The sequence below is a fragment of the Rhipicephalus microplus genome, unplaced genomic scaffold, assembly GCF_043290135.1.
Source record: "Rhipicephalus microplus isolate Deutch F79 unplaced genomic scaffold, USDA_Rmic scaffold_47, whole genome shotgun sequence".
Lineage (NCBI taxonomy): Eukaryota > Metazoa > Arthropoda > Arachnida > Ixodida > Ixodidae > Rhipicephalus > Rhipicephalus microplus.
Window position 1 is genome coordinate 1,292,196 of NW_027464620.1, and position 288,358 is coordinate 1,580,553.

The following is a 288,358-nucleotide window of genomic DNA, read 5'->3' on the forward strand; positions in this document are numbered from 1 at the left end:
TCGAATCTTCCTTATAGTCTTGAAACACGATGATCATTTCTTCTTTTATCTTTTGCCAAGACTCGTCGTTGTCGAATATGTGGGTGAGGTAAAATTTAAAAGCCTCACCAGTGACGTAGTCGGTAAAGTTGGCGACCATCTCCCGTTCCGACCATGATGCAGCGGTAGCGTGGAGCTCGAACAGGTCGAACCAGTCCTGTACAGGTCCATCGTCCGCTGCTCCGGTGTACTTGGGGAAGGGAAGGTCGGTCGATGATTCCGTCATGATGCTCGTCGATGTGTACTGCTAGATGCTGGTTTGGTAGTTCACTTATGGTCAGGGTGTCTTGCGGACAACCTTATTGATGATGTGCGACTGATGAAGGAGCTGCCAGGTCTTCATCCTGTCGACTTGTGTGATGCTAGATGCGGGAGACGTGGCCTGGCTCATACCCCATGTTTATTCTATTCTCCACTTCTTCCTCCTCTGCTTCTACCAACCATCACTTCATACGCCACACACACACACACACACACACACACACACACACACACACACACACACACACACACACACACACACACATATATATATATATATATATATATATATATATATATATATATATATATATATATATATGCTGCTTGTGTAAATTGACAGAACACGTTGAATTTTTACGTAGAGTTGAATCCAAAACTCGTCTGTAAAGTGGGACACGCGCATACAAGGCATCTCCGCAAGTACGCGGCTGATCCTTTCAAAAGTACTGCTGAAGTTTGTTTTCCATCCAGTGCGTCGCATCTTAATACCACTCACCGCAAACCTAACCAGGAGGAATGCATGTATAACTACTCATTCTCCCTCGCAAGAACCACGCGAAACTTTAATCATACGTCTTCCCAAGGGCCACAGGTCGCTTTTACACGCCTCCCTAAGCGTATGCGGTATAACGTATAGCCGGTGCCCGCAAGGCTCCGACTATGGCACTGGCTTTGAGTCGTTCCTACGGACCTGCGAGAACACGGAAGCCTTCTCGAGTTCACGTGTACCTACAAACAGCGCTCATAGGACTCTGCCTGCCACGCGCATGTCTGTTGAAATAATCATATTTACACGCTTAGCGTTTTGAATCGCACACCTTGAATAATGTTGTTTTTCATGTTGTTTTTCATATTTCTTTTTGGAACTAAGTGGGGACGAGAACACGGGCAAACAGGTACGTGAGCTGTTGAATCGTAAGAGCAAAAGTGGGTGAATTTTGACCGTGGTGCGCCTTGAAAATCGCCATATCCTGAAGGAAGCTGTGATGTTTCGAAACATTTTTTTTCTTCCCCATTCCATATCACGCCCAAGTGAACTTCTAGAAAGTTCAAGAAAGTTTTGTTCAATAAACGAGAAGAAGCAAATGTAGAATAAAAATACTTTGAAAGTGACAGTATCAGCTGGCATAGCATCATCAAGGAAAACGTCATGAGAAGCAATAGTTGTAAGCGTATAGATGCAGTAGTCTGTGCTTTTGAACTCACCTAGACTCATGAACTAAATTGAACTTGGACTCAGTGGACGGGCGTTCTACTATGCACCCTTGTATAGCCTTGTGTTCGTTTTCTAATATGCGATGATGACTGTTGTGCAAGAGCAGAGGATTACCCGGCGCCACGCATAGGCACCAACGTTTCCTTATATACATTTATGAAAAAAAATAGTGCGGCATTTTTCGTTGTGCTTTATTTGCAAGTGTCTTTTAGGCAACTACTAATTATGCAGTACGAAGTGTATAACGTTACTATCAAGCTTTCTGATGAGCCCACAGTAACACTAGTTTAAACGACAAATTTGTCGGGCTCATTGAAAATTGCACTATTAGAAGCCCGGCGTTCTTGACTCTTTCACATTGTAAAACCCAGGCTATTTTCATATTAAGCAGGTGTTCTACCGTGTACAGCCATGCATCAAATTGGCAGTGCGATGAAAATGGCTTGTTCTGCTTGAAATTCAGTGGAAATAGGGTTCATGCTTTACGAACACGCGTACTGTACAAAGGCTTCCCAATACAACATATATTATCACAGTAACATTGCCTGCTACAAGCGTGCATTACCATCGGACGTTAGGAAGTAGTATTATCATAACGACGTCTCGGTTTAAAGCTGACCACCCATCACAAAGGTACAGGCGTTGCTTCGCATACTCCCTCAATTCCACGTAGGGGGTCCATGTCAAGTTAAAAAAAAAAACATTACACGCGCTTGATCGCTCGTAGTTTAAAGTATGCTACTCATTTACACAGGTTGCAGCCATATGCGAAAGCTGCACTGACACAAGCTCCTTTCAACTTTATTGATTACATCGCAGTAATCCACAATTTACGCTTCTCGAGCAACATTGTACAACAAAAAATGTGTGCACATGGTTGTGTCATGTTCCACGGGCTAGGAACTTGACATCGCTACCGCGTTCTACTCTAAAAGGAAAACTTAGGGATACCCTAATTTTGTATTATTTTTATTTGTCTAGTTTTCTTTTAGTGAACCTCGAATGAGGTTCGTTTTTTAAAATAAAGTTATTCTCTCCCTCTCTCTTTCTCTCTCGCTGTTTTATCGTCTCGTCTTGTCTGGAACAAAAACTAGACAATTTATTTTGGGAACTTACTACTTTGCAATTTATATTGTTCTTTTAGAGATGACGCAGAATTTGAGAGGCATACATCGAAGTGCGACAAGTGAACTCTGAAAACCTAGCGATGGCGTCTTGGCATAAAGCACCATCGTGGCGAACGCCTGCCATCTGCCACATGTAGTTCAATGCATAAAAACGAACAGAAATGTAAGTGGCCGCAGAGAAACCACATATTTTAACATTTATTTATATCCCTATACATGTACTGAGAACAATATTTCATCAAGACGAGCATATGCTATGGCCGTGGCCTAAAGGTAAAATAAAATAATGACTAGGGTCATTGCATCTTTTCGCGAGTGAACCTTGTGCAAGAATAACCAAACGAAACAGCATATGCAATTCCTTCGCTTTCATAGACAAAAAACAAACAAACAAGCTTTTTGTACACAGGCGTGAAACAGACAAATCAAGTACGTAGTTTTCTCGTTTTGATAATACGATCGATTTCGACGCCGTTTAACTTCGTCGTTTGAAGCTAGCTAATCCAATCGGAAGTCACATTTCTGCATGCGCTGCGTTCTAGGGGCCTATTATGTGAATATTCAGAAGGATGGGACGAAAGACGCTTTTGTACGCCTACGCATATCCCGAAGGCGCTACTTTGACATAACCTTCTACTCCAACTAGTTAACAGAAGTGGCCTTCAGCCGCCCCCTTAGAACATGTCCCCACCACAAAAAAATAATAAAAAACTTTATGTCTTGTTAGAGTCGAGTGTACTTCTTTATTCTACGCTGCTGTCCGACATGGTTATAGCCAAAAAGCTGCATTTGTAACATTGTGTCATACGTGAGGTGGCGGTCAGTATAATAGGAAGAAAAAAGTCTCGACACTGCTTAATAATAAATTCATATCAGCTTCAACGCGGCAGATCTTTTCAGCCTCTTCACCACCTGCATCTACTAAGAATGCATATCTAAGTACAATCTATAGGTAAGCGTCTTGTTTCATTGCCCTGGAACGTTTTTCACGGGCTAAAGCATAATTCTATGATAATGGAAACAGCTTTTTTTGCATGTGTTTGTGTGCGTGCAACTTCATACGCATAAGGTAAATGGTTCAAGTAATGTGAACCGCAGTTCTTCATAGGTATGAATGGCGCAAAAAACACGAAACACAAAATGATGATAATACAAGAATGGTCGCCGGTCCTTGTGATTCATCATTTTGTGTCCCATGTTTTTTGAGCCGTTCATAACTATGAACCCACACCAACTCACCCAACTGTCTGTGCTTGTCTTTCATTGAAAGTTCGGTGCATACTTATTTTTATTCCTTACAATCACTATCAGTTACCTTTACACGGCAAGGCCAAATGCTAAGAAGTAAATTACAGTTAGATGCGTTTTGAAAAACTTAGATTATATAACTAAAAGCAAGCATGTGTGGCCGCTGCTGTAAGCCACTAGTGTCTGATGGCACCCAAACTTCTCCCCAGCTTCTGCAGCTCGGGAGGCTTGATTAATACTCCGAAGTTGTGTTCTGCCAATATTTTAGCGTTCAAGAAAGTAGAACTTTAAGTACTTTGTTTTTTTCCGAGAGAGAAAGAGATAAAGTAAGGGGTGAAAAGGCATGTGGGTAAACTAGATGACTATCCGGTTCACTGTACTTAACTGGGAACAAAGAAGTGGGGACTAGCAAAAGTAAAGAGAAGAAAAATACCAGCAAATCCGAGAAAAGCATGACTGGTAACTGAAGCGTATGTTTCTCCGACATATAAACGCGACGTCGGCGCTCAAGCATTCTACTGAGAAATCTGGCCTCGCTGGCTTTTCGTGGTCAGGGACCAAAAGTCACGAGGTTGAGATCTTCATTCGGCCTTTTCCTGATCCACGCGTAGCAGGCACTAAGATTTCTTTTAGCGCGTACTGACTGTAACATTTAGCTTTTGATACAACGGTACCGGAGATTGCTATTTATTGCCGTTAGAAATAAGGACCTTGGGTACGTCGGCTGTTGCTTGCGTCATCACTAATCCACGCCACTAAATGGTCGTGGCATTGACATATGGAGCCAATGCAATACATCCAATTATCGTACTTTAGCTGAAGGAGAAATAAAGAGAAGCTATCATGAGACCGAAAAAATAAAATATCAGGTGGCCACGTAGACCGCGTGTCTAGCTTTCGAAACCGATCGTAATGGAAATAAATGCTACGCGGTCGGTTGACAAGAGGCGATTTGATTATCTTGCTGCGTAACAGCTTCTACCTTAACGCTCACCGTCTGTCAGAATGAGAAAAAAGAAAAGAAAACTGGCGTTGCAAACATTGACGTCCTTTCTATAAGCGTACTTTAGAAAGAGTTTGCTGCCATCACTGACCCTATAAGCTTTGTAGAGGGAGTCTGATAGCCATGGCTACGTGTTTCTGCGTCGTTTTTGTGAGTACAAAATCTCATAGTTCTTGCCATTTGTTGCCTGACTTAGGGGCGTGTTACCATTGGGCCAATATATATTGCAGCATTGCAAGAGCATGGCGTATCGCTCCAGTTGTACTCGTTAGTGTCGACGTCTATGAACGCGCTTGTTATTAGCAAGAACGCAAGGAAGTTTCTCAACTCGTTTCAACCGTCGGTATCGACTTACGTCTTTGATGGCAGTAGTACGACGTAAATTTTGGGTACCACCTCGCCCACCGTGCTTGTCGTGTTTCGCTTTGACTTTCAACAATATAGTCATTGAACAAGTGGTTATTTTCATAGGATAGTAACATGCTTAATAACGCGGTATTTTCACTCAATAATAATAAAAAGCTGTGAAATAGGTGCTTAAAGTGCGTAAATAAATTTGAAGTTGAGTAATATAGTTGACCGCCTAAAATAACTATATTTGTGCGAAAAAAAATAGAAAAAGTAAAAATTAAAGTATTTATGATTTTGTTATTCTTCACTCTTTCTGGAGCACTATGTTACTGAGACATTAAAAACCATACAGAAGTGATGCGTTTTTGCCACAGGTATTACGGTCTATTGTTTCGTTTTTCTTATTGATATGAAAATAACTAGAGCAGTTTTTATTAGGCATACACTGCTATATCTGATTTGATTCATTTATTGATATGTGGGGTTTAACGTCCCAAAACCACCATATGATTATGAGAGACGCCGTAGTGGAAGGCTCCGGAAATTTCGACCACCTGGGGTTCTTTAACGTGCACCCAAATTTGAGCACACGGGCCTACAACATTTCAGCCTCCATCAGAAATGCAGCCGCCAAAGCCGGGATACACCGCTTTACTTGTTTATTATATAAAGTCAATTCTGGCATTTATGTCTTAAATAATATAACATATGTAATATTTCTGAAATTACAATGCAAATTAAACGGAAGTTTTTATCCCCTTTTATGTTAACCGTATTCTCAGGGAGCGTTCGGGGCAGCGAACGAAGAGCCTTGATTAAAATAAAGCTCTATTATATCAAGAAAAGGCAATTTTAGATGCGCAAACGAGGTACAACTCTGGTGTTCTCAATTTAGGTCCTGTTCGGTCGAAACAAAACTGTTTCCACTTGGTGCCAGCTGGTAGCTTACTTCCAACATGAATAAAAAAAAAACACAGCATATCTACGGAGTGTATGATGATGAGTGGGGCGAAACGTCTGTCCGTGCGTTCGTGATTCTGTCCGTCCGTCCGTCCATGCGCTTGTCTCAGTTCATCCGTCCGTGCTTCCATCCGTGCGTTTGTTCTTAATTCCGTCCGTCTATCCGTCTTTGCTCCCATGCTTCCATCCACACGTTCGTTCTTGCTTCTGTTCATCCGTCCGTTCGCTCATGCTTCCACCCATTCGTCCGTCCATCCGCGCGTCTGTCTGTCTGTCTGTCTGTCTGTCTGTCTGTCTGTCTGTCTGTCTGTCCGCCCGTCCGCACCTGCTGAGTGAGTCATCTAACTAGGTGGTAACGAACCAGGACGAGCTAGGAGGGACAAACTTACTGTTTAAGGAGCTTCGCCCCTAAAATCGGCCGCGAGAGTTGTACGCAATAAAATTGCGCCATGTCCCGTCGTGGTGCTCTAGCGACTGATGCACTTTGCTGCTGACGTCCCAAAACTACCATATGAATATGAGAAACGCCGTAGTGGAGGGCTCCGGAAATTTTGACCACCCGGGGTTCTTTAACCTGCACCCAAATCTGAGCACACGGGTTTGCAACATTTCCGCCTTCATCGGAAATGCAGCCCCCGCAGCCGGGATTCGATCCCGCGACCTGCGGGTAAGCAGCCGAGTACCCTAGCCTCTAGACCACCACGGTGGGGCTGACCATGAGCTACTTCGCATGTAATAAACAGTAAAATCTGAGGCTTTACATCCCAAAACCACAATATGACTATAAGAGACGCCGTAGTAAAGGGCTCCAGCAATTTGGAAAATGAGGTGTTCTTTAATGTGCAGTGCCAACACACAGTACACGGACTTCTACCACTTGAGCTCAGTGTAAATGTGACACCGCGACCGGGTTCGAGCGCGCGACCTTCGTGAACAGGCGAGCACCAAGACTGCTCCACCGCGGCGGATATGAGCTGAAAAGGCATTTACCAAAACGAGATTGCAAATAAGGAAGAGCAAAAGCGAAGGCGCCATTGACACACATCCCGAAGGACAATTTATACATTTTCGCTATCCTTGTTCATTCGTAGTTTGGTGTTTTCTGAGACCGCTGCAAATGCCTGACATAAATTTGCTTTGCGACAATTCAAACATACACGTGCCCCGGTGCAGATTTGATTTTGTAGCTGTTGCAGACCTCAACTGATTTCCTCATGCTCAGAATATATATATATTGTAACGGGGTTTATTTGCAGCGCAGAACGCAGAAAGAGAAGCAGTCAGCAGCGTCCGGCCAAGCGCAGCAAGCACGAGCTTATGCTGATGGCGGTGCCCCTGATGCGCCGAGAAATGCTGCTGAAGCTCCTCTTCTTCACTACAATCGCCCTTTGCACAAAAAGACGCCATCCTGGCGAATTAGGGAGAACGAACGACTAATGGGTCGTAATATGGCTTGAGACGAGAGACGTGGACAGTGTCGCGGCCGCGGTAGCGTAGGTCTGTGGATGGGATGATGGGCTCCACGATATAGTTGACGAGTGACGTTTGCTCTACAACACGGTATGGCCCGATGTATTTGGGAAGAAGTTTTGCGGAGCGGTCAGACGCGGTAGCAGGTGCCCGAAGCCATACCAATGAACCAGGTGGAAAGTTTGGAGCCGAACGGTCCCCAGTCTGGCGGGAATGCTGCTGCCACTAGTCCTCGGTAGAAAAAGAGCGAGCAAGCTGGCGGCATACTTCAGCATGTCGGGCAGCTTTGGACAGAGTTGTACTTTTGGACTCATAAGGTTTATATAGAAGAATAGTGTCTACTGTATTTGAAGGTTTTCGTCCGTACAAAAGAAAGTATGGCGAAAACCCAGTAGTAGCTTGTACGGCGGTACTATACGCGTAGGTGACGAACGGGAGAACTTGGTCCCAATTTGAATGATCAGAGGCGACGTACATCGACAGCATACTGCCAAGAGTACGGTTGAAGCGCTCCGTCATGCCATTAGTCTGAGGGTGGTACGCTGTACTTGTGCGGTGCACGATTCGGCATTCGTTGAGTATTGCCTTCAAGGCGTCAGAAAGGAAGGCACGGCCTCTGTCACTTAAGAGCTCGCGAGGGGCACCATGACACAGAACGAAACGTTGCAACAGAAACGTTCCAACGTCACGGGCTGTGGCAGTCGGCAGCGCGGCTGTTTCGGCATAGCGTGTCAGATGGTCTATCGCAACAATAATCCAGCGATTACCAGCTAGAGTTGATGGTAGTGGTCCATAAATGTCAATGCCGACGCGATCAAAAGGTCGACTAGGACAAGGAAGAGGTTGTGACGGGTAGACTTGCCCGGGAGGTAACTTTTGTCGTTGGCACTGAGCACACGAGCGAATGAATTTCGCACGTAGTTATACATGCCACGCCAATAAAATCTGAGTCGAAGCCTAGCGTATGTCTTGAAGAGGCCTGCGTGGGCGCACTGTGGGTCCACGTGAAAAGCTTCGCAGATAGCAGCTCGAAGATGGCGGGGTATCACAAGGAGACACTTGCGACCGTCGGAATGGTAGTTGCGTCAATAAAGAAGATCATCCCTTAGGCAAAAGTTGCTAGCCTGGCGGCGGAGAGCGCGAGACGGTGAAGGAGTGAGAGGATCAGAAAGAATGCTTATGAGGCCACTGATCCAGGGATCCTTTCGTTGTTCCACCGTCATGTTGCGCAAGGCGGATGACGCAAGTGCAGGCTCGAGGGAAGAGAGGCAAACGCCTTCATCCGATATGGGTGAGCGAGAAAGGGCGTCGGCGTCCGCGTGCTTACGACCATATCTGTAAATAACGCGGATGTCGTATTCCAGAAGTTTGAGCGCCCAGCGAGCAAGTCGTCCGGAAGGGTCTTTAAGTGTGGATAGCCAACAAAGGGCGTGGTGGTCAGTGACGACGTCGAATGCGTGACCATACAGGTAGGGGCGAAATTTTCCAAGAGCCCAAATAATAGCTAAACACTCTTTCTCGGTCACGGAGTAGTTAGCCTCGGCTTTCGTTAAAGTTCGGCTTGCGTAGGCGACGACATATTCATCAAACCCTGCCTTTCGTTGCGCGAGCACAGCACCAAGTCCAACACCACTGGCATCAGTATGAACCTCCGTGGGAGCGGCAGGATCGTAGTGGCGGAGGATGGGTGGTGAAGTCAGCAGGTGGCGTAATTTGGTGAATGCATCGTCGCATTCTGGTGACCAGGTGGAAAGGTCCTTGTCGCCGCTAAGAAGGTCCATAAGGGGCGCACATACAGAAGCAAAATTTCTAATAAAGCGTCGGAAGTATGACAACAAGCCGACAAAACTTCTAAGTTCCTTCAAGTTCATTGGCTTCGGAAAATCGGCGACTGCTCGAAGCTTGGCGGGGTCAGGAAGTATGCCGTCCCGCGATACGACGTGGCCAAGAATGGTGAGCTGTGGGGCACCAAAACGACACTTCGTGAGGTTGAGTTGAAGGCCGGCGTCGGTGAGACGTGTGAGGACGTGCTCAAGACGATTTAAATGGGTGTCAAAATCGGTGGAAAAGAGAACTACGTCATCGAGGTAGCATAAACATGTGTTCCACTTGAGGCCTCGTAAAATAGTGTCCATCATTCTTTCAAAAGTGGCTGGAGCGTTACAAAGGCCGAAAGGCATAACGGTAAACTCGTATAACCCATCAGGTGTGACAAATGCTGTTTTCGGTCGGTCAGATGCTTCCATAGGAACTTGCCAGTATCCAGACCGTAAATCCAGCGAAGAGAAGTATTCTGCTCCCTGCAAACAGTCAAGGGCGTCGTCTATTCGCGGTAACGGGTAAACGTCCTTGCGGGTGATCTTGTTTAAACGTCGATAGTCCACACAGAACCGAATGGAGCCGTCCTTCTTCTTAACAAGAACGACCGGTGACGCCCAGAGACTGTTAGAAGGCTGTACAATACCCCGCTGGAGCATGTCAGCAACCTGGTCGTCAATAACACGGCGCTCCGACGCTGAGACTCGGTAGGGGCGCTGCCGTAGAGGCGTATGGCTTCCTGTGTCAATCTTGTGAGATATGTTCAATGTGCGACTGAAGCCAGAAGCGTGGCTGTCAAAAGAAGTACGAAACTTTTGCAGCAGGTTCACTAACTGGCTTCATTCTGAAGAAGACGTTGCGACATCGATGGAGCGGTGGAAAGCGTCAAGGAGTGACTGGTCAACAACAGAGTCAGAAATGAGTGCGCTGAGGTCCGTAGAAAGTAAACTAGATGAAGCGTCAAAAATGCAACGGGCGTCGATCGGATGCACGTGACCGAGACATTCACCATAGAATAAAGGTAAAGGCCCTTCTAGCGTATTGTACACGAGCGTCTTCGTGACGCCATGGTGGAGAGTAAGGAGAGCAATGGGCTGTGGAGAACATTTGCGTTGAATGAACAGGGCAGAGGGCGTAAATAAAACATCACCGTCTGAAATAGCGTCACACGACACAGTCACCAGCAGAGAAGAGCGCGGTGGTACGGTGGTGTCGTCGGAAACAGTTTATAACACGGCAGGGAGGCTTCGACAGCGTCTACATCAGGAAGTGCAGATAGCTCAAGTTCAGCGCGACAGCAGTCAATGACGGCATTATTATTCGCAAGGAAGTCCCAGCCGAGTATCATGTCATGGGAACACGAGGGCAGCACTACGAATTCGACGATATACACCATCCCTTGGATGACGACTCGTGTGGTACAGGCTGTGAGAGGTGTTACACTTTGTGCGTTAGCCGTTCTAAGAGAGAGGCCGGATAATGGAGTCAGAACTTTGCGGAGTTTGCGGCACAGGTTGATGGAAACGACGGATAGAGCGGCTCCGGTGTCGACAAGCGCCATGACGACGATACCATCGACTGACACTTCAATGACGTTAGCTGGACAGGGGCGAGGACTTGTTCATGGCGACGGGGACGCAGTTCGTGCCTCAGGAACTGCGGCCGTTAGTTTTCCTGGTCGGTGGGTCCGGAACGGCGACGCATAGGGGAAAGCGAACGTCGACGTGGAGATGGGGAGCGGTGGGTCGGGCCGTGTGGACGATCAGAAGGAAATGAAGAGGAAGGAGGGCTTGAAGGCGTAGAAGAAAACTGAGGGTCAAAAGAGGGCATCCGTCGAATGTTCTGAGCAGCCTGGCGACGACGACAATAACGTGCCACGTGGCCAACACCACCACAAGCAAAACATAAGGGACGGTTGTCGTGGGTCCCCCATTGGTCGGAGTAGACTCCGACTTGCGGCTGGGGGGCAGAAAACTGCGGCCGAGGTGGTATCGGCATAGGCGGCGGTGAATAGATCGGCGGCGAAAAGGGCGGCGACGAATACGTAGGCGCTGGCTGGAACGCAGGCTGTTGAGGTCGAGCAACGGCCTCGGCGTACGTGAGAGGTGCGGCGACTGGCGGCGGTTCACGAGCGGGAGGAAGAACTTGTGCGACCTGGTCTTGAATGAAGTCGCGGAGTGTAGACGTCGATCTGCGTGGTTGATCGGGTACGCAGGGCATCAAAGAGAGCTGACGAGCGACCTCAGCGCGGATGAACTCTTGAATCTTGGAGAGAAGAGGGGCATGGTCTTCTCCTATGCCAAGGGTGGACAGGCTGGACGAAGAGTTGTCGAGCACCGAGGGAGGTCGGGTGGAAAGACGTTGCCTGCGCAACTCGTCAAAACTCTGGCATAACTCGGTCGGTTCTAGGACAGTGCGAGGACTCTTTGAAAGCAACATTTGGAAAGCGTCGTCCTCAATGCCCTTCATGATATGCTTGATCTTAAGCTCTTCGGACATGGACTCGTTGACTCGCTTGCAAAGGTCCAGAACGTCCTCAATATAGCTTGTGAAATTCTCACCAAGCTGCTGGGACCGAGTATGTAAGCGTTGTTCGGCACGGCGTTTGCGTACCTCAGGCCGCCCGAAAACATGTGTGAGGCTCGTTTTGAAGACCGACCATGTAGGGAGTTCCGCTTCGTGGTTTATAAACCACAGCTTGGCCACGTCCGACAGGTAGAAGGAGACGTAGGCCAACTTGGCGGCGTCATCCCATTTGTTGTGAGTACTCACTCGCTCGTACATTGAAATCCAGTCGTCAACGTCCTTGTCTTCTGTGCCTGAGAAAACGGGGGGATCTCGCAGACGCAGAGAACCGGCGCAGAGAACGGTAGGCGGTGCCGATGGAGGAGTTGGAGCGTCGCTTGCGTAGGTAGGCATAGTGGATGGTAAAATGCGATTCCGAAGCTCCAGCGTGATCGAAACCCAGCAGAATCCACCACTTGTAACGGGGTTTATTTGCAGCGCAGAACGCAGAAAGCGAAGCAGTCAGCAGCGTCCGGCCAAGCGCAGCAAGCACGAGCTTATGCTGATGGCGATGCCCCTGATGCGCCGAGAAATGCCGCTGAAGCTCCTCTCCTTCACTACAATATATATATATATATATATATATATATATATATATATATATATATATATATATATATATATATATATATTTAAGGTTAAATGATACACGTGTTATTTTACAACTGATTATCGCGTCGGTATTTAGAGTCGTTCCTTTTTTTTTCTTCGTAATGTTTTACTTCTCAGGCTTGCTGTAATATGCCCCCCTTCTCGAAGCTATAGTGGGTACTAAATACATAAAACGCAAAACAAATTGGACGACATTCAGAGACTTGCTTAGTTTTCAGCATAAGTCGTCACTTTTAAAGATCAAGGCAAGGTAACGTTGCCCACTTGAAGTAAATCGTCTTTTTGATCCATTACCGTGTCACTCCGTTTTCTAGCCAGTCCAAGATATCGAAGCACCGATTGCCCATCCATGGTTCAGTTGTTTCACCGTTTTATTCAGCAACGAGAAAACAGAAAGAAATAGTGTCAAGATCTGCTCCAGTGTGCGCCACTGGTGCGCAAGCTAAATTCGAAGTTGAAGCGCACAACTCGGAACCCAAGAGAGTTAAGACACAGTTTTCATCTCTCAGCGGAAGTCAACAAAACAAGATCTCATCTTCAATCACAAAGTCATCTAACGAAGTACTCCGTCGAGAAGGAGATAAAATATTGCGTGGTCAGAAAAAAAACGTAATCGAGAAACGCGAGTCACCATCCTGAAAAAAAAAGTGAACTTTCGCTGAACGTCCTCGTTTATTTATCCGCAGTGACTTATTTATTTGACGTCTGCCGTCGTTTGAGTTTGCCAGTCCGGCCGAGGTGAGCGCATCTACACTGCGTTGCGCAGGCACCGTGTGTTGTGCCTTGTTCCACCTGGAAGGTGCTCGCCGAATCGACGAGGCAACGTGGGCGAACCAGCTCGTTAGTTCGGCATCCAGGCATGGCCGAGAAGAAAAGAGGTAAGAGTGCTCACTGGCTCAGTCGATGAAAAGCCCCGTCGTCGTGTGGCATAGGAAAGGAAGGATAAGCGCGTGCCATGCATGGTCCGACGAATCTGAAGACACGAGGCGAGGGGCGGCAGTCGCGCTGTAATTAGTAGGGGACCTCTTTCCTCCCACAACCGTCGAGTGCCGGGTGAAAGGACCATCGCAAGCCGCTGAGAGCTCCAGGCAACGCACACGTTCTTTGGTATACTGCAATGGAAGGCGAAGAGGTCTCAGGGGCCAAGCATCAGTGCTCGCTCGCGAAACATTGCCAATTCTATCTGCTGCTCCCCTTTTCAATGTATAGTTGCACTAAATGAAAGGCAGAAAGGATGAACGACACAGTACTCGATAAGTAACTTGGAATTTTTCAACCATTTATATTCACGAAAGTGCGACAAACATTGAAGATTCCCTAATCGAGACAGCTTTTAACTTTATTGATATCTGTCAGAATATCGAGCACAACACACGCGGAACTCGAGGATATAAAATCATCTACATCCCGTTGCGGCATAGTTCTTTGCTATCATCACTGTTTTGCGTATACCATGACTACAATGATATTGGTAACAACGATAGAGATGTTACGCTCACTTTACTTGAACATATTTAAATAAATATTTTTTTCTTTATATATCAAACGCATACACGTAGCATGACTTCTCGCAACAACAGAGCCGAAGGTGAAACTTCATAGTGTATGGAAATCCCGGAAGGTATTTGCCAAGTTACATTTTGTGCTCTTTCTGATCCTATATAAACAGCAGAAAAGGTGACCTTTCGTATTACTCTTTGTGTTTTAAACCCAGACATTTCCATTACATTATTTCTGTATACACATTATAACATTAGACAAAAAAAACAATGTGCTCTATATGCCCGAATAACTCATAATGAACCGGCTTTTCAAAGCGGGACTTATAATATCAGTGGCTGCTCCTTCGGGACGAAATGTGCGAATAAAGAACAGACCAACCGCAGCGTTAGACAGAGCTCAGAAGTGATACTAAGGACTAGCTTCCGTTAATCCATTGACAGCCTGGTCCGGTGCGTGATTAATAACGCAATTATTTTTCTTCGAGTAGGCAATGAAGGCGATAGAGACCAACATTAATCACAAATTTGAGTCACATTAACTAAAATGAAAAGTTCGGCCCAACTATCCTTTCAGGCATACCCGGAGCATACTTTTTAAATGGGCCTTCGCATTCTCCAAATGTTGTATGAAATTATTCATTTGCTCTTGTAAAAGTGGCCCGAGTACTAGGAATGTATGGCTTGTCATTACCGTTTCTATTTTTCTGTAATCAAGTACTCTTTTTGTTCCCCATATATCGCATATTACCTTACTCGTCCTTTCTTGTTTCAACAACTCGACAACGTACCGAGGCGGGGCACTTAATATCTCGTCTCTGAGTAGATTAGCGGAGTCAGAGGCTCTAGAAAAGTGTCCTCAAATTTGATTATCGGGCACGCGTGAGTGAAATTGATGACTTACTTCCCCCTTTAAAAGCACACTCTTCAATGATTTTCGGGTCCGGCAGAGAGCCAGTTTTGCAATGCACATCGCGGCTCGGTGGCAACGAGGGCCTTTGCGGGTTCATAAATGGTGCGATAGGTCGGACAATTTGGCTTCACGGAGTGGGTATTTATCTCAGTCAGGTTGGCGCGAGACAGTCTCTGCCAGCTTATCCAATGTTGTCAGTATCCACCATAGGCGAGACAAGTTCGTGTTCTGAGCAGGTATATCATCAGCATATATTAAAACGTAGACTCGGCCATATCGACAATAACGCCTTGGATAATTTTCAGGTTGGTCACTGCTTGCAAAATATGTGCGCTATTATTATATCGCGAAATTTTCAGCACGCGGAATATTGATAAACTTTTTCGGAGGTATTGCTCGTAACACCTTCAATGCGCTCAAAAAATTTTGATTGCTTCATTCAGTTTCAGTTTGTCAATCCTGCACACAAGTAAAATATGATCTCGTCGCAACACTGACAAAAGAACGATTGTTATAGTGTTCAAGTTTCCATAAAAAATTGCCCGCAGCTTCCCTTGGGGGAACACTGAGGAGGATGCGGAGCATATAATTGGTTAACGGGGTGTTAAAGTGCGACTTACTTGTGTCGATGGCTAAATTGGTTAACGTGGTTGTGAAATGGGGTGTTAAATTGCGACTTACTTGGGTCGATAGCTAAATTGGTTAACGTGGTTGTAGGAGGGGGTGTTAAGTGAGTGAACACGTACACACGTATGCGAAAGGGCGGCGCTGGTCGAAGGAATGTCGATCATTGTGTTTGTGGATTCGTTGGAATTCATTTCACCGCGACCTTGGACGTCGACGCGCCGTACAAACCAACCGACGAGCAGCAACTGAGCGAGCGAGCGTCGACCTTGAGTATATATACAGCGCGACGGCGCATGCACTGTCAGCTGTCGAATGTTCGAGAAGGGGGAGAAGCGCAACGGCGCATGCGCGCGCGTCAGCTGCCGATGTTCTCGAAGCGCGACGGCGCATGCGCGCGCGTCAGCTGCCGATGTTCTCGAAGCGTGACGGCGCATGCGCGCTACATTATACAGCTAGCGAACGTTCGTGAAGAGGAGAAGCGCACGCGGTGTGTAGAGGAGGAAGGGTGCACAGATGGCGGAGGAGTGAAGCGCGCGTGGTGTGTAGAGGAGGAAGGGATGTACAGATGGTGGAAGAAGGAGGAGGAAGCTTGCGGACGGCGCCGCACTACAAGCCTCCTCGAGTATTAGATGCTCCGCATCTAAAACAATCTCAACGAACTACTTTGAAGAAATTGTAACAAAGCGCTATCGTCCATTGATGTTATGTAGTTATTACAGGAGAACACAAGGTGTTTTTCACAAAGACAAACAGAAATATCTTCTCAATTAGCGTATACACAAATAGTAAGAAATTTCGAATGTTCAATGGCCTTACAAGTGATAACTGTACTTTCGAACTAAACAACCATGTTTGGGGTGAGTTTTCTTGCTTCGGAGCACCAAGGCAGGAACTTTTGAATACATCAGGGCAATTTGATAGCCGCCTTTTGTCAGAAGGCGTTATGGGACACTGGGAAAGTTCGTCCTCAGCACAGAAAAGGTTAAAAACATCGTTGCGTTTTTTAAGCAAGAATCTGCGAGACACACATACTTTAAATATTGTCTTTGTTTCATTTCTTCGCTTATGGTGGCTTCATTTTAAATGCGAAGCGTTTCTTGGCGAACTTCGGCGACCTTGAGCGTATCTATCTATCTATCTATCTATCTATCTATCTATCTATCTATCTATCTATCTAGTTGCCTACGACCTTTAGCTCTCCTGGCCGTTTGGATGATGGTATCGATACCAAACTTGGTATGGTATAACATGACTGTGTAAAGAACATATTTGACTAGTCATAACATGAAAATTATGACATGGATGTCACGAATGTCATGATTTGCATTTTATGGTCCTGCAGCTCTAGCAGTTGTTTCGTTCACATGGCTTGTTGCAAAACTGGTATGTTATGACATAATCGCATGGCGAACACAAGCGACAGACCCTAACATGAAAATCCTGACATGCGTGTCATGCGACAACATGACTAATGCCACACTCATGATGTGGTCGCGGCCGTTTCACTAGCTTTGTATATACCAAATTTAGTATTACGAGACGTGAATGGATGACGATGGTATGTGAGTGGTGCAAACATAAAAATCATGAGAGGCATGACATGTAGAAACATGACTACATGCTACGCTCATGATGCGCTCGCGCCGTTTTGCTAGCTTCACATGTACAAATTCGATATTGCGGGACGCGAACTGACGACATTGATAAATGATACGTTCAAACATGATGATCATGACATGCATGTCATGTAACATGAATTCGTCCTACACTCATGATGCGCGAGCGGCCGTTTGTTACCTTCACATATGCCAAAGTTTGGTATTGCGTCCCGTGAATGAATGATGAAGGTATGTGACTGGCGCAAACATGATAATCATGAGATGCGTGTCATGTAAGAGCATTAATACACGCCACACACGAGTCGCCAATACACTTCGACGTGAGCCTGCTCGCGTGCGCGCCATCGTTCGTTTTATCGCGTCACGCCGGTGATGCCAAGCTAGGCGCCGATATCCTCCGGGAAGAGATCCGTGGATCTGCCCACTGACCTTCACTGTGGATATGCATGCCATATACTCGCAGGCGCGCGCCGCGTTGCTTTCACGCATGTGCGTTTAAACACACACGGCGTCCCTCCGTCACGAAGAGAGGTAGACGTGGTGCTGTCTGAGAAACGTCGTCGGCGCGAAATGCAGCATGTCACATTTCACGCCGGTTGCCACCGGGCCGCGCTGACGGACGCTGGTCGCGCCGGTCGCGCCCGTCGTCACACTATAGAGTGCTCGCGCTTTGCTAGCGTGGCATCGCTGCACCCAGCCTGCGCGTGCGTCAACGTTGCGTCGGAGTATATTGGGCCCTTCATGACGCGCTCGCCGCCGTTGCGCTAGTTTCACATATACGAAATTTAGTATTACGTGACTTGAATGGGCGAAGAAAGCAAATGACACGTCCAAATATGATAATCATAATATAAATTTCATCTAAAACATGACTACATGCTACGCTGATAGCACGCTCGCGGCCGTTTCGCTAGCTCCACATATACCAAAGTTGGTACCAGGTGACGTCAATAGATGACGAAGGTAAGTGAAACGTCCAAACTTAATAATGATGACATGTACATCATGTACTGCATAATTTACCTCCACCTTTTAACGTTGTGCTGATTTTAAAGTTACCTATCACGCTTCCTCATTCGTGCTTTGCATATCATCGATTCCAACTGTACGTGGGATCTGCCAATTTTTTTTTGTAGGGCCGTTTTTGTATTCTCTTTCATTCACTCTTTCCCGAGCGAAAGGTAGCCAGCCAGTTGCATTGGTTAACCTTTCTTTCTTTCTTCATTTCTTTCCTTCTTTCTTTCTTTCTTTCTTTCTTTCTTACTTTCTTTCTTTCTTTCCTTTTTTCTTTCCATCTTCCTTTCCTTCTTTCTTTCTTTCTTTCTTATTAATGTCCTTTCGAGGCTATACTAAGCAGCTTGCAAGAGAGATAAGCGGCAGACTAAAATCTCAGTGGTCTGTACCTATATTTGGGTATAAACGTGCGCACCAGGTTCCTCCAACAATACTCAAATATCCTCACGAACGCTTGTCATATGTGTCAGTGAGAAAGCGTACTCGGTGGTGTTTACATTACTTGTTTCTTTATATTTTTGCTAATCCATTTTAATTGCTCAAATATATTATCTCTGTCAATACTCATTTTCTTTTTTGACGTGCGCATTAGCGCACAGTACACTTCCTTCGGTGTATAGAGCCGCAAACATTAGCCTCTTCCTTTATTCTTCTGATATGCCATATTGATATTTGATGTGGCCGAAACTGCTGCTGATAATACATGTTAGGGAACCATTAGTCTGGTGCTATTTTGTAAATCTGTTACACTAAGAGGGAAACGATGACGACGTGCCCACCTGTCTGTGTATGTGTAAAGCACCCGGGGGTATTGAAGGACAAGTACATAACCAGTTCGCGCAAACAACAGACAAGGTGGTGTGGATCATGTCACTTTTGTTCCATTTTTAGATAACAATACCTATAATCTTACCTGAAACTTCCACACCTAATTTTTCCTGAGAGGAGCCTCTGAGGGACGTGCAAGTGTTATTGGCATCATTGCATATTTTAAACGGCGGCTTGAATTTGTAGTCTTTCTATGATGTATGTATTGGACGTGTGACCTTCGGTATGTCCCACTTTCCGAATGTTCCCGGCAAACGGCTTAAAACATATGACCACTGAGGTACACCGATCGGACCATTAACCACTAAAGGAAATTTAACGTCCCGCAGAGTAGAATTACACACATTCTAACAAAACTACTTATAGCGCTAACAAGGCGCTACCACGGTGGTCTAGTGGCTAAGGTACGCGACTGCTGACCCTCAGGTCGCGGGATCGAATCCCGGCTGCGGCGGCTCCATTTCCCGGGAGGCGGAAATGTTGTAGGCCCGTGTTCTCAGATTTGGGTTCACGTTGAAGAACCCCAGGTTGTTGAAATTTCCGGAGCCCTCCACTACGGCTTCTCTCATAATAATAAGGTGGTTTTGGGACATTAAACCCCACATATCTATCTATCTATAGCACTAACATGTTAGGTTTAAATACACACGAACATCGACAGCTGCCGTAAATTAGGATTCTTAGCAGTGCCGTTTGAAAATATGGGCGAAGACATTATTACTCCCTTCGCCTCGAACTTGTAAAATTAACGCAGCATCTAGTATGATTGATTACCAGTATAGGCCCAAGTCTCTGGTTGCACGAAGCGCAATGAGAGCGATCTTGTTTATCTATGCGTGGTTATTAGCAACAGCTTTCTAAGAATAGGTACTCTCGTGCTTCGAGGAAATGACGGCTTTCTTCACGAAATAAATAAATTATAAAAACAAAATATCATTCATGACATGAGAACACAGGCGTTGCGTGTAGGAAACAAGGGCAGGAACGTTTAACTGCTTCGTGACACGCAACAGAACTTGTCTTTTTTCAAGGGGAAGGGGGAGGGGTGGGGGCAGGAGATTTTGAAAGTGAAGGCTTAGAGGTGGTCCAATGCAAATCACGCGAGACTGCAATCAGAGAAGCCGCTATGCATCCACTGCACGTGCTCCAGAAAACGACAACGCCCCTCAAAAGTATACGTGTGAACGAAACTCAACAAAATGTTACTCGCGGTCACTTGAAATGGATTCGAAGCCAGACGTTGTTTCTTCACCACAGAGAAACTTTAAACTGGAAAGCTACGTCGTGGATTGTTTTTTGCTTATCTTTATTGTTTATCAAAATGATATCGACGCATTTTTTTTTCGAACTCATTGGAAAGCAACTAATGAATGCGAACACGTTAGCGCTGTGCCACGATCAGTCAATCAGCGACTAAATCACGCCATGCAAATGACCTTTCTGCCAAGGTTGATGTAGTTTTGTTGACCGTGAACGTGCTTTTCAAACAATTTTCTTTCGGTTACAGTCATTAAATGCAGGTAGTCGTTGCTCACAGAAAGGTGGAGCCGACGCCGAGCCTCTGCAAACATTAATTTTACCGTGAATCTTGGGGCTCTTTTTTTCAATATAATCAAGAAGACGTGCCCGTTTGTATATATACTGAGCTTTCTGCAAAAGCACGCCCGCTCGTACGGCCTCCAAGCATGCGCGTTTAAAGGAGTGCAGGCTAACTAGACCAGTAGCTTGTTTTTCCTTGGTTTTGAATGGTTAAAAATTCTGCCAAAACTGGAAGTTAAAAAAAGAAAACACTGAAGACATCACAGCTTCAAATCAACGGAGAGAGATGACAGGGTATAAATTGGGCACTGCGTGTTCTCTAATCTGTCATGTAGATTGTCTTGTTCATATTGTGTCCTCTTATCTGTCCTCGTTCATTTTACGCTGTGCAATTATGTCGTTGCTGCATCGGTCCCCAACTAGTACAAAATATTGTTGCAACAGAGTTGTTCTGGCTAACTTTTCAACTTTTTTTCAAGTTCCAAAATTCGTTGTATTGTTTTGCTTGTACAAGACACAAGAAACAAAAGAATGTTGGGGCTAAATGCATATAGCCTGACAGAGGACCCAACACCCTCGTACAAAGTTCGTACATAAAAAAAAATAAAAAACAGCTTTCGCGGTATCCAGATCTTCATGAACAAAAGAAGCAACAGAGCAAAGAATAGTTGACAAAAATATCACGCTACATTGAATCTGACTGACTATACAAATCTTGTAACATACTTACTACATAACATACTTAAATAACAATCACTCAGAAATTAATCAGACTAGAACATTAAAGACATGTGATTCATACCATTATATTTTATAGTTAATAAAATACATGCAGTACAAGATTTTCATCGCCCGACTACTACCATTGCTAACATCAGTATTCTTAGGATCTATCAAAAAATATGTTTTCCTGCATTAGCACTTCTTTAACTTGTACCTTAAATGCTTTTTCTGTACAATCAAAATTAAGCTTATGTTATCATTTGTTTAATATGCGAGTTGTTTGATGGATAAAAGTTTGTTCACCATAATTTGTTCTTGTTCGTTGTGGATGGCGTAAGATTTGGCAGATAGGATAAGTGTGTTGTCTTGCTCCTTCGTTGGGCTCATACAGTTTTTGCTGTATATGATTTGCGATATTTTCATATAATAGACTTACGGCACGAAGCATACGATATCTTTGAAATAAAGGTGCTGTCCTCAAGTTTGCGTAATTTCCTTGGTGTTTGCAGTATATGCGGAGAAGCCTTTTTTGTAGAAGCACAAGTTTCTCGTAGTTAGTTTTGGTAGTTGTTCCCCCCACTAGAGCTCCATAGCACAGCGTAGAATAAAAAAGGAAATTGTATAGCTGTTGTTTCAGCCGTAGGGGAATCAGTTTAGAAATTCTGTACACAATACCAATGCTTTTTGATAAGTCTACACATAGTTGGCTAATATGCGCGTTCCAGTTTAACTCTCCATTAAACGTCGCTCCAAGAAACTTCTGGTATGTCACTTGCTGCAGTTTCATTCTTGCATAAGTAATGGTTATTTCCTTATCGATGGGTGTATTGTGCGACCTGAATATAATGTTTTTTTTCAGCGTTTTTTTGCAGTTTATTTTGATTCATCCAGCAAGCTAGTAATACAAGGTAGTGATTCACACTGTATTCTAATTCATTCAGATCCCGTGATTTAAAAAAGAGATTGGTGTCGTCGGCGTACATTATTAATTCTGGGGAATCAGGTATATTAATTATATCATTTACGAAAATTATGAATAATTACGGACCTATGAAGTGCTTGCTTTCTCGTAACTGTGGGTCAAATGTCTGTTTTCTAAGTTTGGGGCAACAAATGCAACAAGTGCTTCAGCTCGTTATGCTTCAGAGTTGGTTTAGTGCTTCTCTTTACTCTGATTATTCCTTTATTGCTTCGCCAAGAATATTGCTGCGCCACACATGCATGACTTCTATATGACAAGGCCAACATACATGTATGTACAAAATTTTTTATTTATTTATTTATTCGTTATTTTTTATTCATTTCGAGAGCCCGCGCAACCTGAATGTATTATTGCAGGGGCCTGATGCACAGACTGAATGTGCTCGAACAAGTTTAGTTGATATATGGGGTTTGAAATTCCAAATCTATGATTATGAAAGACAGTGCGGGGATCTAAAAATTTAACCCACACGTTGTTTTTATCGTGCACTGACATCGCACCGTACACGGGCCTCTACGATTTCACCTCTGCTACCATTTCGCCTCCATTTCGCCGTGGCCGGCATCGAACTCGCACCCTTCGAGTTAGCGGCCTCGCACCGTAACGGCTACGCAATCGTGGCGGACTGTACTCGAACGAAGACTATAAGACAAGCAAAATGAAAACATCAGCAGAAAAACACGCCCATGCCGTTAAACACCCGACGGGAATGTTGTCAACGAGTACGAGAGTTAGCACTTCGCTTCGGCAGATTATTCCATTGAGGTATCAAGTGCGGAAATATATATATATATATATATATATATATATATATATATATATATATATATATATATATATATATATATATATATATATATATATATATTGGAAGTAATAATTTAATGGGCCAGTTAGTCTTCGTGAAGGTATGGGATATGGCACAACGGGAGTGTTGTCAAGAAGGATAAATATATTTATTTATTTATTTCTTTTTTTAGTTCTCTCTCACTCTCGCAAACATCTTTCAAGGCGAGAGGGACGCCGCAGCAACGAAGTTTGGAAGTTCATGTCAGTATAACTCATCCCCTGATGAAGGGAGGACCCCTCCCGAAACTGTTCGGAAATAAATATATTTATCCTTGTTGACGACGCTCCCGTTGTGCCATATCCCATATATATATATATATATATATATATATATATATATATATATATATATATATATGATTCCTCGAGCGCAGTTACGATAAAAAGTCGTAATTACCACAGTAAAAGCCCGTTGAATTGAATTAGCAAGGAGCCATAAAACTGTTCGAAATATAAAGAGCTTGAAGCAGGGCTAAAATGAATGGACGTCACACCACATTGAAATGAATCTAGTCTTTATTTCAGACATGTATAAATAAATACGCGGCTGCTAGCGAGGCAAAAAAACGTGATTGATTCCGCTTCTTAGGAATTGATATAACACGAAAGTGAACCGCGTCCTCGCAGATCTAGTTGAGCATTCATAGTGAATTGCTTCGCACAAGGGTGAATCAATGAATGCTGCAGTAACGAATTGCAATGTCACACGAAGAGCGTCAAGAAGCTCGAAACTTGCAGCGCACACCTCAAGAAGAAAACACGCACGAAATGAGCATACACAGGACGAGAACGAAAAGCTACTGTGCCACCTCGACACTTCAAGCAGGCTCCTCAAACGGAAAGAAAGACGCACGAAATAGATGCGTAGGTATACACAAGACGACCGCAAACCATCATCCCCATTCTTTCATGTACGTGAGAAACGCGCTCCTTTATCGGCAGCTATATCGGGGTGATGTTCGCACTCTTTTTGACTACTGTAACTTTAAAGGAACTTGCGGTGGAAGCACAAGAAGTACAAAGCGCCCGAATCTCGATATAAGAACGCGCGTGAGTGAGCGACCCCACCTGAAAACATCTGTACACTTTTTAACCCCGCCATGTGGAGGCGGGTATGCACAGCGACGCACGGGGGTACGTGACACGACGACCTTGAGAGTGCGGGCGCTCAACGCAGCTCGTCATGCCATCTCGCTACTGATAACGAAAAGGCGCTGAAGATGCCGAGCTCGGAGGACCGCCAGCCGTACATGGTGTATATAAAAGGCTTGCCGCTAACATGTAGGAGAAGGGACGCATTTGTACACCGCGCTGCACAAACCACCATTCATTCAAGCTCACATTTCTTTAGAATGGCTGTTCACCTAAAAGAAGTTTATGATGAAATGGACTTCAAACGGGACTGGCATCGCATCTTGGTGATGTGCATGGTCTCGTCAACTTTTGTGCATCATGCGATTAGAAGAATTCTCGCTGCCCTACTGACCTCTGCAACTTGTCGAGTGTTTCCTGGGTAACGCTAGAGCGCTTAATGTCGCTGCCCAATTGTACTTATGCTCCATGCTATTAGTGCAGTTTTACGTTCACTTTAACAGACATTGTAATAAATCCCATGAAAGAAAAAAAAATGTCGCTCTGTGAATTTGAGGGTAGCGTCGCGCGCTGAAGAGCGTGAGGTCAGTGGTATGGCACCCCACTGCGGAGCTTTTAAAGACGATAGTCTTTCTTGGGGACCTTCAACGCCAAAATTTTAGTCTGTCTGTCTGTACAATTGTCTGTTTGTCCATGGTAACGATCTCCTTAAAGGCACCAAATGGTACCTCAAATGGCCAACCTCATCTGCAGCGCCCACCAATATTGCTCAAGTTTTAGAGTTCATACTCGTGTGATTGCCAAATAAAAAGCAATTATTGCACACATCGGGGGCACCATAACAACACAGTATTTTGTATGTTTGACTTTATACTAGAGAAGGCATACATGAGCAATTTTAAGGACCGTAGCGTTCATCACGCTGCGCTGACAGTGCAACGTCATGCTCAAAAAGGCAAGTGTTTCCAACGTTTTGCTAAGATGACACGGTGGTGACACCTGCCCGTCGCTTTGCGTTCTACACCTAATTGCCTCCGAGACAAGCATGCATCTTTCGCTGCGGGCGCTCACGCCTTCCTTCGTTTTCGAAAATAACTGCCAGATGGCGCTCGTGTCTAACGTGCCTCGATGCGCTCGTTCGCCTTCGCTGCACGGATTGAGACTCGCCAACGCAGTGCTTCCAGAATACAATTCACCGATTTTCCTGCTCAGAACATCAAATACGCGTTTTGTTCACTCTATCAACACGCAAAACTATCGTGTTTCCACGACATTTGCAGTGAAACATGCACATACGGGGCCAATTTTTTCTTCATTTTTTTTCTTGGTAACCTTTTAGTTAATAATTTACCCCGTGATAGCCGTCGCGGAAATGGAGCCATGGCGGACCCCAGCATAAAACACTTGCGTGTTAAAATGCCGCTAAGTTGCAGCTTGACGAAGCTCCCTTCCCCTGGCACACAACGGTAGAGTGGTGTAGATGAAAGAGAAATAGCACAGACTTGAAAAACTTCAAGAGTAGAGAAAAAAAATTAAAAAGAATCACAGCATATTCACAGAGCGAATCATGATAAGTGGGGCGAAGCCTCAGTTAGCCCGTCCGTGCTTGCATTCGTCCGCGCCATCATCCGTGCGTCCGTTCATGCGTCTGTCTGTCTGTCCGTGCACCCACCCATTCTTCCGTTCGTCTGCTAGTCTGTGTGTCCATCCGTCCGTGTATCCGCCCATGCATTCGTCCGTGCTTCCATGCAGCACATCAAGTACCGTCATCTCACATCTCGCATCTCCTGTGGCACATACTTGCTCTAGAGCGGGTATGTGCCACCGGTGGCTACCAGCGCAGTGTCCGAATTCCGATTTGCTGAAAAATGCTGCTGTTTCCTTGTTTTCCATATTCCGATTATATATTTATATGTTGGGTGTAACGTCCGAAAAGCACCATATGATTATGAGAGACGTCATAGTGGAGAGCTCCTGAAATTTCGACCACCTGGGGCTCTTTAACGTGCACCCAAATCTTAGCACACGGGCCTACAGCATTTCCGCCTCCATCGAAAATGCAGCCGCCGCAGCTGGAATTTGATCCCGCGACCTGCGGGTCAGAAGCCGAGTACAATTAGCCACTAGTCTACTGCGGCGGGGCTGTTTTGCACACTTCGTATGTTTCGTAAGTTGGGTTCGGTTTGGGTTCGGTTTGCAACCTATATGTATCACTTTGAGCGACTTCTGCAAGGAGTTATGAAAACCAGGTCCTCCTAATTTAAAATAATTGTTGTAGATACGGACGTGTTTAAATTACCGGTAGTCTACCGCCATAGAAATACGCAGGGTTGCCAGGACTAGTGCGTCAGCTCGCATTACCTGTGAGTTTGAAAATACCGAGTTTGAAATAACGAACTTTTACTGTAAAAATATATCGGGCTGTGTGGCTGTGTACACGTTCTAGCATTTCAGACAAAGTGTTACTTTGCTGGTCCCAAGCCATGCACGCGTTTTTTATATCGATCCTACGTCAAATGACCAAATCAAGAAGATTCATTCGTGGCATACTCAAACAAAATAGGGGTAGAATATACCGAAGGAATATATTTTACATTATGTATCTCTTTGGTTTTGGGAGGCGTTGACCAGAAGTTACGCCTAAAATGATTTGGCATCTGACAGTCTCTCGCCGTAACATATTCAACATGCTTGTTCGAAGTCAAGTTTGATGCGAAATAAACAGCGATATATTTGTGCGCAGTAACTCACGGTACCTGTACGGTGTCTAATGAATAAGTAAGTTTGGTTTGTGTGAATCATGTTTACGTCTGAAGGAGACTCCCTACTATGCTATGTTTATTGGATTTCGCCTCCCTCCTTCGATGGATTCTGGCTTTCGCGCCCTCTATTTAATTCACGACTTCAAGCTGTACGCGACAGTGCCACAGACTGCGCTGTTGTGGTGAGGAGGACTGAAGATAACTTCAGAAAACACAAATGTTGTGTACCGTTCGAACTCCGCGCCAGTGATGAATTCGTGCCGCGAACGCGATATTGTAGATTTTATTGCATAAATCAGCCAGAAGTCACGTGCAACATTGAGCGGAATACGAAAGCGTATGCAGTTATGGTAAGCAATACATGCTCGTTTAAATCAAGTCGATGCTATGCGCTCCGGTGCCTACTGTTGTGTATTGTAGCATTGGAGCCTTAATCTTCACTGAACAACCAACGATCCACTGTGAAACCCCAATCCCGATTCTTAGAAATGTAAGGCAAGACCTTCTCCAGCTCCAGTGCGGGAACTAGTATATTTAAGAGTGTTGCTCGTAGTTGGCATTGCTTGAATCATCATTGATTAGTGTAAGCAGGTCTGTGTAGGAAAAACATACAAATCTCTTATTTATTGCTCACTTATTGAGTCAATAATTGTTGTTGATGCTTGATATCTAAAACCACGAAGTTATCGCAAAGGAAGCCGTAGTAGATAACTCAGAAAAATTTGATCACCTGTTCTTTAGCGTGCACCTAAAATTGAGTACATGTGCCTCAAGCATTTCTGGTTTCATCGAAATTGTGGCCACTGATTGTTTTGTCTTTTTATAACAGTGCGTCATTCCGAGGCACAAGAAGAGAGAGTGCGATAGGGAGGGAGAGATAGGCGTTAAAATAAATGAAAGGTGGCCAGATGAACGAAGATTACAACATCTTGTTTGATGACAATGAGGAAAGTGGAAAGATTATTTAGGAATAATAGAGAGAATAGCAAAAAAGTAAAAAAAATATAAAAGAAAGATGTGGAGCAAGAGCGCTGTCGCCTATTCAATAGGCCACTGTCATGCTGGAAGGTCAATGCGGCCTTGATAGATGTTCAGTGCCATGAGAGTTCGGGTCAGAATTCTAGTACTGACTGTTCTGACAGGGGATCCGCCATCAAGGCGGGCCACCAGAGGCGCTAGTGGCCCTCTGTGAGCACTCACTGTGTTAGTATCTGTATGCATGACCATTTCTTTTCTGATAGCACGTACTTCATATCAATAATTCTTTGGTGTCCAGACATTCTGAAACAAACTCCCTTCACTGATAGGTGTGAATTTAGCAGGAATTTGGATGTTTCTCTCTTACAGAATGGAAACAAAGGTAGCCGGGTCCTCCACGTCCTAATGCTCCCATCTGGGGCCACGAGCTCACGCTCGCATTTTTAGCTATGTATAAAAGTTGAACACCACTCTTTGAACTGGCCTACAGTGACCCAGTTTGAGTTTAATCGATTTATACACTACGTGCCATGAATACATGCACTGGTATGTATGAGCTTTCTTTCCTGCGGAAATAAAAGGCGACGGTTTTTATTTTTGTGCCTGTATCTGCAAACAAATTTCGAAAGGGCGCGACCAGCTGTTCCCGCTGAATGGCATGCTTAGCACTTTGCCTGCGTGTCCTACTGCCAAATACTCAGCGTGGAAGACTACTTTGCTTTCATATCTTGCAGCATGCAAGAGTAGGGCACTGCAGAGAGTCAGCTTTGCGCTAAACAACAATGAGAACAAGCAATCATAACTGCAACTGCTTCTCTGTATGCAATTGATCGACCAATTAGTGGCCGCATGAATCAACGGAATAGAACTTACAACTGTGTATTTGTTTAGTGTTGGATTATGTTCTTCATATATTTATATAATGTTGCACCAACATGAACAAGGAACGACGTGGCATCACTGTTACGCAGCGCATTGCGCAGCTATTAATTCTTAGATGGTATTATTTAACAGCTAGCCTTCTGTAATTTATTGTCTTTCTGAAATCAGCAGATGCGACACTGAAAACTCACTCGACCCTTGCGCTGTAAAAATCTGATGTTCTGGCTTGCCAAAACCTTGCGTTCCATGTCGCTGTCTCTAAAATGATGTTATTCGATTGACACTAATGGCTTCGCATTGTGTTGCTTAAAATGTGAAAGCTATTCACTCAACATTTTAATACTTTTAACAGATACCTTCATCCACTCAGACACTTCCAAATTACGTTCATAGGCGGGCAATGCAACAGCAACATCGCTAATAGTGTTTTCAGTTCATTTAACACTAATTAGCAAAGACAAACGAGCGTCTTCATGTTCATTTTACCAACTTATTCAACGCATTTCTAATAAGCGGTGTTCAATTTTGCTGAATGCGTTTAGACGCATTCAGCAAGATTGAAGGGTGAAGAGAGAAGCATAGAACTGCTTTAACGAGCAACCATTGTCTGACGTAGAATTTTGTTATCCTAACTTTTTGATCCCTTACGTAGTAAATATTGCCAATAAAGAAGGCTGTTTTTTTGCAGTCCTCATGTGGAGATCCCAAGAACCAATAATTTTATCTACTAGCTAGTTTTTTTTTTGCAATCAAGTTATTCTTTCTCTTGTGGAAGAGAAATTTTTTAGGAACCTGACCATACTTACATTGGAGATCTAGGATGCCAACTGAATCCATCTTTGCTGGCATTCAAGTTGTGGCCTGACAGATTACACGAAACGTTTTTCGTTATGAGCATTGTCTTAAAATAAAACCAGCCACGTGACCTCAAGTAGTGTGGGACTAATTTCGTATTCGTCATTAAAAAATAATTATCGAGTACAACTTTACTCGAAATCATTCTTTTTTGTACCTTGGCTGCTCATGTGGACCTCCGGAGTACATGGTTAAATGACCGAGATTGCAACTTTCTGCGATGTATTTCATCTAGAGCTTTCAAAAAAACAACGAAAGCAATAGCTAGAGGGTCTTGTTACAGTAATGTTGAAGACGCAAACTTTACCAGCTGATCGACCCTCAGAAAATGAGAACTCAGTCTAGTAACCGATAAAGCTCATGTGGGAGACCATTGCTTTAGACCATGTGTCGGTAACCTACCACTCACGGAGCTGTTTCATGAAGCCCCGGCACAATAAGAGTACACCTCCCTCTTTCTTGTCAGTGACGTGGCAGTGTCACCGACTGACTAGTCACTGACATGGCAGCCGGCGTGCTGATATGGCAGTTTTTACCTCAGATAAGATTTTTGCTAGTGACCTATGCTTGTAAACTGCAAGCTTGTGACATTCGTGCAGAAAATAAACAAACCTTTATTATGATTTTGTGCATTTGTCTTCGTTCGCAAAATGTTTTTCTAGTTCCTTAGCAAAGTCAACCCATCCTTTTTTTTCAATTTGTAGTGCATCCCACGCAGTGCCAGCTTCTTGCAAACTTGTCCCTTCGCCTCAAAAGGTTGCCGACCCCTGCTATAACATAGCTCGTACTGGGAGATCAAGTGCTAAGGAGATCAATATTTACTCTATACTACGAATATCTGACGCATGTTTCCCAAGCCAGTGGCGTCAGTGGCTTTTAAATTCACTTGTGTAAAAGTAAATGTACCTGGTAGTGCTTTGTAAAGTGCTTCTTTCTCCCAGCCTTCAACTATAAAGAATGAAAAGAAAACAACATCTCTGTGAAGTACGTGCTTCAAACGACTGCTGTTAATCAGGCTTTAATTACTAAACTTTGTGTCATTCTCCATCATGAAGGATCACCTTAAGAAGCTGCAATTAAATGACTTTTCACTTTCCTTTTCCTAGATTCCCTCTCGCTTTTTCTCTGGTACAGTTTTCGCAAGCTACGAAACAAGAAAAAAAAAGACGACGAGAAGCGATCTTCTCGGTGGTCTCCCGTATTTCATCAGACCAAATTTTGTACGACATATGAGGAGTAATAAAACTTGACAAAGCCAACGTCGAGCCAGCGCCTGTGGTATGGCATTTGCTCGACACGAAGAGCAATGGTATAACGCAGCCGACCGGGTGGCTCCAGTCGGGCTCCCATGTAGGGGTCACACCCTACAAAGCGTACGGCTTCACTCTGGCAGCTAATTTTGGGTAATGGAGATTTACTTACACATCACACACGAGAGAAAAAGAAGTGCGCTGGCGCGTCGTCCTAACAACTTTTACAGCGTGCTTCGCTTTTACTTTTCCTCCACGCGTGCCGCTATAACGTGTTCGCTGGGCCGCGGAAGCAATTCCACTGGAGGCTCGCGCTTTTAAGGCATGACGCCAGTGCTCAAAGGACACTACATACGTCTACAAAGCAAACAAAAAAAAGCGAAATGGAACAGCGATGCAAACAAACTCGGCCACTGTGATCTGAAGGCTTGGCGGCCGTCCGTGCGAGCCCTCGGTAAAGCGCGCTGGCATTGTCCCAGTACCGTAACTGATATTTCTGTGTCTCCCGGTCTGTTTTCTCGTTTTTTTTTCTTCTCAAGCCACGCGACTGGAACACTATACCCGACCATCACAGCTCAGGGTGTTATTCCGGCCCGACGCGATATACTAATAAGGACGCCAGCCCACCGAATGGAGCTACGCGGAAAAACCTGTCAGGTTCTGCGACGCGAAATAAGCGTCACCACGCTCGCCCAGAAGGCGAGGTCTGATGTGGTGATAAAACTAAATGCAAATAACTCTTTCTGTCTTCATGAAAAAAAAAAGGTTCAGTTCTGTCTTCTAACTGTCGTAAACGCTGCTTAGCCTGCATTCAACAAAGGAAAGAAATAGAAAATTGATGCACAAGACAAGGGTACGTTCGGTGCATCAGTGCTCTATGTGCCGTCATCGTCAGTATTTAAGATTATCAACCAGGGAGCCTGACAGAAAAATTTTTAAGCATTGTAGCAGGTTTGTAAGGTAACTAAGTTTATGTCAGGCTGGGTTTATGCGTTCACTAGGCGAAACAGCACAACAGTGCAGTGGTAAAAATTGTTACTTCGGTACTTATTCAACCTTTATAAGATGCATGCGCAGGTGTCGCATAAAAAGCATCAGTATGTACCTTAGTACTAAATCCCGCAACAGAGTCATCATCGCGCAGGTAATTTCTGCGTGCAGAAATAAAAATAAATACTTTGGACGATTCAAATAATATTTGCATACAACGTGTTAAGAAATGAAACTAAGTATGTATTTATATGATGAAAAAAAAATTGAGGGTGCTTACATTACCGTGAAGACGACTGAAAGGCGAAAAGACGAGTTCTCGTGCAATAAAAACTGAAACAATGCGTCTGAATTCAGCATCAGGCTCGCCGTGTCTCATTTCATGTCTTTCGAGCCACTTCATGCGCTGCGTCTCTTCGGCATACCAAACGATTTACTTGGTCATGGCACAGTCTTGCTATGACACCTCTTCCAAAAATAAGGGGCCATGGCGTGATCACTCTGCAAATGGTCGTTTCGGCTAAATTAAATAAATGTAAAATGTCGATTGTGCCTGTACATATCTTGATAAAATTGGACGTTAAAACAGTATTTAATTGAAGAATGAGCCCAAGAAAAATCCGGCAACCGTCATTTTCCCATGGCACGTGTGACGTCATGCGCTTCATGAAGTACAACCCTCGTCTTTCACGCAAGTGGCAGCCACTGAAAGCCGTTCAATTTTTAATACCTAAGAGAAAAAAAATCTTTTAATTTGTCTATTGTATGCACAGCTTATCACTAAACAATATTGCTGGCCGGAATAAAGACACTTTCATAGCAAGTGACTTGTGCCAAGGCTCGCCAGTGCGCCACCATTGCCAGACTCTCGGGTCATTGCCAGACTCACGGGTTTATAAAAATGCTCGTCATAAGTAAGGTCTCCATTATACGCGCTGAAATTTCGAAAGCTTGTTTCTGAACAACCAATGATTCACCCACATAACACAAAATATGAACGAAAATTGGGTGTTTCGAAACCTTGCAGCCAAACCATGTGAGCGCCGCCTTTCTGACACTTCCCAATCCAGCGAAGCCGCTCATTACAGAAAATTTCCAGGAGATTTCTTAAGCCAGGTGATCACTCCCTCTACTTCATTAACGACTGGATTTCCTGCTGATGCAAAGATTAGGTGACCTCCCATAATTCACTCCCAAATCGTCGCTTCTACAATATTTCAAAACGATGCCGTTTTCTCGCTCAATGCCACCTTCGCGTGATAAATGTAATACTTTCACCTTGACAATCTTACTTTACCCTAATAGAAAGACTATTATTGATATCTGCACTGTAAGTTTCATTTTGCAGATATGATCGCCACTTTTACTCAAATTTCTTGGTGTTTGATACAGCGCCATGTTCTCAATTTTCGGTGTTTACTTGAATTCAAAGGGCTCTTGCTATAGTTACCAAACGTTTTGTCTTGTGAGATAACGTCATTCTTATTCTTCACTTGAGTTTACTTCCCTATAATAATCACAGGTTATGTTGCGTATATTCCTAATTGGGTCTCATACTACCCTTTTATTACGAGACCATAATGTTCGTACATAATTTGCACAAGGTTCAAAAACACATGCATTGACTGATTGATTCATTCAATTTTTATGAGAGTAGCTCATTTACATGCTCTTCTCTATAAGATTCCGTGCAACTACATTCTTGAACTTTTCTTTATGAGCATAAATAATATAAAAGAACACCAGCATAATGCATCTCATGCAATGTTCTGAGGGCCTGCATGAAGTTTTGCTTAGGGGCTATATACTCACAAGTTGTGATGAGGGGAAGGTAAAAGAAAGTACATAAAGCGCTCATGGAAAAATTTTGTTTAGGGCTACCTTTTAAAAACGCCAGTACATTTTCGCACTCTCTCTAATAGTTAACAGATTTTTCTGTTATGCTGACCTCGTAGTGTGTGTCTGTTTTATTGAAAACTGCAATAAATGAGGCCAGTATAACGTTCGAGTTTCACGACTCTGGAGAAGAATAGGGATATTTTTTTAAATGAATTTACTTGTAACTGTATACAAAACCGTTCTGAAAAATAACGACGGGAGTTTTCTAGAATCGCTCACAGCGGTTGTAGTTGTTCGTAACGAAACTACAAGAAGAGCTTACTGTGGAGGCACAAGCTTCGCTAAAAGGCAATATGGGACGAGTGAGACAGCGTATAAGATAACAGTGGCCACTTCCTCGTTCTAGATGTGAGAGTGAACACACTAAGCTTACCATACACACCCACAGTGGCACAAGTGAAGCGATAAGGCACGCTCTTTCACATTTACATCTACGCATTGTCTGCAGGGTGCACGTTCTGAAACAGAGATGAAAGTTTTCTTGGTTGAGTCACGTAGCGTGAGCGACACTGAGACTGCGTATTATCCTTTTGTAATTTTTGAAAATTGCTGTTTTTTGTTCCTGCATATACTTTTCCTGCATATTTCTAGCAGTCAGCACAACTATACTGTAGGTTACCTTTGTTTGGCGAAAATAAAACTTTCCTTCGTTACATGATCCATGAAATGTGAAGGCCTGGCGGATGCATTATTGAAGTTATCACAATAAGGAAATTCAGTTCTAAACACTGCAATATGCACGAGCCAAAGGAGAAAGTTTTGCTGTTTTTCTATTTTTTAATCTTGTCAAGCCACAATATAGGCAGGAAGACCATGCACGTAAATGAACGTGTATGTCTCGGGCGTTAACATCGGTGTCACACAAAAATAATAAAAAAAAGACTTACCAACTCTGACAGTCTTCCAACAGCCTGGCGATGTTTTCAAGTCATTTGTTTTTATACCCGGTTCTTTGCTCTATGTATGAGCAAGGACATTGACAAGGAAAGAAAAGAACAGAACATCGCTTAAAGATTGACGATGTCTCGAGAAGAAGAAAACACAAGACTTGCTCGTATTTTCCGGAAATAGCTATACGCTATATTTTCCCAGGTGTGCAGGCGAAATATACCTATAAAAACAAAAACGACAGCCTTTTGTCTGTCAGCACAGTCACGTCCCACGTAGCAGCAAATGCCTTTGTGCACCAGCCTAATCTCGCGAGAGCATGACGCCAACGCAACACACGGGACTGCGTGTCGTGGCCCCTCAAGGCAAGCAGTAAAGGGAGTTGATATTGAGTAAATGTGGGCAGGCAGCGTTGCGAGAAAAGGGGGACACTGTTTGTCGACCGGGAACTGACTGAACAAACAGAGTCCGCTCCGTCGCTTCCTAAAAAACATTGCTTCTACTGGCTTTACGACTGGCCCGCCAGCTGATGTCCCAGAATCTTCTGGGACGACTCTAATAGCCCCGCATCGAGTAAAAAAAGAGAAGAATCCTGGTGGCCATGGTGCGCGAAAAAGAGAAATGGTCCAGTGCAAACTTGTAGTGCTGTAAGGCAATGAAGACGACAAGCCGAATGGGAATACGAAACCTTGCTGTGAGGAACTGTAAGAAAAGGAACTCATTATGTCACTCATTTCGAGAGTGTCCCAGCTTATGGGCCTTGTGGTGTAGAGAACTCGGCAAGGCACACAGTGTGGCCTCGAACGAAGAGAATGATGTTTGAGGTCTTCCTACATGGGTGCAATGAAACGTCTAGCGCGGAAAATGCGACCTTATTTCTCCGAGGTGGCCCAGTGGTTGGTTGACTGCAAAGGTGAATGCAGAGGTGGTGGGGCTGTACACGTATTGTCTGAAGTCTGTGAGTCGGTTGAACTATCTCTTTCACTTCTGCATCGATATTCAAGCGACAGCAGCTAGAAGCGAACATATGCACACCTGTTCTTCTCTCGTCAGTTTTGAGGTTTAGCATTGATGTGTGAAATACCGACACTAGTGGCGCTACAATTGTTTTTTTTAATCGTATCGAGTGCCCCCAGTAAGTACTTCTCGTGTGACAAGCAGTCTGTAAAGTCTGAGAACATTGTGTGGGATCCTCAACCTCGTGTTCAGGCTTCACCTTGATACTTCATCCATGAAAATTCTTCACGCTTAAAATATGATTTCAATATGACTTTGCAAACGTTCAATTTTCCGTTCATGCAAATTAATCTGCATATGAACGCATAGACATGGAAAACCATGAGAACGCTGTCCGTATCTGTATTGGCTGCTATTTCAGTGTAGGCTATTTCAAGCATATTGCAGTTACGTAGGTTTTCAAAAATTAAAAGAGCATATGTTACGCATCTATGTGTCCTATTTTCAGCGTGGGGTTAACACTTGTCATCTTAACGCATAATTTTAGGTGCAATGCATTTTTTAGCGAACTACAGACACATCCATCCGTCCGTCCATACTTCCATCTATCTATCTATCTATCTATCTATCTATCTATCTATCTATCTATCTATCTATTTATTTATTTATCTATCTATCTATCTATCTATCTATCCATCTATCTATCTATCTATCTATCTAGCCACCTACTTCTGGATACTCTCTTGCTACGAAATGAACAACACCGCGTTTTCATGAACAATTTGAAAACGCTCTCACGTACGTCATCAGTCCCTTTCCTCCAAGCACGTGTCACACATACTGTTATATCGCGGATGGACAGTGGTGTGTGGGTATGAATCACATGTTATTGACAGTTTTTATCTACCTCGAAAAGGCGATGAGAGAGGTTGGTAAGTTGACATGGCAGAGCGTTAAGAGAAACTGGCATCGGCATCGTTGGTCTAACGAATGCAAAAATTAAAAAATAAGAATCTCTTCAAGAATTGAACCCAAACGTTCTGCGTGGCACTTAGGTAATCTACCACAGAGTCATGTCACACCCTGTAACGTCTTTGGAAAACGACACTACGTTGGCGTTAGGTCAGCGCATCTTCAATTGTCGTTGCAGTGCTGGCTATATAATTTGATAACAAAGCAAGAAATATTACATGAGTACACCTAAAGCATATATGACATGCCGGCCTAATGACGATTCTGGTTCCAATGTGAGCTCAATTTTTATAGCTGCCAAATAAACATTATATTTGTGTTCCTATGATTTGGCAAGCTAAATTCAAGGGTTGTGCGACCTCAGGAGAAAACGCTAACGAAAGTTACGTGGGATATTCACATCTTCACGAAGTAAGGTGCCCTATGTTCCGATAATACTGTCGTCTGTATTCTATAACGTGAGTGCTGACGTTATGTCAGACGATGATTTATCCACTGTAGTCACCGGTAAACGACCGTGCAGTGGACTTTCCTGGTAAGCCCACGAATAGGACAAAACTACTCTCGTAACGTGAACCTCGTAACACTTCTTTTAATGTCCCCCTGTCCTCTTCCCCCTCTTCTCCCCTCCCCCCAATGTGGCATAGACAATTACTCGCCGGTGGCTTCGCATAAAGCCGATTACCACACAACCTGACATCTGCCAATTTTTTAGAAGGAACGAATTGAATGTCACTCAATATCATTTAGTCCCCTGACGAAAATTATCTCGCGCCATGAAGACAGCAAAGGCCACCAACTAGCCCGGTCATGCACACCCTCATAGGTGTCCACAGACATATTTTGTGATAATCTCAATAAACAATGAAATCAAAGCAATATTGTAACAATGGAATATTGCAATCAACGCACTCAAAACAAAATTAAATAGCTCAGTGTCAACCAAGTCACGATTGTCTTCTCTTAACATTTTCATTCAACATTCTTTCTCTTTTTCGAGAAAACACATTAGCAGCAGACAAACTGAGGACATGAATATGCAATTTGCAAACTTGATTGTCACTCCAAAAAAATGAAAAGCAGCCCTTTAATATTTTTTTCTTATAGTGCGTGATAGGTAGACAGTCAGTTGCACATGCAGCTATGCGGACACTGCGCGCACACAGCATGAAAAGGAGCATAATGAGCATCAGAGATTTAATGAACAGGAACAAGGTATTCCTTATTCTTTCGACAAAATGCATAATGGTTGCTAAAACACAAATGTGCAAAACTCTGTGATCCTATTATCAGCTCTGGTTACGTTCAGGTGCTAATTGTTGGAGAAACTGTGCGTCACTGACTTCTCTTTAGAAAAATAAATGGAGCTTAAGAGACTTCATCCTGTATTCATTGTCCATTCTTAGCCAGGAATACAACCATCGTTCCCAATTAACACGACTCAATCGCTATTTGCTGCATTTGGCTTGCAAATGGACGTCAGAGCGAGCGATCAATGAAGATTAGCCCCGTAAAACCATGAGTCTACGTGCGATGGGGACGAAGCTAAAAGACAGAGGGGCATGATAGTTGCTGTAGAAAATGCCTGCACCTAGAGCGTTCATATAAAATAAACAAAGTGAGGGCGTTTAGAGTGCTTCATGGTTAATACATTATTTCGCGTGTGCAATTAGCGGCCCTTATCTATAGGCCTGGTAAAAAAATAGCTTGATCGCGCCTTTTGCGCACGAAATCAACTCCTCGATGCCCCCCCCCCTTTTTTTCGCTAAAAGTCCTCTCGAATAACTCTGGCACATCTTATGTTTTGAAGAAATTAGGCACATTCTTCTGTGTCCTATGCGTCGGTCCTCACAACGCTCGAAAGCGTTTCTAAAGAGAAGTCAGTTGTTTAGGAGGAGGCTTTATTTTTTTACGTTTAGCAAGGATCCATTTTTACGCCACTCCTTCCTCTCTCTGGCTGCCCCCTTCCAGGTCCTTTCCTTCTTTTTTTCTTTTCGAAGCATTAGGGCAAAGCATGCTCCACTTGGCCTGTTTTCATTTCGTAGTGCACATGTTTGGAGAGGCTACTAATGACCAAGTCTATATATGATTAAAGGTTGCTTTTTGAGGTGACACAAAATCAGTTTCTTGCTTAATTTTTTTAAACATATGTATATAAGGAGCTGCATCTGGCCTGTGCTTACCTACGGAGCAGAAACCTGGAGGCTTACAAAGAGGGTTCAGCTGAAATTGAGAATGACGCAGCCAGAGAAGGAAAGAAAAATGATAAACGTAACCTTAAGGAACAAGAAGAGAGCCGAGGGGGAGATAGAACAATTGGGATATCATAGATGAAGAAATGAACAGGGGCGGGGTGTGTATCACGTAAGCAAGATAACCATTGGCTATAAGAGTGCATGGGCATTTGCCGATATCCCGAACGCAAATCAAGGCTTGAAAAGTATTCGGCACTTTACAGTTAATCAAGGGTGTTGTCGATGCGTGGCATAGGGTATACGTCCTTGCGTGTGATCTTGTTAAGTGCCAGGTAATCGACGCAAAAGCGCACGGAGCCATCTTTTTTTTCGTACCCAAACGACAGGGGATGACCGAGGGCTAGCTGGTGGACGAACTACATCTCGTTGGAGCATGGCAGCGACGTTTTCCTCGATGATTTTTCGCTCAGCGATAGACACGTGGTACGGGCGGCGATGCACAATGGATGTTCCCTCGGTCTGAATGTGATGTGCTGCAGTGGTAGAGTGACAAAATAACCGGTCCGCAGACGTTAGATGGAGACGACCCATTTATTCGTCATGGAGCTCAAGCTGTCCATTTCCAGCGCGTGCCTATTTCCACTTTGTCCTCTTCGTAAGTCTGGCCCGCTCCAAGAGAATATTCTGCAACATCCTCCCGGGGGCCCAACATGACTCACACACTTGGATGAAGTCTGGACCTCTCCAGGTTGTTCTGATCCGGATTATTATTCAACATCAACCCAGGAGTGCCAAGGAAAATCGTATGCGCCGAGAACACAGTTCGTGTTGAAATGCACTTGCTTTGCTACCGGAAATGCCTGTTCACTACGCCCGTCGATTCGTGGCTGTCGCACCCCTTGCTGTCTCTGGAGCCGATGATGATAAGATGGAGGGTGTTCTTGACGTGCGTTAGGCTGATGTGCTGGGCATGCAGAATTAAGAAGACGCGATGCCTGTCGTCGTGGTCGCCCGAAAGGTGGCTGTTCTAAGACGAGTTGTTCAAGTACGGCGTCACCATGAACACGCCGGCGCTGACGACGTCGACGCACACGGCATTGACAAGGATCGACGTGCTTGTTCGGCGGCTCCACGTCTTCCAAGTTCCTGCCGCTAGCAACCACGTAGTCAGGCTGATGGCACTTCTTTCCTGAGATCGAGACACCTTGCTTCCATAGAGATAGATCGTGGGGCTTGTTTGAGGTTCGTGAAGACAATTTATCGCTCCTGATGGCACCAAAACGCCACATCGAGGATATGTCGGCGTGCGTTGCAGAATAATTGCGGCTCAAGACGAACAGTGTGCTAGAAGGGGGATGGATGCTGTCAGACGACAAGGGTCCCTGTACCATCCAGCCAAACATTGTCTCTATTGCTGTTAGCGTTTCAGTTACGCGGTCGATTTTGCCGGTTGTGACCTTCCAATAGGCGTCGGATCCTATGATGACACTGATCTCGTCCGGTTGCCACGTACTCGGTTGAAAGTGGTTAGCTACGTTGTACTCCCGTTCAAGAAGCAGGTGTAAAATGTTGGAGTCTAGTGGTGGGCTTGTGACAAAGCAAATTTCAGAAATCGTCAAAGCTTGTAAGGTAACCGTTGAACCGTCGAACTCGCTTCGAAGCCACACGTTGACATGCTCGGTGCAGAGACGCCCCCGTGACTTGGATTCTCCAGAAGTGACAAGAGATAGCTCTTCTTTTCCCACGACGGAGCACTGAAGCATCCTTGCCAGGTCTGCACAAATGTAGGTGCGCTGACTGCCACTGTCCAGCAGTACACGCACGAGGAGTCGGTGGTCTCTAGACTCTGCCCAAGCTCCAGATACCAACTTTTGATGGCAGTCTTTGTGGATGGCAATCCTTTTGGAACTATTTCGAAGTAGTTTATGACTGTGTGAACTGCGCGAAGAAAACTGTGTATTGGCATAATATTTTAACTGGTTTCAGTGTGCTATTAAGTTTTTTCTTTTTCATATTTTTAATTTTTGGGTACCGTTCTGTATTACTATTTTATTTTTCGCTGCATAACTTTGTGATATGGAGTAGCCAAGGCAATAGGTACTCAACCTCTGCACAGCAAAACAGTTAAAACAGAACAGAACAGAACAGACGCTACCATCCACAAAAATACCGAGCTACCACGCATTGAAAAATTTAGGTATGTCCTCACCTACTTGATTTCTTTTTCTTGGATGCCCTTGCCTTGGAAGGATCAGCCCTTTCACTCTGTGTTGGTCTGGGCAGTTTTATTCGGGCAGTGGACGTTGTCTTGGCATTTCGCATCTTCGTAAATATATGCCGTGCCGACCACAGTCTCTCTAATTTTGACTTTTGTGGCTTACCCGAAGTGCCATAGTTTTGATGAGTACTGGCAGTAGGCTTCCGTTTTCTTGTTAACTTTAAATTTCTCTTCCCTTGGTGAAATGGCATTGATTTCCTATCATCAGGTATTTGGTTGCACAGACGTGAGGACTGAAATACAACAAAATCTGGCGTCTTCGTTGTGCAATAATCCTCAAGCTCTGGTATGCCATCTTTTGGATTTCCAGATGCCTTTTGCTTTTCCTTCGTACAATTCTCTTCCAGCATGTACACTTGAGTTGCTGTAACTGTCGTGTCATTTGCTTCATTCATAGTGTACGCTGATGGAAGTTCTAAAAGCGTGGGCCAGTTCTGTGTAAGTAGCAGTTATCTGTACGTGCTTGGCTACTCATTATGGTGGTAAAATCGTAGACTTTCTGCTTCCAACACGTTCAGCAATTCGACGTCAATCTGAGTCGTCTTGCTTCCGTAGAACAAGATTGCTGCTGAAGAAGCAAAGGCTAGATGACGGCGCCACAGATTAAGAGTGCACGTTAGCTTGTACTTCTGTCCAAATCCTTTGCCTCATGGCCTCCAAACGAGCTTGTCGAGCGTTTAATACGCTCGCAATCTTATATTACACTCTGACCTTGGCTGCAAATCCTTTGCCTCATGGCTTTCAAGCGAGCTTGTCGAGCATTTATTAAGTCCGCGATCTTATATTCCACTCTGACCTTGGCTAAAATGATCTGGTGTTCATAAAAGTCTGCTTCCTCTATCTCTGCTTCCAAAGAATCGATGTAAACTGCGTTTTCAACCTCTTCATCAATTTCTCTGAGAAGCTCGTATTGCTCAGTCGAAGTTCGGTGAATCTTGCGAAACTCACTTATAGATGCATGGTCCATATAACGTAGGTGTTCGATATCTGCGATGACCTGCGTGACGGCCTTGCGTGTTTAACTTCACCTTTCGTAGAGGGCCTCCATAACCCGGTCCAGTGTCGGAAACGGGAGAGATCACTGGCCGGCCGTGTCACGAGGCGAAGTCGGAATCAACACGGCATCCATCGCAGAAGGTTTGCACAACGAATATCTGTCACTTGTCTGTCTGAAGTTCTTAATGATCTTGTGCATACCGAGCCATCATCGTGAAGGGTGAGTCAGGACTGAGCCGAAAGAGACGTGAGGGCTCCCGTCTCGCGTTCCTCCAGACGATGTCTGCACTCACGGGGCGGCACTGTCACTATGCACGCCATTGATCTATGGACTGCCTTGACTTGTGAATATCGGGCTGTCATTGTGAAGGGCGAGTGAGGACAGAGCCGAAGTAAACATGCGGGCTCCCGTCTTGCGAACCTCCAAATGATGCCATGATGCCAGATGAGTCCAGACCAGAGGATGCCAGATGAGTCCATGGGTGCCCCTAGTAGTCCTAATTGCAACCGGAGTCGTGCTGCCAGGTCAAAGCGGTGGTTAGGCCTCACACATCAGCTTTAGTGACAGCGGCTTCACAAAAGTTCTCGAGGCTACGACTGCGGTCGAAATTCGTGAAGTACGCTCCGTCTCACCTCCAATGGGCCTTCCTCTCGGGTTTCACGGCACCAAAATGTTGAGGGAATAATGAGCCGCCGTGCCCATGGCGAAGCCCACCCGTTGACCTCTTCAATCTTGCGAATGCACTGCTCTGATCCTAATGATGATGTCTCCACTGCTCGTATTCTACATAAATTTCAACAGGTAGTTCGACCCAACGTCGAGGAGCAGGTGTCAGAAGAATCGGCGTGTTTCGTTAACAAAGCAAACAAACACTGCGCCTGCATAGTTGTTAAGTCATCACTAATAAGTGCTGTGAAGGAAGAGGAAGAACCAGGCTTACTTATAGAAGGGTCTTTGGTAGAGGCAGGTTAAAGTGGCGTGACGCTGACAGGCTCATCATCCACAACACAGGCTACTGCAGTGCCCTCAGGCAGGATAACTTTCTCCAGTGTTGCATTCTTAGCAATGACGAGCATGGAGCCATGGTAAAAGCGTACGACACCTGAAGCAAGGGCTACGCCTTCAGCGACGCAAGTCGATGAAGGAGACACCAAGACGTCACCGTGGTCAATGTCCTTAAAGATCAGGGTCACAATTCACTCTTGATGTGGCGGTAGTTTCAGATCTTCGCGAGCGAACAGGCGTAGTCGCTTGTAGACGACTTCGTTGAACATGGAGTCCGTAGTAGTAAGGTGCAGAATCCGTTCACTACAACAAATAGCGGCTGAAGAAGATAGGAAGTCCCACCCTAGAATTAGCTGGCGAGAGCACCAGGTAAGCACAGTGAACTCGTTGTAATGCAGGATGTCACTGATAAGAACACGAGCAGTACAAAGAGCAAAAGGGTCGATAGTGTTCCCCTGGGCATCGAATAGAGTGGGTTCATTATAAGGTGTCATTACTTTTTTAGGAGTTTGCACATATCATAACTAATCACAGAAACTGTAGTGCCGGTGTGCACCGAAGCGTCCACTAGAACTCCTTTCACTATAACAGAAACCATGTTGTATGGGCATGCTGGAGGAATATCAGTCCTTCTGTTAGATACTGTTTCTCCTCTGAAAACTGCAGCATTTAGTTTTCTGACCGGTTGTCAGTGGTAAACGAGGCTGGCTGAAGAGGAGAGAAGGAGCGACAAAAGGGCGAAGGTGATCGGCGTTGGCTTGAACGGTAAGTGTTCCGCGTCTGAGTCGATGCGGGCGGTGATGGAGACCACTGCTGTCCAAATGAATAACGCCGGGTGTAAGCATCCCCACTAAAAAAGTCCCGTTTGAGCATGTACCTGCGATGCTTGTCCTGCTGGCGCTTGCGGCAGAAGCGCGATATATGGCCACGATATCCACAGTAAAAGCATGTTGGGCGAGACGGGTGCCAAGACGGGTAGTAGAGGGTGTTCGGCGCACTGGGTGACAGCGCACTCAAGTGGGCAGGTGGAGGGTCGGGCGGCATTGGCCGGAAGTGGACTGGTGGTGCAGCAGTAACCGACGTGAACGATGGCAGCGGTAACGTAGAGTTTACGTTGCGAGGAGGCGTGCCTACAACTTACGTGTACGTTGGCGGGCTGGACGGAGGTGGCTGTATGTCGGCTGGACCAGTGAATGATGTTACTTTCTCCCTTACGATGTCATGCAAGGCCATACCTGAAGGCTGTGTGACAGATGGAGAAGGTGGTGAGAAGCCCATTGATTGGAGTTCTTCGCGTATGATCTCCCAGACCATGTCACGCAGGTCCCGGTATGCTGGACGGTGTTCGCTATTGCCCGACTGCAGGCGAACAGAATCAAGTTCGCAGAGACGCTGACACGTAGAGACGACGTCAGCGACAGTAGAATGATTCTGGGCAACAGGGGCATTGAGGCAATACTTCCAATGCCCTTCAGGATGTGACGCAGTTTGTCTGACTCGGACATCGAAGAATTGACGCGCCGGCAGAGTGCAATGAAATCCTCAATGTACGATGTGTACGACTTGCCGGGATATTGTTGGCGAGTATCTAGTGTCCTCTTCGCAAGAGTGGATCGAACGGCAGGTGTGCCCAATACTTGGCGAAGCTGCTACTTGAAGGCAGGCCAGTCGGTGAAGTCAATCTCATGGTTCAAGAACTATGTCTTGGCAACGCCCGTGAAATAAAGCGATATACGGCGGAGCTTGTTAGAGTCGTCCCAGTGATTAGTTGCGCTTACTCGCTCGTAGTTATCGAGCCAGTCCTCCACATCTTCGCCGCGTAGACCAGCGAAGATTAGAGGGTCGCGCTGGTGAATTACGATGTAAAGAAGATGGGCTTGCGGCACAGGAATGGGAGCGAAAAGGGCGTCCGCCCACTCACTCTGAGGCATGTTAGCGGACTGAGGGTCTAAGCGGCAGCCTGAATTAGCTCCGGTGAGTAGACGTTGTGAGGAGAGGACTGGGATCGTGAATCCACCTCCTCCACGTATGACGACGACTCGGTTGTAACGAGGTTTATTGGCCTTGAACTCGGGAACGAACTAGCGCAACGGAACCAAAGAGGAAGCTCACGTGCAAAGACGATGATGACTGTCAGCTAGAACAGGCGATGATGATTAATTGCTGTCCACATGAGGATGTAGCACATGATAGATGCCTACAGTATTGGCGTTTAGCAGAGGTCACTCCTGCCTCTAATAAATATCCTGTAAGTTGGTGAGTTGTTCTTCTGTGTACTCGATGTGCACATGTCTGACAATCATACGTTTCGTACGTATGGCTCCGGAATGAATAGCTCCACCAGTGAGCCAGCCACCTGCACACGTGTCAATGTTTTGGCTGAAGTAAGGGAGCTCACAGTGACCGCAAAATTTCCATCTTTGTTCACTCGCAAAGAGCGCACTTTCTCTCTTGCTGGTGCAACCATTTTCCAGGCTGAACGTTAGGCTTCACTTTCCAGAAGGTTCTCGTTTCCTATATTGGTAGTAATACCACATGAATTCCTCCAAATCTTCTCTTTTATTATGTCACCTGAGTGAAAGAATCTGCTTTATCATCAGATTCAATTTCTCCAGCAATAAAGGAGTAGGTCAATGTTCTCTCCTACTTGTTGTCCACCTGATCATTCACTCTCAACTTTTTCGCAGCGCTTCTTAGTCCGACATGTTCTCAGCTTTCTTGATCGCCTCCAAGACGAGTGTCGGTGCCCTGATGTAAGAAACCTTGGCAGCACAAGGCTGACTCACAGATTTGTCGGTTTTCAAGTCCCTCGGTGGTAATCGTCGCTCTTGACACGCTTGCACAGGCTAGCTGGTTTCATCCACCACGGTGGCGCTGAAACGTCGGCAATCAATGCCGTTGCACCATTTCCTGCTAAAGGAGATGACAGCTGATGCTGTGCTCTTCTTATTTGTCTTGTTTAAGAGCTCTTCGTCAAAGTTTTGCTGCTTTATTTCTGTTTGGTCTCATTTTTGGTGGTGGCTCTCACATCTTTCATACAGACTCATACAGGATGTGCTGGACCGTAAAAACGTGATTAAAGACGTCTTTAAGGACCCAGCTTGGTGCTTGAAGCCGAGTTTTTTGTGTAAAGTACTGCACAGCAATGAACGTTCCGACATGGGGACTTATTTCGCAGCTTTGTGTGCGGTGGGTTTTGTTTTCAAGGCTGTTTTTTAAATTTTTGTTTGCCTTGACGAGGGGGAAAGAAAAGTTGCCGAGAGCTATTGTTTTGCAGCTACATAATAAGATGCCTTATGGCACTATCTGCACTTTCTAGTGCTGTTTTTTCCTAACTTCCTAATTAGCTTGCGTCCTCATTACCGACTGACCTAGCTTGTGAGCACGGAGATAATACGGTGAAAGGCTGAAACGAATTCAGCAGGAACTGCTCTGTCTCAAAGTTAGCATATTCAAAAATAAAAGACAATCAAAACATCTTTCAGGGACCCTTCTACTTCCAACTTGAAGAAGAAAGCCATTCGGTGTGAACAATTTACGATGCTCTTCTTATTGACGTGTAACGTTTCAGTGATTAAATATCGCTAATCCCACTTTCGTTAATTAGCTGACTGTCTACATTGCTTTGGTCCTTATGAGGTTAGTTTTACCGAATTCATTCTCACTCGTCTATCTTTCACTTAACATTCACCATCAACTTCCACTGTTTGATTCCAAACCCAATGAACTTGTTTTGATTGGCATCTTATGTATTCGCATTGACGCTCTTACTCGATTTTTTACGGTGATCGCTCCCACAAAGACATGTTACCATAGTCACGCGAACACCACCTTTTTTTCTTGTTTTTTGTAACCTCAAAGCAGCCGGAGCCGCTGCGCAGAAATTTTTCTTGGCGTGTGCTGCTCGAGGGGATCTTGATCTATCTGACTTATGTTCTTGATAATCTCATTTTTTCACGTTTTAGCGAAATAAAATGATGACTCACGCAAGCACGACTTGTTTGCTTTGCACAACGCTTGTAATTAGCAATCCACTAGTTCCTTATTATTTTTGTGTGCATCGCGGGATGCGTGCCTTGTTCGATATTGTGTCCCTACTGCTTACTTGAACTACTTAGTGTGCACTCTATTGTGTGATGTTGCTGGACAAGTGGAAAATGTGAATTGCTACAACGTAACGTGCAGAGTTGAAAGTGTCAATGAATCTTTCACATAATGATTGTTTTCGAACTTGGAATGCGCCCACTACGCGGCCTCAAGGGTGCAGTACCAAGAGTGCCTTTTGTAGTGGGTCAATAGCTTTAAAATGTGAAGTCATGATAATTCGATGTTTTGACAACCTATGGCAATGTACGCTTGTCCAACGCATTATTACGGCAGTATTCAATGTTGCATTGTGAAACGTGTATTTGTGAAGCATGTTAGCGTGTGTTAGTAACGCAAGTCACTTTTACTGCATTTCCAAAAAGAGGAAGTTATTTTTCACGGTATTCACAAGCAAATGCGCGGCTGTGTGGTAAAACAATCGCTTTCCAAGGAAATGACCTAAATATCTTATTTTTTATTTTATATGCATTTTTCTCGATTTTTTGGTCACCCAAAGATGGTAGTTATTTTTGGTCATGCAATGATGATGATTTTGGTCACACCCACCGATACCGCAATTTCTGCGTAACAAGCTCTTTAAACCTATGGCGTTAAAGAAAACAAAAACGTGTACACAGCCTAAATTTCTTGTCGTAGCGATACACACTGGGGAGATGCAAGTTATGTCCGACAGTGATGCTGTACAGCAGAGAACTATAAATAAATGACGTCATGGTTACGCAAGAGACAATGCGTCAACTGGTCACATGAAACGTAGCGTTTACGTCGAGAGCAGTCAGTGTTGAATCATATTGACTAGGCTGATATTTCTCTTAAGTGATACCCGGATAACTTAAAAAGAACTTTCTTGTCCACATGGCACAGCAAAAGGTCACGTCCTTCACTTCATAGATCAGAAGGAAACAGTTTAGAGACTTCTCAGCACAACATTTGATGCTGCAAAACTTGAGTGTGTTAATGTTCAAGTCAATCACTTTTATTTAAACAGAACGTTTTCTTATCGAAATAGGTGTAAAGCCATGAACATGACATCACAAAAGAACGGAAACATAAACATGAGTAGAAAATTATTCATTGATACAACTTGCCCACATTTTCCTCAGGCTGACGAGCAAGGTTTAGCCTGTATGGTCATCTCAACAGCTTCGCCCCGCCGCAGTGGTCTAGTAGCTAAGGTACTCGGCTGCTGACCTGCAGGTCGCGGGATCGAATCCCGGCTGTGGCGGCTGCATTTTCGATGGAAGCAAAAATGCTGTAGGCACTTGTGCTCACATTCAGGTGCACGTTAAAAAATCTCAGGTGGTCGAAATTTCCGTAGCCCTTCCGTACGGTGTCTTGCAAGATCATGGGGTAGTTTTGGGACGTTAAACGCCACATATAAATCATTAATCATATTTCAACAGCTTTTATCATGATGTGTCAGTCGCTAAAGATTCGACAGATCCCACGTACCTTGGAATCGACGTTACGCGAAGCATGCGGAGGGAACGTGACCATGTGGTAATTTTTTTACTGAGCGACACGTCACGAAATTACGTTAAATATATATACAAGTGTCGCACGCACCGACATCTGTTGAAGAGTTGCAGATCTTTGTATAACCAGTTGTTTGCACTTGCGGAAAGATGCCAACAGGAACATGCGTATTAGCAACACCAGAAGCTGATATGAAGCGCTGATGCTCGCGAAGATGCTGGCCCTGGACACTGTTACATAAATCAACTTCAGCGCATGGCAATTAAACACAATAGACGTTAGCACGACGTGACGGCTGTGTCAAAGGAGTACATATGTAATGTTCATAAAATTGGGTGGGCAGCACTGCAACCACTATTGACGTTTCTCGAAGATTAGCGTCTATGTGAAAAGTAGTTCCGAGACCTGGCGTATCTCTGTAGTAAAATGCTTCATTGCCACGCAGAATGCTTGGGTTCGATTCCAGCTGGGGCCCTGACATTTATTCTTTGCATTAGTCGAGTCGATGCCACCGATGTCGAGTATTTCTTAACGCTCGCGCGTTAAAATTGCCCATGTGTGTTCCCATGGTTCCTGGGTTGATTGATTGATATGTGGGGTTTAACGTCCCAAAACCACTATATGATTATGAGGGACGCCGTAGTGGAGGGCTCCGGAAATTTAGACCACCTGGGGTTCTTTAACGTGCACCCAAATCTGAGCACACGGGCTTACAACATTTCCGCCTCCATCGGAAATGCAGCCGCCGCAGCCGGGATTCGAACCCGCGCCCTGCGGGTCAGCAGCCGAGTACCTTAGCCACTAGACCACCGCGGCGGGGCCATGGTTCCTGGGTGGATACTAAGTTTCAACCACCTGCAGCACATACCCGCATACCAGCGGCCACTGTCAGGCGGGAAGTGTTTTACGTTTTACAACGTGCGCGACGCAATTGAGACATTATTAATGTCTTTACCAGCACGTCATATTCGCCAAACCACTTTGCCCTCCCATGTTAATTTCTGTTCATGCGAAGTTAAGGGGGTGACCACGAGAGCACCCAAACGCAAGTGGACAGACAGACAGACAGACAGACAGACAGACAGACAGACAGACAGACAGACAGACAGACAGACAGACAGACAGACAGACAGACAGATAGACAGATAGATAGATAGATAGATAGACAGATAGATAGATAGATAGATAGATAGATAGATAGATAGATAGATAGATAGATAGATAGATAGATAGATAGATAGATAGATAGATAGATAGATAGATAGATAGATAGATAGATAGATAGATAGGCTTAAAGTCGCCGCAGTTCGATAGGAACTTCGCATTAAAAAAAAAACGCCAGGCCTGCGCTGTAGGCGGAGCACAGTCACAGCGAAAGCTAGATCAGCCTTTCAGAGCCTTTTCAAAACAGTCATTGGGTAACTACTGCAAGCACACTTGCTTGGTACCCACTAAGGCATTATTAATAAACATTTGGGTAGTAGGCCGGAATTCGCTATGCTATTCGTCGTCCGTCTTCTGAGAAGCGTAATATCCGCTAAACACTTGGAAGGAATTTTGTGCCAATCGATTGATTGATTGATTGATTGATTGATTGATATATAGGGTTTAACTTACCAAAACCAACATATGATTTTGAGAGACGCCGTAGTGTAGGGCTCCAGAAATTTCGACCACCTGGGGTTCTTTAACGTGCGCCCGAATCTGAGCACACGGGTCTACAGCATTTTCGCCTCGATCGAAAACGCAGCCGCCGCAGCCGGAATTCAATTCCGCCACCTGCGGGTCAGTAGCAGAGTACCTTAGCCACTAGACCACCACGGTGGGGCATTTTGTGCCAATTGTCCATGCAATGGCTGACACCGATGAGGAATTATGGTTGTAGAGGGTATGCGCCACATTTAATAGGGAAACAAGAACAAGCTTTTGTAATGGGTTGGAGCATTGAACGGCCCACTCGTTAGGCTAATCGCATTGTGCGACGACTGGTTGTCCTTTCGAGGTTTTAAAGCGCTTTATAAGTCGTAATAACTGGATTGCTTTTCCGACATCAAGCCTGCCTAAGGCAAGTTGGACAACGAGCGACAAACACGCGAACGTAGGGAGCTTGATTAGTGACAGAGTGCGCATGGCTTACACAGGATGCACGATGATATTGGATAAACAAAACTGCAAGAGATCGTATACCTGTGCTGCGGTCAGTGAGACAGGGGTGCCCGCTATCGTGTCTGCTTTTTGCTATTTTTATTGAACTTTTCTATTTAAGCGTAATTAATAACAGTGTAATAATCGGCTTTACATTGCATGAAGCTGCGGTTAGCGTTCTTGCATACGCAGACGACATTGCAGTTTTCTGTACAAATTATGAGAGTATAGTGCGTGCGGTAAATCCCGTGAAAACTTTTTTCCATGTGAGTGGTGGTGCCGTGAACTGGGATAAGTGCTTTGGCTTCTGGCATGGGGAATGGGACGTCACACCAAGAATATTTCTAAACAATTAATGGCAGGAAACACCAGTGAAGTATTCAGGTGTGCCGCTGGAGTTCTATCACGACAGTGAACCGTATTGGAAAAAAATGAACACAGGCATTGCGCAATTGCGCAGTAGTGTAGAAAAATGGAAAGTTTCAGATATTTTGATATTCGCACGGGCCACAACTTGCAACTTGTTTCTAGTGAGCGAGCTGTGGCACATAATGCAGGATTTGCACTGAATAAGTATACAGAAAATACACAGATTATTTGCAGTTCTCATTTGAAGCTCTCTCTGGGAAAGATCAAGACGCACAAACCTTTTCGGAAAAGTTCGAGATGGTGGGCTCGGATTAGTTCATTTGTACAAAAGACAACTTGTCAATCGTTTCCTTTTTCTGCCTGATGTAGATGACCCTTTTTTGAGAACTGTTATACAATTAAGGTTATCTAGAGTGCTGCCCGGATTCCTCGTATCGTCATCAAATGTGCAAGGACCAACACAAGGGAATTTGAAGGAAGCTGCTCCGTCTTTTCACTGTTCGTCGCTGAGATTTGCGTTAGAGTATCTGGCTGAAGTATCACGTAAAAAAATGTATAGAGACCTTGTCGATGTCTTACTGCCTGTACCATTGTACCGTCAGCTATAATGTGCATGCCCAGGACAGGATGTTCTGAAACGTGTTAAAAGAATGCTTGTAGCGCCAGGGGTCAAAACTTTTTCATTAAATTACACACTTGTACCTTACCAGTTAAAACGTGGTTGCACGATAGGGGAATATTCGTGCCATGGAGAACACATTGCCACTTGTGTAGTAAACTGAAAACAATTGAACACGTGTTTATAGATTGCTGGAACGGGGTCTTTTTCTGGGACATATTGCAAACAACCTTGAAAAAATAATTAACGTTATGTCCACATGGCATCCGTTTTCTTTCGGTTAAAAATGAGGCAGGTGTACCTTATCATCTAATCATGCTTCTGGGCCTGCATAGTATATGGAAAACCCGATGTGAACGCGGATGTAGAAGTGCTATCTGTGCGCCAACATTTTTGCGAAACAAAAATAAGTGAGTTGTTTTCACTCTTTAGTCCTATTTGCAAGATAAACAGCAACAACAACCTCCCCTATCCCCCCCTCCTCTGTGCATACTGTGCACACGCTTCCCTCGGCTCGTTCAGGCGCAAGTTGTTCCACCAAAAGATAATGGGGACGGGAACTGAGAATGCAGAGGCGCAAAACATGCGCGCTAACTTATGTAATGCTTGATTTCCGGGTCAAAGCTGATGCTCATCAGAGCCCGTAACTTCTTTCGTTTGTTGCAAAAGAAATGCTTCGTGCTTCTGCGTTCGTTAGGTTGCGTGTACTGCCCCGCCGCGGTGGTCTAGCGGCTAAGGTACTCGGCTGCTGACCCGCAGGTCGCGGGTTCAAATCCCGGCTGCGACGGCTGCATTTCAAATGGATGCGGAAATGTTGTAGCCCCGTGTGCTCAGATTTGCGTGCACGTTAAAGAACCCCAGGTGGTCTAAATTTCCGGAGCCCTCCACTACGGCGTCTCTCATAATCATATAGTGTTTTGGGACGTTAAACCCCACATATTAATATTTTTGTGAATCTGTGTGCCGTTTTCTTCAAGTGCTGAAGGGCCAAGAGTATGTACCAGTTTTGATTGTGCGCATCGAGCCATTGTTACGAATGCCCAAGTATTGATCAATAGTCAGTTTAGAGCTGAGGGTACCTCAATGAACTTGGTCGGTGTATTCTGTGACGTACCTGTATTTTGACCAATATGTAAATATGGGAAGTGTGAACCGTCTTGATATGAAAGGCAACAAAGAAAAAAAACCGGTGAACCTCAATGGTAGAATAACGGGCTGTCACCCAGCGGACCCGGGTTCAAGCCCAACTTGTGCACCTTTAGTGCAAGTTTTGTTTCTTCTGAATTCCCGCTATGTGGTTACGGACACCAGGGCGGTGGACAACATGCAACTGCGTGTGACACGAAAAGTGATCTCATAACAACTTTCGCTGTAAAAAACGCACAAAGAAAAGTTTGAAGCGAGAAGGATGGGTTTCACAATCGTTGAAGAGCCCGAATATCAGTGGCAGAATGCAGATCACATTCCGCAAATGACATACTTGCATGGGGGTTAGAACAAACCGACATTCGACGCTTTCAGCCAAGACAAACGCATGCACGCTCCAAGTAGGAAAACAAATGACAGCTTCGCACTAGGTGTGCCAAGTCTGAAGGAAGATCTCAGCTGGGTGGTCTACCTTGCTTCTCTGTTTTATTGAGGCAGCAATTATATCAACACTATCGGCTGGTTTTTGCCGTTGTCGCCGCCGGCATGTCTCTTATATGTATAAGAATGGGTAGAATACGTAAAAGTTACAAAGAAAATTATTTCAGAGGAAATGTTATTTGAAGCACGTGACCTGGGATTCGAACCTGCGACCCCTAACCAGGGTTGAAATCCCCAGTTGTTTAATCAGTGATGCCATTGAAATCTCCAGTGATATTAGTGGTGTGACAAATTTTTACGTAATTTATGACGATAGCAATTCACGTGAATGCCTGTCACGCGATTTCGCGTGATTGTAGTAGAGTGGATAGTTGTGTGATGTTACGTAAATTTCAGTTCCACGGCTAGTTGTTACGCAATGTTATGTGAATTTAGGTAGCGACGTAACAGACTCACCCCTGTTACGTTGTCACCTAAATTACCATAACATTGCGTCCAAGCCAGACAAATCGGCGTATGTGTTGTGAGAGATAAGCAGAAGTTGAAGTGGACGGAGCAAACGAGTAACGCTTCATGATGATATTTCCTATTCGCAATCGCCAGCGTAACGAAAAGCTTATAGAACTACGCTCTTAAAAGTAATCCCCTAAAGAAGCCAAGAATGCGGCGATGGCGTAGTGGTTAGAGCATCCGCCTCGCATGCAAGAGGTCCATGGCTCTAATCCCGGTGCCGAGCAGTTCCCATCCGAATTAAAAGAAAAAAATCCGCGTGTTGATGAAACTGCATTAAGAGGCCTGGGGTGCGGCCTCACCGGCAACCACCGCCGGGAACGCACTCCCTCACCAGAGAAGAATCGGCCACCCTGGTGCAGTATCTGGCCACTCCCTCCCACATGCATACGTCAAATAACTCACGGCCCTCAGTCCTCAGCAGCTGCGAAGCAACTGACCACGGCGGTGGTCAGATCTGCAACGCAGCAGAGGGTGCTAAGAATCTTTGGATCCGGACAGGCCGCCATTGGAACCTAAACTTGGCAACGTTTAACGCTAGAACCTTACCTAGTGAGGGAAGTCTAGCTGTACTATTCGATGAGCTAGAGGGTGTTAAATGGGATATAATAGGGCTCAGTGAGATTAGGAGGACAGATGAGGCCTATACGGTGCTACAGAATGGGCACGTCCTTTGATATCGGGGCTTGGCAGACAGAAGAAAACTGGGAGGTGGGTTCCTAATTCACTGAAACATAGCTGGCAACATAGAGGAATACTATAGCATTATTGAAAGGGTGGTAGGTATCGTAATTAAACTGAATAAAAGATACAAGATGAAGGTAGTACAGGCTTACGCGCCTACATCCAGCCATGATGACGCTTCAGTTGAAAGCTTCTATGAAGACGTGGAATCGGCAATAAGTAAGGTAAAAACACAGTATACTATAGTGACGGGCGACTTTAATGCAACGGTAGGGAAGAAGCAGGCTCGAGACCAGACAGTAGGAGATTATGGCAACGGTACTAGAAACGCTAGAGGAGAGCTACTAGTAGAATTCGCAGAACGCAATAATTTACGGATTGTGAATACCTTCTACCGCAAACGAGAAAACCGCAAGTGGACATGGAGGAGCCCTAATGGCGAAAATAAGAACGAAATAGACTTTATAATGAGTGCACAACCAGGAAACGTGCAGGATGTGGAAGTGGTTGGCAAGGTAGGATGCAGTGACCATAGATTGGTACGGTCTCGAATTCGCCTTGACTTGAAGAAAGAACGATAGAAACTGATACGCAAGAAGCCAATCAATGAGCTAGCACTGAGAGGGAAAGTACAAGAATTCAGAGTGTCGCTGCAGAACAGGTACTCGGCTCTTAGTGAGGAAACCAACCTTAGCGTAAATACAATGAATGATAATCTGACGAGTATCATTACGGAGTGTGCAGTGGAAGTTGGAGGCAGGGAAGTTAGACAGGACACTGGCAAGCTTTCCCAGGAAACGAAGAACCTAATTAAGAAGCGTCAAATCATGAAAGTGTCAAGTACAACAGATGAAATAGAACTGGCAGAGCTTTCGAAGTTGATTATTAGACGTAAGGTATGCGATGTAAGGAGGTATAACATCGAGAGAATTGAAGACGCTCTGAAAAAGGGAGGAAGCGTCAAAGGAGTGAAGTGGAAACTTGGGATAGGCAAAAGTCGGATGTATGCACTAAGGGACAAAGAAGGCAAAATAACTACCAATGTGGATAGGATAGTTAAAATAGCGGAGGAGTTTTACAGAGATCTGTACAGTAGCCGAGACAACCATGACCTTAATACTATAAGAACTAGCAGTAACCCAGATGACACCCCACCAGTAATGACAGAAGAAGTCAGAAAAGCTTTGGAGAGCATGCAAAGAGGCAAAGCTGCTGGTGAGGATCAGGTAACATCAGATCTGCTGAAAGATGGAGGACAGATTGTGTTAGAAAAACTAGCCACCCTGTTTACGAGGTGTCTCCTGACGGGAAGAGTACCAGAGTCTTGGAAGAACGCTAACATCATCTTAATACATAAGAAAGGAGATGACAAGGACTTGAAGAATTCCAGGCCGATCAGCTTGCTCTCTGTAGTATACAAGCTATTTACAAAGGTAATTGCTAACAGAGTAAAGAAAACATTAGAATTCAATCAACCAAAGGAACAAGCAGGATTTCGAACAGGCTACTCAACAATCGACCACATTCATACTATCAATCAGGTAAATGAGAAATGCTCAGAGTATAACCAACCACTATATATAGCCTTCATAGATTACGAGAAGGTGTTTGATTCAGTAGAAATATCAGCCATCATGCAGACACTGCGGAATCAGGGCGTAGATGAAGTATATATAAACATTCTGGAAGAAATCTACAGGAAATCAACTGCTACCTTAGTGCTTCATAAAGAAAGCAACAGAATACCAATCAAGAAGGCTGTAAGGCAGGGGGACACAATCTCCCCAATGCTATTTACCGCGTGCTTAAAGGAGGTTTTCAGAAGCCTAGAATGGGAACAGTTAGGGATAAGAGTTAATGGAGAATACCTTAGTAACCTGCGCTTCGCCGATGACATTGCATTGCTGAGTAACTCAGGGCACAAATTGCAACTCATGATTACCGAGTTAGACAAGGAGAGCAGAAAGGTGGGTCTTAAAATTAATCTGCAGAAAATGGAAGTAATGTACAACAACCTCGGAAAAGAGCAGCGCTTCGAGATAGGTAATAGTGCACTTGAAGTTGTAAAAGACTATGTCTACTTAGGGCAGGTAATAACCGCTGAGCCAAACCACGAGATTGAAGTAACTAGAAGAATAAGAATGGGGTGGAGCACATTTGGCAAGCACTCTCAAAATATGACAGGTAGATTGCCACTATCCCTCAAGAGGAAGGTATATAACAGCTGTATCTTGCCGGTACTTAGCTACGGAGCAGAAACCTGGAGACTTACAAAGAGCGGTCAGCTTAAATTGAGGACGACGCAGCGAGCAATGGAAAGAAAAATGGTAGGTGTAACTATGAGAGACAAGAAGAGAGCAGAGTGAATTAGGGGACAAACGGGGGTTAAGGATATCATAGTTGAAATAAAAAAGAGGAAATGGACATGGGCCGGGCATGTAGCGCGTAGACAGGATAACCGCTGGTCGTTAAGGGTAACTAACTGGATTCCCAGAGAAGGGAAGTGAGTTAGGGGGAGACAGAAGGTTAGGTGGGCAGATGAGATTAAGAAGTTTGCGGGTATAAATTGGCAGCAGCAAGCACAGGACCGGGTTAACTGGCGGAACATGGGAGAGGCCTTTGTTCTGCAGTGGACGTAGTCAGGCTAATGATAATGATGATGATGATGATGATGATGATGAAAGAAGCCAAGAGAACGAAGCCCTTCAACACACAATTGGAAGAACTAAAAGAGCGAACAACAAATTCTTTTTTGACTAGCAATTGCGTTTAAGGTAGCGATATGAACTTTACGCATTCAACTGCAAAATATATCATTCCGTTAGTTCTTTCAATGTAATGAGCACTTTCACACTCGCCAACTGCGTTTAGCTGCTAGGGCCCTTAATTGCTAATTTAGGCATTCTTGCCCATGACGGTACCTTGTTTGGGACGTTCTGGAAGTGCGTGAAATGACTAAATGCAGTGCATGGAACAACTACGCTGAAATGAAAAAAAAACTGCGCATTTGTCGAATAGCTTCGGCTTATGTTTATAGCCAGCGCACATGGAAGCCACCTTATTCTCAATAAGTCTTAGTCATCTCTTTCCAAGAACAACACCAAGGATTGATTTAGACAACATACCAAGCTTTTTTTTTCTTGTCTCTGAATAATCTCAAACATGCGTCGTCCGCGTTTTGCTCCCTCTTCGTTCGCCTCCATTTTATTGGACTTCTTACGTAATGCTGCGAACGGCACCGTACTTCAGCGCGTATGGGATGAAACTGTGGAAGTGCTCGTGTTAAGGATTTAACGGCACTTTTTAAAACAAAAGCGCCTCTAGGCAGCGCCAACAAATTTTCTTCGCACGTTCGGCGAATTTGCCAACGTCGCGATGTTTTTTTTGTACTCTTACGCTGCTATCAAAAAGCTATACGCTTTCATATCTAATACCCTTTCGACGTTTTTTTTTCTTTTTTCAAAACAACTGTAAAACTGATGGCCTGATATCGTCCAAAAACTGTGTGCGGGGATTATATTCAAGGGACAGCTTGAGGTGGACAGCAAATACACACGAAATTTTTTACAATGCCAGAAAAAGCAAGCGAAATGGTGCAGCTGGTAAAAATCGTCAGACGAAATCAACGGAGGCAGTCAATTTTGAGAGAAAAAATAACAGCTAACTGCAAAACATGGTCTCACATCAAATAGAGGCATTTCCCGAGAAGCAGTAGAAAAAAGAAGATGAATACACCTCAAAGTCTTTCTTGTAGTTTTGCGTCCTCTAATTCCCAAACATTGAGCGAGATCTTTTTGTTGATTGCTCGTGCAGTATACGGCTCTAGTCATACTCTAGCCATATCTGTCCGGAAGTAAGCTTTGAGGCCTTTGAGAGAAATAGTCTTTACTCAATATACACACGTGCATTCTTTATTATTTCAATGAATAACCGTGCTTTGGTGCATCGACGAATATGCGGTATAAGATGTGATTTTGCCGACTGGCAAAATATCATCAAGTACTATTGCGTTCTTGGTTGTGCTGCTTCAAAAAACCAAAACAAAGTAGGCTTAGGGAGGCTTACAAAAATATGTTATGCACTTTAGGCCGGATGCATTGCTAAAGAGATTTAACGTAAAGTGCAGCAAATGGGGCTATCGAAACTTTTAATGCAGACATGCTGAAGAACGATTCCTCCTCCTACGCAAGATTGAACCACCCTTCGTGATTTGAAATTCTAGAGCCTTTAATATGATCGACTTACAAGTCTCGATGTCTTTTATCTTTCTCACTGGTTTTATCTTTCAACGCTGTACCATTAAAAAAAGGGGCTCAAGCGAGTGGTTCTAAATTTTTTGAGCATTAAAAGTGAGGGGGTAGCACACGTTATTGGGCCACCGCTCGTGTCTTCTAGCATAATAGTGGACTTTGTCTTTAGGTTTTAGGCGATGTGAGCATCAACTTTCTATGGCTAAAGCTGAGCGTAGCACTCGATAGAACGAGAGGTGAGAATGCACTGAAACATAGAGGATTTATACGAACTGTGTATAAAAACAATAAAAAGTGAAATTCGTGAATTTTATTCATATTTGTTTTAATGATAATAATATGTAGGGTTTAACGTGCCAAAACCACCACGATATTACGAAAGACGTGTAGTAGTGGGCTCCGGTAATTTTCAAAAAATGTAGCCGTCATGGACCAACTTTTATCCCAAGTCCTTCGGGTCAGCATTCGGGTGCCATAACCACTAGACAACTATGGCGAGGGTACCATTTTGTTTTTGTTCTTATTATAGGACTCATTGCACCTCAGCTGGGGCCGAACTCACACATGTTTTCGTCCATAGAAACTCACACTCATTGGACAGCAGCCCACGCATCTGGAAGGTTCATTACAATATTCACGTCTGCCTATGGCGTATCTTACGAGCCTTACAAGCCTATGATGTATCTAGGTATTTCTATGACATACCGTATGGCGTACCAACGGTGTATACATATGGCAAGGTTTCGCACGGCTATGATGCGTCCTACCTTATGGCATACATTGTATATACAGACAACGGAATTGTAACAAGCTTTTTTGTGATCAGTGATTATAACCACTTACGGTTTCTCCTGAAAAGCGTACCGACGGTGCCAACAATCAAATGCAAGTTAACCGTAAAAGCGTCAAAATTATTTCAACCTGTCTGCAAGCACAATTAACGTTTTATTTCCAAAAGACCGCCCCTTTTTTCCTGCCTCTACAAGGACGCTTAATACCACGCGAATGTATTACCCTTTTACCGCGTTTTCTGGCGTAACGATTGATATTCAGTGGGAATGGAAGTTATTTGTTTTTTATCCCCTCCTCAGAAGCCTTCCTTGAAATTTTTTGAGAGCTGTTTTCTTTTACGACGAGTCTTTTTCTCCCTCCATCTTCTCATTCTTGTGCTCGTCGCGACGTAAGGCTCTTTTTGACCCGAAAATTTGGCGCTTGTGTTTTAATGGTGCGAAAACGATGACCATGGGCTGTTTTATAGTATAAATAAAGAGTTTAGCATTCAATGTTTAGAGAACAGCCAGAGTTACACATATTCACATGACGGCAAGCTTTGCCAGTTTTTGTTTTTTTAAGATCGCTTAGCTTGTTTAGCAGGTCCTGACATTCTGAAAATAAAACGACCAAACAAGCGTGATAGAAAAACAAGTGCGTGCCGCACATCATCTGCACACACAAAAACAGAGCGTAGATTTATGCAAATAGTACAGAATAACTATTGTTTAAATATTATGGCGTAGGCTGCTTCGGTGGAACGACGCATTTTCCCTAGCAAGATTGGAGATTTCAATAACATTGCGATATCCTCCACAGCTATAATGTGTGTTTGCACGTTTTCTGACATCTATACCAGCTTCGAGGATGCAAGATCTAATGGAGAAGCACGTAAAAGCGATGAATAGATCATGCCTGTTGATATATATATATATATATATATATAAAATCTAACAGACAATAGTGCCAAGGAATGTATAGGGGAAGTGATTAGAACAAAATGGAATGTAAATAAGAAGAAAGAAAGTGAGTGGTTGGTTGGTTATTTCACGGCTGGTTATTTTTTCACCCACTTTTCTTGCTTCCTATTTACATTCCATTTTGTTCTAATCACTTTCCCTATACATTCCTTGGCATTATTGTCTGTTAGATCTCATTATTATGGTGTCAAAACATGGAAAAACGAGCCCTTAGGTATTATATATATATATATATATATATATATATATATATATATATATATATATATATATATACAATCAGATCCAGACACCTATCACACTACCGAAGAATGAGCACTACACCACGTTTAGAACGTTCTTCTGATAACAGTACACTATGCAATTTTAGCGAAAATTTCTTCGTCCGCTTTCCAATCTACAATAATTACATACATCCGTGACAAAAAATGTCTATAAATGGCTTACTTTATTTTATTCGCTCAGTTTTTCTCGAAACTGCCTGCGCACTTCCTCTCCAAGAGAGGAAGGGTTGCTGGTTACTTTTTTGTTGTGAAGCCCTTACTTGCCGCTTACATACTGTCACGTGGTCATGAAGAAGGCTACAGAAAGGCTGGAGATAGGGAAATCTTCATTTGGGTGAACTTGTGCCCGGAAAATGAGAACTCAGATAGCAGAGATAGACGCTGCGCACCGACAGTGCCAATAACAGTGGTCGGCCTTCGAATTATGTGATCTACGGTGAGGCGCGTTGACAATATTACACGCGGCATCGAACGTTCGAGTCTTATTGCTGGTGTCCGCGTGAGTTCGGAAATGAGCTCTACGGTTCACGTTTGGGGGCTCGATTGTGTCCGAAAATCGTAAAGTATTTTGACATGTACCCATACATTCGTGTATGGTTTGCGCAAGGCAGGGGTTATACATGCAACGGAGCAAAAGGATGGTGCGTAGGGAATATCTGTCGTTATAGATACACGTTAACTCTATTTTGAAGAGTCACTCTTGATATGACTCCCCGAGGGTTTACCAATATTAAAGAATAAAGATTTTTTTTCTTTCATGTGTGGCAGGTGAGTAGTTTGCAGAAGGGGTAACTGCTTTCGCAAATTGAGGAAGACCTTTGAGAGCGGCAGGCGGTTAAATAGAATAGCTTCTTCTGGGCTATCCTATACACTGGAGAAGTTGTAAAGGAGAAGCGAATTTAAAGAGGATAGCTTGGTGGGCTATTTTGTATTGCAATGTGTGAACAAAAATATAAGAGAAACGGAAAAAAGAAATGAGCGGTGAGTGCGGCGACGCGTGTGAGACCAAACCGCTTAGTGAGAGGTATTCGCAAAGGTCGTGGACTTCAAGATGCTGCCACATGCTTCCAATGTTTTGAAAGCTGATGAACGACGAAGACACAATATCAACACAAAGTAACCAGTGTCTAGGCGGCGCTTTTGGCTTTTGTTGCGAGAAAAGTTGCCCCGTCTTGTCCATTAGTAAGGGGCTGGTGTTAATAATCAGTGGCAAGATGCACGGAAACAAACATTGCATGAACCCAGATTCAAGAATGTTGCGGTTAAAGTTGAACAAGTTGCATAAACAGAGTAGTTGAAACAAACGGAGGATTCCTTATTAGACATGAAAGACCTCTCTTAATGCTTCTCCTTTTGACACAGACTGCATGTACTACCGACCAAGCAGAGAGCTCAAATCCTAATGAACTGAGTGAAATGTCCCCGCTACGAGCATAGGCGCTGACTTTTATCACGATCACTGATGATGCAAGGTACACGGCTTCATTAAGAAGCACAGAGTGTCGTTTCGTACTGTCGCCGACCAGGGCTGACACTGGCTGCCAGAGCTTTTGATGACTTTTCCTACAATTGCCAATTACTCAGAGCAAAGGGTATTAGGACACTGACAGAGACCGTCCTCGCCACGCAAGGCACTGAGAGCGTTGTTGCGCGTTCTTGCAGGCAAGTGGTCTTAGAGACAGATTGTTTGCAGTGGCGTCGATTGTACTGTTGTTCTTCTGGCTTTTTTCATTTAATGGCTCTTTTCTTTCATATTTTCTTACCTTTACCCCGTTCCCCAGCACAGGGTAGCCAGGCAGTGTGAGAACTTGCTAGCCTTTCTGCCCTTCCTCCTTCCTTCATCCTCCTACTCTTTTTTGTACAAGTGTATAGCGAGACTATAAAATATTTCCAGGTGTAGAGCTCGGGAGTCACCAGACCAAGTGAGCCTAATCTATCCGAGTGACTAGCAAGGTTCATATACTGTCACGTTACAAAGTAACTGTAAGCTGCAGATATTGGGACACACGGACGTCAAACTGATTCGAATAACGGCAGTATGACTATTGTTTTTCTCTGCACGCGCATCTTTGTCCTCTTCTGAACAGCGGCACATACAAGCATGCCAGCATCTGTGTAAATAATACTTGTAGAACTTGTATTAGTGGCATTACCCCCCTTCCCAAAGGACATGATCCCGATGTCATAACATAATTGCCAGATGAAAAGACATATGATAAGCAGTACACAAGTGGGTGTTGACAACCATTGTAAGTCTACTCAAGGGAGTGTGACAAATAGTCAGCGTTGGTAAAATGGTTTCATCCTCGAAACATGGACGACGTGTCACTGTTGTGAATGGCGGTATTGACGAGCCATGTCCTCGTCAAGAACCTCGTAGTTCACTTCGCTGAGACGACGGAGAACTCTATAGGGACCAAAATAGCGGCGTAACAACTTTCTGACCAGCCCCGTTGTCGAATAGGAGTCCACAACCATACTCGTTCTCCGGGTTGGTAAGAGACATAGCGACGACGAGCGTTGTACCGCAGCGAGTCGATGCATTGTTGCTTATGGATTCGTTCGACTGCAAGCTTACGAGCCGCGCCTGCCAGTCTGATAAATTCGTTCGTCTTGACACTAACCTGTTGCCTGTCTGGTAGAAGCATGGTATCCAGCATTGTAGTGACCTCCCTGCGGCGAAGCAACCGGAATGGTGTGAATCCAGTTGTTTCTTGCACAGCGGTGTTGTAAGCGAACGTGACGTAAGGGAGGATGTCATCCCAGTTTTTGTGGTCTTGGTCAACGTACATAGATAGCATGTCGGCGATCGTCTTGTTTAGTCGCTCTGTAAGGCCGTTGCTTTGTTGGTGGTATACAGTAGTTTTTCGATGTACTGTGCCGCTAAGCCGCATGACGTCTTGTATCATTCGGGCGGTAAAAGCTGTGCCACGATCAGTTATGACAAGTGCTGGTGCTCCATGTCGGAGGACGATATTTTTCGTAAAAAAGTGGGCAGTCTCAATGGCGGTGCCATGTTGTAATGCCTTCGTTTTGCAGTAGCCCGTCATGTAATCAGTAGCGACTACAGTCCAGCGGTTGCCGTCACGAGACTTGGGAAAGCGTCCGAGTAGATCCATGCCAACTTGTTGGAACGGTTGTGTCGGAGGAGCGACGGGCTTCAAAAAGCCGGCTGGGTGCTGATGTGGTGCTTTACGGTGCTGGCACTCGTGACACGTCTTCACTTAATGATTCACGTCTCGACTGAGCTTAGGCCAGTAGTAGTGTTGGCGAATCCGGGCCAAGGTACGTGTGAATCCCAAGCGGCCTGAGGAAGGCTCATCGTGACAGGCGAACAAGACATCGGCTCGTAACGTTGACGGGACAACGAGCAGGTACTCAGTCGCGTAAGGGTCGAAGTTTCTTTTATAGAGGATATTTCTGCGGAAGCAGAACGATGATGACGAGCGGGTGAGTGCTGGTGGTGGATGCGGCGTACGGCCTTCGAGATATTCGAGGAATTGTCAAAGCTCGGAATTGTTGTTCTGCTGTTCAGCCAAGTCGGATACACTAACAGGGCAGAGAAAACGGCCGTCGAGATCGTGATCACCTGACGCTGTCTTAAGAGAAGCTCGGGAAAGGCAGTCCGCGTCAGTATGCTTCCGGCCAGACTTGTACATGACTGTCAAATCGAACTCCTGAAGGTGTAAGCTCCACCTGGCCAGACGTCCGGAAGGGTCTTTAAGGTTCGCCAACCAGCAGAGCGCATGATGATCGGTAACAACTCTGAACGGGCGACCATACAGGTACGGTCTGAATTTAGCTATTGCCCAGACAACAGCCAGGCACTACTTTTCAGTTGTTGTGTAATTCGCCTCCGCAGATGATAAAATCCGACTCGCATAAGCAATAGGGCGTTCGACGCCGCCTTGCCACTGGACGAGGACTGCACCAAAGCCGATGTTACTGGCGTTTGTGTGTAGTTCAGTGTCGGCATATTCGTCGTAGTGTCCGAGTAAGGGCTCACACTGGAGACGCTGCTGGAGCTCGGAGAAAGCGCGTGTTCGCTCAAGGCCCCACACGAAGGGAACGTCGTCTTTTGTCAGACGAGTGAGGGGTTCGGCAATGTTTGCAAAATTTTGCACAAAGCGACTGTAGTATGCGCAGAGGCCTAAAAATCAACGCACATTTCGTTTGTTGGTAGGTGGTGGAAAATCTGCCACAGCCAATGTTTTGTCTGGGTCAGGCCGAATACCATCAGGGCTAACAAGGTGACCGAGGAACTTTATTTCGTTGTAACCAAATTGACATTTTTCTGGTTTCAGTGATAGGCCTGCCGTGCGAATTGCAGCAAACACAGATCTAAGTCGCTGCAAATGCTGCTCAAACGTTTGGGAGAAGACAACGACGTCGTCTAAGTAAACAAGGCATGCTTCCCACTTGAGACCGGAGAGCACTGTATCCATCATCCTCTGGAATGTCGCAGGGGCAGAACACAGACCGAAGGGCAGCACATTGAATTTTGTTTCTCTCTGTTTTCTCTCGGTCGCGTTCATCAACTTCGATCTGCCAGTAGCCACTGCGTAAATTCATAGAGGAGAAGTATCGGGCGCGTCGGAGGCGGTCTAGTGAGTCGTCGATGCGCGGAAGCGGATAAACGTTTTTCTTTGTGACTTTGTTGAGTTTTCGGTAATCGACGCAAAATCGGAGAGTGCCGTCCTTCTTTTTTACTAGTACGACGGGGGACGACCATGGACTGTTCGAGGGTTGGAATACGCCATCTTCGAGCATCTGCTTCACTTGAGAACGTATAGCCTCTTGTTCCTTTTGTGATACTCGGTAGCCGTGCTGACGTATGGGTCGCTCAGCATGGTCAGTGACAATGCGGTGATTCACGGTTGGCGTTTGTTTTATCTTGAATGTAGACGCGAAACAGTCACTAAACATGCGGAGGATGCAGCGGTTTTGCTCTTTCTGCGCACATGACTGGTTCGGATTGACATCGACTGCATCGTCTACCGCGGTGTCACTTTCAACGGCTGCAGAAATCGGGGCTATCGTCGCACACGCTTCAAAAGCGTGTGCGACGATTCGAAATGAGCGATAGTTGTTCGCTTGGCCATATGTTGGTATGCTCCACTAAAATTGGTTACCAACAACTCAGTCATCCCACGTTTAAATTGAATTGTTCCGCGGGCAACGCAGATTTGCTGAGACAAGAGCCCCGAAGGGTTGGCTTCAGCGAAACCACTACTGCCATGGCCTATGTCGCCCTGTACAGTAACGAACATACTGGTGCGTGGCGGAAGTTTGCGGTGTCGTCGACAATGCGAAGCGCAGTCTTCTGCGGATCGGTATCTCTAGGCTTCGGGCAATAGTCGTCAGCAAACGTTACGAGGCAGTCTCGAAGATTTATAACAGCGCCGTGCTCACGAAGGAAATCCATGCCAAGGATAACTTTCCGGGAGCATTCGGGAAGCACAACGAAAGAAGCAATGAACGTCGACTCACAGATTTGCAGCCTGGCGGTGCATCTCCCGATTGGAGTCAAGAGATGACCACCGGCTGTCCGAAGGTTTGGTCCATGCCCCCAAGAATTCGTGACTTTCCTGAGTTGAGCCACAAGTTCAGCGCTGATAACTGAGTAGTCGGCGCCGGTGTCGACCAGAGCAGTCACTGGATGGTTGTCGACATGAACGGCAATGTCAGCAGAAACGGGTTCGTCAGCGATGTGAGGTGTCGGCTGAAAGGAATCGTCGAAGGTCGGTGGATAGGTCGGAGGAGGCTGTTTTGATGATAGCTTAACAGCGGTCCCACCCCCGGAGGCCGCTGATTCTAGTTTCCCCGGCGTGGACTTGGGGACCTAGCGGATCGTCCCGCAAACACATCGGCGAAAGTGGAGTATTAATTCGCGGACGTAGAGCGTCGAGGAGACGGAGAGCGTGATTGGCGTCGCTGAAGATTCGGAGACGGTAGACTTGCCAAGTATTCTGCGATGGCGCGGGGTCGTTCGCCGTCCCTGGGCCGACGAGCGTCTGGCCGAAATCCACGTAGGCCCATCTGTCTGTACGAGCACTCCCGGTACAAGTGACCTGGCTCACCACAGTGGTAGCATAGGGGCCGATTGTCGGAAGCGCGCCACACGCTAGATTTCCGCAAATTAGGTCGCGGATTCTCATAGTGTGGTGGGCCCGAGAAGTACTGCGGCATCTGCAGGCAAGTCGGTCGTTGGTTTTCATAGCGTGGCCCGCCCGAGAAGTGCTGTGGTGTCTGCAGGCTAGTCGGTCGGGGGAAATAGCTGGCTGCCGATGCAGGAGTACGTACAGCTTCCGCATACGTTAGCAGAGGAGCTTCGGTTGAAGGTGGCGCTAATGGTCGTACCAGCTGCCGCACCTCTTCACGGACGTCTGTCAGAGCAGCCACTTGAGGCTGTGAAGGCACTGCGTGGAGCTTTTGCAGCTCGTCGCGTACAATGCTACGGACTAGCTCAGCAAGGTCTCTCACACTCGTGACATCGGGTGTTACCAAGCGGTCTGACAGACATGCAAGGTTGTCGGACCGTTCATACTGCGAAGACCGCTGTCTTAGCATTCGCTCCATGGTCATAGCTTCACGGAGGAATTCTGCCACGGTAGCTGGTGGGTTTCGCACAAGTCCTGCAAACAGCTGCTCCTTGACACCCCGCATCAGAATGCGTACCTTTTTGTCTTCTGTCATTGCAGAATCCGCTTGACGGAGCAGACGAGACATTTCCTCAACGATCATGGCCACGCTTTCATTGGGTCTTTGATTGCGAGAATTGAGGAGACGTTCGGCTTGTTCTTTCCGGACGGCGCTACCATACGTGTTCCGCAGCTGAGTGCAAAACACCGGCCAGGTTGTCAGGGTGGCCTCGTGATTCTCGAACCAAATACGCGCCGAATCCTCCAGGTAAAAATAGACATACCGCAGTTTCCGGTGCTCGTCCCACTCGTTGGCAACGGCGACTTGATCGTATTGGTCCAGCCAGTCTTCAACGTCTTCGTAGGGCTCTCCATGGAAGGGCTTTGGCGTTCGAGAGGTTGGTAGCCATGGTGCTGGCGGAGTCGCGGTCGGTTCAGTCTGGTTTGCAGTTCTCGCATATGTCATGGTGCTGGAGCGTTCCGGAAGAGGGCTGAATTGGGGTGGTAGGCCTAGTTGCCGCCGACCGCGTCGAAGGTTGGCTGTTTCTACTAAGGCGTCAATGTTGGGACCGAGATCTTCCTCGTGGGAACAGTGCATAGACTATTCAGCACCTCCACCAGTGTCACGTTACAACGTAACTGTAAGCTTCAGATAATGGCACACACGGACGTCAAACTGATTCGAACAACGGCAGTATGACTATTGTTTTTCTCTGCACGCGCATCTTTGTCCTCTTCTGAACAGCGGCACATACAAGCATGCCAGCATTTGTGTAAATAATACTTGTAGAACTTGTACTAGTGGCAATATGTTCTCCTGAAACTCGGGGGAAAGTTTAGGCGGAAGGATACTTTTTTAACATGTAGAATGGCATCTTTGGAGTGAGAAGGTGAAAAGTGTCACGTAGTTTTTGTTTTGTGTATCTTTTGTGCAATTAGCCACCGTATGTTGTCCAATATATTTAATATTGAGACTCTTGGGCTTACTTTACAACATATGATACGGCGTACCCAAATATATGTTTTTTTCGTGTTATTTGAGTTTTACATACATGAATTATTGATTATTCGCGATGACGCACGATGGTTTTATATAAAATTGACCAACTTTCTTTCTAAGTGTCAGCCACAAGAAACACTCACGCTTGATCTCGACATTTGCAATGCTCCTGAAAACGTGAAACAATGCAAAAACTTTTCTACAATTCACTTAATGTCTGCATGAGTCCAAGTAGCAGTCAAAGATGAACTACCAAAGAGGAGCCAAGCACGTCAAAAGCCATTGCGCACTTTGTATATTGAACTAATTTCCCAATGTTGGGCCTCAAAAGAGCTATAGATATATAGTTGGTATCAGGATGGTGTTACTTAGATCCTTGTTATCCATCTTAATTTAAATAATCAAACTCATAGCCGCTAATCATCATTTGTTGCCACGAAGACTGAAAACGTATAGTTAGACTCATGGACTAATTTGTAGTTTATTTAAACTTCTGTCGGTTCAATTTAAGTCAGATGTTTTCAACTTCATAGTTGAAAACCAAAATCAATTTGCTTCCTTTTTTTTTCAATGCTTTAAGGGCACTAAAACGACACCTTACAGAGAACTCGACCACATTCCAATCTGTTCAAGAAAAAAAATCAATATGAATGGCCTTTGCCTATGAATCACCTGTGGCAGATGTGATGCGTAATGTTAGGTATCCACAGTGAGTGAACACAAAACGCTCTCCCCCACCTGGTTAGCATTAGCACCATTGTATGCTTTGCATTAGTCTGCCATTTGCCTTTTTTTATTGGTCATGTTATACAGAAGCATGACTTCCGAGAAAATGATGCGCCGCTCGAGAATTTGGGCAACACACCTTTCCAAACGTCTTCAGTGTTGTGGGATGTCTTTGCTACACCAGCCATTCCACCACTCTCCCTCGCATCCTCGGACAGCACACATTCACAAACGTTTTATAGAGCCTGTACGAAATGCGAAGAACTCGTCGGGAAAATTGGAGCATTCCAGTGACTGATGATTACGCAACCGGTGTGCAGCTTGTGCAACGGTGTGATGGTATATGTCGACTCTGGCGGTGCTATTACGTGAAACCTCCGTAGTCACCTGCACCCGACTTTCATTAATGGCAGCTATGTCAGTCATGTCGCTTAGGTGACTTTCTTTTCGCTTCCACAAGCCTCTCAAGTTGGTTTTATCTATCACAAATCACGTCGAATGTCCTTGGATTGGGCGAATAGCGCTTAAAAAAAGACTGAAGAATGTCAGGTAGTCTTGATCTTATCTCCAATGGTTATAGTTTCGACAAATGGATCGGTTTTCGCTAGAGTTTGCATATATATATATATACATATATATATATATATATATATATATATATATATATATATAATATTTATGAGTTTTCAGTTCATTTGAAGAAAATTTTACGCTTTGCCAAGGAATTTTTGATATTTACTGGTTTATAACAATATTCTTCAGGCAATAAACTTTCCACCCATTGGATTACAAGTTTAAACATAAACTTCGTAATAGTGGGATGCATGGTTTTCATAGGGGTTAGCAGGTTACCTTGCGTGCTTGAAGCAAGCTTGAGGCGAAAGAAGGAAATAAATACGTGCGGGTTCTAGCAGTATTTGTAGCAAACATGAGCTGGCTCAAAGATTTGAACAAATAGTGTCACGTAAACAGATTGCGCTAAGGCATTCTCCTGCGCAACGACGCGAAGACTTCAATCCACGCGGAAAGACCCATCAATATCTGGTTTTACGTAAGATCCTGCATCGACATTCTGTTCAGTGGCGCTAAGGATCACTTCTTATCTCTTTACTAGTTCAACGAGGCGTGTGCCGCTTCAACCCGAACAAACAACGCAGCCAATAAATGGTGATGTACCACGGTGAGTGTAAAGAAAACATGAAGTGTGAGAGTGAGCAGGCTGTGGCTGGAGCGAAGCGCAGTAGTTTGACAGTTACGTCACTGCATCGACGAGCGGTGCTCTAACGCGGTTCAATTACGGCTCATGTAAGAATGGGTGGCCTACAAGACGTGATATGAAATCCGCTTAGAAGTCTGCAGCCTGTCGAGACGTGCCGCGCACGGCCAGGCATTGGCTGGGCCCGCAAGAAGCGCCTGCTGTCACTGGAGCACGGATCTCCCCCTCCCTCTTTTATCTCCGGCTATGCCTCGACACACGCTTGGTTATGTGCCGCACGTTTGGCGTCCATGGCGTCTCCCGGACAACGGAATCCGGCCGTCAGCCGTAAGCTGGCAGAGGCAGCTGGCCGATGCCACGCGCTGCCATTTGTTCCGCCCGGCATGCGCGCACTGGCGCATTCTCTTGTCACGCCGTCATTAGAATGTACCGTGGACCTTAGCCCCTTACACGACAAGGAGGACCTTGGGCATCGAGATCACGGCGCTGTCGAGGCGGGTGTGAAAGGCGAGGGCAGCCACCGTTTGGCGACCGCTTTCAGTGAAGCGGCGTTTGGTCAGGTCGGAAGAGCACCACCACATCGAGAAATCGTGGCTGTTTACACCAGCGATCCATGATAGTTCGCACGATAGAGAGCAGTTTTTACATTAAAAAGACGAATAGTACTCGAACTTTTTTTCCATGCATCTACGAAAGCCAAGCTGGTTCGTGCTTTCTTTTAAGGCACATTTGAATATGGTATGTGAGATTTAACGTCCCAAAACCACCATATGATTATGAGAGATGCCGTAGTGGAGGGCTCAGGAAACTTCGACCACCTGCGGCACATTTGAATATGTCTTTTACACGAACTTGTAAAACAAAGTGCATATTTGCATTTTTTTCTGCTATTAAACACTTTTTGTGCACATTTAAAATAAAATTCGCTACTAGGGTGAAGAATGGCAATTTACCACTGAAAACATTAATCTTTCGTGGAATTGCAGTAATGCAAGGAAGTGCCGCGGGATTCAAATTCTCACTACCATGCAATATGCGACCACGGATACCACTTTATCGCTTTGTCTCAGATGGCGATATTCTGCCTGGTGAAAGCACGCAAAGTTGGCAATGTTTCTCCGTCATGTTAGTTTATTTTGATCGATAACAATACATCTGCACTGTGCTTTAGAATGACATCATGTATAAAAATTATTGATACAGTGCTTGAAACTAAGTGGGAGATAAATTAACTTGCAATAGTAAGAGACCTTGGAATATGAAGACACTTCACGAGTTTCTTCTAAAAAGCAGAAGAAACGCCCATTTTGATGAGAGGTGAGGAACGCAAACTACGTAAACAAAAAAAGAACAAAAAAGACAAAATAGAGCGTTTTTAGTTTTTTTAATAGAAATTATTTTTTTATTATTTTCAAAAACGAGCTGTGACATTTTTCGTAAATGGGTAGCGTAAGAACAAGACAGAGAATTTACTGTAAAAATTAAGAACTTAAGGTAATATTATTGTGCGAACAAAGCTTTCATTTTGTACGCAATGTTAAGAGATTTTAAGATTATACACGGTTTTTGTAAAAGGCCACTACCATAGCCTTTTGCAAAGGAGCCTCATGAAATAGAATAATAAAACTTAAACAAAAAAGAACACACACGCACGAAGGCATGAACTGACACACTCCCCACACACTCGCGTTCACAAAAACAGGTCATAGTATACGAAGGCCGTTCTTCATTATTAAGCACACCGCCGCGGTGCTACAGTGGCTAAGGTACTCAGCTGCTGACCCGCAGGTCACGGGATCAAATACCGGCTGTGGAAGCTGCATTATTGATGGAGGCGAAAATGCTGTAGGCCCGTGTGCCCTGACTTGTGTGCACCCAAAGAACTTCAGGTGGTCGAAATTTCCGGAGACTTCCACTACGGCGTCTATCATAATCGTATAGCGGGTTTTGGACGTTAAACCCGACATATTAATAAAACCATTGTATAATAAAGCTATTATGTACTGTTCAAGTACACTTTGCAGGCACGGCCAACAATTACGCCACAAGCGGTTGCAAAATAACAGCAGATGGTATCGCAATCCACATATCTTCTTCTTCAAAAAAAGAAAAACAAAAATGAAGGGCAAGACTGTGTGCAAGTAACGCTGAAGACAAAATCAAACCAAGCAACACAAGGTAATGAAAATGTTTTTATTACCACTTTCATATCACCATCAAAATTTGTACAAACTTCAGCCAGGTATTTAGATAGAAAAACAAGGCGCTCCTGAAATTAGCGTATCATTTGTCATTAAGCGAGCACATTTTTTTTTATGCGGCAGCACATGCCTCTTCTTACAAAATAAGACGTTACAGAACCCGCATCCCAAGTTTGCCAGTTTAAAATCGTACTCCTGCTTTACTGCGCTGTGTCGCAAACAGGTTTTTTTCCCTTCATGTTAAGTAAACTACCTACAAAGTGAAGCATACAATCCTGCTGTAGCGAAAAAAAATTTTCGTTTTTCTTTTCTTTTATTGTATTACACTTTTCTTGGTTAGATGTATTATACCGCCAATTTATTTCCTCACTTAAATATTTTTGTACAACAAAACGTTCCGCCGTAAATCTTGTAACAAGTTGAAAGACTCGCCAAGAAAAGCACATGCTTTCAGTCGATGTTGCGATTTCATACATTGCGTAACATAAAGATTATATAACACTGTATGATACGGTGTCATCGTTTGATAACACTTCTCTACCATTAATGATGCAACAAGTCCCTAAACCACTAAAGGGAAGTTCAGTCACCGTCAGATGTATTGAAGCACCCTTAGTGTACTTTTTTCGGTATTCAGTCAGTGTGCGCTGCACACAAGAATAAAGAAGGATAAAGCTTTTTTGAATTTCTGAGTAATGAGTTTAAAAAATCCTTCAGTAAATTTTTATCAGGTTTCAGAAAAAAAATTACCAATCTTGGGAAGCCACATCGACTTTTTTTTTGCTTATTGTTCAGTTGAATACGTGTCTCAATGTTGTGTTTCGAATTTTCTGCTGGATGGAATATTCAGGACATTCTCACATCTTTGTTTGTCTCATTAAAGAGTACCTAACTAAGCAGTAACCCAGATGACACCACACCAGCAATGATAGAAGAAGCCAGGAAAGCTTCGGAGAGCATGCAAAGAGGCAAAGACGCTGGTGAGGATCAGGTAACATCAGATGTTCTGAAATATGGAGGACAGATTGTGTTAGAAAAACTAGCCACCCTGTTAACGAGGTGTCTTCTGATGGGAAGAGTACCAGAGCCTTGGAAGAACGCTAACATCATCTTAATACATAAGAAAGGAGATGACGAGGACTTGAAGAATTAGAGGCCATTCAGGTTGCTCTCTGTAGTATACAAACTATTTACAAGGGTAATTGCTAACAGAGTAAAGAAAACATTAGAATTTAATCAACCAAAGGAACAAGAAGGATTTCGAACAGGCTACTCAACAATTGACCGCATTCATACTATCACTCAGGTAATAGATAAATGCTCAGAATACAACCGACCACTATACATAGCCTTCATAGATTACGAGAAGGCGTTTGATTCAGTAGAAATATCAGCTGTCATGCAGACACTGCGGAATCAGGGCGTAGATGAAGTTTATATAAACATTCTGGAAGAAATCTACAGGGGATCAACTGCTACCATAGTGCTTCATAAAGAAAGCAACAGAATACTAATCAAGAAGGGTGTAAGGCAGGGGGACACAGTCTCCCCAATGCTATTTACCGCATGATTACAGAAGGTTTTCAGAAGCTTAGAATTGGAACAGTTCAGGATAAGAGTTAATGGAGAGTACCTTAGTAACCTGCGCTTCACCGATGACATTGCATTGCTGAGTAACTCAGGGGACGAATTGCGACTCATGATTCCGGAGTTAGACAAGGAGAGCAGAAAGGTGGATCTTAAAATTAATCAGCAGAAAACGAAAGTAATGTACAACAACCTCGGAAAAGAGCAGCGCTTCGAGATAGGTAATAGTGCACTTCAATTTGTAAAAGACTATGTCTACTTAGGGCAGGTAATAACCGCAGAGCCAAACCACAAGTTTGATGTAACTAGAAGAATAAGAATGGGGTGGAGCACATTCGGCAAGCACTCTCAAATTATGACAGGTAGATTGCCACTATCCCTCAAGAGGAAGGTACATAACAGCTGTATCTTGCCGGTACTTAGCTACGGAGCGGAAACCTGGAGACTTACAAAGAGGGTTCAGCTTAAATTGAGCGCGACGCAGCGAGCAATAGAAAGAAAAATGATAGGTGTAACCTTAAGAGACAAGAAGAGAGCAGAGTGGATTAAGGTACAAACGGGGATTAAGGATATCATAGTTGAAATAAAGAAGAGGAAATGGACATGGGCCGGGCGTGTAGCACGTAGACAGGATAACCGCTGGTCATTAAGGGTAACAAACTGGATTCCCAGAGAAATGATGCGGGTTAGGGGGAGACAGAAGGTTAGGTGGGCAGTTGAGATTAAGAAGTTTGTGGGTATAAATTGGCAGCAGCAAGCACAGGACCGGGTTAACTGGCGGAACATGGGCGAGGCCTTTGTCCTGCAGCGAACGTAGTCAGGCTAATGATGATGATGATGATGATGATGATGGTGATTATGAACTAAGGCGGAGAGTCGGTGGATCACAAGTTAATGAAAAAAGTTGGGTGCAACTTCTTACTGCGGTACCTGGAATTTTAAAGAATGCGTGCGTGTATTATATTATAACACTACAATATTGCGGCTGCAATTGTTCATGTATGAGAGACCCTGCTATATGAGACTGGAGCCATGTGCTGCACCTTTGACAACGCAGAGCTCTTTATTATAATGGTACCATATTTTTTTTCACCATCGGTACAATACGTCGTAGCTGAATCAAATTAGACATAATAGCGTGTCCGTGTGGGCCCTATAAATAAAGTTAGCGAATGCGGCAGGGAACTCTAGGACACACATTATAGGGAGTAAACTTGCACGCATAATTAGATCAAGTGCGAAGACCCCATAAGAATAGATCATGCATAAGGGGGTATAAGAAGTGCACAATGTTTCAAATGTTTAAAAACAAATTTTTCACGCTCACTTGCACTTCATCTGCTCACTATACCACTAAAAAAGTAATAATAACTATCCGAGTTTTACACCCAGAAACCATGGTATTATCACGAGAAACGCCGTTGTTGAGGCGTCTGGAAATTTTGACTATCTGGCTTCCTTTGAGATGCACTGACACCGCACAGTACACGGACCTCTAGAATTTCGACTTTATCAAAACGTAGTGGCTGCGACCCGTATTCGATATCGGGACCTTAGAATCAGCCGTCGAGAATGATAATCACTACACCAGCCTGCCGATTATGTAAATGGAAGTACTACCGTCGAACATAATGGGCTGTGCAGTTTTGTCGAGCAACAGGGTAAAGATCTTAAGTTCTTGCCTTTCACTAAAGAACCAGCCATCCAGAGCAGTCTTGAATCATCATATTGAACGATTACTTTCGCGTGAAAGCTAAGGGAAATCTACGGATTGATTTGTCCCGATATTTGTAAACACACCAAAAGATGATAGAAGTGCTGTAGAAAAGACCAGCCACTTTTGAACGTTTTTTATGCACTTTCGCGCTGGCATTTCCACTCACCATATTTACGCTGGTGTACAGGGAGAAAAAAAGCTGAGCCCGTTGTGAATAGAGCCTCAGAGATGACATAAGTAACAATAAATATACGTTATAATTCCAATTATAACGCTGTTTATGTGACTGCAGGTGGTTTAGTTTAGCAGGTCCTTTTAGTTAGACTTTTGAGCTGCCTTTTATAAAACCTCACTAAAACTTTGGGGCGGGCTGCTGCTTATTACTTTATTTAGGACAGTTTGCTGTACGTATTAACACCAGTGAACAAAGAAAATGTTATTTTGTACCTTTATTCATCTTTTGTATGGCCGGACCACTTTCTTATAGTTAAGTGAGCAGGAAAAAAAAACGAGAAGCAGTGCGCTGCAATTCAAAATTGGAGGTAGCTTCTGGGAGCAACCAAACTGAGTTAGTCCAGTGTTCTTTCCAACTTTTCTTTCCCTTACCGTGTCTTAGCATTTTCTTTTTCAGTTTAACCAGCTAGGTATTGACTGCCGGCAAGCACACTCGAGGGAGACAGGAATTTAGGTTAGCCAATGAGATTAGGAAAACACGACCAGCGATCGTCCTGTTTCCATCTCTTGTGTGTCTTCATTTTGTGCGTGGCCCACTATAAATAAGTTCCAACTCACCCGACTTTTGGTTCTACTACAGAGATTAAGAAGTTTGCGGGCACAGTGTAGCAGCAGCCAGCCCAGTACCAGTCTGAATGATGAAACATAGAGCAGAGGTGTTTTCTCTGCTGTGGGTGTAGTCACTGATTGGGTGATACGTAGGGTTTAACGTCCCTAAACCACCATATGATTATGAGAGACGTCGTAGTGGAGGGCTCCTGAAATATTGACTACCTGGGGTTTTTTAACGTGCACCCAAAACTGAGCGGGCGTAGTCAGAATAATTATGATGATAATGATGACGACGACGATGATTTCGATGACCTATTTCTTTCCTGGCGTACCCACTTGATCCTCGTTCTCAACTGTCTACATATTATCTGTCACGAAATATTTTATATGCATTTAAATGTGGACCTTGTCCGCTGTTTGATTGTGATAACGACAAAGCTCTCTAGCATCACCATGAACTCTTGTATAAATGAAGAATCGTTCTTGGAGCTTGTTTCCTCGTTAGACATACCTGATGAAACGAACAGAATATTAAGCCATGAGAAGTGTAGGGGAATTTCCTTTTTAAATGCAAAGCATTTTAGTCACTTGATGTTGCATTTCTGTGCCCGCGGTGGTGCCTTTCACACCCCCACACACCACGATTGGGGGTCGCATCTCGTGCCGCTTGCTCGCGTCTCGTGTCAGTCTAGGAAGACAACAGCAAAACTGTAGCTCCCCTCTCCCTTTCTCACCTCGCAAGGCCGACGCAGGCAGCCTCCGATAGCAAAAAAAAACGACTGTTTGTGCTGCAGAACCGTTGACTGGCCACTTCGTATATGTAGTAAGCAGTGAATCGCGCTTTCAAAATTCAGTTGAGGGCATCTTTACTTTGCTTACGCTTAACGTTGAAGGCAACGCTTCTCGTTCATTCAATAAATAAGAATATAAAGACTGAGTGAAAATTAAGCATTCCCAAACCATACCTTATTACGCCACAATGATGTGATAACCCCACCACTCTGCGACATCTTTACTCGGATTCCCCGCGTGGGAAGATGCAGGTGGACTCTTTTATTTTGGAGGGTAATGATTATGGACTGAATACAAAAAATTAAAGTGAAGGAAACATTACTCTTTTCCTCATTTAGATCTGGAACCTTATTATTGAATTATTGGAAGGTTAGCGCTAATATTTGTGTTTTTCGAAGGTTGTTGATTCAGGTTCCACCGACGGAAAAGATTGATTTTCTGTCCACGCTATTTCCTCTCCAGATATTTCATAACTACTGCACATTCCCTTTACTAATTGCCTGCTTATTCTGTGAGCACTTTTCTACGTTTTGCTACAGTAGCAAACATGTTATGTTCTTTTTACCGATAGTGCGTGTGTATATGCACCTACACCCTGCGGTAATTCCTTTTAATCATTTAGGCACGCTTCTTTGTTGCAAGATTATTCTCAAGGCAAAACTTCGCAATGTCACCGAGAGACGTGTATGGCCTTTAGAAATTTGAGGAATGCTTACTACACTGTGAAGTGTGTATCTTTATGCATAATCCTGACCGAAGTGGGCATTCCTTAGAAGGAAAGCCCACGTGTCTCTTCAGTCCGGCTGGTGCACAACCTGGCAGGATTCCCTTTGATGCCTTTGAGGCGTCGTTTTGTTCCGTAAGGATATGATGAAAGGAAAACGCGGTCATCTCACTACCAAGTGGGCTTTGCGTTTTGCTTTAGTAACTAACTGTTGTTTGCTTTCTATATATCTCTCTTTCTCTCACTAGATTTTGTGTGTGCATGTACAGCCCAAATACAAATTCGTCTGTAAGCCTTGAAAGCGTGCTTCGCTGCATATTGCACCTGCTGAAGGCAAAGCTCTGCGTGCCGTCTTGAACTTCGTTACTTGTCGGTAGCAGTTGCAATTTCCTTTCTTTCTCTCTTTCTCTTTCTCTCTTTCTCTATCTCTCTATCTCTTTCTCTCTCTTTCTCTCTCTCTTTCTCTCTCTCTCTTTCTCTCTCTCTATTTCTCTCTCTCTCTTTCTCTCTCTCTCTCTCTTTCTATCTCTCTTTCTCTCTCTCTCTTTCTCTCTCTCTTTCTCTCTCTCTCTTTCTCTCTCTCTTTCTCTTTCTTTCTTTCTTTCTTTTGCATAATGATACACACGTATGCAAGTATCTTCGTACAGTACCTACGCATGCAAACATGACACAATAATTTTCACTTTAACGACTGGTATGATCAGTAGCACGACATAGATTACGTGAATATGGTACGACCTGAAGACCATGGAAACGATAGGAAGTGCGTTACTTCGCCCGACACCATTTAAATCTTTGAGTACTGTGCTGTAGCGGTTGCTTGAGTACATAAAGAGGTAGACTGCAGTAACAAGATACATGCGTCACTAGGCTAAAACTTTTCAGGCTCTACAACCAGCTTGTATCCGCACACAACACAAATATTCAATAGAAACACTGCCCTGAGCGAATTGACATTAGGTATATAAATGAACAACAACAACAGCAAAATGAACGTGGCGCGAAGAAACAACGACGTGGAAGTGACGGAGACCCGGCGCAATCTGCCGTTGCCATTGAGACGCCAGGAGTGCTAGCGCTAGATGGGCGCACGCAGCCTACGCCCATGCTGCGAAGGGAGAAAGCGGCGAAGCTGTTCGCGGTGCAACGACTCGCTTAATCCCAGTCACTGAAGCAATCTTCGCAAGTTTCTTACCCACCCAGGGAATGAGCCACGGCCATCTGGAGCGCGGGCGAAAGGCGGAACGCCGGAGAAGGAACAAGCTGACGCAAAAGAATAAATAACGCCAGGGAGAGAGAGAGAGAGAGAGTGGTTGTAGCCGAGCTACAGTATATACACACAACAGTGAACCCGAGACGACGGGACAATGCGATTTGTGCGTCCCATCGGCCCCTGTCGCCACAGCGTTTTCTCGTTGCATGCTGACCTACGAAGAAGAAGAAATTGTTGTCGTGGTTCTAAACGGTTTGTATTTACGGTCAAGCTGAGTTTTGTGGCGCCTTTTTTAACAGAAGGGTTGATATATTCTTATACGGTTTATCAGGCCGCAGGCCTTAGAATGCTGGGGTGCAGTGTTGCTCCTAATTCAATCGCGGGACCAGGAGAAATTTTTCGCCAATGCAGAAACATTATCGCCGAGAAATCTGTATGGAATCACGTGACTTGTGGTTTTGAGCTAAAACCGGTGGTCGTCACTTTATTCATTTCCCTTTTTTTTTCTTCCGTAGTTACTTTTATTTTTGAATGCAAGACATGTTAACACGTATAAAAGCATGGGCACAGTAAGTGTTATATGTGCCAGAGACTCAACCAATGCCAAATTTTTAACTTATAATGTAGCAATCGTTGAATAATCAAACCAGTGTCATCGCTGCATTATATATATTATTTGGAGTGATGTGTGTAACTTAATTTTTTTTCACTGTCATGTTGCGTCTTCAATGCAGAATTTTGCAGTCGCACATCAGATAATTTATGCGGGCTGCTTTCTAACCAGGCAGGACAAATTCCAGCGGTAAGTGAAGCACCCCTACTGGAGCATGTGCTCTACTGCGTAGTAAGTGAATGGCAGAGCAGTGGTGGCATACAGTCCAAAATGCTACGCGTCCCATTCTTGTCTCCGCTGGGCTTCCTGCATTGCTGCCGTCCTTGGCGCTGCGCGTCCCGTTATCTATTTATCCGTCGTTGCAGGAAGATGCGGCCATAAATTGTCTAACAACCCTTTCATACTCCCTTTCTTTCTTAGCCAGCGAGCCCGTCTCCGTACTTGGTTTTGCCTTCGCTATCGCCGGCACACTTTCTTTCGTTAGTCACTGTCTCGCTTTCTTGATCTTCGCCGGGCCACCGGCTTTTGTTCAATGGCAAGTCTGAACCGCACCCGCCACATGCTTTATTACCCCCGTCGACGCTGCACCAACTCCTATCGGGTCTGGAGACCATCCGAGCCAGGAGAGTTTTGTTTGTCTTAATTTTCTTTGATGTCACCTTTTTTCGCGATGTTTGACAGCGGTGGGGTACTTTGTTTAATTTCAAGAACGATAAGCAGACGTGCGTCAATTAAATGTGGGCGGGGCTCGCCTCTTTATCTTGCAATGTTCGCGTTGACAGCGATAAAATGAAGGATAGTCCACGGCTTGTTGTCTACAATAGGAGCGTGGGGTTCAAACTCAATCGGCTTGCGTTGCTCTCTACCAACCTTCTATTCCGTAATGAGCAATATAGCTGACATGAGAAAATAAAGCGACAAAAAAATTCTGCCCTTCACGAGGTGGCAAGATTGCTACCCCCTGCCCGGGTAAGAATCGTGGGCTCCATTGGGTCATTCATCATTGTGCAGCCATTTAGAGTTTCACTTGGCTGTAAGGTTGTTTAAACATTTGGTGTTTAGTGATAGATGAAATACATTTTAATCTTCTTTTGGCCAAGACTTTTCAAGGGAGGCATAATATTATCATGGTACTGTATGGTCTGATTATTATTTACCATCTTTGTTTTAACTTCGTTCGTACATTAGTTGATTCTTCTGAGCCTTTTTTTACTCAATTCTCTCATCATCACATTTCTTCACATGCTTACTGCGTTGAAACACACTGAGTTGCACAACCTACACTACAGCAATAACAGACGGTTTGATCATGTATGAACCATGTTTTTTCTTAGCATTGAGTTTAATCTAGATTGCGTCCTTGCGCAGAAACAGCGCACATTTCTTGAGTGTAGAGTGACAAAAAAAGACCAAGATAAACCTGCAGTGTATAACTACAGATTTCATTATATTTATGGAGATTGAGTGGATGGGAGCGCACAGGTAATATTACGAAAGGCCCTGAGACGGATGATGAACGTACTCGAACACGAGCTGTGCACATTTCAGTCGGCATAACGAGATGGTCGCCTGTTATGCGCAATGGTGTGCTTACTTTGCTCAATTTGGATGCCAGGGCGCTGCTCATAACCGAGTATTTGGCACCGGTGTCGACGAGGGCAGTGACGACGTGATTATCAATGTGTACGGAGATGTCAACAGAAACAGTCTTCGGAAACTACTGAAAGATCAGAGTGGTCATCATTGGGTTGTTGCGTCGAGTGAGGCTCTTTGACAGTTTCTTGGGACGTGGCTTAACCCCCGGAAGCTGTGGTTCTTAGTTTTTACTGTTGGGACTCGGTGACTGGCCTCTGAAGGAAGGATAAAATGACGTAGAAAAGCCAAGTGATGTGGAATGGCGAGGTGATGGTGATCGTGATTGGTGGCGCTGACCATGGCGAGGAGCTTGCCCGCTTCAATTTCACGGGGTCGCTCACCATAGCGCGGGTACTCAGCATAAGGGTGGAAGCCGCGCAGACCAAGCTCGCGGTACTGATCATTGAGGTAGACATGACGTGCTTCGCCACAGTGGTGTGCAAGGTTGCTAGACGCTAGACGTGTGCTACTCGCTTGCCTTTGAGGCGTTCTCTCTTGATCCGGACGGAAGATATGTGGGTGCACTCGGGAAGGTTGACACGGGTGGCGGAGTTTAAGAGGTGCCCTGAAATAGATGAATAGCCTAATAAATTTTTCACATAGTGCTATTACGAGCGCGTGGTGCTAAAGATCGCAAGGCTACCGCATTAGTCAGCACAGGGCCTCAGGCCTCGGTGGTTCCCTGCTGGAGAGTATGCTTCATGGTGGTTGCCCCACTTATGAACTCGGCCACGGTCGTCGGCGGATTGCATACGAGTTCGGCGAAGAGCTGCTCTTTTACTCCATGCATCAAATGCCACACCTTCTTTTCTATGGACATCGCAAAGTTGGTACGCGTGAAGAGTCGATGCATGCCCTCGCAGACATCGAAACTCTCTCGTTAGGCCTTTGATTTCCAGACGAGATGACCTGCTCCTCTTTCTCCTTCCTATCGGCACTGCGGTACGCATCGCGAAACTGTCGGCAAACCTCCCGCCACTTCGCAAAGGAACCCTCTTGATTATAGACCCACATTTTGGCAGAGTCCTTCAATGAGAAGTAAACTCTCCGCAGCTTGCGAGCTTCATCCCAATTGTTGGTGCTGGTAACTCAATGGAAGTGGTCACGCCAGTCACTAACATCCCGAAAATGTTTCCATGAAATGAGCATAGTCCTTGCGGCGCAAAGAAAAACATGCGGGAGAAGATAATAGGTGTCGTTTATTTAACTCGCCTGGATGGTAGTCGAGGTTGCCATCTAGTCTTCAGATAAGGGACCCAATTAGGGGATTGTCCTCGCAGGTAGCGGCTGTTTCTTGCTGTCGGAGCTGTAGTCCTTTCGAAGTAGCTCCGTGTGATGGGTGAAAATCAGGAGCTGAGGTGCATGTACCCCGAACCTCCAACAGTGCCGTGAGTGAAATAATCTAGACAGCCAGGAGTTGTCTTACATGACATCAATGTTCTCTTCTTCCTCTACATCTAAGAGAGTCCATTCCCCATCGGATGGCTCATACACATTGACAAGTCCCATAATTGTCTGTGTGTCTGTGTCTGTCTGTCTCTGTCTGTCTCTGTCTGTCTCTGTGTGTCTGTCTCTGTCTGTCTCTGTCTGTCTCTGTGTGTCTGTCTCTGTGTGTCTGTCTCTGTGTGTCTGTCTCTGTCTGTCTGTCTCTGTCTGTGTGTGTGTGTGTGTGTGTGTGTGTGTGTGTGTGTGTGTGTGTGTGTGTGTGTGTGTGTGTGTGTGTGTGTGTGTGTGTGTGTGTGTGTGTGTGTGTGTGTGTGTGTGTGTGTGTGTGTGTGTGTGTGTGTGTGTGTGTGTGTGTGTGTGTGTGTGTGTGTGTGTGTGTGTGTGTGTGTGTGTGTGTGTGTGTGTGTGTGTGTGTGTGTGTGTGTGTGTGTGTGTGTGTGTGTGTGTGTGTGTGTGTGTGTGTGTGTGTGCGTGCGTGCGTGCGTGCGTGCGTGCGTGCGTGCGTGCGTGCGTGCGTGCGTGCGTGCGTGCGTGCGTGCGTGCGTGCGTGCGTGCGTGCGTGCGTGCGTGCGTGTGTGTGTGTGTGTGTGTGTGTGTGTGTGTGTGTGTGTGTGTGTGTGTGTGTGTGTGTGTGTGTGTGTGTGTGTGTGTGTGTGTGTGTGTGTGTGTGTGTGTGTGTGTGTGTGTGTGTGTGTGTGTGTGTGTGTGTGTGTGTGTGTGTGTGTGTGTGTGTGTGTGTGTGTGTGTGTGAGAGAGAGAGAGAGGAAGTGAGAGAGAGAGGAAATCGGGAGCGCTCGTCGTGTACAAAATAGATAATCAACCAAAAGCTTGCAAATGAAGGCTTTTGAACCCTTGCACTCACACTTTGTTATAAATGAAAAAAACAAAGCCACCTTATTTAAAGGATGGCGACACTTCGTTCGCTGCTTTTACGTGCAATCGTCTTTTCAGCTGTTCTACGGTGTAGACATTAAAGAGCATATACGCGTTAAATATACTTCTGACATTTCATTAAATATTTCGATGGTTGGTTGACTGTTCCCCTGCACATATAACGGGCCACGACAAGTACACTTCATGTACGCAAATGCCGTCGTTACGTTTCTTTTTTTTCGAGCTTACTTCCGAAATAGCCTACTCAGCGCCTCTTAAATAATGCAGATAAGATCATGCACTGCCTCATCCGACAAGACTGCTGCGGCGAACGAGAGCCTCGTGTCACCACTGTCAAGAACAACGTAAATACTTCTTCGTGGGCACACTTGGGTAAAACGCATTTCTTTATTCGAGCAAACTAAAGCAGCTATGCTATATTCGTGCTATATTCGTTCCTTTTGTCGGAGTAAAGAACAATTGCAGGCTAACTACATTTTTTTCTTTTTTTTTGAACGCAAGCAGCAAAACTTCACATCCGCGCACCCTTCACCATGCATATATCCAATGGTAAGCGTGCCTTCGGCAAAAGTATGCCAGACCTCTATGCAAGTTGTATGAGTTTTTGGCACGGACAAAGTAATCACTGAGGTGCACTGAATGGAGATTCAGACAACAGCTTTGAGCAAAGGTGAAAAAGGAACAAGGTGGAGGGGAAGTTTAGAACCCAAGGAAGCAAAAAAGGGTTTCTAGTAAATAAATAAATAAAAGGAAAGAAAGAAAGAAAAAAGAAATAAAGAGAGAAAGAGAAAAAGGAATGAAGAAAGAAATGATGGCGTTGTCCGGAATTTTTCCCGCAGCTTGCGTAGGGGTCTGGATCAGTCAAATTTTAGTATTTTTTAGTAGGCCCCCTGTTGCCTAGTTTACCACCCTAGTTGTTCGTTGCAAGTTCAATCTTTATTATATAAGATGCAGAAAATGTTTATTAGAAGGCAGAACACTATCGGCGCGTATAAGAATACTGACATGCTATTTGCGTAGGCAGAAAAAAATGGGATTGAAAAACTGGAGAAGAGAGTTCAGATAGAAAAAAACGCCAGGCCTGCGCGGAAGCCGCAGCACAGTCACAGCGAAAGCTAGAAGAGTCGCCTCTCAGAGCCTTTTCTAAACACTCATTGGGTAAATACTGCAAGTACATTTGCGTGATTCCCCCCACTGTATCATTATTAAGAAATTTATTTAGGTAGTAGGCCGGCATTTGCTATGCTATTTTTCGTCATTTTTCTGAAAAGCGTGGTATCTGCTAAACACTTGCAAGAAACCTCGTGCCAATTGTCTATGAAGTGGCTGACGACAATGAGCAATTATGGCTGAAGTGGTTATGCACCATAGTTAATAGGGGAACAAGAACAAAGTTTGTAGCGGGTTAGAGACTTGGACGGCCCACTCGTTACGCTATTCGCATTGTGCGATGACTGGTTGTTCTTTCGCTCTTTTAAAATGCTCTGTAAGTCGTAATAATGTGATTGCTTGCCCGACATGAAACCTGCCTAAGGAAAGTTTGGCAACTATAGTCGTAAGCACCAGTCTAGCTTATTGGTAGAATACTGGGCTGGCACCCAGCTGACCCGAGTTCAAGCCCTACAGTGTCATTGGTGCTAGGTTAAGCCTACCTAAGGCAAGTTTGACAAGTTACAAGCGCCAACATAGCTAAGTGCTAGAATACTGGGCTGGCACTAGGGTTCGAGCCACACTGTGTCATTGGTGCTAGCAATTTCGCGCGATGTGGTTACGGACACCAGCGGTGGCGGACAACTGCGCGTGACCCGAGTTGCGATCTCACAATAGCTTTTCCTGTAAAATACTTGACACGCCTGAAAGCCTATTGTCGGGCACCTAATAAATTATAAGGCAGCTAATAAATACTTCTATGTGAGAAGAGATGTCTCCGTTATCCATGATGAAAATGTTCCTCAGATATTCTCGACGAGAGTGAGTTCATTATAACTTGAAGGGCTTTAGATTTCTTCTTTTGACAGGTTTGTGATATTGGTTTGAAAATAATTGCACTTTGTGTCCTCTGAATCTTGCTGCTGCTCTTTAGAAGAATGCACAGTTAGCTCCTGCGTCAAGGAAATTGATATTCGAGCGCTCGCATAATCCACGTATATGCTACGTAACTCCCGAAGTCTGATACTTTTCTAAAAAAATGATCACACAAAAACTCAAACAATTCAATAAAAATTAGGTAACGGCGTCCTAATGAAACGTATTCCACGCTTAAGCAGAAACATTTAAAGAACAAGGTTAAAGTGACGATATCGTGGGAAAGTTGTTCAAAAGATAGTGAATGTTGTGAAACCAACAAAGGTTATGTCATGAATAAATCGAAAAGATATATTTGCGTGACCTCGCTACACATAGGTCACTTGAAATTGTAGAAACATAATTTTTTTACATTTTTAAAGTGCCGAACAACATGTTTTACTACTAAAACTGGAATAGCAGTTGGTTTGGCTGAACATACGCTGGAAAGCGAAATGTTGCACTACTTTTTGACGCTCTCGAACTCGACGGGATAATATGTTTGATCATTAGATCATCGGACTTTCAAAAACCTTGGCGCCAGACCAACCGTTTCGCGAAGTCTTGCGCCATCACCAAGTGGGAACTAGCTCCGAGGGTTCACGTCAAGTGCTGTAAGTGAGTGATGGTGCGGCACGTGAGCTTTGGCAGCAACCAATCGAACTCGCCGGCCTAATTGACATCGATTCTTGACGGGCTGGTGTTTTATCCATGAAGGCGCGCCTTTGCGCGAAAACGTGGCAGTGTTAACGACATTGTTGTCGATTTTTTGGGGGGGCAGCGCGTTCTCCGACGGAAAAAGCGGCAGCGTATTGCCGCTAGGCTCGCCGAGAGGCAGGCAATGCACAGTCGCCAGTCCACCATATCGTAATTGCAACCTTCGTATCTCGGAAAGCCATTAGCGTCCGCGAAACACGTCGGTCTAGTTCCACAGGCAAGTTCTCTCTCCCTCTCTCTTTTTCTCATGTATGAACCGCGCGCAGACCGATGTCGATGCTGTTTGGCGCAGTCGACTAAGCAGCTGCGGTGAGAGATGCCCGACAAGAAGGCGGAGGGTTTGGCACACGAACTCTCTTTCCCCTTTCGTATACCCTGTCAGCGGCTTATAAATTAATTCGCTTCCGAATGCTAATCGAGGCAACCGCACTCATCGCTTACAGCGATCGCACGATAACATCGTAATGCACTTGCCACTTGCGGGCCTACATCTGATATGTTTGCGCGAGACGGCCAGAATTGTGTTCAATGGAATTTAAATAGACTCATCTTTTGGGCTGGAAGTCAGATTCTGTTGGTTTTCTCGAGACAGCACGAGATTTTACATTTAGGTAAAGTTCGCGTTTTAGTTCACATTCAGTAATAATAAGGTTTTCAAATCAAACAAATAGTATTGTAGGCATGCCAAAAAAGTTAGCCATATGGGATTGGTTTCGTTTGTCCACACATAATGGGCAATTGAATAGTTACTCAGCAGAAGAAAATAAAGTAGAATGAGCAGTGCATACTGAATGGTTATTAGGCAAAACGCATTTCTAAAGCCTATCTTGTTCGCATCAGCTATTTAATCTTCGTAAAATGTAGCAAGAATACGTAAAAATGTTTTTGAACTTTCATAATTGCTGAAAGGGGAATATATTTTGGCTTCAACACTTATCAGAGAAAGTTACGCTCAGCTGCTGAAGGTTTTTCTCAGGATAGTTTCCGAAAATGCAGTGTAGGAAAAAAATAATATTGAAAAAAGTTTTTGGTTCGAGCAATCGGAGCATAAAAGCGTAGTGAACTCGGTATCACGACTTTTGCTCAACCTGAAAGCGGCGCTCTCTCCTCCTTCATTTCAAGTAGTCCTTCTTTCGCTATCTAATGTTAGCTGTACCGTAAACTTCCCTAGAATACCGTATCCTTTGAAGTAGTCAGCTTCATGCAGATTTAGAGCAGAATATAAATAAACAGAAATTCACTGCATGATACTTGTGAGATGTTTAAATCGTAAGGAGAGACGTTCGAAAGCACTCGGAGGCTGTCTAAAAGCATGACAGGTTCTGGCCCGTCTTGTTACAAGCAGTGCGTATGCAGGCTTTCATCTTGAAAGCGATGACGATGAATAAGGGTGCGGTGTTTCTCAATTCAACGAAATCCTTCTATGGTGCTTGGTAACCTTGGTGTTTTCAAATCATAGCTGTTGAAGCGTGTCGTCGTGCCGGGTAGTGCGAGCAGAAGTCATCATTATCTTGAACCCACACGTGCCGTTTATGATGGTGAAACTTTCCCATCCTTTTCTGCTTCTCTCCCGCAATACGTGCGTTATTTTGTGCGACGTAGATGCATTAACTGAAAAATAGAACAGTCATGTATAGTAAGGTATGATTGGGTAAGATAAGTTAGGGTGTGGAGGAGGAAAAAAGATGAATCGTGTTATAACCTTGTTTAGTATAGTATAGCAAGGGGTAGCCAAGTAGAGCATAGTATTGTGGGTGGGAAAGGAATTTAGTGGTGAGGGGAAGTCACGTGCGGATCAGGAAGAGAATGGTTGAAGCATGGCACAGTCAGATATAGGAAGCCAAAGCAACGCATGGTGGCGCTGCAACTCCGGACAGGCAGCGCCATCTTTGGTTAAAAAAGTGGAAATCGGGGATGTAGATGACACGTTTTCCCTTCGCTCCAATGCGCAGCCGCTCGCTTACGTGCTCTTGCAGAGAGCGCGTGCTGCGTTTGAGTCACCTCACAGTGTACTGCCTGCAGTGCGGCTTCACAAAGGTCTCTGAGCTGGACAAGCACTTCCGATAAGCGAATCGAGAAAAAAAAAGACCAACCTCGGCGACCCAGCACGCGCGTGAGGCAGCGTCGAGGCAAGCCCTTGACGTCCCCTCGTGGGAGGCTTAGGCCCGACCACCTAACCCTGCTGGTTTCTTACAATAAAGTTTATTCCTCCTCCTCCTCATCGTTAGTCAAGTTTGTGATGTGGTGCAGACGACGGAAGACGAAGACGCCCGAGTCACTGCGAAATGCATTTCTCGGGTCCTCCGTGGTAATACCTTGTACGACGTATGCGTCCAGGTAAGTCTCATTTTGCCGACATGAAGCCGCGTATTCTATAGATGTGCTGTGTCGACGTTTATGCAAAGCATATAACTGCTGTCTTGATGCGGTATCTTGCAGTAGCAGCCGTGTACTGCCATGTGCAAACGTTTGCGGCGTGCTGAAAAAATAAATAAATTTAAAGTTATAAAGTCATGGCATTAAAATGTCGTAGAGGTTTCAGAGTCGTGTCCTCTGTGCAGCGCATGACCCACTGACGTCGCCGCGAAGGAGCAAGCTAAGTTTAACCACAGCGAGTCAAGTTGAAGTGTTCGCCTTTTTTAAGTGTGAATACACTTTATAAGCGACCCCAAACCATCCACTGCCGTTAGCGGCGTCCGCAGTCTTCTCTCTATCTTTAAAAGAAAGAGGACTTGGCGGGCCGCAGCGCGACGCTCTACCGAATAAGCCACGGACGCGACGCTGTATCGGTGTCGCTCCTCCGCTCTCCTCTCTCGCTGCAGCTGCGCGCGCACCCCTCTTTCTCGCGCGCCCGCCTTCTCTCTCAGTCTCCCGTCGAGAGCGGGTCGTGCGATGGATGTCCCGGAGGCAACGCTACCATCTGGATATAAGGCGCGTTACTGACATCGATATATATATATATATATATATATATATATATATATATATATAATGCCACGTTCCATTTCCCAAGTTTTTGTTATCGTCCGAAAACATATATATATATATATATAGAGAGAGAGAGAGAGAGAGAAGACTGCGGACGCCGCCGACGGCGGTGGATGGTTTGGGGTCGCTTGTAAAGTGTATTCACACTTATATATATATATATATATTATATATATATATATATATATATATATATGTTTCTTATTTTTTCGGCTCTCGTGTCAGGCTTGCTTTATCTTTCGCGAACGCGGCTGTGTTCACCGGCGATGTCAAGATGGGAAACTGATACAGCTTTACACGTGGAGAGCGTCCCTTGGTGTTTTGTGCATTGTTGTGGTAGCCCACAAAACAATACTTCGGACCTCGGCGACGCTTCCGTGGCGCCGCTTTTTACATCGCGGAGAGGCAACTTCGCACAGCGAGCGTCTCATTTTAGCGCGCCAAGCTGACGACACGGCGCCCAAGTTCGCCGCACCCTCTGCAGAACACGTTGCGCGCCTGTCGCACGCAGTCCTGTTTCGGCGAAACACACTCACTCGCCTGCGACATCTCCCGCGTCTCTTCTCAAGTGTTCCGGAGCTCGCCGCCAGGGCCAGGCGAGGCATTGTCGTCGCTCCGCAAACTTGTGCTTCGATTCTATATAGGGTAGTTTAGCAAATATTGAGAAAGAGAAATGAGAGTAACGTGGACGGAAAGGAGCAAGGAACGCCACCAGTTTCGCCTATTCAACGGTCTTCAACACTATGGTGTGCAGCTGCCCCATTTTTTTTCTTGTTTTCAGACGACTTGAAGCATGGAAGCTTGTTCAAGTGCTGTTGATTCATAAAGCGCTCCTGATCTACTCCGTGATTAAAGACGAGAGAATAACTTTTTTCTCGTCTTCAAAGCCTACTATGCAGTTTCTGTCTCCTTCTCACCACATATTCCTTCACAAGGCACTAGACGGGAAGCCCATCGGAACTCGCCTGTTTTCAGCCACACACTATTATTTCCACTTGCGATGTTGAAAACACACACAGCAAAGTGAAATGAATTGATCGCTCACAACAGCCACGCAAGACAGCATGGGAGACAGGTCGCAACTGATATCCCCCGTATATGAACCTATCGAAAGCTTATTTCCTTATGACGTTGAGGGAACAGACTGCAGGTGTCACAAATCGTGCAAAAAGACAGGGAACGTTAAAAGAAAGTGGCGTGCTTTTCTGATATTCTCGAAGTGTGTCTAGGGGTTCATTATTTTAAAACAAGGTCCCCAGAAATCATTCGTGAAAGTTACCCAATTCTATTTTGAACCAGTTAACACTGTGCAACACGTTTGCTTTGTGTATTGCTACTCATGTGAGAATTACTCTGGTCATGCGCAAGTATCGTGTGAAGGACATGTTTCATGGCAATCACGACCACGACCAAAATTCTGCTGCCGTGTTCTAATACTTAGAAACCGAAATTCGCTACGAAATGTGCAACATCTACACCTCTTTTGTCATTAAACATTTTTATCCATCTTCCTAACGATACAAGATAAAGACGATAATCTTTCTTAGGGACCTTCGACGCAAAAAGTTTGGTCTGTCTGTACATTTGTCTGTCCACTCTTACCGGCATCGAGTATTTGAAACGGCTGACCTCATCCGCAGCGCCCACCATTGTTGCTCAGGGTTGAGCATTCATGCTTGTGTGATTCTCAATTGAAAAGCAATTATTGCGCATGTCTAGGGCACCATAACAACGCGTATATATTCTGCATGTGTGTCTTTTACTAGAAAAGACATACATAAGTAATTTTAAGGACCGTAGCGCTTATCAAGCTGCGCTGACCATGCAACGCTTGCACGGAAAGACGAGTGTTTCCAACGCTTTGCTAAGAGGAGATGGTGGCGGCACCTACCCGTCGCCTTGCGTTATACACCTTATCACCTCTGAGATGGGCACGCACACCCGTCTCAGAGTCACATGTGTTGTTTTCTAATGCGATTATGTCTCACGTGTGACGTGACTTGATGCGCTCGTTCGCCTCCGTTGTACGTTCGACGCACTCTAACGCAGTGGCTCCAGAATACCATTCACCAATTTTCTTGCGCAGAACATCAAATAATTGTCTTGTTCACTCTTTCCACATGCAAGACTATCGTCTTTCGACGACATTTGCAGATTAAATGCAGATACGGGGCCAATTTTTTCTTTGGATATACTAATACACTTTGCTTACTACGCTATACTTTATCACTATGCTGCTGAAGTTTTTTGTAGGATGCATCCCGTTGGTTGCGTGATGGCTCCAATAAAGGAACGAAGAATCTCAGTGCATCATTGTATATAATTTGTGTGGTTTGATGGAAGCCACTTGTAGTATAATATTAAGCAGTACCTATTGTACGCAACAGATAGCGCTGAAGTAGCATTCACTAGACTTATAATATGTCACAATAAAAAACACATTTCATCAAAGTGGGCGAAAAAATCTAGCTGTATGAATGCGAAAGGAGGGGACGGGAGATGTGCCGGGGATGTACACGGGCTGTATTCGCGCGAACAAGTTAGTAGAGAAATAGCGGGGGGGGGGGGGGGGGTGATTAGTGCGCACTGTGGCATATGCCAGCTGGCAGTCGAAAAAAATCTCGAAAGTGTATTTTTGTATAGTCTACCACACAGACCATGTTCAAAGATCTCCCAACGTTTTTTAGCGCAATTATCGAGAGAACTCCTAGAGGTGATCAGCTCAAGTAGTACAATAATGATTTAGATATTTAGAATACATGAAGGAAGTAAGAACCTTTTCCTTCCTGTTAGCGTGACCTGTAAGCGTGACCTGTAGTGACGGATGCGTGAGTCAACCTTCGGTGCCCTTGCATGACAAAGAGTTCGCGCTTTTAGATAAGGCTTAGCCATTGTGTCATTGTACTTTCTTTTTATCAGACCATTCCCCAGAATATGTCACGTTGCTCACGTTTGCTGTTAAAAGGTTGCCCGTTGTATATATTATCTTGTGTGCTGCGAATAATAAAATTCAGTTGGTAGTCAGCGCTCGTGTTGTCCTCTTTGCCTTCCGTGCCTCGCCTTTCGTCTGTTTCTTCTAGCACCTTCGTGCTCGCGCTGCAGCCCTTATTACCATGAATTCAAACCAACTAGCCCAAATCGCCATTCTTCTTCTGTAGTACAAGGAATGTTTGTAACTAAAAGGACCGACAAGACGAAAATCTGGAAGCAAGCAGAAATACCGAGTCTTCTTCCCCTACTTTTTTACAAATTTCACTGGCTATTTGTAGTACTCCTTTATGCCACCTTGTGTTTAAAAAAATGAAATAAACCAGAACTAGACGATGAAATTCAGTTCACGAACAACGAGAAGCGCTGGAAATTCGTCTGTACGACAGCGCACGTACGGCACCGAAAAGAAGAAATAGACTAAATTTGGTTTTCGGCACATGGCCGCGGCTGTTCTCCTAATAGCCTCTGCGGTAAAAATCATTCCCCAGGGGCCATCCACATGCTGTCGCAATGAAGCCAGAGTCACCGCATGCGGCGGCGAGGCCCACGGCGCCGATAATAAAACTTGGGGCCTTGGCGATCCGAAGAGAAAACCCTGGTGAATAATTTACAAGCAGCCCAAATGAGCTTCGAAAGAGAAGCGAGCTTTCTCGTCGCCGGTGGGTCTGCTTTTTGGACGTCCCAAGAGCACAAAGTAAATAAAGCTTTGGTCCCATTCGTCTCCATGGAAACGTCGTTTTTCTTGCGCTCTGAGCACGCGCTCCTTTGAGGGCCACGGAGGCAGTCGTTCGACTTTTTCATCCCTTTTCTTTTGAAAGACCTACGGAGGCTTCACTTTCCTGAATTCGAAACGGAGTACGTCCAATCAGATGTTGGTTTTTCGGGGTCCCCTTTTTTTTCGTTTTTGCCTACTCACTGTACTTTTCCAGGAAACTGTTTGCGTGGGAGGGTTCGTTCATTTTCGCAGGCGGAGAGTATCACGAGCATGTATGCATTAATCACCGATTTCGTTTTTATTACGTTAAACGAATGGAAACATCTTTAAGTGAGCAGCGTTTCCCCGGAAAGCCAATTCAAAAGACCTGTCACGCATTGTCAGAACCAGAAGTAAAATGTAGTTCTTAGGACTCAGCCGACTCGCGAAAATCATAGACATGAAAATGATAAATAAGCTCTGTGACGTGTGTCTTTGGTGCATCTTCGCGTCTCAAGGTTGAACAATACGTTTGAATAATTGTACGGGCGTCGAGGTAATAATAAGCGCGTTCCTAAAACATGGTGGCTTTTTTGAATGATACAAGGAAGGAAGGAAAATAGAGGGAAAAGAAAGGCAAGGAGGTTAACCAGCCTATAGGCAGCCGGTTTGCTACCCTGCGCATGGGGGAAGGATGGGGAGATGAAAGAGAGCAGAGAGGGAAGATAGAAACAGCACATTTGGCAGCACATGCGCGCACACTCAGTCATAGTGCAGTCTTGTCTTTCGCGGTGTGTGACATTGATGTTACAGTCGCTTGTTCAAGTCAGTGTCGCGTAGGAATTTCAACAGAGCTTTCGTCGCCTTCTGTTGCAGTGTCTTCTCTCGGGCACTTGACAGAATAGTGTCCACAGACATTTGGCTGTTGTCGATGCGCGCAAAAGCAGACTCCAGTGACTGTCTCTGGATTTCATACAATAGACAGTCACACAGGATGTGGTGTAGCGTCTCTTCGCAATGACAGGCATCGCAGAGAGCGTTGTCGGCCATTCCTATGACAAAGGAGTAAGATTTTGTAAATGCCACTCCTAGCCATACGCGATGAAGTAGGGTGGCTTCTCTTCGGTAGAGTCCAGTGGGCATGCGGAGATCCATCAAATAGGATAGGTGGTGTTGACGATCCGTATCGATGCTTGGTGGGCACCATAGTGAAAACGTGATTTCACGCGCAAGTCGTCGAAGATTACTGGCAGCATCAGTCCTCGAAAGTGGTATGGCTTCTTTTCGTGTTCCTTCAAGGGCTGCCCGCGCGGCAGTATCGGCATGTTCGTTTCCTATGATGCCGCAATGACTTGGCAGCCATTGAAGCGTCACATGATGCCCTTTCTCGAGTAAAGTGTGGAGAAGGCATCGAATTTCGAAAACAAGCTGTTCGTACGGGCCGCGACGCAGTGCTGAGAGCACAGATTGTAGGGCAGCCCTTGAGTCGCTGAAAATCGACCATTGTTGCGGTGGTTCCCGATTGACCACACAAAGTACAGCGCGCAAAGCAGCTAGTTCCGCTGCTGTAGATGCCGTGGAGTGGTCAGTCCTAAAGCTGATGGTAACACCACTTGCTGGGATAACTACTGCCCCTGACGAACACTGGTGGTTCGTGGAACCATCGGTGTATACATGTATGCTGTCTCAATATTTCTCGTGCAAAAGAAGAAGAGATAGTTGTTTCAGCACGGGTGACGAAAACTCAGATTTCCTCCGCATCCCTGGTACACTAAGATGCACTGTGGGTCGAATAAGACACCAAGGTGGTATGGATGGTTTAGATGCATGAGTGAAGCCCGAGGGAAGTTTATCGTTGTATTTCACGATAATTTTGGCGAACGATGCTTGGCGCCTCTCTGAAGGCAACAGTGCAAGGTGATGGCCGGGGGCACGTGCGAAGTGTCGGATGTGCGTTCTCAGGACTTCTACAACAATGTGAGTTTGTATCGGACAGTCACCAGCAATTGCAATTGTTGCTTCTGTTGACGTACATCTGGGCAGACCGAGGCACACTCTCAGCGCTTGGGCTTGTACTGCCTGTAAAACACGAACATTGGTCTTGCAGGTTTTGCTAAGCACAGGCAAGCTATATCTGAGGAAACCGAGAAACAGGGCCCTGTAGAGCTCCATCATTGCGTCTACTGACATCCCCCACGTCTTTCCTGCCAGGAACTTGAACAGTTGAGAAACAGCGGTAAGGCGCTTCTTCATATAGGTCACATGCGGACTCCAACAGAGGTCCCTATCAATAATGATGCCCAGAAACCGGTGGGTTTTGGCGTAAGGAATCGGTCGCCCGCAGATTAAGATGACATAAGGGGTCATTGCTTTGCGAGTGAAAGCCACCAGCGCGCATTTTTCTGGTGATATGCTGAGACCTTGTTTGAACAAGTAGTTGGCAATCATAGTTGCTGCTTTTTGAAGCCGGGAACGTATCTGAGGACGTGTGACTGCCGATGTGCAGACCCAGATGTCGTCTGCGTATATTGATATTTTAATGGTGCTTGGCAAGTATTCAGCAAGGCCAATTAGTGCAAGATTGAATAGCGTCGGGCTAAGAACTCCGCCTTGAGGAACACCCCTGGAAGTATAGCGTCGCGTAGTTGGGCCATCTTCTGTTAACACAAAGAATGATCTTGCAGCCAGGTAACTCGAAATCCACCGAAAGACTCGACCACCAAGGCCAACCACCGCAAAAGCACCCAAAATGGCTTTATGTAGTACATTATCATAAGCGCCTTTCACATCTAGAAACAAAGCCGCAGATAGTCGCTTACGGGATCTTTCGTGCTGAACGTACGAAACTAGATCAACGACATTGTCAATAGAAGAGCGGTCGCGTCGAAAACCGGCCATTGAATTCGGATAAATCTTGTAGTGTTCAAGATACCACTCCAGGCGGCCTAGTATCATCCGTTCCATTATCTTCCCTACGCAGCTGGCCAGTGCTATTGGGCGGTATGAGGTTAGTTCGAGTGGGGATTTGCCCTGCTTCAAGATGGGTAACAAGCGGCTTACTTTCCAGTCATCAGGAACATTGCCATCCTGCCACGAGATGTTGTAGAGGCTCAAAAGTTCTCTCCTTGCACATTCCCCAAGGTTGCACAAGGCTCGGTACGGAATACCATCTGGGCCCGGAGAAGTTGAACGCCTGCAGAGAGCTAGTGCCGCCTCGAGCTCCTCCATTGTAAAAAAGAGGTCCATGTGGTAGTCACGGGAACGGGGGACGTCACCTCTCACTGGAGAATCTGGACGAGTGGCTTGGTTGGCGATCTGCGCACAGAAATCTTCTGCGACATCGATGTCTGGCCTCCTTTGAAATAGGGCGAGCGCTTTGAATGGAAAGCGCTGTTCCGTAGGGTGACGCAGACCTTGCACCGTTTTCCAAATGTGTGAGAGTGGCTTGCGAGGGTCTAGTGACTGGCAAAACGTTGTCCAGCGTTCCGACGCTAATCTATCCATGCGACGCCGAATCTTCTTTTGCATCCTCCTGGCTGCCCTAAGATCGTGAATTCATTTTGTACGCCAATACCAACGCTCCGCCCGGCGTCGCAGTGCTCGGAGTCGCTCCAACTCTATATCAAAGTCGTTTCGTGTGGAAGATATCGTCACCGTGCGAGTGGCGTTTTGCATTGTGCTCTTAATTGTTTCCTCTAACCCAGATTGTAGGCCATCGCTGCAAGCATCTTCCATGTCAGATTTGAAGTTGGTCCATTGGACTGCTCGAATGGTCGTCCGTGGACCATAACTAGACAAGCCTTTGATGTTAAGGTAGATTGGAATGTGATCACTTCCTCGTGTCTCAACATCTGGAAACCACTTGACGTATCTCGCGAGGGAGTTGGAGACAAAAGCAAGGTCGAGACAGCTGCCGTATGTCACCCCTCGAAGAAAAGTGGGGCTGCCGTCGTTCAGGAGAGTAAGGCCATAGTTGTAGGCGATGTTTGCTAACCTGCGTCCTCTTGCATTTGTCCGCGTACTTCCCCATGCGTGATTGTGCGCATTGAAATCACCTATGAGGACCCATGGTGCACGACACACTCTCAAAATATCCGCTAATCTCCTGGAATCGAGAATACTTGACGGCGATATATAAACGCCTATGAGAGTAAACATGAGTTGGTTCTTTTTCACAGTGATGCAGACATACTGATTGTCATCGTGAGGTGCAATTGGTTGCACAACATAGTCAGTTCACGACGAACAAAGACGATGATTTTGCTGCACGCACCGTTCCTTGAAGACATGACAGCTTCGTACCCCGATAGTCTTATTGGTTTCGACAAATTGGGTCCACAAATGACGATGATTGGAAACACGTTGGTAAACACAAACTGACAAAAATCTGAAAGGCGTGATTTTAGTCCTCTGGCGTTCCATTGGATGACGGATGCAGCCTTGACTTCTTTAAGAAATGTTGAGGTGTGAGTAGCCATCTTCCTAGTTGAGAGATTCAAGCATTGGGCATAGGGCGTCCAATAGTCCAAGTGCACTTCGAGCAGATGGTGTCTTCATGTCGACTAATATCGCTCGGATGGCTTCTATAAGGGAACGCAGCACCGAGATTACTTGACGATCAGTTTTAGGCAAATCTTCCATGGTTGGAGACGGCTCTTGTGTGGCCACAACCTGCAGAGGTTCCTTTGCAGAAGAGCGCGTCGGGAGCGTGGGCCATTCCTCCAGAGAAGGAGGCTTCTCTGTTTCTTTCGTAGAGGTGGTGGGCCCTTTCGCGGCGCCATTGAATAGAACCGCTAATGTGTGGGAAGGAGCGTCTCGGCAATGTGCCTTCTTTGAAGACTTTCGATGATGCCGACGTCGACGCCGACGCCGGACTACTTCGGCTGCCTCCCTGTGTGTTGAGTTGTCTCGGGCCATTTGTCTGAGAACCGCGCGCACCTTTTGGATACGAGGACAGTCTTTCGACGAGGCAGCATGAGGACCACTGCAGTTGGCGCACTTCAGAGTAGTCGCCCGACAGGCGTCTTCAGCATGAGATTCAGCGCAGCGGGGACACAGTCGTAAGTTGTGACATACACCCTTGACGTGTCCTAGCCTGAAGCACTGATGACATTGAAGTGGCTTTTGGATGGATGGTCGAACCGGATGTCGAAAATGTCCAACTTTAACGTGGGACGGTATGCAATCTCCCTTGAAAAACACTTTTACGCAGCGCGTATTTCCAAGGCGCCGCACTTGCGTAATGACAGTTCCCTCGTTTGCAGGCTTAATGAGGGTAGACAAGTCAGCATTAGGAATGGCAGTGTCGATGTCATAAATTACACCGGCAATTGATTTGTCATCCATCGGGATAAAGGGGCGCATTTTGATGCCACCTAGCTCAGTCATTTGCTGCAGCTGTCCTAGCGCACTCACATCGTGCACGTCTATGGCGAGAATGTTCTTCCTTGGGTTTACTCGTACGTCCTTAATTTGATGTGGCACCGCACATTCGAGAGCAACCGAAAGGGCTTGCCTGTTCAGGAGCCGTAGGTTGCTTGATGGATCTTCGGGCAAGAAGATGATGACGTGCGGCCAGCGCGCAGGCCTTGAATGCACAGTCGCTGTGCTAGCAGGAGCTGATGCTGCTGTATTCGCCGTCCTTTTCTTTGCCCTCTTACCCCGGACAGGTACAAGGTGAATGATACAAGGTGCTCTCTCCGTGAGTTGCTTTCTTTCCATCAGTCTATGCTTTCATTTATTACTGATTTATTATATGCAGTGTTCGTTCTCGCAAGCCGTCTACTTATAAACATAGGTGGCGCTGTGGAAACAAAAGAAATGAAATGTTACCAACTCACTATGCTTCAACCTTTGCGTGATGCCCGCGTATAATGCATAGCGAGATTGTAAGGCTCATTTGTTAAGGGCGCACTTAAATATTATATTAGGTAAACCTTGCTAGTGAGTAAATTTTAGAAATGTTCCTGGCGCTTAAGTAACAACGCTCTGCAACATGCCATATTTATCTGCGGACTATCGTTCTTTTGACGTGTGTTGTGAAAATATTATTTGATGATAATTGACAGGTTTAACGTACCAAAATCACCATATGATTATGACAGACGCCGCAGTGGAGGGCTCCAGAAATTTCGACCACCTCGGATTCCTTAACGTTCGCCCAAATCGCAGCACATGGGCGTGCAGCATTTTCGCCTCCATTGGAATTATTTCGGTTCATGCGATATTTTTTTAATGCGAAGCATTTTTAGCGTACTTTGGCGTCTTTGGGCGTATCTGTCTATCTATCTATCTATCTATTTATCTATCTATCTATCTATCTATCTATCTATCTATCTATCTATCTATCTATCTATCTATGACTTTTAGCTCTCTTGGTCGTTTCGATAATGCTATTGATACCAAACTTGGTATGACATAACATGACTGTATGAATGACATATTTGGCTACCCATTACATGAAAATCATGACATGTATATCATGACTGTCATAATTTACATTTCATGGTCCGCCAGCCCTTGTGGTAGTTTCTTTCACATGGCATGTTGCAAAACTGGTATGGTGTGACATGATTGCATGGCGAACACAAATGACAGACCTTAACATGAAAATCATGATATGCGTATCATGTAAAATCATGACTACATGCCACCCTGATGATGCGCTCGCGGCCGTTTGGGAAGCTTCACATATGCCAAATTTGGTGTACATGATCATCACCATCATCAGCCTGACTACGTCCACTGCAGGGCAAAGGCCTCTCCCATGTTTCGCCAGTCAACTTGGTTCTGTGCTTGCTGCTGCCAATTGATACCCGCAAACTTCTTAATCTCATCTGGCCACCTAACCTTCTGTCTCCCCCTAACCCGCTTCCGTTCTCTGGGAATCCAGTTAGTTACCCTTATTTACCAGCGGTTATCTTGTCTACGCGCTACATGCCCGGCCCATGTCCATTTCCTCTTCTTTATTTCAACAATGATATCCTTAACCGCCGTTTATCCCCTAATCTACTCTGCTCTCTTCTTGTCTCTTAAGGTTACACCTACCATTTTTCTTTCCATTGCTCGCTGCGTCGTCCTCAATTTAAGCTGAATCCCTCTTTGTATGTCTCCAGGTTTCTGCTCCGTAGCTAATTACCGGCAAGATACAGCTGTTATATACCTTCCTCTTGAGGGATAGTGGCAATCTACCTGTCATAATTTGAGAGTGCTTGCCGAATGTGCTCCACCCCATTCTTATTCTTCTTGTTACTTCAATCTCGTGGTTAAGCTCTGCGGTTATTACCTGCCCTAAGTAGACATAGTCTTTTACAACTTCAAGTGCACTATTACCTATCTCGAAGCGCTGCTCGTTTCCGTGGTTGTTGTACATTACTTTCGTTTTCTTCAGATCATTTTAAGACCTACTTTTCTGCTCTTTTTGTCTAACTCTGTAATCATGAGTTGCACTTCGTACCCTGAGTGACTCAGCAATGCAATGTCATCGGCGAAGCGCAGGTTACTAAGGTACTCTCCATTAACTCATGCCTAACTGTTCGCATTCTAGGCCTCTGAAAACCTCCTGTAAGCACGCGGTAAATAGCATTGAGGAGATTGTGTCCCCCTGCCTTACACACTTCTTGATTGGTATTCTATTGCTTTCTTCATGAAGCACTATAATAGCAGTTGATCCCCTGTAGATTTCTTCCAGGATGTTTACATATGCTTCGTCGACGCCTTGATTCCGTAGTGTCTTCATGACTGCTGATATTTCTACTGAATCAAACGCCTTCTCGTAATATATGAAGGCTGTGTATAGTGGTTGGCTATATTCTGTGCATTTCTCTATTACCTGATTGATAGTATTACGTGACGTCAATGGATGACGAAGGTAAGTGACTAGTGCAAACATGATAATCATGAGATGCGTGTCTTGTGAGAACATGACTACATACCACAGTCAAGGTGCCAACACATTTCGACGTGACGCGGTGCGCGTGCTCGCCGGCGTTCATTCCGTTGCGACACGACGGCGTTGCCACGTCAGGCACCGGTCCTTCCATATACTCGTAGGCTTTGACTAGTAGGCTGCTTGACGTAGGTGACTCGTAGGCATATACTCGTAGGCTGCTTTGACGCATGCGCGTTTCAGCGCGTCCGGCGCCCATCCGTCACGAGAGAAAGGAGACGCAGTGTTGCCTGGGTAACGCATTGGCACGAAATGCAGCATGTTGCATTTTGCGCTGGTTGCCGTCGGGCCGCGCCGATGGACGCCTATCGCGCCAGGCGTGAGACTATAGAGTGCTCGCGTTTTGTTATCGTAGCGTCACTGTGTCCAGCATGCGCGCGTGTCAAAGCCACATTGGAGTATATTGGGCCCTTCATGATGTGCTCGCGGCCGTTTTGCTTGCTCCACATACACCGAATTTGGTGTTACGTGACGTCAATGTATGACGAAATATATGTCTGGTGCAAACATGATAATCCTGACACGCGTGTCATGTAAGAACATGACAACATACCACGCTCATGGCGTGTTCGCGGGTGTTTCGCTAGCTCCCCATATAGTAAACTTGGTATCACGTGACGCGAATAGATGACGAAGGTAAACAACACATCCAAACATGATAATCAAGACGCGGAAGTCATGTACGGCACCATTTACCTCCACTTCGTAACGTTGTGCTGATTTTAAAGCGACATATCAACCTTTCTCATTCGTGCTTCGCTTATCATCGATTTCCGCTGTACGTGAGGTCTGCTATATTTTTTTTCGCATAAATATGACTCATAAAGGTCTGTCTTTCAAAATAGCGGGGGACTAGTATGGCAGGGGGATTACATATATAGAAGGTTTAAAAGAAATAAAAGACACATTGTGCGTAGAAAAAATTACCCCATCTCCCGCTAAATGGAACCATGAAGTCGAGCGCACCAGCGCGAGGGGGGGGGAGGGGGTGCACACCGCGTTTGCGCTTTGCGGCTTTTACGGAGCCACTTACACAGGCTTGAACGTGCCAGCCCTTGCCAGGACGTTCTGAACAGATTACGAGAGTGCCAGGTGGCCGATGGGGCACACCAATGAACGCCGATCGCATCAGTCGTGTCTGGCGTCGAACTGCACAGAGAAACATTAACCAAAGCGGAAGACAAAAAAATTGCAGCATATTCGCGAGCCGAATGACGACGAGTGGGGCGGAGTGGACGGATGGTCGGATGAACTTATGGAAGAACGGACGCATGAACGGATGGACATACGGACGTGCGGGTGGATGTACGGACGCACGCACAGATGAACGGATGAATGAACGAGAGGTCAGACGGATGCATGGATGGACAGACGCATAGATGGACAGACATGGACGTATGCACGAATGGACGGACTAACGGATGGATGGATAGACCCGTGTAAGGAAGCATGGACGGACGGATGCATGGATGAACACAGGGATGGGCGGACGAATGCATGGATGAACACAGGGACGGACGGATGGACCGATGGACGCCCGGGAGGAGGGATGGACCGATGGACGCATGGACGAATGCATGAGTTTGCGGACGCATGGATCGACGAACGGACAGAAGCGCGGGTTGACTGACGGATGCTTTGGCCCACTCATCCTCAATGAGCTTCATCGATTTACTAAGTCCCGGATCACTCGCGGACGGCCCGCGGACGCCTCGGCTCACAGGTGGTTACGTCACATGCACGTGATCTAAAAGTCCCGAGCGAGCCCGAGCGGCCTTGTTATGCCAGCGAGTCCTCGTCAAACGTCCGTGCCTCTGAAAAAGGCAATCTGGGTCAAGGCCAGCCCGCAGTCTGCCTGGCGCGAACGGCGTAAACACGCGCGGCGCGTCTCTGGCCCACGTGCATTGAGTCATCTGCGCACGTGACAGCGAGCCGGCGTTCTCGTGTCTGGTGGTCTGACGCATGGCGCGGCGACCCCCCCATTGGAGGAATCTGCACCGACGACCAGCGGCGCTTCTGATTGGACATTTTGGTTGGACCCGGTGTAAATAAAAGAAGCCCTGCGGCGCGTCGCGATCGGCGGTCCTATGTGAGTGAGAGGAGGCCCCGTGTCGGAGAGCCGGCATGTGTGTGAGTCGGCGGTTTTAGGCGAAAAGCTGACCTATGTGTTAGAGAGAAGAGCTCGGCTTTTCGAGTCTCTGTCGGCCCCAGTGCCGAAATTGTAACGCCTCTGTATATATGCTGTACATAAACCTTGTTTAACTCACCGTCGTCTCGTCCGCTCGTCTTATCAGCTCTGCGCAGAAGCAGTCGCGAGCTGATAAACATACGCTACGCAACAGTGGTGGCTTCGGCGGGATCGGCCCGTCGTTCGCAACAGTGGTGGAAGCGGCGGGATCGGTCCGCTTCGCAACAGTGGAGGTCAGCGGTGGCATTTCGGAGGTGGCTTCGCAACAGTGGTTGGCAGCTGCGGGATCGGCCGGCGTCAGCGACATCGATGCGGTGAGTGCCTGATGTTTTCCCCTCAGTTCACCAGACTACTCTAGCTCAGGTTGTAGTAGTTTAGAGAAAGGCTGTGTGAAGCATTGAAGTGAGCTTTGATCGTTTCAAGCCAAGTCGAAGCGCTTTGAAACCGAAGTTAATGCAGAGGGGGTAAACACGGGAGTGTGAAAAATTGCTTGCGCGTCTTGCTAGTTGACTTATAGTGGGTACGGCAAGTAAATTGTTAACAGGGGCAAACAGCAAGAGGCTAGTGTGAACGATGGAGAACCTTAAAGTGAAGGAACTCGTCGAAATTTGTGAGGAACTCGGCATTACTTTGGGCCGTGCGAAACGAAAGCAAGCGATCCTTGAGATCATGAAGGATGAGGGAGTGTCGGCTGAGGAAGTCGATGAGGCCTGGGTGGATATTAAAGCACGCCGTGAGGAGGCTGAAAGGCGAGAAGTAGAAGCTCGCGAACGTGAGGAGGCTGAAAGGCGCGAACGTCGCGAGGAGGCCGAGAGACAAGAGCGCCTAGAGTTGAAACGACTAGAATTGGCAATCCTACAGTGTTCGCAGGCGCCTAGCGTAGCCTCTCCGACGACTCAGGTCAGCAGTTTTAGAATTCGGGACCAACTGCCACCTTTCGTAGTAGGCGAGGACATGGCGAAGTATCTCGTCAAGTTTGAACACGTCTGTGAGCGAAACGCTTTGGAGCGGTCTCTTTGGGCGCAGAACCTGATAGCTCTTCTTCCCGGCGAAGTGTCCGACGCGATAACTTGCTTGTCTAGGGAAGCGTTTGAGAGCTATGACGATGTTAAGGAAGTGCTCTTGAGACGCTATAAGTTGTCACCCGAGGCTTTCAGGCAAAGGTTCCGGTATGCTGAAAAGGGGAATGAGTCACACGTTGACTTCGCGTTTCGTCTTAAAGCCGATTTAATCGAATGGCTCAAGGGCGAAGGTGTTTATGACGACCGCGATAAAGTGGTGGAATGCGTTGCATTGGAGCAATTCTACCGCTGCATCGAGGATAATGTCAGACTTTGGCTGCAGGACAGACTTGGGGAAGTACAACTAAACAAGGCAGCAGAGTTAGCTGAGGAGTATTATACTCGCCGAAAGTTGCACAGCAGGGCAGTGCGCGTTGAAAAGAATGAAAGAAAAGAGGGCTTTTCAAGGAAACCTGATCAACGGAAACCCGTTCCGCACCGTAATTTCAAGAAGGACCCGTCTCTTACGAAGGACAGTGTAGGGGAAGGGCAAACAGAAGCGGAAAAATCGAGTGAGGTTTCTACCACACAGGCATTTGAATCGGAAAACAAACGGAAGCCGCTAATCTGCTACAACTGTAAAAAGGAAGGGCACATCGCGAGAAACTGTCAGGAAAAGTTTGCCTTCGCAACGATCCGAGAATCAGAAAAAAACATTCGGTTGTTGGAGCCGTATCTCCAAGAAATTAGGGTCAATGAGAAAACGTGCCGAGCACTTAGAGACTCAGCGGCAACCATGGATGTTGTCCATCCTTCATTGGTGTCTCCGGATGACTTCACAGGAGAATGCGCGTGGATCAGGCAGGTCGCCGAGGAGCAGAGTGTTCGCTTACCAATCGCCACCGTTGTCATTGAAGGCCCGTTCGGTAAGCTTCGCACCGAAGCGGCTGTGTCTGCCGCGCTAAACGATCGTTTTCCCTATCTTTTCTCCAACAACTCGGAGCAGCTTCTCAAAGAGCAGGGCAAATCGTTCTTCCCCAACTTAGCGTGCATGGCTCTCACGCGATCGCAAGCGCGGAAGATATCGCGGCAGCTTGATCTGGTTCAATGCGGTGAACTCTCAAGTGACCTTGTCGGCGGGTCGACGGAACCCCAGAAGGGACAGTTTCCGCATGAGTCATGTGAGCAGTCACGCGAGCGGCCCGTCGTCGAACCGACCGGCGCGGTTTCCGGAGAAAGAGGAGACGACGTGGCGCCATTGAGTCAGAGCGAGAGGGTTGCAACGCTCTCGCCTGTAGCGGAAAGTTGGAGCGAGCTGCCGAGAGTTGATCGAGAGACGCTCATTCGAGAGCAGCGTGAGGATCTCTCGATTGAAGCGCTAGTGGAAAGCCAGAAAAACGCGGCAAAAGTGCTGTCGAAGGAGCACTACGAGGAATCGGTGACGAAGCGCGCTTTTGAAGTTGATAATCAGGTAATGCGGCTGCAGCCATCCAAAAGGAACAAGCTTGAGGTTGATTGGGAAGGGCCCGCCAACGTATTATCGAAGCCGTGCGATTCAAATTATGAAGTGAAATTAGGAAGGCGGCCGGACAAAATTTACAACTTGATGAAACCACACGTTCAACATCAAGCGGTCGTAAATCTGCTGTTGAATGCTTCAGTGGAAGAGGAAGCAGAAAATTTGAGTTCTAGTGAGGTAACCGAAGGGGGATCGAAAGTAATCCGGGAGCAGATAAACCTAGAGCCTAGCTTAAGTGAAGGAGGACCTGAGAACGAGGACCTCAGAAAGATTGGTTCCGAGTTTGAAGACGTGTTTTCGGACCACCCCGGAAACATGAGGGTGATCGAACACGATATCGAGCTAAGCGGTGAGGAGTCAATCCGTAGCAAGCCGTATCGTTGTTCTCCTGTGCAACGTCGAAAGTGTGAGCCGCTCTTGGTGCCGCATAGGTATCGTCGCCTAAAAGTGGCCGGTTACTGAAGTGGAGCATGTTGCTCCACAGCGCAACTTTGACGTTCGCTAAAGAAAAAAAAAGGAAAGGTAAACGCTAATGCAGGTGCATTGAGCAGTGCGTTCCAGCTAGTACCTTCTCAACCTTTCGGTTTCTCGCTGGCGATTCGGGGCAAAATTTTGACCTCATCACGACCTGGGCTGAGCGCTCTCGTTCAGAGTGATCTCAAGGGGCCAACTTTGTGGTATTCTAATTCGTTACGTTGTTGTACGTGGGAAAAAAATTGAGTTGTCATTTTAAGAGTCTTGTGTCCCACATGTGCCTCTTGATGTAGAGGGAACAAAATTCCGATAGACACGTAGATAGGTATATGTTGTACTATACTTTGTCTGGTGTTCTGTCGGGTGACCGAGGGCACTTGCTTGTGTCGTGTGTTGTCTGTTGTCGAACCGTTCTTAGCAAGTTGCAGAACCATCGACAAGTGCTGAAACCGAAGATGGTCAGAAGAGACGAGCGAAGTTGGCCAGCAAGTTGGGGCGACAAGCCAGTGGAGCTGGGATCCGTCGTCAAAAGTGGAATGTGTTCCCGGACCAGTCTGGAGCTGTATTCTCCCCATGGCCCTGGAGGCGAACCTGGAGGGACCTGGCGAACGAGCGCACCTGACATCCGAGCCCCGTGGGAGCAGCTCGTCTTTCCGGTGCATTGTCTGGCGGCGGGGGTGCTGTTATGCCAGCGAGTCCTCGTCAAACGTCCGTGCCTCTGAAAAAGGCAATCTGGGTCAAGGCCAGCCCGCAGTCTGCCTGGCGCGAACGGCGTAAACACGCGCGGCGCGTCTCTGGCCCACGTGCATTGAGTCATCTGCGCACGTGACAGCGAGCCGGCGTTCTCGTGTCTGGTGGTCTGACGCATGGCGCGGCGACCCCCCCATTGGAGGAATCTGCCCCGACGACCAGCGGCGCTTCTGATTGGACATTTTGGTTGGACCCGGTGTAAATAAAAGAAGCCCTGCGGCGCGTCGCGATCGGCGGTCCTATGTGAGTGAGAGGAGGCCCCGTGTCGGAGAGCCGGCATGTGTGTGAGTCGGCGGTTTTAGGCGAAAAGCTGACCTATGTGTTAGAGAGAAGAGCTCGGCTTTTCGAGTCTCTGTCGGCCCCAGTGCCGAAATTGTAACGCCTCTGTATATATGCTGTACATAAACCTTGTTTAACTCACCGTCGTCTCGTCCGCTCGTCTTATCAGCTCTGCGCAGAAGCAGTCGCGAGCTGATAAACATACGCTACGCAACAGTGGTGGCTTCGGCGGGATCGGCCCGTCGTTCGCAACAGTGGTGGAAGCGGCGGGATCGGTCCGCTTCGCAACAGTGGAGGTCAGCGGTGGCATTTCGGAGGTGGCTTCGCAACAGCCTCGGGTTATCTGCGCGCTGACTGCATCCGCTGTGGCGTCTTCTATGCCTGGCTATGCCGTCTGCTCCCTCCATAGCTGAAACACAGACCACAACGCTGACTCATTTGCAACCTAAACAGTAGTTAGGTAGTGAATTATACCTATCTCTGTTCTGATGCAACTTACTGTAAGTGAACTACTCGAGCGCGTGTGCATCGTAGACCGGCGCGGTCGTTCCACCGCTGTTTCTTCTAGCGAGTATAACGCGTGTTTGCCCGACCTTCGGGAATACGCACATGCTCGACGCGGCTCAGAACGCCGATGACAAGAAATGGGTGCGCTAGCAATGCGAAATCCAGAAACATGCGAGAAGCGGACAGAAAAGCAAAGAGAGAGCAAAAGCGCATCGAAAATTTCCCGTGTCTAACTTAAGATGGCCGCACAGCATGCGCACCGCGCTGTCGTCTGCCAGCGGCCCGAAAGAAGTTGTTCGGGCGGTCCCGGGCCGCCCGCAGGCCACCAGGCACGCGAAAAACGAACATGCGTCCAAGTGATCCCGGAGAGTGGGCGGAGCTTCCAGTTGGCCCCCGAGAAAAACAAATGCGGCGCCGGCGTCCGGGGCAGTCCGGAGCCGTCCGGGACGTGCAAATTGATGACGCTCAGTCACTCCGTTAATTTGCTGTGATTTTTATTATTTATACTACTACAAGTAACGACCTCTAGTATCGTACCATCTGCAATTTTCAGCTGATATACGTTTTGTTATATGTACATGCACCACTCTCTACGGTTGGTTCAACAACTAACGGGAGGTGGCTACGTATGATTACGACAGGACGCTTAGGCCACGCCTTAAGGACGTTCGTCCCTAAATAAATTACAGCACATTCACGAGTGAGTGATCATGAGGGGGGCAAAACGTCTCTTTCGTTCTTTCTTCCGTTCGTTTGCCCGTCCGTTCATCTGCACGGACAGATGAACAGTAGCGTCGATGCACGGACAGGTGGACAACCAGACGCTTGGATGAATGGAATCACGTAAGGACCGACAGATGGACGGACAGAAGCCCGGACGGACGAATGGAAGTACGGATGAACGGACATATGGATGGACGGAAGCACGAACGGACGGGCAAACAGTCGAAGGCCTCACCCTGGTTATCATCATTCACTCCGTGAATATGCTGTGAAAACCACTAAAGCCATCTGGTTATATTATTCCTAAAGACATATACACACAACTCCATCTATTGATGAAGTCATAAACTAGAGGTGGCTACATACTACATACGGAGAAGGAAACGACCCATGGCCTAAGGAGCTTCACCCCTAAAAGAACGTTATTCTGTTTATAGAATACAACGCGTTGGTTTCTCGCGTGTCTGCAGAATCTCGCACCCTGACGCGATGATTATGATAGATGTTTTAACCACCACCGCCATAACATGATTGCCACGAAAGTGTAAAGGGGGGAGGCCACACCGTCTTACCAAGTCCAATTTTCAAGCCTGCTCTGTGCCAGTCTGACGTCACGCGCCTTAAGCGAAGGAGCACGCCCAGGAGACTGAAGCCAATGTCACCATCGTCTGCCGTAACAAGATAAAACGTTCGCAGCGAGTTTTACACATACGACAGCTCTATTGAGCCCTTTGTGGCGCTGGTTTAATTGTGCGCTATCAAACATGACTAATTTATAAGAGTAATGCTTGATGGTCCAATTAAGTGGTGAAATAAATAATGTAAATCTTATTTTTTATTTAGAAACCCCTACACACGCAAACGCCCACACACTTTACAGAAGGTGCACAGAAAGTGTTTGCGTTAATTCGCTAAACGTCTGCAGTTTTCTATGCTAAGTGAGCGCATTTGTACTGCTGTGCCTGTTGTTGTATCGTTGTACTTTGTAGTCATCAAGTTCAAGTAATCTGGCTTAAAGTGGAGCTGACGCAAGTGAAAAGCGTTTAAGAAAGCAATTTATCACAGGCTTTGTGCTCTAGATTGCCTTATTGAGGGCTATAAAACAAAAAACATTTTGAGGTGTGTAGAGGCATATAAATTTGGCTAAAGAGCAGCGCCGCATATTCCAGACAAATACATTAGGTGGAGGTACTGGCGAGACTGACTCATAATTAAAATACCGCGAAAAAATGACCGGAGCAGTGGTAGAAAGTGTTACCCAGTATAAACAATAAATGCATGGCACCACGCACAAACACTTATTCCTTTTTGTAGACAATGTGATCGGACTTATTACATAGCGATATATTTACCGACCGTCAAGGAATAACGCCTGTTGTGGGAGTATATTGCCACGCGGGTTTATTGCATTATTTTTAAGTCTTTCGGGTGCGAGCACCGGAACGTAAAACGACTTTCTCACTCCGCATTTCAAGCCAGTTAACGCAAAATCTATGCAGTTACTGGCACACTACCAGGACGATACGTCATCATGTGGGTATGAGCGCCAGCGATGCTCAGGTTGCTAATGTTAAGGCTTCCGCTAACACGGCAGAAGCGTAAGCGACACCAATTTACAGAAGGAACCAACCGTGCTACAGCTAGTGTGTTTAAAACAACTGAAACTCAAGTAGTATAGACAAACACATACCTTCAAATCACGGAGAGAGCACGCATGGATGTCATACCAACGAACAGCAGGCTCTCAATTCGCTTTCCAGTCGTCCTTTAGGAACGAGAACACTCGAACCTTCGTCACACCATCAATAACGGCGACAGCTTGGCCCGTTGCACTGTCCCATTGCGAGAGCTTGCAGCTGTACACCACGCAAACATTCGGTTAATGAAGTACGCCACATCACCCCGCAGCACTTAACAGCCTCAGAAAAACATGGTCATCTTCATTCAGCCACTACCAGCACCCGACAACAGGCTTCGTAAGGCTTATAGGAACCTTGCTATCTCGAACGGCGGGAGCATTCGGGCATTCCAGTGACGCAGGCAGCGTCATGTAGCCGTGCTCCGAAGCTGTCACACGGTGATAAAACTGCGACGCAATTCGGTCTCTCACTAGTCATGAACCAATGAACGTGTCTTCATGCTCTGTGACGCTGACGTAAACGCTCACGACATCACCGTCTTGTCCGCAATTTGGACCTTCCGCTGCGCCGCCTATAGTCGCTGGAATGATACATGCACACGTCTACTCGGCAGGAGACGATGGTCAAAACAGTGACGTCAGAGGCCAGGTCCGGAGTATTGAGCAGGCCTGAATTTTTTTTTTCCAGCACATTGCACAGGCCGGAACGCGCCAGCGTGTGAGCGTGTTCTGGCAGCGCTATCACTATAGCTGTTGTGCATGTGCAGAAATGGTGGGCGGACACACCGGAATAAACTCCGCCGTAAGCTGCTTCGAATATAAAAAATGTCATGAAGTGAATTTTATGTGGTGCATGGTGCCCGCGGCTTACTGACTCGGCCACCTTTAGTCGCTGCATATACCTTATCAACCGCTCGGGTTGGCCGATGTCATGCTATACACAGTTAAAAGGGCATTTACGTGTATCCTTGTTCAAAGGCCTGCAGTGCGTCGTAGCTTTATTCTCGTTTTTATAAAGTATAAATTTGGGTGGAGAATCAATATTGGTAGGAAGCAAATCAACTATTACACGGAACACACAACACAAGCGCTTGTGTTGTGTGTTCCGTGTAAAAGTTGCTGCGCTTCCTACCAAGATGTATTCATAACAACTGGCCCGATAAAATTGCTTATTGGGCGGAGAAACTGCTTAGCTGAGTAAACGGTATGACTAACTGGGAAGTTGTCCACAAGTGTTTATTTATTTTTATTTTGTGGCAGGGTCCTATCGAATGGTATGTGGGGTTCCCAATACCACCATACGATTATGAGAGACGCCGTAATAGAGGGCTCCGGAAATTTCCACCACCTGAGGTTCTTCAACGTACACCCAAATCTGAGCACACGGGCCTACAACATTTCCGCCTCCATAGGAAATGCAGCCGCCGCCACCAGGATTCGAAGCTGCGACCTGTGGGTCAGCAGCCGAGTACCTTAGCCACTAGACTACCGCGGCGGGGTGAAGGATCTTATTACGGACACCTTATGGAAGGAATGCGCGATTCTGCAGGAAGGCTTCGGTCCACTGAGAAGATAAAAGGGAGTTTTAGAATAGCGCACTGCGAGCCCTTTCGGTACAGTCACTGCCACGGCGCATGCGTCGTACAGGAGCCGCCATTCGCGGTCCGCCCGCAGAAAATCCGAAATAGCGGGTGGCGTGTGCGGCCTGCATGCGGCCTGCGAACGCTGCAGTGTCGAGGCTATGTGTATTTTGTGTGCATTTGAGATTGCGGGGCAGCTAATGTTCCTAGATTGTTCCCTGAAAGGGGCAAACATTATTGTAAAGCACATATGGTGCCTGCTATGCCCGCAATGCCTGCAGCGCCTGCAAACGTTATTCTAAAAACCCCTAATACTAAAAGTTGGCAGATCCCACGTACAGGGGGAATCGATGATATGCGAAGCACGAATGAGTTAGGTTGATATGTCATCTTAATTTCAGCACAACGTTACGAGGTGGAGGTAAACGATGCCGTATATGTCTTCCATGTCATGATTATCATGTTTCGATGTATCGTTTACCTTCGTCGTCTATTCACGTAACGCGATACCAAATTTAGTATATGTAGAGCTAGTGAAACGACCGCGAGCACGCTATGAGCGTGGTAAGTTGTCATGTTCTTACATGACACGCGTGTCAGAATTATCATGTTTGCACCAGTCATATACTTTTGCCATTCATTGACGTCACTTAACACCAAATTTGGTATATGTGGAGCTAGCAAAACGGCCGCGTGTGCATCATGAAGGGCACAATATACTCCTGTGTAGCGTTGACGCGCGCGCACGCTAGGCACAGCAACGCTACGTTAGCGAAACGCGAGCACTCTATAGTCTTGCGCCAGGCGCTACCAGCGTCCGTCGGCGCGGCCCGATGGCAATCGGTGCGAAATGCGACATGCTGCATTTCGCAGATTGTGTTACCCAGACAACACTGCGTCTCTCTTTTTTCGTGACGGAGGGACGCTGGACCAGCTTGAACACGCGTGCGTCAAAGCAACACAGTGCGGCGCGCGCCTGCGAGTATATGGCAGGACCGGCACCTGGCATGGCAACGCCGGCGTGACGCGACGAAATGAACGCCAGAGAGCTCGCACACCACGTCACGTCGAAATGTATTGGCTTCTTGACGTCATGCTTTCGCATGACACACATATCATGATTATCACGTTCACACCAGCCACATACCTTCATTGATTGATTGATTTGTGGGGTTTAACGTCCCAAAACCACTTCTGATTATGAGAGACGCCGTAGTGGAGGGCTCCGGAATTTTTGACCACCTGGGGTTCTTTAACGTGCACCCAAATCTGAGTACACGGGCCTACAACATTTCCGCCTCCATCGGAAATGCAGCCGCCGCAGCCGGGAATCGAACCCGCGACCTGCGGGTCAGCAGCCGAGTACCTTAGCCACTAGACCACCGCGGCGGGGCGCATACCTTCATCATCTATTGACGTCACGTAATACCAAATTTGGCATGTGTGAAACTAGCGAACCGGCCGCGAGCGCATCATGAGGATTCGATGTAGTCATGTAGTTACTTGACACGTATGTCGTGATTATCTTGTTTGTATGTGTCATTTACCTATGTCGTCCATTCGCGTCGCGTAATACCGAGTTTGGTACATGTGAGACCAGCAAAATGGCCGCGAACACATCATGAGCGTAGCATGTAGTCATGTTGTTATATGACGCGCATCTCATAATTATCAAGTTTGCACCAGTCACATACTTTTGTCATTCATTCAAGTACTGCTACACCAAATTTGGTATATGTGACGCTAGCAAAACAGCCGCGTGAGCATCTTGAGCTTTGCATGTAGTCACGTTGTTACATGACACGCATGTCATGATTTTCATGTTAGGGTCGGTCGCTTGTGTTCACCATGCAATCATGCTATGTCATACCAGTTTTGCAACATGCGACGTGAACGGAACCACCGCAAGAGCTGCAGGACCATAAAATGTAGTCCATGACATTCATGACATCTATGTCATGATTTTCATGTTATGGCTTGTAAAATATGTTTTAATACAGTCATTTTATGCCATACTGAGCTTGGTATCGATACCAGTATCGAAACGGCCAGGAGAACTAAATATCGTAGGCGGCTAGAGAGATAGATAGATACGCCCAAAGCCACCACAGTTTCCTTAAACTTCACCAAAGATTGATTGATTGATATGTGGGGTTTAACGTCCCAAAACTACTCTATGATTATGAGAGACGCCGTAGTGGAGGGCTCCGGAAATTTAGACCACCTGGGGTTCTTTAACGTGCACCCAAATCTGAGTACACGGGCCTACAACATTTCCGCCTCCATCGGAAATGCAGCCGCCGCAGCCGGGATTCGAACCCGCGCCCTGCGGGTCAGCAGCCGAGTACCTTAGCCACTAGACCACCGCGGCGGGGCAAACTTCACCAAAGAGAAGCATTGGGAGTGCCAAAGGTTGTAGTGTTTTTAGAGAGGTTTCTTTGATGAGGCGCTAGTGGGTGCCCAACGTGAAACCAGATATGTTGGTAAGAGTGCTTCTGCTCCCCTAACATCTTCGGAACAGAATTCATATTATTGTAAGGTTCTTGTTCTCAAGAAGAACCAAGTGTTGGATGAGTTCGTATTCCATTCCTAATGACACTTTGCGCAAAAAAAAAAAACTACGGACAAGAAGCAAGGGAGCAAAGACAGGCGCAGACTAACAACTGTTAGTTCATTTTAGAGAAAACACACATATAAAAGAAAGGTAAGGACACGTTGTTATGAATACAGGTCGCTGGATAGATAATCCATCTCAAGATATCCATCTTTTCGTACATAAGTCTGGAGACATATAGGTGACGAGGCCATTGGTGAACCTTTTTTAAACTCGAGATAGATTATCTAACCGCCAACCTGTAATCATTTCCACAAGTTTTTGTCTTTATATGTGTGCTTTTCCGAAAACAAACTTCAGTTGTTAGTCTGCTCCTGTTAAGACTTCGCGTGTATTTTGCGATCATGGGGGAGAGAACCCATCAAGGTTGTACAGATCCGTGGGGCGGCGTCTTTCATTCCTTGCGTTCATAATGCTGGCTGGCCTTGCAAGTGACACGGGTTTTTGAGATAGAGTGCTTCCAATCGTGGCAGCCCTGCCGCGGTGGTCTAATGACTAAGGTACTCAGCTGCTGACGCGCAGGTCGCGGGATCAAATCCCGGCTGCGGCGGCTGCATTTCTGATAGAGGCTGAAATGCTGTAGGCCCGTGTGCTCACGTCTGGGTGCACATTAAAGAACCCCAGGTGGTCGAAATTTCCGGAGCCCTTCACTACGGCGTATCTCATAATCAAAGGGTGGTTTTAGGACGGTAAACCTCACATATCAATCGATATCAAATCGATTGTGGCACATTGTGGGCGACAAACGGGGACGCGTGACTGTGACACTGCTGCATCGCGAGCGCTGTGAGGTGGTGGCGCCATCGCTTCGAGCTACATAAGGTTAGGGACCTTAGAGCCACAAAGAAGGAGCACGAAGGAACAAATCTGACAGACGTAAGACTTTGGAGAGGGAAATAAGTTTATCGTATCACCGCAGACAGCGCTCGGACGCACATATTATGCAAGCAGCCCCATCCTTCACGTGGCGTCGCATCACGACCACTCTCTGGACTAAGGTGGACCGACGGCTCTCGTTGAGGAGCACTCGTTTGCACTGGCGTCAAATGCAACAAAGGGGGCGTTGGTTGGAAGGATCGTTGCCTCATTCGATTCTAGGAGACTGGCGGCGAGTGGGATTTAGCCCGAGTTGGGGGCACATACCAGGTTTACCATGGAATGTCAACACATCACGCCATGGCGACATGACAAGCCGGGCCCCCAAGGGGCTTCACAGCCAGATCAGGCTCCTCGTCGAACTCTTAAAGTACCATTCAGCGATGCGTCTGCAGTGACAAGGTTGATTCTTACTTGAATGACGCTTGCCTAGATAAAAAATAATGATGACATGGTGTTAACAATATCTACGATAAGCAAACATCTTCTAATGAAATTTAAATACACAGGTAAACCTATATGCACATACGTTAACACGCATTCACATGCACTTGGACATGGGCTGGCGAGCAGGTGTACGCAGGCACAAAGATGTACTTACGTAATTTATTAAACAGATGCATGCCCGCACAGATAGACGATCGAGTAGCCAAAAGTGTTTGTCAACATATCATTCTTTATTTACAAAGTCTCAACAGTTATTCCTTTGACAAAAATGTGTGATGATGTATGTACAGTCAACATCTAATTAACTAACTCTTTTTTTACATCAAGCGTTAAACATGATTTTCAACCAGCGTTCTCCAACAGTTTCAGAACGAGTTCGTACTTATAGTACATACATGAGGCAAACGATGAAGAACAAGACATTTATTTACACAAGAACAACCTCATCTCACTTGACTTTGCCAAAATAAAAAATCCGGTTGTGCTACACGTGAGTTCAACACTGCCGGCTCAGAGTCATCTACAGGAACAAATGAAATGGGACAGCATTATGGGAGGAAAGAATGATGTGAGGTGAGGGCCTTCTATTTGTCAGTTGGGCCTCTCTGCCATTGATTCTTGGTAATGTTTTGTTTGGGCAAGACAAAATTTTTCCAATAGTGGGTTAAATCCTGACTGCAGCAAGGAGCATTGCCGATAATGGGAACAAATCATCTCCTCGAGCATTCACTACCACTAAAACCAGCTCCTGAACTCAATCGCAAGTCAAAAGTTAATTCCTCCGTCAACCTTCCACCCAAGTTGGTTCTCAAGTTTTACTAGTCACGACGAAAACTTAGTAGGAACGTTGATAATGCTGGTCGATATCATCAACCTCCGATTTCATGCCACGATGTGGAACGTATTGTGCCGTGCAAAGCTTATTCTAATAATCAGTAGAAGCCTATCTGTCCCGATAAGAAACTATAACAGCGCACTTTTTTTATCTCATACAATCAACCAGAACGCGTTCACGCGCAATGGCGCATTTAGTTTTTGATGTGCTTCGTAAATGCACTCGTGTAAGGGACGTTATTCGTTATGGCAGAAATCAGCTGAGAATGCAAGGAAGGATATCAAAATAATTCTCCAAATAAAATATCGTAGGAAAGTCATTACCAACCAAAGTAGTGGGAACGAATAGCCATAAAATGAATAGTGTCAGCCCAAAAAGAGCACTTTGATGCCGACCTATTTTACTCTGTGTTGCGTCCGGGCATCAAAAGGAAGTATCATTGTTACAAACGGCTCAGCACATGTTTTTCTGCAAGAGAAAAAAAATACTTGTAGCTTGTTGGCTCCTTTAAAATACTGGTGGTAACGCCTGACGCTGATGAATCAAGCCGACATATCGAAATGGCTTTCTCTTTTTTCCCCGTTTCTCCGCGAGTAAAATTAATGAAACGAACGAGACAAGAAGTTAACATGCTCATGACAAGTATCTAACACCGAGCCCTCAGTGCTCAACGCAGTCCCGCACTTCTTTCTTTGACTCATCACCTACGGCTAGAAAGAGCCTTCGGCACAGGAGCCACAGACGGCTCGAGAGAATCGCTTCGCACAGCCCGAGCGTCCTGGAATGTACGTTGTCGCCGGTGAAACGTGCGACGCACAGGTTATGTATGGTTCACAGCCGATGCGCTTCGCCATAGTACGCGGCTTCCAGCGAGTCCACTTAGTGCGCGCACACACTTTCGTACGTGGCATCACGAAGTCCCAGCCAAACGAGCATTGTTTGGCGACTCTTCGGTGCGCTGCTGCAACGTGCACTGCAGTTCCCGTGCGCCACTCGCAGGGCTGGACGAACCACCGGTGCTCAGTCGCTCCATCGCATCACGCACAAACACCGACACTGCAAGAACGCTGGGGTGAAAATGATTGGATGCGCTTGAACGGCACCCCGCAACTCATATGAGCTTTTGCTGAAATGGACAGACCTGGAAAGAAAAAAAAAGAAGAGGTAGCAAAAATGAGACGAAGAACCAACCGTGCTTTGACCCCTCTCCTTCTTTTTACCTGAAGGTTGCGGGAGCGTGTTTACTTTTTTCTCTCCGTTGCGTTTGTGCTCGATAATTTGACAAGCATTCCATTCATTACGGCAACAGCGTCAGTTCTCGTTAGTGTAGCTGATCTTTTCCCCGTTAGTGTTGCCATGCTATTCAATTCTGTTACACAATTTCGTACAAAGGTCGGTGCTTTCAGATCGTACCTTGCATTGTGTTTTTAACGCGGAAGCAATGCACAATAAAGATGGCTTAATAAGCTCCATGTGGAAGAATGAAAAAGGCACCCAACAAAACAATAACTTCATACGTGATGTCACGTGCTATGAGCTCAATGACAGGTCGTTTCAACAGGCTGTGACGTAATGTCAAGCCGCATAATCCACATGGTTGTAAGTAAGCCAACTTGCACAAGAGCGCGAGTAAAAGAACTAGCAAGCTTGTAACTATACAAATACTACTATACAACAAAGGCGCACAGCCTTACCATTTAAATAGAGAAAACGAAAGGAAAGAACAGGTTGGAAAACAACCGGATGAGCGACTGGTTTCCACCTTGTGTGTGCGGTAGAAAAAAAAAAGAGATTTGAACGAGAAAAAGTACTGAATCACAATCAACGGACTCTTAGAAAGGCTGACAAATTCGTGCACTAATACGCTTAAGGCATTAGAAAAAAAAATATCTATGGTCACGAACTTGATTTTCAAAAAAAAATAAATCCTGGAGTTAGCTTTTAGAGCAAATGAACATATAAAGATGACCGCATAGGTTGATTTGCGTGAATTCACTGAGCATGTCAAAAAATGTTCTCATTCGTCTTCACGACACAATAACTATAATTTGCTGTAGCTTAACATTCAGCAAAAAAAAAACAAAAAACGCACGACCATTTTTTTACAGTTATAAAGCTTACAGAGCTTCGCGCAATAAATACCATTAACAAGTTGTCTAGCGGATTACAGAATACCCGAATACTCAATGGCAAGATGGAAAATATTTGAGGAAGGTAGAATATTTTAATTAAAAAACAGCGTGAAGTGAGCAAGTTTTCGAAACACCGTTCGGTGCGTTTGCATTCGCATCATGCAACGCCCGCGTAGCGCGAAACTGTGAGAACACTTACTTCCCACAGGGAATACTTGCAACAGGCAGACAGTCAGGTGTGTTAGGCCTAAATAATGCCCCTCCGATTGCGAAAGCTCTCGGGTTAGTTCGGTGGTTAGTCAATTTGCGCAATCCACTCGTCGGCGTAGTGCCAACATAAAACGAAGCTAGAAACGTGAACAGGAACTGTTCTCTCTTCCCAACCAATTGAACGAGGAAGATACCTGGGATGGTGCGCAGGTTCGTCTTCACTCCGCTGTACATTGCATCAGCAAGCGGCTTAGAGCACTCCATCTCGGTTCGTTGCATCCGTAGTGGATGAGCCGTGAACCCAATGCGCACCTCAGCGATCTATCGAGAGGCTATCAATAGCAGCGCTCAGGAATGGTGGCACCCATTAAAAGCCCAAACTGTCCGCATGTCCAGAAAGCATGAGGTACGGCATTTTCTGCTGGCTAAACGCTGTTGAACGGACCTAAATCACCATATTACCGATGGATCGCTAGGAATCGTAGCACCTGAATTGAACCACGGGCTTTAAAAGCCGAGCGGGGGCATGAACTAGATGTTTGCACTTTTCGTTTCGGCTGCATCGAAACTAAACGCTCCTACCATTGTCGGGACACTTACTCCCGCTAATGCTGATATAGAGGCTGATTTTTATTTTTCTATCTGTCATTCGGGACAGTCAATAGAAAGAGCTATTCGGTAATGTGGCTCAGTTTCGCATTCTTTTCTATCAAAAAGTCTCACTTCCTTCTTCGTTTTCAATCCACCGTTCCGGGCCACTAGATCTCGTTCGTCGTAGATTTTATGGGTGTCTGTATTGGAGGAGCGGCAAGGGAGAAAGGCTTCGGCTGGAAGATGCCGGCGTCCCATACATATATCTGAGCGCACGCTACGACTGCAGTTACCAGGATATAGGCGCTGGAGAACCAGCGCAGTGGGCGCAAAACAAATACCTTTACTCCGGCCCTAGGCTGCTTCTATACGAGCGGTTGAACGAATGGGAGAAAAGATTTTCGTGGAATCCCGTTTCTGCTCGATCTCACTACGCCCGAGTCTTAAGGATTTGCCTCAAGAAGGGAGGAGCCGTCGGTGCCGCCACGTCAGGCCTATACTTTCTTTTTGTTTTCCCTACTTGCTGCCGAGCACATTGCTCGAACCTTGAGCTTGTTCCCTAAGCTTCATTGCAGCCTTTATGCCACCCTCCTCCTCCCCTTTGCCCTGGTCCACTTTATTTCGACCTCTCATTCTTTTTGGGTTATTTTCCTCTTTGGCGTCTACTTTGGATGCGCGAGGTTTAGCACGTCCCTTCGCCCCGCACATTCCACCATTCCGCTTACTTCGCGGACGGCCCTCATGTCTCCCCGTGAAGTCAACAGGGAAGAACGCGCTGCCGAAATAGCCACGCGAGTGCCACCCACTGCGTGTCTGGACAAAAAAGAATTAAAAAAAAGAATTGGGGAAGTGCGCAACTTGCCCAAGATGCAGGTGAAGGGAAATCCCCGCCTGTCAGACGCTGGCGGCAGCTGGGTTGAAGGCGCACCCTCCGATACAAGTAACGAGGATAACATAACTCACCCCTGGCCGCTTATAACGCGGGAGATGATAATGTGCATCCGTATACAAATACAGCGAATAAAGGGAAAGAAAGAGCGAGGGGCATGGAAAAACCGGGTCTGGTGGTACTTTGCCATCTTTGTCCCTTTTTTCGGCCTAGAAAGGCTGGACGCTCTTGATGGATGGCGGTCGTGATGGACGGGAGGCGGCGAATTTAAAAGATCTACTGAATATTGAGAAAAGTAAACGGCGTTTCTTTGATTCGATCGATATTTTTATACTCGAATAGCGAGGTGGTCATTTGATAGCGTTGCATTTTACTTTTCATGTATTTATGTTTTTCCATTTTCTGTCTGAAGCATCTTCTGAGGCGACGTGCGGCCGCAGTTTCATCACATCTCACAATGTCTGCGAAGAACTTTACTGACGCATCAGAGAATTGACTGTTTATTTTTCTTCTTCTTTCTCTTTTCTCTCTTTTGTTTCCATTTCTCTTTCCCAATATACCAGCGGGTAGCCAACTAGACACTGCTCTGATTGACCTCTTCTCGGCCTTCCACCTCTCTCTGTTTCCTTCCTCCATTTCTTTTCAGAACGAGGGTATCTCCCCGAGCACTTGTTATAGTTGAGCTTGCTGTTACTGGCCGTAGTGGTGCTTGCATATTTTCACCAGTTTTTTTTCTTTTTATAAGAGCCGCCCAGATAGATCGTGCATTTGGAGCACGTTTTCTTTTTCTTCCCTCTTTTTCCTGGTGATCCCACGCTGAGCTAGAATTTATCAGCAGTTTTAGCTGTATACAGCGCATAATAAAGGGGGTGGCATGACAGTGATTTGAGCTGACCTAACTAGAACGAGCATACCAGACGAGGCTAGCACTGACCACTGGATCTTACAGCGGTGTGGCTTGCAGCTGTCACAGTGAAAGACTATCCATAATCGCGTTAACAAGTAGTCTTTATAAAGGCACTGCAAGTAAACCTCCTTTAGCGGCTCTAAAAATGGGGCTCTCCTGCATACGCAAAGCTTTTTTTTTTAAAGCCGAGGCTTACTTGTGTCTCTACCTTCGTTATTGACTAAGTTGCATGAATCAGTTGTCTTGCGAACGATAAGTGTGCTCATCAGTAACCGCGAAAGTTTGTGCTCAGTCCATTGTTACATTTGGCAACCAATACCAACACTATTGCAGAAACAGAAAGATTGTCGGACCCGTAGTTGCTTCATAATTCTTACTAATGTCTGAATGTGTGGCTACTACAGCCCATATTACACTTACAGCAGACGACTATACAAACAAAAAACAAAACAAATTAACCTTTGCACAGGAACCAGAGTGTACAGAAAAGGGGAGGGCTCAAATGAGCTTTGAAATGTAAAGCCCGATTAGGGTTAAGTCACAGCACTGGCATCCGTAGCGTGCAATGCGTCGTCACCTAAAGGTTGCGCACAGCTCCGACAAAGTGGCGCTCTTTTAGAATATTCATTTAATTCCTTCTCGAAAGGGCCTGGTTTGAGTCGTAGTTGTAAACGGTTAGTTTTTATTGTTAATACTCTTTATTATAGCTGTAGTGTTGTTCTTTTGTCTCTTAAAACTAGCTTCAGTTCCTGTATACGTATTACTACAAAAAATGACGTGAAATGGGAAGCGAAATTGAAGAAATTTCACAGTGAGAGTTATTATTTGCCTTCTCACCTCAAGACTTTCAACAAAAACGTAATTAATGACCTCAAAGATTTTCGCCAATAAGAGATTCAAAACGCGACATAATTTTACGTTACCTTTAGTAGCAGTGCGTAGCGACTTAAACTACCTTCGAGAAACAAAGGAAAACTAATACAGCTATAACACGCGACGTTAAAAATGAGAACCCGTTATGTACAGATGCGCTTTGAAGCCGGATCATCTGCGTGGAAATCTGGCATTCTACGCCTGCACCCATTGAGTGGAGTGGAGCAGAAGTCTGACACTTTGCAGGATACGAACCACAGCACCTGAAATGTTTTGACCCTGCTTGGGCTTCATTTTCAATATTTCGGTGCTACAGAAGTTCCGAGCACTTCTCTGGCGTAGTATACTTCACAGGAACCTATTCGATGCCAGACTGTGTATGCGAATGAATAGAAAAACACAGCGCATCTTAAACTCAAGGCATTGCCGGGTAGTGAATCTAACGTCCTTGTGTCTTCGAGTATTTCGAAACATGCAATTTCTCATAACCCTGCAACTCCCCCACTGATCCGCGTCACTGATGCACAATATTTGAATGTCGCTCCCGTATAAGGTAGCATATCAGTCCTCCGAGACTGGTTAACATCCCTGCCATCCCTTTCCTTAATTCCTTAAATGTTGGTCGAAATGTGAAAGCATTCGATGCGTCTGCACTTATTAAGCATTGACATGGCCAAAAAGGTAGTGTACCCCCCCCCCCCCTTTTTAAAACCACTTTTTTTCTGCAATTTTGGGAGTGTGTATTTACGTGTACAAGTACAACCACATTCGCGAATGTTGCGCAGGAGTTCTTTGTCCCTAGTCGCGTTTCTTTGGCGGATGTACTCTTGCGACATGAACCTCTAATTTTGAGAGAAGCTTGTATTTTAGCATGGTTGATGTGCCCTCTTGGCATTTTTAAGAAAGCGTAGCTGGAGGCCTGGTGCTACGATATGAATTGAAACTGCGTGTGTGGATCGCGAGAAGCACAAATCTAGTGTGCTTTTCGGATGCGTGAGTAGAAAAACGTATGAGTCTCACTTCCTTGGTCTTCGGAATTTGTGCACGTCTACCTTAAGACATGTTGATGAATGGCTGGCTGCGTTTATCACAATGATGCTCGCAGGCATGTTAATTCAGCGAACGCTCTTAAAAACAACGAAGTATGCGTGCGAAAAACGTTTAGTATACGGGCCCTAGATTTTAGTTAACGTATATCTTGTGAAACGCTTGAAAGAATTCGTAGCTTGTTGTTGTCGCTATCCACTCCACTCTACGGCGTGTTCTTCGTCCGCATGAACTGCCAAATAGAATGGCCTGCTTCGCCAGGATGCCAGCGTCTGTAAGCAATGTTCATAATTGGATGTCATTCTTGGTCATAGAAAACTCAAACGAATTCTCCTGCCTTGGCTTATGTATCCTTGTGGCTTCGCTCGTTACCGTCACCACACTATTTCTTCGTTTTCATTTTACCACGCGATAAATAAACTTCCTTTTATTCACGTTCGCGCTTCTTCATTACTCAGTTTTGCCTTTAGAGATGAACGACAAAGAGGCAGGGATGGGGTAGAAGGCTTTCGCACCAAGCGGCACAAAAGCGCCTCTCCGTGAAAAAAAAGAAGGGGCAGCAAAATAATGTCTGCCGGAAGGCTTGAAGAGGACACGGGAACGAGAAACTGCGAATAATAACCGCTTCCCGGAAAATGAGGAAACAACTTTCGCTTCTCGCCCGGCACGCACGAGTGACACACGGTCGAAGCAAAATGAAATATGGTAAACAGAAGAAAAAAACTGAAAGGAGACAAAAGGGGTGGTTGGCGGATCGGGATGGCGAGCGTAGAGTATGAGCGCGGAAACGAAGAGGGATCGATCGTGAAGAAGGAACAATCGCGAAGAAGATGAAGAATAGGAGGGACACGAAGAAAGCGACGGACAAAGGCGTCGGGCACGTTGCCACGCCGAGAAAACGAGGGACGAGTAAGTTGAGGAGAAGGAGCGTTTGCCGGCGCCGCCGTGCGCGCACCACGGAGCGTCGGATGACGACGAGAACCGCGGACGCGATGGGAAATCAATGGAGGCAGCCGGATGCGGAAGGAGCGATGCCGGCCTCACCAGTCTTCTCTGGCCGAGGGATTAAACTAATGAAGGATGCCGGAGATCACAAAGAGAAGTCTATACCCCCGCGAGATTAGAGGCCAGGGTGGGGGCACTGGACCGCGCACCAGCTAAAAAGGGCGCCCTTTGATATGCCGTGGGACGTGAAATCCTCGTGCACCGATGCGTGCTCTTTCCTTACTCCTCGTCTTCTTCGCTGTCGCCATATCGTCAGCGTTCTGTTTTCGCCGTGTATGTGCTCGGAAAAGAGAATGACGACAGACGTGTGCGTAGAAGCTTTCCCAATGCTGCTAAGCCTCGCGATGACATCGCTTTCTGCCTCGCCAGAGATGTGGAGAGCTCGCCGGCTGCAGTTTCGGCGCGCTCGCCCTTGAAATGCGTTCTCGGGCAGCGCGGCGGCGATCGAACGCTCTCTGTCCCTCACGGGAGTGAACGCGTACCATTGCGAAATCCGTGTGTATACAGGCAGTCACCGCCTCTATTCAGGAGAATGCCGACGCGGCACGCGTGCTCGCCCGCACTCTTTATGTATTGCCCGAGCACCGACTTCATCATCTGTGTTGCGTTGGCTCCGACGCCGCAAAAGCAGGCGCAGTGATGCTGTGCAATATGGCGACTTTTGTATTGCTTGTTTACCCATCGACAGGCAGCTTCCTGAATGGCGCCTTTCGGCGCCTTGTTGAACATGTTGCGTAAGGTAAAAGAAGGCAGAAGAAATCGTGCGCAGTATATGGACGCGAATGTTTCCTCCGCTCAATCCTATAGCTTTCTGCGAACGAGGAAACAGAAATAAAACTAACCTCATGTTTTACAGATGGCAGACATAGGCTTATTTCTTCGACATCTTTACCGAGAGTGAGTAACGGCCTGTTGTTCTGCTGTTTCTGCGAAACATAGCCGCGTACTTTTACGCAATGATAGCTCTTTTCTGTTTATATAATATTGCCAGAAAGCGTACATAAGTATACTACACTTGTAGTCCGATCGACCCAGTTGTCACGCATGTACTTCGCAGCCTTACCTTGGTGGGGTCAAAGTGCACGCAAGTGTCGTAGATAGCGTGCTTCAAATCTATTTCCCCTATATTATTTCGTTGACACATCAAAACACACATCTTGAAACAGCCCAGCTGTTGTAACGTTAAACAAAGCGGCAGTATTGATGTTTCAACTATAAATATATCAACTCAAAAAATAAAAGTGGAATGAAAAGTAACCGCCAAGAAAAAGAACTAAGATAACCTGATAACTGGCTTCGGAGGTGACGCAAACCGCAAAGAAATGGCAGTTAGATACAATTGAACCGCATGATTTGAATAAACCTCGTTTACTAGGCAGTAGCGTCGTATATATACTTCTTTCTAAACCACTGTGGCCGAAATCGATCACTCGCACATTCTACAGTCGGGACACACGCGATCCGGGCTTCACGAAGTCACCCTGCTCCCAGCGGTCGTCTGCCGTCAATAAGGAAAAGAGAGAGAGACGAACCGAGTATCGGGCAGTTCGCTGCAGTGAGGTACGAACACACGGACGCAGCAGATACCGTGTAATAACGTGCTCGCAAAAACGCCGGCACCAGATGTTTCACATGAGAGTCTGGACCACTCACATTGCTATGGCTATTCTCCGTCCTCTGTGCCCTCGCTCAAGTGATTGCCACACCCCTACGCTGTCGTATTCCCAGCTTCCTACTGCAACAAACGTCAGCCACTCAGGCACCCCGTAGAAGCAGCAGTAAAATATTTCGAAAACATCTTGCACCAAGCTTGCAGCACAACGCAGAGGTCAATAAATGTATGAAAAAGAATGACAAAAAGAGGAGAATATGTCGGTGCGGGAAGAAACGTGGGAGCCAATATTGTGCAGCCACTCGCGAGGTATAATTTTCTGTTATTTACTTCGATTTCGCTTTGCCGAAATTGAAGTGCCGCTTCTTTTATCTTTGCTTTTTTTCTACGCTGGATGGCTTTTTCATTGTTCTTTTTTTATAAATTCTCCTCTCATCTTGGTGGTGTCCGACGTGGATAAGGTCAGTAAATGTTGCAGGAAACATATATACATATAACATATAAACATATAAATCACAAAAATGAAGTCGCGCGTTGGTCCAAAAGCAAACTATACTGCAGAATAGGTCAAAACTACAGCGAAATCTTTGAATGTATAGAGCGAGATACAAAGGCATGAATTCGTGTTCAGAGGGCAGAAAGGTAGCGAAAATGTGACCTCACTTTTGGGTAAGACTCCCGTCCAGCCCGTCGTTCAGTTTGTGATTGACAGGCCACATGGCAATTTCTCTCCGTTTCATCGAATGTCACACGAAGAAACCAACGTAGTTTTTGCTGTAGGGCGAAAATCGCAAAAGCCTTCACTGGTATCATTTCCTCTGTCGGCTACGTGTTTTACCGAGGATTTTCGTTCGTATCACCTACAATAATTTCATTTTTAAAAGAAGATGCCCAAGAAACCGTGGTGAATGCATGAGTGCCATTCCAGTGAAAAAATAAGCTACATGAAAGTTATATCAGTCTTGAGTTATATAAATCCCAGGCACCTAAGTGAAATCAGTCACTCGGAGCACAACTTTGGACTGATTCGCTGAACGAAAAGATTTTATGCGTAGGCTCTTGAAAGCTACATTCACGCTAGAAAAGCCTACATATAACGCTAGTAATGTGTATTTCTAATGTCCCGGGTAAAATTACGGTGACGTGACAGGGGCACCATAGCCACCACAAGGTCCTGCGTGGGGGTACAGTGCGGGTTAACTATCTTACTTAATCTTCAGTGGCAGCGATATCTATTGTTTGCTGTGACACTATAAATAAACGCCTTAATTTTGTCTTGTCTCTCTCATTTTTTATGAAGCTTTTGCGATATGGGATTTAAATGCTGCAAGGCATGAAAGTTTCCGTTGTAGAAAAGAAAAAAGCCCATACAAGAGCGTAAAATGAAAGGGGAGCTTTTCATTAACCTGCGTTTCCCGAATATAGACGCACGGTGCCCGGCGGGAAGCTATTCCTTCATAGGGGATGTTTCCACTCTATCAGTGGAATGACCTAATCCGAGGGTATACTGCATTGGTGACCGTAGTAACACTGCGACAGATCAATGGACATTATAGTTACGTACAAAGTGCGGTTTTTCTTCATCACTACCACTTTCAGAAAAACCTTCAAAAGCGAACCACTTCTCAGCATGGCTCTTGCTGCAGCTGTCTTGATTGGGTTTTTCTGGCTTGCCCATATCATTTTGAAAACGCCTCTGAAGATGACGATCTGCTGCTTCAACAAAGACAAATCATTTTGTCAACACTAGTTTCAAAGACATTTCCTGCTTGCTGATGTTTTACCACTTGCTTCAGTTAGCCACAGAAGGTCAATAGTTAGAAATGTTAATTGCGTAGCCACACTACTAACCCAGAGACGTGTGCAATGCACTCTTTACTGAGGAGATGCTACTTAAAACACCTGAAAGGAACGATTGGGTGTCCATAATTATTTGGCCATGAATAAAACATTTATTGTATGCTGAAAGATCAGCTTGTACTAAAACAGTTTGCTTCGCTTTCTTTTCTACGTAAACGTAGGAATAGCGGATGCGGGAGCTTCACTACAGTTCTTTAAAATGTTGGACCATGTTCTAAGTTTTGTCATTGCTGTATCCTTTCGGGCATGTGCTCCTAACTGCTTATAATTTCTCGCAACTTTAATTCACCCGACATGTTCCTGAGTGTGACTGCTACAAAATGCATCACTCACTCAGAAAGAAAAACTAGCGTACGTAGGTATTGACACGCGCCTTCTGCACAGCGACGGATGCCACTGAAGTATCTCATTACTATAGTGCTGCTCGTTACTTTGGAGCAGTTCTGCATGCTGTTCTCTTTCTCGACGGGGTGAACGATTATTAGAAGTTTTCTCAAAACGAGAAAGCGAAGAAGGTCACTATCTCCTATTTGTTTCTTTTCTACCTAATGTTCTTGTCGCTACACTGAGAGATCCAAGCGGTTTCCACCCTATTCGAAATGAAGAGTTCGTTTCCAGTGCTTTTCAAAGTGCGTACTACGGAGCCGCCGCAGGCACTCGCTGAACGAATGATGAATAAAAAACTAAAGCGAGGGCAAACAAAGGGAAGAGCGGGGAACAAAAGCATTGCTCGCTCACAGGGCACGGAACACTTTTGCGAAGCCTCGCCACCGACCTTCTTTCCACTGGGGAACAACAATTCACATTCATTGAGAACACACTGAACGGGGTAAGAAAAGGAGGTTGCTTTAGAGCCGGCTGCCGGTCTGAACTTGCAAATAAGAGCCTGTGAACGACGACCGTAGAATATCAAGCGAAAGGTGGCTACGACGGCCGCAAGTTTGCACCGCGGCTTTTGGGCCGTCTCTCTAAACGCAGCCCAGGGATGGGAGGACCCCCCGACGCGGCCAGCATACGACAAAAGACTGGCCAGGCGTCTTACCGAAACTATCAGGAAAAGAAGCGGAGACGGAACCGAGGGGTTGGTAAAGGCGAGGAATGAGAGTAGTACGAAGATAAACTAAAAGTATTGAAGGAGGGGGTGGAGAGTATGAAGGGATGTAAGAGGTCCCATTTCAGCCAGTAGAAAACATTTACAATGAGGTGGGTGATGGAGCACTGAAAGATACAGCAAGCTATATAACGTACACTAATGCAACGACTGCAGTGCCAGTATGATTTCTTCCTCTTTCGGGATTATGCCGCAGACAGGGTGGAAACGGGCAGAGCACAATTTTCGGAAAGGGTTATTTCTCCCTAAACTTGTCAGTTTGTTCTCACAAACTTATATTGCTTTCGTCTAGGCATTCTCCTTCATCGTCCTGTTCATTCTTTCTTCGGCGTATCGTTGTATAGTTTAAGATGTTAGCAAAGCTGCGCAGCACAGAACAAAAACAGTGCGATTGAAAGCAGATACACAAGTTAGAATTTTTTCGAACGATGAGATTTGCGAGCGAGGTCACCGAATAATGAGATCTATTCTATGGTCTGTTTGGTACGGGACGTGCTTCGTTTCCGACCTGTATAGGGAACCTCGAGCGATGGCCGCGCTAATGCCTCTGAGCCGAGGGGCATTCATAGAAGTTGGTGGCAATCCGTTTTCGTTCTCCTCAGTATTCAAAGGAGGCCCCGAGCAAAAGCTGCGTTGCGACTTTACCTTCATGTAAGTGCTAACAAAGAGGAATACAGGTGGAAGAATTGAAAAAAAAAGAGGAACCCTGACCCACTTTCAATTTTTTTCTTTTTTACTGGAAACACTGTGCTTTCAGTTAGCCGAAGCCTCTTCAAAGAGTAGAAACTTCAAAACGAACGGGTGCCTTAAGTGAAGAACAGTGTCCTTCCATCGTCGCTTCACAGAAGATAGAAATGACCTCTGAGAAAGCATTACCAGTGAAGAAAGGTATAAAAGAACAGATAAGAAAAAGGAAAAGAGCGCACATTGAGAAGTAGACTACGAAAGCACCTGGTTCACTATTTCATGCCGTAAAACAAAACGGGATATATGTTTATGAAAGAGAGAGAGAGAGGGGAAAAGGCAGCACGGTGGATAAGTGCACGTGCGTGAAATGCCCCGATAAGTAAAAAATTTCACACGAACCCCGTAGTCCTCAAAATCTATCAAAATTTTTTTATAAATCGAGGGTGGAGTTGTGCAATGCAGCCAGTGTTCGCGTAGCACCTACGTGGGCTGTAGCGGACCGTCAAGTCGTCCATCTGTGAGAATCAAATCAGATGGACGATTGGTGGTGCCATAGTTTTTCAACGTCGTGTACATTGTCTAAAAAAACATGTTCAAAAACAATACGGTAGTTTTGACGACTATGTTCTCATTAGTAAGAAAAAGTAATAATTGTTGAGAGTACGCTTGCGAAAAACCATAATGTCCATGTGAGGCATGCCGTAGTTGAGGCCTCCGGAACTTTTTATCACATGGTGTGCTTTAGCGCGCACCTGAATATACACATACGGGCCTCCACAAAATTTTCTCATCAAAATGCGATGGCCGCGGCAGGAATCTAACCCGTCACTTTCAAGGCAGCAGTCGAGAACTGTGACCACCGTCACACCACGGCTGCGGCCTCATCGAAAAAGAGAATGAGCGAGATTATGAGTGGAGGCAGTAAGAAATGATGCAGATGTTCAACATCATCGCACATAGACGTGGTTTTCTATCACCTTCTTATGCGTTTTTGCTGCTCTGTTGTTCTGAAGTTCAGCGAAAACTGCACAGTGTATGGTGACTTTCTCATACCTGGCGGCGCAGATGCAAATGTCTTGCATCGATTTCGATATAATGCTGGCAGGGAAAGAAAGCAAAACGTGGCTGATCCCCCAATACAGAAATCGGTATAACACGAAAGTAAAAGGAGTCTTTACAGAGGTAGTTGAGTGTTTGTTGTGCATTGTTTCTGCAGTAGCAACAAATTGCAAAGTCACGAGAAGAACGGCAAGCAGCTCTAAACTTGCAGCGCACACCTCAAGCAGAAAGCACGCACAAAATTAGCATATACAAGACGAGCACGGACTAACAACAGCCACAGCTCGACATTTAAAGCGCGCTGTTTAAGCAGAAAGAAACACGCATGAAATGAGCGCACAAGTATACAGAACACAAGCACGAATAACCGTCACACTTCGTTCTACGTCTTGCGTCAGCGGCGTGCTCATTTCGCAAAAGTGACCACAGCAGCGTGCAAAAGTGACCTCCGTCCTCTCCCGACTTACGAGTCTGATAAGCGCGTACGCAAGAGAGCCCACGCTCCGTGGAGGCGGCTCTTCCTGGAGGCGACGATCTTTTGAGCGCGCCCAACCCGAGTCCGTCGCGCCATCTCGCCACTAATAACGAAAATGCGCTAAATTTTTGCCACTCTGAGGACTGCCAAATGGTGTACGGTGTATACGAATGGCTTGCCATGATTACTCGAAGTGACGTACGCTTTGTGGCGCAGTGGTTAACGCCGCGCGCTGAGAATCGCGAGGTTGCTGGTTTGATTCAGCGCGACGAGTGCTTGCCTTAATTCTGGTTCATTTATTTGCAACCGCTTGTTCATTTTTCAACGTCACTTCCGTGACGGAAGTACGTCAGTGGAGCCATGGTGGGCCCCGGAATAAAACACTTTCGGGTTAAAATTTTACTTTGCCACTTATTGCGTGCGACGTTTAATCCATATATGCCCGCGAATGTGTTTTTATACGAAGGATGAAGTTTTTCCTGCGTAACTATCGACCGAAATGAAGCTCAAGTACTATCACGTTACGCTGATTAATTTTGCGAAATACTACAGATCACAAAATTGTAGTAAAAGCAGAAGTTAGTAAAATACGAATGATGACCAACGACCGAGAATAATTTTTAGAGATTGTCAAGCACAAACGATAACGCCACGAAGAACCAGGAAGCGCTGACAGCGGTGGCTCTCCTTAGGGAGTAATATTCGATACCGTCTATAATACAAGGCCTTCGATAAAGAAAGGGAAGAACTCATCCCAAAACGATGTGAAATCTGACCACCGCCAGACGGAAGTGGTGTCCGAAAGCCGAAAGGAAGAAAGCAAGAAAAAGAGAACCGACGAAAAAGTCCCTAACATCTCGACTTCCACTCTCACTTCAGTCCCCGTTTTTCCCGCTGTTCCCCGCGATATCCTCCCGGCCTTGTCGTCCTGTTAGGTCAGCCCCGCTGCCGCAAGCGATCCTGGCGTGTCTGCCTTGGCTTGCGTTTGGTCTGCTGGTACTTCTAAAACGATTTATCGATGCCCGCAGAAGGAACGGGTAAAAAAATGCAATCGGGAAGGCCTCATTGCCCAGGGCCAAAAGTAGGAATCGGCGAAACGCGAGAGACGAGAGCAAATAGGGAGGAGCTGCTGCAGTAATGACGTAAAAACGGAGCACGACCGAAGAAGAGTTGCTTGTGACCTTCCTTGCGCGTTGCCACTGCTGGAACACGAATGCCTTTCACGGTGGAAGGCTTGAAAAGGCGGAAACGCGTTCGAAAATAGGCTCTTCGTTTGAAGGCGGGCACTGCAAGAGCAGCCCATTGGATGAAGGAAATCACTACAAGGCGGCGCATGACATTGGTTCGAGTCTACCAACTGCTATTTCTTTCTTTCTTTCTTTCTTTCTTTCTTTCTTTCTTTCTTTTTTTCTGTCTTTCTTTTTCTTTCTTATATTACCTAAACATAAATCAGTTCTTGTCTCTTACTCTACCGAATATGTCGGCACTAGAAACTGGCAGTTAGATGCTGTTTTGCCTATTTTTAGAACAAGTGCAGCCACATAGTACGCGCGAACGAGTCAGCAGGTATTTTGCCGAAGTGTAACTATACTGATATTGTTGCGTTTGAATATGCTGCCACAGCCGTACATACATTTGTGTTGTGGCAGACAAAAAGCACAAGGACTCTGTTCACGCTGTCTGGGTTTCTCGAAAGTCGACCACACCGTCCAAACGTCGTTCGGCTTGTTTTGACAAAGTTCATTACGTAAATGCAATTAGAGGGTCACTGTGACGTAACATTGGTGCGTGTGTAATAAACTTCAGTTTCTTTATTCAACCAATTTATATTTGTTTTATAATTGAAATATTTCTTATGCCTCCTGCTCCGTTACAGGGGCCACATACCTGTGTTGAACTTCCAGGGGCCGAAGAACAAGTGAACTTTTGTGTGTATAAGCCCTAATCTCACTGCGGCTGCTTAAGCGATTACTCAAAATCGTCACTGTTTAACCCACCGGGGCACCGCATCGGGAAAGTGAAGCAATTGCAATGGCGATTTCTTCATTCATTCAGTATTGCTTTATACATTGCGTAATCATAGATTCTTGACAGCTCATTCCTGTAACATACGTTATTAAAAACGTCTTGCCGCGATAATTAGAATGTGTTGCATTTTTCGTACATCTGGCATGGATATCAAAAATCTAAATATTTTTGTGTCATTTTGTTACAGTTGCACAGTTGGAAGTCAGTCGGCCGATTAGTGTGTACCATGTTGATACTAATGTATTATTGACAGCGAAAAGAAATCGTCCGTGTTTACAATTTTGCCGAACTAATCTGAAGTCTGCCATACTAACTGGCCTACACTGGTTTTTTGTAAGCGCAATTAGCAGTTGCAGATTAACGGTAAAACGTTACGCCAACCTGAAGCTTTGGGAACCTGAAAACACAAACCCTTTACTCACTATGAAACTTTCATTGACCAACTGATTGCGCTGCGTTTCGCTATTCTGCTATGTTTTTTTTTTCCTTTTGAGATTCTGAGTGGATTATGAACACTGTAAGCTAAAGATGGAATAAAATAAATCAATAATAATAAATGAGCAAAGCGTGTGGCTTTGAGATAAAATTGTGGAAAATCACCAAGTGCAGCTTTATCTGCGTGCTAATTAGGGAGAAAAATATTACCTTTGGAAGTTAGTAGTTAAGAATGTCACCATAAATTTCCTACCTCATTTGATGATAGTTACTTCCTGTTCATGTTGAGATGAGCTACCATTCAGAAGATGCTGCCCATTCTCAAAGAGAATGCCTAACGGCATCCCAGGTCTTGCTCATCTAGAACCATAGGCCCATCCTTATTCCTCGCAAGAGGTTCCGTATAGGTTGTTCGTCCGTTTGTATTCTGCAGTGACCGAATGCTCGAAGGCACGCGTTACGACATGGGCGAAACTTACTCAACTAAAGTAAGCGATTGTAGAGTGAATCGAAGAGCGTCTTTACGGCACAGCTAAGGAAATTGGCTTTTGACAGAAACATTCCGTGCTCGCTTTCGCCGCGGTAGAGTGAAGAGAAACGCATGGTTCTCCAAAGTGTAAAATAGAGCGTTCGAGACTGAAGCGAGCGGTGAACCACCCCAGGAATCATTTCAAGCATAAAAAAAATCAGCGGCGCTCACTTCTGCCGCACTGCTTTCTGCCGGCGACACAAGTAGGACAGCGCCATTCATCATGATACAAATAAGGCTTCAAGTAAGTAAGAACAAAATGACGATTAAAAAAAAAAACGTCTGAGCTCTGAAGTGGGTCTTCAGGAGACGTGTATAGGCACGAATTTAGAATGTCTCGGAATATAAGAAGATGGCATTGAAAATGGCGCTGCCGTCTACTGAAAGAAAATGGTGGCACTCAAAAAACCAAACCAATATTGCGATAGAACGAAGTGAGCTCGCACAAAGGTTTCCATCACCAGTGTGCATTAGCTCTATCCATAAAAGAAAACTGATCGAAGGAGACAGAAATACGTAGCGACAACTGTTCTAAGTTGATAGTGTGGCATTGCTTGACGTCTGAGATCCGAAATAAAGTCAGTTCGGCAAGCTTTTCCTTTATGCTTCTGGACAGAAAAACAACAACAAAAACCTTCTTCTAATTTTTCAGTGGCTACCCAAAGCTGCCGTCCCCACAAGTTACAATACATGAACCGCGTGCAAGTACTAGTAGTGATTTTCGGTCAAAGCACAACCTCATTGGACGTCTTAATGCATTAGTAAAACTTGTTATTGGGCCAGCTGTTGCCAGTCAAAGGAAAATTAGACGATGCAAACCATCAGCGATGAATAGGTGGAAGAGCGTCATCAGAATGGGTAAGAGATAAGCATAGGTTAGTGCTCCCTATATACTGAAGGTATATCATTTAGTAAAATTAGTTGTTGAGCTAGTTAGTGCAAGTTACAAGAAACTTAGAAGACGCAAATCCGCGGCGAGAAATTGGCGAAAGAACAGAGCTTCATCAGAATTAGGAAGAGATGAGCATAACTTAAGAGTCGATATATATGAAGTATTATACTATAGCAAAAACTTGATTTTGGGCTAGTTAACGCACAATACGAGTAAATAAGATGACGAAAACCACCGAGAAACACTGTGACCTAACGCTACCTTGTTGAATTTTCTCAACAAGAAGAAAAATAAAGCTAGTTAAACAATCTACGTTGTAGGTATTTTTCGCAAGGGTAATAGAATAGCATTTTCTCTCTTCTTAGTTTGATAAGTGTGGTGGAAGAGAGGTAATTGCGCAAATATTCCAGCCGGACAAGCAGAACACCCAGCAACCTGCCTTTCTTAACGAGGTTGGGTGCACTTTGCAAGCACATTATCGCTTTGTCATCTTGAACCTACACTCTACTGGTTATGCTTTTTTTTCTGTCTCAACATTTTCACGTTTGAGAACTACCTAGTATTCGTTCATAATCAATGCAATATTGTGCAAGTAGTATAGGCAACGCAATGCTCAGGAAAAAGAAAAAAAAAACTTCACCTCCGTAGATATGTCGGAAAAAAATACTCGATTTCGGGAATGCTGCTGTGAAGTGCCTTCTAGCAAGACATTCTTGAATAAATTAATGCTACTTTTATTACGATTATTGAAAAAAAACGCTGGTTTGCTTACAATATGTGTTACGTACACCTCTATATGTCACAGTATGTATTGAACGAAAGTGCATTTACATCTTTCCAGCTGAGTCCGACTTACCTCTTTGAATTAGGGCCCCAAAAAGATGCCGTTTTTTCTTAGTTTACTTGCATAGGTAATTTTTTTTTTCATTTTTAGAAGTTTTAGCTCGGTAGTCTGCAAATTCAAAGTCAAATAGTGATGACGCGGCGCACAGCATGTCGTCTCTTCTACGAGATGACAGGCCTAGGAGAAAATGAGATCACTGTGGATACCTTATTACCCGTATGCAGCCGGGTTTTAGCGTCGAAGAAAAGCCCTCTTGGCTTTCCTCGGGGAAAAGAAGTAATGAACTGCAGAGAGTCTAACGATAAGAGGCCATCGATGGCTCACCTCTCTTGGGGGTCTGTGAGTTTGGACGGACAGTGACAAAGCTTTGAAGAGACGTGGCGAGTTTGGTCACGCAGGACGGTCAAGAAGAGGTGAGCCTGAAGGCGATGCCTAGCGTCGTGAACAGGGAACAGAGCACCAGCCTCAGCTCCACCGAGACTGGAAGCAGGGCCCGCGATGGCGAGAAGTTGTGCTGCATGGCGGCTCTTTTCTCGCCTGCGGGATCACGTGGCAGTAAAGGAAAAGAAGAAGAAGAAAGCAAGATGAGAGAAGACGTTGATGTGAAAGAAGAACAAAAAGTGGATGTTATGCAAAGTCATTTAGGTTCTGGCCGATGGTGTCCTTCGCTCATCTTAACTGACAGCGACTATTATGAACGAACTTTGACTTTGTTATAGATGATTTTCGTGGAGACTGCATTAATTATTCCGTTACGTCCAAGTGCAATTTACCGAGTTCGTCGTGAGAAGATCTCTTGCTATTTTGCGTTTCGCACATTAGATGCAACGCCAGGTGGAGTTCTTGCGAGAGATGCATTCACGCCAAAAGATAGTTCAGTGGTATCAGCATTCGTTCCAAAGGTGGCCTTTTTTGGCGTTTCCAAACTCAGTAACAAATAAACATGTTTTCACAACGAACACCGTTATTCATACGGTTGTAAATGGTTGTTGCGGATCACTTAGTGTCTCTTTATTTTCGTTCATTAGTTCCTCTACGATTAGTTCCATTAGCGCACAGTGTTAGCCCATCGCAGCAACCGCGCTTATAATGACGAAATGCAAGGGCGAGATACCTGGACTTGAACATTTCGCTGACCGAACTTATTCTATGTGCTCCAATGCGTGACACCTAATGTATTAAACGGGGTACAAGGAATAATCGAAAAGAGCCGTCAGGTGTCAACCCGTAATTTCAATAGCTAAATAGCAAGCAGTATTACATGTCTGACCAGGCTACATCTCGCGTAAGCTGGGCAACAACTGACACGCTCGGCAACCGACGCTTAAGTACCATTGCTCGGATTCTGCAAGAAGGAAGCAAAGCTATGCTCACAAAGACAACAACCACGAGCTCGCAATGAAGAAACACGCTGTGCTGGCGAAAACACACCCACCGTTGAGCACGTGCACCACGACGCTCGTAGAATCGGCGTTCGACGGGCCGCAGGTGTAGTTGCCGGAGTCTTGCGGCCGGGCGTTTCGTATGAAGAGGCTGCTGACGTACGCGTCAGGAGGGCGCTTGGCACCCGAGATGTGGAACGGGCCGCCCTTCGTCTCGTCGTAGTCTATAACGCGGTCGTTGTGGTACCAGAACACAAACACTGGCGGCTCGGGACTGTGCTCAATCGCGCAGCTCACGTTGATCGACGAGCCACTGTTGATGAACAGCTCCGGTGCCTCCAGGATCCGTGCACGTGGAACTGGTGGAAGAAGACAACCAGCGTGGAAGACGACCATTTAATTCATGCCGCAAGCTCTAGCAGCAGTCTTTCTTGATCGGCTGGTATATTTGTTAGCGTGTTTCTTTACAGACGAGACAGCCAGACTAAACTAGGAAGTTCGTCACCTCTGAGCATCTTTTACCGTTAGTCAAGAGGTTGTTGCAAAGGGCCTCAAGGTGAGCGTAGCGATATGTAAAAGATAGAGTGAGGCTTTTTGTCCGGTGTAGTTTTGTCACTTATGTCAGCGACACTGATGTGATCATGCGTGCGGCAAAAGCATTTGTTCGCGTAAAGTCGAAATATTTTGTCCTTCGAAACCGATTTTGTGACTAGTCGAAGCGCAAAAACATTTTCCTCGCGCAAGTTAGTTGAACTGTCATGCTGGTCAGATTTCTATTGCGTGCTTTTGGTTAGGATAATGCTGTTCATTATTTTTCAAAGAATTGGCTACGCAGCAAGTTTTTGTGATACTTTGTCTACACTTTGCCCTACAAATTAACCTTCTTTCTTTTGTCTGCACTTGGCTGTTCAAAAACACGACGCTTAGGCTTGCCCATTTTCTCTTTATCTTTGTTCATTTATTTATGCATATAATTGCCTTTTTAATGTCTGAAACGTTGCACATTGTATTCACCCTGTACTGCCACTTTCTTAATCAATTTGCGGGATTGAATAGGTTTTTTCTTCCAGAAGAAATGTTATACCAACAAGCCTTAGGAGGCCAATTTTCCATGCTATTCCTAAGTTGCCATAATTGTTTAAAAAATCTACACAGGTATATATGAAAGAGAAGCGGTTGCTTTAGTAATAATATTGTGTTTCTACATAATGTTATCCAAGTGTTCACAATTTTCTCTCGTCTTTTTTTTTCTCTATATCTCCTCTTATATTCTTTTCCTGTATACTCTAAGTGGCAGCTGAAAGCCTGCTCTATCCATGTTTTCTGGGTGTCCTTATGTTTTGGGTACGCATATAATAATAATAATGTGCAGAAATAAACTTCATCTCTTAAGTGCTCTCATATGTCATATACATGGTATCTCAAATACATGAAAGACATCGTGAGTAAATTCTAAATTTTTTCAGAGTCAACAATTCTATATGAAATGAATCAAAGTTTGAAAAGCAGTAAATGGGTCAGCTTCAAAAAAACAATTTTCTGATTTAGAACTCAGGATGTCATGTAAGGTTACACAAACCTACCATTTTATAAAAGTAAGAGAGAGAGAGAGAGAGTGAGAAAGGAAAGGCCGGGAGGTTAACCAGATATTGGCATCTGGTTTGCTACCCAGCGCTGGGGGCGGGGAAGTAGGGGCAAGAAAGAGGGGTTAGATAGAGAAAAAAAGAACGCACGCGCACTCATAAAAAAAAAGAAAACACACACAGGAAGGGCGTCCTAGCTACAACCGTTCAGTAAGGCCGGTCGATCGCAAAAAGTGTAGTAGCGCTTTCAGGGCCCTCTTTTGTGAAGTCGCATCCTGACGACACTGCAGAATTCCCTGCTCCGACGGAGGTTGATCATCTAAGTTGTTGAAATCCTTGCGAAGGCATAGTCATTGTTTACTATACGCTAGGCAGTCACAAAGAATACGTTGGATTGTTTACTCTTTGCCACAGTGGCCACAGGCTGCGGTGTCAGCCATCCCAATGCGGAAAGCGTAGGCGTTGGTAAACGCAACGCCCAACCACAGCCTACATAACAGGGTCCGGTCTGCTCGGCAAAGCCTCGACGGGACTTGAAGACTTAGCATAGGGTCAAGTGAGTACAGTCGAGCATGCTTGAGGTGTGGCTGATTCCATTGCGATGTGGTTTGCTGGCGAGCAAGCCTGCAGAGCTTTCGTGCAGCATCTGTCCTAGAAAGTGGTAGTCACAGTTTATGATCTTCTGTGTGGGCTCAGCGGGCAGCTTGATCGGCCCGTTCATTGCCGATGATTCCGAAGTGACTGGGCAACCACTGAAATGTAATTTGGTGCCCTTTCTCAGTCAGGTGGCGTATAACTTCTGCTATCTCTAGTACCAGCTGCTCGTGTGGTCCACGGCGTAAGCCTGATAGTAGAGACTGCAGTGCCGCCTTCGAGTCGCGGAAAATAGTCCACTTGCGTGTAGGTTGATCAACTACAAATTGCAACGAGGCACGAAGTGCTGCCAATTCTGCTGTTGTTGATGATGTTGCGTGAGATGTCTTGAATTTAATTGTCGTGGCCAACCTTGGTATCACTACTGCTCCTGTAGAGCTGTGTGGCTGAACCGATCCGTCAGTGTAGATATGTGTGGAGTCTTGACATTTCTCATACAAAAGAAGTAGTGTGAGCTGTTTAAGAGCCGGTGACGACAAATTGGCCTTTTTCTGGTAAGATAAACGCTTTTTCTATTGATGTTATTGTCTCCCTTGTTGAGAAGCTTGCCATTGATACTAACGCAATCACATAATTGGCTAAATGTGGCTCATTGCGGATGCTAGAGAGTGTTTTACCATTTAACGTGAAAGTTTTTTATACCGAGATCTACTATGAGAAATATCCAGTGTAGAGAAATATCCCACCGATACTACACTGCAGGTCAAGAGAGAGAAGAAAAAAATATCAGAAAGAGGGGGAGGTTAACTAGACTGAGTCCAGTTTGCTACCCTACACAGGTAGAGGGGAATTAGGCAGAGAAAAAGAGAGAGAGGATGATATACGCATTTCACATAATGCACACACCGTACATACAAGGCAGTAAAACCTTCAAGGTTTCACAGCCAGTGAGACCTTGAAATATTGCAGGTCACGATGCCTATATATACGGGGTGGCTAGTGAATGGTTGTGCAGGGGGAGTTTCAAAAGTCAACGCGCGCTGTGCGCGCTCCCTCGCCACGCGGTGAGCGATGAGGTGGTGGCGAGAGAGAGCGAATTGTCTCTTGGTGAGAAAACGCAGTGTCTCTCTTGCGCTTAAGCAGACCGGCCATCACTACAGTAGCAGCAGCAGACAACGATGCAGCCTTCACCTAAGGTGCTTCATCCTTTGAAGCATTCCGTAATGTCAGAAACATCGCAACTTCTAAAAACAGTGCTGGGACCAAATATTAAAAAAAGAAGTGATGGAACGTTGCAAGCGCTGACTCACAAGAACGAGCTTATTTTGCTGTAGCAAAATCTGCTACCTCTAAAACAAACAAGAACAATTAAATTATATGAAGACAGGTTTTCCTTCACGGCACACGAGCAATGTAAAGCCAACAACTTTTTTGTTCTCAGCAAGTCTACAGAATGCATTCTTACATATCGGTCATTGTGTGCATGCATCGCGTGAATCTCGAAGAAGATTCGAGTGCAATGATTCTTGTATGTTTTAAAAACACTTGTTCAGTCAAAATGTGGCACGCAACCACACCTTTAACGATGCAGAGCAGCATACTGTTCTTTTCATGCTTCAAGGTGCATGCATGTTCTCGCAGTCGATCACTTAAGCAATGGCCTGTTTGCCCGTTGTAAGACATTTCCAGACCGCGAAATTCCATACAATATGTTCGATCGGCACGCAACAAATTATCGTGTGTGTTTGTGGAGCAAGATTGTGCAGCAAATTCTTGCACATTTCTTTCACCACACAATTCACTTCGTTTGTTGGGTACGCTAAAAACGGCCGAGACTTCAATTCGAGTTGAAAACGTTTTGAGTATGAATAGGATGCAACATGAACGTATGGGATGACTGATAATTTCTTCTATTCAGCGCCGTCACATTCATTAACGGGCTTTTGAGTGCAAACTTTTTCACAAGCATTTCCCGAATAACTAAAGACACCATGCGGTTTAGGAAGGCAGGAAAAGTCTAGCTGTTGCTAGTAAGCTTTAGTTTGAAAATGTGGAATCACATATTGAAAGTTGGCTATACATGAGCGTTCAATTCAAGTTCACTAATGCAGATTTTCATCAAGAAAGAAGCCATATAACCAGAAAGGTAAAAATTTTAAAATGGTTTATGAAACATCGTCTTCTTCGACATCATCATTGCATAGTTATTTCAGACTATAAATGAAACTTTCATTTTTCTGTTCCTCTCTTTTTTCCAGGTCTTATGATTTCAGCCATTTAAACAACTTTAATTTCACCGTGGTATGCAAAACAAGGCACCCAGGCACGTAAGGAGTAATTAAGCTTGCTAAGATCGTATATAGTATGATTGAGAATGTGTCAAAAGCGTTCATTATACAACGAGAACTAATTAAACGCCTCCTCCAAACGCTAATATTGGTTCACTCGAGATCTAGCTCACTTCTACCTTCCCACCCCCATATTGTTTTTCTTCACTCGGCATCACAATTTGAGCGAATGGCCTGCGCTATGACAAGCCGAGTGTGCCAAACTCGCTAATCCGCCCCCATTCCGAGCGGTGAGTTCTCGAAGTGCTTCCAGTCCTTCGTACGTTGGGCTGCGGCGATGTATAGTCGAGCAACTATCCCGATTTCGGAGAAGTCTCATTAAAGCTCACCGATCTGGAAGAACACTGCTTAGACTCCGCTTTCTAATCCTGAATACTTAATTCAACGCCTTGAATCAGAAACTTCCAGTCGAGCGAGAACCCAGTAAACTCTCGAAAATGATCGATTACCGCGCTCCTTCGCTGCGCGGTCAGAGCACCCACGGGCTGTCAGTGAGCTGCGCAAGCTGTTAAAAGATATTCGTGTGGTCGAATCGACAAAACGAGGAAACGAGGCACAGCTTTCCTCCGCTTTCCGAATGAAACATGATCAATAGACGTAACTTCAGTTTGTCACTTTCATCGCAGCAGGCCCCCTTCTATAGTATCTCGTGAAGCAGGTAAATATTTTAATATTGCATTGCCGTACATTGCGCCAGCGACGGTGAGTGTTCCGCAAAGCAGCTTGTATTCATCTATCGAGGCAATCATTCGAAGTGGACTACGTGTTCTGAGGAGCCGGAATTACCTTTCTGGCCGATGTAGTGATGCAAGTGAAACTAGCCTCGACGGCATGAAATCAATAACGGAAAAGTGAAGGAAAGAGCCAAAGGTAGGGCAAGGAAATACGCTTACGATATCCAAGGTTGCATCGCAATGAAGCACGGAACAGACGTAATCATATATAGCGTGTAAAACATGGCGCGAGGAGGGGCGAGAAGGCATGTTTGCGTCGTATTCGCCAGCGAGACGCCGGAAGGCGGTATACAAGACGCCGGCCCATGTTCGCTGTCTCTACCGTGAGAAGTTGTTTATCATGTCGAGAACTGCTTCCGCTCCGGACTCTCGTCGTTTTGTTGAAAAGGGAATGAGGGGTTAGATCGTAGGGGGGGGGGGGCGGAGTACAGAAAGAGAGAGAGAGAGAGAAACACTTTTGCGGCGCGGCAGAAGGAGGCTTTGTTTGATCCCGCGGAGATGCTATATGCTCCAAATGGGATGAGAGCGAAGTTCGCGGGCGGAGAGGACAACGTCTTTTTGAAACTGGGCCAGGGCGTTTCTTTACAATGCAGAATGCGGAGTGAGTGATTGTGCATCTGACTCGAATTCTACGCTGTCGCACACTTCCTTCTTTAGGCGTGCTGCTTGGTTTTAGGTGCCTTGGTACACGTCTTGGTAAAACAAATAGCCGGAAAAAAACACAAAAGAAAGGCCTTCGGTCATGAAAAGTATCAAGTAGAGCTCTGAAGGTGTCATTAGGCACTTCAAAACGTAAACGAGATACAGACGCGAGCACACGCTCCAAACGAATAATGGACAGCTCAAGTTCAACGGAAAGCGCGGAAGTCTAGAAATGGGACAAACGCAGTACTTATCGCTTTCTTCACCAGCATTAGCAGAGAAGCAAAGCGGGTGGCACATCTTCTGAACTTTTTAGCATTTGAGAGAGTGTTCTAATAGATCCCATTCTTATCGCGGTACAATATCTCTGCTTTGTGCATTCTCACACTAAAGAGTGTACAGGGCTACAAACAGTAGAAGTGTCGACTGAAGCCGGTCTCCGGCAATGCAAATAAGCAAGGCGTAGTAAGCGAGAACAGTGTATTGAAACTCCGATGTTTTTTTTTATTTTTTATCATTTATTGTTCTCATCTTGCACTGCTTCGAATCCCCTTGTCGCGTATGCAAATGATACATATTAGGCTCCAAAGTTCACGAATCTACTCATTATCAATTTGGAGGCAATGGTTTATTTATTCATTAAACTGAAGCCTAGACAGGATTTATAATTGGGATAAAATCAATGCATTCGCTTTCAAAGCGTGCTTTTTGCGGTAGCATTTCGATTAGGCTTTCTTAGCTGTTGTGCAGCATACATATATATTTATTCCTGGCTGGTGGTTGGTAGTGCTAGTGTGTTTTTTTAACATGCGAATGGTGTTAAAACTTTTATATCAATTATTTTAGTCAGAAGCCTAAAACCTGCGAAGGCAAGCTTGTGCATAGGCAAAAATCGGATGTATGCATTAAGATACAAGGAAGGCAAAGTCATAATCAATATGGATGGTACAGCTGAGGTGGTGGAAAAACTCTCCAGAAATACAGAAGCCGAGACTACCAGGATGATATCGTAAGAATCAATATTACCACAGAGGAATTCGACATCCTAGCAGTAATGACAGGGAAAATAATGACAGTAACGACTGGGAAAGAGGCAATGCCGTTGGCGAGGATAAGGTGACAACGAACCTTCTAAAAGATGGCGGAGAAATTTTGTTAGAAAAACTGGCCACTTTATACACGAAGAGTTTCATGACGGGAAGGATACCACAATCTTGGAATAATGCCAACATCCTTTTAATTCATAAAAAACGAGACGTCAGGGACTTGAAAATTACAGGCTGAGTAAGGTACTGGCTGTTCTATACAACCTATTGGCAAAAATAATAGCTAAAAAAATCATGGCGATTTATGGAGATCAATAAACCAAATGACTAAGCAGAATTTTGTACAGCCTAATCCACAAAAGAGCATATTCATACTATCAATCAGGAAATAGAGAACTGCGTGAATTACAACCAACTCCTATACATAGCTTTCATAGATTACGATAAACCGTTTGACTCAGTTGAGGCATCAGAAGTAATGCAGGCAATGCGGAATCAGGATATCGACTAGCCCTACATAAACAAACGGGAATAAATCTGCAGTGGATCCACAGCCACCATAATTCTTCATAAAGAAAGCGACAAAAATCTAATAAAGAAGGGTGTAAGTCAGGGAGACACGATCTCTCCAGTGGTATTCACCGCGTGTTTAAAGAAGGTTTTCTGGGCCCTAGATTGGGAAGAGTTGAGAATAAGAGTTAATCGAGAGTACCTTAGTAACTTGTGATTCGCTTATGACATTGCCTTGATGAGTAACTCAGAAGACAAATTAGAGCTCATGATTGCTGAACCGGACACGAAAAGCAGAAAAGTAGACCTGAAAATTAATATGCACAGAAATAAAGTGATGTGCAACAGTATCGGCAGAAAACTGCACTTTGCGATAAGTGGAGAGACCCTGGAAGTAGTAAAGATATATGTCTACTTAAAACGGGTAGCAACCGCGGAGCCAAACCATGAAAGTGAACTAACTAGAAAAATAAGATGGGGTGGATCACATTTGGCAAACATTCTCAAATTATGAATGGTAATCTGCTACTAACACTCAAGAGGAAGGTACATTACAGCTGCATCTGCCAGTACTTACCTACGCAGCGAAAACTTGAAGGCTAACAAAAATGGCTCAGCCTAAATTGAGGACGACGCAGCGAGCGATGGATAGAAAAATGATAGGTGTAACCTCAAGAGACAAGAAGACAGCGGAGTGGGTCAGGGAACGGACTGGTGTTTAGAATATTATAGTTTAAATCAAGGAGAACAAATGGACATGGGGTGGGGAGGCAGCATGTAGGCAGGAGAGCCGCTGGTCATTAAGCGTAACTGACTGGATTCCCAGAGCAGGTAAACATACGAAGGGGAGACAAGAAGTGAGGTGGTTCGATGAGATTAAAAATATCGCAGGTATAACGTGGCAGGCGAAAGGACGAGCCCTGGTTGATTGGTGAATCATGGGAGAGGCCTTTGCCCTGCAATGAGCATAGGAAGACTGATGATGATACTACGGATGATGAATATTTTCCAACGTACCTATTTAGACCGTACGGCTCTCTCGGAGGCGCGGTATTTGGCGCTTTTGCACACTTGTCACTGCTTCTCCCAGAGATACACCAGCGACACCACCGCATGGCGTTTTGATTGACTACGGCAAAGCGGACAGCTTCGGTAGGCGTAAAGAAGTTGCTCCCCGAACGATCGGACTAGCCGCCTCACCGCAGCCGTTTGGCGAGGAGGTTTCCAACGCCTTCCAGTCGCCAGCTACGGCTGATTCGCCTTCGGTGTGAACAAGCCGGTGTGAATAAGTCATTAGTGTTTGTTTTTCACGGTTGGAAGAGCCGCTTCTGTAGTGGCACATATTCCGAATAATAAATAACGTAATAAATTAACAGACAAAAAATGTTGGGTACCGCAGATATCGGTGGCTTTTGCCTGTATCGATGAGCTGTGAGCTGTATTGCACTGTAGAAATTTTGCTTTTTTGCTACAAGCTAATAAAGTGATATTGAAGGGGGGTACTCAAGCCATACTTTGGTATTACTGAGGACATTTTAGTGATGACAGTAAACTTCGGCAGTAAGTAGTGTATAAAAACGGTTTTTTTTTAGAATGTGCTGACATCCAACTCTCCGAAATGCTACTGTGGGGATGAAAAAGAGGATGGGCATATAATTTATAGTGCGCAAATTACACAAAGAAAGCATAACTAAATTTGGGAAGAAACAACCAAGTTTGCACAGACGCTTCACTACGAGACTGTGGCCTTTAAAGCACCTTAAGCAAAAGTAAACATTTTGCTGAAAAAGAAAAAGCTGAAAAGGAAAGACAGAGAGGAAACCAAGTTTGGGACAAGCAGTTTGCTACCCTACGCATGAGAAAATAATGGGAAAGATTAGACAAGCAGATGTGACAGTGACGTCGAGTACCTCACCAGAGCTGAGGACTTTAAAAGAGTGCGGGTCTGATGTGTTAGGTGATGTCTTTCTCTCTTTACTATCTATATCTGCCTAAAGATCTATCTGCAATGCTGGACTAGACAAGTGCTTGGGACGAAAAAGAGAGAGAGAATAATATGAGGGAAAGGGGGTGGGTTGACCAGAAATAAGGGCATCCGCTTTGCTACCCTGCACTAAGGCAAAGGGGAATGCACTAAAGAAAAGCGGAATGAGGAAGAAAGATGAGAAAGAAAACGGAGAGCAAAATAGGCGCACGAAAAAGAAAAAAAAAGGAAGTGAAGGTGCTATCGCCTATTCAATATGCCACTACCACCCAAAAAAAAACTTAATTAGGCTTCCACTGATTTTCTGTGCGAAGACAGATAATTTCGGCTTTCGAGCACTAACCCTACTGACAAAGTTATGTGTTGCTGTATACGGAACGATGTGTTAGTCCATATACTGCGGGAAAGACTAAAACTGCTTTCGAATGGACGCCTTAATATCAATATGTGGTCCTGAGGACAAATTCTGCGTTATCATGTTATTTTTTTAATCTAGCTTCAGCTCAGAATAATTTTTGATAGAGGTGAGAATGCGGTAGGCCTATGTGCTCAAACTTGGGTGCATGTTAAAGAATCCCAGGTGGTAGAAATTTCCTGAGTCCTCCACTACGACATCTCTCATAGTCATATGGTGGTTTTCGGACGTTAAATTTCACATATCAACCAATCAGTTTGCAACAAAATTTTTCTTTAATTGCTCATTATTTACTCTGGGTAAACAGTGTTCTTTTTTTCTTTTTTCGCTGCTTACTTTATAGAAGCAGAGCTTCCAACGTAAAGTAAATCTCACCCTATTCACAGCAAGCCAGTACGAACACAACAATATTATCGATATCGGGACAATGCCTGCAATGTTAATTATTCATAAAACAAAAACAAAAGCAAGAAAAAAGGCAAACTTGACGTCTGCGATAATCGATTTTATGACTACTTTCGCATTTCCAGAAATGTATAAAAACATTGGAGCAAAGAAAGGCGCCCCTTGCACTTTTGTACAAAAATTTCACGTACAAATAATTTCCTCCTGCTATTGAAGGTTCGTTTGCATGCCTACGCACCCAAGACGGCCAGTCGTACAAAGTAGGAGATTAGCGGGTGCATGTTGATCTGGCACTCGTAATCCCTGGCGTCGGTGGGCTGCACACGCTTGATCTGCAGCATCCAGTCTTCGGAGCGATCCATGTGCACAGACTGGAACCGGTCGTCAGCCGTGTACGTCGTCAGGCCCACCGTGAGGACATGGAAGTCGCGGCGGCGTATCCATGACACCTGCACACGAAGACGCTGGGTGAGACGTTTATAATGATTGTTGGGGTTTTGTGTTTAAAAACCACAATATATGAGAAACGCTGTTGTGAAGGACTCAAGGACTCAGGAAAATTCGATCACTTGGGGTTCTTAACAAAAAAAAAAGATCTAAGCGCATGGCGATCAAGCAGTGTGGCGGCCACGGCCGTAATTTGATCCCACGACTATCGGGTCAGCAGTCAAGCAACATAGTCACTAGACATTCGCATCAAATGGATAGTCTTTGCCTAAATCGCGTTGCCTTGTGATTGATTGTATCATTCATTCATTCATTCATTCCTTCCTTCCTTCCTTCCTTCCTTCCTTCCTTCCTTCCTTCCTTCCTTCCTTCCTTCCTTCCTTCCTTCCTTCCTTTCTTCCTTCCTTCCTTCCTTCCTTCCTTCATTCATTCATTCATTGATGGATTGAATGATTGATTCATTCATTCACTCATTTTGTCATTCATTCATTGAGTGATTGAGTGAGTGAGTGAGTTTATAAATCAAAACAAATATAGAATATGACAGACTTCGTTTACTCGAGGTCGCAACCGAATTATATCTTCTTGCATTCTTTAAAATTCCCTCAAAATCAGTTGGCGGTGCGTTCCTGAAGCAAAAGTGTTGAAAAGATGATGCGTACGTCACTTGCGAACGTGACCTGATCGTACACCTTTTTTTTTTGCGCTGACGATTTTTTGAAACTCTTCGAGATATTTTTTTTTCATATGATTGCATAAATACTAACACATTAGGTGCATAGAGACTTGAGACTTCGCTGGCACTCACTAGCAGTTTTTTTTGAATACCTAAAAGCTACAAATATGGCAGTAAGTGAAACAATACAAGGAAGAGAAAATGTAAAATTCTTTAAATGAATCAACATGATTTGGGATAACGTGTTTTTGTATATTCAATTGGCCTTCTTGCAGAATTTTCACTAAGTGAACACGTTTCAGTGAGACATGCAGCTACCTTTAGGTTAATTCACCAAGTGCTATCTTTCTTTGGCCAGCTGTGACTGTAGGTTCAACTTTGTTGTTGATGTTTTAAACATAAAGAGAGGCAAAGTAACCATATACCTATTAAAAAGTAAGTTCGGACCTTATACCTGCACGTACGCTAGCATTTCTTAGAAAGAAAAAGCCGCAGAAAATGTTTTACGGTGTTGCCAGCATTCTACCACAGGCCGCTTCGTCACCGGAGGCCTTAATCTTCAGCTTCAGCTTACGGCGAGGAACGCTCATTTTGCACGTTAGCATGGGTTAGCGGAGTTAGTTTTGCGAAGTTGCTGGCGCAAATGGGCTGAAAATAATTAGAGCGTTGCACCATGTGCGGCGCGCGCGTCAACTCCTTCATTCGTAATGGCGCCCCAGCTGCTCTCAAGCTTGGACGAGTTCATCGCTCTGAAACTGATCTGCGCGCAGATAAGCGCACCGAAGAGACACACCCCTCCAGTGAGTCTCGCAAACGCATACACAAACACAAACTGCACTTTCTACTGCGACTGTTGGTTTGACGCTAATGAGAACTTAGTGCGAAGTGCATGGCGTGGAGTCGTGCGCTGTGAGGTGTGTCAGCAGATATATACTGGACTTACTTCGCCGTGTATATCTCCGCTGACACACCTTATAGCGCAAGTCCAGTTAACGAATTAATCGTGAAAGATAGTCATATGTTGGGCTTTTTGCTGTATCATTCTGTAGAATGAGACAGTAACTTGACATATAAAATTCGAAAGAGGACGCTTCAAACATTTACGTGCTTGACACTTTTTTTAATTAAATGTATATAAGGTAGAGGTTGATGCCAACGCGTGGCGCCGGCTACTCCTCTTCTCTTGCGAAAAATTCGACATCACACAATTTATAGCAAACACAAGGCTATACATATGTACATAGCACAGCACTAACACAATGAGTTCACGTTTTTCAACACTGAGTGTCCACACCACACAGAATCGTGCCCACACTACATAAAAATTTGTCCGCACATATGATCGAAAACTGATCGTGAGCTCATTAGTATTTAGGAGAGTGAGGAATGCGGTTTATAGTGCATAAGCTTTAAATGCCCCGTGTAAGTGTGTTTCTTTCTATTGCACAGCACAGTCGACAAGGGGAGTATTAGTACGAGTGGATTTAATTATAACATGGAGAGTTTAACGTCCAAAAACCACGATATGATTATGAGAGACGGCGTAGTGGAAGGCTCCGGAAATTTCGACCACCTGGGGTTCTTTATCGTGCAACTCAAATCTGAGCAGACGTGCTGACAGCTGTTTCCGCAGCCGGGATTTAAAATTGCAGCCTCCGCAGTTGGGATGCGATCCCGCGACCTGTGGGTCAGCAGCAGAGCGCCTTAGCCATTAGACAACCTTGGCGGGGCTACGGATGGATTTGAACGTAAAAGTGTGTCAGTTAGAGTTCTGCTGGCATGCTCTTTTATTTCCGTTGTAGCGTAACAATATAAAAGAAGCCAGTAATAGGTTTTGTTTGAATTTGGAGCAACATTACCCCCTGAAACAAAAGCAAGTGCTTCTGTTGTGGGTCTGTATGTATTCTTTTAGATCTGGCGTTCGAACTTCTACAAGCCGGTGGTTGACGTCTAAAAAAATTATTGGAGAAGTAAAACATCACTAGTATATCTTTGCTGTTTTATTTTTTTTATTTAAGGGTTAAAGCTGGAAAATTTGATGACTGGCTAATTGAGACGCCCTTACATGGTACACCCTTACATGCATGTGTTACTAAAAGTGACTCATGCTATTATATTTTATGAGAGGAAATTTCAGCCAATATAGCTTCGCTATATAGTATACCAGTATAGCTTCGCTAATGATATGCCCACCATCAGATCCTGACGGTGGGCATATTATTAGCATAGCTATACTGGTTTAATGTAAAAAAAAGGTTTTAAAGTTGTCAAAACAAGTTCAGACTTTCCTGCAACGCGAGAAATGTACAGCTCCGAGGACTCTTTAACTGTCTCACGTAGACTAATCGCACATTGCTTTATTGCGTCACGCTCGTTATGCTGTCTCAATGCAGCAGGAGACTGTATTTATAAGAGCCACAATTTCAGTATTATGGCTGTGACGCTACCACCTCCACACGCGCCATCACCATCATGCAGATTACACCATATCAGAGCAGTCCACGTCTCTGTGATAGCGCACACACATTAAAGGAAGAGATACATTGCGAAGCCTGAAAAAAATTAATGCGTTGCAACTCAGTTTCGCAAGACATCGTTGCTTGAATACAATAAATGGGTCGAGCACATGTGCACCCACGTAGGCTCAGCGTAATTGCAGTAGGTGTGCCCAGGCTGCGAAAAGATAGATTTGGTGGTAAACTTCCTATGCGAACATTGCCCCTACATTTATCAAGTGGTATATTTACACCTCCGATTTCTCTTTGTAGCATGATGTCATATATTACCGCCCTCCGTAGATAAATGACCACTTTAAAGCGCAGGTACCCCGCTTTAAACAGCGTGAATTCACAGAATATAAATAACAATAAAAAAGGGGGTGGTAGTATTGTAATACATCAGATCTTATCTCTTTCATACCAGTCCAGGGGGCCTCAGAAGATAAACACGTGTATTTATATTTAGCTTCACTATTTCGCACTACAAGTATGCATTTGTACGAGGTGTAAAAAAGCAGATATGTACACGTAGAATTTGAAAGCAAATTTATGAAAACGCGTCACTGTACAGCTGCAATACATCACCTAAATCCTCATCTGCCCGACGCTTACGATACCGAATACACCGAAGACATCCAGGCCATGCATGCAATACATACGCTGAAAACATGCGTCACAGACACCCTTCAATCTAAATATGCATGGGGAAAGGATGCGTTGAAAAAGAATCGCTTTTTCTCGTCTATTCAGTCCCCTTTCTATGATTCTCGCGAAGAATACTCTGTCGTTTCTTTTTTTCATAAAGGGCACACAATATTTAAGGTGCAGTAGTCCGTCACTCACCCGTCTCCTTTTCCCGCGTTATCGAAGGGAGGAACCATGGCACATGTCTCAATATCTGATTAATGTGTACATGTAGAAGTGTAGACGGTTTAAGAAGTTTGCACGGTTCCACGTTGATGATATAATAGCGCCAAACACGAGAGAAGAATACACAATATCCAGGCACAAGCGCTTGTTTTGTATACTCTCACATTTCCAGTATTAGTGTTACGCTACACCTATAGTCACGAAGAAATGTGTAATAGATGTTATCTCATTTCACTGGCCTCTACAATACGCCAAACATGACCGATGTCGTACGTAAAAACAGTCACCAAAATAAGGTCACGGTTCACGGAGCTCCCGTAACCGCAAACCTGTCGCTCCGAAGCAGCACAGTCATTGGCGTGTGGTCGCTCCGTGGGCGTTCGCCGACGCCATCCGGCGGCCGCCGAGGACTATCTGACGTGCCATCTCGACACATTCGTCGCCCGACACGCCTCTCGCGCAACGAACGTGTCACACTCAGTGCTATTAATTTGAAACACCTCAGTGTCTGCGGCGGACAGGGGTGGGGATCGCGTCCGTTGATGCCGCTATTTTTCGATGCCCTCTAACCACGGCGACAATTTCGTTCTGCCGTTTGGCTTTTCGCGACTCAGCGAGGGATACCGAGGAAGAAGGGGGTGGTTTTACTTTTGTCTTCCCAGCGCCTCTTTATCACTGGCACTGCGCGGATCAATTAGCTGTCTGATACGACGACGATCTTTCTTTTTTCGCCCCTCAGAGGGCGACGAACTACCCTTATTCGTTGTCTTCGTCATTTGTCTCTCTAGCTAATACATTACATTTAAGATTACGGCTAAATTAGAATCTGGGAATCGATGCGCGTGACGGTAGTTACAGCGAGAAGCCGCGCTACTACTCAACACTTTGAATCAGATAAAATTGCGTTTGCCGAGCGCTTTTCTGTCACTAGTGAGTCTGAAGTTCTCGTGCTAAGTCATAACGAGTTTGGATAGGGTACTATAGCGACTGTGTTTCGGACGTTCTGCAAGAACGCTTATGCAGAGAGCTTTGCGTGCATTGTGAAGACATTAGGCATTTATGGTTATGATTAGGAACACCCAAAAACTGGCGTCACTGATAGGTCACTCGTAGAAATTTTCAAAATGAAACCCAAATAGTATTTAAAATTATACTCATTAAATATTTAATAATTGTGGAGCTAAAGTTCACACCCATACTTTACAGTCCTGGACACTTCAGAGTACTGCTAACATGCATCCAGCTAATATATATGTGTTTTCTTTCGTTTAATATATACAGACACGTTCCAGTACCCCCACACTGTATCTCATCTGTGTTGATGCTGGGGTGAAGAAATGATTGATTGATTTGTGGGATTTAACGTCCCAAAACCACTATTTGATTAAGAGAGGCGCCGTAGTGGAGGGCTCCGGAAATTTTGACCACCTGGGGTTCTTTAACGTGCACCAAAATCTGAGTACACGAGCCTACAACATTTCCGCCTCCATCGGAAATGCAGCCGCCACAGCCGGGATTTGATCCCGTGACCTGTGGGTCAGCCGCCGAGTACCTTAGCCACTAGACCACCGTGGCGGGTTGGGGTGAAGAGATCGTGAGGTGATAATATGTAAAACGATGCCATTACATGAAGGTCGGTAAATCACAAATAGCACCACAGCAGACATCGGAGCTCACTAAATGACAGCGTAATTACTCGAATTTCTATTCTAAGACAAAAACAAACTTTTCGCGTACCTTGGTGAACATGCTCACAAACTTCGACAGCAGCGACACATTTCGAGCAAACTAGCGCCACTACTGCAGGCAGACGCAAGCGAATCAAATGCGTAAAAAATAATGCTTGACTCTAAATCTCTAAAATGACTCAGACGAAATATAAATAAACCGTGCTCTTTTAAATAAAACCAAGTTACCACGCAAACTCAGTCAACGTCAGAACTGTCCCCGCGCAACGTCTAAATTAAAAAGCAGAAGAAAAACGAAAGCACGCTTCCACGATCGAACAGTGTCATAAAAAGGTTGGCCAGACCGTTTTCGCGCTCACCTTCTTTTCCTCTTCAGCTCTTTTACCATTTAAATTTTTGTCTGCGCCTTCGTTCTGCCTTCTTTTCTTCTGGTTCTCTGGATCGGTGAACTCTGCTTAGGGCGAAAGCCAGAGAGGCGTTGCTAGCGCACGTCCTCCCAACGTGACTTCGGACCACTGTGCCAGTTTGACCTGGCTGCGCCGAGCTTGCCCCAAGGCTGTGGCAGCGAGGACTTAGGCGCTCTTCGATTCTCCGCTGTTCCAAGTGCACCAGAAAAAAAAAAGAGCAGGCGTGCCTTTTGTTTCCGAACCGAACTATCGGCATCCACCGTGAAATCGCTCACCGTGCGGTAAGTAAACAAGTTGCCTCAAGCCGCTGTTGGACAGTTAGGCCTCCGCAATATAACGTTCTCGATCGATAGGATGCTGTTTAGTCAGCCATCGAAGCGCAGAAAAATAAGATACAGCGACTTTCTATCTTTCTTCGCACGTCTCGCCACATTTAAACAGATTCTCAAAACTACGTATTCACTACGGTATGACCAAATTTTATGATGAGATATGTCCAGCGGTCACGCTATATTGCACATTGAAGTTCGCGATCTCCAAGAGTACGACGGAGTTAGATGCTGCTCTAGCAAAATGCTTTGGCCTCTCTTCTACCGCTACATCACTACTTTGCGTCATCTCTTCCTGAAATGAAACACCAGAGAAAAAAGAAAATTATATTATAGTGCCTCCTGTTCTCGCTCCCAAGAAACAGTTTAGATCCTGGACTCGTACGTTGATCTCAAAGAAGCGACGACAACTGAGCCAAAACAACTTTATCGCTGAAGAGAAAAACAAGCAGAGGTGTTTTTTTCCTTGGTCATAAATTTGAGTTCAACTAGCCATTAGTGTCTCGTACACGAGAATAAAGCACTTTCGAACAACAAAACGCAAGAATGCATCGAAGCACTTATTTCTGCGCAGCGATAAAAATGAGCCTGGGGTTTAGCGCTTGCCACTGACGGGAAAAATGGAGAGAAAGAGAGAAAGGAAGTAATTTAGACCGCGCAGAGCTACGAGAAATTGACTTTCTTCAAGACAAATGCGCAACACGCCGTGCGGGTTTGGTTGCTTGTTCCTACTAGGCAAAGGACGCGAGCATAAAATAAAAATTAATGCCGCAAGAGCAGCTGTTTTATAGCGACATTTGCAAGCGCACTGATACTCATCAGTGTCGTCATCACCAGTGCATTATTTTAACACAGCTGCTGCATGTTCGTGGTGCTTTGTGGAGAGCTCAAGGTTCGCTTTTGCAGTAACTGCATGACGCTTGTGAACTAGCGAGTGAAACTTTGTGGCGTGTGGGTCACATTTTCTGCAAGAATTTTCAGTGAAGCTTGCCTTTTGTATGCGTATCATGTGTCGAACTTCATAAATGAAGCATCAATTTGTCGAACACCATGCACAGACAGGAACTGCAGCGGGAAGTCTAACTGCCACACTCAGAGCGATCTTATTCTTTAGCGAAGACACTAGGTGTAGGATCACGGTAAGAAGTGGGCACGTGGCAGTTTCAGTTTACTTTTATTTACATAGTGCCGTAAGCTTGGGGATGTCAGCCGTTGCGCTGCATTTGCTCTGGCTCGCACCTTTGCTTTGACGGCGCTCACTCAAAGCGTGCAACCGGATTATCCATGACCGGACACTACGGCACTTGCAGGGCACTCCATGAAGTGCTTCAGTGCCTGCGACTACCGAGAGTTGCGAGCTCCTGTTAACCCAGGGCAAAGGAAACAATCCCCACGTGGGTGACAAAAGGATAGGGACGAAAAAGTCGTTGTGACGACCCCCACCATTGCCTCTCAGCACGTTCGGCTCACGTTTTCTGTTCACGCGCCTATAGAGGCTCGCCGCCGATTAAAGGCGGCAAGTTTGCATTGCGATACCGTGCGATCACCGTCGACCTTTCGCCACGGTCCGGCTTACTTCTGGTGGCTCTCGGAAGCGGGTGCCCTTGCGACACGTGAAAGAGTGACCGACGTCACAATGATCGGGCACCCGGTCAGCGTCTTTGGTGCGTGTCTTCGACTGCTTCCGCGCTTATCCTTGCAAACAAGCCTGAAAGTAGAACCACGTGCGGTCAGCGAGCGGATCAGGCGGTTTATTGCCCCATTGGCAAGAAGTTTACGTGTTACCAAAAGAAGCCCCTCCTATGGCCGCAGACCGCAGTACGTGTAACTTAAAGTCTTGATAACTGTGCGCCGCGCAGCTTGCCCATGTCTCTACGACTTTTTCTAGTTTTGTTTTATTTACATCTTGGTTGTGTCATTTGGGGAGAGGGCTTTAGCCCTCACGGGCACGAAGGTGGCGTCCTTGTAGCGCTTTTTTTATCGACCAAGTGTACTTTCCTATCAAAGAACAAACAAGCGATGATTCGCCAAAGAGTTGTGTAAGGGCTTAGCACCGAGGGAATAAGAAGAGGCCTCCCGCATTCTGCCAGGTGTTCTCAACCGGGCTTAAGGTGTTAGACACCATCGGCTCTGCCGATGCCGTAGCGTCACCCTACAGAAGACGGTTCATTTCCAAAGTGTTTCTTTTCTTGTTTTTTTTTGTAACGTTAGTGTCCGCATACTTATGTAACTTCTCTACAGTACGTAGATATGTTTTTCACAGATTTACTGGAACCTCTCCAGAGTTTTTATTTCCTTTTCAAGCAACCAGAACGTCGATTGCTGCTATTTGCATAGCGGCAGTAGTACTCCCATTTTGCTATAGCACCTTGCGTGGTGCGTCTCAGGCGCCGAGTGGGGAGTGTTTTTTTCCCAACAGAAAAAGAAGCTACAAATTTACACTAGGCATGGTCGTAAAAAATCAATAACCAATCAATAAATGTATTTTAAGAATAAAGAAACACCGATACTTATGATGACTATTTAGTGAAACACTTAGAAAGTGACCATCATTTTTTGTGGTAAACGTTATAGTGGTCTGTGCAAACACGATAACCTTTAAATGCGCGTTTTGTAGCATATAGTATTTTTCTTAAATATTTAACTATCTAACTGCCAAGTGGTAAAGAGTAATCATTCCCAAAAGTACATGAGAACAACTACTTCATTTTTCATAATTCAATAAATGTAATAATTAAAAATATAAAACTTAAGCAATAAAAAAGATAAATCTTGATTTTCTCAATCGCAAGACCAACACTCACACAAGAGGCCACGAAACATTGAAAGAGAAGTGGTGCGCTGCGCAATTTTCATTGCGAATCTGTACATTGCATGCGGAGAGACGCCAAAACGTCACCCGAATATGTCGGTCACCGCAAGTTTCACTGTACATCCTTTAAGAGTCTTGAAACTCGGCCGACACTCACGTCAGCCGTCGAAGGCAAGACGCTGTCCTGGCTTCTTCATCGACCTGATTTAGGGTAACGTTGCCGATTCATCTACTTCTGTTCGTAGTGTTTGCCAAACGCACGCCAGTTCTCTGAAAACACGATAAACTGCACGAACACCACATAGAGAAAATCTTGTTTCTGTACGACTTATATAAGGCTCTCTGGCATTCCTCATGCACCCTTATAGTTGCTATCAATGCGTGAGCACTTCCGAGCTGCTACCCGTGCAGCTTCTCGTTCGTCCGCTCACCTGCAACCTAATGCGTGGCGCGTTATCGTAAGTGCGCCTGTCCTAGAGATGATGTGGAGCGGTAAAGAGTAAAGGCTGTCCTGGGCTACCGTATTCACTCGCATACAGCCAGCCCCTTACCTACAGTATCCGTACAACTTAGAGCTCTTAGGCCCGTTGAATGTCGGCTGGTATTGCATAAATGTTTGCCAATCTAGGCCAGTAGTGGCTAACGATTGATCCGCCTGGTTAACGTTGAAAAAAAAATGATTGCTAACACCGGAAAGTATATGCTTAACGGTGACCAATATTACGTAGTACTGCACCTAATTAAACGAAGTAATAACAACTAATGTTATTCCCTACCTGGCACTTCTACACTGGTGTAGTTTCTGCCTCAGTAGGTATTTCGAAAGTGCTTGAACATTTTTAGCACAGCGCACGAATACGCAGACACAAGAGAAGAGACAACGTTGCGGTTTTTTCCTTCCTCTCTCGTGTCCGTGTAGACGTGTGCTGGGTTAAAATACGTTCAAAATAACGTGCTTTGTTTGTCGACCAGCCAACCTCGTATTTCCGGGACAGCCATGAAATGGCGTACAGTTTTCTCACAAAAAACAATTCCTCCAGCTATTTTTTTTTTGTCTACAACTTACTAAACACATGAAGGAAAGCACTGCAGACCACTGCATCTCCTTAAAGGCTATTTCTTCAGACTTTAACTCTCATTTCCTCTGACTACTCTCACCGCTTGCGAAGTCATCTTCAACCGACGATGCGGTAGTGAAAGGTCTATATTGCCGCAGAGACTGCCTTCTACCAGGAGAACCAGCGAGACGCTATGCAAGCGTCTACAACTACCAGGAGAACCAGCGAGACGCTATGCAAGCGTCTACAACGTAGCGCACCTGCGCGCGCTGTAGCAACGCGAGTCATTGCTCCTCGTGCTCGGGCTCGCGACGGTGGCCTGATCGACTGGTGGTGAAAAAAAGGTGTTCGAGAGAGACGCTAGTGTGGAACGCTTTAGCGGACCCAGTTATTTACCTATTCTTCTGGGCACAAGTTCGCCCTTTAATAAAGCTATTGTTTGTGTCACCCTCTTGCAATACGTGACATTCTGGTGGAGGTGCCGGGGAATGATTGGAAGTCCCTCAGGCGCAAGAGAGCGGAGCCCCGACCCTCAACGACTGGAACCTGGCGAATTGACTCCTGTACACCAGCGTTCGAGCCGTCGTCTTCGAGGAGACCCGCCTGAATTCGGACCGCTCACCACTGCTCCAGCAACGCAAGCAGCTTTTACAAACGACCCCACAACGATGGCCACCGCAGGTCCTACATCCGAGCTCATCGTGTCACCACCGTGCCTGCCTGAGCCCTTCCACGGTGACTCGCACGAAGATGTAGAAGACTGGCTGGAACATTTCGAGCGAGTCGCAAGGACCAATGCCTGGGATGAGACAAGGAAACTTGGACGCGTGTACTTTGCGTTGCAGGATTCAGCGAAGGTGTGGTTCGAAAATCACGAAGCGGTGATAACAACATGGGAAGATTTTCGACAACACTTGCTCGCTGCGTATGCCAGCACCGATCGCCGAGAGAAGGCAGAGAACGCTCTCCAGTCCAGGAGTCAACGCACGAATGAGAGTGTCAGCATGTATGTCGAAGACATGTGCCGGCTCTTCAAACGCGCTGATCCGAACATGATGGAAGAGAAGAAACTGCGCCACCTAATGCGTGGAGTCAAGCAGGACTTGTTTGCTGGGTTAGTTCGCAATCCACCACGCACGGTTGCCGAGTTCCGCACCGAAGCAACAACCATAGAGAAGGCGCTACAGCAGCGTGCCCGTCATTACAACCGAGACGCCAGTAGCGCACCAGTGGACGTCCTATCGGCAGGCCAAAGTAACAACAGTGAAACGCTAAGAGAACTGGTGCGATCCATTGTAAGGGAAGAGATTCAGAAGTTGATGCAGCCACAAGTGATGCCAACAGTCTCGACCCTCGCCGCCGTCATTCGTGACGAAGTCCGGCACGCCATCCTTCAGCCGGAACCTGAGCCGCAACCTGTTCGACTGGAACAACCACTGCAGACACGTCGCATACCAACGTACGCGGACGCTCTACGCCAGCCTGCCGTGCACAATGCTTCTTTCGTAGCCCCCAGTACACGCCCGTCGGCTTCGCATGGCTCGCCCTTTCTCGGAGAGCTGAGACCACGAAAAAGCGACGTGTGGCGCACACCCGACTGGACGCCGCTTTGCTTTCATTGCGGAGAGGCTGGACATCTTTACAGAACGTGCCCATACCGGAGGGCCGGCCTGCGGGGGTTTTCTGTGAACGCACCATGCCCGCGTAATGGTGAAAGACCCATGGAGATAGAAGATTACCTGTCAAGGCAGCAACTCCCATCTGCTAGTTTTCAGCACCAGCCAAGGTCACCGGCGCCGAAACGTTACCGATCACCGAGCCCCCGGCGTCCAAGTTCCCCATTCTCAGGTCCACCAAGACGTTCAACGAGCCCGCGGCAGGAAAACTAAGTCCAGCGACCTGTGGAGGCAAGGCCGCTGTTGTTCGACAAGGCGAAGATCCTCCGTCAAGACCCGAGGGTAGCAGCGACAGGCAAAAAAGAACGGCTAAGATAAGTAAGGAATCAATTTCTTCGGACTTGCGCGTTACGGTGGACGAGCGGGAATTGAGCGTTTTAGTCGATACCGGTGCGGATTATTCAGTCGTCAGCTACGCGTTCGCGAGGGATCTCAAGAAAGTTTTGACGCCGTGGAGTGGTCCACAAATAAGAACGGCTGGGGACCACCGGATAACACCAGTGGGAAGATGTACCGCGAGGATAGGAATTCAGGGTGCTACTTACGTGGCTGAGTTTATTGTGCTTCCGGAATGCTCAAGGGACGTAATTCTCGGGATGGATTTCTTGCTAGCGAACGGTGCCATAATCAACCTACAAAATTCTAGCGTTTCCTTCTCGACGAAGCTGGCCATAGACGAGAAGGAGGTAGAGAGCACTGCATTGCGGGTTATCGACGAAGACATAACCGTGCCACCACGATGCAGCGTGCTGGTTGGCGTCAGAAATGACACATTTGCAGATTCCGAAGGCATAGCGGATAGCAACGTCGAGCTGCTACTAAAGAAAGGCATTTGTGTAGCCCGGGGCATCATTCAATTACGTGATGGGTGCGCCAGTGTGTTGCTCACAAACTTCGGAAATGCAATACAGCATGTTGCAAAAGACACTGCCATTGCCTTTCTGCACAGCTTTACTGCAGCGACAGATTTGTGTGGCCTCACGTCAACACCACCTACTCCGGGAAGTACGGATGATGTCGGAGCTGCGGTTTCAATAAATAGAAGTCTATCATCAGGCGAAAGGCAAATCATACAGGACCTCATAAGAGACTTCTCAGAGTGTTTCTCCACCTCGTCAAAAGTACGTCGCACGCAGATCGTTAAACACCGAATAATAACTGACGAGCAAACAAGACCTGTTCATCAAAACCCGTACAGAGTTTCACCCAAAGAACGAGAGGTCATAAAGGGTCAAGTGCAAGAGATGCTGGAGGATGATGTCATCCAACCATCCAACAGTCCGTGGGCATCGCCAGTAGTGCTTGTGAGGAAAAAGGACAACACGTTGAGATTCTGCGTTGACTACCGGAAACTGAACAGCGTGACCAAGCGCGACGTATACCCCTTGCCACGTATCGATGATACATTAGATCGCCTACGGCATGCCAGATATTTCTCGTCATTAGATTTAAAAAGCGGGTATTGGCAAATTGAAGTGGATGAAAGAGACCGCGAAAAGACGGCTTTCGTAACTCCGGACGGCTTGTACGAATTTAAAGCACTCCCATTCGGCCTTTGTTGTGCGCCAGCGACATTCCAGCGCATGATGGACAGTGTTCTATCGGGTCTCAAATGGCAGTCATGTTTAGTATACTTGGACGATGTTGTGGTATTTTCTGCAACCTTTGAACAGCATATAGAACGACTACGTTCAGTGCTTCACGCCATCCAGTCGGCCGGCTTGACTATTAAACCGGAAAAGTGTCAGTTTGGATATGAAAAGCTTCGTTTTCTCGGTCATGTGATCAGCGCTGAAGGTGTTGGCCCGGATCCGGACAAAACTGCGGCCGTTGCGCGATTCCCCAAGCCGAGAGACAAGAAGGAGGTGCGTCGATTTCTGGGCTTGTGCGCTTACTACAGACGATTTATAGAAAATTTCTCGAAAATTGCTGAACCTCTGACCAGACTCACAAAAGAGGAAGAATCATTCGTTTGGCATAAGGAACAAGAGAGAGCTTTCGAGGAACTAAAGAAACGTTTACAAGCCCCACCGATCCTCGCACATTTTGATGAAACTGCGGACACGGAAGTCCATACAGACGCAAGCAATCTTGGTCTCGGCGCGGTATTAGCTCAATGGCAAAATGGAGAAGAGAAAGTCATAGCCTATGCCAGTCGCACCCTGTCAAAAGCTGAAAAGAACTATTCTGCAACGGAAAAAGAGTGCTTGGCAGTTATATGGGCGATTAGCAAGTTCAGGCCATATCTCTACGGCAGGCCGTTCCGCGCCGTCAGCGACCACCATTCACTTTGCTGGCTGGCGAGCTTAAAAGACCCGTCGGGACGACTTGCGAGATGGAGCCTCAGGCTCCAAGAATACGATATTACAGTTGTATATAGGTCGGGAAGAAAACACAGCGATGCTGATTGCTTATCACGCTCGCCACTGGACTCTACCTCTTCAGAAGAGGACGACTTTCCGTTCCTTTGTGTTGTGAAGGCTTCAGATATCGCCGAGCAGCAACGATCCGACACAGAACTGCTCCCATTGATAAAATTCCTCGAAGGGCACGACTCCCAAGTCCCACGTGTATTTAGGAGAACATTATCGTCGTTCTGCCTCCGTGGTAATGTACTCTACAAAAGGAACTTCAGAAGCAACAAAGAAAAGTTCTTACTCGTTGTGCCGCAAGTCATGAGACGTGAAATATTACAAGCTTGCCATGATGAACCGTGCTCGGGTCACTTAGGTGTCAGCCGGACATTCGCCAGAATTCATCTGAAATATTACTGGCCCAAGCTGTTAGCGTCGGTACAGCATTATGTGAAGACATGCCGCGAATGTCAAAGGCGCAAAACACCACCTCTGAAAACTGCCGGCCTGCTCCAGCCCATAGACCCACCTGAGACTCCTTTTCAGCAAATTGGAATGGATCTTCTCGGGCCGTTTCCAATGTCATCCTCAGGAAAGAGGTGGATCATCGTCGCAACCGACTATTTAACGCGGTACGCAGAAACTGGCTGCCTGGAACGAGGAACGGCTGCGGAAGTTGCCAAGTTCTTCGTTCACAACATAGTTCTGCGACATGGCGCCCCGATGGTAGTTATCACCGATCGCGGAACAGCATTCACATCGGAGTTGATGCAGTGCCTGATGAATATGACTAATACCACTCATAGAAAAAGTACTGCGTATCATCCCCAAACGAACGGGTTGACGGAACGCCTAAACCGCACCATAGCGGATATGTTGTCGATGTACGTGGACATAGAGCATAAGACGTGGGACGAAATCCTACCTTATGCAACGTTCGCCTACAATACGGCAGTACAGGAGACCACCCGCATTCCTCCATTTGAGCTGGTCTATGGCCGTATGGTGACTACAACACTCGACGCTATGCTCCCTGTCGATAACGACAATTATGAGCCGTCTGACGTTGAAGAATTCCTACAAAGAGCTGAAGAAGCGCGCCAACTAGCGCGACATCGAATACGTCAACAACAATGTAGGGACGCGAGCTACTACAACCTGCGCCGCAGAGAAGTCAAGTACCAGCCAGGCGATCAAGTGTGGGTGTGGACACCAATACGCCACCGTGGGCTGTCAGAGAAACTTCTTCGACGCTACTTTGGTCCATATAAGGTCATCCGCCAACTCAGTGACATAACTTATGAAGTTATTCCTGAAGGACAAGAGCGCCCAAGACGTCAAAACCATGCAGAGGTCGTACATGTAGCCCGCATGAAGCCCTACTTCGAGAGATGCTGAAGCATTCCCCCTTGCGTACTTCCCCCAACCGCGCATCGGGACGATGCGTATTTCGGAGGGGGAGTAATGCCGCAGAGACTGCCTTCTACCAGGAGAACCAGCGAGACGCTATGCAAGCGTCTACAACTACCAGGAGAACCAGCGAGACGCTATGCAAGCGTCTACAACGTAGCGCACCTGCGCGCGCTGTAGCAACGCGAGTCATTGCTCCTCGTGCTCGGGCTCGCGACGGTGGCCTGATCGACTGGTGGTGAAAAAAAGGTGTTCGAGAGAGACGCTAGTGTGGAACGCTTTAGCGGACCCAGTTATTTACCTATTCTTCTGGGCACAAGTTCGCCCTTTAATAAAGCTATTGTTTGTGTCACCCTCTTGCAATACGTGACAATATATTTCCTTTTCGTTAACACTCGGGAAATCCCCCAAGTTTCACGTGCTTCCGTTTTTCTAAGGGAGCGCCCAGCGCGAGTAGCGGGGAGGAAAAACGAGAAACGAAACTACGCAACCGGGCTGAGTAAAGCTGCGGCGTGCAACTGAAGCGTGGAATATCGCACGCGAGAAAATGAAACACCAGCAGCGGTGGCACGCGACGGCCAAGTAAGGAGAACCCATTTGCGCGCTGTCTTATTTTTCTCTTCTCAGCACCAGGTCATGAATATTCCAGGCCGCACGGGCAGCCGCTCGCGAAATGCTCCAACTCTCGTTTCGTGGAGCGGGCAGGTTGCGAGTCCTAAGAGGGAGCAGAATCTGAGGGAGTGGAAATGAACAAGCAGGGTTGGCAGGGAAAGTCTGTTTGAGTAGCATCTTGCAAAACCTTCGTGCCGCCCAGGAGATTCGGCACAGACTCGCTGCTCGGTCGTTTAGGAGTATTTCACACAGGCGTGGAAATAAAGAGACTCTGTTAACTGGGGACCATTGCAACACACGCGAAGCGCCGCATGTGGGAAGACTTACACGCACACCTAGCTATACGCTATGTTGTCGTGGCTGCCTGCTCACAGGAGTACATGGCTTTTTCGCGACTATTCATGAAGCGATGTCGACGTTCCGGGAGGTAGACGATGTCACCGGCATCATTCCACCGAGTCAGTCCTATCATTTGGCTTCTCATCTCACGTTTCTGATTTCGCGTACTTAATCATTTAGTTTTGGTTTCATCGGACATTGTGGTACGCATGCTCTCGTGGAACAAAAGAGATCATGTTATATTGGTCCCACACCCGTTTTCTCTGCGGATGGCTGTAATTGCTGAGCGTTACGCCTAATAAATGGCTTTTCTTTATTTCTTTTCTTGGTGCCGGACAGTGACGTTTTCTCGTGCAAAGAATAAGTCAACTCTCAAAATGCAAGCAATAATCAAGATGAATGTTTGATTTTTTCGACAAAAAGGCGTCTTTACATTTTTTTCCAAAATAACAAATTGTTCGTGAATTTACTCACGTATTAGGTAGAGCAACAAGAAATATGAAAAAACCAACTGCGCAAAAAAAACGGCACAATCCTGATGAGCCGAATGACACTGCTTACAATATTATAAAAAAAAAATAAACCTTGAGCCAAGAGGTGCAATATCTTTTTTCATACATTTATAATTATCTATGAACAGAAGAAGCTCTACCACAGCCTAGGAAAGTCTCTCGAGTTATTCTAATACTAAAATCAGTAAAGACTCTCTTGGGCCTTTTTTATGCCTCTTGCGCACACATTTCATGTCACTCTCATGTTTTAATACCTACATGATTTATATACATTTAGCGCGAGGAATTTTAGGCTTCTTTACAGCCAGTAACCGAACTCATTCTCATGATTTTTTTGTGTCACGTACTGACACTTTTTGCCCATCACGTGGCCCATGCACTAGTAAACTCCATATATCATCATCATACTTTGCGTCTTAATTTTTTTTTTCAAGTCAACTGGACGAGTTATTTATGCAAGGTAATAGGAAAAATGATTGACGCGCTACTTGAGTGGAGGCTCAACGGAACGAGTGTGTTGTCCAACTATTTAACAGGTTTTTGACAACAAGATACGCACAATCAATTCTATATTATATATAGCAGCGTATGAACGCACCTGTGGTACACAACATGAACGCACCTGTGGTAACGTAATAGTCACGGTACACTTGGAGATAAGAAGGGCATTCGACACCGTCATTAAAGTTCATATTCTTCTAAGCATGTTAGAACTTGAAATGTCGGGCAGCTCTTTGCGATGTACTTCGGAATTTTCATGAAGTCCCAACATATTTTACCAGATAGGCGAAGAAAGAGTGTACAACACCACGTCAAGCAGGAATCGCCAAAGAACTTGTCACTAGTGCATAGCCATTTTCTATTAAAGTGTCTTATGGCTTATTCACCAAGAAGACTGCCATCGTAGTTACGAATTAAGCGTGCATGTGGTCATCTGGAACTCGTTGATGTTCAGTTAACTCAGATGGCATTACCAGAGGGAATAAATACCATCAACAACTTTTTTATTGAGTAAAAATGGCTCTGCTACAAGAGAAAAGTGTTGTGTTGCAGTTTCAGTCGCACGAAGTTGTATAATTTTGATCTTTGCCTAGAAAAACAATTTTCATTCACTGTGATACAGCATCGATTTCTCGTCAAAATACTTGATCGGCAGCTACATTAGACACAACACACGCAGAAAGTCAACACACGCGACGTTAATAGAATTGGAAATGTACTACGCATAATTTCTACCATGTCATGGGGTAGATTAGCATACCTGCTCACTGTTCACAATATCCTAATAAGGCAATAAACTCTGCGGAAAACCAACAAGGCCTCTAGCGCGCGCCTGAACGGAAACTTCAATGACGTTTAGTTAGGTGATTACACATATGTCTAGGGGTTCCATTAGTAACTTCGAGCTTCATTGTAATGCAAAATATTGCCAAACTTGCTTCACCGTCATGAGAAGTTAAGAAACATTGCTATATTTTTTCGCCTACAGGCACAACATAAAAACAGCCCGTCGGCTCTAGAAATATTACTAAGTCATGGAAGCTGTATTTATAAAGAAATTGAGAGGAGGAGAAGGAATCAAGGAGGAAGGACAGGGAGGTTGGCCAGTTCTCAGACTGGCTGGCTGAAGTTCAGAAGTTAAGGAAAACACGAGAATCTTATTAAGGAGCAAATTTTAAACTTTGATATCAATTATCCTTCATGGCTGCTCATGCTACCAATAATCGAAGTGTCAATTATTGACATGATCATAACAAAATAACATGTTCATTCGAGCCGGCCAACAGCTAGCACTTTACATGACATTAAAGGAATATATGTGTTACATACGTGTCTATAGAGACTGCTCCTGTGCCCCAACTTATCAAACTTGAACATTTCGTACACTACACCTCAATCTGCCAGATTTATTTATGTTATCTCGGGTGACACCGTCTACAACAGCTGAACTATTAACTATCCTATGTGCTATATATTTTAATATTTCTGTAAGAGATGCTCACAAATGGGTAGTTTTAGCGATGCACAGGCGCACTAGTATCACTATGTACCTCAATAGTGAAAAGTATCAATTGTGACCAGATCTACGAGGAACAAAGAAAATCAAAAGCATCATGAAATAATATATCAATGAATAGCAAAACACTGCAACATTTCTGGCTACACAGAAGTTGAAAAACCAGAGCAGAAGCACCTCACAAAGATGATATGGTTTGTATTTAAGTATTGAAAGCTAATTGCGCAGCATTTTACAAACAAAATCTTTGACTACGTGTATAAATACGTGTTTGAGTAGAATTTTATTTCTAAAAGCTCTAATTTATACTATATACATCTTCTTATTGAAATTGCAATATTGTTGGCCTTAGGCGGCAGTACAGATACTTTTATTTCCCGTTTATTTTTAGGTAGTGAATGCACTAAAATGTTTTACACAGAATCGGCGGAAACTCTTGAAAGAGTTTATAGCTAACGTGGTTGCTTGGGCGAGTTGGTACGACATGATTCACATAAAAAAACAGTGCCAAAAACGAGAGACAAGAAAAAGAAGGAGACAGACAGCGGCACTGAACTTACAACAAGATTTATTTGCCAGAACCGCACAATATATACTTGGGCAGCTTCTAACAAAAAAAAAGAAAATACAAAACAAACAATACAGAATCCACCTAACAACCACATAGTCCTCTTCACAACGCACCATGAGCAGCACGTGTGCTAACGTGCGCGAAGGAAATCTATTTCTTTTAATGATAGCGCAATCGAAGGCCTGCTGACACAAGCACTGTGTCAGCAGGCCTGTGTCAGTGCCGCTGTCTGTCTCCTTCTTTTTCTTGTCTCTCGTTTTTGGCACTGTTTTTTTATGTGGAGAGTTTATAGATTCGTATATGAAGACATTTATTACAACTTTCTAGAATGCAACTAGAGACAGCAAGACGCCCACATAAATAGTCATAATGACATTAACTCTGAACTGCAAAGTTTAAGGAATCTTTTAAGCACATTGCCAACAAGAGATTTACCGAAGTGCGCTTTCAAATCATTGAAAATTGTTCTTGAATATACTGGTATTTTTGGCCGTTACTAGAGCTTTTTGGGTTTATTTTCGTACAACATTCCACGGTATAAAAATGTGATTGTTGACTATCTTTGCCTTGGTAATGCTATGGAATTGTTCTTCCTTGCCTTTTTTTACATCGTGTAAACACATATATGTGATTGTTTATCATGTTATTTTGACTGTTATTTGATGAGTCGGTGGTTATGCTGAGTCGCATGTTGTATGAGCTGCGGCTTTGTTACGCTTATAAATTTGAATGTTACGGTCTTTATGTTGGAAAGCAGTATGAGCGAAGAAGCACCCAGTACCTTATTTGAGCGCTAACATCTCCCTAAATCATGTCAAAAAGTGAGTAAATGACAAATGTTTATTGTTAATGAACAAACTTTTCGAAATATTGCGGCATATGGGTGATGCATAAAAACAATTGTGCAGACGAGCTGAATGTCTTCCCGGGCGTACTTTAACATACTGATACTGCAAGCAAAAGTAGAATATTTCTCAGATATATTGCATAATAATGGAGGCTTTTAGAGCTGCCAAACGCATTTTGTGGAAGTTTCTCATGGCTTGATAGTTTTCCATGTGCGAAAAAAACTGTGATGTTTTCCACACTGGGACAAACATTTCTCATCGCCATCAACGTTTACTTTGGGAGAAACAATTAGTATCTACTAAAAATTAAGACAGCTTCGCACTATTTGTCCAAAGCCTGGAGAAACAGAAGCAGTGCGAGTTTAGTTTTCTCTTTTTTTTAGGCGTGAAGCTGCTTAAGGCATAGGTCTTGACATCCTAGACTATGTAGTTGCAGGCAGCCACCTCTAGTTTAGTTCTTGGAGTGTTCAATGGATGGTGGTACTTCTATATGAGAAAAAGATGCCAGACGTTAAAGAACTGGATGACGGTACTTAGAGTGTTCACTCAGCAGGTGTGGACGGATTGACAGACGGACGGACAGATGGACGGACGGACAAACGGACAGACATAGACTCCACGGATATGCTGTGACATTTTCGCAAATTTATTCTCCCCTTTCTTTGTTTTTTTCCTATTTTTTTCTTGTGTCGGCTTTTTTTTCAATTTTTTTCTCTGTCCCAGTCACCCTTTATTTTCAAGAGTGTGATATACTTTTTCTTTCTTTTAATTTTCTCTAACTCTATTTCTGGCTACCTCTATCCTTCATCTTCTCTCACTCTCTTTCTTTCTTTGTCTCTTTATTCTCTTGCTTTACTTGGGCCCTTCTTTTTTTTCCTCTGTCTCTTTATTTCTTTTTCTCTCTCTTTATTGTCTCACTTCTCTGTCTTTTTTCTGTTCCTTCTGTATCTATATCAGTTTTTCGCTTCTTTTTTTTTACAGCGAAAGCTGTTATGACGTAGCAATAAGAGTCGCGTGCGGCGCCGTAGCTGTCGGCAGCCGCCGCCGGTGTCCGTAACTACTATCGCACGAAATAAGAAAAAACAACTGTAAATAAAAAGAACATTAGGGACGCAATGGAATTGAAACGTCGGTCTCCTGCATGTTATCCCAGCATTCTACCACTGAGCCACGCCGGTGCTTGGAACTCATTAAAAACTGGCCTTAGGCAAGCTTGATGTCGGGAAATGAATCACGCTAATAAAAGTAATAAAGCTTTCTACAACAAAGGAACAGCCAGGCGTCACACAAATTGCGTAAAATGTGGGTCGTCCAATGATCCAACCCATTACAAAAGCTGGTTCTAGTTCACCTATAGAATATAGAATGAGGCGCATACCCCCTACAAGCATTATTCTTCATCGTCGTCAGCCACAGCACAAAAAGATTGCACGAAGTTTCTTGCAAGTGTTTAGCGAATGCAACGCTTCTCCAAAGTATGACGAAGGGTGGCATAGTGAAGGACTGCCTATTGCACAATGATATAGAGCGTAGTGGGTACCCTGCAAGTGGACTCCGCAGCTATCCATATATAGTACTGAAAACGTGCTTAGAGTGTGCTTTTAGAGCTTTCGCTGGGACAGTACTGCGCAGAACGCAGACGTTTGCGGTTTTTTTCTATTTATTTCTTTGAATGTTCATCTTTGTTTATTTTGCAGTCTTTAATTTCTTTCTGTTTAATTTATTGTTTGTTTCTCTAATATGCTTTATCGTATTCACAACTTCTTACCCTCCTCCTTACGCTCCCATTTTTCACTGTCACCCTCATATTCCGTTCAAAGACTACGTTAGGCATTGTTAGCTTGTATTAATATCCAAGTGCTTACGACGCTACCCTTCAGATCATGGGTGTGCGGGTCAAATCTAGTCTTGTTAAGATTTTTTCATCAAGGATTTTTGTCTGTATTTTATATTTTACTTTCTCCCTCTCGTTTTTTTGCTTTCTCTCTCTCTTTGTACTTGTTCTCTCCTCTATCACAGTTACCAGAATCGGGCCCCGGATGAATCGGTGCCCTCGTGTAAGTAAAGCAGAAGAGGAAGACGAACATAGATGGCGTGTGCAAGTTCATGAAGTTGATAGTCTTTCAATAAAGAATAACAATGAACAACTAGCAGAAACAGCAACGCTGCTAACTTACTGGGTTAACTAACCGCAAACATCTCTTCCATGGGAGGATATATATTAGTGAAACGAATTCAGTAAAATGGCATTTTTATTGCAAGATTCCTTCGCCTTTGTAGAAGTCTTTAAAAAGCAAAGTACGATTTGCAGTGAACTAAAAAGAAGAAAACGAGGAATCAATATATTTTGGCAAAGGGTGTTCGGGCAGTTGGCTTATTACGAAGGATAAGCAACAGGAGATCAGGAATATGCAGAGCCACGTTATTATCAATATACCACATTCTTGAGGCCGATTCTAGAATTTAGATGTTTCTTATACTTCCGGGGCACCTGCTTATAAGCTGCGTCCTCTTGTTCTTCTAGGGAAGCGGGCACTGCGCATGTGCTTAGGGCTACATAAATTTGTAGCGAATGACGTTTTATATACGGAAGCTAAAATTGCCTCACTCTTCACCAGATTCAGAATATTGGCCGTACAAACGTACTTAAGGCCTTTGAATCTCCTTTACGGCGTGAAGAAACAGATTTCACACACCTCAAGTAAAGTTTGTATTGTCTCCTCTCGAACCACTCTCTGCGCAAATTAGGAAGGTTCTTCCAATTTGTAGCTCGACAAGTTTTATCCAAATATACTTTGATGACATTTTTTCTAATAGTGCTAAAAACCTACCGAATAATATGTTAAGAGTACTTTACAGGACTACCAGCTAGGAATGCAAGCACAGATTGTCATTGCAACGGATGCTTCCCAGAAAGATGAAAAGAGTGACATCGGCATATTCTGCCCTGTTCTAGACTGGACCTTTTCCCTCCGAATTCCAGTTTTTACACCTATCATTATTGCAGAATTTTTAGCTGTAGTACTGGCCCTTCAAAAACTGCCAATATCAATAAACTCGTCGTATTGACAACGGTCTCCTTGTCGGTCTGCAGTAAACTCACGGCATCCGGTGATATGAAAGCATTAAGCGAATTCAACTCCTTAGTACCGAATCACTTAACTCAGGTGCGCTTAGTATGGGTGCCACGGCATTAAGGCAAAACTCTAAATGAAACAGCTGATGCACTAGCGAAAGCAGCGTTAGACGGACCAGCCATCAATATTACCCCTACAACAGCCTTTTTAGTAGCATCTAGATTTCGGAGGCAAATGATGATGCGAGAATTCTCTACAGCATCTTTACAAAATTCTCTGGATTTCAACCATCTAGTAACACGCTTGAAAACGTCCTCATGTCATAAGCAAAACCTGGAAATTTTAAACCCTCGATTACGCAGTCGTATTCCTTCATTAAATTTTATTTGTTCAGATCAGCCTTGACTTCCTCTCTGCTCTGTTTTTTTGTGAAAAAAAAGGAAACTGCGGAACACTTTATGATCTCGTATAGAAAGTTTTCAAGATTAAGAAAGCTATCACAAGAAATTCCGTTACGAATCCTTGGATTAGCTTTGACAACGTCAAATTTACTATCCCTAGGTGTACATACCCTAGGGCACGGCAACGGGAAAGTGTACGAGGCCATGCAAGATTTCATTACACAGTGAAAAAGATTTACTCAATAACCTCGATTTTATACGGTTCTCAGTTAACCGAAGTAAACTATTAAAAATATCCCTTCATATTAATCATTTATTGCTACTTCAGTAGAAACTAATTCATTGAAGATTTCTGTCAGGATTAATTTACAAAAAATGAATATTTCTGTTAATAACCTTTTGGCTGGAATATATATATATATTGTAGTGGGGAATTCGCAAGGCAGTGATAGTGGGACCACCGCTGAGTGCGAAGCGCGAGCACGAGCTGTAGACACTGGACTGCCCGAGCATTTGTTTCTGTACCGGCTGTCTGCCTATTATCTGGCGTCGCTAATAAACCCCCTTGCAAAGTGGTGGAGGTGCGGGGTATGGAGGTCGAAACGAATAGTCGGGATATCTTGGTGCGTTAACTGTGAAGCGCCGACGACATAGACGTGCAACGTGACCTGGAATTCCGCAAAAGTAACATATAGGCCGGTTGTCATCGGTGCGCCAAGGATTTCCGGCGTGTTGCTGTGGAAACGGCGCGGTGGACGGTCGCACAGGTTGTGGCGTATACATTGGCAGACGAGATGCAGGAGGCATTGCCGCGACGGCCGCATAAGTCAGTGGCGCGGCAACAGGCGTTGGTTGAGAGGCAGGCGTAGGTAATGGCAACGCCTCGGAGACCTGCTCCTGAATAGCCTGTCTTATTGTCGGCGTTAGGCAGTTCGTTGGTGCTTCGGTGGTCGGCAGATACGAGAGACATGAACGTTGTCGTGCGACATCTTCGCGTACATATTCTTTTATCTGCTCCAGCAGGGAGCTGTCACCACCGACGGCCAGGGCAGTGAGAGAGTCGTCTGCAGTCGTCGACCTCCGAACTGCTGCACGTTGTTTCCGAATCTCTTCCAAGCTCTGGCACAAGGTGACAAGTTCGGATACGGTACTTGGGCTCTTTGCCAGCAACATTTGATAGGCATCATCGTCTATGCCTTTCAAGATATGCCTGATCTTGTCATGTTCGGTCATCTCAGGGTTGAAGCGCCGGCATAAATCGATTACATCTTCAATATAGCTTGTGAAGTTTTCGCCCTGCCTTTGTGCACGTCCGCGTAGGCGCTGCTCAGCACGCAGCTTGCGCACTGCGGGGCGATCGAACACAGCTGCGAGGGTGGTCTTGAAACCGGCCCAAGTGATAAATTCAGTGCGGTGGTTTGTGAACCACAGGCTGGCGACATCTTTGAGATAAAATTGGACATACTCTAATTTCGAGGGGTCGTCCCACTTGTTGGCGGCGCTCACCTTCTCAAACAGCTGCAACCAGTCCTCCACATCTTGGTCCTCGGTGCCACTGAAGAAGGGCGGATCTCGTTGGCGCAGGGTGGTAGGCACGATGACCAGTTGAGATTGGGCCGTGCTTTGCTGGGTGGTGCCTTGCTCGGTCGTCTGATCAGGCATTGCTGATGTAGTGGGCAGCTTCCGGCTTCGAAGTTCCAGGTTTGCGTACCCCGCACACTTCCACCACTTTGCAAGGGGGTTTATTAGCGACGCCAGATAATAGGCAGACAGCCGGTACAGAAACAAATGCTCGGGCAGTCCAGTGTCTACAGCTCGTGCTCGCGCTTCGCACTCAGCGGTGGTCCCACTATCATTGCCTTGCGAATTCCCCACTACAATATATATATATATATATATATATATATATATATATATATATATATATATGTATGTATGTATGTAACGTAAGAAGGTAGCGATAGTTGGTAGAAGTAGATGAGGAAGAAGGTAGAATAGAATAAACATGGCGTATGAGCCAGGCCACGTGGCCCATTCATCATAGCGTCACACGAGTCGACAGGATGAAGACCTGGCCACCGCTCATCAACCTCACATCATTCAAGAAGCCACCGGCAGTATGCCCCAACTGAATATCTACCACAGAAGAGGTGATCTCAGGCGCTTGCAGTTACCGGCATCATGGCAGTACCATCGACAGACCTTCCCATCCCCAAGTACACCGGAGCAGCGGACGATGGACCTGTACAGGACTGGTTCGACCTGTTCGAGCTCCACGCTACCGCTGCATCGTGGTCGGAACGGGAGATGGTTAAGAACTTCAGTGACTACGTCACCAGTGAGGCATTTAAATTTTACCTAATTCAGATATTCGAGAACGACGAGTCATGGCAAAAGATAAAAGAAGAAATGATTACCCGTTTTGATGACTATGACCAAGACTTACTCATCGCCAAACATCTAGAGACAACTGCACACTATCGTCAATTTCCTAAGCAGTCTTCAAGCATTCTAAAGTGCAGCGCGAATCGACAAGTGCCTCAAGACGAAGTGGCACATGCGTTTACTTACAGAAGGCCATGCGTATATTAGGAAAAACCCAACCTTCAAGCGCGTCTCCCTTCTACACGAAAGTCGGCATTTCCCAAGTCATCGCTTCAGCATATGACACGAGACGTTGCTCAACCACCTGATGCCCTTCACTCTTCGTCTCGCATACGTGGTCCACCACCTGGGTTTTCGTCACGCGGTTCTTGAAGCGCTCCTATCGCTCCCCACTTGCCTTATAAGGACGCGTTGCTCATGGTAGACCAGCTGACGCATGGAGAAAATACCGAGCAACGCCATGACTACTGGAAGAGTGAAAATCCTGGTTTTACATCATTTCGCTCTTTCATCGCTCACAACGCTCACCTCACGCCTCACTCGCCTACTACGGTTGGGATAGAGCTGCGGAACTCCGAATATAATCAGCCAAGCCCAGGGCCAACCGTCCTCATTCATGCATCAGAACAGCTTATCTCCCAAGGTGCGGACACAGAGAAACAGCCCCAAGCAAAATCTGACCAAACCAATCCTTTCGCAGTGTCGCCGTTAAGTTCCCAGCCACATGAGAGCCCAATAAACACAGGAGGCTTGGAAAGACCAACTTTCAAGCACTTCCGTGTGCCAGGAACGTCCATTAAGAATGTCGTTACAAGAGCCTCAGCAGATTTTTCTGTCAATTCTGGCACACTATCTCCATTGCCTGACACGAATCGCGACACCCTAACAAGTATCGGCTATTTGCTGGTCACATCAACCTATAAAGAAAAGCGGGCTCATGTTTCTAAAACAAGTTCACCTCGTGGGATAGTGCAACATAAGCAATGCCAACAGAAGCAACAAGGAGAGGCCCAGCAGCTAAAACGGCCACACCAACAAGGTCAACGAAGAACTAAAGCGACATGGCAAGCGTAGTTGCGGCTTAAAGAATGTCGTGAACAACGGCCACCACAACCACCACCGCCACCACAATGACCACTACAGAAAAGACTGATTCCGCATTTCAGCCATCTTCACAGAAAGAGAAGTCAAGGCACTTTTCTGCACCAGCGTTCAAGATTGCGCCTTCGGTCTGAACATCTGCGCCCTCGCCATAGAAAACTCCCTAAACGCCACAAAACAACCGCTTGTACTCTGCAGGAACACAAGCAGCGCCCAATCAGCCACAATCAACGGGCATGCAAACTGCATGCACGGCATTTGTGTTACTCACGACGAAAAAGCCGACGCCAACAAAACTGTCGATTTTGCAAGAAATTCCAGCCTCGTTCATTCCTCGAAAGAACGCTGGCTGCGTTTCCATCGGTTTCCACGCCCAAAGCATGCTTATGTCATCCAGAGCGTAACAGCCAGCCTCACCCACCAGAGCCGTACTTGATAACCCTGGATTGCTGCCCTCTCTTGTGAAGTCTGTGCGATCTTACGGAACTTCAATGTGATGTGGAACTACAGCCCATTTAGACATTTTTTTGTGTTCCAGGATTGCTTGTTCATCATGTATTGTAATATGTAACGCGAGCATTCTTTCGGGGGGAGGGGGAATCTGTAACGTAAGAAGGTAGCGATAGTTGGTAGAAGTAGATGAGGAAGAAGGTAGAATAGAATAAACATGGCGTATGAGCCAGGCCACGTCGCCCATTCATCATAGCGTCATATATATATATATATATATATATATATATATATATATATATATATTGTCACGGGGTCGTGACGTGGCCAAAGACAGAAAACTTCGTGCTGGGATTTAACTGTTTATTTGGGCGAACCTGTGCCCGGTAAAGGGAAAGTCTAATTACAGCAGCAGTCTTGCACAGATAGCAGTCTCGGACTGATAGCGGCGAACGCAGCGTCGGCCTTCGATCAACAACTAACAAGCGGCGAAGCGCGTCGGCATTTATACCCTTGCCGTCGAATGTTCTAGCGTTATCACTAGCGGTGGCGTAGGTTCCAGAACAATCTGTACCGTTCGCACAGTGGGCGTGATCTTATCGAAATGATCTACTACAGTTCGGAACCTTCTCGAAACCTGTAGGCGCGGTTTGCGCCGAGAATCGTGTGGTGTTTCGGAACGATAACAAAAACTTGTGAAATGGAACGTGGCATTGCGCCCCTCTGAAAAAAGGCATCGTCCCGATGCTTTAACTAAAGATGAAGGTACAATAATAAATTACAATACAACAATAATACAGAAAACACTGTTTCAGTTTGTTAACGTGCATGAAACGGCTTGAGGCGCGCGACATGGACGACTTCAGATCGCGATCGGCGTCGTTGAGAGTTCGTGATGCCGTCGGGGACAACCTCGTAATCAAGTGGGCCGAGACGTCGAACCACCCTGTACGGTCCGATGCGACCGTTGTTTCTTTGTTCACATGTTTGTACTCATTGCTGAAATTCGTGAGCATAACCGTTGCTTTGCCTCCCCGCAGCTCTGCAATTCCTCTTGCGACGCAAATATTTCGGGTGACCAACAGATGCTGACTGCCTTCAACGACGCCTTCCAAGTCAGGTGATTTAGGAGCGCCGACTGAAATAATGACGCTTGAGCGAGGCGGAATGGTGACTTGTTCTTCCAGCACATTCAAGGCATGGTGCCCTGACGGCGTGCGCGGCGGTAGTGCTTCTTCTGTGGATAACGTTATCGACCTTGTTTTTAGGTTGATGACAGCACCATGGAGGCATAAGAAGTCCATGCCAAGGATGACATCTCTCGAGCAACGCTGTAGGACTATGAAGTCTGTAGGATAAATACGGCCGTTAATGGTGACTCTCGCTGTGCATATTCCTGCAGGCGTTACGAGATGACCTCCGGCTGTGCGGATTTCAGGGCCTTTCCAAGCTGTCCTAACTTTCTTTAACTTCGCGGCGAACGACCCACTGATGACAGAATAGTCGGCTCCAGTATCGACGAGAGCAGTCACACTGTGGCCGTCGATAAGAACGTCGAGGTCGCTAGTTCACCGTCTCGCATTACAGTTAAGGCGTGGCGTCGGGTCACGGCTGCGTCGGCTTGTTCCGCTGCTTCCATGTTGCGTCGTCCGGCCACCTTCGGTAAGTGAGCTTTTACCTTCAGGGCTTTGCCTGGTTGGGGTTGTGTTCAAAAAGCTCCGTCGCGTCGGCGTCGTCGTCGGAGGATCTTCGGTAGTTCGTCGCACAGCAACCGCACCTCCATCGGTTGCTGCCCTTAGTTTCCCGGATACGGGCTAGGAGACCGGCCCCGCGTTGGGCCAGAGTACTGCCGGGGGTGCGGTGACATGCGGCGGCTGGGCGACGGCGAACGGGAAGGACTTCGTGGTGTCCATTGAGTTCCTGCCAGGTAGTCGGCGATGTCACGTGGCCGATCTCCTGGCTGCGGACGCGGTGCATTGACGGCGAAGCCACGCAGTCCCATCTGTCGGTACTGGCAATGGCGGTATGTGTGCCCGGCCTCGCCGCAGTGGTAGCAGAGCGGGCGGTTGTCAGGTGCACGCCAAACGTCCGTTTTCCTCGGCGCACTGCGCTGGCCCGCTGGGGAACAGTAGGACGTCGGTTGGGGTGGTGGCGGCGGTGGCGTCTGGCGACGGAAGTGTGACGGGGCGGCGTTTTGGCGTGGACGGGGAGGAGCGTTGTGGCGCACTGCAGCGGCGTAGCTCATAGTTTCTGGCTCGGGCGGCGGTGTTTCGAGAATTCTAAGCGATTGCCGGACTTCTTCTCGCACAATGTCGGTGATCGAATCCAGTTGAGGCTGCGCCGAAGGCAACAGTTTGCGCAGCTCTTCCCGCACGATCGCTCGGATCGTTTCACGCAGGTCGTCGGAGTCACTGGCTTGAGTAGCAGCGCATTCTGGAGTCAGGCGACGATTATACTGTCTGGTGCGCATGTCCAGCGTTTTTTTCGATGGTGGTCGCCTCGGATACAAATTATTGGACGGTGTTCGGTGGATTCCTCATTAGTCCCGCGAAGAGCTCCTGTTTGACCCCTCGCATGAGGAAACGAACTTTCTTTTCCTCAGGCATGTCTGGGTCAGCGTGACGGAATAGGCGGGTCATCTCCTCTGTGAAAATTCCAACCTTTTCATTTGGTAGCTGAACCCGGGTCTCGAGTAGAGCAGCGGCCCTCTCTTTGCGAGCGACGCTTGCGAACGTTTGAAGAAATGCGCCGCAGAAGACATCCCACGTTCGGAGCGTGGACTCCCGATTCTCTAGCCAGGTCCTTGCGGTGTCTTCCAGGTAGAAGTACACACGACGGAGCTTTTCTTCGTTGTCCCAGTGGTTGAGGGCGGCCACACGGTCGTATGTTTCTAGCCAGGTTTCCGTGTCTTCAAACGATGAGCCATGGAACGTTGGTGGTTCCCTGAGTTGATGAATGACGATCGCGGGCTGGGACGCTCCGGTTGTCATTGTCGCTGCAGTCGAGGTCATGGTCTTGGTCTTCCGCGCCTTGTCTTGTAGCAGGCCGTACTCCGGTGGGAGACCTTGCTGTCGGCGGCTCGTTCGCTGCTCTTGGTTGGCGTCGGTGTCTTCTCCGCGAAGGGGGCTGGGTTCACGGCTTGATGGGGGCGTCCGGTACATGAACGAAGCAGCACCTCCACCAGATGTCACGGGGTCGTGACGTGGCCAAAGACAGAAAACTTCGTGTTGGGATTTAACTGTTTATTTGGGCGAACCTGTGCCCGGTAAAGGGAAAGTCTAATTACAGCAGCAGTCTTGCACAGATAGCAGTCTCGGACTGATAGCGGCGAACGCAGCGTCGGCCTTCGATCAACAACTAACAAGCGGCGAAGCGCGTCGGCATTTATACCCTTGCCGTCGAATGTTCTAGCGTTATCGCTGGCGGTGGCGCAGGTTCCAGAACAATCTGTACCGTTCGCACAGTGGGCGTGATCTTATCGAAATGATCTACTACAGTTCGGAACCTTCTCGAAACCTGTAGGCGCGGTTTGCGCCGAGAATCGTGTGGTGTTTCGGAACGATAACAAAAACTTGTGAAATGGAACGTGGCAATATATATATATATATATATATATATATATATATATATATATATATATATATACATTCCTTTTTGTTAGGCTACCCCATTCTTGGCCAATCACCCATGGTGGCTGTGAGCCACAAGTTCAGGATCTCCATCTACACAAGAACAACAAGGTGGCCAAAACGTTTTTCGGTGCACTTGTAGTCTGTTTCATAGTCAATTGGGCTGAGAACTAAGGCATCCAAACACTGAACGAAGACACATTCTTGCATAAAAGATAAGATTTCATGCTCTTAAGATGTTAAGCAGTTATTTAAGAATTATGAACGTGTTTCATACGTGTAGTATTTTATAAGCCAGTGATCGCAAATGACAGCTTCCATTCGCTATGAGAGGTGTCTTCGTAGTCACGCTACTTCCTCACCTGAACCCAACCCCTATTTCCCATCCCCTGTACAGGGTTGAAATGGGACTCTAATGTGGAGATTTTCTTAGTCGCACGATGTCGCGCTTCGGCGTCGGCGCCATCCACACCACCACTGCGCATGCTCGGCTCGTCTCGTGTCTCGTGCCTCATCTCATTTCCCTCGAACTCGGGTGGTGTGTATATAGGTGGCGGAGCACGTGTTGAAGGGAGTCTCATCTTCTTCGAATATACAACGACGGCCCCAAACAATAAAAACGTAGTTTAACTTTCCACTCTTTTCCTTCGTTTCTCTATCATTCAATAATTAGGAATAACAAAGATGAAATAACAAATAAGAATTACTGAATCCCAAAACATGCTCACACACGCAACATTCACGAGATACCCCCACTCTACGAGGCATTCATACGAGTTCCCACCGTGGTCAGATGCAGGCGCCAACTTTTCTACCAAATTAACCTCCCTATCTTTTTCTCATTTTTATCTTTTACTCTCTTTCACTCGCCGCAATGCGAACTAAAAAATCCATAAAAACGGCATTTTTTGCAAGCTTGTTTTGCCTTTATATATGTTGTTGAAAGACAGAGCACGCTTTACAGTAAACAGAAAAGGACGAAAGAAGGAGAACTCAATTTTCGTGTATAACGTTTTCATCTTAGAGCAACTAAGTGACCAAAAAGTTTTCGGTGTAGTTGCATATTTTTCAATGGACACTCGGGCTGAGAACTAACGCGACCACAACTTGTTTGGAAAAAGCTACATCGTTCATATGACATAAAAGTTCATGCCATTAAGACTTGAACAGATAGATAGGATTCAAGAAATTGTTCCAAATTTTTTGTAGTTTTGGTGCCGGTAATTGCAAATGGAATATTCTATTCGCTCTGTTAGTTGAATTCAGTAACCACATCAATCACTCACCGGAATGCAAGTTGTAAAGTCCTCTTCCGCATGAAAGAATCAACTTTTGTCAGGGACATTAACTTGAGTTACTACAACGGGAAGATGCAGGCACCAATTTTTTTTATCTGATTAACCTCCTTTCTTTTTCTTCTTTCTTTGCTGTCTCTTTCTCACTCGCCGCAATGAGAACAAATAACCATAAAAATTGCAAATATTTGCAAGTTTGCTTTGCCTTTATACTTGTTGGTAAAAAGCAGAGCACGCTTTACAGTACACAAAAAAAAGAAAGAAGAACTCAATTTTCGTGTATAACCCTTCAAGCCTTCCACCTTAGAGCAACTAAGTGACCAAAAATTTTTCAGTGTGCGTGAGCATTCTTTTATGGTTACTCGGGCTGAGAACTATCGCAACCACAGCTTGTTTGGATGAAGGCACATCGCCACATATGCATAAAATTTGGGCCATTAAGACTTGAACAATTCAGGTAGGAATAAAGAAATTGTTTCAAATGTGTAGTATTTTTGGTGCCAGCAATTGCAAATGGCACCTTCTATTCGCTCTGGGAGAGACCTTCGCAATCAGACTATTCAGTCACGGTAACGCAAGTGAGAGAAACCTCTTCCGCCAGGAAAAGTGAACTTTTTATCAAGAGCATTTACTCGAGGTGACACTGTGGGAAGATGCACGTGCCAATTTGGCTCCCAGGTTTAGCTCCATGTCTCTTCCTTCTCTCTACCTCTCACTCTTACTCGCCACAACGCAAGCAAAAAAACAATAAAATAGCATTTTTTGCAAATTTGCTTCGCCTTTATACGAGTGATTGAAACGCAGAACACGCTTTACAGTGAACAAAAAAAAGAAAGACAAAAGGAGAAATAAATATTCGTGTATAACGAGTCCCTCTTAGAGTGACTAAGTGGCCAAAAAGCTTTTAGCTGTGTTTGCATAATCTTTCATGGTCACTCGGGCTGAGAACGAATCGATCCACAGGTTGTTTAGATGAAGCCACATCGTCACATATGACATATAAGTTCAGGCCGTTAAAGGGGCCCTCAAATACTTTTTTGAGTAACCATAGAGGTAATTCACTAGAAAAGCGTATATCCGCAGAAATCGAATGCCGCAAAAATTTTAAGAATCCTGCCAGTATCGAGTGGAGTTACAAAGATTTGTCACACGCTGCAATCACATTCTGTCTTTTCTCGTCCCGACGAGGCGCTGGAAGCAAAGCAAAGAGGGATGGCAGGGGCAAAAAAAGTCACTCACGCTTCGTGACCTTGAACATTTTTCTTCTTTTTTTCTTTTCGAATATGTGACTTTTTCAGTGCGATCGCGCACGCACGCATGGACAAGTGATGGCCTCTCGTGGCGGCCTCTATAACAACTGAGCCCACCAAGTTCAAGTAAGCCAATGGCTGATAGATGGGCTTACTGAGTTTAATTCTATGATTTGTCGAGAGAAGAGTAAGCTTTTTTAGCTGACTTTAATAATATATTGTGAATTCCAGGCCAAGTGCTGCGCTATAATATATGGCTCACGTGTTGTCTGGAGCCTCTACTACCAATCGGCCGCGTTTTCAGACCATACTCATAAAGTGTTGCAGGGCCCTTTGAAGACTTAATAAATATAGTATTGAAGAGATTTTTCCAATTGTGTAGTATTTTGTTGCCGGCAATTACAAATGGTATTTTCTATTCGTTCTGAAATGTGCCTTCGTAACTACGCCATTTAATCATCTGAATGCGATTGGGAAAGTCCTCCTCCGCCAGGAAAAGTCAACTTTTTGCCAGGGGCATTTACTCAAGTTACCACTACAGTAAAATCCAGGCTCCAATTTTTTCCACCAGATTAACCGCCCTTTCTTTTTTTTCCTTTCTATCTCTGTCTCTTTCTCACTCGCCGCAATGTGAGCAAAAAAACCACGAAAGTGGCAAGTATTTGCAAGTTTGCTTTGCCTTTATACAAGTCGTTAAAAGGCAGAGCACGCTTTACAGTAAACTAGAAAAGAAAGAAGGAGAACGCGATTTTTGTGTACAACGCTTCAACCTTGAAGCAACTAAGTCACCAAAAAGTTTTGGTGCTGTTGCATGTTGTTTCATAGTCATTCGGGTTGAGGTTTAAAGCATCCACACACTGAACGAAGACACAATTTTACGATTAATGAAAATGCTTCGTATGTGTAGTATCTTCAAAGCCGGCGATTGCAAATAAAAGCTTCCATTCGCTCTGAGAGGTGTTTTCGTAGTCACACCATTCATTCACCAGAACCCGACCCATATTTTATCCCCTGTACAGTGTAGAAACTAGTTTCAAACACGAAGTTTTTCTCAGTCTATGGCGTCGACCCCATCCAAACCCCACTGCGCATACTCGTCTCGTCTCATACCTCGTGCCTCGTGCCTCATCTCGTTTCGCTCGAACGCAGGTGGTCTGTACATAGGTGTTGGAGCGCGCGTTCGAAATTCAGTAAAGGGGGTCTGATCTTCGTCCAATATACAACGACGGCCACAAGCAATAAAGACACGCTTTAACTTTCCTCTCCTTGCCTTCACTTCTCCTTCACTGAATATATAAGAATAACAAAGACGAAACAGGAATTAAGCATTCCCGAATCACAAAACATGCCCACATCGCAACATTCACTAGATACCCTTCCCACTATTTTGTGAGACATTTACTCGAGTTTCCATCATGGGAAGATGCTGGCGCCAATTTTCCTACCAGGCTAACCTTCCTGTCTTTTCTTTCTTTCTATCTCTCTCGCTTGTTCACTCGCCAAAATACAAACAAAAACATATAAAAACGCAATTTTTGCAAGTTTGCTTCACCTTTATACAAGTACTTGAAAGGCAAAGAACGCTTTACAATAAACAGAGAAAAAAGGAAGAAAAGGGGAAATCAAGTTTTGTGCAAAACGCTTCCACATTAACGCAACTACGTGACCAAAAAGTTTTTCAGTGTGGTTGCGTATGCTTTCATGGTATTTCAGGCTTAAAACTCACGTACCCACAGCTTGTTTGGATGAAGCCACATGGTCCCATATGACAAAGGTTGGGGCCGTTAGGACTTGATCAAATTAGACAGGATTAAAGAAATTATTCCAAATGTGCAGTAATTTTGGTGCCGGCTATCGCAAATGGTGCCTTTTGTTCACTCTGAAAGGTGCCTTGGTAACTACACAATACAGTCACTATAATGCAAGTGAGAAAGTTCTCGTCTGGCAGGAAAAGCCAGCTCTTGGTCAGTGGACATTACTCGAGTACCCACCGTGGGAAGATTCAGGCACCAATTTTTCTACCAGGTTAGCCTCCCTTTCTTTTCTTTCTTTATCTCTCTATATCACTGGCCGCATTGCTGGCGAAAACAATCCATAGAAATGGCAAAAAAATGCAAGTTTGATTTCTCTTTATATAAGTGGTTGAAAGGCAGAGCATGCTTTACAGTAAAAAACGAAAGAAAAGGAGAAAATAATTTTCATGTATACCCTTATCATTGGCCGCAATGCAGGCGAAAACAATCCTTAAAAATGGCAAAATTTTCACAAGTTTGCTTTGCCTTTATATGAGTGGTTGAAAGGCAGAGCACGCTTTACAGTAAAAAAAAGAAAGAAGAAAAGGAGAAGTTAACTTTCGTGTATAATGATTCCGCGTTAGAGCGACTAAGTGGCCAAATGTTTTTCGGCGTGGTTGCATATTTTTTCATGGTCGCTAGCGCTTAGAACTTACACATCCACAGCTTGTTTGAATGAAGCCACACCATCAAATATGACAGAAACGTTCGGGCCGTTAAGACTTCAACAAATTAGATAAGACTCAAGAAATTGTTCGAAATGTGTAGTAATTTTGGTGCCAGCAATTTCGTATGTTGCCTTCTATTCAATATGAGAAGTGCCTGCGTAACAACACAATTCACCCACTTTAATGCGAGTGGGAAGGTCGTCTTCCACCAGAAGAGCCAACTTTATGTCAGGGAAAGCCAATTTCTTTGGGCGTTTCGCACTGCCCGATATTTGATATATCAAACGTTCTGGCCATTTTGTTTCGTGTAGCCTTAAAATTTTAATGAACTGACGTTCAAAACATGGTTGGGCTCGAAACACTTGATATACAGGGTAACATGATTGACACGAGTTTGATATAGCCGGGTTTTACTGTAAGTAGTGCTACGTTACAGGCCAGGAATGATATTTGGTGTCGTCCACCTTTTCTTGTTCAAGCAACTCTTCATAGCGAATAGCAGAGTGACTGGGTTTCACAAAGGCGGAAAAAAACATGTAAGGGCTCGATCACACGAAAAGACCAGGACTAGTCACTGGATAAGAAGACGATGAGGCTGAAGAAAAACCTGGTGTTCGGACAATGATGCTCATATGCTGATGTTCGTAGTAATTTATATAGTTTATGTATACTTAAAGCACAGTGGTAAGTGTCGATGGCGCTCAATGATTACGACGCTGAAATGGCCTATTTTGTGGCAGGTTGTAGTACCTTTTCTGATAAAGTGGTGAAGGAGAATACTATGAAGTAAAATGCCCTGCTTTTGACAATATTGTATAATATACGAAATGAGGTAGCTCACAGAGCCATGTAGCGTATATCAAAGCTCGGTTCATAACAATGTATTGAGAAAACAGAATAGAGTAGTCATTCTACGTGGAACGTGTGCAGAATATTGCAATACAGAACCATCGTAGGCTATTGACGCAGCGCCTAATGTTTGTAGCAGACGCTGTTTTACCACATGATGACCTTAGATTCAACGTTCATTCTTACGTCTGTCATGAATACCTTCACTCGCTACGCTGCACACTATTCTCGAGTTGCTGTTACTTGTTCGGAAGATTTCCGGCACGCGATAGTGTAGATAATTAACTCTGAAAGTGTTCGGTTACTTAGGAAACTAGCTTTATAACTTTTTATCATTACCTAATATTTTCTCAACCCTCATTGCAGCGTATTGGAGCCGACGAGAAACAAACATCGCAGGGTAAATGTTGCTCGATATGCGAGACATGCACCGCTCAGCTTTAATGTAGTCCGTCGAATTTCACAGCCAATTTTACGACCCTCCCCCCTTCTGCTGCACGAAGTTCGCGAGCTAATAGAACGTTGTGCAAGGTTATGGATTGATTAATCTCGTGACAAGGGTTCACGTTATTAATTAAAAACAAGCGAGTTCGCCTGCTCATGTATGCTTTCGCAAGAGAGAGGACCCGATTGATCGATGGTGTGCGGTAATTGCTAGACGACCTCATCTCTCGGTTCAGATAACGTGGCTAAAGTGAAAATCCGACGACGTCGATGGGTGCAAGGCAGTTCGAGAGTTCTCTTTACACGTAGCGCTTTCGTTACTTTCTTCGGCGAAGCGGTGCGGTGCGATGACAGGTACCAAAAAATTGACTAACGTTTTTCTTTTCAGCAGGATGCTGTATTTTAGCGCCGCTTGAATCGTTTAGATAATCTCCAAATAATTTGAACGGCTTGAACAAGTCGGAACGCATTCACGCGTAGAACACGTAAAAAATCCCAACTTGCTGCATTTTTCTAAGCCAAGCGCTTCAGTAGTGCGTGTAAACCAGAATAATATATTTGAAGTGGCAATCTAGTTTCATTTTTCCAGAAGCAAAGAGTGCTATAGATTTTTTTTTATATTCGCGCTTCCTCCAGTAGACTCTTGCCTGCACTAAAACAAAAAACTACGTAAGCGATGAACGCTTATGATTCCTTATTTTATTATAGCGTGTGTAATGAATGCCTATTATAAAACTACTCATCAGAATGCCTACATCAACGCTGCAATGCAAAAATGTGCACGAAGGAAAGTTGGGCACCTTTCAGAAAAACTACAAAATGACAGAATGAATTAGAAAAAAAGACGGTGAAACATATGGAAACGTAGTTCATGGTTTAAAGCGGTTTCGTACTGTTTCAAGGTACTTCATTGTTCAAAACAAACAAGCTTCATTGAATCTTTGACCCAGCTAAAGTCGAGTCGAGATCGTTAAGGGTAACACTCGCTGACTTTCAGGTATGCAGATAATTGACGCGTTTCCTTCCCTTTTGCCCAGTTGTTGGCAACTCCGGGCTTGGACCGAGGCGCCTAAGAAGGCAATCACGCTGCTGTGATCCATTGTTTCATCTAATCCGCCTGCTGCTGCAAATGACTTTCTTCAAACACCGTAGCAAGAGCTCCACTTGGACTAAACTAAAGACATGAACAAGACACTAAGTGTCGGTTCCGCGATAGTGGCACACGACAACGCTTAGTCTTGTGGAGATGACGAAACGGGAGCACGAAATGACGGATAAAGGAAACTTAGATAAAAGAGGGTGGAGACGATGAACAAAGGAAATCGGGCTGTACAAGCTCCGCTGGATGAGATCCTTCATTAGCCGCATTTGTATTGCCATCATCAGCCCGTAGAGTCAATGGGAAGCGTCCGGCCCACACGCCGTGTGCGGATGAAGTGCTTGGCGCGGGATTTGGTAACTTCTCTCGCTTCATCTCCGTTTAACCCAGGGCACGCCCCTTTCAGCCCTCTTGCAATCCTATCCACCCCCATATCACTCTATCAGTCCCTGAACTTTTTTTGTAGACTTGACCTCAAGTCGAAAAAGTAATTTTTTGTAGACAAGGTTCGACTTTTGTCATTGCTGTTCCTGTTATTAGGCACCCTTCCTCTTTCTCTCTTTCTCTCTCTCGATATATAGTCCGCGCTAGAAGTGTTTCTCCAAGTTTTCATAAAGAAAGTAAGCATGAGTCATGGTTTAGGAAAGCTGAAAGTTTATTCCATTAATTGTTCGTTAGCGAACCTCATTTTTGATAATAGCGCCAGATTTCAGGCGGTGAGATCTGCTTCGAATTCATGATGCAGCGCATGAAAGTGTACAAAGCGCATACGAATCAATTTACGAATAAGGGTAATTTCCTACGTTTTCAGTCTGACATTGAACGTTCACAGCAATTTCATAACGTCAAGCTCCACACACAGCTTTATGTGTTACGAGGCTTGCGTATGAGTTACAACTCGTCTCGCTTGTTGACGCAGACTGCTTGATGCAATGCTCGAGAAATGGCGAGGAATTTTTATTGAGGCGTCCACCTGCTTCACAAAAACGCCTCAGTTCACATGACGACTGTTGTGAAGACTGTAGTGAAACCATGTGGCTTTCAGAAGATTGATAAGGCACCCTAATACCCGAGCTTAGAGACCAACGACACCTACTTCTTTATACGGCTGCACAGAGATCTACGAGGCAAATAATGCTGATAGTGGTGACGCGAAGGAAATAGTTCGTTCACATGTTGAAGACAATGTTCATACTATATTTGAAAGGGTATAAAATAGAATTGCAGATGTACAGAAAAGAGTATTTAAGTTAAGGAAGGTTGTAGTAAAAAGTGACACAGTTGTTTCACTTCTGGCACCATTAGAGATTCGTGAGGCTAGAAACATGAAATAACCTGTAAAAACAACCGACAACAAAGCAAAAAAGCGACATCGTTTGTGAGAATTGTGCGGCTGGTGTGTGCCAAACGTTATCGCCCTGTTTTAAAAGGAAAACGTTTGTGTTCACCAAACGTAGCATTATATTGTTTATTTGATTTAATTTTAATTTTAATAACTATACAATTTAAAAATGAAGAAGCCGAGATAATATAAACCACTAGCTCTCCGAAGAAAACCAGGTAAAACAAAACCAGCGCTGACAAAACAGCACAGGACTGATCGTAAAGGCGTTGCCGTGACCGGTGGCAAAGCCAGAAAGTTTTGTTGAGAGGAGGAAGGCATGAGGTTCAACTATACTTCAAGTATGTTCGTGTGTCCGTTCACATCAATGCGCGTATATATGCACATGCCACAGAGTTTCCTAAAATCACCTAAAGGGAACTCTGGGGCTGCGACCGTTCAGCGACCATCGGAATTGATGGTATGACATAGATTTGCTTAGTCTTCCTGCTTGCGGGCGGCGAACACACTTCTGGCTTCTTTAATTGTTGTTTTAGTGTTGTTTTGAAGGAATGAAGAAACCATTTTTCACTTCGTGTCCCGATTTGAAGGGGTAAGTTTAAAAGATCAAGGTGGTGAAGCGCAACTGCCAAACATTCACCGATTGTTGTTTCGTGACAAAGCCGTTTCAAGCCCCGCGAAGCCAGAATGAAGAAGACTAGGCGAATTCATATCATACCTACAATTCTCATACTCGCTGATGCGCTATGCGTTGCAGCTTCCATAGACACTAGCACCAGAGTTCCCTCTAGTCTACATTTAGGAAACTCTATGACATAAGCGCAACTGAAACATTTCGAGGGGGGGGGGGCAGGTGTGAAAGAGCGGGGTGAGGAAGGGGTTGAACCATCAGTTACACCCCACCCTCTGTTTCCACCAGTGGCCATTCCTAAGAAATGGCGATTACCCATTAGGTTGTTCTTCATCTAAATAGAAAAGGCAGTGTTACGCACAAATTGGTAATAACCATCATTTACTGATTCCTTCGGTAAGTAAAACGGTAATTGATAAAATTACTAGCTCGCAAGAAACTCGCAATGCTAAATACATTTCCCAAGGGCTCACACAATGCAATTTAGTGCCCTGTCAAGCTGTTGGTGTCTTGTCATACAGAAGAGATAAAACTCACGAAATCTCCCTTTTCAATAAACTGGATGAAGGTTTACTGTTGCAAGCAGTATCCGGGATATTTGAAGATAAATACCGATGTGTCACTAGAGAGCCACCTAGAGAGGAGAGGACGGGTAAATATCGACGGTTTTACAAAGACTTAGGCTGTCCGAGAGATAAGAACAAAATGCAGGCGAGCAGACATTGCGGCATCGGACGCAGCAAAGTTGCGTTGTCTGGTGGCTTTGGAGTTCACGCGGAAACAGATCTTTCTTTTCGCTTCGGCTCGAAATGACGGTGGATAAGAAACGCGTTTCCTGCTGCTTCGGCAAACAGGGGAAAACAAACCGGAGAGCCGAATCACGGACTCGACGGCGGAAGTAAATCCGCAGCCAAAGCCGCCTCCGGAGCGAGCTCTGGAGAAACTATGTTCCGCACCGATTTGTCAACGTCTTCCAGCAGCGAGTGCGGCAAGAAGCTGACTTGTGGCATGGGTGGGTGGGACTTTGTACATTCAGTTATCAACGATAATGCGACGGAAATAATACGCGCCTCTAGAGAAGGAGTGGTGTGGGCGTGCGAGTATTATCTATCAAATGAAGGACGCGAATAATAGAAGAAGAGCGAGAAAGGGTGCGAATGTGATGTCTTGATTCTTTAGGGCCAGTCTATTTAGCCATTAGCAGCAGCATACTTCAACAGGAGCTTGCAGAGCTGTGCCGTGTTGATAATATTTTTTGAGGTGAAGTCATTGTTGCGTTGGTTTGATGTTACATTTGTGGTTATTTCGTTCTGTCCTGCCGAATCAGAGTAAATTGTGATTGTGATTAGAGCGTTGATACAACAACCACAAAGCAATCAAGAACCACAACGCAAAATGTGTAATTCAGTTTAAACACGCGCGCTTATAAACACACACACACACACTTACGCGCACGCGCGTGTGTTTAAACTGAAATAAACTAAAACTGAACACACACACATGCGTGTGTGTGTGCGTGCGTGTGTGTGTGTGTTTGTGTGTGCGTGAGTGTGTGTGTGTTTGTGTGTGCGTGTGTGCGTGTGCGCGCGCGCGTGTGTGGGTGTGTGTGTGCCTGTGCGTGTGTGTGTGTGCGCGTGTGTGTGTGCGTGTGTGTGTGCGTGAGTGTGTGTGTGTTTGTGTGTGTGCATGCGTGTGTGTGCGTGTGCGTGAGCGTGCGTGCGTGCGTGCGTGTGTGTGTGTGTGCGCGCGTGTGTGTGTGTGTGTGTGTGTGTGTGTGTACATGTACGCTGACCCACTAACGCATATAATAACGAAAGTCTTTCACACGCCCACTGTCGAGAACAGTTATGCAGTATTCCTGCTGCTATTCTTTTAAAAAAGCAACCAGATTAACTCAAATATCATTATCGTTTGCTCCATTTGTTTTTAGTGTGTTTATTAAAAAGTAAGAATTGTTGGTGCTTCGGTAGCTCACGAAGCCATTTCAGTTGTGCGTCTTTCTGCACTGAAGAAGCATATGACCATATTATTTGTAAACCGCAATTACGGAAGGGCGGAGAGATGTCCAAAGCGATTTGAAAAGCTGAAGGAAGAAGAAAGAATAAGAACAACAAGAGAGAAGGCAGGGAGGTTAACCAGGCACATGTCCGGTTTGCAACCCTATGCTGGGGGAAGAATAAAGGGCAGTACACAAATGAAAGAGAGAGAGACAGAGTAAAAAGAAGAGAGAAAGACCAAAAAGAGCCAGTAAATGGGTTGACGCGTATGCATCAGTGGCACTACACAAAATATAAAAGATGTTCACATAGGCCCGAAAGGCTCAAAAAGCGCCTGAGGACTCTGACTGCCTTTTGAGCCGACGCAAGATGAAGATGGTGCTTCAGCAGCGTCTGCACAGATAATGGCCGATCGCCCAATTATCGCAACGCGTCAGAAAGTTTTTGTCTCTCCGAGGCCAATTGAGTACTGAGAGAAAAGAGAAAGAAGGAAGGCAGGAAGGTTAACCAGCTGCTAGTCTCCCGTATGCCACCCACTCGGTTTGGGGGTAAGAGGTTGAAAGAGAGAGAGATGGTTAAAAAAAAGAAATCGAGTACTGAGGGTTCAGGTAAACAAATGCGCTAAATGCGCTTATTCAATTCTTCAATCTCCTAGTTTGTCTTACTTTTGTTTTTCTTTCAGAAATGCACTCTTTTCTGGAGAAACTCTCCAACTATTTTTCTTCTTCGCTCGAAAGGAGTGAACTTACACGTTCGAGAAATGTGCATTCTCCAAAAAACATGTAATAGCAAAGAGAAGAGCGTGTATCATTAAAATGTGCGTCAGTCGCTTTTCGCAAAGAAAAGTCGTAGCGAGGAAAAGAACGAAGTAATGCAGAAAGAGGACATAAATTTTATGCGTGTACAGCCAGATTTAGGCTCCCAGTCTAGACATGATCTAAGCTCCATATCATGTGAATACTCCAAAGTTAAGGACCCCGTTCTTCTTTTGCATACGTTGTTAAGAAATAGGCGGCCAGAAAGACAACGCACATATGCGCGTGAACACGTGGAAACAGGAGCTGTTTGTCTTATTCAAGTTTTGTAGAATTCCTGCCTATATCAGGCGACTGGCGCTAGACTAGAGAAGAGAATGCAGTTTGTCAAATCGCTTCATTGTACTTTACCAGCAAAAATAGTTTGCATCGCTCACCATGCCAGACATGAAGGCAATGAAAGTGAATGTGTTTTTTTTTTGAAAACATGAGGTAAGGAAACATCAGATCAGTTCAAAGTGATGAGCTACACTTGCAAAGCTCTTTTTATTGCTTCGAGGGACACAACTCTCGCAGATCCACGCTTTACTGTGTGTACTTTTGTGTCGGCGCTGTATCTCAAGGTCAGTATACAACAAGCCCGAATCGATATACCTCATTTGGAAGAAACATATTGATGCTAAAGAATATACAGTACAAGAATAGGTTTATACTGAAGTGAAGCACGTTATACGATGAATTAGACGTCACAAAACGGAAGAAGAAAAAGAAGAGGAAGTGAGGATGGGAAGAAGACGAAGAACAAACATACATAAAGCATACCATTTATGATTTCCTAAATGTGCCTTTAAATACTTAAGACGATGACATTTAGTAACACTTCTTCCAAGCCACTCATCTGCAAAGCTTTAAGAGATAACTAAACAACTAAGAGGGCGACTGATGTAATAGTAAAGAAATACTGTCGTTCCGTAACCCGAGAGATGGACGCAATTCAGTTCGCTTGTGTCCCAATAGGGCGAATAAGAGTTCTGTCTTCATCCCGTCGTAAACATGGCTGTCCTCCCCAAATCTCACCGCACTCTCCCGTCCATCGACTCCTCGCTACTGACCAAGTCAATTAAGAACGATGTTGGCCCAATCCGCGCTCAGCGTCCACTCGGATCGAGTTTCGTAGTTTAAATTGAAAATGGCCTCACAGACCGTCGTGTCGCCATAGGTTAGCGGCTCTCCGCTATTTCGAAGAGCACCTCTGTCCAGGCGAGCATTAGAAGTGAACGTGAACGGGAAAGCCCTTTAGGTCGAAGTAGCCGCTCGCTGAAAAGTTTATAGGAGCACTCCCATCATGCAGTATAACTCCCTACTCAATCGTGCACGCCCTCTCGACAACAGATTTCTCAACGTCCGTCCATTAGACACTTATTTTGAGCGCCCGCGATGGCCCACTCGCGATGACTTCGTTTTGTCGTGTTCACCGTTTTTGGTTTCGGTAGCTTTTTGATGAAGGAAATATATGCAAGCTCTTAGCGAGCCTTATGAGTATGTTATATAAGCGCAGATAGCGGAGATTTAACCGCAGCCAACCTCTACGGTGTTTACCATAGCTGGAGTGCTGGAGCGTTAATAATAATAATAATAATAATAATAATAATAATAATAATAATAATAATAATAATAATAATAATAATAATAATAATAATAATAATAATAATAATAATAATAATAATAATAATAATAATAATAATAATAATTTTAATAATAATAATAATAATAATAATAATAATAAATTATTATTATTGTTGTTGTTGTTGTTGTTGTTGTTGTTGTTGTTACGAGAATATAAAACTCCTTAATGTAAAAAGAGATGCGGACTGACAAACAATTTTTGTCCCGAAGAAAGACATCGAAATAAAATATTGATATAAATTCTGCTGTTGAATAACCGGGCAATGGCTGGTTTTGAAGGAAGTACTTTCTAACATCTTTCTTTTTAACACGGCAGCGTTAAAGAACTCGTTTCTCAGACACTCTGGTGCTGACGTTGGTGTTGTTGGTTGTGAGCAGAAAATTAACATCTACGCTGGACTGAAAAATCTAAATGATGCAAATAAAACAAATGACAAAAAAGCCTGGGTATGAGTGGGAATTGACCCCGGTTCATTTTTGTGCCAAGCGGGTGTTTTAGCAGACAGCCACACTCTTGCTTGTGGATACATTGAAAGTGACTTTCAATCTTTACAAACACACGCATCCTGTTTGCATGCTTTGTGTTATAACATAAAAATTGCCGTAATAACCCTTTCAGACGCCCATTTATGAAAGAACTGTTCGTAAATGTTTCAAATGTCTAAAACGTTATTTAAAGACACCCAATTTTTTCTTGTAATAAGAATAATGAAATCAATCTTCAATTTATTAAAGTAATATAGCAACTCATCCAAATTAGGTTGTAAATAAATATCTCTTTACCCTGAAGTCACTTATGTTTACTTTGGGGATAAATAGCATAAAATCTTAGGCTAGAATTTTAGTGCAAATTTATTTTTGGTTACGATCATTTTGAACAAAAAATAATTTCTTTGCACGTTGCTCGCAGAAGGCGGCTGGTCGCACAACTCGTCGAACATGGTTGTTCTTTCAGAAAAGTGATCACATGTAGCAGTATACAGCAGAATCTGGTTATATGAAGACAAATTTAATACGCAAAAGGTTCAGTTTATGCAAAGTACAATATATATTGCCATTTCATAGCCTCTACTTGATGCAAATAGCTAAAATAAGTGATGTACAAAATTGTGTACATAGCGTCTATATATAATAAAGCGTATTACAAGCGTACATTCCCATTGGGCGTCAAAACATGGGATTAATATTCTGACTCTGTAGTTTAAAGTGAAGTACCCATTACGAAAAGCACATGCGCTACTGCATCCTTAAGACCACGTAGTGGGTGCATAGCAAGTTCGAAAGATTCCGTTCATTAAGTGTTTGAAGTATGCACTAGCGGCAGAATATCGCTATCGCGTTCAGCTCGTAAAGGTGAAGGTTAGAGATCCCCCAATTTGTTTATGTCAGATGAGTGCTCCTTGCCCTACCACTGTGTTCTAGTAGCTAAGGTACTCGGCTGCTGACCCGCCGGTCGCGGCGTTGAATCCCGGCTGTGGTGGCAACATTTTCGATGGAGGCGAAAATGCTGTAGGCCTGTTTGCTGAGACATGCATGCACGTTCCCAGGTCGTTGAAATAGCCGGAGCCCTCCACTACGGCGTCTGTCAAAGCCATATGGTGGTTTTGGGATGTTAAATCTCAGATAATAATCAAATCATAAGTGCCCCTTTTAGGAATTTACTTCTCAATGTGGTATTTTCCGTATGGATGCATAGTAAACAAAATAGTACATGGGCAAAGCATCAGAAGTGAAATGTAGACCACAGAACATTTCCGGAACGTGGAGCTCATGAAGTTCAAATTTTACATCCTAGCGTCATCACCACATACAGGTTCAAATTAACGTGAGTTGTTTGTCATAATGTGAAACTGTTTTGTAGAGAAAAGTGCTTGCTAAGCATTTTCACTGGAGGGCCAAAGTATTAACTTCAAGAAAGCGCTTTTTTTCCTCTCTTTGTTCTTTATACACACCTATAAACAGTTATAGAATGCGTGTTAGCGTGTCGGTAACATTGAAAGCTGAAATAAATGTAAGCGAATACCGTTCAACGGGTTGCTTGCGTTGCCAAACCGTTATACGAGCAGGCGGCCACACGTTGTCGAACGCTGTAACTTCGCTACCAAACCAGCAATTCTGACCCTGACGTCACCTTATAAAACTTCTAATGTGTTGTGCTACAGGCCACTATTTTTTATCAAATGTGTAATGTTACTAAGGGAGTTGCTCACAGGACAACACTCGCTCAGATAACTTGTCGGCTTATTTACTACATTAAGAGATCACATGAATTACAGGAATAAGCCGTTGAGATAACTTTAGGCAGTTCCCAACTTCACCAAAGGTTTGGAAGCTACATGTCACATATGTTGAACAGTCAGCTTTCATCATTGCTTACCACAGTTAGAATGATTAGTACCGGCTGCTGCACTGTTGATACGCGCGTCTTTCCTGACTAATGTCAGTTCTCGGCAGAACCATGCTAACTAGTCAAGTAACAACTTAAAAAAATTACAAGGCTTACCGCACTTCAAAGCCAATTTTACCAATACAGGAAGACTGACATGACAAATGACCATTGTCGGGACTCCGGGTCCTGCTGGTCTCGTTTTCGGTAGCTGGCCCCGTCGCAGGATCCATCGTCCAACAATTCAGCGAGAAGAAGCGCCCGAACGAACGACAGAGATTTATTTACATGTGGAGAAGTGGTCAACTGACCCAAAGAGAGAAGAGTGAGTGTGATACAAAACGTCTTCGGCATTTTATAGCGCCACGTTGTTGACACTGGGCGCCTTGTCCGCATCGTCAGCCAATACGGTGTCCCCGGCACCTCGGCCACGAGGGAGGGGGAAACACCTCTCACAACACATGGAGTGGCACAACCTAACACGATGTCCATATATGGTCCCGGCGCCCTAAAATGTTACCAAACATGGTCACGAACGCACAGCAGATTCCGGAGTTCTCCCAGCGAGAGGAGGAGCCTGAATGGGGAGGTGGGGGTGGACGACACCGTCGGTCAAGAACCGGTTCTCCCCCAAACTCGTCTTGCTTGGTTCCCTAGGGCCGGTCGTAACAGTCTCTCGCGCGGGGGGGGGGGGGGGTGAAGATCTCGATGGGCTGAGGTTTGCAGCCACTGTCCGGAGAGATCAGCGCCGGGCCGGCAGTCGGTTTGGTGACGACCGTCTTTGATGAAGTAGAGGGCAACACCTGCTTCATTGTGGGCTCAACAGACATCACATACGCACATGAAAACACAACTACTCAGCCGGTGAGCGCCGGACAATTCCGCCAAACTCCACCAGGCAATTTTCCCCTTTAACTGATATTAATGGAAATACACATTTTATTCAAAATGTTACTCACACTTTAAGGTGACACAAAACAACAACACTGGAAGCACACCGAACCCGAAACCCTGGATAGCCGTGTCTTCAACGTTTTCAAACAAGTACACCTAAAAGAGTAAAAAACAATCACTAGCTCTTGTCTAGGTCAGGAAAAAAAAAATGCCAGAGTTCTCGAGACATCCTCTCGCGTCAGGGGCATCGACTTAAGCCATCAGCGTTGCCATGGAGTACACCCTTTTTGCAGCGTATTTCAAACGTATATTGTTGCAAAACGAGGCTCCAACGCAGCAGGCGGCCGTTCTTAGAGGACATGGTCTGTAGTCAGGTGAGAGGACAGTGGTACACTTCCACAATGAACTTGCTTCCGGCAATATAACAAGCCAGTTTCTGGACTGCCCAAATCAAGCACGCACATTCCTTTTCGCTAGCGCTGTAAACCTGCTCGCGAAGGGTGAGTTTCCGGCTAACATAGAGGACGGGATGCTCTTGATCCCCCTCATCCCTTTGACTAAGAACTGCCCCCATGCCTCTATCACTAGCGTCGCATTGGACTATGAAAGGCCTCGAGTAGTCCGGTGAACTAAGCAAAGGTTGGCTCAACAAGGCCGCTTTCAAAACGCGGAAAGCCTTTTCTTTCTCCTCATCCCAGTCGACCATTTGGGGCTCGGTCTTGCGCAACGCGTCAGTAAGAGTGCTGGCAATGTCGGAATATCTAGGGATGTACTTACGATAGTAACCAGCTATTCCAAGAAAAGCCCGAATATCGGTTTTCGTTCGGGGCTGGGGAAAGTCTCGGATAGCTGCCACTTTCATTTCAGAGAAACGGCGATGCCCTCGACCGATAACATGCCCGAGATAGAGTACCTCTGCTTGTGCTAGCTGACACTTGGGCGCCTTTACCGTTAAACCTGCTTCGCGTAGGCGTGTCAGTACTGCTCTCAAATGCGCCAAGTGTTCTGGCCAAGACGAGGAAAATACGGCGACGTCGTCCAAGTAAGGCAATGCGAAGTCCTCTTGACCCCGCAAAACATTATCCATTAAGTTTGAAAAACAGTAAGGCGCGTTCTTTAGGCCGAAACTCAACACTTTTGGGCGGAATGTCCCCAATGGTGAAATAAATGCAGCATACCGGCTCGCCCTCTCGGTGAGCGGCACCTGCCAGTAACCTCTCACTAGGTCTAGCGTTGAGATAAATTCCGCGCTGCTTACCCTCTCGACGCGTTCCTCAATGTGGGGAATTGGGTATGTCTGATCCTTGGTGATGAGGTTTAACTTACGATAGTCTACGCAAGGACGCGGATCTTTGCCGGGTACCTCCACAAGAATTAACGGGGAAGTGTAATCACTTTCACACGGCTCAATCACGCCCAATTCCAGCATCCTGTTAACCTCTGCTTTTATTAGCTCAAGCCGACGAGGTGACACCCGATACGTCTTAGATCTTACCGGTTCCGACGAGGTAAGCTCTATGTCATGAGTGAGGACGGATGTCCGGCCTGGCTCGCTTACAAATCTGTCCTGAAACTCGGTCAAAAGACCACGCAGTTCCTGCTTCTGCTTCATTGTCAGCTGTGACTTTGATACTAAATCCTCAACTCTTTTCTCGATCGGGACTTCGTCCGATTCGGGAGCTAATTCAGGAATTTCTGCCGGAACCTCTTCCGGAACATTTAAAGTCATGTTCACGATGGCTTCCCTCTCTTTATAGGGTTTGAGTAAGTTGCTATGATACACCTGGTGTACCTTACGACTTCCTGGTAATTTTACCACATAGTTGGTGTCAGACAATTTTCGAGTAATTTCGGCCGGGCCGACCCATTGCACTTCAAGCTTATTCTTTTGGGAGGGCCTCAACAACATGACCCTGTCTCCTACAGCAAAGTGTCGCGCTTTAGCTGTCCGATCGTAGTAAAGCTTAGCCTTCTGCTGTGCTTTGGTCATCGCCCTCTCGGTCAGTTCTTGGGCTTTTCTTAGACGATCCAATAAGGTGAGGACATATTCCACTACTACAGGATCATCACCCTGACCTTCCCACGACTCTCTCAGCATACGAAGAGGAGACCGCAGTCTGCGGTCGTAAACAAGTTCCGCTGGCGTAAACCCTGTTGCCTCATGTGGTGCAGTTCTTAGTGCAAACATCGTTGCAGGTAAGCACATTTCCCAGTCAGTTTTTCGTTCAAAACTTAAGGCTCTTAACACTCGCTTCATCACGGAGTGAAGCTTCTCTATCGAGTTCGACTGCGGATGGTAGACTGAACTATGCAATAATTTCACGCCACACCACTCTAGAAAGGTTGTCGTTAAGGCACTCGTGAAAATAGTGCCCTGGTCTGATTGTATCTCGGCAGGAAAGCCTACCCGGGCAAACGCGGACAGAAGTGCGTTCACGACTTCCACGGAACTTAGCTCTTTTAGCGGGACCGCCTCTGGAAATTTAGTAGCTGGGCAGATTAAGGTCAGGATGTGACGGTAGCCTGAAGTTGTCTTGGGCAAAGGACCTACTGTGTCAATTACCAACCGACGAAAGGGCTCCGTGATTACGGGTACCAGCTTCATTGGAAATTTCGCCTTATCTCCCGGATTACCCACTCGCTGACACACATCGCAAGATTTTACAAACCTCTCTACATCTTTAAAGCATCCAGGCCAGTAGTATTCCTGTAAAAGACGATTTTTCGTCTTCTTTACGCCTAAGTGGCCTGACCATGATTCTCCATGCACCAAACTAAGCAAATCCTGACGATACGCCTGAGGTACGACTACCTGGTCAAACTCTACTCCTCGCCTATCTAGATATTTTCGATAGTGTATGCCGCTCCTCTCTTGGAATCTCACATTTCGTTTGGCGATTCCCTCTTTCGAACTGTCCTGGAATTGCTTAAGCGTCGGGTACCCCTTTTGTTCGGTTATTAATGAAGCGGGGCTCACCTGCAGCAGCCGACTGAAATTATCCGTAGTTGGCATGACACACAACTCTTTTGTAGTTCCTAGTACCTGGAATGTGTCACCCTCTGTGCTATCCTCTGTACTACCAGGAATCGGCTTGGGAGCAACGGCATTTTCTATTTGCTCGGTGAACGAGGCGTAATTGACCCCTTCCAATTCGGGAGGAGGTTCATCGTCGCCTTTAGAAATGGTTGCCTCCGTGACTACGGCTTCTGCAGCCTGTTCTCGCACAAGTCGATTTGTTACCGTGGTGTCCAACTCGCAACCAGGCCCGTTGTCGATTTGTGGCTTGTTTGCCTCAGTGAATGATGCTCTCGCAGCCAGCGCACGTGCCTTCGACCTAGTCAGTGCCTGCACTATGCCTTCTCCCAACGTTAGACCTTTCTCCTTCAGCATTTGATCTGACTTATTTGAAAATAAGTAAGGATACTGAGGGGGTAGATATGGCGATACCGCGGCTTCCGTTTCCAACGTACCAAATGCGCCTTTAAGGACAACTTTAGCTACGGAGAGGCACTGACTGTTTGCTTCTACGGCTTGTCTAATCCAGGCACAGTCTCCTGAATACTGTCCGGACTGATCAAAAGACGGATGAACTACGTCCATAGTGGCTGCGGAGTCTCTAAGAACCCGACACTGCTTGCCGTTCACGGTAAGGTCGTACATATAGGGCTCTAACAACTTCATGTTCTCGTCGGCTTCAATTATAGATAAAAAGGCCACCTTTTCTTTCGGGCAATGTTTCGCGAAGTGCCCTGTTTCGTGGCAATTGAAACAAGCCGCCGGTTTTTTTGCCTCAAATTTCCTTTTGCTTGCCTCTGCCGACGCCTCATGGTTAGATGCCTTGTTTTTCTCACCCTTTTGTGCGAAACTTGTCGGTTGTTTTCTAAACGGCGCCTTATTCGATAGTAGGAATTTTTCCCTTTTAGGCTCGCTGTTTGCCCCGAGGGCGCGGCGCGTAACGAATTCTTCAGCGAGCTCTGCGGCTTTCGTTACGGTGTTCACGTCCGGTCTATCCTGCACCCAGAACCTCACCTTTTCTGGTAACCTTTGATAGAATTGTTCCAGACCGATACACTCGAGCACCTTGTCGTGATTCCCATACGCCTTTGCCTCTTTAAGCCACTCCCCCATGTTGGCCATTAACTTGTAAGCAAACTCCGGGTATGAATCATTGTTCTCTTTTACGGCGTTGCGAAATTTTTGTCTGAAACCTTCCGCTGACAACCTGTATTTCTTGAGAAGGCTCGACTTTACCTCACTGTACTCGTCAGCCTGCTCTTTCGTGAGGAGCGCGATTACTTCTGAGGCCTCCCCCGGAAGTAGGGACAACAAGCGTTGAGGCCATGTATCCTGGCTGAAACCTTGCCTTTCACAAGTTCTCTCAAAGTTGACGAGGAACAGCCCAATGTCCTCCCCTAGCTTGTACGATCTCATTAGGTCCGTCATTTTGAACCTGACCCGCTCTGCTGTACCGGATGCCTCGCTGCCTCCTGCTCTAATATTATGGCTAATCTCTAGCTCGAAGCGCTTCATTTCAAGCTCGTGCTTTCGCATCTTATCTGCCTCGGCTTCTGCGGCGGCGGCCGCCTTTTTTTCGGCCTCTGCCGCTTGCCTCTCCTGAATCTCCTCGACATATTCTGACAGCTCGTCATCCTCCGCCCCCAATGCGAGAATCGCCTCTATCAGCTCTGGCTTTCTTTGAGAGTCCGACACCTCCAGATTCAACTCCCTTGCAAGTAGCAACAACATGGACTTTCGCAGGGATTTCAGATTCATGGCTGCCTCCAGTACCGCTGTCTCTGTTCCACAAAGATTCCTGTCCTGCAACTAATTAACCTTGACGACAACGACAGCTCTAGGTTCCTGCCTTGCCTCAAGTTTTCCGTTAACTTAGTCTACAAATAAAGCTTCAAAAAGCTCTTATACGGAATCCTGCCCTGCCACTGTTAACCTTGACGCCACGGACAGAAAGAGCTTAACCAAGCTATCACACAATTTCTGCCTGACGCAAGTTACCTGTTAACCCAATGACCAAGACAGCCCCTCTCTACCAGCTTTTACTTAACACATAGAGTAAATGCCTGGTAAAATTTAACAGAGAAAGCCGGCACTCACCCAGTTCGCAGTCATGTCTCCGGCGTCATGCCTCTCAGAAGTGCCGTTCGATTCCCTTTGGAAGTCGATGAGCTCGTGTCATCTTTCTCCTGTCGTCCCGTTGTTGAACTTCGGGCTCACTCCGTCCAGTGGTCGCTTTCGGGGTTATCGGCCTCCCACCACTGCCATCCAGTTGTTGAGACTCCGGGTCCTGCCGGTCTCGTTTTCGGTAGCTGGCCCCGTCGCAGGATCCATCGTCCAACAATTCAGCGAGAAGAAGCACCCGAACGAACGACAGAGATTTATTTACATGTGGAGAAGTGGTCAACTGACCCAAAGAGAGAAGAGTGAGTGTGATACAAAACGTCTTCGGCATTTTATAGCGCCACGTTGTTGACACTGGGCGCCTTGTCCGCATCGTCAGCCAATACGGTGTCCCCGGCACCTCGGCCACGAGGGAGGGGGAAACACCTCTCACAACACATGGAGTGGCACAACCTAACACGATGTCCATATATGGTCCCGGCGCCCTAAAATGTTACCAAACATGGTCACGAACGCACAGCAGATTCCGGAGTTCTCCCAGCGAGAGGAGGAGCCTGAATGGGGAGGTGGGGGTGGACGACACCGTCGGTCAAGAACCGGTTCTCCCCCAAACTCGTCTTGCTTGGTTCCCTAGGGCCGGTCGTAACACCATTCACTTTTTTGGTGGAGAAGTTCAGTTTGAAGCTGAGTGAAGTTTGCTCGGGAAACTATTCAAACTAACGGGTGTACTAACTACTTAGAGAATTCGGAGCCCGTGTCGGCTGTCGAATAATTTGTCATATCAGTTTTAGGCTCAATATTAGAGTGAAGCTCTTAGGACCCCGCTGCTGTCTCAGATGGCGTTGCCGTCGGTTGCGTAACAACGTGAAGGAGTGCGTGTCGAAGAAATTGGGCATGCCACTCTTCCTTGTAGAGCAAGTGCGAGTGTAACAACAACAACAACAACATTATTATTATTATTATTATTATTATTATTATTATTATTATTATCGGGGGTTTTACGTCCGTAATCGTGATACGATTATGAGAGACGCCGTAGTGAAGGGCTGCGGAAATTTTCGACCACCTGGTACACTTTAACGTGCACTGACATCGCCCAGTACACGGGCCTCAATCATTTCAGCTCCACCGAATTCCGAGCGCCACGACTGAGATCGAACCCACGACCTTCGGTTCAGCCGCTGAGCAACCTATCCGCTGTTCCACAGAGGAGGCCCAGGTGTGAGTGCTAAACGAAAACGAGCTATGCGCTGTATTAGCGTCTTGAATTGAGTGGGTTGGTAGATGTAGAATAAAAAAAAGCAGTGCGATAGAAAGTGACTATAACCTACCACGTCCTCTCGTCGTCTTCCTATTTTAGCGATATTTCTTCGTTCAAGTAAATGTTTTTGCCACCTGAATGGGGTGCGTAAAGACGACTGAGCAAGCCCGACTACCAGGTTCAGCACGCACGAGTTTCAAACGAGTAGCTAAAGTACTCGGCTGCTGACCTGTGGGTAGCGGTATTGAATGCCGGCTGCGTTGGCTGAATTTTCAATGCACGCGAAGATGTTGTAAGCTGATGAGCTCATATTTGGGTGCATGTTAGGAAACCCAGGTGGTCGAAATTTTCGGAGATATCCATGGCGGCGTCTCATAATTATATGGTTGTTTGGTACGTCAAGCTCCACATATCAATCAATCAATAGGTTTCGAATAAAAATGAAGTATGCGCCACCAGATTTCGGCATGCGAAAGAGAATACGGGCGTTGGTCGAAGTTCCACAGCGTTGCACGTAATGCGTCAGGTGGAGTTTAAATATACAAAGCACTCTAAGCCACTTCTTTGTGAAACGTGAATGAGGCAGCTGGGGCAAGGGCTTCGTCTAGCATACCTGTGTTTCCCAGAGCGAGAGCGTAGAAATAAGCAGTGGTATGCAACTCTGCACACATGTCTCTCACAAATTGTTTGTCTCAAGTTATCACAAGCTAAAGCATGTAAACTGTTGCGCTAAGAAATAGCAGTGGGCGTTTTTTTTTAATTTGATCATCATGCAAATCTATATGCCTTTTCACATTTGCTGCAATATTAAATATTGTTTTTAAATATTTTTTTGGTTTCGCTTCATTGCTCTAGCACTGGAAGAATTTAGGTGAGACACAAGAAGCTCAGAGATACACATATATGAGAACGTTCACGTATAGAAGCTTCATTCTAAAGCACTTTCATGACCCTCTTTAACGCGTGCATATAGCTGTTCAAAATATGTAAAACAAATTATATAATTTGTTTTTAGTGGTTTTTCAAACACGAGTGTTATAATATACCGCCTATAAACTGAATTGTTATTATTATTGGTATGTTGAACATATGCTCGAAGGAATATACGCTCGACCACAACATATTTCTTAATCTTTTCCTTTCTATTTCACTTGTTTGGTGTTTTTTTCCTAAACACTATTGCCTCATAATGCAGTCCAACTTTTCATGTCTTTTATATTTGAATACAGAAATAAGTAAAGATACTATAGCTCAATGGTTTTCCTCGCATTTCGCACGAGAAGAGGGTCACGCGAACCGCGTAAAAGCAGTTAACGATTACCTGCAAGCATGGCTTCGCGTGTTGGAGCACTTTGTCGGCAGTCATTTTTTCTCTTATGAACCTCTTTGCAATGAAAAAGAAAACTACACGGGATTTTTACCTTCCTGCACTTGTCGTCCATATCTTCTTTCTGTTTTTTGTTCAGTAAAAAAGGCAGCTATGCCTGGGAAAAATTCAGAAGCATTATACTAAGATGTATTGCCATGATGTGCACCTGATCCTAATTTCAACCACGCCGTTTTAGAGCTTTTCTTGGAAGTTATGTTCTATAGCGAGAAAGTTTCCCCATGGCATATCGAAGACTCAGCGTAGAAAAGCTTCTTGAAATTTTTCTCTCTCTCTTTCTTTTTTTTGTATCTCTCTTCAGTTTTTTGTGTTCAGAATGTTTGATGCTGTCTACCTTGTGTGGCAAGTATCGGACGTTTTTTACTGCATGCAAGCACTAAATATAGAACAAATAGGCACTTCCAGGGCTGCATGGGACGCGGTAAGCTAAAGAACAGCCGGCCCAACACCGACACATATTTGTCGTTACTCCATCACCGCTATTTCAGCTTTGTAGTAGCTCGGTCATAATGTCACTATTGTCATACTGTTGCAGATATCACAACATCGCCATGCCGTTGCTTTCTAACCACCATGCCCTGACCTTCTGTTTTGAAGACTTAAGCTTATTCTTTGTACTGTAGATACGTCATTCTAAAATTGCAGTGTTGTTATCCCGTCACTCTCATACTGTCAAGGTTACTAAGTCGTGATTGTATACCGTATACGTAACTGATAGGCAAGATACCAAAAATGTACAAAGAAGAAAGTGATACTTTGTTGTTGTTGATGATGATGTTTTTCCTGTTATTGCACAATCTTTGATGCTCTAAACAATCAATCTAGTAATCTTTTACCAACTCGCCTTGTCTTCAACCTTTGCCTACTAAGTCGTAAATGTATAAAGCGCAACAAATTCAATTTAAGCGAGGGGGCTCTTGGAACCTTTTAATAAAATGAATGTTCATTTTTTCACCTCACACTGTTGTTTCGTGAAATTACCTCCCGCATGGTGGCGTCTTTTATAGGTGGAAATGATCGCTCACAAAGAACGGCATTTTTCAGGATCACCAATGAAGGCTTCGCTTAAAGTTATTACCACTGCGGGTAGTATAGATGTTTTTTTTTGTTGTTGTGTCCTCAAAACACGATGACGTTGTCTTCTGTTTATTTTTTTTCGCAAATTGCATGACTCTTTTTCGGCCTGGGAGGCGCCAACATTCTTGTTCCCTTTGTTGAATTCCTAAAAGGCGAGGAAAAGATTGTCCTTTGCATTATTAAGGTGTTTTGAGTAAGAATAAGGCATTCTTCAAGGCTGATTTGCTTTTTCTGGTTCAACTTGTTTTAAGATTACGTGCGTAAATACAGTTACAGCAAAAAGTAAAATGGGCACTACTTTTCCATTGTTTTTTTTTTCGCAGGATACTGCTAGGTTAGAGTACACAACAGCTGTCCTTATATGTTTCATGTTCGCAAGTCTAAAAGTAAAATATAGTTGCGTTTCTAACCACACCTAAAAAGGCGTGAGCAAAAATAAATGAATGACCATCATTTCCGTATATAGACACCACTTTTGCATGGGAAGCCAGAAAAGTACGCCCGAAAGGTGCTGTTTTGCAAAAAAATACATGAACGGCAATCGTACAGATTCGGAGCACTCAATGTTCATTCAATGCAAAGAAAAGTATAGCTACTTTGTTTTCATGTAGCGACTTATTCTTTATTATAGCAGTGTTGTCAAATTGCTGACACAAAGGTAAGTTATTTATTACAAGTTCCTTAAGCTCGACTAAACGTATGCTTGTAACTAAAATAAAACCATTTCACCATTGCGAGCTCGTGTAGTAATTTTTTATTTTACCTTCATTCGCTAGCAATAACTTTAGGTCCAACGAGCATGAAGTGACTCCGTGCATGACATTTGTGTGACAATTTTTAGTGTAAATATCATTGCTTGAAAAAAGTGACTTTTTTATGACTTTAATATTCGTTCCTGTGGGAGCCCACGGAGACATTAAAAATACGCCAGCCCCACGGATGAATCGAATGCAGTTTTTTATTGTTCTTGAATTTTCGGAAGTTCTTCGACTCGAACCCACATATGATCACAAGAAGGTCAAGGGCGTTAACGCGACGAATTTCAGTTTTAAGGTAACATCTTTGTCTTTCATAATCAATGAATAATTAGGAAAACAAAGATATTACCCTTAAAATTCTGGCACTATAACGCTGCAGTTTCGTGCCCTGGCTTACGCCCATTTTTATAATGCCGCTACCTGCATGTGTCACCTAAGTCGCACTTATTATTATTAGGCGCACGCGCGCATTGAAAAAAAAAATTGGATAGAGTGATTTACTGTACTTGGGCACACACGCACTGCCTTATCGCCTGCGCTTCATGGATAGCTCCCACCTTTCACCGCCGCAAGTTTTTGCACTGCCGCCCAACCCTCACTAAGCCTTGCTGAAATCCAGGAGGTTACACCCAGCCAGTTTAACGTGGCAACCTTTTCTGGTCAGATAGCGCTCAAAGTGCGTCCTTCTGTTACTAGTTTTTTTTAGTAAGCATCAAACTCAAGGCAAATTTTATTGGAGATAAAGTCACCGATACTCGTCTCTATAGGTTATTTCATCAGACACCACTATCTCTTCACTTATGATGAACGTGCGCGGGCTTCCTCCTCAATCAAAAAGAGTGAACGTGTGCCGCTTCTCTAGTCCAGCCAAGGAGGTGGCTGCCTACTACTACTACTACTACTACTACTACTACTACTACTACTACTACTACTACTACGTACATCATGGACGCACAATCTACGGCATCAGGAGCTTCGCCCCTAAAAGGGGCCACATCTTCGTGCGCGTTCCAAGGGCAGTTTTAGGGTCAAAGCTCATTAAGCCGTAGGTCGTGCGTCCGTGATGTATGCAGTAGTAGCAGTAGTAGTATCCCTCGTCGTCGTAGTAGGAGGTAGCCACCTCCATGACCGGACTAGAGGAGCGGAACGTGCGCACTCTTTTGAATTGTGGAGGAAACCCGCGCACGTTAATCATAAATAAAAGATAGTTGTTTCTGATGAAATAACCAAATAACCTACAGACTTATCGTATCGTTGACTTAATTTCTAATAAAATTTGCCTTGAATTTGATGCTCACTAAAGAAACTATGAACAGAAGGACGCACTCTGAGCACTGTCTGACGAGAAAAGGTTACCATGTTAATCTCGCTGGGTGTAACTTTCTTGGTTTTAGCAAGGTTTAGCGAGGGTTGGGCCACAGTGCCATGAAATACAGGAGGGTGAAGTGTGGGAACTAGACAAGAAGCGCAGGCCATAAGAGAGTGCGCGCGTGCTGCTTCTTTAGTCTGACCGTGCCGCCTGTCGTTTAGTCCTTAAAATGTTCACTGGATGGCGGTACCTCTATATGATGAATACATGACGAAAAGATGCGGGATGGTGGTACTTGGAGTGTTCACTACATGTGCGGACGGACGCACGAACGCACGGATAGACGGACGCATAGACGGACGCACGAACGGACAATTGAACGCACACATGGATGGACACACGGACGGATAGATGGACGGACTAACAGATGCTTCGCCCCACTCATCATAATGTACTCCGTGAATGTGCCGTGATTATGTTTCAATTGAAAGGAAATTGTGGAGCGTTGATAAAGTACGCGTATTTAAACTTCAAAAAGCCGAAGGAGGAAGATGTATTGTCCGAGTCAAATGTACCGGCAACTTCTGTAACAGTTCTTGTCCTTCAAAATATGCACTTACTAAATCCTAGAAAGTAAAAAAAATGCAGTGTCTGACCTTTACGAATGCTTTGACTTACTAACTATAGTGCGAACGCGCTGCGCCGAGAGAAAATGCAAAGTGGGTACTTCTAGAGAGCAACGAAATGAAACAAGCCAGTTGATAAGCGGAACGTAAGCTCCGCGCAGTGCTCCGAGGCAGGCATCTCGGATGGCTTCCACGCTAGACAAAGTAAGGGGCCGCCGGCACTTAAATTGGGTAAACACGCGCCGCGCAGAGCCAGATAGGAGGCCTCTGCACGAACGCATAGATAATCCGCGAGAAAACCGCTGAAGCCGGCAGCGGAAGATCACCGACGACTTCGCAGAGTCTTTTTTGTAGGGCGAGGGGGCAGGCTGGCAGGAGCGGGCTGTGAGAGCTCCACGTAAAGACGAAGAAAATAAGTAGCTCCAGCGCATGACGCTAGTCTCGCTACCGGCGGGCTCTCTGCTTCGCTCTCGGCGGCGCGCGTGTGTTTCGCCACAGAGGTCTCGACATAATTGTCCCCGGGCCCTATCGTCGTTGCGGTTGCTTTCTTATATCCGAGCGGCGCTCGTTGTTGTCTCAAAACCGCGCACTCACCGCGCGTGGAGCCCGAAGCTATTTTCAGTGTCTCTTAAGAAATGAACACGGTGCCTAAAGTAGCGGTCGTTGCGGTGCGGCGTTGACTTTTTGTCCGTGGGCACGTACCGAGCCGGTCGCACTGCGTCGGTGTGCTCCCGAGCGTAGCGAGCACGACGAGACGGTGGATGCTTTTAATCCGCGTTGTCTCGTACGATTTCTTTAGTTACCGTAGCGCTCGTGCCATGTTCTGAAGGTACCGCGCAACCATTTGGGTGGCGTAAACGTTCCCGTTTTCAGAATTTAATCTTTTGTCTTCATTGTATGAATGTGGTTAGTTACCTTTTCACCGTTCTCTTCAAAGAGTTTGCAGGATAGGCCACAACGACCTACGTCATTGCATGCGCAGAGAGTTTGCATTAGCGCTACTTCGTGCGTGCTCGCTGTTCTATAATAACGTCAGAGACGGTCATATACGCACTATTTTCGCTTCTGGCTTAATGATATACATATATATTTACATAAATGTTGAGGGTGGCCATACCGCAGTCTCCTGTTTTTTGCCGTGTTGCTAACGAGTAACTTTAGTGGAAACGAACTAAGAGAGTTTTCAAGTGTTTACTATACCTTTGGTTGCAGATAATAAATGAAGGAATTTTACCACTCGAACTATTTGTCAATTTTGGCTATAAATACGGAATGAAAAAGAACACCTAGGACTCTGGGACAGAGATAACTTGATCACAGCACACTGAACAGCCTCTGCACAGAACCATTGCGGGGCCCACTTCACTTAGGTTCATATACTATGCGAGCGTGTCTTTGAAAACTCTGTGAATTGGTAGTCGACTTGGTGGCGGACTAGAGAAATCAGTGTAACATACTCCTGCTGCTGAATAAATAACGTCACTAAAGCCGATTTCAGGTAAGCTACAGTGTCGATCATTTGTCCATAGCGTGAACGCTACGATGCTCTGCTGGACCCTTCGACTGGCAGCTAAAACGTACTACAGTGCAGCTGACAAGACGCCACTGTTCTGAGCTCAAAATAGCGGCACTACCCGGCCGAAGAAACTTTAAAACGACGCATGTGAAAACGTATACATAGAGCTAGCCTCGGTCAACAGCGCACCTGTTCGACAACATATGTATAATGCATCTCAGTAATTCCTAAGTTTCCTTGTCGGCTTGGAGTTCCGAAATAAACGGGTTCCGAGAAGCATGACGGATAAACTTCTCGCTATTTATTGCAATGCTGATTTGCGGATACCTGTTATCAAGAGAAAGAATATTACGCGCAAAATATAAGCACAACTGATTGGCTCACGCTTTTATATCAACTTTGTTACATCTTTCACCTGGTACCGTAACATGGACCTCAATATAGAATGAGGACGACGTGTCCTGCCGTTACTGTCTAGATACCTTCAAAGAAGCGTTTATATAAAGCACGTGGATGAATCAAATGGCACGTGTGTGTTGAGATTCACGAGGCTTGGTGAATACAATTTCACAAGACAGAATGCTACACCAAGAACAAAAGAGACATGAGCGGCAGCTGTCGCGAAATTTGCGCGTTTCCTTAAGAGCACCGTACTGGAAATTGTTTCTTGTTGTGTCAAAGAAACTTCCATAAAGGAGGAACAACAACGACACCACGGAATGAAGAAAGGGCATCATGTACAGAATCTGAAGGGATATTATTCAAACCCGACAAGAGCAAGATTGTTCAAAAGAGTACATTGCTCGTCCCAGGCTCTTACTTCTAAACAACACAAAAGAGGTTACACACAAAACAGGTTACGTAAAAAATGCAAACAGTTGATAATGAAATATAATGAAGCCTGGAACACGCCCACTTACATTCCGAGCGGGCAATTGAAAGACCCGGAAGGTGGGTTACTCGCTAGCTCTCACTATAGACTGCGTAACTCATTGAATTTCCGCGGCGGAAACGGCGATTTTCTTTCTTACTCTCTTGGCTCTTGGTGCGTCAATGAATGCGACAGAGTTGGCGCAGTAAGCTATGAATGCTTTCAAATTGCATGGTATATGACGAGGCCTACCTGATTGCTCTCCAAGCAAAAGTAATCTAAAATTCCAAGAAGTGAACGAAGAAAAGAACGGCATACAGATGCTGTACAGCAAGAAGGATATAAAACACTTCGAAACGATGATGTATGAAGATTCATAGTTTGTATATAGAATATTGAAGCAAGATAGCCTAAATAGTAATCATAAGAGAGAAACTCCGGAGATCAGATCTCCAGCAAGGTGACCACAGATAAATAGCAACAGATGTATACTTGATCGATTATTGCAGAATAATTGAAAACTTCATCGCAATCACTAGTGTGAGGTGAAAATAAATAGAGGGAGCAGTACAACAAAAAGCGAGAAAGTGAGGGGGCTGATAAGACAGCGCGGAAGCAATGAGTAGTAGAGGTAAAAGCAAAAAACAACAGACGTTCCACAAGGACGTAGGATAACCAAAGAAAATGAGAATGACAGTTGACATTAGAAAAAGCAAACGCACCCGAATCGAAGAAATCGGAAGTTAAGGCTGACCAAGGGAAGGAATCAACGGCAATTCACCGGCAAACCGAGTAAGGTACGGCTGTGTTATTCCGCGAGCAGCTGTGCACACGGGGCCGTTTTCAGCTGACCAGGCTATTTCCGCGTGCCGTGTGGTGTTAGGCACGTAACCACGTTTATTTGGCCGAAATCTTCTTTCCGTGATCTGATAGCTTGCGCTAACAGAAGCAGCTATGTGAGGCAAAAGGAGAGCTAGAAGCAAGAAAAAAAAAGATTGAAGATCTTGTATGCTTTCCTCCTCTTTCCCGTACACCTAACCTTCTCTCTCACTCCCTTAGCTTCCACCGTCACTGGGTGCATCAAAACAGCCAATGTGAAGTCTTAGTCACATGGCACAACGGCGACCACACACGGCAATGGCGTCTACGATCCCGAAGACCAAACCAATATCGCATTAACGACGTGAGCGGTTCGCGATGTCGTTTCCACGTCGTCCCTACATTCTCACTTATTTTGCCGTCTCGTATACACATATATATGTTTTTTTTTTCTTCATGCTTCAGTTTCATCGCGCTTTCACCGCAATGCTCCAAAAGCATCTCTCTTTGCAACTCTACCTTCTTTCTCGATCTAATAGACACCCATATACAGAGCCCAAAAATGTTCTCTTATTTTTTTTCCTACTTTCTACGATCACTGTACGCCAGAAGTGGAGCGAACGCACCAAGCTCGTTTCTCTTCTTCCTTTTCTTCTTCTTTTCTTTTCTTTTTTTTTCACCCAATAGTACACGCTTTCTCGGCAGCCCTCGTTCACTGCACACGCAATCCGCATTCGCAGTTATCTGCGATTGGGCGTTAGAAGCGCTGATGGCGTCGGCATGTTTGGAAACAAAAGACTCGGCAGCAGAAAGCGAGCACTGTGGTATAAAAGCAAGCGTAAAAGCAAAGAAAATCCAAAGAAACCCAAAGGCGGCTATACAGCCGGTCGGAAGCGAAAGAGAAACTATGGCTGTCGGGACAATGGGGAGGCACACAGAGTGAGATCTTCCGGCCAGTATCAAGTCAGGTGGACCGTTAAATGACTTCACGCATCATTTGAACGCTCGTCTCGTCCCAGCGTGGCGATGGTGTCGCCACCCCCCTCCCCTCCGCGCTAGATTTTAGTCCGCGATGGGAACGGAACGCCGTGCACGGCACTGAGTGCTCGTAGCGGTGCAGGCCAATGCGAAGCACGCAGGGAGACAGAGAGAAACAGAACGAAAGGATATTTAAAAGGCCGCAATGCCGTCAATATCACAGTAACGTCACAAATGAGGTGTTCCCTGGCAAGTGTATGAAAAAAAACTAAATGGCACAAGAAAGAAAGCACAACGCTACATGTAATACACAGAATAGCACGTAACGTGACAACACCAAAAGCAAAAAAAATAGCTCCGATTGCTTTGGCAAATCGTATGCCACGAAGTCTCGCTTCAGTTGAAGGTTTATGACCCCTTTCGTGTGTGCCGCGCACAAAGTGCAGAGCGAAACGGTGTTCCGACTTGCAGAACAAATCGCCGCTTGTGAAACACACGTTGAAAAATGTCCACGCACCCGCGAAGCTGACGAGTCCATGAGCGTATTTTGCAGATTAACAATAGGCAGCCGCTGTTTTTGCATGAAAGCGCCGACGAACTCGCATTTGTTTATGCGCTGCTTGAAAGGCTTCCTCTTGATAGTGTCACGTAGAAAAAGTCGTCGATCTCTTCAGGCATGAATCTCTTCAGGCACGATCTCTTCAGGCATGAACTATTTTCTACCGTTCATTTATATAAGGCTCTGTCTTTTATAAACTGCAATGACGCTCTGTTACAGAAGAACTGAAAAAAAAGCTACGCATACAATGAAACGAAAATACAGCACGCCAACGGCGCTCATTGGGGCAGATAGGTTTTTAAATAAATGGGTGTATCAGTAAGTTACAGATAAAATAAATGTGTCAAAATTATTTTCACGCGATTTCGTAGCTTACCAGGCTCTGACGTCCGGGTTGCGCAAGTTAGGAGTGCGCCCTTGCGCGATTACCGAAATAATTGCAGCGTTTAGAATAGTGTGAAAGACGCAAGAGCTTGCAAAATACACATTGATTGATTGATTGATTGATATGTGGGGTTTAACGTCCCAAAACCACCATATGATTATGAGAGACGCCGTAGTGGAGGGCTCCGTAAATTTCGACCACCTGGGGTTCTTTAACGTGCACCTAAATCTGAGCACATGGGCCTACACATTTCCGCTTCCACCGGGAATGCAGCCGCCGCAGCCGGGATTCGGACCCGCGACCTGCGGGTCAGCAGCCGAGTACCTTAGCCACTAGATCATCGCGGCGGGGCGCAAAATTACACAGACGAGTCGACAGTGGATAGAGACGCCTTGAAGGCGACCTATAAATTACATGTTGGAAGAACTCGGCTGTATTCTTCTGCAAGGCAACCACGTTCGTGTGACGCTGTGCAGAAGCTACGATAGATGAGGAAGAAGAACAACAGCGATCATTTGCAATGCCATTTCATCTCCAAATAAAATCTTTTTTATATAATATGCCACACGATTCAAGGCACCAGTGACATGTCTGATAATAGAAAGCCTTAAAATGTTTAATGTTGACGAGGACTATCAACGAAAGTTTTAGACTAACTGCCGCTGAGTGAATTTTTTATTGCGCAATATCTTTATTGTTTTAAGGGCTCGTAAAAGTTCTCTGAATTAGCCAGATATACTTCCTGCTTCTTCGTGATCTTCAACCTTGCTGCACTAGATACAGTATGTATGTATGTATGTATGTATGTATGTATGTATGTATGTATGTATGTATGTATGTATGTATGTATGTATGTATGTATGTATGTATGTATGTATGTATGTATGCATGAATGTATGCATGAATGTACGCATAAGTGTACGCATAAATGTATGTATGTATGTATGTATGTATGTATGTATGTATGTACGTATGTATGTATTTCACGTAGTCGTGACGTTGACGAAGGCTGCAGCTGGCCTGTTCAATACTAAATCAATGGACTCTGTACGTTTATAATGGCGTTAATGTTCGTCGGCCCCCGACTAAATTTTCAAGAGGTGGAAGCGTGTCGGCATTTATACTTCTGCCATCGAAGTTTCCAACATATCGCTAGCGACCGCGTAAGTTCCACAACAAACGCTCATGTTCGCGTTGTGCCCGCAATCTCATCGGAAGCTTCTGTGATTATCTAGATAGTTCTCACTCATTAAGGCGTTCTTATCGCTATAGGCGCCGTTTCCCATGTAATGGATTGGTAAAAGAAAGAAAGCAGCCCGTGTGGCCGAGTGCGTGTGTGCGTGCGTGCGCGTCTCTCTCTCTCTCTCTCTCTCTCTCTGTGTGTGTGTGTGTGTGTGTGTGTGTGTGTGTGTGTGTGTGTGTGTGTGTGTCAAATCAGTAATTGAAAAAAAAAACGCCGCGAGCAGCGCAGCATAACCTTCGAAGCTCTTTAGTGCGTCTTTTTCAAATGGCCAAACCCAGGCCGTCTGCATGGCTGGCAGATGATCTACCACAGAGCCACGAGGTTTGTTGTAACTGCTCTGAAAAAAAAACTATACAAATGTCATGTAGTGTAACACATTACATTGCGTGGCAAACGCTTATAAAGTCACGCTAGGCGTATAAAAATGTGAACTTAGCAACGAGTGGGTGTTTTAAAATCTCGACCATCACAAAGCGCTCAAACATATTTTATCTTCACCTACAACAGAACCATCGAAAAAGTGGATAGCTATGTATGTTCTCGTGTCCCTACGGATTTGTAGTGAACCCTTTGATGGTTCAACAAACAAATAATTATGGCATATGTGACACTTAAAACCCGTGCTTGCAATTGGCATTTGATGATACAATGAAACAGCCGCTTTTAACGCGCAGACACGTTTCCTTGCGACACGGTTGAGGTATGCAGTGAACACCAAAGTAGGATAGCAGTTCAGAAGCCAATGTTGACGAAGCCCAGTTATGCTACCGCGATTCGCTTTTGCAAACGAAGCTCAAGCATCCTCCAATTTTTTTACACTCAGGTCGGAGTCTGATGAAAACTGTGCCCTGTGCCATTCACGTTTCTTTGGATGCCTCTATAAGGGCATCACTATATTTTGGCATAACATCAAAGGACGATGCAAAGTCCGCAAATTATTGGCAACAAGAATTTTTTTAGTGTTTTATTACACATAAATTATTTTCACGAAAAAATTCTTCCAAGTTTCATGATTGTCCAATTCGTCTCAAAAAAGTAAAATAATTTTTCACGTGCTAGTAAATTACTCTTCCTCAAAGGCAACGTAACCACACCTACTGCGACAAGACGCCTTACAGGTGAGAAAACGCGTGGAGCGCCGCCCTGTTGAAGATTCCGCAGCAATCGCCATTACGTCAGAAATTTTGACCTCGTCTGCTAGTGCATGTGTCAATCATAATCCGTAAAAATAAACTACGTTGTTCTCTGAAGGGGGCACAGACTAACTTACCAAGTTTCAAAAAAATTCAACGGCCCATTGTAGTGAAATATCCAAAATTCTCTTGAAAGTCTGCAACGTCACGGCGGAAAAGTTTGGGCAAGGAGTTCGAAAAGCAGGCCTTCAACTTTATCTTCCCATTTATTACTTCAGCTATGAAGATGAAATTAGCCTCATTAGAGTTTTCAATCAATCTAAATAGATCCACTGTTTCCCTTAAGTGTCCCTTAAATGCACGCTGCTAGCGAATATTCGTTCTCATAACCGTGGCACAAGGCTCTGGTAACAGCTACAGAAATATGAGAGAAGTGCTTCCCTAGAGACCTGCAATGCATTAACCTATACGCTGAATAGAACCACAAACGCGCTTCTACCACTGTCTCTGTTGTCAATACTACCTAACAGATATTAGGCCTTTCATTTTTTCAACCCACGATATATTTTTGAATACATTGACGTAAAAAAGCCACGCATAGTTGAATCGCTGAACTTGTATCTGTAGGAAAGAAGACGATTGATGCGAACATCAGAAACGCGAGCTAGACAGTGGCAGTCGTGTATATTCTACATATGATAATCGTAGAAGAGTTGGGGTATTTCAGCTTTGTACATCTGACTCAGAAGTGCAAATAAATAAAAGCGAACAAAGAAAAGTGCACACTGAAACCACAATTGTGCGATTTGTATTGCCGATTGTTGTATTTGTGGATACAATATTCATAATTATGCGCGTGTCGTTTCTTTCGTTTTTTTTATAATATGAAGCTAATTCAATGATCAACAGTTCTGATTAGGCACGCCTTCAATAGCGACTGACAAAATTACAGCATACAATTACACCACATAAACTTAAACAGAAATAATGACTGCATTGTGACGCTGTGCTTGAGTTCCAGTATCGGGAACCCCTGATTAATTACCTGATACAACGAACCTTTAAATATTGAATCGCCTACAATCACACCACGAGGCCAATTTTTTTGAGGTGGAATCGATCACACTTAGGAATGTTTAGCTCTCAAGAAAACAAACGCGTTCAGATTCCTGGCACATTTTTCAAAGCACTAGTGGTTTCATAAAGAATTCCATTACTGCAAGTCCTTACGTTAGAACGCTTGGTTCGTTTTTGCAAGGTTGACATGGTGACTTTGTGTCACCGCTCAATCAAATGTGAATGCAGAAAAGTTGTTTGAGCAACTCGTCATCAAAGACAGTGCAATACAAGTTCAGGTGATGAAGCGTAGCTCTGGTCGAGACCTACGATGAAGATAGATGTGAATCGGAGAATGGCATGATATATTGGGGAAATCGAACACACCCAACTGTGCTGTCTTCTTCTTCGAAATTTGAGCACTAGAGTATCATGAACTTTTGTTAGTTGGTATAATCAGACTTTTAAAAAATCGACATCATTGCATTCGTGTTTGTCGCAGTTCATTTGAGGTTATGTTAGCGGTTATTTAATATAGCCTACTTGACGTGCAATAGAAAGAGAGAGAGAGAGAAATGAACACCTATTCTAGAATCTGTATTCTGAGCGTTGTCTGGGATCTTTTTTAGGCAAGAGGGCTCCCTATAACGGGAATGCTTTGGAATCGACTGCCGTCTTCGACCTGGCGACAAGTTGTCACTGGCCTTTCATGAGTCCGAAGACTTGCAACACCAGCGAAAGTTAGTCGCCAGGGCCAAGTAAATTTCCGGTCAAGTGATTTTTTTCAATTTTCTGATTATTTAGGAGAACTTCAAAAAATAAACATACTACAACATCGATGACTCTGGTTGAAGTTAAGGGTTTTGTTGGATACATGTGCTATCAAAGCATAAGATTTTTTTTAAAGATGAGGGCATGTTCATTGTCAGAATTAATAAACATTATTTTAATGTAGTTGAGAACCTGGAAAACCACCAAAAACTCGTCACTAGCTCCAAGAGGGCAGTCGAAGCCAAAAAATCTTCAAGAAGTTGGTTGTCACACAACGTATGGTATCATTTCTAACTGAAAAAACTTATTTGAGAAAAAATACTGGAAGACATTAGCGAGAATTGCGAGCACATCAGACAGAATATACATGACAGATGCAATAGTTATAACAATTGTGGGCGACTCTAATGCTTCCATACGTATTCGGTTAACTCTGTGTTCAATCATGTTGCTGAGGTAGATCTCACAGCCTTCGTGCAAAAAAAGCGCGTAGTGGTGTCAAGTGATCTCAGTAACTCACAAAAGATACCATTTGGTTTTTAATTAAACTCACTCAATGAACGCTCGCTAGAACGTCTTGAGAGGCTATTTTGTTCATTTTTGCAGAAAAAATTGCGCTAAAATATAAAAGGACACGACAAAAAAGGAACACCAAACAGATCTTCATGGTGCCCTTTTCCATTTCAGCGCAATTTTCCTGCATGGAAAGCTCACTAGTTATTCCGACAGTCAGGTAGCCCTGATCTTAAATACACTTATGCCCCAATACCATTTGTGTCTAATTTAGCACTAAACCTGCACCAGAGTCATCGATATCCTGGTATTTTTATTTCTCAGAAGTTTTCTTAGATTTTTTCTCGAATAATTGGAAAACCGGAAGTGATTGGTTGACCAGAAGTGCCTGGAATAGAAACAAGATTGAGTGTCTCTCGGTGCTGTTGCCACTAAAATAAGATAATAATAAAACACGTGGTGCTCGTGTCCATAAAAACCGCGAATATTAGACTGATAAAGAAATCTTAACCTGACACGAATAACATCTACTAGCATTATAAGGTTTGTGTAGCAAATGCACGGAACATGCTCGTGAAGCTGGTGGCGAGTTTCTATACACAAAAATAAGCAGAGAAACAAATAAAGAAAGAAGCAAGACCAGCACGACACGTATCTGAGCTACAGCTCCACATGGCGGGTGACGTTCTTGCCGGTCTGCTTCGTCGGCGCTGTGAGAAATGAACGATGCACGCTAGGAGGCTGCCAAATCAAGAACGTCGTCGAATGAAAGCGCGTTCATGCGGGCCACGTCGACGACTGGGCTAACTTTAGCGCCGGGACCCGTGAATTACGACGTCAGTGCATCGCTTTATAAAAAACCTCGCCACGAAGAAAGAAGGGACGCACGGGTGGGGCATTATACGGGTAAACAAAAAACAAAAACAAAAACGAAGCCGGACAGCGTCTCCTGGTTTCGGTATCTCGTCGACGAGCTCGAATTCCACAGCGTCCGTGCGTGCGCCGTGCCATGGCGAATTAAGGATGACAAACAGCTGTTTACGTTCTGCCCCACCAGCGGGTTCCCTGCTCGGCCTTTCACGACGACGGCGGAACGGAACACGTGTGCTTGCACAAGACGAAAACGACGTTAGGGGAAAGAAACAAGAGAGTGACCCCCCTTTTTTTTGCCATCGTTCTTTATGCACACCAGACAATGACTAAGATAGCGGGCCAAATTGACCCTTATGACACCGCTGCTCATGCGACATCGTGTCAAGCTAAGGTGCGCCCCTTAAAGCAGTCATTACATCTTCACCTTAAACCATTTATTGGTTGATATGTGGAGTTTAACGTCCCAAAACTACTATATTATATATGAGAGACGTCATAGTAGAGGGCACCGGAAATTTCAACAACCTGGTGTTCTTTAACGGGCACCCCAATTTGAGTACACAGGCCTGCAGCATTTTCGCCTGCACCAAAAATGCAGCTGCTGCTTTACCTTAAACCATCATGCTATGTTTTAACGTGAAGCTCATGGTGTTTGCTTTTTTTTTCGCTATCAGACTAGATCCAATTGTTTCAGGCAAACACTCTAAGCATCCTCCCGGCCCGGAGCTTAGCATGTGGAACCTTTTATTTGCTTGCTCTTTTTCAAACAATTTTGAATGCGTGTACTAAAAGCACGGAGACGTTTTGTGCCTCGTTTGCGTGTCGCGTGCTAATGACTTATCTGTTTTTGGAGTTGTAGCGTGCTTGTATATATGTAAATGACGTTCTCGTTTGTATTTTTTCTCTTCTGCTTGTTTCGCATTGTGTTTTCTGCTTTCATCTTGTAAATAACATGCTGAAAAAAAAGAAGATGTGCGAAAGAAGCTTCTTGAGCCATGAAGTTTATCTGTATATAGCAGTAAAAAAAACTTACACCCCTGTTTTTTTTTCGGGATGTTTTAGTTCCTATCTGTGCCCACTGTGTACTCATTCTATATCTTTCTTTATATAAAATAAGTTTGGCCTCTTTTAAAGATTCGCGCATGCTTACAAGACAACAACAAAAAAAAATCGATGAAAGGTAAACACGGATAGTCCTAAAACAATTTTTCATATATATGTTCCCGTGTTATTCTTGGTTAGCTGAGTAAAACCAACAGAACCATCGCCCACTGTGGGAGGCAGCAAAGCTACTTCTATAAGATGCGCCGGTAAATCAATGAATGGATCGATGCACGAATAAGTCAGTGGGCCCATCGGTCAGTTACATTCTGCATGACAGGAGTTACGGCAAACCTCGTTACTAGTGCATAGTTCACGATATTCGCATATTAGGAAGTGGACAGGAGGGCAAATGGCATAGTCGTGCTCGAGCGAGCCGCGTGCCTTTGAGCACCGTGTTGCTTGCATCCACGAGCTGCCCATATCGACGCGTGTTGACCCAATACGCACTTCCGTGCTGCAGTCGTCGCATGGAGATATGACCGTGTAAGCGCCGAGAGCACGGAGCAGTCCGTATCGAATGATCGGTGATGTCGCGAGCGTAAATTAAACTAGACAAACACAACGCTGCACAGAATTCTTCGCGAGCTGTCCCCTGCGTTTGTGTTCTCAGTATTCATCACAGCGTACGTGTTATGCGGATATGGAGTACATGAACAAACGAACACGTTGTCGCCTTTCTCAATTTTTAGACCAGTACTGCTTTCATTTATATTGGTTGCCGCGTAGAGTTTACTAAAATTAACTAGAGAAGATTTTGGCACTGTGATTGTTTAGCGACCAATGGAATGAGAGATATAGTACACGACTTTCTCTCTTCTGCGTACTTGCGGGTGGCGATTCGCACGGGTAGCTTCATTTATTGATTGATATGTGGGGTTTACCGTCCCAAAACCACAATATGATTATGAGAGATGCCGTAGTGGAGAGCTCCGGAAACTTCGACCACCTGGCGTTCTTTAACGTGCACTCAAATCTGAGCACACCGGCCCACAACATTTCCGCCTCCATCGGAAATGCAGCCGCCGCAGCCGGGATTCGAACCCGCGACCTGCGGAGCTTCATTTATTGTTGGTTTCGGTTTTCGTTTCGAAGAAAACAACCAACCCATTTGAACTTCATGACCCAATTTGAAACTATAAGCCTAAACGACTAAGATGGTGAAGTGCGACTGCCGAACATTTGCCGATTCTTGTTTCGTGACAAAGCAGTTTCAGGCCGAGCGAAGCCAAAAGAAACGTAAAGCACGAAGACTATAAGCGAATCCGTGTACTACCCATAAATCCCATGCTCATTGAAGCTACATGCGTTGCAGTTCCCGTAGACACTAGCGACAAAGTTCCCTGTAGTGTATAAATCAAAACTCTATGGGTCTCATCATGCATGGCAACTTCGCTTTCACATTGTTTTGACCTTCATGGTTAGCCATGGTGGATACCAGTGAGGTTGTACACAAGCGCTTACGTATTAATCAACATGTATTCTCAAAGCTTCTTACATGATATGCTAGAGCCCATACAATGCGTTCTGAATCCCTTTTATTCTGATGTATACAAATAGTTCGTCTAATCGAGGCTCATTCTCTACGACTGATTTTGCAATATAGGCGCACTCGTTCACAGCGTCCAGTGACTGAAAAATCAATCGTAAACTGTTGCTTACTGCCCAACTTATTGTAATTTTTCTAAATAATATACTACGAAGTTACGTTACCTGCTGTTTTGCCTAATATAGCCGCACATGTATTACAAATTCGCTACGACGCCCGATATTTTTTCTTTATCATCACCGTAAATTCGCTATAATCAAACATACTGTATGCGTGAAGAATATAAATAAATAATGGTGAACAATTGAATGTATTGAACATTTATGATTAGTTCAAACAATAAAGACAATGAAGGCACAAGAAACCAGAGCGGGCACCTTCACTGTCCTCGATCATTACACCACTCGTCAAAGTTTTTGTCGGTAAGTTAACTAGCCTGAACCAAAGTTTCATTCTGTATATTTGCCTGACGGGTTCTTGGCCAGCATTTTTTCTAGGCAAATGCATTATTCATTTTCTAGCATAATTTACCTACGTTTCTCCGTACCTTATTTGTGTGATACATGCGTTAAGAAAAAAAACGCATCGCGATGTTTAGAGGTAATGCGTAGAGGCATCTATTGTGCGATTTTCCATGATTTAGCTCTTTTTCACAATTTCACACATATATCTTTGAATATTTGTTTAGATAGACAACCTGCTTTTTTTTTCGAATTCTTAATTCATGGATGTGTTGGAATATTATTCCATGGTATTTTCATAAATACGTTCCTCGTACAAGGAAGACAGCGAGCTAACGCATCTGTACATTTGAAGACCTTCGTAGAACGTCTGTATCTCTTCTCTCTTGTTTACCTGCTTTTTGTGAGCAACAGATCACATCACGGTGGACCACAAACAAGTCTAACTTATTGACCTCCGGAAATTCGTATATGTAGGCTGGCGGAATATGTGAAGATCAATCTTTATTGCCATCAAAACATCACAGTTTTCTTTTACCTCACTCGTCGTAACACCACATTATACCTTGTCATTTTTGAGCTAAACATAACTGGCCAATCCTTTTAAGACTCGTCATCACTTACACCCAGTATTTGAATTGCTATTGGAGGAAATGTTTTCTGCATATGCATGGCTCCAGATTCTTTCTACACTGAAGATACTAGATGCCCTGATAACGTATCTGAGTTTGTGAACTTTAGCGTAGTTCTTTATCGCGAGGCGATTCCAAGCAAGACCTTGCACTGGCACCTTCTCGTCTCTTTCTCTTCTCTTTCCTCTGTCTGATATTTGTACTCTGCTTTCCCATTCAGACAGTGCAGGATAGCCAACCACGCCATGCCTCGTAAACCTCTCTGCCATCTCTCTGGTTTTTCTTCCTTCTTTTTTTCATTGCACTGGCATCAATCCTTGTCCTAGCGTATCTAGAATTGTGTCTGGCAACCCTTCGGACTCTACAGCATCGACTACAGACATGCACCGCTTGATTTATGCGTCAATAAATAAGGATATATTATAAATATTTCGGGGCCTTACTTTACGAAACATCAACATGTTTGTGAGGCACGCCGTAGAGGAGTGCTCCGAAAATTTTGACCAACCGGTATTTTTAACGTGAACCTGAAATATAAATGCTCAATATTCAAACACATTCGGCGCCATCGAAAATAATGACGCCGCGGCTGGAGCTGGATCTCGCGAGCTTCCGATAAACCACAATAAACCATTCCGCCTTTTTTCTGACTTTCGCCTCTGAGTGCTTTTTTCGTAGCAATGAAAGCTCGTCTCAGAAATTCGTCCCAATATTGCCTCTCATAAACACCGAGGTCGCACTTCTGCTGTCTTCTTTTTCTACTAGTAGGCTCACAGAGTCCACAGAATAAGGAAATATCAGCATGTTGTAATCGAGAACAGGGATGGGCTTGTGAAAAAAAAGGTAAAAAAACAACAACGGAGTAACGGGGTTCCGTGAACCGGCAGCTGTCTATCTGAAAGAACAGAGTGGCCACTGGTCTTCCTTCTCCTTCGGCAACCACTGAGACAGACTGGCGAGAACTGCGTGCAAATGGAGGGTCATCAGCGGTTGCAGGAGCACGCCTTGGGCGAGTTCCCGCTGTTGGGGCCGACGGAACACCGCGGGCTGTTTGCGTATCAGGAACGCGCAAGAGAACAAAAATAAAATAAAATGAAACAAAATATACCAGTGGGACTGCACAGAAGAGAGTAAAGAGTACGAGAAGTGAAGAAGGGTATGTCGGTCTACGCGGCCATTGTGTAAATGAGTCCCACGCGAGTGCTTTAGGAGTGTAAGTGGTGAAGATGGGAGGCGGCACACGTGTTGGGACACTCCGCGCTTTACTGGCGACTGGAGAGAACAAAGACGCAAAAATAAAGAAGAGAATGACTGAACTTGTTTTTCTTTCGCTTCTTGGTCTTCTTTCCTACTGCCCCGTAATTCTTGCGCTCATTTAAAGAGACAGGAAACCGGTGGCTAGTTTGGCACGGCTGTCTGAAGAAAGAAGCTTTCGTTAAACTTAAAAAAAAAGTACTGGTGTAGTCGGTGCAGCAGTTCGCTTAGTTATCGGTACATCCTGCAGTTATCGCGGAGCTGCTGTCCCTAACTCGAAAAAGTTTTCTAACTCGAGCCACTGGCGAGAATAACTTAGTATGGGCTACTAGTGAAGACGTGCTAGTGAAGATCCCAAGACTTTACGAAAGTGCTATCAGCTATCCAGTGGATCACAAATAAGTTAGAGAAATAGTGCATCTTCAGCGACGGTCGAAAGGGTTATGGTGGTTGCGTGCGGAAAAGTAATATTACGCGTTTTGTGCACAGGGGTGGGCGCTGATGGATGGTAACACAGAGCGCAATTCGATTTAACGAAAAGATTATAGTTGCTTTAGCCCACCTGAGTTCACAATTCCTGGTCTTTAAACCTAACCACACCCCTTGTGCACGTGCCCTTCATGGCGGACATGCGTAGATGCAAAGTGCTATCAAGAAATGTCTGGCTAGATGAAGCTAGCCTTGCTTTTACACCGAAATCTTTACAATTTCTTATGCTTGAAAATGAGTCCATGTGTCAGAGTCACTACAGCGTCAGATGAAAGCGCAATTAGGATAAGAAATTTGACGAGGCTAAAACAAAAGAGTTTTCACCGTCAAGTTGAATCAGTTTGTTTAGGCCCCTCAATCCTTGTGCTTTCTACAAGAAAACTCATATTGCCAAACACAAGCAAGATATACTTTGATCTCTAGTTTGTTAGATTGTTGCAATTGACTTCGTTGTTGTTAGTTGTTGCCATTGACTTGAAATGTTGCCGCACTATCTCGATGTTACAAAAATGGGGAATACAAAATGAAACGAAAGAAAGGAAAAGTATTTTCTTAGAGGATATATTCCTGATACCACCAGCCAAACTTACGTGCTGTATTATATATAGCACACGTTCAAGTGTAACTAGAAAGACTGTGTATTTTAGCACCACGAATTCACAATAATAATGGAAATATTCTTATTTGTAATAATGTGAGCAAAAAGTTAGCGTGGTGAGCTAAATTATCATGATTTGGTGAAATATGACAGTGTTGTTCAGGAACACGATTGAATTACTTAGACTACGGAACCTGCCATGTGTCAAGTGTGTCGGTAAGGACGGCTGTGTAACGTCCATGAACGATTATAAAAAGCGCCAAACAAAGAAAGCTCAATACTTCTGAATCACAAGAGAAGTACTTGACTTTAAGATGCGTATAGTTTCGACGGCACAGTGGCTGCAATAGGAACACATATGTGAAAGAATTTCGTACAGTTCTACATATGCAGATGACTCTTGATCGTGCATTACCACATGTGTTTTCGCTTACGTACTTGTTGATTGAACATTCATAGCATATATTTTTAACATAAACGAAGCTTTATAAAGTACCTAACCCGTTTTATAGATATTACTGTGTAATTATTATGCAGCAGAAGAGGAAAGACGGGCAATGGCTGAAAGGTTGGCTACAGGACTCGCTGATTTTATTACGGCCTAGATGAGGAAAGACGGATAAAGGGCTACTACTGAAACACTTTGGGAAAGGAAGAAAGAAACAAACAAACAAAAAAGAAAGGGTGCGCTCTTATAGTTGTAGACACAGTATCCCTAAGCACCTTCCTGTGTCTACTGTGCTTCCGATTTTTTTTATGTTCTGGTGTTGTTCATGTTCGCGTTGCTTGCTCAAATTTTCATTATGGATGAAACACCCGCTTAGATGTCCAAAGTCATTCTATTCAGAGCGCGCTAAGCAAACAGATTACTCTTTCATTTACAGAGGCTAAGGTTCTGACATAATGTGCGTTAACTTCCATGGCTTCACTACTCTTTTTGTCGAAGAATGCTTAAGCGACAGCCACATAATGTTTCTCTTGTTCTTTTTTCTTGCCAGATATCAAAACTCTTCTTTCACCAGCGTCGTTGGAAAGGACATATGTATTTAGGAGAAGGCGTCAATTCACCAGTAACATTTCATTACATTTCCTTGGTCGAGCTTTGTGCAAAACTGATTGTTCAAACACAAAACCCAAAAATCGCACATGTATGCAAGACTCTATATTGATAAAGCAATAGTAGGAAGTGATGGTGGGGTTCCCTCGTGATAAAAAAGAAAATAATAATAAATGTGTCATGCAGGCGGGGCTAGCCTTCCGGAGCTAGCCTGAATATTTTATCGAGCCTGGTTTCGATGTATGACCAAGAAATAAAACAGATGAACCGACTACCAAAGACTGAGAGGTGATCTGCGTTCACTTTGAGACCTTCATCACACTCTCTTCGGTTTTTTTCTTCTGTTTATCTGCTTGCTCCGATCTCCTTCTCACGACCATTTTTTTTTGCCTTTTGTAGCAGCGCATATTGGTCATTTCGGTGCTGTTATCTCTTGAAGGTGTAAACAGAACGCAGAAAACATTTTTGTTCTCCCCCTCCTTTTTTTCGGCATGATATTTTTTTTGTTCTTCCTGGTGCAACGTCTGGGACGAGAGAAGTGCTGGTGGCTTTAGCTCAGCGTCCTGCAAGCACGTTGTGTCGTTTTCGCATACGCCACCCCCCCCTCCCCCGCACGCATCTTTCTTATCCCCTCGTCATAGACTTCCTTATGTTCTTAACCAAGCTCTATTTCGCCAGCGTCCCACACTTTGCAAAAAACCTACTGCTTCTTTATTTAGTTTACCATTATGGGTATACTGAATTCTACCTCCTGTGACATACATCTTGTTTTCTTTTGCTGTCCGCATGAGAATAGTCTGCATGCTCAGCTTCACACGACCCGATAAAATTGTCCTCTACGTGTGACCCGCTTCAAGGACGTTACATTTCGCGCACTAACCCCTTTCCTGTTTTCGTTTATTTTGTACATCCCACCGCATCGTCTGAAAGCGCATTGTTCGAGAGTCGTCTGCTGCTGTCATACGGGAGTGTCTTCCGGCCCGCCATTTTTTAAACGTTTGTCTGCGCGTTTACCGAAAGGAACACATCGGTTGTGCACAAATAAAATAAAAAAGAATGAAATAGAGGCGAGTAAGAGCGAAGGTGCGAGATGCGACGAAGCAGCGGTAGGGGTAGGACAGGGTGTGTGACAAAAAAAAAAGGTGGGGGGGGAGCGGGGAAGAGCCCTTTTATTTCGTAGAGATGCAGTGCCAAAACCGACACTCGCATAACCACCCCAATCCCAGCTCCTTCTGACACGTACGACGCGTACTAACATTGCAAGGCCTGTCTATGCGTGCCCTTACAGTAAAAGCGCCGTATACTGATTTGTCCTAAACCGCTCGCTCTTTTCTGACGCTCGAAACACCGACGCTTCGCTACTGCCATCCCGGCTGCAACGTTCTCTTACTGTTTCTTTCTCGTTTAAACGCGTTCGTTTACCAGTGCTTCCTGCGGTGGTGGTGGAAAGCTGCCAGCAGTGCACCATTTTTATAGTATTTGTATTACATCCCTTTCATTCGTTTCAGAGACGAAGCATTCTCTTTTCTCCGTGTATATATTTCCCCGCTCTCTTTCAACCCTGTGCGGCGAGAATCAATTTTGAACGAGTCGAGCGCGAACATGAAAACTTGGAATGCGGAGATTAGGAAACAGCGTTGAACGGAAGAAAGACAGGAGATGCTGCAGGAGCAGCAAGCACGAGGCAAGAGTGCACGGGGAAGGCATCGAAGAGAGAAAGGAGGTCCGCTTTTCTCGAAGCGCATTCGCGAGAAATTCTGACGCGACCAAGCGGCAGACGCTTTTCTGCACGCGCGCGAGCGCGCTATAGCTTTGGCCACTGTAGCTACCGAATTTCCAGCGAGTGGATACTTGTTGCTGCGAAAACGCCCGACGACATTGGTTCACGTCCTTGGACGTAACAACTAACGTTCCGCCAAGGCGTGCAACGCGAGCCGAGCTACCCCCGATATGTGATGTTCAATTTTTAAAAACATTTTTATACTGTCTGTATTCTCCTTGTTCCCGTTCATTCTCCAACATCGCTGCTGTTCTTTCTCGACGCGCGTTTGGGAATAACTTTGCCGAGGAACCAGCAGGGAACGCTTCATCTTCGTCGTAGTTTTTGAGAGCCAAGCAACGCATAAAATTTGGCGTCACAAAACCCGGGATGGGTGTGGTTTGGAAAGCGGTTGACAATGCGAGTAACAGCGTGCACTAAAGAAAGTTTTAATCATGGCTACACAAAGCGGTGGCGCCCATGCGTGTAATTCATTACAGTGACGTTTGCACGACAAAACATAAACGAAGACAAAAAAAACTCCTACACTACCTACGGCTCAATGAAATTCCAGTTGATAGTTTTTTCATTTCCTAATTTATTATCCTGAAAGTGTCAAGTCTTTCTTGCTATAAAAAAGCGAGGAAAATCTGGGTACCAAGAAATTCATAAACACTGTTGCCGCGGCATATGAACAAGAAGTAAGAAATCAACCAGCTATGATATGGATTACACTTATATGGATGAGTTTGTTAACTTCCCATTTTCACCCCTTCCCTCTTACTCTCTTTTACGTGTGTTAGACGATAGTGTCTACTTTTTTTCTAGTGCCTCTGTAATTTCTGTAGCAGCCTTTCTGACATCAGGTTGCTGCGGACGTGGCACGTATCAGGTGCGAAGTGCCATATCGGCTTTAGGCTTGTCAGCGTCACCTGTCACCATGGTGTGTCATGTAGTCACGGTACATCATAATATGCTCGGTTTCGAGATTGGCAATGCTAGTGCCTCATCAACGAAATCTCTGTCAAAACACTGCAGGCTTCGCCCCTTCCCAGGTTTCACGTATACTGGAGCTGAAATACCCTTCCTTCCCCGGTGTAACAAGTTCTTTCAGCAAAAGTAGCAATCAAGAGATGATTACGGAAGCACAAATTCTGACACTCCATATACACGTGCTTGCAGAACACACAAAGTTGAAGCATAGGTTTCAGCATTTACTTGATTCTGTTTTACCACACGAATTGTATATTCGCTTAAGTGAACGCTGTTGGCTATAAAGGGCTTTCATTCTAATTATTACAGCCACGAGGTTTGTGAACACATACAGAATGACCAGATAATATGTTTAAGAAAGAATGAAAAGAGCAAAAAAGACCAAACACACAGAAAGACGAATAGATATACAGCATTTTGCATGTTAATATCTCACCTCAATTACTAGGTTCTGGACAGTACTGCCAGCATTCCTTCATTATCATTTTACGCAACTTCTTGGTACTATCATAGCAAACATTCAAGTATTAACATTTCTGTTGCTCTGAATTATGTCATAGAAAGGCCTCGGGTCTGAAAAAGTAACATGATTGTGAATAATCAGCGCTGTATTTTTGTGTCTTTTTCTGTTTGTACTGTCTTTTTCGCGCCATTTAATCTCTTTTAAGTATGAACCGACTCCTGCAATCATCCATATTGCTTAGATACGTTGACATATAGATTTCACAAGTTAGAGAAGAGCAATTTGTTGATATTATACGGCGCACGCTTCGTTTATTTAAACCGGGAGCGCCTTGCCTCCATTAAAACACGGTGAATCTTTAGTGTAAAGTTATCTGCGTTTCAATCTTCGAAAACGTACCCCGCCGTTCTGAGAGCAAATAAAGTTTTTCTAGTCGGTTTAAATGCGGCGCTGTTCTTCAAGTATGTCAGAAAAAAACGAGAAACCCTACGTGACTGTATAGTTGAAAAATGCCACATTAGACGTTTGTAGAAACGACCCGTGCATTGTTGAATACTTTGACTTCGAACATTGCTCTCTCTGTTCCTTTGTATTTCACGCTTGCTTCCCCTTTTTTTTCATTTTATACGTTGTTTTGACGTTGTTACGTCAATCGCTGGCTGCATACTGTAGACCAAACCCCTAAAGTTCTCTGCACTTAACATCATCGCCGAGGCACTCGAAGAACAAGAGGAACACCTATTCGGCGTGAGCGGACGCACAGATGGCTACGTTATATGTAGGTTTGACGGCGTTACAGCAAGCGACAATGACAGCATGCGTTCACCACCCACGACAGCCCGGCCCCCTAAAGCGTTCCACATTTAAGAGAAAGATACTGTGCGAGAAGGCGTCGAATGTGCTAAGGTACTCGGCTGCTGACCCACAGGTCGCGAGATCAAATCCCGGCAGTACAGGCTGCATTTTCGATGGAGGCTAAAATGCTGCAGGCCCGTGTGCTCAGATTTGGGTGCATCTTAAAGAACCCCGGTTGGTCGATATTTCCGAAGTCCTTCGCCGTGGCGTCTCTCATAATCAAGTGGTGGTTTCGGGACGTTAAATCTCATATATCAATCAATCGGCGTCGAATGTTGATTGTGAAGTACAACACTATGCATACAACTGTATATAAGTCATCCTAAATACCGCAAGTATGCACAAAAATCACTTATCACAGAACGCCTGCGTGGAAACAGCCATGACAGTAGCATATGCAAAGCGAGCGAACATCATGCTACATACATAATGGCATCCAAGATGGTCGCCAATGCATGCGTCAAGCTGTAAGGCAAAACGTGGCAGTCTGAATACCAACACACACAGGCACTGACTTCGCCAAGACGCTGAACTCGTTTTGGGACACATCTTGCAGTACTGTTCAACCACAACTGATGCTCATAAATGTCTGAAGGGACGGGTGCCAATCTATTTTCCTCTGAATACGACATGTCTCATTATACTCCTTTATGCACACGCTGCTCTACGAAGGCATTGTGATTAAGAATACCAGTTTAGCGGCAACATGCTCCCTCGTGTCCCTTGACAGCAATGTCTGCGTGATCGCTTTAGTTGTGGCGCGCACTGCCAATTTTCAGCACTGTTTATAACTAGCCTTGGTATGCTTCAGCTTTATAGTAGATTGTAGGTGTTCTTACATTCGCTACGGCGCTGGTGTGTTAACAGTAGTCTGCATTCAATAAAGATATTGCCACGCGTTCCATTTCCTAAGTTTTGTTATCATCCCAAAACACTACACAATTTTTAGCGCAAACCGCGCCTGCAGTTTTCGAGAAGCTTTCAAACTGTAGCAGATCATTTCGATAAGATGACGCCCACTCTGCGAACGGCACAGATTATTCTGGAACCTACGCCACCGCCAGCGATAACTCTAGAACATTCGACGGCAAGAGTATAAATGCCGACGCGCTTCGCCGCTTGTCAGTAGTTGATCGAAGGCCGACGCTCTGTTCGCCACTATAGATATCTGTGTATGTGCCGCTAGTTTCCTCTATGAATAATGGAGTTTGTATGCTCCATAGTGCACAAGAGGGGTTTCTAAACGAGCACTGTATGTATAAAATGATGTAAAGAGTTTTTTTGAGTTTGAGGTTAATAAACTTCTCTTTGTATCAGTCCAAGACTGCTACTGTAATCGGACTTTCCGTTTACTGGGCACAGGTTCGCCCAAATAAACAGTTGAATTCCAACACAAAGTCTCCTGTCTTCGGCCACGTCACTCACGACCCCGTGACAATATAAACTACTCTATTTAATCAAAGAGCATTGAAAGTAAATTAGCTCTATCAAAATGATTCTAATTGACTGGTGGCAGTTCTGAGCAAGGCGCTGGAGTGAGAAAACCTCTCTTGCACACAGTTGCCGATATGAGTCAGACATGTCAGCACTCAGTATGGTTGCATTATTACCAGCTACAAAAAGAGAATGGGATATAGAGAAGTAATGAAAAGCGAGTTGGATATACCCGGATTACTTCGCATACCACTTTATATGGATACCCATTCCCCATTGAACAACTGAATGCCTTATAGAGATTGCAGCAGCCTTTGTGCAACAGACTTCTAGCACAATGACGACCCCGCAAGAGGAGCTTCGGCCCAGTCAGATGGCCAAGGAGACTGTTGCCGCAATCCTAGATAATGTATCTAATATGAAAGGGTGCTCCATTTCTATATGACAAAGACGGTGCGGTAGTGTGCTGTGCGCGAAATAAGGCTTTAATTTCTTCACTTTTACTTGTTTCGGACTTTTGTGCGTACTTATAATCAGGAGTAATATACCCTACCAGTAAACAGGGTTAAGCAAAAAAACAAAATGCCAAAATTGACTCCCGCGAAAGGCTGCTCACTAAAGGGTCTCTTCATTAAAAGTCGGAGGGGGGGGAGCAGTGTATATACACCGACAAGTTAATGACACATTTCTGTTGTTGGAGCGCAACCGTTCAACATCAGTTAAGCAAGAGCATGAGGAGGCATTGGGCCCACTTCCCACTCGTTTTGGATTTGGCCATAAACTGAGGAAAACATACGTGGCAAGACTCCCCCGTTAGTTCAGGAAAGTTCTCAATTACGTTACCGTCATATTAACACCCAAGCGTGGCGTGGAATTTTTAGTGCTACTTGTCCCAAGATTTTAGTACATATCAAAATGAACAACGCAACGGAAACTCTGGAAGGCAGCCGCTTATGTATAGTTGTCGCTCTTCAATCTTTTCGCCACCTGTGGCTCTGCCACTGACGTACAAAAACAGGTGCGATCACCCACCACACATGCGTGAAAATTGTGCATTTGCACATAATTATATTTCATTTTAAGCGCAGAAAACGATGGGCACCACATCAAAGGGACTGGATGGATGACATGGAAAGAAGGATGACATGGATGGGTGCATCTTTACGAAGTAGGCCAAATGGCTTTTTTGCTACATAATTTGTTTATTTACTTATTTATTTATTTGTTTGTTCGGTTATTTATTAATTTATTTATTTATTTATTTATTTATTTATTTATTTATTTATTTATTTATTTATTTATTTATTTATTTATTTATTTATTTATTTATTTATTTATTCGGCAGTACACTCAATGCACTATATAAGAACATTGCATATCGTACTTATACGACAAAAGCTAATGGTTTTTTATCGACAATAGCGACGCATTAACTCACTCACTGATTTCTCTCCTTTTTAACAGGCCTGCTGTCGAGAGGTGGAGGTTTATATCTCATGAATTCTTATATGCACAAAAACCGCCACGGGAGCTTCACTGCGTCTACACTCAGCTACAGCTCATGCAGCCTCAGCACTGCTGCATGAGCTATGTTGGGCGCACTCTGGACGACAGCGAGGATGTTGGAGTTTACGCATCGCCATCGGGATTGCATTGGGATTGATCGGATCGGGCCACTGTCCGAACGACCAGCGGGTCGGCGGCCATCTGCACGGGACGCAGTGCTTTGTTCGACGCTACACACACACACAAAAGCGACAGCTCGACAAGAACAACAGTGATTATAAGAGTGCTGCGACGTGGACTGGTGAGCTGTGGGACGCGGGAGAGCCATCGGCATCCCGTATATTGCCTCTTCCTCCGAGGGGTATCTTAGGGTCGCAGGAGTGCCGAGCCGCTTCGCCGTCCATGTTGTTGGCACTGCAGGGCAAGCCCTAAAGTGTAAAGCGCGTGTGGTAGATGCGAGCATAATAGCTCTGGCAGCGTTATTTCTCGGACTTGTTTTGAGCGCTTGCACTCATCTTCTATCTCTCTGCGTCCGTTCCACGCGCCAGCTTGCTCATTGCTTTTTTTTTCTCTCGTACGAGAGAAGTAAACACCTTCACTGAAGAAGTCACGCGGAAAAGAATGAAGGAATGGGCAGAAGTGGATGGGAGGAGAGGGGGAGGCGTTCTCGTCCAAGAATGGTCCATTAAAAAGCGTAGGTGCACACTTTCGCTGCTGCTTTCCCGACCATTATGGCGGAGCGTTGGACGTGCTGGCTGGAACGACGACAACGAGAGAAGTATAGGGCTTGGCGGCAGTCGTCTAAAAATATAAGCGTTACGCCAATGCGTTCCTCTGATGGTTTATGCTCACGCAGGGCGCATTCGGAAAGCACGAAGCGAGAGATATAGGTGCCGTGCGACTGAGAAATGCGAGCTCGCTGAGAAATTGCGTTGAAAAGCGAAACTCTGTCAAAATAAGGGGGCTTAAAATAATTTATGAAGGGGCTCGTCATTCAGCAGCAACTAGCCCAACTTTCAGTCTTGCTGCACAAGCGGAAAACAAGGAGGAGTTGCTGACATGCCAATGATGCCGGCCCTGTTCCCTCATATGTTCATGTTATGTTTATTTCGAAGATGAAAACAATTGTTTTGATGACACCTAGCCACACCAACGCACGTGGTTATATATTCAAAGGATCTTTAGGTGCTTGCTGGTTTAGCGTCGAACGTATCAAGAAAGCGTGTTATAATTATGGTGGCACGGACTTTCCGGCCACTCCCGCCTTCGTTAGTGTAAGACCGGCTGCTGTAGGCATGAGATAGGTGACGATCACCTGAACTTCAGTGAAAAGAACGTGCAAGAGAATAGTAACTTCAACTTTAGCCTAAAGTAGGGTAACTAGCCAAGCAACTGCCTAATCAGCATTTTTTCACGCTTAAGGTAAAACTGCACAAAGACTGTAAATCCTGGTTCGTGGCCGTCACTGAGAGTAGGGAGACAGAGCATCATTATTTAGCAATATTATCAATGAGAGGCTTTAGTACATCAGATGGTGCTCTTACATAAAGCTGTCTCAGCCTATTTTAGCTTGCTATAAGAATGTGTTACAAAGGTGCTGGCAGTGAAGACGAGAATTTGTATGTCGAATCTATTCTGTGATTCTTATTACATATTAATGCGAGCGACGTTTAACGAATATGTGGGAAATTTTCTCTTACGCTTATCTTTTCAGAAGTGTGGGCTGTGGGCCGCTTTTGTGTTATCGGTATTTTCTAGTAGAGTTAACTTCAAGTGCGATGAAAACTATTATTCCAAGCGCGTACATCACCAGAACGCTGCTGTAAACAACTTCGTTCTTTTCTTTATACTTCCTTCTTATTTAGCGTTGATGGGAGCCGGTAGAACTTATGGAAAAGGAGAAAGGCTAATCATATGACAAACTAGTGGTTTGTTGCCCTCCACTTGGAAGAAAAGTGAGGGGGAAATTCTTACTAAACGAGAAGGGCAGGAAAATGAACCAGCGCACCTAAAAGCAACAACACAAAAAATGAGGCATTGAAAGGCGACTGTCTCGATTAAGTGGCTGCAAAGTAAAAAAAAACAATGCCCAGATTCACTTCCGGTTAGGGAAGCGTTTATATGATTAATCTACTCTCTATGCAGCATGTCTAGAAGACGGATCAACACAACCGCTAGCGACAGCGTGGGTTCGCTGAAGTGAGGACTGCGACAAAAAATAAGTGTTGATCAGTTTATTGGTTGCCGCTGTGAACGTAACCAGCACCACCTTTCATCGTTGTACCGAAAACAAGAAACTTCGTTGAAGTGACAAGAAGCAACAGTAGGCCACATACTGTTAAGAGTCGAGGTTATCTAGACCAAGCTCAAAGACGAAGCGATTTGTATATAGTTCGTGCAGACGTGTTGAGTGCCAACTCCATTTATCAGAAGGGTACCGTTTTTTATCTTCAATGTAACCTAACAGTACGGAGCGTTTACAGCGTCTAAAGAATTCTCCATAGGAACGGCCATTTCTTTCAATGTTATAGCCGGGGCCCTCGCTTACCTAGAAAACAGTACCACCTTGGTGTCAAGACATGGAATTCGACGTTGCCAACTATCGCTGAACTTGCTCTTATTCGTGCTAAGATTCACGTTGTTAGCCAAAAAGAACATCAGGGGATAGTCCGTATTCACTGATTTGGCTGGTGCTCAAGTTCAAGAAGATTGGTCGTACCTAGAAAGCTAATGAGAACAGTACACATTCAGAGCACATTGTGATGCTCAGGTTCAACCAGAATGCTTTTTGCGCTCACAAAAAACATCTCGCTCTTCACCTGGCATCATAAGCAGTTTGCAACAACCAACTGAACTGCCTAAAATTTTCACTTGACTTTTGAATCTCATCAGGTCTGCCTTGACGCCATTCTGCACGGATGTTTTAGCTATTACCGCGAATATACATAACAAAATCTTCTGCATTTCGGCGCGCAACAGTGTATATAAGAACTGTGGTGTCTAGGAGACACTTCAAGAGATAATGTGCGACTGTGTACAATGCTTTATTTGACGCTTCTATGGCTTGATTCTTAGAGAGAGAAATAAATAAAAGGAAGAGACAGGGAAGTTAACCTAGGATAACTGGTTTGCTAGCCCGTACAGGGGTGGGAAAAAGGGTCGGAAAGAGGATAGATATAGAGAGATATAAAATAAATTAGAAAATAGATCACATGGGCCCACTATCAGGGACTTCCGATCACAGTGTTTTGGACAGGTCGTTTGAACGCAAGAAGCGCAGGAACGCTTTCACAGCCTTCTTCAATGCAACACTGAGAACTGGAGCAGCCCTACAATAGTGCACCTTGAATTTTTTTTTCTTTGAAATACTATTAAAATAGGTTGAAAATTTTCATTTCTGTGATGCAGGCATCACAGAAATGAAACGAGCATTGAAATGAGTGACACTGATGGTAAGGAGGCAGTAACTCAGGCTTAAATTTCTTCATTTTATATATTATAATGGAAATGCCATTAACCCTCTTGATTATCTGTTCACACCAACGTACGTCTCTAATCGTCAAGACCATTCACGAAAAATATTAGAATACCGCTACAAAACCCACTCTTTCGGTAGTTCTTTTTTCGTAAAAACAATACAGGAACGGAACCGCCTACCGGATGATCTCGTCAATGAAACTGATAATGAATCCTTTTTTTCTTCATTGTAACAGATCCTACAATATCACTGCCACTAAGAATGGTTTGCTGTCTCGAAGCGTGTGCGTGTTTTCAAATGCATGACTGTGACGTCGTTTTCACTCACCAATATTCGAGTGTTTTTTTTCTCTTAAAATATTTTGAGTGCTGTTTTATTTGTTGAATCTATTGTTTCGATTGAAAACTATGTAGTCAAATTATTATATGTACCTCCCCTACGTAATGGCTCACGGCGATGTAGGTGAAATGTAAATAAAATAAATAAATAAAATAAAAAATAAATAATGCCAGACGTACATGAGATCAGCAGAAAATAGCGACTGCATCAGTACTGACTTCGAGTGAAACATTCGCGTATAACGAGAATAAAAAAAGCTGATTATGCGCGCAGCTCAAGTTAATGTTGAAGGCAGGATTCCTTTACGCGCATGGTAAAACTACTGTGTTCAGTCCATTCCTGCTCTTTTTACAGACACCATTCGTCAGGAATGTGATACGTGCTTTTCGGCAAGGAACAGCTAGAAGTGATTTATATTGGGCAAGCCTGCTACTTCTGTCTAGCTTCTTTAATGTGACACTGCCGCTTCGCGATCCGGCCATTCCCTGCACACGCTGTGCGGGTTCAGTTGAAAGGAGCTTTCTCTTACGGTGAGTTTATAGGATCTGCCAGCTTCACATCGCCATATCAAAGCTCAGCATTCTTCGCCTTCTTCACAGAACTTTGGACGTGGTACGGGTAAGGACCGCACGTGACTTCGAATTGTTTTATTTAAAGAAAATATGTAAAATAGAAAGAGAATGTGGCCGATGGCGTAATCTAATGCATCATTTCCAGTGCAACAGTCCATTGCTCTAAGCTTTAGGACATATTTATTTATTTATTTATTCCCTTGTTTGTTTTTTTATCCCTTCCTTTCTTTTATTCTTCAAGATTATTCTCCTGTTCCCATACGTGTCTGTAGACAAATCAGTCTGTAGAGAGAGAGAGATAAAGATGCAAGGAAAGGCAGGGAAGTTAACCAGACGCACATCCGGTTTGCTACCCTGCACTGGGGAAGGGATGAAGGGGAGAAAAGAGGTTGCAGAGAGATGAGAAGGTACACACAATCACGAGCACACTCGGGGAGCACACACAGTCTACAGGCGGTCGCTCGGGTTTGCTGACTTTAAGTAAAGTAGCAGTGCTTTAGTCGCTTTCTGCGCAACTGAAGCAGATGCCCAAGGCCCTAGTATCTTCTGGACACAAAATGACCAGGGTCAAGTTGATTCAAAGCCATCCGGAGCTGGCATCGCTGTGTGTCGTAGCAAGCGCAGCTGCACAGGACGTGTTCGATGGTCTCTTCAGCTCCGCAGTAGTCGCATGTAGGAGTGTCTGCCATACCAATGCGAAATGAGTACACCTTTGTAAATGCAACACCCAACCAAAGGCGGCATAACAGTGTCGCATCGGAGCGGGAAAGTTGTGATGGTAGCTTTAGCTTGAGCGAAAGATCCAGTTCATAAAATTGACACCTTTGGAAGCTTGTAGACGACCAGAACGTGCGTGTGAGATCTCGAGCCAGCAGGTAAAGTTGTCTTGCTGCATCATTCCTTGACAGAGGAATCGGGACTACACGGGTTCCTTCATGAGCTGAGCGGGCTGCATCATTGGCTAATTGATTTCTGGTAATACCGATATGTCCAGGCAGCCATTGATATATAATATCAAGCCCTCGTGCTAGAGCTTCATGATGGCAATGTCTTATTTTTTGTACCACTTGTTCATGACTCCTCCTAAGCATAGCAGACTGCAAACTCTGAAGCGCTGCCTTCGAATCACAGAATATGACCCATTTTCCTGGACGTTCTTGAACGAGATACTGTAAAGCAGCCCTTATAGCAGCAAGCTCTGATGCCGTAGATGTAGTCATATGCGACAACTTAAACTTGATTGTCATTACTGCAGCCGGAAGTACAGCGGCACCTGATGAGCTGTTGGACGAGACGAACCCATCGGTGTATATCTGCGTTCGGTCTAATTACAACTCATGTAATAATAGCAGAGTTGCTTGCTTCAATGCTACTCTGGAGTGATTGCTTTTCTTTTTGATTCCGGGAATTCCTAGACGTACTTGCGGCCGGTCGAGGCACCACAAAGGACATGCCATTCTCGCAGCTGGCGTATATCCTGATGGAATGTTGTTTAGGTGCTTGGCTATGACGTCTGAAAACGTAGCACGTGGTCTTCTGGAGGGTAGAAGGGCCAAGTGGTGGTCGGGGACACGGCTAGCATGTTGAATGTGCGCTCTGAGGCGATCCACTACTCTATATGTCCTGACCGGATGGTCCTTGGCAAGCATGATTGTGGCATAAGTAGAAGCGCATCAGGGCAGTCCTAGGCAGATACGTAGTGCCTGACCCTGCAAACTCTCCAATGAATGAGTATTGTATTTGCAAGTGTTAGTCAGTACCGGCAAGCTGTAGCGCAATAGATTCAGAAATAGGGCCCTGTACAGCTGTAGCATGGAGGCCACAGAAGTTCCCCATGCTTTCCCGCACATGAATTCCATTATATGCGCAATAGATAGCAGTCTCTTCTTCAAGTACGCACAATGCGGGCTCCACGAAAGACTTCTGTCGATTATTATGCCCAGGAAACGATGCGTCCATGCATATTTGACACTATGTCCATTGATGTAAACAGGGTATGGCGTCATCGGTTTGCGTGTAAACGCCATCAACGCGCACTTCACAGTTGATATAGTTAGGCCTTGTTTCTGAAGGTAGGCTGTTGTGAGGGTTGCTGCCCGCTGTATTCGTGCACGCACCTGAGGGCGAGTAACTGCAGCACTCCAGAGGCAAATATCATCGGCGTATATGGATAGGCACACCGACTTTGGCAGAACCTTCACCAGACCAATGAGGGCAACATTGAACAATGTGGGGCTTAAAACACCTCCCTGAGGTACTCCGCAGTAGGTGTAATGTTCAACAGTTGTACCCTCATATGTTTGCACAAAGAAACCCCTGCCAGTTATATAATCTTTTATCCATTTAAACATTCGTCCACCAACGCCCATTGCTGCGAGAGAAGTGAGGATGGCATCGTGAGCTACATTATCATATGCACCCTTCACGTCAAGAAAGAGTGCCATTGATATGCGCTTGCGACTTTTTTTCTTGCTGAACAAATGTCGATCTGTAATGTAAATGTCAGTCTGTAATGAGGTGAAAAGGTAACAATGAAAGCATCGGAGGGTTCAAGGGCCTTGCTAAATTAAGATTGTATACCATAGAGTTCGAATATGTTGTGATTTTAGGCCCCAAAACAACGGTATGATAATCTTAGAGTAGCCGTAATTGTGTGATAACAAAATTTCGGCCATCCAGAGTCCTCTGACATCGATATAAATTTTAGCACACGCCTCAATCACCTCCAGCAGATGCCTTCGTCGAAATGTAACCACCGAAGCCGGGAGTCGGCACGGTGACCTTTGAATCGGCAATCACCCACCGTAGCCGTCCGACCACGGCAGCGGGTAGACTTTATACTTGTTTTGGTCTCGCAACTACTGCGCTTGGATAGTGGAACAAACGAGGCCTTATTAGTATCGCGTCCATTCCTGCTTCGCCATTGCTCATTCTCGACAATCACAGTGTTAGTACAAACTTTACGTCGACAGCTTAGCAATATTACCACAAACATAAACGGCTTGTATGTTATAGGTGACGACGATGATGACGAATTGGCGATCATAGTTCAGCGACTGCACGCAAAAGACGTTTTTAAATATGTAGACATAGCTGTATATTATTATTATTATTATTATTATTATTATTATTATTATTATTATTATTATTATTATTATTATTATTATTATTATTATTATTATTATTATTATTATTATTATACTCACGACCTGCGGATCAGCAGCCGAGTACCTTAGCCACTAGACCACCACGGCGGGGCGCATTGAAAGATATTAGCACCTTATCTATTTTTACCCTGCCTCCGTGATCAGCCCACCTTTGACCTTTGACTTTGAACTTTGACCGATGGATCCGTAACTTTGTCCGCCACAGCTGCAGCCTTTGTGATCCCTCAACTCGGTATTTCCCGTCAGTAAAAATTAGATCACAGGTCATTTTGGTCAGCTGCGGAACTTGCTGCTATACAGGAAACCACAAAATCTGTGAAAGGCCAAGCACCACGTAAATTAACAATTCTGCCCGATGCAAAATCAGCGCTTCAAGCCATTCATTCTAGCTCAAGCAGAGGCCAATTTTACGCGTTAACGTTTGGAATCGTCCAAACATTTGACCTAACACACAGGAGTGGTAAGTTGAATACAGTCCAATGGATTCCGGTGCACTGCGACCTGGTTGGTAATGAAATAGCCGATAGTGAAGCAAGAGCGGCAGTATACAATGCTCCTATGTACGTCAAAGTACCGTATTCGCAAAGTGACGTCAACACATTGTTGAGATCGCTCATGCGCGAATGCTCTGCCACTTACTGGTCGCTAGCAGATTATCGGAACAAGCGTCTGCTGGAAACAGACCCCGATATGACTTTTCGTCTTCCAGATAAAATAAGCCAAAGACATGCTAATATACTGCACCGGATTCGCCTGGGCGTCGCCTTCACTCGTTACGGCACCCATTAATTGGCCGCGCGGACAGCCCGAATTGTGAGTGCTGCCAAGTGCGCGAAATTTAGTTGACATATTTTGTGACTGCCCATTATACGTGGCGCAAAGAAAAATGCTAACTGCAACGTTGGCAAGCATTGGACGAACACCATTAATTGAAAGCCACATATTGTCAGCAATGAACGACCAAACAGTGTCAAAAACTGCTACAAAGGCTGTTCTAGACTTTATAAAAAGCACTGGACTAGAAACTAGACTGTAGGGTACTATGCTAAGTGGCTACTGTACATACGCACCGCCTCTTCTTGTCCCCATCATCACCCTTCATCCCTCTTTCCTTCCCCTTTCCCTTATCCCCTGTGTAGAGTAGCAGGCTAGAGCGAACTAGCTCAGGCCGACCCCTCTGCCTTCTAATAAATTCTCCCTCTGTCACTCTCCACCTTTGACCTAGCGACGGCGTCATGTAATGACATCATTGTCATCACGTTAGGCGACATCATGGTGACGTCGAAATGAAATCATGATAAAGCTGGAACTATTGGTGATTAGCGACGACTGATGACGCCAAATGATGAAGTCATCCTGCAATGATGATTTCTTGCATCGCTCGCGTTCACGCCAGCCCCGAGGAATGCTAAAGTGGACATTCAATTTTCGCGTTTGGTGAGGCATCTGAGCCCTTAGTAACACCTGACTAGAGTTCAATGGTGCCTCCTACTCACCGTCCGTTCGCCGAGGTTGTTGACTATGCAGTGCAGGTAGACGGTCTGCATCTGCTGCGTGGTGACGTTGCGCGGCGTGCTGTTGTCGAACGCCGGCTGCTCATTGTCCGGAAAGAGCTTGGGGTTCAAGATCTCCGGGGCTGACACGAGTGACGCCTCGGCCGAACGAACGCGGCGCGACGCCGTCCTCGAAACCATACTCCCAGGGTCTTCGGGAGATGGGGTTGGGGCGTCAGGGTGGGACCTACGGCTCTGCGCAGGACCTGCAGGAGATATCAAAATAGGGAAACATTTTATCGAATACATGTCAGTAGGTGCGTTTTTGTGATGTCTGCTGTGTTAATGCTGCATGAGGTTTGTGCATAAAACTGAAATATTAGGGGTTTTACGGCCCCAAAAAAAGTAACATGATTCAGAGAGCGGCCGGAAGGTTTCCGGAAATATGGAACATCCGGTGTTATTTCACGTGCAGTGAGATCACACACAAAACGGGTCTCTGAACATTTTACCTCCATCGAAATGCCACGGCCGGGATCGAACCCGCAACCTTCGGGTAAGCAGCAAGCGCCATAACTACCATTCCACCGAAGTGCACTGCTTGCGTATTACTATCGCTGACTAACATTGACTAACAGTGGCTAATTAGCCAACTCTTGTCTAATGTTGTCTAGCGCCACTTATTCTTATCAAACGTGGCTACGTCTCGCAATCAAAGCAGGTGACGACGCGGATATGTGACGGACGAAATGCCTTACGCGTGCGACAGTTCGCTACAGGAAACTTTATCACAAATTTTTTTTGTATGTGTTAAACATTGCTCAAGCTTCAAACATTGCACAAGCTTCACGGAATAGCCCCTCACAATGCTTATAGCCGTTTCTACTGTATTAGGCATCTGCCAGTCCCACGTATAGTTGAGATAACTATGGCACGGAAAAAAAAACGAATAACAAACGCTAATAGCATGACGTTGTACTGCATATTTATGTAAGGGTAGATATAGCACTCGCATTTCCTGTCATCGCTCTATTTGGGGTGAGTCCTATGCGCGAACGGCGTACAGCTCCTCATTTACATTTAGGCAGCATGTGTGGGTGGTATCATCGACGCTTCCCACACGCATGTCAAGGTCGTAGCACGCGTAGGCGTACTCGGTGTGTAAAAACCATTCATATAGTTGAGATAGCAAAGAGAAATAATACATCACATGAGAGACATTTAAAAAATGAGCTTGCAGCATATATAAAACTCTACGGAGAAACTTCCGCGGCAGTCAGTATATAGACATGTGGACACGGCGGCAAACTTCGAAAAGCGCCAGGACTGCAAACACCGGGTCCTCGAAAGTAAGACAGAATGCGATGTGACAGGGAAGACGCCGCAAAAAAAAAGAATATTCGGTGTACACTCCGTTGTCTCGAAGGAAGGAAGAGAAAGAAAAATTCAGAAACAAAGAAGCCGGGTGTACGTAGAAAGATCGAGATACCACGAAGGACGCCGAAACACGTCGCAGGAAACATCGCAAGGCCGAAAGAAAAGAGAGAGAGAAAACTAAAGAAGACAATAGAGTTGGAAGAAAAGAAATGGGGATAGCATAGAGCGGAAGGTTGGGGAAAGAAGAAGGAAAGTGGAAGACAAACAGTGGAGTGGCCGAAACGATGAAGATGAACACGTCGCAAAACGCAGAAGGAAAGAAAACAGCTTGCATCGCGCGAGAAAGCTATAGCCGGCAACTGGCCTCTCGGTGATCTGACGAGGCGGCGTGGTCTTGGCAGAAGCAGACCCGGCAGCGGCAAAGCCGTCAGCACGTTCCAGCTCAAGCAGCGGGCAAACACTGCGCTGTTGTCTGCGTGACTCTCGACGAGGGCCAATCGAGGTGCGCGGTATATAGGTTCACCCTACGTACCATGTGGCGTGGAGACGGCCGAAGAAAATGATGAACTTCCGATGGGGCCTCGCCGTATGTTCGTTTTGCGCACCGCTTTCTTTATCGCGCTAGCATTCGCACTTTCCAGTCTTTAAGGCATTCGCTGTCTACGTCCAGCTGCTGCGCTCGCGATGAAACGTTTACATTAATGATGCGCGTCTCGAGGGAGAATGATGATTCGTACTTTTTCAGTGGATCGAAACTAATAGATTTCTTTTTTTTTGGTAAACGACGTCCTCCTCTTTTGTACATAAGCAGTTGCTGCCCGTTTTTTTTTGTTTTTTGGAAGAGAATTGTTTTTGACGCAAGAACGGATGGAGGAAATGATTAAGCTATACGCTGCTTCCGTCTCTCAGTTGCTGCATCTTTGGGTAGTTTTCCTATGTGACTCACGCAACTACAGCTAACCAATCTGTATTTGCTAGTCAAGTTTTCAAACTTATTAAAACTGATGGATCTCTTATATGTAGAGAGATAATAGTTTGAAATTATTATTCATTGGTACTAAGGAGAAATTGATTTCTTTTCATAATGATGGCTAAAGTCTGCCTTGCACAATACTTGATGTTCTAATGGACACTAATTCGTGATTTATTTCAGGAATATATTACTATTTTGCTTCAGCATAAGACATGGATGGCTTTAAAAAAAGAAAGCAACATTAGCGTCTCTCGTGAGGCGTATGGCCTTAAAAAACGACTAAAGGTAGTGCCATGAGATTGCTCATTCGTTCTCGCTTCTGATCCATCGACGGCTGCAGAACTAACCACCATCCGTGATACTCTAGCATTCATATTTTAAGAACCACCACAGGTATGGTCAGTCTTCTCCGGCTCTAAAGCAGCCCTCCAGTGCGTAACGTCACCATATCACCCCGGACCCATATGAACAAATGAACAGTCAGTGACTGACATAGGACTGCTTCATTACCATGTTATACAGAAGGAGCACGTCTTTGTCGATCAGTGGGTGCAGGGTTGTTACGCTACTTACAGAAGTTAACTTGTAGATGAAGCCACCCGATCTGCTTATGATGCGGTCCCCTGTGCAGCTTTACCATTATCTAGAACAGACCACTACAAGGCTTCGTTCACTTGCATGAGAACTGACGCTTGCCCTATAACTCGACGGAATTCACAGCTTGTACATGAATGTAGAGCTTCGTCTTCCGTCGTGAACAACTAGAGCTGAGGAGACCTTGCTGTGCCGCCTGTGGCTCGAGGTGGCCTTCACGAGTTCTTACTCATTCCGTGTCGGGATGGCCAGTATCGTGACGTGTGATAACTGTAGCTTCGAGGCGACAATCGCCCATTTACTCTGTGAGTGCCCTCACTTCAGTGCACCAAGTAAAGAACTGTCAAAAGTGTCGGACATTCTTGACAGTCGCCCTTTGTCGGAAGAAATGATCTGAGGACATTGGCCGAAACCATCCTCAGCACAGAAAGCGCTCAGAGCGTTGCCGCTGTTTTTAGGAGCAACTAGCCTCAAAGAAGACCCGGCTTAGAAGACCCGATACATACTTACAAGACCCAATACATACTGCTTAACGACTCAAACAGTCGTTAAGCAGTATGTATCGCTTAACGTGTTATCATTCTCCTTTTCTTTATCCTATATTTTGCAAACACTCTTTTCTATCATCCTTTACTCACATTACCCTTTCCCGTTTTTCCTCTGTTCCTCGGTTCTATATTCCTTTAGCAAAGCCTCCTTCCACGCTGCACTACTACTACTACTACTACTACTATACTACTACTACTACTACTACTACTACTACTACTACTACTACTACTACTACTACTACTACATCCATAAGTGCACTGCGCGAAAAACGGACGGAAACACGAAGTAGAGAAAAAGGACAGACAAGCGCATATTACCAACTGAAGCTTTATTGCAGGACCTAGGTAATATATAAATGAAATAATAAAAAGCAAAAAAGGGAAAAGAGGGAAGAAAAAGAGGCACGAGGGGCCAAATCAACAAAACCTGGGCAACATCAGGAATAGCATGCACGTCATGCAAAACCTAAATATCTCAACTCCTTATCGTGTATGGTCACAGAGGGAACACTGACGCACGACTTCAGACATTTTATGAATATGCGCAGCCTCCATAAGCTCACGCACTCTTTGGTTTTCTGGCCTAAAAAAGGCGGCATCAAGATATGAATTCCGAGTAGTTATTTTTGCCAGGAATAAGTTATCCACACTATATGCCAAAGTAGGTAGACGAATCGCGAACCACATATATGTCCAGCATGATACATGCAATGTTAGTCATATTAATAATTATGTATCATGTATCACCGCTTTTGTCTACTCCATACATTCATCATGCAATCGTACCTGGGTCATACAGGACGCCCTCTAGATGTTAAGACTCCGATAACATTTTATTTCTCTGAAAGGCCACTCTGGCCTTCCTTTAGCAGCCCATTGTATACGGAATGCGGCTGCGTGCCGTTTTTTGACGATACTTCTGTGTGGTTTAGGCATAAAAACCGAAGAGTGCGCGAGGTTATTGAGGCTGCGCATATTGATAAGATATCCGAGTCGTGCGTCAGTGTTCCCTCTGTGATCATACATGAAAAGGAGTTGAGCTATCTAGGTTTTACATGACGTGCGTGCTATTCCTGATGTTGCCCAGGTTTTGTTGATTTGGCTCCTCGTGGCTATTTTCCTCTCCCTTTGTCTTCCCTTGCTTTTTTATTCTTTTTTTACATATTGCTTCGATCCTCCAATAAAGCTTCAGTTGATAGTCTGAGTTTGTCTGTCCTCTTTCTCTACTTCGTGCTTCCGTCCGTTTTTTTTTTCGCGCAGTGCACTTATGAATCAGTACTAACTTGCCCAACTAGCCATTATTCTACTACTACTACTACTACTACTACTACTACTACTAATAATAATAATAATAATAATAATAATAATATAAGAAGAAGAAGAAGAAGAAGAAGAAGAAGAAGAAGAAGAAGAAGAAGAAGAAGAAGAAGAAGAAGAAGAAGAAGAAATGGGATTTATTGTAACACTGATATGATTATGAGAGACGCTTTAGTGAAGCAACGGAAATTTCGACCACCTTGGTTTCTTTAACTTGCACATAAACCAAAGTGCACAGTACATGAGCCTCGGCCATGTTCACCTCCATCAAAAATACGATTTCTATGGCCAGGATTCGATCCTACCACCGGCGCGTCAGAATTCGAGCACCACAACCACTATACCACCGTGGCGGGTAACCAGTGTATCGCAAACACTTCTCTGCGATCAGAATAATGTACATGCTTTTCATTTTTCACAGTGCAAAGATATGTTCACAATCACCCAAAAGCTTGTGTAGTGTAATAATTCTATAGCAAATAAAGAAAGTAGACACGAAGCCGTTGCGCAAAGCTGGCGGCGTCTGGGGTGAAGCGCTCATGTGCGAAAGACCAAACGCCCAACGTGCTACATTTGACCTAAATCCTAGAAGGCGCAGTCGACACTATCAAGGTTCACAATTTTTCTTAAGTGTATGGTCACGAACGACTACATAGATTAAAATAACGTGTGCAGAAATACCAATGAAACAAAGTTTTAAGAGTAGTAAACCGATAACGTGATCATTCACGTACGCAGCTGCGCTGCGACCATCATACACAGCCCATCCCTTTAGTAATGACTCTGCTTAAAGGCAACAACGTAGATGTATGATTCCGTAATTTCGAGCTAGAACGCACTCGTGGCCTTAGGTTTGGTAGAAGAGAAAAGAGAAAAAAAATTAACAGCATCCCTGCTCGCATTGGTTCTTCTCATGCGTTTTTTTTCAGCTCGGCAAAGATCGAAAGCAATCTTTTTCGATACGAAAGAGCAAAATAACGCTGCCTCCAATTCAGGGCAAGGACTGGGAGGGGTGTGCCGGTGCAGCAGGCTTCGAAGAAGAGCAGTGACTAAAAAAAAAGAAAAGCAACACCCAAAATGATGCGCAGAGTAGGGGTACACACAACGTCGTCGTCGGCGGCGACTAGGGGCACCGGGTATGCAGAAGGCTCACGGAAGCAAGCGAGGGCCTTTTCATGTACCGCGCCTATTTCCCGCGGCCAAAGGCACGCGGGCTGCACGATCGAGCTGCCGCCATCGGATATCGAGAGGCGGCCACCGTGCTTCGTCTCTCCTGCGAACGAAATGCGCCGTGGATGCATCGGGCTGGCAGGCGTCGCTGCCGCATCGCCGCGTCCTATCAAAATGCTAAGAGGAGCCCCGCGCGGTTCCTTTCCTGTCCTCCCGCGTCCCTTTTTTTTTTCTCATCGCCTCCGCTGACGCCGCCACCGTCGCTGTTGAGCCATCGGCTGGGAAACTCTCTGCCCGGAAAACTTCCGGGCGCAAAAATAAAACACGTCCAAGGGGCGGGGAAGCTCCGAAGTCGAAGCCTGCTGCATAAATGCATCACCGAAACTTTTCGTTAATGTGTTTTCACCACAGAAAAAAACGCTGGGAGAAAGCCCGACGCCGGTGCCAAAGTGCACCGCAAGCATCGTCACAAACCCAGCGTGGTAAAGGTTGGGTGTCTATAAACCTGTATAAGCATATATTTCGGTATATATTACGTATACAGTTTCATAATCTTCGTCTTATGGCTTCGAATGGGCTGCACAATGTGATTTTCGTTGTAGCCCTACCACTCCGTTACATTGAGGAGCTCTTGGGACGTAGAACATCGGAATACATGCACTTGTTGAAGAGGTGCCTGTGAAGCAATTTAACGGTGAAGAATATATAATGCCTGAAAAGTCGTAAAAAATTTGATTTAGCTATAGTGTTTCTGAACTCGTTTTTGTGTGTGCGTTTGGTGGCGATCCATCCGGCGTGTGTTCTGCCCTTGAAGACGAACAATGCAAAGTGATGAATCACACGATCAACGACATTGAAGAGGAAAGCTTCAGAAGAACGACGGAACGCTTATGAGCAGCAACGGCTGCCTGTTGTCTCCGTGGTTTGTCTAGGTCCTCTCTAAAGCATGTAGCACTTATTGGAAACAATGGCGTGCGCCGTGTTAGGTGGGCGATGAAACACGTGCGACATTTTATTACCAGTGCCACATTTTCTTCAAGTGGTCCTGCTGAATACGCAGTACGTGAGCGTTGTTTTACTTCTCACCAACAGCTCCTACCGGGCATTTCCCTCATAAGGTGCGGAGGTCACCGAGAAAACTCACTATTCCTTATTTATTGACCTTTCCACTTGACAATCTGAAGCAGGAAGCATGCGCAAAAAGTTGTTTGTCTGCAATGCTTACGCTGCCCTGCGCGACAATTCTGCGAAAGTTGCTGATCTTCACAGGACTATATGTTCTCACTTAAGGTGTCGTAACTCCTGTTTGCTCTTCATTGAGCGGTTGAAGTGCGAGGTGCTAGCGTCAACCGGTAAATTTGTGAGGACCAAGCATGTTTTGAATAAGATTCGATAAAATGTCAACACTGCGTGATGTGTCTACACTCGGGCTCACCTTTTTTTTTGGTTCACGCATCGTCTACGCTGATGAACAATCAACAAAGCTAGTTTGTTGAAGCATTTCTTTCGTCAACATTAACTTGCTCTTCAGGAGATTGTGGACGCTATCTCGGAGGAACGCTGATGCATGTAGAGGTCGTGGATATACATGAACAAATAAAAAGACAAGTTTAAATACAAAAACAATAAACGGAAAGGCAAGCGTTGAAGTAAAGAAGAAGCCAGGAGGAAAGAAAAGAAACGTTAAGTCTACAATGCACAGGAACAGGAACCCACGCGGACCACTATATATATGAGTGCATAGTGAAGCAGCAGTACAAGTTATACTTAGGAAGTAAAGTGAGCATCGCGAAGATTTCAAGCCACTGTCGACCGGTTGCATTCTACAAGCTGGAAGATAATAGCTGGTACACACATCATGCTGTCTAAGGCAGATGTGTGCTTCCACATTGAAGAATCGCCTTGCGCCGCTACTGGTGTAAGCGTAACTGTAGCTTGTGTGCCCACTATGCAAACAGCTTTGTAAACGCGCAAATGAAGCCGGGGCGAATGAAACAACGCAAGCAGCAAACTTCGCGTTTTGAAGCTCAACAGCCAACTTCTCTCCTGCGAAAACAGCGGCGATCCCCCCCCCCCTCCCCTCCCCTGGAGACTTGTTTCAATTCCAAGTGTCCGCGGTGGAGGCTGGTTTACGTATGCTAATCGTATGCATGCCCAGGGATTATAGGTCTTATTTCTGTATTTCGAGTTTCAACCAAGCCCGAAATGCTTCGCGTGTTGCTGTCACCCATCGACCCTGCCTCTTCACAGGGTAACGCTACCGTTACCTTTGAACTTTTGTTGTTTTTTTTTACTGGTATTGCAGCGCTGTTAAGAACTGGAAGCGCATAAAACAGTCACTTTGTTTTGACGTTCAGTGCGGTGAGTTGCTGGTGGCTGCATGAGAAATGTTTTTATTCGACGAAGTCTCGTGAAAGAGAGCTTGCGAGGCAGCTGACTCGTGTGCTCTGTAGGAAAAAGGAAAAAACAAAAAAAAAGTGTGACCTGTAAAACGGGATGTTAAAGTATTGGAATTGGTAGCTTGCGTTCGTATGCCTTTTCCCGCGTCTCTATTTAAAAACGTTGTGCCATAGAGCTTCTAGAGAAAGAGAAAAATGCAGGGTATGCAGGCGATTTGTGGGAGAATGTCTACTGCAGGCAAGTGCGTCGACCTGTTCATATCCACAAGGCAGAAGAGGTAAATATTGAGGAAAAAAAGAGGGGACAGGGAATGAAATGGAGATGCTCAGCAAGAATTTGCTCAAAGAGTAGACAAAAAGAAATAGAAACAAACATATGGGAGTCATGGTGGATGCAACTCGCTCCATTGTACGAATCCAGACAGGCTCGACGGGTTCAGACCTGGTTTAGTATTGAGATGCTCACCGGGCAATGTTGCACCGTACTAGAAGAAAAACTGAACCACGGGCACTATACGAAAATAGACTTAGAATGTTCAAATGGCTGGTAGCCTGGATTGGAGGATTCGTGTGGTAAACATGGTACCTACATACAATGAATTCTTCTGAGAGCAGCTGCAGCCAGCGTGTTTGCAACATTTCGATTTTCAAGTCCGCTGTGTACTGGAAGGCTTCAGAAGGCGGATGAAAAAATCTGTCAATGACAGGAAATGTGGCATTTTGGAGGTGTAAAGATGCTCCTCACCATGTCCTATTGAGTACTGGGTTACATAGAAAAGATGTAAGCACTAACAGTATAAAGCGTTCCGTGAGGGAAAAACGTTTCAAGTTCACGTGTTTCGAAAAAAGTGTTTAACGATTTCGAGTACTTCATTTTCGATTGTGGGAAATCAGTGAGCCGTCTCATAACAAGCGACAAACTACAGCTGCTTTGACTCTCTTGAGCATACGTCATTCGATTTTGAGGGGATGGGGAAAACTGGAACTTTGCGTCCGCCGCCAGGAAACGAGCTTCAGGGTCAAAAGGGAGAAGCTGTTTATTTGAACTACTTATATAGCGCACAATAATATTACGGTCGTTTCTTGCCTTACACCAAATCCAAGCAAAAAAAAAACACGTGACTTTTATGCTACGAGCACTACCCTCTTTTGTTTCCATTATTTTGCCTGGCACAAGTGATCAAGGGAGCCTACGGGATAGACCACGCCCATCCTTAATTTCTACTTTTTTCACTCCTTGTCCATGGTACCAACCAATAGCTCACCCGGCTTACTTTTGCATTGTTTTCTTTTATTCTATCACGGTGGACACAGCATATTCATCAATTCACTATATCACCATTTGCAAATTCAGAAATAATTGAAGCTTTGGCAGTTCTGTAACGGAGTCATAATATCAGATATACTTTTAACACCCGTACTACACTGACTATTGAGGATAAAACATTTAATCGTGAAGTGATCTATCACCTAATTTACTTTTCTGACACTTATGAAGTCACAATTTAGTATTATAGCTTACACTTTCGACTAGTTAAAATGTTTTATGTTCATTATACTGTAAAACGAAGGACTGCGCGCAAAATGTCTAAGTTGGATGAGCTCACGTGCAAGAATATAAAGGTAAGTTTTTGCAATATATAAGACATTACTTTGATTTGTGTTTTCGGTCAGTTCGCTATATTTCCTAGCTTACTTTATTCACGGAGGCATATTGCAAATAATGAGATAACACACGTTAAGACTTTGAACATAACGCAACACACATGCTATGAGGCACACTTTGAAAAGAACTGAAAGAATTTTTACCTCATGACGTTTTGTAATATTTGCCTGCTGGAGTCCTACCGCACGTAAAGGTTACGCATTTCTTCCACTACTCAAAACTAGCTGCTATGTCCAAAACTGCACTGGTCCCAGTACGTTAAATAGCAAAACAGCTCAATGCAAGGTAACCCGGCTAACTCAATTGTGAGTGCGTGTTTTGAATTGGCAGACAACGGAGTTACCATTCAGAACAACATTGAAGCAGGCAATATGTTAACAGGAATAATCAGAGAAGGATAAAAGAAAACAGAGGCCGAATAAAGCGATCTACCATTTGGATCACTTGAAGCAGCACGGAGATAAATCCCCGACCGAGGTCATGCCATCTTATCTTGCGTGCCCTCGGGGTAAGCGAGATCACCGAGGCAGTGCTCAGAGTCACCGTTCCTTTTTTCCTACACGGGGTTTCTGCACACTGGCTTTGTTTCCCAGGTGCTTAATACAGGCCGACCTGCAGGAGGCAATGCTCAGAGCACCCGCACGAAGGCGGCTCGGTAATCGCTCATAAAACTACAGGTCGCAGGGCGTCGAGAGCGGTGAACTCGGCTCCAGCTAAGAAGGGTCCTTAGAGGCCGCTCCGAGACGTGCGCCGCGAATCGGCACAGTGCGGGATCGAGGACGGCGGGACGAGGCGCAGACCAGAGAGGAAACGCAGAGACGATGACCCTAATAGGACTCGTTAACCAGTTTCCTGATTGGTCGTTGTCGAGGCGCTGCCCATCCTCCCCTTTCCTGCCGCCTGTACGCTTCTCCCACACGTTTTGTACGAATGAGGGAGATGCCTCGGTATTAAACGAGAGCGTTGCGACATCATGCACGTGCGATGGCAACGGAAGCGGGGGTTCGGAGAATTTCCGCGCGGAGGACACCGGGCCTTGCGCAGTCGGCGTGCAAGACGCTAATTTGAAACGAACCAGCTTATGCCGAGTGGAGGCCCGCACCTACGTGGAGCTTATCTACTGCAAAGCGATCGCTTTACGGCCTCGGCAGCAGACCACGCAGAGCTGCCCCTGCGTAAAAGACGAGTGCTGGCTATACAGAGAGGCACTTGTGTGCTTCGTCAGTGTTTACCGAACCGAACGAGGCATTTAGCTGTTGGAAAATAGCCTGAGAAAGACGCAACGAAAGCCTCTTTTTTTGTGTGGAAATTTGCCAACATTGATGTCATTGGGAATTTACTCTCAGTGGCTTCGGAAACACCTTGACTTGGCAAACACTTATATGTTATATGCATTGCGAATATTGGTTCTTCTTACTTACGCCCACTCTCCTTTTATTATGTGCATTAACTTTGTGCTCCGTGATGTACAGCATGAAAGCTTTCTTTACAAAAATATCATGGTGGAAACGAATTTTTCAGGACTCTTGTTTTTGTTTGACACAACTTTAATGAAACCAGCTGTAATGAATTGAAGAAAGGTTCAGGGGATGTTAATCTTGCTGCTTCAAATGTAATGTTGTTCTGATATCGATGTAAAGACTAGAAAGTGGACAACAACTTGTGGCAGACAGGGAACGTGTCTGCAACTTTCGAATCACAAGCCCAATGCTCTTACCATTTGAGCTATGGCGGCGTGGTCTTCTCAGGCTTTAGTTCACACAAATATCCAATAACGTGGATGAGGGGACGACCCCCACCATAGCAGCCTTGGTAGGAGCATTGGTTGCCTAATCTGGAGGTTGCAGGTTCAACTCCTGCCAGTGGCACGTTGTCTTTTGGTCCAGATTTACTTTCTTCCTCCAATAATAGGCGGGCGCAACCGGAAGGCGAAAGGCGGAGAGGGGGTGGGGAGATGGCCGCCTTTCTTCTAATCGCAAAGAAGAGGGGGGAGGGGGTGGGTTGCAAAGTCACTACCACGCATTGACATAATAGGAGGGAGAGTGCTGCGCGAACTTTCGCCCCCTCCCCCCACTTGAAAACGAAACCTGTGCATATCTATGCTTCCCATCGATATCACAATTACTACAATACACTTAAAAAACCGTAAACATGTCTTCCCCTATACCTCTTTTGGCTCTATCGTGCGCTTGTTTTCATCGAAAACGTTCACGTTGCAACAGTTCCTAATTGATGATGTAAGCAACGCTAAGTGACATTTGATTGCACCTCTACTTTTGAGGTTCGTGAAGAGGGAATAAAACGTACAAAAACAGGCGTCCAAGAGGCTGTCTTTACGAAAACGAGTGCAGCTGTCGAACTGTTAGCATCGGCAATATTTCCTCGTCAATGATTTCGCATTACTTCAAGCTCCCCCCCTTCTTTTAAATGTCTGTCTTCCCAGGATTACACGTAATAGAACCCAAACTTGTAGTAACGTAGTATTGTAGTCGACAGCCTGTACAAAACTAGACCAACGTGAAAACTCTAGCAGTGGCTTAGCTCGGCTATGCCAGGATATACGTAGAGTGAGCTATGGGCGGACAAACAGACAGACAGGTGGATGCACGGACGTTTGGACAGACGGATGGACGGGGTCGCACGGAGTAGAAAGCGGCCTCGCGTGAGTCAAGCGCCAGATCACTAGCTACACGTCACACAAGGAGCTTCCACGCATTTTCCGGTGTGCCAAAACATGTGCCTTGTGACGTCACTGCATCTCGTGCATGCGCAAGCACGTCTCTCGATAAGCCACGCGAAACTGCTCAACCTCGGCCAGTGTAGCTCACGCTACAAAAGTCATCTGCACGGCATTAACTTTGGAATAACAGAGTGGCAATGTGAAGAGCTGGAATGGAGGTTCCTAAAATGCCATGAATAGTATTATGCTTATTTCCTTCAAAGTTGCCCGAGTTTCGGAAATCGTAACGTCGCAGGCCTAGATTGGCATACGCAGTCATGGCGTGCTTTCTTTTACATAAGTTTCTCTGGAGAGTTTTCTTTGCACCAACACTCTATTCTTCGCATTTGCCACAGGCACGTAAACAAGTTGGCAATGCAAATCGACAGTTTGCCTTACAACAGTACTTACTAAGTAAACGCACACGAATGGAGCAAAAATTCGTAAACGCTAAATGAACCCTGCACCGTTTCGGTGATTTCAATGTTTCAAAGCGTGCGTATAATTGTAAATCGATTGTTGTCAGATCAATAAAGTTGATGAAGTGTGTCTACCATGTATAAACATGCTGAACATGCACACTGCGTTCTTATTTTTGTTCTCACACGGTTTGCCAAGTGAAATAAACATTCGATCTCGCTTCACTCCAACAACTACGAAGACCGCCTGTAGTTGGCCCCAAGTTTTCCTAACGCCAGGCCAATAACTACCAACGGTGCCTCTGGCGAGTTGAGAACGTAATCAAAACGTTGAGCGAACAAAATGTTTAACGACTCAATGAATGGAACTCAACATAAATTATATATTCGAATAAGACGAGCGGAGGCTGGAATCTGAATGTCATACTTCCTCAGCCTAGAAGCTGTTTTACTCCGTATACTTGCCTCCACGTTCCGTTCTTCCATTTGCCACGCGAAGCCTTCGGACAAGAAAACGGTGCGAGTTTGATCTATGCTCTCCGATTCTCCCTATCGGTTTCCATTTTTGTGTACGCTCCCCCCAAAATTTGACAGTGAACGAGTGTGCTCCCTCCATTTGTTCCTCGCGCATACAATATTCTTCTCTTTCTCACACACAATTTTCTTCTCTGTTCCGGTAGCCTGAGATATATATATTACAGGCGGTAAAAGAAGAGGACAGGCAGAAGAAGAATAGGAGGGGGGAGCTGATCGATGAAATATTCAATATTAGGAGCGAGCGACGCGTGAGGTTTCCGTTTAATTTTCTCAATATCGCGTCCGCCATTATTTTTTTGTTGTCGATGGTGGTGCGTCTCGGCGCTGCTTTCATCGTCTCCCCTTATCTTGCCGATTCGTTTGTAGTGTTTTCTTTGCTCGCGCGTTCGCACTCAATGAAGCATTCATTCGCCTTGCTTTCGCTGCTGCCTCGCACGCGGCTCGACTCTTCGGGGACTGCCTTTCTAGAGTCTGCTTCACATCGCTTCGTTTCCGGCTCTAGTTATGTGAGCTCAAGAGCTTTTGCGCGTAGCCTGTCGGTCTATTTAAAAAGACTTCCTACACACCTCCGAGAACTCCTTATAAGTGACTTGAGACGATGAGCAAAATTATTACCTGAAAAGAAGAGTATTCATTTCTATGACAAATTCTAGAAAAAAAACGTAATTTAATAAGAAGATAAGAAGCGCTACAATATATCGTTTTCTGTGTTGCTTTTTAAGCTTTGTTCACAAGAATAGAACGCTCGCATATTTTGAGAATGCAAACATTATGGAAGTATTGTTGTATCACGTTCTGCTTGTGACAAAAGTTAGGAATCCGAATTCACTTGAGGAGTTATTCCGCTGGAAACGTTATTTGCCACTGTTTTTGTTATGATGTTTCTTATGCGATAACATGCCAGTACGATTAGTCGAGAAAGGTGGTGGCCCAGCTGCTGTGGTCTAGTGGAGGTACTTGGCGGCTGAGCCACAGTTCTCAAGATCGAATCCCGGCTTCGGTGGCTGCATTTTAGATGGAGGTGAAAATGATGTGGGCCTGTGTGTTCAGATATGGGTGCACGTTAAAGAACCCCAGGTGGCTAAAATTTCCGGAGCTCTCCACTACGGCGTCTCTCATAATCATATGGTGGTTTCGGGACGCTAAACCCCACATATCAATCAATCAAGACAGATGGTGAATATATGTTCGTAGTGTGCGCCAGCGCGACGTTAAAGCTAGATGATATAGCTATCGCTGTGGTAGGATAGTGTGCAAATGCTTGTTTTAGCCCGGTTGGTGTTACGCAATTCCGCGCTGCTGAGAACACGTGTGGTTTACACTTCATGCCTGAGGGAAAATCAACGATGGTTGCCAAGGCAGCTATGCCAAGATTTCCGTCTAAATTAGGCGCACTTTGTCAGAGCGAGAATACAGTCGGTGACAAGCAAAAAAATTAGTAGCATATCCACGGAGTGAATGATGGAGAGTGGGACGAAGCATTCGTCCGTCCATTCGTTCTTGCTTCCATCCGCCCATGCGTCCGTCTGTGTTACCGTCCACGCGTCCATCCGCCCGTCCGTGCGTGCGTCTGTTCGTGCGTCCGTCCCTGCCTTTGTCCATGCATCCGCCCCTGCGTCCGTTCATGTGTCCATCCATGAATCTGTCTGTGTGTCCGTTCGTCCATCTATTGAACACTCCAAGTACCATAATCTCGCATATTTTTATCATATTTTTCCCATATAGAAGCACTGCCATTCATCGGACATTCCAAGGACTAAATGAGAAGTGGTGCACGCACACTTTCTTACGGTTTACGCTTCGGGCCTACTTCCCGCCTTTAACCACCTCGAGTTCATGGAATATGCTAGTTCACTGTATTCATGGCACTGCGGCCCAACGCTCGCTAAACCTTTCTAAAACCAAGGACGTTACGCCCAGCGACTATAACGTAGCAACCTTTTCCTGTCAGATAGTGCTTAAAGTCCAATGGCTGCTAACGGGAAATGAGAGACAGGAGAATTCGGCTTTTACTTTCTTACGGCTTGCGCTTCGTATCTACTCTCCACCTTTAGACACCTCGAGTTCATGGTATATACTATAGTTCATTGTATTCATCGCACTGCGGCTCAACGCTCGCTAAACCTTTATAAAACTAAGGAGGTTACACCCAGCAAGTATAACGTAGCAACTCTTTCTTGTCAGATAGAGTTGCTACGTTATACATGACAATGCAATGATACATGACAATGTACATGACAATTAATGGCTGCTAATGGGGATCACAGCGTGCGCTTTAACTGAAAGCCGAATGCTCCTGTCTTTCATTCCCCATTAGCAGCCATTGGCATGCACATTGACCACAATTTTTTATTGTTCAACAATGCACAGAAGAAATCTCTCACCGGAACCACCTAGGATGTCAAAGTGTTATACTTGTTACATACTGCAACGGCTACGAGGGACGAATGGGTGCCGCTGTAAAGAGCTTCGCCCCTAAAAATTAGAAATCGGACGAGAAAATCACCTACGCATGAGTCTCACTGTCCAGAAAGAGAAGACAAAAGTTCGGGTGTATGAGAAAACCAGTCATGTTAACTAATCTTTACAGTTTCATGCAGTGGCTATGAAACCTTTTCGAACGGCTATAAATAGTTTTCGAATTTTCTGTGTAAGAACAACAGTAGCAAAGTCCCATCGCACGGAAATGTTTGTTCTCGCTTAGTTCTTGTCGAATTCGTAAGGAGTGCTTCACTTAGCAAATATCGCTAAGGTGAAACATTAGATCAGTTTAGACTAATAAGATATTGCATGAGCAATACGTTGTCGTACTTTTTGCGGTAATATGTTTATAATCAGATGGAAAAACCAGTTCAAATGTAATATTTTTGAATTTTGCACCGTATTTTCAACAGACGAATGTTGTGTGTGTGTTTGTTGTAGCCTCAGTGCTCCAGAAAAGTGTTATTAAGAGAGAGATAGAGGTAAATAGAAGAGTAATGCAGGGAGAATAATCAGAGGAGTAACTGGTGCGCTACCCTTCACTGGGGTTGCGGAATAGAGATTAAGACGTCGATTGAGAAAAAAAAAACTAGTACGGGGAAAAAAACGGTTCTGAGCTCCCGTAGAGAGGACTCTCTCTCTCTCTCTCTCTCTTTGTCTCTAGCTAATATTTATTGATAACCACTTATACAGGCGCTAAGACATGTCAAAATTTGTATTGTCATAACGAGTTATGTGGGAAACATCGAAGGCAGCACGCAGTATTTTCAGCGTGTTTTCTTTAGAGACGAAACAGCTTTTGCTCGGGGCTGTGTCCGTTCCTCCCTCATGCGTCCACTCTCTCACTGTGCATGCACGTCTCTTCCACCTCTCTCTCTTCTACTGTGCCCCTCCCCCTCTCTCCCGATTCGGCAGTGACGGTAACGTTTCCCTGAAACAGAGTGCGTCTGCTTTGGTTAGCAAGAGATCAGGCTCGATGTCTCTGGCGTGTGCGTTTAGCGACCGGCTGTTAAGCAGTGCTATAGTCATGGTCACGGGAAGCGTTGGTCACCGCCAGCGTGCACGGCAGCGGTCACCGGTATCAAGTGATGTTCACCGGCAGCGTTAGTCTTTACGTTAATCAGGTAGATGTGCTGAATAGTGATGCCCGTGTTTAAGGTGACGTATAGGCAAGTTTTTGTGTGTCTCATGCACCACCTCCCCACTGCTTCGCAATTTTAAGTCGCCGCGGCCTACTGACCACGGTACGAAAGGAACGCTTGTTCACATGCTTAGGAAACTGGTGAAAATTGACGTTTATTATCTGCAGTAGTGTGTTAATATAGGATTGTGGTGAGGGGGAAGGGACAAAGAGAACAGGACAAAGACGTTCACTCGTGCGCAGTGGATAGCCAGCCTGTGACACAGCACCTTATACAACACTAATCCGCACATGGTTCCCTTTAGTGGACGACGGTGTAACATTTTGCTTACCAAGTCACTTTTCGCAACAAGTATGGGGCTTCTGGCAATTTGAAAGAGTAATTCACTAATATGAGAAAGATTGTTTTTATGTGTGGCATCTCGTTAAATACCGCAGGCTGTCTCCGCTGGTTTCAGGCAAACACTTTCCAGATTCAGCCTGAGGACGATGGCCTAGCGCGACAAGTTGCTGAAATCCCGAAATACCAAATAACGTTATAGTGAAGGTGAGAAGAAGAGATGCTTGGTACGATTCACGTATACTCAAGCTACAGCGGCCGAAAGACAACCCGGGCTGGCGTGAAGACAAGCCTATATCCGAAGCCAGTAAAGAAAGGATCCAGCGTCACGCCACTCGTCAGGGGTCGCTTCAAGCCCAATGGCGACAGCTCAGACATGACATTCTCGGTCTGTCACATCGGGCGTTGCTCGCGTCTCCTGTTTCGTCATGAAAGCTTCGTAGCTGGAAACCTTTTGACGTTTTGTTTCTTGCTCGCAGCATGTCACTTCGAGAATCTTGCGCTGTACTTCTCCGTTGTTCGTGTCACATTCATCTTCACGTGTGCACTGAAGCGGCAGTTTTCCACGAACTTTGTCTTACAGAAAGCATTGCGTTGTTTCAGGCTGGTCTATCGACACCGACGCCTGAAACCTTGAAAAACGAGAAAACCAAGCGATTCTGTTCGTACTTGATGGCCTTTATCAGTTCGGGTTGCTGTCAAGGTAGTTGTGCAACGCATTTCTATTTGAGCACTGGATCGATGGAAAGAAGGAGAGAAGTTGCCGAATAGGTTGCTCTTGCGATAAATAGCATGGTCTCGTCGGTGCCAATACCACCAGATAAAGGTGGGTTGATGTTTCCTTACAAGACAGATTGCATAGACTATTTGTGTAGGTTTATGTGTATATAAATCAATCAAATATTTAAATAATCAATTAATTATCAGACAAATGAGTCCATCAATCAATGAATTAGCCTAAAAGGCCACTGACGAATGAATCTAAACTGCGGGCATACGGACCGTAGTCACGGCTTATTCAGTGGTATTTGGGTTATATTTGCACTTTGCTTAAGCGAAGCTTTGTTTGCCTCACCCACAGGAGCTTTGAATATGATGATCTATTGGTCGATATCTCGGGAAAATAGGATGCGCCACTTCTCATATTTTCAAGGAATTGACCCAACCAACAGTACTGTTGAAGGTAACTGTATTCTATGTAAGCTCTAATTTTTATATTCATAGCGTAAAGCTTATAATTTATGCCTTTCATTTCATGAAATGCTTTTTTAAGTTGCTGAATCCGGCGACTACGAGAAATTAAATGTTTACAGGTATATGAGGGCTGTATTATTTAAAATCATAAGATCAAAGTAAATATATGTGCTGTTAGGATGGCCGCCGTGATGTTGCGGTGATTACGATGCTGCGCTGTTGGCCCCAAGGTCGCGGGTTCAATGCCGGCAGCGGTGGTCACGTTTCAATGTCTAGAAATTGTCAATCCTAAAAATCCGTGTACTGTGCTATATCAGTGCATGTCGAAGAAAACCACAGATAGTGGAATTTTCGGAAGCCTGCCGCTATGGTGTTCATTATATTCATATCGTGGTTTGGGGATTTCAGACCACAGATAACCTCAGAGTCATTGTTTCAAACCTCAGATAACCCTAGATAACCTGAAAGACCTAAAAAACGGTGTTAATGCCAATTCAAAGAGAAGAGCCGCGTCATTGAGCAATGAAGGTGGTAATTTCAGAAGCTCATCAACTTTTCCGCAAAGATTTGAAGTTGAATCGGCCCAACTTTGTGCCGTAAGAAATTCTGAATCGTATCGCACGAAAAGAGGAGTCAATCATACTCAGAACTTTATAGCCATACCCTTAGAAAAACACCCATGAGTGACTTGGGCATTTACGCACGTTCACTGTTGCGTCACTGACAGGTGAATATAAAGTAGTTTTTTTTTTGACGTTTCATCAAGCATCGGATGAAGTTCGTAAAACATCATACAATTCTAGGTTAGTTGGTTCAATAGATTCACAACTATAAACCGTGAAAACAAAAGTGGGCGGGGGGGCGTGCGTGGTTGGAAGTTGTGAAGTATTCAGACTACTGGAGTGTACCCGATGAGTTGTATGAAAAAGAGAGACAGAAACCGAAATAATTTCTTACTTTGGAAATGTTGAATGTGATAAAATACGCGCATACTATCTCCATTTCGTCGTCCTATAGACAACATGTGTATTCAGAAACGTACAACCGGGATGTGTTGAAACTCTTCCGAAAGACACTGTGCAAGCTTGAATAGGGACAGTGCTGTAAGAGTTATACAATGTACAGACGCCCTAAAAAAACGAAAGACAGATAAGTTTGCCTTTGGATGCACAGTTATCCCAGCTGCAATGGTTTGAAAAGAGAGCGACCCAAAAGAGAGAAACAGAAAACGGGAACAAGGAATAACGACCGGGAGACAAGAAATCAAACAACGGATATGTACACGTACTTGATTGCCCAGTGGCATGCGTAGCATCGCGAAAGCACTTGGAGGGCGTGTGAGCTTAGTAAGACTCCTACTGACTAGTCTGCAGACGTCAGCTCAGGCTCGTGGACAAGAGCAAGTGCTTAGACACGAGGCCCACACAAAGGCTGGCAGACGTCTGATAACGTATGGCTTCATGTGAATAGGCGCAAACAAACAAACAAATAAATAAATAAATAAATAAAGTGCTTATATAATGAAGTCTGCTATTTCCTAGTGGGCCAGATATCTTTGACCCAGAAATACAAATAAATTGCAACAAAATCCCAAGTGAACCGTCATTTAGTAAATAAACATTACGATGATTATTTGTTAGACCTAGCGGCACAAACGCAGTTACGGCCAAACTGGGTCAATGAATGGCACCAGGTATTTAGCAGTGTTTTGACTAAGAAGATTTAGATGTGATGTCCCTACCTCAAGTGTTAAAGAAATGTCGCCGTAAAGGTTGCAGCATGTATATCACAAAAAAAATTAGGGGCATACGGACAATTTAGAATGATGTGCTACTAAAACAGTAGCGATGAATGTTTTCAGAACGAGTTTAAGCACAGTTTTGTGCCCTCTAACTTTGGAAAGAGGTTTGGTGCTGGCTTTTAGGCAATGTGCTAACCTGTGAACACTTAAAGTTAACGTTGTACCTATCATCATCATCGTCATCATCATCATCGTCATCATCATCATCGTCATTATCTTTATCATCATCAGTAGCATAATCTGTCTGACTACGCCCACTGCTGGACAAAGGCCTCTCCCATGTTCCCACACTCAACTCGGTCCTGTGCTTGCTGCTGACACTTTATACCCGCAAATTTCCTTAACTCATCTGCTTACCTAACTTTCTGTCTCCGTCTCACCCTTCGCCTTCTCTTAATATTCAGTCTGTGATCCTTAATGACCAATGGCAATCTTGCCTTCACGGTACGTGGCCTGCCCGTGACCATTCCTTCTTGATTTTGACGGTGATGTGCTCAATACACGTGTGTTCTCTGATCCACTCTGCTCTGCTCTTGTCCCTTAAGGTTACACTTCTCATTTGCCTTTCCGTCAATCGCTGCATCGTCCTGAATTTAAGCTGCACTCTCTTTGTGATCTTCCAGGTTTCCGCTCTGTATTTAAGTATCGGTATGATGCAGCTGTTGTACACTTCCTCTTGAGGGATAGTGGCAATATACCGTTCATGGTCTGAGGGTGTTTGACGAATGTGCTTCACCCCATTTTTATTGTTCTAGTTACTTCAATGGCATGGTTTGTCTCCGCGGTTACCACCTGTTCAATGTAGTTACGTATACCTCCCTTAGAAAACATTCATTTTGTTTTTGTTGTTAGGCAAATTTACCTAGATGCAAATCATTCTTTTGTAGTTAAGGGTCACACTTCTTTATATATATATCCGTATCAGCCATATACTAAGCTTGAGCTCAGTTATTTTTCATGGTTAGTATGAAGCAGTCTCGGTATCGCGGTCCTATAGCAGAAGAGCTTTCTCGGTTTGTTGCGCCAGGCCTGTCACTTCCCAGCCCATGTTGCCAGTGACGCGTCTGCTTTCGTTCAAGGGAACCAGAAAACCTTTTCAATTATGTTTCTTCATCTATGTGTGTTGATTCAAGCCTCTTTCTCAAACGTCTAGCTCACGTCAGTCATGATTGGGGAAGTTGAGCTTAGCCCGAAAAGTACAATATTTGTGGCATTTTTTTAGAATAAATAACGCCTCAGCACTGCAAAACCGGTACGTGAATGCAGACATCCTATCTTCTTTCACGTCCTGTTATGCCCGATAACTGGTTGTCACACCGGTCCCGTTAATTAGGGAGGCAGTCGCCGGGCTAATTCCAAGAGCCGAAGTATCGGCCCCCCGAACCGCACCACGAAAGCGTGGACAATTTAGAAGTGGTCCTTTTTGGCGCGCCAGCGGACGCCGGCTGTGGCCCAAAGAACAAGTCAGAGCCGAGAGTTGATAAACAAACAAATTATATTCTCAATAATGGCAGATCGAAAACAATACACAAAAATGCACACTCCACAATAGTTGCATACAATATGTCACCAATCAACCCAATCAATCAACGTACTACACAATACAATCAGCCACACTTGAAACAACGGACACGGACAACAATACGCACTACAATGCAATCGCATGCATTGAACAACCAAGACACTTAAAGACTAAAGAGATAGAAAACCTATTCAGTCCAAAGCTTTTGGAACCAAAGTCTAGATGATACTTTTCTGAGAATCACTCACTCAAAGTCCCGCGTTGTTGTCGTTCCGCAGCCCTCGAAGTTTCTCTTCCAGGAAACCTCGCCGGAGTTTCTCTTCCAGGAAACCTCCCGTCTTCAATAGGCCACTCTCCGAGCTTCGAACTTCTTCGCCGGAACACGTCGGCTTCACACACGCAGCTGTCGCCACGTGTCTTCGCTCGATAGCGGTAAACACACACTCTTGCCTGTAGCTCGAGTCGTCACCCCTCAGGTGGAAATCCTCTTCATCTCCCGCTTCGTCTCTACGGGCAAAACCTTCGCCGACTACACGGCGCAATCCCTACGCGCTCTGGCGCTCACTTCTGTCTCCTCCTGATTTCTCGTCTCGGCCGCTCGATTAAATACCTTCCGCGCCACCTTCCAGAAATTTCTCATTTCGTCGGCGCGATACGCGGCGAAGGCTGAGGGGAGAGTGAGACGGTTGGAATGCCCTCCCCGGAGGATGATTCAACTCGGTATGACCACGCCCCTTTCGTTCTGGAAAAATCGAGCGCTTGCCCGGCCGCCGCTGTGGGGTGAGGAGGTTCATCGCTTCGCCGCTTCCGAGAGGAGAGGCGTCGCGCGCCCGGGGAGCCCTGGATGCTTGTTTTCTTTTTTTTTCTTTTGACCTCGCGGCGTTTCTCCTGCCCGTTGTCGCAAGAATTTGGCGGCGCGCTCATTTTTAGCGCTCGTTCTCTGTGACACTGGTTAAACAAGTTACCAGTTTAACCCAATTACTGGTCAATATGAAGCCGCACGCTTTTTTTATGCACTGGGTGCATGCCAAAGTAAGGAGAGTTTTTTTTTTGTGTGTGTATGCAAGACTCATTCAGAATCTATATACTGAGAAAAATAAAAAGGCCCTTGTTGAGTGGAAACGTTGTAAAAAGTACATTTTTCAAGCTTTCTTATTTTTCAAATTATGACATATGTCACCTGAAATATGTATTTTGTTTCTGTTCAAGAGACAGTGGGATTGGGCGTGTTGTTATAACATCATAAAGGTTTCTTACCAGCGCAAACGACAGGGCAGGAGGGGACAGGAGAAGAGACGAGACAGAGCGCTGTCTCGTCTCTTCTCCTGTGCCCTCCTGCCCTGGAAAAACGCTCTTACAAAATAGAAAGCTTTTGAACTCAGCCCCTGCCTGCTCTACTAAAATTTTGTGCACATACAATCTTCGCGAGTGGCTATACGATGCCCCATTTTTCACATAACGCGCGAGATAGTCTGAATGCCTCAGGTCGCAAATTGTGTTTTTATGACGTCAATGTCGCTGCGCAGTCTCCTATGAGTGCTTCTTAAGTATTCTCCTCGAATTCATGCAACCCGATCGGATGAAATGTGCCTCCTCTATTAATAATCCAAACGTTGACGATCCGATTCCGATGTAAATATCGTTTTCCGCGGCACACCCACGCACTCTAGCGTAATATTAGAGCTTGAAATTTTTCCGCGGGCATCCCCTCCCAAGCAAACTGCGTGAAACCGAAACAGGTCTCAGCTCGGCATGAATCATAATTTTTCCAAGAGTGTCTCGAAAGGTTGACTGAAAGGCTGAATGGGCATTTTTTTTTTCGTTCGCGTTCCTTTCTATTTCGGTGTCTTTCGCTGGTTATTCTTGCCACGGCGACGTCGTTGTACGCTCGCGTCGCGACATCATCGTCTCCAGGCGTCACCGCGCGTAGATTACAGGCCCATCATCATCATAATCATTTAGAGAGCCAAAAAAGAAAAAAAAGAAAAGAAGGAGCCATAACCCTCGCTTCGGTACGCATGGCACCTTCGCTAATGTAATCATATTTCTCGCCGCGGTAAACAAGCCGAATACGTACCCTCGACAGCATATTCATTATGGAGGCACGAAATGGCCAGCAGCATAACAAGAAGCAGCAGCCGATGCCACACTTCCCCCGGGCCGAGAGTAATCGATTAGGGGGCCGGGCCGAGGGCGTCCTCGCGTCGGCCAAGAGCAAGGGATCGCTGTTTTTCTTGTACGACCAGGTGTATGCACGAGACGGCGCCCAGACGCGGACAAACACGGAACGATTTATTTCCATTTTATACGTGGCATGGCTTTGAGCATAGTGTACACCCTATACACTCGAGGCCTGCGCTGACGAGCAAACATTTTATTGATGTTCAAGACCGAGACTCAAACGGCTAAGTAGGAAGATTAATGTGTGCGAATTTTTAGCGATGGCGTGCGTTTCGCTTTTTGTGTGAGATAACATTACGACTTTTACGTCCAAGATCATGGTTGAATAAAAAGGTGGACCTATTATGCGGGAGGATGTTGAGAGAGGCGTAGTTACTCAGGCTGAAAAAAAAAGGTTGTGATTTTGCTCATATTCAGTAAGTCATCTATCTTGAATGACGTTTTATATGAACTAAAATAGGAAATAGCTAAGAGTCTGTCAATGTTTCGAGGCCGCAAAATAAATCACTGGTGTCAGTTATTTTAAATTTTGGAGATACTTCCGGTTGCCTAAAAGTGAAAGACATAAACCTAACGGAAGAAACTTTGGGCAAAATCAAAACGCACCCTCCCATTCAACTTTTTTGTTTTTTGAGTTGGCAGTTTGTATCGCCGTAGAACTTTTCGGAGTATTGGTTAAAATTTTAGCTGTAATAAATGTGTCCTAGCAAATCAATCAACGCTAAGAGGCCTAGCTTATTGTGATGAACGAATGTTAGCAATATTTGTGTGTTTGTGCGTTCTTTTTGAACGTTCCGGTACCAGCGAATTTAGTTCCATCTCAATAAACAAAAGGCTAAAGCTAGAACGAAGAAAACTTGTTTCAGCAATTATTAGCACCATGGTTTAAATGCGAAGCATTTCTTTGTCAAGTTCGGCGACTTTGAGCGTAATTATTTATATATATATATATAGCCGCTTACATTTGGCTGCTCTCGTGGTCACCCCCTTAACTTGGCATGAAACAAAATTAGCATCAGTGGGTAAAATGATTTCACAAATATGACCCACTGGTCAAGACATGAATAATGTCACAATTCCGTCGCGTACGTCGTCAAAAACTTCTCGCTAGACAGTGGCCCATACCCACGGGTGGGTATGTGCCGCTGGTATGCGGGTTTTTGACACAGGTGATTGACACTTACTGTATACCGGGAACGACGAGAACACACATAAGAATTTTCAACGCGCAAGCGTTAACATATACCCGACATCGGTAGCGTCGAGACAATGAACGCAAATAATAATTGTCAGAGTCCCAGCTGGAATCGAACCCAAGCTTTCTGCGTGGCAATGAAGCACATTCTACCACAGAGCAACGCCAGGTCTCGGAACTTCTTTTCAAATGGACGCTCATCTTCGTGAAAAGTCAATAGTGCTGCCTACCCAATCCTATAAACATTACATATGTACCCCTTTGATAGAGCGGTCACGTCGGATTAACGTAAATTATTGTTAGTTGCCATGTGCTGAAGTTTATCTATGTAGCATGCAGTGTCCAGGGCCAGAATCCTCGCGAGCATCAGCGCTTCATTATGAGCTTTGGTGTTGCTAATAAGCATGTTCCAGTTGGCATTGTTGCACAAGTGCAAACGACTGGTTATATAAACATCTGCAACTTTTCAACATATGTCAGTACGTGCCACATTTGTACATATATTTAGCGTCATTTTATGAAGTGTCGCTCACTTAAAGAATTGCAACACGGTCAACTTCCCTCCGCATGCTTCGCAAAACGATAACGTCGATTTCCACGTACGTGGGATTTGCAGAAGCTTTTTTCATTAATTTCTAGTATTTTTTGAAGGCGTAAAAATGGTCGAAAGTGCTGTAAGCACAAGTGAAAGTGAAACAGACGCAGATAAAATACAGAGCCATTCCGAACGTCGCATATAATTAAAAACGACTGACACCAGTTTTAATGTTCTTAACTTGAACAACCACTGACAAAATTCCCCATGCCGGGAAACAAACTTGTCTTTTTTTCTCTCTTTCCGTAAAGATTAATGTGGTCATATTGAAGAAGCAGTCTTAATTAAAACAGAAGAGGTTGCAGTTCATTTCATCGCGCTAACTTATTTTGTAGATTTCACTAAATAAAAAATGAAATCCGGAAGCCATTTGTCCTGCAATGAAACATGCATAAGCTCCGTGCGATGGATTGCGCGCTTCAGTGCGCGCCGACTAAGCAGTGCTTCCTGCAAGTATCAGGACTTAAGAGGAATGCCAGTCTAGCGTGTTTCGAATATATAGGAGCTCAGCAAACAGCAAGTGTCGTGGCTCGCTTGCTCTTTTTATGAGACGGGAACGGACCGTAACAATAACATGACAAAAAAAGAACTGAGAAATACTGCTTCAGGAGGAGAGCAGTCTTTGCAACAACGTTCTTCACACGGATAACGAATAAATTAGGGTTTATTTGTTCGTTTGTTTGTTTGTTTGTTTATTTTGTGTTATTACGAATGTGAAGGTAGGACATCAGTGCATGCGGAATTCGAAAGTAGATACGCCAGTAATCATGTGTCATGCTTGCGGTGTTTATTTAGGAGACTCACATATATAGTAATAGCATACATTTCACCTTTGTTTTTCTGCCATCTGAAACTAAACAGAATTGTGGGCGCCTATAAAGAAGTCTAGATACACATGCGATTTGAAATGCGTAGCCGATTCTTATGCATCTCCCTTTCGAATATTGCGGATAGAGCAGACGCACGATACGAACGATATCGTTCGCACCTGTTTGTGTAATCGTTAACATTAAATTTGTTGTCCTTCTGAAAAAAAAAACATTACGCTCAAAAAGTTTTTTTTTATTTTTTACGCAAGTAAGGTTCTTGCTTTCTTTTTTTTTTGGAAATGCGGCATGTTGGTAGCGCTTTTTTATGCTAAAGAATAGAAAAATAAATTATTTTACTTCTTAAGTGATTAAAACACACAAGAATCCTGAAGCCAGATATCCAAAGTCACTTGTATATAGCTGCTGATTGCCATAGACCAGCACATTCGCTAACAATATGCCCAACATAAATATCAGAAAAAAAATGTTTGCTTAGTTGGTGAAAAGCACCGATTAGCCCAACAACGAGTGTTATTAGAATGTCAAACATAAGTCTCAACTTCAATATTGTTTCATGGTCAATTACAAGGTGTATCATTTAAAAAAAATGTGGGTATCGGTCCAGTTTTTACAACTGCAAATTTATAATTTGATAGTTAGAATTTCTGTGCCGAAATTTCTCCCACCATGCTCTGCAGTGCTGCAGGCTGCGTTCCCCGTATGCAGATACCCGCACTCAAACAAGACGAGCCCATTTCTTGTGTCCGTCATCGGCTAATGACGAGACCTTCCTTTGTATATCTATTTATTTGGGCCCGTGAATCAGCGCAGCCTTTCAAGCAAATACACGCGCGAATTCAAACAGTGCCGTAACGGCATGGTTGAACGCAATGGGGCCACGAGCAATTAGAGGCCGAGCTTCTGGTGCTGCTGGCTCGTTTCCGAATCAAGACAAAGCGCACGATTCATCTCCAGTTCCATAAAACGACACGCTACTGTTGTGACAAGAGCCATTCTTCACGACGCTGCGACAGGTGCTCCCTTTCTCCTTCTCTCTCCCACATTTGCATGCCGCCTCAGTCCTCCTTTCCCACGCAGAGGCTCCGCATATAGAAGCGGAAACATCGAAGCGAAGCGCTAATATTGCGCACGCGCGCCACCGCTCGTACAAAGCGAGAGCCTTATAAGAATGAAGGACTCACCCAAAGAAGAAAACACTCCTCGCAAAGACTTGCCAGCTGGCATAAAAGCTGATGCGCGCGCGGGGCGCGGAAGATGTGTTTCACGCGATGCGGAGGGGCGCGCGCGGAGTCTGTGCGACGGATAAACTGTCGTTATTAGGAGTGTTTCCTTTCATACGCCCTCCCCTCAGGGAGCTTCTTTCTTCCCATTTCGTCACCTTTCCTTCCGTAAGGCACCCCCCAAACCCCATGTCTCTGCAGTACGGAGTGCTGTGCTCTTTATAAAAGTTTTGTTGAGAAACGATCGCTGGATGAAAGTGCACTCTGAATTATCGTTATCCCATACATTTCCTTTTTTTTTTTTCGACAGCTTCATGTTTCCTTTTGACGAGCCATCGTTAGCTCTGCTTCGTTTTACAGCCCAGCAGATAGATTTTTGTTCTGTGGTATGCTTTCTTTGAAAAGATGGTCGTGTAGTGTGCGCTCTTATAAAGATTGCTGCAAAGCAAGAAGAAAGAGCCGCACTTTCAGTTTCATTCACTCCTTGTGTATGGATGGCTTGTAGAGCCGCAGCGTTTGTTTTGATCTTATCGAGTCATGGGTTCGTTGAGTTACAATCACTTTAGCGTAGGGCTTTTGTCGGTCATTGACTACCACGGTGATTTGCGTGCTGGAAGCTGGAAGTATGATTTTGGGGGCTAGCCCACTAATAAACAATGATTAAATGAAGACCATGAAAGCTATAATGAATCAAGATGAGTTCTAAGCATAGAAAAATCAACGATCAGGTATGTTCATCTTGTATTCGTTGAATGATAGTGACAAGTTTCACCGCAACGCGTTAGATCACCTGTTTCTTGATCGGAAAAAAAGCTTTCTCTCTGATTGAGTTAAGTTTACGAAAATAAAATCATACCGACCACACATGGGCGCGATTCGATTCTGTGTTCGTCAGTTAATATGTTTCAAGATGTGCTATCTTATCGTACAGCCGGACAAACGCCACACTTTTTTTGTTACTGTTCTAGAACAAAACTTGGAATACACCATGGGTCGAATTCGCAAAAACTTTTCATTCTGTAGGGATGTTGCCAATCGTCAAAATGGTTCCTCTAATAATACATGCTGTCAGCTACCCTTATAATCAGTGCTAAGGTACTTTTTCTGCGAATGCAGTCCAACTAGTCTTTTGTCAAAAATGGCGTGCTAAATTGGTGAGCCTATTTTTAGTAAATGCGACTGGATATAAGTGAATTACCAATAATAGTATGAGGATTAGTATATTATTAAAATTTTGGAAGTGTAGCAATATCCTTTTACCAACACTGCTTAACGTCCCGCTCGTGCTGCAAACAAACGCATGTACCATTTTTGAAAGTTAATGCAAAGAAAAAAACACTAAAACCATAGCACCAGTGATGTAAAGCTTATGGAAACACTGCCCACGCCTAATCTTTGCTCAACATTCGGTATCACTATGATGTAACGTAGTTCATACAAGTGTAGGAATTGATGCCACCAAATGAAGTGGAAATAAGGAAGCAAGGAAGGTAGAGAAAAAAGAAGGAAAAACAACTAACAAGAGAGAGAGAGAAATAAAGATGTAAGGAAAGGCAGGGAGGTTAACCAGACGCACATCTGGTTTGCTACCCTGCACTGGGGAAGGGATGAAGGGGAGAAAAGAGGTTGCAGAGAGATAAGAAGATACACACAATCACGAGCACACTCGGGGAGCACACACAGTCTACAGGCGGTCGCTCAGGTTTGTTGACTTTAGGTAAAGTAGCAGTGCTTTAGTTGCTTTCTGCGCAACTGAGACAGATACCCAAGCAACTAACAAACTGACAGACTACCAAAGCAATGATGAAACCCGCGTGCTTGCCGGGAAATTCCTTAAGCCGCCGCGGATTTACTCCTACGGATCACTGCGAGTGTTTTGTGCCGAATAAGAAGAAATAATGCTGATAAACGTTTTCGAGACAGCGCAAAGTGCTTTTCACAAACAGTGCGCGTTGAGATGGGACACGCTGCTCAGAACTGTTTTATGACGTCATGAGATGTCTATGAGTTGAATGACTGTGCATTTGCACTGAGAGGTATACAGCTGTATAACCCATTCTCTCCTTAGGTTACACCCGTAACTTCTCTTTCTTGCGCTCGAATTTTGTACGGGGGAAACGCGTCTACCTGATTTGAACCAGTCAAATATGAAGGAAAAAAATAAGTTTGTTGTTGGAGCCATCGCCTTTCTGGGCAAAAGTGCTCCCGATGATCCAACTCGCACTGAGCGTGCTTAGGTTCGCGCTCTATTTCGTTAGCGCCCGGTGACCAACAAACCATGCAAGAACCTTTTTATGTCCATCAACTCGCACAAAACAGAACAACAAAAGTGCGCGCGCGTTTCATGTTCTTGCTTCCATCTTTCGACCTTTTCTTCCTTCATTCTTTTCTTAGTTTGACTCTTTCTACTTACACCATCGGATTCTGCCGGCTTCAGCGAATTCGGCACTGGTTCTCGGCTTATTGAATTTTAGTAAAACGCAACGTATACCTCCCCTCACACCCCTCTCCTCTTTTTATTTTTTTTACTTCTTTGATGGGAATCACTGGCTGTATTGGTACACTACATGATAAGCGTGGCAGCGCGCAAGGAAAAAAAAAAGCATTGACTCTAATGGAGTAGAATGCTCGGTTGACTCTGTCGTACAAGGATGTGTGTGGCTGATACTTTCGAAGCGATACTTGCACGTAAAAAGACAGCAACACAGTCACTCGGCTTATGTACAGGCAGCAAGAGAAGCGGAGAATGCAGTGTTGGGGTTTTGTTGGGGCCCTTCCACATGAATTCCCCTTTTTTTTTCTTTTTCCTTGTATTTATCGTGCGTACGCTGGGTGGTGAACTATGAGAGAAAATAACGATTATCCACCGAGAGAAAAGCAAGAGGATAAAAAAAAAACACGACACTTAAGTGGGTTGGAGAGCATAAATCACCATTTACGAGGGAGAAGAATACGGGAGACGGGTGGATATAATGTAGCCCATCATGAATCTGTTCGCGGAAGAGTGAGGCTGCCTGAAAGGCGACGAAATCAGTCGCGAGAACCAAGTGGGTAGAAGAAGCTCGCAGCAGTAGCGTTAAAAAATTGCGGATAGCTCCTCTTGAGAATTCAGCCTTCTTCAGTACACAGTTCAGCCAATGTTTTCGCAATGATTTTGCATTTAACGGTACTTTAAAACATCTCTCTGCTCTCTCTGTCTCTCTTGATATATATATATATATATATATATATATATATATATATATATATATGAGATCTAACAGACAATAATACCAAAGAAAGTACAGAAGAAGTTATTATTGTAATATGAATGTAAAGAAAAAAAGTGGGTGAAAAGATAACTGGCCGTGAGCAGGAACCTAACCTGCGATCTCTGAATAACGCGTTCGCACCACTGAGCTACCCCGGCGGCTATCCCCCCAGCAGCGACATTATTGGGCACATATGTGAATTTAAACGTGGGAGTGTCAGTCAGCACTTCTTTCCACTACAGACAATATTGCCAAGGAATGTATAGGGGAAGTCTTTGGAGCCAATGTAAAGTAAATAAGAAGAAAGGAAAGTGGGTGGAAAAATAACTTGCCATGAGCAGGAATGGAACATACGACCTCCGAAGTAGGCGTTTGATGCTCTACCACTGAGCTATCACGGCTATTCCCCAGCCACTTTATTGAGTTTATCTGTGAATTTGAACGTGGCAATGTCAGTCAGCGCCACCTGTAGCCATGACAGCGAGTGTGGTGCACCTTTTTTTTTTACTTGTTACGAGTTGGCAGCTGACCAATAGTCCCTCGTATACAACCTAACGGCACCAAGTCTGCCAGTATGATACCCTCGTTAATGAGTAAGGGGGAAATTTTGTATATACATATTGTTACGGTCATGCCGTCATTAATTGCTACGCCATTCATTGTTACGGTCATGCCGACATATATTGTTACGGTCATTCCGGCGTCGTCATGCCGACGCCGATTGCCTTTCACGACTTCCCCTTCCGACAACCGAGTGTGACGCTGACAACTTTGATGAATATTTGGCTGTAGTGGATACTCCGTTCCCTGACCTAACAACTTTTCGAGCAGAGCAACGCAATGACAACAGTCTCGCTTCTTTCTCAAACGCTTCCCACGTCGTTATTGTTTCTTCGTGGTTTTCAAACCACACCAATGCCGTCCCTTGAAGAAACAATCCGACGTTGGACAACCGGGAGGCCGCATCCCAAAAGTTGTATTTACTCACATGGTTGAAGTGTTTCAGCCATTCGTCGACGTCTTCACCGACCCTCCCTGAGAAGCTTCGTGGTACCATGTGTCGAGACCACGCAGCGCCAGACGAAGAGTGCGTGGTGTCGCCGTCAGCAATTGGATCCATAGAGAGCGGTGGTAGACCAGCCAGTCGGCGGCTTCGGCGTAGTTCTTGAGGTAGCGCTTCCGTGATCGTTGGCCTTGGATCGCTCCGCTGTACCCCGCACCTTACACCAATCTTGTTCGGGAGCGATGGATGCCTTTATTTACAGGAGATGATCAATGCGAGAGTCCAGGGATCTGGCCCATCACCGCTCGTGCCAACCTCATTCTCCTCTTCTTCCACGCGCATCCTCAGTATCGTCGCAATATATATATATATATATATATATATATATATATATATATATGGAGATAATTCGTGAGCAGTCACGGCGTGGTTTATTTCGACGTTTCAGCCAAAGTCTGGCCTTCATCAGGATTTAGGGCACAGTTTGCTGGTCATCAGCTTTATACAATCTTGAATCAGATATAGGGTGCGCGGTAAAAAAAAAATAGAGAGAGAAGAAGGAAGGCAAGAAAGAAAAAAAAGCAATGAGAACATGTGGTGGGCTCCGCCAGCCGTACTTTCCAGCCCTATATATATATATATAGTGTGTGTGTGCTCTACGCCATTGTGTGCATCACTTAGATGACGTTGCGAAAAAAAAAGTTGTCAGAGTTAAAGGCCCTCAAGATTCGACTGTGCTGACTCAGCGTGCACGAACGATTGGACGACGCCCTACTAAATTGAGAGAAAAAGAAAAGAAAGAAATGGGAAGGGTAGGATGGTCGGGGTGATGAAATTTAGGTTGGCCACCAAGTGCAAAAAGAGTGCAAAGGGGATCCTAAAAAAATGGGAAAAAAAAGATTACACAAACGAAGCCGTGCACACAGATAAAGGAGCGTTCCGGAAAATCTGATCCCATTACTCAATTACACGTCTGGAACCGCTTGTCTTACTGGCCATTCTTCTTTCATCTTTGTATATAAAATTTATCCTTGTTTTTATTTTTTTCAGCTGTCTACTTGTTAAGTAGTTTCACTTAGCCCTTATCGCTACAGCGCCACTGGTGATTGTGTACCCGTTACTGGTATTTACTTAGCAGTCCAATTGGCTCTGTACGACTGCAGAGCGTTTACGCAGAAACTGGCAAGCAGAAAATGACCACCCCATTTTGACGTTCTTAGTAAACGATAGGCGCCGAGAGCCCCTTCACGTTGTAGTGATTTGATTTTTCTTCGTCGCTCGCAGCCCCTATTCTAGGTTTTTATGATGAATTTCAAGGCAAGAATTGTCTGTGTTATGGTGTCTATAGATTTCATGGGTGAAAATAGGGTCAATTAGTGTGCGAGAACACATCTGTGTGCGTCGTATTCTTGTCTGCCCCAGACAATCACGGGCTTTGTTAGGACTTGTGTAGCTAATGTTATTATCCTTTATATCACTTTATTCTAGTACTCATATACATAATTTAGGAGTGTTATGGGCTTCGTACTAGTTATTGAAATGGGGAAGTTGTGTTTAGAAAATGAAATGCTGGCGGCATTGAACAGGAGCATGCAACAAATTGTAGGCGAAGGTCTTGTGTTCTTCATCAAATACAAATATTGGTCGTTGAATTGAGCGGCATCATCGCGAGGGATGCAAGAAGTCATCATTGCGTGCTGGTGTCACCACGTGAGGTCATCTTGACGTCACAGATCCCCTATGTTTGTGACGTCATTATAACCATAGGGTTTCTTAATGTTAACTTAAGGAGATTCTGGCGCTGTGATCGTCCAGACAACGTGGGAATGGTGAGGGGTACACAAGTTTCCCTATAGTCTTCATGCTTCGAAGGAACCTCTGGCTTTGTTTATTGCCGTTTTATTTGGTTTTGTTTCTTATAAAAGAACGGGAGTGGATTTTGTTGGGAGTGGGTTTTGTTTCTTATAAAGTTCGGGAGTGGATTTGAATTGGTGAGTACAAAGAGGTCAACGTGATGAAGCGGAACTGCTGAACCTTTGCTGAACTTCGTCTTGCGGCAAAGCAGATACAGTCAAGCCGAAAGAACGAAGACTAGGTAAATTTGTGTACAACTCATAATTCCAACGCTGGCTAAAGCACCATGCGTTGCAGCTCCCATAGACACTAGCGCCAGAGTTCCCTCTAGTGAAGCTCCATGCCTATAACGTCCCAGAGCTTGACGTCATCACATGAAATCATCGTTTGGTGGAACAGAAGTTGATCATGGAGGCTGCACAAAACAAAGTAAGGTGGACAAAGGTTGCGATTCCTCCGATCTTGGAGGCAATGCGAAACCACGGTAGGGGCAGAGAACTATTGAAGGCGGGCATGCATGGGGGAGCAATAGGTCGGCTGAGAAGAAAAAGGTGGTGGCTTTCGTCCGTTACACCAGGGAGCCTGCGGCTTTTATTGCTTTCCTGCAAGACACTGGACTGTACAACATGTGGAACAAGCTCCTGTAATTCAAGAAATGCTCAAAAGTAGAACAATCGCCGTCCATGTAGGCCAAACTACCCCCGCCCCTCTTTCTTTTTTCAACATCAGAACTATCACCATCATAAAAAAATGATGACTTGAATAAAATAATTCACATGGAAATAAGAGTATGGTGCGTTCCAATGGGATTGTATCTTATGATACCCAATTGTGTTTGATTTTGTAGGAGTTGTAGAGCGGTAGTTTATTTTCTGTTCCTCATTGTAGCATGCTCTTGCTCATATGTGTTCAGGAGACTACAAACACGTGTTTGCATGTGCGAGTGTGCCCGGGCATTCACTTACGTCCACAGACGCAAACACACACGGCACAACTGCAGGAACGCACACACACAGTAAAAAAATAAGGTCGTCATTCAATTTATGTGATACATCGTAAAACACCGCACTCATGTATAATGCAGAAAAAAAAGGTAGTGCGATGAGTAGAAAATGCTGTCCGCTTAGTGATAAAAAGAAAACTATACACTGAAAGGAGAAGTGGACTTGAATGAAATTAAAAAAAAAACAATAGAAGCAGATAGAAAGCAAACGCTCTTGTGCAGTGAACTGCAGTGCATGAGACGCATGTCGACAGCTTTGCTTTGAGCTACAGTCAAGACATCGAATGCTAAAACGCCAAACATCCAACGACGTTGTATAGCATATGCCACTCGCAGAATATTGCGTATATGCTGACTTACCGCAGGTAGCGATTTTGCTTTTGCAGTTCTATAGCACTTGAATATTTTTGTTACTACTGTCTCTATAGTTTTGTGTTCCTTTCTCCCGAAAGACTTTCCTACCCCTTATCAGTGCTCGCACAGAAGAGAGCGAGCTTTCGGCAGTTCACTGAAAGCCTCATTAGGGTATAAGAAAAGCATATTCGTTTCGGTGACTGCTAAAGAAATAAATAAGAGAGTCATAAAACATACGCAATTGGTGAGTGACACACATCGTAAGAAACTTAAAAACTACAAATGAAAATATCACAACGTTGAAACACTTCACAGTAAACTCACCGCTTCAAATCCCGTATCACGTCAAGCGTCATAAACTGCGTCACTTAGGCAAAATAAGGTAGACTATAGAGCCAAACGGTGATTTTATCTTCTACGTATTCTAAGACTCAGCGGTGTCGACAGTCTCCTGCGCTCTGGCGTCTCGGAGCTGTTCACAAGTGCAGCGATGGACGGGGAAGCAAACTTTGATTTGTCACTATTCAATTTAGTTGCCTCTGTTAGAATTATGTTTGGCATATTCTCTCAGTACGATTTATTTTCTCAACTGTAAGACTTGTCAGCGTTGATAGTACTTAGAGACCCTGTATGCCTCACGTGCTAGCGTCAACGAACAGTAAGTGGAGTGCGAGAGCAATATATATATATATATATATATATATATATATAATGATGATTGATGATGAGTGGGGCAAACAGTCCATTAGTCCGTCCGCGCTTTCGTTCGTTCGTTCTTATTTTCGTTCGTCCATGCGTCCATCTGTGCATCCGTCCGTCATTGCATACGTCGGTCCATGCGTCCGGCTGTGCGTCCATACATCCATCCCCGCGGCCGTCTGTCCGCACGTCCGTCCACTCGTCCGTCTGCTTGTCTGCCTGCCCATCCGTGCGTCCGTCCATCCGTACTACTAGACTCCAAGTACCACCATCTCGCATCTTTTCATCGCCATCCTAGTAGCGCTATTATCTCTCTCCTTCCCCTGTGGCACATACTCGTCTATCCCCTGTGACACATACCCGTTGTCTCTGGCATGTGGCACCAATGGTTACGTTGAACGACAACGGGGGACGCACAAGCCACGCCATAAGGAGCTTCGCCCCTAAAATGCAAAATATAATACAGAACAGAGCGATGACACCGATGGCACACCACTTCGACGCGATGATCCCGGACGCATACGCGGGCGCACAACAGCATTCACTGCTTTATATGTGACATGAAACTGATTCTCTTTACTTTTTCGTTGAAGAAATAAAGCTTGTTTCCGCTCCACAGATGCTGCTTCACAGGACGGACCAATTTTCGTGGACTAGGAAGATGTTGACTAGGAAGACGTAGCGAGCCACCCAAACAGCTGATCGTCGTCTGATCGAGTCACCGGGAATATTCATTCATTGGAAATTAACCGCGTCATATACTGGCTCTTGGAGTTTAGTTTGCTGCATAAATCGAAGTAAAGTGGGGTTCATGATTCGGGTGTGTGGACACTAATCCAACAAAATTCACTTGGCATGGGAAATAAATCCCGGCAGCTGATGGCGTGCTCTGAGAACCCGTTTGTGTACCATAAGAGAGAATCCTATCATTAAATTTTATTAAGTTTATTTGTGGCATATACGCTCTAAAGTTGATGAAAGCAACAATCATTAACAATAAACTCAGCCCATCGCAAACAGGTCGCAGTGCTATGACAGCGTTTGGAAGGTCTGACACCATAATTTTCGACTTTCATGATAGGTCGCACATTGTGCAGCAAACATTTTTTTGGCATTCAGCGGCAGAGGGAAATCAGCGTGCTTATACAGCAATGTTTTCGTCCCCCGCATTTGAGTTCTCCTTGCGTGAGATTTGATGATGAGATTCGTGACAGATGCTTGGGAAACTTCACTATAGGCTTCATGTGTTTTCCAATTGATTTTTGATAACCGAAAAAAAACGTATTGAAGTAACACGAAATGGCGCGTTTCTCATATCTACAACCATTGCCTTCGTCTTTTTTTTTCCTTCTTGCAGGCTTGCTTACCTGTATTTCCATGTTTGCCTGTTAGAGAAAGGTGTGATTAATTTCGCGCTATCGTTAAGCCGGCTTTAATTTACTATGTCGGCTTTTTCGTCCTTCTCACGCCATTCTCGCTCTGTACGGGTCATCGGCACGCATAAGACTTTTGACTTTGTTAGATAAGTCTTTCGCATGGACTTACGTAAGAGCACTTGCCTATTTGCCGGCGTTATAAAAGTTGCAGCTTATGACATCGACTGTGTTCACAACGCAATTAACATTCGGGAAATGCGGCAGGCTGGGCGAATTAGTTGAAATATGTGCTACTTCAGCAAGAGCGCATAAAATACGGAACCAAGGGCAAGAGGACGCACGCGATTGTCTAATCGCTTTACTGAAGTGGTCTTTTGCGCTGTTGTTGAAGTATACCATATATTTGTCGGCTTTTACGATGAAGATAGATCATGGTTAGCCATTATGTCGAGAAAAGGGGTGGGCGGGTGGATAATATAGATTAAAAAAAAAACATCGAGTGAACGAGCCATGTATAGCTTATAAGCACCACTGCTGCCCACGCTGCTTATGACGTTGTCGTTCTTTGACGTCAACGATCGACACTGTGGAATATTGCCAAACTACCGCACAGCATAAATATTTAGCTGACTACTTTATATAGAGATCAGCGGGCAATTTGCTGAACAAACACGCAAAACAGCTGGCTTATGGGGTCCTTTTTTTTCTCTGTTTACCTTAATGAAGGGATCGCCGTACCACCCCCGTGCTGGTATGGCTGTTCACTGAGATTGCAGTAACTAATTTTATATATATTGCCCAAGGTCAATCAGTAAAAATAGTGTTTTTTCTACCTGAGCAGTTCGTAATTTTCTAAATAACCAAGATGCTAACATATCATTTTAGGGAGGGATGGTTCCCTGCGAGACTATTTTTTATTAAGCTGAGTAAAGCGCTTCAATCTAATTACTTATATACGTTTAACTGGAGAAAGGGGGGGGGGTTGTGGTAGTGATTAGAAGAAAAACAAGGCGCCTAATTTCTGCAGCCAGGTAGGGAGCACGGCGCAGCGCCTGGGTAAAATACCGGACTTCTATATTTCGTGGTAGTGTAGTGGTACGGAACTCGGCATCTGACCCGAATGTCTTAGGTTCTATTTCGACTGCGGTGGTGGCATTACGATGGAGGTGATACGTTTGAAGCCTGTGTACCGTACGATGACAGTGCAAGTTTAAGAACACCAGGTGGTCCATTTTTCCAGAGCCCTCATTGCTAGGCTTCTCAATCATATCGCGGTTTTGGGGCGGGACGCTTCTACAGTTACTATAAAACTATATTATGTATTGCACAAATGATATCTCAGAAGACTTGTTGTTCACTGCAGTGTCTACCCATTTTCGTTCATTCCGGAGGATCATCGTCATCATCAGGCTGTCCTAGTTCCCCTAAACAGGACGAAGGCATCTCCCAAAGATCTCCAATGCACCCTGTCGTGCACAAACCGGTTTCATATTGTGCCTCCAAATTTCTTAATTTTGTGACTGCCATCGTCGACCATGCTTCCCGTTTAATGGTATGCATTCTGAACTCTATAGCTGCCCACCATCTGTGCTTTTCCTGGCGTGATCTGCCCAGATCAGCGTTTTCTTCATCTATGAGCTATCCTTGTTTAATTTGTGATCCACTCTGTTGCCTTCCGATCCCTTATAGTTACACCTGTGATCTTTTTTGTTGCTCACGGGGTGACTATTAGCTCCTTCTTGAGCTAGTTTCTTGTATTCCAAGGTTCTAACCCATTCTTTTAGAAACTGGCGAAATGCAATGGTTTTACACTTATCATTTTAGTGACAATGGTAAGTCACCTGTTATTATTGAGATGGTTTGCAGTATGTGTACATTACTAGCCCTGTACATTTCGGTGGATATCCCTTAGATGAAGCCGGCTCTCCTGTAAATGTTTGGCCTAAACAGACATACTAATATTTCTAATTTGATTCAAGGGTAAGGCTGTTCATGATGACTTCTCGTAATATTACCCGTCATTTGGGCTTATTAATACTATAGTCTGTAGTTGATCGAGAGTAATACGGTAAAAAGAAGCAAAATAACACGAGACTTAAGCATGTGAAATGTGCTAAATCTATTAATCTCTAACTGTTCTCTGTTACCTCTAATCTCTTATTCTCTAACTGGCGTCCTCTTAAAGGCTTCAGTTGTATATATTTATTTATATTAGTTGTTCGGAGTTAGAATAAGCGAAAAAAAAACAGAAACGAGCAAGAAAAAAATTTTATAGCAGCCATGAATAAATAAATAAACGAATAAATGAATGAATAGATAAATAAATAAATAAAACAGCATGACAGAGGCGTTTGTCTGTGGCAGTTCGCTGTGCAATCAAACGTTTACACGCACGCATATCTCGTGGCGCTCGTTTCATTCCTGTTATCGCACCTGTCTTTTTTTTTTCAAGTCATAGAGTTCTCGACCGGACAATCAGTTGTGGTTCGATAGGGCAGATCACATGAATTCACGGACACGAAGCTTTATCGCCCGTTCGACAAAGCTACAGTGTAGCGGCGTCTCTCGGTGATAGTGCCGTAGGGACTGCTCATCGTGCGCGATGATGACGACGCGCCTCGTCTCTCCCGCATGCCGCAGCGTTGCCAGCCACGCGCGCAGGACGACGCACAGGGCCCGACGCTGACTGCGGATCAATGTCGGCTTGCTGGCGCCGGTCACTGGGCGAGCATTCGCTGTCGTCGTCGGCTGATCGATTAAGTGCGATCGGTCCCCGGAGAAGCGTTAATGCGAGGCCCCACCACCGACCGCCGCTGAAAGCGCAGTGGCATCGGAGCCCGGTCTCCCCCCGCTTTCCCGACCCTCCGTAGCGGGATGCCTTTCAAACGCACGCGCGCGAGCAGTTCAGAAGGGTGTACACGCGAACCTCTCGACGTACTAAAAGGCATCCCCACACTTTGTGGCAAAGGTTCAAGCGAGGTCATCGCATCGCTCGAGTGTTCTCGCGCTGATGGCTCGCATTAATGGTCATCTAATCTTATATCGGCTTCTATAAAGTTTCCTTCAATTTCTTGTAACACTTTGTGTTTGTTCCTCCGTTCCGTTTACCTAATTAGGGCTGTTGCTAGCGTTGACTCGATTACTCTGCTCACTGTTGTGCATCAACATCTATTAGTATGAAAGTGAAATAGGCGTAATAATTTTGGCTGTAATTCCCTAAGAAATTGAATAATCGCGAACACGTGACAACAACGTGGGGGTGATGAGAACTCGACTGAGCTGAATCGATATCCAAAAACTGTGCGTTCACCATTTGTAACGTGTCAAACAAATACCTATGTAACCCTTGGTAGCGTTGATGAAGCCGAATTTTGATTTTTCCTTTTGTTTTGCATTTTAAGACACATTCATTGGTTTTCCAGCGATGTTGTATAACATATACCACTCATAGAATATTACGTATATGCTAACTTACCACAGACTGCGATTTGCTTTTGCAGTACTATAGCACTCGAATATTTTTCTTACTATGGTCTCTAATTTCGAACGCTGGACTTGCACGCTTGTTAACAGCATATTTTTATAGTGCTGTCTAACGACTCGCACTTGGCATTGATACAGTTATCTCACGTTTGAACTAATGTTACACGTCGGGCGTGTTCGTGGTTCATCATAACTGCCATTGGTGCAGCACATTCATGACTGGACAGAAGGAGGAACAGAAAAACACGGCGCCGTCTTCCAACGAAATCAGCGTATGTTGAGATATGGCGCCATCCTTGCATGTTTGTCTGTCCCACGGTTGATGTCTCGACTGGGACGGGCCCATCTTGTCGCCCTCTGAATAGTACTTATCTAACCTCGCCATGCGCAATCTCTTCCTCTACTCACCAAAGCACGCCAGTTACCCCTGAGACTGCAGGCTGACCAGAGAGAGTTGCACAATATCAAGTGCATGTACAGAGCATCAGATTGTAACGCAATTATTTATCGCCTACTCAGTGCCAAAACTCTCGCGTGAGAAAAAATGGTGGCATTGCTTACCACATTTAGGCGCAGTTCGAAAGATCCTACTTCTTTCCCAACTCCAGAAGAGCGCAACAAATGCATCTTGCCCATTTATCTTTCCATTCCAGGAATACTCAAAAAGTCTGATCACCCTGTTTCGGCACTTTTTCAATGGGCCCCGTCCCACCTATCTGAGAAGTTAGTCGGTCTTCTTCAAGATTTTACAGACGCATCTGTGTACAATGATGACCAAGGTAGCTCCGCAGCTTTCTATTGTACTTTTACTAACGTCCAACAGGTGTTTCGTATACCGCATTCATCCTCTTCAACGACTGCGGAACTAGCTACAATTTATGTTGCGCTGAAATGCGTACTAGAAGAATTAGAAAAATCGATGGGTGTCATATTTACATATTCTCGTTCTGCTCTTGGCAGATTGTTGAGAACATACTTTAGTGGCCCAATTATATGCATCATCGTTTAATTTGCCGCAAAACTTACTCGTGGGTGTCCTAAATTTGCCAGTGGATACCTTCGGATGTTAGTAATTCTGAGAACGAAGAAACCGATCGCCTCCCTTGAACTTGTGCTCACAATGAATGTAACTGCTGAACCGAGAAATTTCATACCAGTTTGACAACGGTCGTCTGCTCATTTACCGACATCTTCTAAAACATCATCCCGATAAGCGTGTCGCAAGCGTATTGTTTTCTCCGGGCACATCCTCTTAGAACACATCACTACAACACACCCTTTTAGTGTGCCCCATACTCGTCGTGCAGCGAACGCTACTCAAGAAGGACAATGTACTGATGGGACTTAGGTGCAAGACCCTTGATAATCGCCTGTTCCCAGGAGGATGTGCTTCTATAGGCGTGACCAGGCCCATCGAACCCTTTTGACTTTCTTGAAGAGAACGCACATGGCATCGCCTTGATAGAAATTTTGTACGTGACTGTTTATTTGTTTTTTTGCGTGTATGTGATTTTTTACTTGTTTTACTTTCCCCTTCTCTCTCCTTTTTATTCATTCTTGCCTTCTTTCCCACTATGCATCCCCTTCCTGAAGGAGCTGGCAGGTTCTGTGCACCTATAGGTGGCAGCTGTCGGCCTGTTCCTTCTCTATTTCCTCTGTGCTGTCCTGTTTTCTATGTACACAAAACAATAAGTGATCAAGAATGCGTTATACCAATGGCAGTTATCCGGTTAGAAGCAAGCTTTCACGAAGCCTTCGAAACTCCTTTAACGTGAGTTGAAGACAAAGGCGGGAGAAGGGGCTGCCAGCGTACCTGTAGTCCGAGAAAGAGCGTTCGGAAAAGTTCAGGATCTTAAGAATTGTTGAGGATACGTGGAATGTTGTATAAAGGAGACGCGCAGTGTGCCGTCACTGGAAGAATGAAACAAAGGGAAGGTCTCTGTTCATTAACGCCACAGCCGAGACACGCTGGACGAGAGTTGGTCATTGTTTACGGTGCAAGCCACGCCATGGATCCATTCAGAGCCGGTGCGTTTTCGTGCCCTTCGTTGCTCGAGGTGCGCTCTCAGAATAGCGCCCGTCGATATAGAGGCAACCCCGCGTTGCGTGCGGTGAACTGGGAGGATGACGCAGAAAGTGGCTGAACGCGCGTGCTTTAGAACTGGGCGACAATGTGGTGGTCGGCTCCGTTCAGGCCTCCCTGCTCAGGCCTCCCTGCTGCGACAGGGGCACGTCGGCTCCCCACAAAGGCTCCTCCAGTCTCCTCGACGGGGACGCTGCGGGAGAGGAGAAATAAGGGAGCGAAAGAAAAATGCACTCATCTTCCTGGGATCTACCGCGGCTGTTGTTCTGGCACGTGGTTAATTGCGTGTCTTGTTTGTGGTTCCTGTCTCAAAACAGAATAGCGGGCCCGATGCCGTGCTCCTGCTGCGGCTTTCTGACAACCTCCTCCGCTACCTCCTTTTCGTCGAGCCTGTTTTGTTGCTCGTGGCCTGTTTGGCACACAAGCGAATTCCGCGAAGCCACGGTGAGCTATCTGAGCGAGAGAAATTTCGGTGGGTGTGTGGTGGGGAGGGGACGTGTGGGCGAGAAGCCAGGAATGTCTAGTGAAAGGTGAACGAACTCCTTATGGTGTTGCTGTTGCACTTGTGTATTGATGGTCAGAGGGCGTATCATGAGAATTAATTTTTGAAGCATGTGATAGTTCCTCGGCTGGTCTGGCACTCACTCATTCACTCACTCACTCACTCACTCACTCACTCACTCACTCACTCACTAGCCTAAGACAATGCTTTGCAAATTGATGTTGACTTCAAACAAGTACTTTAGCAAAGTTGGTTGTATTATAATTAACATGTTATTATATGTAAAGAGACTGTCTTCACTATGATAGGCAAACAAAAATTTCTATGTCGTACGTACTGAAAAGACGCAGTATCAATAGCTGGGTAATGCTGTTAGGACATATATGTTATTTGGCAATTTTAGTTCCACTCGTATACCCGTTATTTTTTTTTACTTAGCGAACAGGTGTGCTTTGACTATTGAGCGCGTAAACGTAGTAAACAGCACCCTGACCTCTTCTGCACGTAGGTATTTAATAAATACCTGTAGCTAAAACGCGTGCCACATAACGGCACTTTAGGGACAAATATACCGTGCGCCTAAATTCATGTATTCGTGGAGGGTAGGCGGTGAAGCAGGGTGTTTCTTTTTTTTTTTAATTCTGACTTAAGACACGCACTCGTGCGTAGGCGCGTGAAGACGCACGTGCTCGAGCGCTCCGGAGTGCTGGAGCGTGTAAGCGAAGCCAGCATGGGAAGCACCAAGCCTGGCGCGATCAGCAGCTGCCGCGATCACACACTTCCTATAGAGTCGGGGTACCCACGCTATTTATAGCAGGCGGGACTCCAGAGCACTTATTTCCGACTACGATTGGCTGAGCAATGAGTTCTCTTGTAATAAAAACGCGTAACCTGAAAAAAAAACAGATGAGTAAAGGATTTTCCACACTTTCAGGAACGTTGAGAAGCGCTGCGTGAGCCTGGAGAGTCGACAGCCTGACTGCGATTCAGACCTTCTTCTCTTCCTCGGTCATCCTATTATGTTTTTGAGCTAGTCAAATTGCACGTAATACGACCTTCGTGTATTTAGTTATGACGTATATTCTCACGTGCCACAAGTGTACATAATAATTGATAGAATTCCGGGGAGGGCAAGTGACAGTGACTGCTAAAACTGTGCATGGTTATTTACGGCGATCCTTTTGTTGGCAACGACCTGGGACAAAATTTTCTTTTGTTTGTTTGGCAAGCCAAGCGGCCGTCACGATAAGCAGACCTTAGAGCTGCCATAAAGAAATTGATGTGTTTTATTGATATCAGTTTTAGCAGAAGATGAGAAAAACATCTTTTGGAATATGCTAAGCTATGACAAATGTGTTCCATTTAGGCCAACTTAGGACCGTCCTAGTTGTCGGCATGGTACGCAGTGTAAGTTGCAACAGACTCAGTCAAAGGAAGAGTCCATGCTCAATGAGATTGTTTTGTTAGGCATGGGTCCGACTTAGTACAGCTCTGCGAGTAACTTCTAGGTAGATTGTGGATATATGTTTTTTATTTTCCCTTCCTCTGATTCTTGAAATCAAAATAAGAAAAAAAATTTTGTCATCATTGCTTGGTCACGGCTTACACTTCGCACTTGCTTGTTAGGGTATAAAAAATTTAGAAGCAAGAATATGGGTGAGTTCAAACTTTCTCGTTTTACCAGAGTCCTCGTGAAAGCAATCGCAGTGCACACTATTAATGTAGCCCGCTTAGTATGTAAAACGTGATTAGAAGCGAATGAATGATCCACAGAATTATCATTAGTACGTGCCACAATATTTTATTATTCTTCATCAGGCAGTTACCAGCATTCGACACACTAGCCTATGCAACTGCATAGTGCCAGTTGGAACATGTGGGTATTAAACACGGAGGATACG

General features: G+C 45.0%; 1 protein-coding gene and 1 long non-coding RNA gene across 2 annotated transcripts; both read right to left on the bottom strand.

The window, feature by feature from the left end:
• Positions 1-13,026: 13,026 nt before the first annotated feature.
• Positions 13,027-111,178, bottom strand: LOC142788197 (uncharacterized). The gene is made up of 2 exons (XR_012889275.1): positions 110,773-111,178; positions 13,027-13,785 (listed from the first exon to the last, which is right to left on the bottom strand). It is a non-coding gene; the product is annotated as an uncharacterized LOC142788197 (long non-coding RNA).
• Positions 111,179-116,449: 5,271 nt separating this feature from the next.
• Positions 116,450-242,891, bottom strand: LOC142788198 (zwei Ig domain protein zig-8-like). The gene is made up of 5 exons (XM_075884767.1): positions 242,634-242,891; positions 148,141-148,351; positions 137,695-138,000; positions 136,584-136,796; positions 116,450-118,214 (listed from the first exon to the last, which is right to left on the bottom strand). The coding sequence occupies exons 1-4, from the start codon at positions 242,829-242,831 to the stop codon at positions 136,663-136,665; spliced, it is 849 nt and encodes a 282-aa protein (XP_075740882.1). The 5' UTR covers positions 242,832-242,891; the 3' UTR covers positions 116,450-118,214; positions 136,584-136,662.
• Positions 242,892-288,358: the final 45,467 nt, after the last annotated feature.

Bases quoted from the DNA above. Each gene is read 5' to 3' on its own strand.
- LOC142788198 (XM_075884767.1), bottom strand. From the start codon at position 242,831: ATGGTTTCGAGGACGGCGTCGCGCCGCGTTCGTTCGGCCGAGGCGTCA. The intron at 148,352-242,633 runs GTGAGTAGGAGG...CTTCGTGTGCAG, and splicing joins ACAACCTCGGCGAACGGACG to GTGTCATGGATACGCCGCCG. The intron at 136,797-137,694 runs GTGGGTGTGTTT...GTGATCCCGCAG, and splicing joins CGTGGTGCACGTGCTCAACG to GCGAGAAAAGAGCCGCCATG.